At 38.8% G+C, this 258803-nt stretch overlaps 3 protein-coding genes across 5 annotated transcripts; 1 reads left to right on the top strand and 2 right to left on the bottom strand.

Annotated features, from left to right (window-relative positions):
• Window positions 1-35928: 35928 nt before the first annotated feature.
• On the bottom strand, window positions 35929-192635 carry TG (thyroglobulin). Its single transcript, XM_032181163.1, has 49 exons — window positions 192572-192635; window positions 190705-190813; window positions 189531-189628; window positions 188863-189066; window positions 188419-188578; window positions 183844-183950; window positions 182346-182489; window positions 180476-180661; window positions 176804-177868; window positions 171372-171959; window positions 169565-169807; window positions 169098-169235; window positions 168391-168468; window positions 167808-167920; window positions 167023-167134; window positions 164856-165056; window positions 160619-160828; window positions 158230-158384; window positions 157640-157796; window positions 153284-153508; window positions 147937-148086; window positions 146318-146488; window positions 142090-142212; window positions 140452-140567; window positions 139705-139813; window positions 138164-138361; window positions 136292-136453; window positions 135697-135762; window positions 134867-134947; window positions 132700-132837; window positions 131302-131478; window positions 130177-130288; window positions 129543-129622; window positions 127283-127426; window positions 124143-124208; window positions 114929-115063; window positions 113660-113824; window positions 111900-112122; window positions 108366-108459; window positions 102585-102744; window positions 97085-97284; window positions 63073-63237; window positions 62147-62314; window positions 54610-54791; window positions 50835-50926; window positions 45257-45271; window positions 42022-42157; window positions 41060-41250; window positions 35929-36044 (listed from the first exon to the last, which is right to left on the bottom strand). The coding sequence occupies exons 1-49, from the start codon at window positions 192633-192635 to the stop codon at window positions 35929-35931; spliced, it is 8292 nt and encodes a 2763-aa protein (XP_032037054.1).
• Window positions 71412-91562, top strand: SLA (Src like adaptor). Its single transcript, XM_032181923.1, has 8 exons — window positions 71412-71498; window positions 76769-76857; window positions 82432-82531; window positions 85559-85645; window positions 86962-87065; window positions 87754-87885; window positions 89249-89381; window positions 90328-91562. Exons 2-8 carry the CDS (start codon window positions 76797-76799, stop codon window positions 90545-90547), a joined length of 837 nt encoding a protein of 278 aa, XP_032037814.1. The 5' UTR covers window positions 71412-71498; window positions 76769-76796; the 3' UTR covers window positions 90548-91562.
• An 8110-nt stretch (window positions 192636-200745) lies between the features above and the next one.
• Window positions 200746-257387, bottom strand: PHF20L1 (PHD finger protein 20 like 1). 3 transcript variants are annotated; one of them, XM_032180801.1, is made up of 23 exons: window positions 257292-257387; window positions 256093-256198; window positions 247152-247323; window positions 246917-247001; window positions 246018-246106; window positions 243226-243288; window positions 239511-239718; window positions 238724-238849; window positions 233083-233165; window positions 229260-229512; window positions 227100-227285; window positions 226687-226893; window positions 219343-219561; window positions 219091-219147; window positions 217775-217879; window positions 213786-213950; window positions 213181-213362; window positions 211159-211258; window positions 209914-210000; window positions 208813-209008; window positions 208013-208382; window positions 204564-204729; window positions 200746-203414 (listed from the first exon to the last, which is right to left on the bottom strand). In XM_032180801.1, the coding sequence occupies exons 2-23, from the start codon at window positions 256173-256175 to the stop codon at window positions 203272-203274; spliced, it is 3345 nt and encodes a 1114-aa protein (XP_032036692.1). In that variant the 5' UTR covers window positions 256176-256198; window positions 257292-257387; the 3' UTR covers window positions 200746-203271. The 3 variants fall into 3 exon arrangements, with proteins under 3 accessions (XP_032036692.1, XP_032036693.1, XP_032036695.1); XM_032180802.1 differs by lacking the exon at window positions 243226-243288 and having other exon boundaries at window positions 238724-238852; XM_032180804.1 differs by lacking the exons at window positions 209914-210000; window positions 219343-219561; window positions 243226-243288.
• Window positions 257388-258803: the final 1416 nt, after the last annotated feature.

Below are 258803 nucleotides of genomic sequence, written 5' to 3'. Positions count from 1 at the left end.
TTATTCATGTTCTATTGGAAGTCAGAGAAGCCACACAGCTGAGACCTTTCAGACAACCAACAGCAGGAAAACAACTTCAGCTGGAGTTTGCAGTCAGCCACCAGACACAAATCTGCAGGGAAAGCGGCTTTATTGATGTAGTGCTCACAAAAATACTTTTACTTTAGGCACAGGCAGTCCACATTCTCTCAGGTTCTTGTGTTTTTATTTTTTATTTTTGCAAGCAGCAACTTTAAGCCTCCTCCCAGCACACATTAATATTTTTTTTCTGAATTTAGTCTTGGTTATAGAACCAAAACAGATGAAAACAACAGTATCAAATTTCACACTACCACCTTCGGAAGTAAAATATTATTTTTCTCACAAATTCTCACTAGGATTCTTTCAAAATGTCAAGACTGAGTAACTTACCAGTGTATATATAGAGGTTCTGCCTCAGGAAGGTGAATAAAAGTGAGGTTCTGATATGGACTGTTTTAGAGGAGACCTGAGAAGAGACCTATGGTGAACATTCAGGATATGTGTGTTTTTATTACCACTGATAATTGCATCTGAAGCGTTTTACTGAGATGGTAATGAAGACAATAAACTACATTTCATGTCCTGGAGAGTGTTGACCACAATTCCTGTTAGCATTAGTAATCAGTTTTACTAAATTGGGAGCATTATGGTTTTGTTTTCTGATTTCACTTGGATCATCATTGTTTGCCAACCCAAAAGACAGTCCTGAGGTAAAGAAAAGGAATGGGACATAAGAGATAATGTATCAGAGCAGGTCACTTCCCTCAGCTCTGTCCTTCGTGGTCAATGTCCACCTTGATCCATCCCTGCTTTGTGCGATAAAATTTCCACCCCCTTCTGAGGCAACCACAGAGAAGAATCACCATTTACTTCTGGCCTTATTCATCCAACATCTTCCTCCTGTCAACATTCGGAGCAGATGGAATGATACAGGCTTGCTTTCAACCTGAGGGAAAGGAGCAGAACTGGCTGCCCTGGAAGAAGGCCCTGAGCCCACGCACTCAGAAAAAGGGTTGGTCCAGGCCCAACAGTTGATGTCTACCTTGATCCAAGAACAGGAAGTGGGCAGTTCCCCTGTGGCTGAAAGTGGCTTTCTTGTGGGCCTGGGAACACTCAACTGAAGGAAACAGTAAATGTTTTTCTTCTTACATCAAGCAATAAAATGGTTCACAGGGTCTGGCAGTACTTCTTTCTCTTTAACATGGCTTTGGTCCATCTCCCTTTAATCGCGCCTGAAATTGTTGAGTCCACGAGCAACTTCTGGCCTGCATACATTCAGCCAGGGCAGGCTTCCTGAAAGGAATCTGGAGGAGGAGGACTTGTTTCAGGACACTGGGGGAGACAGACACAGCAAAGGAATGGGGAAGGAATGAGGAGAAGATCCACACATTGGATCCATAGCACTGTTCCTGAGGCTGCATCAGTTATTCCTGTTTTTAAGCAACAACAACAAAAAAATATAGAGTGTAAAATCTGTACACTCCACAACTGGAAAAAAAATGTAGCCAGTGTGTTTGTTTGTTTGTTTTAAAGGAAAGCTAAAAATGAAACCTGTACATCCATCTGCCTTGAAAAACATCCAGTTTTACTGAGATGGTTGCACGTATTATTCACAAGTTGGAATTCAATTAGATGTTAGTAACACTGTGAGATGCCAAAAATGAAAACTCTTCACCATGTTCCACAAAATCATTTTCTGCTTTAATACTGTCATGATACCCACTGCTTACTTGACAAGGGAGAAGTTTGCTGGCTCATAGTCCAAAGGGGTCCAACTTGACTTTGGATATCCCAGGCTGAGGACTTTGAGGACTGAATAGTGAATCAAAGGGCCTTTCTCACTCTGTTCCTGCTCCAGTCCTACTTGAGAAAGTTGTTCCTTTCTGCTGGGTCACCAGCTATAATCTATAAGTTTGCAGAGCTAAGGACTGTTGTTTAGAGCCTATCACAACCCAATTTCAATCCCTTCAGTCTACAATACAGTAGGAACTATTTTAGCTGCAGCGAAGCTGTCCTCCCTCTTCCCCCAGGGGCCTTCAGCTCCATGGGGGCTGCTTTCCATCACTCCCACTCTGACTCCCTGACCTCCATTCAGTCCATCACAGCATGGCTAACACATCTCATACTTATCCTTCAAGGCACCCCACAGGAGCACCTTCCAAAGCAAGCATAAGGGCTCAGTTTAAAAGGAGGAACCTGGAATTTCAAGCAACAGTGGTCATTTTTAACCACTAAATTCTAGCTTGACTTGCAAGCTTTTTTTCTGTTGCCTTTTTCAACCTGTTCTGTTTACCTTTTCAGACTCAAATGCCATGATGTCCTTATCTCCTAATGGCAGACCAAGAGTGACTGGCTGGCTGCACTCCCAGCACCTCACAGAGTGAGGATCTGCATGGAACCAGGAAAATGCACAGCTCACCCCCACACCTGAATACCCTTGGAGGTAGCTAGTTTTCATTATTTTCATTTATTTCAAGTTCTTGCTGGCCACAAAGGTGAGGGGTATTGCAGGAAAGCCACCTTTCCCTTTGCAGAGAGGGGAGTGTTGTCCCCATCATGCGTCACTTCCTAGAGGCACCACAAGAAAAAAAAAAATCTCTGATCTATTTCAGGCCTCAGGGTGGCTGCTGAGACCAGAAGTAATGTGGCCAGATTAGGAAAGCTTTAATGTGTTAAAAGCCTCTTAGCTTTATTCGTTCACCACAGGCTGGATCAGATGTGCCTGTGGGATGTGTCCAGCCAGGTTATAGAGAGGGCTTGCATCCCATAGGGATCAGTGCAGTGCTGGAGTGCAGCTTCTGTCAAAGGACCTGCTTGGGTGGGAGTCACTACAACCCCCACCTTCCTCAGGACCCCAGGCTTATTGGCTGTTGGAGCAGGGAAAGACCTGGGCTATTAGCAAGGCTAAGGCTTTGAGCCTCTAGTGAGCAGACTCAGAAGCTGCAGAAAGGTAATGTGACAGGGAAGGAGGCAAGGGAATACGTCTGAGGCACAGTCAGAGGGAAAGAAGGGCTGGAAGAGACACATGGGGACCTCTTATTCCTCCCCTGCTCCAAGGCACAAACCATATTAACTAAACTCTTCCTGACAGATGTTTGTCTAACCTTGTCTTAATAGCCTCCAGGGATCAAGGCTCTTCCCTCCAGCCACCCTCCAGCAAATTACTCCAGGCCTTTACCATCCTCAAAGTTAGAACATTAAGCCTAATGTCTGCCTTAAATGTCCCTTGCAGCAGCGTAAGTCCACTATTCCTTGGACACGTTGGAAGAATTATTTCTTTCCTTTTTATTGAAGCATTTAACCTATTTCAAGACAACAAGCATTTTCTCTGCTGCAGCCTTATCTCCTTCCCTGATTCTCCCACTCTTTGCTTAGGCATCACAGTTTGTAGCTCCCTTATCATTTCTACTACCCTGCTTTAATTTCTGAGGTGCCAAAAATCTGGACTATCACTGGGACTAGAAGGAGACCTCCTGTTTACACACATGCAAGACTTTATTTCTCTTCCCTGCTGTTATTTCCCCTATGTTAGTCTTCCCATGGAAAAGGCAGGTTCATCCTGTTCCATTATCCTTGCAGAATAAAAAATAAAAAATAAAAAATAAAAAATAAAAAATAAAAAATAAAAAATAAAAAATAAAAAATAAAAAATAAAAGGCAGTGTTGCCAATACAACTGAGGATCCTGAGCCAACCCCATGCCTACTATTGTCCTGAACTCCTCTGTGAAATGACTCTTTCACAGGCTATCGCCAGTTTCATTTTGTTTCTAAACTTGCATAATCAGCAGATGTAGCTCATCTGTGCTTTTGCCCAAGAAAGGAAGATTTTGAAAGATCCCAGAAGCCCCACTCCAGATATTTTTCTAGAGTAAGCGATCAGCATGGATAACACCTCCCCCCTCAAGGATAACTCTCCTACCAGATAACCACCACACTACAGTATTTAATCTGGCCTAAATTCCCAACTCATTTGAGCAAATTTCATGTAAGACAGGGCCAGAAGTTTTACCATGGTCAAATCACATCACAGCAGCTTCATCATCTTCTGTGGTACATACTCTGTCTCCCATATCCTCAAGTTCTGTCACAGATCTAGCATTCTTTGAACCATGTTTTGTTTCCAAACAACATATGCTTGGTGTTGCCAAGCTCCTTCTGATCTTAAAGTATTTGGAAATGGTCTGTTCTACTTTTTGTATCAACATGTTTTTAGGCATCAAAGGTAGACTGATATGTTAATAATTTCTTAGCACTTTTTTTTCTCTGCATCAACAGTCCCATGTCTACCTTTTTCTCTCTTAAGCTTCACATATTCAAGATGGTGGCTGGCTGGCTGTAGCCAGCTCTCTGATTTGAACAAAAATTCCATCTTTTCAAAGAACACCCTTAGTCTGCCTTTTGCTTACTGTAGGCTGAATTATTTCTTCCCACTCATGGGTGTTAGTGTATTAGTCATTGGCTCATAGAATGTTTTAGTGAAGGCTGAGATGTGAAAGGCATTAACCTCTTCAGCCCTCTAGGCATTATTAGCTCTCCCTTCTCACTAAGTGGAGGACCAGCTTCTTCCTTGGTGTTTCTTTCTGCTGAAATATTAATAGAACACTCTCTGTTACCTCTCATGTCCCTTGCCAGTTGCTCATTTTGTGCTTTAGGCTTTATGATTTTGTCCATACATGCTCCAACAATTCTTTTATCTGCATCCTTAGTAAAATGACCTAGTTTCTACCTCTTGCATGTCCTTGTGGACCATCTGTCTGATGTATGTAATTGCCAACCATTACCAGCACAGGCTGTGTTTCACCTCCAGTCTGGAAACTGGGGGAACTGGGATCATTTACGAACTCATTCTCACCAGGATGAAGTTACAAAGAAGAAAATGCTGTAAGATCACTGTTTCTGTGAGGAAACTGAAGAGTAAACTCAGTGTTGCACTTGTCTGGAGAACCAGATGCCTAAGAAAAGAGTTGTGACATCAAATGGCAACAGCTATCAATCTGCTGTGTTCAATTATCCATACCCCTTAATTACACGCTGTCCCTGAAAACAGAAAGAGGAGAAATTCTGAAAAGGAATTAAGATATTAAATAGCAAAATTGAAAAGTATTAAATTTACTCTATTAAAAAGCAAGATATTAAATATATTGATGTCCATGGATCCTCTCCTGGCTTTTCTATAAAGGTCTGCTTTAGGAAAAGTCAAAATGGCAGCACACGTACCAAAAAGCCCGAAGCCTGCATTTCTTTTGCCATCTCCTCTTTAAGCATTCCTGGGAGCTGCATGTGCTTACTGAGGGATAGCTGTTTCCACTGTACTTTCCTATGGAGAAGCATGGTGAAGGAAGTGCTGGAGCAAATTATCTGTCGTTTGAGTTATTGTCATGAATGATAAAACAGATGTTTCACATGTATGAACTTTTCGTGATCTTGGGCTGAAGGCTCAAGAAATGTGTAATCCTATTACAGCATGGAACAAGGAGTTGTAGTGGGCATTTAAGTCTCAGATCTAGCTCCTGATGACACAGTTTTTTCCACAGCTTATCCCTTAAACCACACACATGCTAGTCCTCACACATCAAGTAGCATTTCTGTACCTATTCTTACCTAAAGTGAGACATTTGGCAAATTATTTGGAAAACTGTATAAAATATATATTCCTGCTTCCACAGCTAATACGATGCCCAGTGCCCATCAGTGCAACAGAAGCTTTCTGGGCATGATTGTTTCTGTTGCCTACTCCCAGGAGAGAATATTTACTCTTACACGTACCATTAGTATGCCATAGACTTTGCAAGAGAAAATGCATCAAACAATTTACACTACCCCAGAGACACAAAGCAGCTACAAAGCAAGCTAAAGCAATTTATAATTGCTCCGCTTCCCCAGAGAAACGTTAAAGAATTGGAGTGGCCTGAAGAATCTGCCATTTACAGAGTAGTTTTGTTGCATAGAAGACATAATCCTTAAAGTCACAGACAGAATAGTAAAAGGGATTTTTGGACATCACTGAGGTGGGCTCAAGGTTAGAGGTAGATCACAACAGATGATGTCTGCTTATGTGTTTTTTAAGACTGAAGTTGATTACCTAACCTACCTCTGGAGACTGAACTGCACATGCAGGAAGGCTAAGGTCTCAGAAGAGACTTACACACCAAATCCTCAGTATATTCTTTATGTTTGCTCTATGATTTTCATAACTACTGTAGAGTAGCTGACAGGAAACAGCACTGGAGACAGCAGCAAAATACCCTTTTATCAGCAGTCCCTGGGACTTGAACCAGGACTCTCAAATTTTTAGTCTTGTCCTCCAATGTAGGATTGTGACCTCACACTTAGGAACCAGGCAAAGCCTTCCTCCAGCTGCACTGGTGGAAAAGAATGATGCCTGATTGACAGAGGCCTCTCAGGTGGGTCTGAGCACATGTAGCAGAGCTGAATATCTAAGATCAACCACAGATTATGTGTCTGCTGTATTCTCTTTGTAAACATGAACGAAATGTGATGGAGTTTTGCTATGACTGGCTCTGTCTGAGAGTAGTCCCTTGAAGCACTCACTCACATTCACCCTACTAATCATGAGGTTAGGGAAATACTGCTTGAAAGATGTGGTAATGACATAGAACCTGGCACAAGCAGAAAAATATTGCTTTATTTTAGGAAATATTGTCATTACCCCATAAAAACGGCTTATCTGCATAGTCTCTGCCTTAGCACATATGAGCCATGGAGAGGAAATTATATTACATCATCACATTGTCATGTGCATTTGGCAGGAATTCTGAGTGTAAATCCTTAACTTCATGATCAGACGAGTGGAGAAAGAACCAAGTGTCAGGTAGAGCTGTGTGAAGATAGAAAGTTTAATTTTTAAATAACTTCTTATCTGAGACAGATAGTGCAATGGTGTAAATATAAGCCCTTCTTCCCCCAGTGTGGCCAAAGTTTCTAATGTGATGAAGTCCTTTGCACGTGTTGAAATGTTTTTTTTGGTTGCATCAGAGAGAGAGAGAGAGGTTTAATTTTCTTTACTATATGAAGTAACAGACATAGCAATATATGCCATAGCACTACATTCGGTTTGGCTCTATATGCTATCTACAGCAAAGGCTTCAGCAATAGCATTAAGGGAAGATCTGTAAGACCATGAAAGGTAGAATTCATCACATATGCCATTGTAGGAGGTAGACCTGAGCTGGCTGCCTGGCTTTCCATGATAGGCAGTTGAGTCAGTGGAGCTTATGGTTCAGTTCCTCTGCCCACATATAGGTGTGCTTCAGGAGATGAAACAACTTCCTAAACTCCTACAGTACTGAATGGCTTTCCATTGACCATAAAGGTAGCCTGGGTTTGTTCAGTCATGGACTTCTTGCAGAGATGTACACTACATGATGACAAACCCAGTCACTGAATTCTACAAGAATCTGCAGTAGTCATTCTTCGATGGACGTGCATAGGGTTTTTCATTTGTTTGTTTTGTCTGTTTCTTTATATCATCTACTTATTTATTTATCTACCTATTTGTAGTAGGAAATTTGCTACATGGTTCAAGTGCAGCACTGATGGATATGCAATGTTAGATGCATACACTAAGGTCTGAGGGACCATCTTTGTTTGACATGTTAAATGTAAAACATGGGAGGGGGAGATTGAGAGAGTGGTGTGGTGGTTCTCAGCTGCCTAGCAGGGTAAAACCACCACAATGGTAACATAAATACCTTGTGTATTATCAGCAACAACAAAAAATGACTACTCTTACAGGATTTAAGATGGCCTTTCTTGTTTACTGTGAATTGCAAGTCACAAATATCACCCAGTTGTCTGCAATCAGTTCACGTTAAAGGGTAATCTTGAAAAATATCCAGCCATGGCTGGATAAATTACTAGTCTGCCAAACTTTGTGTGATTTGGAAACTTTAAATTCAACCCCATTTTACTGAGAAATAAATTGGAATTTTTTTTTTTTTGACAAATATCTGTGAAAGAAGACCTACATGTATTGCTTGACAAAGTCCACTTATGGGAAAAAAAAAAAAAAAAAAGTTCAATAGCTGTCAGGAAAATGGTTCTTTGATCCATTCAAAAATGTACTTTGATATTGTAGAAAGCACATTTTATTTTATGTAGAATATTATGTGCTACTAAAAGCCTTTGCAAACATATCTTAAGTATATTCGAACTATACAGTCTCTTTAATCAGTCAGTTTTCTGGCATATGCAAATGTCAATTTTGTTAGATAAGAGCTGTTTCCGATCAACATGTCATTAATTGTCATGAATTGTAGTCCTAGTGTTTAACCTCCATTAATATATGGAGATGTCTCTTTTTGATACAAATGGCTGGTTAGCTTTCAGCCTACCTTTGCATTGTCTTGTTTGTCCTCAGAAAATATTGGCATAGAATTAACATTTTCCCAGTCATCTGTAATTTCCCCAGTATTATAAGACTAAAAGGAAACACCAAGAAACCAGAGACTGCATCAGATTCACTTTAAGATGCCCTACTCAAAGTTATCCAGGCCTGTTGATTTCAAAAAGAGTTGTTTCATGTCCTCCTGAACCACAAAAGGCTCAGAAAGTAGACTATCAGCAACATGTGATCATGTATCATTCTGCTTGTTCCCAAACACAGATTAGAAGCACGCTACTACTATTGCTACTATCATTTAATTTGTTCCTGATATTGCAGAGAAATCACAAAGCAGATTTCCATCCCTCTCATTTGTTACTCTTATTTTTAAATTATTTCCACTTGTTGCCTTTAGTTGCCAAATGGACTTTTAACTAAAACTGTCTGATTGTTTTATTATTATTATTTTTCTTTTCTCCTTTTATTTTCCTTTTTCTTTTTCCTTTCCCTTTTTCCTGATGTTCTGACACAATTTTCATAAATAAGACCCACTGTTATTCCTGATAATACTTAATGTTCTTTCTTTTAACTCATTTTAATGCACTTATGGTTACAAGCTACACACTTATAGGCAAGCTTCACTGCTTCCATTTCTGGGTAATGCTGAACAAATGATTAAAAGAGTTTGAAACTTCAGCAGGAGAGTCCTGATGTACAGACAGACTTATCTGTGAAAATCAAATAAATAAGTAAATAGATAAATATAAAATAAAAACAAGTGCAGGTGATCAAGAGTAGTCAGCGTGGATTGAACAAGTGAATTTGTCAACACATCACATTTAACTAATTTGATAGCTTTCTATGATGAGATGAATAGCTGGGTAGATGAGGGGAGAGTGGTGGATGTGGTCTAATTTGACCATGTCTCCCATATCATCCTCATGTGTCTCCCATATCATCCTCATAAACAAGCTCAGGAAGTACGGCCTAGATGAGTGGACTATGAGGTGGATTAGCAATTGGCTGTATGGCAGATCTCAGAGAGTTGTGTTTAGTGGTGCAGAATCTAGTCAGAGGCCAGTAGCTATCGATATCCCCAGGGGTCAGTACTGGGTCCAGTGTTGTTCAACCTACTCATTGACAACCTAGACGATGAAACAGAGCACACCTTCAGCAAGTTTGCTGAAGACACAAAGCTCGGAGGAGTGGCTGATACCCCAGAGGGCTCAGCTGTCCCAAAAGGACCTGGACAGGCTGGAGGGTTGGGCTGAGAGGAACCTCATGAAGTTCAACAAGGGTAAGTGCAGGGTCCTGCACCTAGGAAGGAATAACCCCAAGAACCAGTACAGGCTGGGGGCTGAGCTGCTGGAGTGCAGCCCTGCAGAGAGAGACCTAGGAGTCCTGGTGGACAGCAGGCTGACCATGAGCCCCCAACGTGCCTTGTGGCCAAGAAGGCCAATGGTATCCTGCACTGCATTTGGAATAGTGTTGTCAGCAGATCAAGGGAGGTGATCCTGCCCCTCAGCCATGGTGAGGCCACATCTGGAGTACTGTGTCCAGTTCTGGGCTCCCCAGTACAAGAGGGAAATGGAACTACTGGAGTGAGTTCAGAGGAGGGCTATGAAGATGACGAGAGTACTGGAGCACCTGAGGACAGACTGAGAGAGCTGGGCCTGTTTAGACAAAAAGAGGTCTGGGGGGAGACCTCATCAATGTGTATAAATATCTGAGGGGAGCGTGTCAAGAGGATGAAGCCAGTCTCTTCTCAGTTTTGCCCAGCAACAGGATGAGAGGCAACAGGCACAAAATGAAGCACGGGAGGTTCCAGCTGAATATGAAGGGGCACTTTACTGTAAGGGTGACAGAGCACTGGGACATATTGCCCAGAGAGGTTGTGGAGTCTCCTTCTCTGGAGATATTCAAAACCCACCTGAATGCCATCCTGCGCAATGTTCTCTAGGTGATCCTGCTTGGCAGGGGGGTTGGACTAGATGATCTTCAGAGTTCCCTTCCAACCTTGGCCATTTGGTGACTCTTCAATTAATATACTGACAATTTTGCTAAAGCACCTCCCTGATGGCATCAGAGCAGCATACTATGCACCAGCTCTATTACTGGGAGAATTATGGCATAGGCTGACCTCTACCACTGCCTGGCTAAGTGGCCACTGTCAACATTTTTCCTCTCTATTTGTCCTTACAGGTAACAATAAGAAAAAATAGGTAAGAATAAGAAAAATATGTAGTAAGCCCAAGAACGTTTCAGTAGAGGTTGCAGATGCAGTCATAAATCTGTTATTACTAACTGTGTACAGACCTGATTTGCAACAAAATAATGTGCTTCTGAGTGTTGCCTCCTGTTTGTTTGTTGTTGTTTTTAATACGCTTTTTCCCATAGATTAGTGCTTTTTTACTGAGGGAAGAAAGTTGCTTTCTTTTCCTACATTTTTGTTTGCTCGGTTTTTTAATTTGCTGCTCCCATGGATTCCTCCTTTTTTGTGGGACGCCAAGAATCCCACAATGTATTGCATCAGACTCTGTACTATGTACCAGCACCACAGCTTCAACCACGTCTTCAGCGCCACAGCAGAGAGTGGAGCTAGAGCTAATATTAACCACTAGCAGGAAGTGTCTGTCGGCCACAGCCAGCCAGGTGTTGAGAAGCGCTCTGCTGCTGAGGCTGATGTGGTAGGCACAGGTGAGTTTACAGAGAGATCTTGTCTTTCCTCTTTTACCCACTCTTTTATGTCTCTGAACTACTGCCAGTGAGTTTTCACTGGCAGGGGCCCCACTCTGTAAAGCATGAATACATATATACACAAATTCATACTCCAGCACTATAGCAGGCTCACAGTTTTCTTGAGAATCAGCCATGAAGGAAAAATGCTGATTTTGTTATGAATAAATGCAGCTACAATATGGCTGGATTCCACACAACAAAGGAAAACAGGCAAATCTCTAGACACTAGGCTTTCTTGTGGTGAAATTTCAAAGGCTACCAGACAGCACGGCTTTTTTGCATTTCTCAGAAAGATGAGAATAATTCAGGACGTCTGCCATGTCTTTATATCTCTCTCTCCCTGTGTTTTGACAAGGTCAACATAAATATTTGTGTTGCTCAGTTCTTAAGCTGGTTCACAGTTATGGATATTTCTGAGCATGCTGTGAACTACCAGCTCTGAAGGCGATGCAGGAGACACAGGGACCAGAGGAGGAAAAATAATTTACCCCCTTGGAAGCTACTGAAATCTGTGGAGGATTCCTTTACGGATGATAGGATTGCTCCTGGCAGGTCATGTTCTCCTCTGTAGAGCAATCACTGGCTGATCTTTTGAGAGCTGAGTGACACCAGATGTGCTTTCCTACTCTGGAACACTTTTTAGGAAACTTAGAAATTGTGATCTCTGGAGTCATTCAAAGTAATTGAAGATTGAACATTTGTATAGGAAACATGAACTCATGGCTGTATTTCATTACTGTCCTCAACATTTTTATAAATAGTTCTTGCGCTGAAAATTCTGGAAAATAAGTTTTTATTGCAAAATCTATTGAAAAGTTGCAAACAACATCTAATCAACTCAAAAGTCCTGTTTCCAGGCCACTTATTAATTCCAGATTTATTATCTTGTGTTGATGATTTCACCCAGCAAGATGCAAAATATGAAAGGGCACCAGCACAGGTCAGCATGATCTACTGGTTGACCCTAATCTCTGAGTGATGTATTTGTCTATTTCTATACTTCTGTAGCAAATCTTCAGAGATACAGCAAAACAGAGAGGTACAATACTAGATAATATTCTCCAAAATTTACTTTCAAGTCTACTCCCTTATCATTAACATTGCCTAAATATTAATTCTCACTTGTGATTTCTTTTGGAGTGACTAGCTCTTCATCCAACACAAAACCTACATGTATCTTAATGGATAGTTCAGATCAAGAATCCTTCCCAAAAAGCAGGATGGGTAAGACTCCAGGGTATGTGGCTGTCCCTGTCCTCATCTTCTCCAGCAGAGGCAGTCCTCCAAGGCATGTCATGTACATCCCCAGATCCATGCCACCAGAACACCTCTGGGATTGTTATAGAGTGGTCCACAAATTGTTTTAGACAACTAAAACAAAAATAACACACATTTCTGGCTGCTCTTGGCTTGGACTGGCGCACGCTTCATTGGGTTAGAAACTGGCTGGATAGCCGGGCCCAAAGAGTCGTGGTGAATGGAGTCAAGTCCAGTTGGAGGCCAGTCACTAGTGGCGTCCCCCAGGGCTCGGTGCTGGGGCCGGTCCTCTTTAATATCTTCATCGATGATCTGGACGAGGGCATCGAGTGCACCCTCAGTAAGTTCGCAGATGACACCAAGTTAGGTGCGTGTGTCGATCTGCTTGAGGGTAGGAAAGCTCTGCAGGAGGATCTGGATAGGCTGCACCGATGGGCTGAGGTCAACTGCATGAAGTTCAACAAGGCCAAGTGCCGGGTCCTGCACCTGGGGCGCAATAACCCCAAGCAGAGCTACAGGCTGGGAGAGGAATGGTTGGAAAGCTGCCAGGCAGAGAAGGACCTGGGAGTGATGGTGGATAGTCGGCTGAATATGAGCCAGCAGTGTGCTCAGGTGGCCAAGAAGGCCAACGGCATCCTGGCTTGTATCAGGAACAGCGTGACCAGCAGGGCTAGGGAGGTGATCGTCCCCCTGTACTCAGCTCTGGTGAGGCCGCACCTCGAGTACTGTGTTCAGTTTTGGGCCCCTCGCTACAAGAAGGACATGGAGGTGCTTGAGCGGGTGCAGAGAAGGGCGACAAAGCTGGTGAGGGGCCTGGAGAACAAGTCCTACGAGGAGCGGCTGAGGGAGCTGGGCTTGTTCAGCCTGGAGAAGAGGAGGCTCAGGGGTGACCTTATCGCTCTTTTTAGGTACCTCAAGGGAGGCTGTAGCGAGGTGGGGGTTGGCCTGTTCTCCCACGTGCCTGGTGACAGGACGAGGGGGAATGGGCTTAAGTTGAGCCAGGGGAGTTTTAGGTTAGATGTTAGGAAGAACTTCTTCACTGAAAGGGTTGTGAGGCACTGGAACAGGCTGCCCAGGGAAGTGGTGGAGTCACCATCTCTGGAAGTCTTCAAAAGACGTTTAGATGTAGAGCTTAGGGATATGGTTTAGTGGAGGGCTGTTAGCGTTAGGTTGGAGGTTGGACTCGATGACCTTGAGGTCTCTTCCAACCTAGAAAATTCTGTGATTCTGTGAAATGGATAATGATACCTTTCAGGCAACAGGCACCCAATGCCTGTAAGAGACCAGTGCCAAGTGCTATGCAGTGTAACACCTAGAAAGCACCAGACTGAAAGATGTGGATACACAATCTCTGCACCATTTGGCTGTTGGCCCATGTTCACTCCCTGAATGGCTGTAATACATACATTTAACAATACAAATGTTGCCTGTAGTGTTTTTGCCTTAACTATGCAGCTTATAGTCTTTGTGCTTGACTGCTTTGTGTCCAGCTCTTTAGGCCTAAGAAAGATTTTACCCTTCTGCTCCTCTTAAAATATTCAGATTAAACAATTTTAAGTTGAAATATCTAAATATGCTTCTATCCATCTTTAACACACACAAATAACCCACTTCACTTTTCGCTAAGTAGTCTTCCAGTGCTGTTGAATATACCAGTATCCATAAATGGAAAAAGAACATTGGAATCCCCAGCAACTCTCCAAAAATAAAGAAATGATTGATACTATCACAATGTGTAATGGAAATGCTATTTGAGATACATCATACTCCTTACATACTGCAAGAAGCATTCTCTGGTGCTTAAATCCCATTACTTCCCTTGGAAAAAGGTCATGGAATCAAACCCACAAACCTTATATTTAAATAACATTACAGGCCTGGCTATGACCCATGACTAGTAATGAGAATACTCAATTAAGGTTTCCAGTTTAACCCTAATTCACTCCACATTGCTTAACTATTACAGCATATGTCTCATGTTGGGCTTACAGTGAGGTCTCTCAGGGATTGAAGAGCTTCTACACCCAAGCAGTTTGGATGAATTGAAAAGGTTTTACCTTAGTTCTTGAGCTTTATTACTTCTGTGGCTTTCTGAGTTAACATTATTTAAATACTGCAATTTGATAATATTACCTATTTTTGTTTTTATGGCATTCAAATATTTCAAGGGCAACCTAACTAAAGCAACCTCTTTAGCAAAATTATGTGTGCTTCTTTCTTTTTCCTTCTATTACTAATTTTATTTATTTATTTATTTATTTTCAGCAAGATGAATGTGTTTGAAGATCAGGCACTAAACAAAGGTTTTAGGAGGCAAAGCTTTCTCACAAGGTTACTAGGTGACTTTGGACATTCACTTCGGTCCAGATTTAGTCTATGCAGCTTTGATTCTAGGTTTCCTATATTATCAAAGGATAAGAAAGATAAACAGAAAATGAGGAAGTAGGTAAGTAGAGACTTTCTAAGAGAAGTTCATTCCATGTTAATGACTGACTTCCTTTTTTTTTTTTTTTTTTAAATTGAGGGAACTGTGTCCAGCTGTCATCCTGATTGAGGTGCTGCAGTCATCCTGATTGAAGTTAAAGAGGATACATACATATATTTGAACATATATACCCAGTCAGTAGATCATGAATTTGTAAATGGTTCACCAAATTCTGCATAGAAGTATGGCCTACCTTGAATTCCCATTGCAGGTTCTCTACTGCTTGTAACACTATTCTGCAGGGAGTCTTGGGACATCATACAGAAGCACAGCAGAGTTCTGCAGAGTGACTCCAAGGCTCACCTGCCTGACTTCAGGCATTTTTCGTGATAACTGCTATATCCCAGAGAAGCACAACAGATCAGCTGAAGACAAATTGAAGCTTCACTGTTGCAGTCCCTGTTAGTGCCTGGTTTACCTGGTCTACTCTAAGATTACAATTTATCTGCAAGAATCCCCCTGTTCATTGCAAATTACTATTTACCTCATGCATAGTTCTTTCATAATGAGACAAGTAAATTTAATACAGTCTAAATGTGAGATATCTTTGCCTTTGAAAAGCTGTTTCAGTGCAATGTTGACTTTTATTGACAACAGCATTTATTTTTATTGGGATATTGTTTATCCTGTTTTTCATATCTTGCAACCTGATTAGAAGAGAGGCAGAAGATTAACCTTTCAGGCAATTAACCCTTGTCAAGCAATTAACCTTATCAAGGCAATTAACCCTTATCCAGGCAATTAAAATGCAAAACATATGCAGCCAAGCTGCAGAGCCACACACTGACTCTACCAGCCTTTTGCTAGTAGAGTACCTGTTTGTCCCAGAACCCATCACCAACAGAACTAGAAACACAGAGGAATGAATTGCAGGCTAAATGCAAATCTAGATGATCATGTTTGAAAGACAGCAGGGTCTATTCAACCTGCTCCTTGGTAGAGGGCTGCCCAGTGACAGTGATGGACAAAATGGCTTGGATTCGTAAATTGTATCCTCTTTCACTGCTGTGCCAATATCCCTTTCCCATCCCAAACTGTGGTGAAGGAATTCAGGAACACAATTTCATTTTTTCCTCCACATGCACATAAACAGACACTAGGAAGAGAGGAATTCTGCAAGAAGTGAATTTAAAGATGTCAGATTGTACATAATTGCAGAAATGACAGTCTTTCTTTTCAAACTTCTCTCTCAGTCAATAAAAGCACTGCCCTTCTCCAGGAGAATAAATAAATAAATAAATAAATAAAAAGGACATTACTCTGCAGCACACTTCTTACAGAACTGCCACTATATCCTCCTAGGCATTTTCCATATCCAATTTTTGTTACTCTCTGAACATTTATTTGTTCTCTAGGCACTATAATCTTGTAGATTGTCTTTAGTAAAGGAAAAAATATCAAAATAATCCCCGAAAAAAAAAAAAAAAAAAAAAAAAAAAAAAAAAAAAAGAGGGGCTTCCCAAAAACAGGGGCATTTTTGCCTTTGCACATGGAGGACACACTTCAATAACAAAAGCTTGTTCCATTAGCAAGCAAAACCTAGTGGACTACTGTTACACCCAAGCTTATCATATTTTGGCTCTGGCAACTTCCATGTTGAGCTGCTTGACCTAACATAGTCCTTTCGAGCCAAGAAACTAATTTCAAGTCTGAAGAGGTCTGTAAACCATGTCCACAGCAAGCAACAGACACATAGCATATAGTTACCCACATATGTCTCAAACTGACTTGGATGTGTATCAAGAACTTTAATGCGGATTTGTTTTCCACAGATGAGCCCTTAGGCCATGGACAAGCTGATTCCAACATCTGAAGGGGAGTGCTGATTGGCATGGGCCAAAGCTCTACCACCATTTGTGCTAGCAATTAGACTGTATGCGTGTTGATAGCATGGTTAAGTCCATCCCCCTATTTTAACAGTACTCTTGTAGCTGTACAAACAAGTCTGAAATCTAGCTCGATGTTCCTAACGCTGATGAATGACTACAAGTTAGCACAGACACAAAGAAAGCCAGAGGGTCATACTTTATTGAGACCTCATATTTTTTGATGAGGCAGTGTAATTTCATGACAGTGGAAGTTTACATTTTTATAAGACATAAGACAAAAAGAAGCCATTTTGCCAAGACTGGATGTATTCATTACCACTCCATATATGTATCACAGATGTTTCACAAGATAAAATGCTATGAGTGCTGTGCAGAGGCACTGAGAATTTACATTCCTTTTTCACAGCTAACTGTCCTTCCATGATTACAATATATTTCCTTCCCTTCTTCTTCTTCTAAAAAAAAAAAAAGGGGGAAGGGGGGGGAAGGGGGGGGGGGAGCTCAGGGGCCTGGTAAGGATGCTTGGTGTAATGATGGAATGAATGTCTGTTATGTTGCAAAAGGGGACTGTGTTGCATAAATGTTGATGTATGGAGGTGGAGTGTAACTATTGCATAACTTGACATCTTTAAACATTTAACAGCTGTTACGCACACAGGATGCCCTCTTTCCTTGCAGAACAAGCACACAATGAAGACAATGGTGCTGAAACATCTCACATTCTGGGATGTGGTGGTTTTACCCTGCTGAGCAGCTGAGCAGCACCACAACAGCTCTCTCAGTCCCCCTCCTCAGAGAGAAAGGGGGAGAAAATATGATTGAAAGCGCTCAAGGGGTGAGGTAATGACAGAGATCACTCAACAATTATCGTCATAGGCAAAACAGACTCAGCACAGGGAGATTAATATAATTTATTTACTATTACTAGCAAGTTAGATTAGTAAGAAACCAACAGCAAACTAAAAATACATTCCCCATCCATCCTCTTCCACAGGGGACTGGAGAATAGGGGCTGCGGTCAGTCCCTGATGCTTCATCTCCGCTGCTCCCTCACGGTCCCTCCCCCTCCCACAGGCAGCAGCTCTTCAGGAACTGCTCCCACACGGCTCCATCCCACGGGGTCCATGCCCCAGGAGCAAACTGCTCCAGCACAGGTCCCCCACAGGCAGCAGTTCCCCCCAGACCCCCTGCTCCTGCGTGGCCTCCTCTCCATGGGCTGCAGCTCCAGCCCGGGACCTGCTCCTGCGGGGGCTCTCCATGGGCCGCAGCCTCCTCCAGGCCACATCCACCTGCTCCACCGGGGGCTACTCCACCCATGGGGGGGCTGCAGCATGGAGATCTGCTCCATGTGGGACCCATGGGCTGCAGGGGGACAGCCTGCTCCACCAGGGGCCTCTCCACAGGTCACAGGGGAACTGCTGCTGCATGTCTGGAGCACCTCCTGCCCTCCTGCTGCACTCACCTAAGGGGCTGCAGGGCTGGTTCTCTCCCATTTCTCACTCCTCTCTCCCAGCTGCTGTTGTGCAGCAGGCTTATTTTCTTCCCTTGCTTAAATCTGCTCTCACAGAGGCACAAACAAGGTCAGTCACTGGCTCAGCTCTGACCAGCAGTGGGTCCCTTTTGGAGCTGTCTGGAGCTGGCTCTGATTTGACATGGGGCAGCTGCTGGGCTATGCTCACAGACGCCACTCTTGCAATCCTGCCACAACCAAAACCTTGCCACATAAACCCAACACATGAGATCTCTTCTCTTAGGACAAGATACAATAAAAAATTAACTCACGGCTTATTAGGAAGTGTCCAGCAATGATGGGAAGACTGGAAGCATTTTTGTACTCAACTACACTCCTCTTACATGATGGCCAACATGCTTTTGGCCTGAGATGAAATGCAGTTTCAAGGTTCAAAACAGGAACACAGATTGCATTTCTGAGACAACGCATTAGGGATTTACTGGGACTAAAGCAGGTAATGTCTTCCAAAATAAAGGACACAGAAACAGAGCAAAAGTACAAGCCTAGTCATAACGTGGAAAGTCCAAGGTAGACTGAAACCTCAAAAAGATCTAATCAGCTTCATAGCATTTTTTTCTTCATGATAAGACCAGTTAAGGGCAAACCTTTTTATTATTATTATTATTATTATTTATTATTATTATTATTATTATTATTATTATTATTATTATTATTATTATTATTATTATTATTATTATTATTATTATTATTATCTATTATTATTATTATTATTATTTATTTTATTTTACTTTTATTTATTTTTATTTTTATTCTTGTTTCTGTGTCACTGTTTATGGGGAATGGGATGGAGAGGCTTTATTGTTCTTGGGTTTAAATTTATTTGGGCAAGTTATTCATCTGTAACTAATAATATTTGTTATGATGCCATGGACATACTGTACTTGAAGATCTTTTCTGTATTTTTTATTTCTTTCCTCTGTGCTGAATATGATTTTTCCCTATAAAATCCTGGCTGGAATCTCACTGCTCTTATTTCTGAGTATTTGTTAATCACAGTAATTTGCTCAGGAACCATGGATAGAATTACTGTCAGCTAAATATCATATATACCCTGACATGAAAAAGATATGACTCCAAGAGATTGTTGTCCATTTGCCAAGCGGTGCTCTTTAACAACACATTATCCTACGGAAAGCATGGAGGATAGGCATGCTATAATAAATAGGGTCTTTCTCTGATAGTTCTTCACCAGCAATCCCATTTCCACCAATGATGAAAAAAAACACAGGACAAGTCCTGTATTAAAACTGCTCAGCACTCAGGATTTGTGAATGTTTTCATTTGCCTTCCACATTTTTACACAAACAGATTTTGCCTTTGCAAACCTTTTCAACCCTTTTCATGAGGGTTAGAAATGTACTTCTATTTAAAAAGAACAGGCATACCTTTGCAAAAGGTTTGTTTTTTGAAGAAAAATAAAACTTGGTCTTTTCAACGAAACCATGCTCCTTCCTTTATTTATTCTTATCAGTTTCCAGGTATTCTAATCTTACGTCTCTTGCAAAACACTGACAGGAGAGAGAGTGAGAGAAACAGAGCTCATTGGTGTGACCACGAAAGTGTTAAGATATCCAGGCTAAATTAATGATAGGCACATTCCAGAGTCAGCGGGGAAAAAAAATAAATAAATAAAAATAAAGGTAGGGATAGGGGATTGAGCCAATTTATCTTAAACACCTATCTTAGTATGAGAAAAATTTCCCTCTGTGATTGACCAAGGAGGAAGCCTAGCTCACTATTTGGAATACATGCATAACAGATCCATTATCTAATTATTTTAGATGACCTTAATTCTACCCTAAATGCCTTCAACATAGCCCAAGAAGTCATGGATCACCTTGCAGTATAAACATCTTATGGGAAAATCCCAACCTTTACAAAAGGCCAGAGCAGCAAACGTACATGAAAGAGGGCCTTAAAATAGCTTTGAAGTAGCCATAGGCAATGCATGTCCTCTATGCAAGGTGAGTTCTGCTGTTGCGTTGCTGTTCTGCTGCCAAGCTTTGGATATTGCAGCCCACTGGAACCTGATAATGTGGCTCACATATTTCACTAATAATGTTAATTCCTTTAACACATCATCTTAAAAAAGCCCAAAGCCTATGGAATGGGAATGGTACTGGAGAGCCATTATACACAGGACAGAAATGTCTCTAAGATAGTGTATTGATTTTCTACCCTGTGCAAGTAATTCCCACTTGCAGTATACTGATATCTTTAGAAAACAGAAATACACCAGAACTCTGCAGAGGATCTTCAACTCCATCTTTACCACAAGTTTCTCCTGGTCTTGCTGAGGTATAATTAGAACATATGCTTTCTTTTGTCACAAAAAGCCAAACCTCAACAATGTGCAGTAATGGGTACTTCCGATGTTATTATTACTGTGGGGCCAACAGGGTCTAGCACAGAAGCACCATGGTGAAAGAGTGCAACCCTAATTACCTTGAAATTGGGTCTAAAGAGAGCAGTTTTCCTGTCTAAACCTGCAGTGCTAATTATAGTCCTATGAAAAGAACATGAACTTTGACCTACGTTTGCAGACATAGCTTGAAGACAGCCCTTGGCCCAAAGCCAGTCACAACCTCCAGACGGGCGGGTCTCAGCACTCATGAATCACCACAAAAGCAGATCTTCCATGTGTACATTGAAATAGATTAAAAAAAAAAAAAAAAAAAAAAAAAAAAAAGCCTGTTGAACAAAGAGATTATAAACATAATCTCTAATGCAAACAGGGTGGGTGGAAATGCATGAAGAATAAAGATGGCAGATGGGATTTGTGAAAATGTATTTGTCTAGTGCAGCCTGAAACATAAACATTTTTTTAGAATTAAGATATTAAATTGAAGGGAATCCAAGTTCAAACTGTGTCTCTTCTAGACACCTGTTTTATATTTTTCATCAAGTCACTGATAAGATCCTTCAGAGCTAATAAAGACCTGGGCCCCAGATCTCCTTCTCTCTGCACAATGGAGATCTTGTATTTCCTCTCACTATGTATTAATTTTTGCAGAGGCCCAGTCCCCCCCAGTTTTGTAATCCCTATGAAGAGTAGTTTAACTGCCCATAAGAGGGGTAGTTAAAATATGTAGATGTAGCAATACACTTTGCATTCATAATTTACAAATAAAGATCGTCTTAACAACTAAGACTCCAAAAAAAAAAAAAAAAAAAAAAGTGAATAATACTTTAGAGAAGCCATTTAAATGTGTAAAAATTTTAAAATTCTGGTGATGTTTCCCATTAATGAAATGACCTGAGCCTTCTTGAATCTTCAGTAATTATCAGGCATTCTGTAATGGTAGTTCAGCCAATGTTTTAGATTAATTGGCATTTGCTGAAATTCTATATTTGGAGGATAAATACGAATTACATACTAGAGAATGAATGAATGAATGAATGAATGAATGAACGAACGAATGAACAAATTATTGAATGAATGAATGAAGGAGTGAATGAATGAAGTGCACCTTTTTTCTCTGGCAATGCATAAGAAATGTGGTTGTCATTTATGTCAGCAGTGATGTATGAAGTCACTGTTTTTCATACATGAGTGAACAGATAGGCTAACATATGCATAAATAACGAGTGAGGGTTAAGTGATCTTCTGATTCTTCCTCTAATGTACTCATAGTTTACATTGCCTCTTGTCATGTCAGTCCCGTCTCTGCAATGAAATGCATTGATGTGATTTGTGATAACGGTGTATTGCCATTGTGTTAAAGGCAGCTACTCTGTATATATACTCCTACGATTAGCTAAACACTAAGGTAGGTTAGGAGACTAGGTAAACTAAAGACACTCAGAAGCTTTACTGGCCATATCGAAAATGGAGATTTTGATGAAACACATCTCCATTTTCATGGCCTAAAAGTCCAGGAGCTAAGGCCAACCTTTGTCAGATGTTGAACCATGACATTTGAATCTAGGAAGATAAGCTGGCATTGTCTCTCAGAGTGATTTCTCACTGTGCCTGAAACTCAGACAACCCTTTCAGAAATCAACAGTACCACTGTGAGGTGATAAAACATCTAAACAAAGAAAATGGGGAAAATAAGGTAAACTATCCTTGGCCATCTCCCCAGGGAAATAAATAAATAAACAAATAGTGCAACAGGGAAATCATCATTGGAATTGTTCAAGAGGATCTTAGGGAATGGAAAGATTTTTATAAAGGAGCATTTGTAAACAGGTCTATTCATGCTCTGTAATCAATCACAAATCCCATTTAGTCTTCCTTCTAAGCATGGCAGCTTTCAGGAAGTACTGAGACTTGCAACTGAGATTGCATGGTGAGCTCTTGAGTATTAAGGACACTAGGCTTTTCATTAAGTAAGGTTTTCAAAAGCATACAATTTCAAATGTGTTCTTGAGCCTCTCTGGTACATCTAAAATGCCTACAGCTTGCATAGGATCACATATTATTGATTATCTGATTCCAGCCAGAAGTAACAAATGGAATGTGCTAAGCTAAAATGAGGGACTGCCCTAAAGTTTTCAGCCTTCAGTAGTGTCTGATCATTTGTTAACAGCCTCAAAAGAGCAATTGGTATTCAGTTCCAAAATAGATAGCATCAGTAAAGTCTGAGTACTGAGTATTTATCAATGCACTGTATTAAACCAATCTGGCAGTGGCACAAGATTTTGCAAAATACAGCAACCAGGGCAGGATTATTATTGTGTTTTACTACAGATAATGGGGTAGAGTAATCAACACTAGCAATGTGATGACAAGGGGAAATGTCCAGAAGTGGATCTCTTTTAGAAAAAGGTTTCCTGAACCTGGCTGTGTGAAGACTGGAGTAGAGGGAACATTTGTTCAGCTTCCAGGATTCCAGGTTATGTTAGTCACACTGGAATGAATAACACTTAAAAACAAAATGCCTTCTTGCAGAAATACAAATTAGCTTAGTTAAAAATGATTATTATTTTTTTTTCATTGATGCAGGCATTAAACATAATCCAGAATAAATCTGTGTTTCCCAAATGAGAGGAACACAAAGCACAAGTAGTCTCCAGTACCTGCATTTTCTGGGTTAGGGAGCAAAAGGAACATATTGCTATAGGCATGGTGGAATTTCCATCACAGCAGACCAGAAACCCATGTTTTCTCATCTCAACGCAAAATAAAAAATAATCACATGCCTTGGAATTATGAAACTGTGGTTGAATTTCCAAGAAAGCTTAGCAGCTGCAACTGATCCAAGCGCCTTAAGCCAGGAATCTTGGTGTGTGCACATTATAGAAGAAGGCGAGAGTGTCTCAGAGGCTTATGGCAAGGAACATCTTCAGGCTCAGAGGTCAGAGGGGCTGCTCAGAGGGTGGGACAGGCTACTGTGCAATGCTGGTGCAAACTGTGGAACCGGGTCTCCTGCCAAAGGGACAACAGAGATGGATGTTTCACTAACCAAAACAAAGCCGCTGTGACATTTCACACATTCACATTCAGAACTGAGTGCTGATGAACTCTAGAGTAGTCAGACAAATCTTGAGAAAGAGAATTCTGAAGAAAAGGCCCCAGAATTGAAAGATGACTGTGAAATAAAGCCTGACCTTCAAGAGAAAGATCAGATTGGAAATAGGTCTTTCAACTGCCCTCTCTTTTATGCCTCTTTCCTTCTTTATCTACCACTCTGTCTCAGATGTAGACATAATGAGCATTGCTCAATGAGAAAACTAACATTCTTTCTATCAGTATTAAAAAAAAAAAAAAAAAAAAAAAAAAAAAGAGTAAAATCATGAGGTGGAAATAATCCCATCACTTCATTTTATAAAATTCAGAACTTATTGAAAACTGTGTTCAGGGTGGCTAAAGGCAGAGGTAAGTGGAAATAAGTAATGTAGCCTGACATGTAGATAGTCCTTGCATCAGATGGGACTGTCAGTATCTCCCTTTGATGGCTGAATTGGGAGGTCTCATGCTCACCCTGACATTTTAGGATCTCCGTTTTGTACTCATCAGGCTACATCAGGGTTCCCCATAGGCATCATTTAATAGATGTCTACCAGGCAATAGACTTGTAGGCCATGAAACCTGTCATCTGTGACATGCAGCAGGCCTAGGAGAAGCCCTTAAGCCATGCCCTAAGCTGTATTACCTCTACCACACAGTTTCTCTGTGCCTGCAGAGGATCCTGCCCAGATAGGGGCACATCTGCTGCAACACCTGCATGTGATCCTTCCTCTAAAAGGCTCCAGGAAAGGATACTCCCAAACTTTAGTCACTTACAGGGAAAACAAAGAGAGATATTATTAACAGGTCACAGAAAATTGAGCCATTTTCTGGAATTACTTAGTTCTTCCCATTATCTGTGCTGTCTATAGCTGTACTAGTGATATAAGTAGTTTTAACTGAATTTTGGTCCTGACTGTGTGCAATGGGTGCCCAGGCCTATATGCTGGCTGGGGGCTGCAGTGCTTCTGTGGTGGCTCCAACACCCCCATAGCAGGGCCCAGCTGAGCCCAGCACCAAGCTGGCGGCGCCTTGGGGAAAACAGATTTCCGAAAGGGCAGAGCAGGCACAGGCCAAGGAGGAGGCCCAGGGCAAGGGAGAAGCAGCAGAGGGCCCAGGCCCCAGGAGGAGGAGGGCAGGAGGGGCTCCAGGCCCACAGGCAGCAGGGATTCCCTGGCAGCCCTACCTGCAAACTACAGCTTATAGCCTAAGAGTAAAATTATTAATGTAGGGAACAACTCAGCGTGCTTAATCTTGACTCTATAATATTAAGTTATTAGTAAAGTCTTGGTCATGTCTGTCCCAAGATGACTAGAATTTTCCCAAACTATTCACAGCAATTAGCACAGGCCAAGAACCATTTTCAGCAGATTTATTATATGTAGTGCCCTTTTTTGGAAAGGAAACAGGTTTCTAACCATGGCCATGGGCCATTCTGTGAAAAATGGCCTCAGCAGTAGATCAATTTGTACTGACATAACCCCAGAAGAATGGGTCCAGACCATGTCTACAGCACCTGTCTCACAAATTTATACGCTTATTGCACACATTTATTTACTGTGCATCTGTGATGATACATTATAGTAGTGAACCAGTCATCAGTGATCTGTTTTGAGGATTTTAGGTAGCAAAACAGGCAATGTTTCCTATGTTTACAAGGCCTTGGGTTATCACCATCACTTCACATCATCCTCCCATTCATAATGATTAGTTTTGGGGGACTGTAAACAACATAAGGGAGCACAGGAAGAGGCAACAGAAATATTTTTGTGAGGAGAAAACATTTCAAAACACTCTGTAGATGAAGACTGTAACTGGTTGAAATCATCCAGACATTTGGAGTAATAATGTGGTGAAACACCTGGCCCCAGCTGGTCTCTGCTTTTTGGGGTGGTTGGTTTTTGCAGGAGAATTAAAAATTAAGACCACTGAGCAGCTTGCAAAAGCACTCACTTAAGGAAAAAATGAAACTTGCATTTTCTATTGTTTGCTGCTCTTCAGAAACGAATAAAGTATTCTTCTATTCAAACTAAAGGTTTGCAGATCAAAAACTTTTGCCTCAGCCCTAATGGTTAGAATGTGTCTGGAGCCTTCACAAGAAAATCTCCTCAAACAGCCAAGTGTTTATGCAAGAAGTTCATTGCCATATCCTCATATCCTTTCTTTCTTCTTCTTTTTTTTTTTTATTTTATTATTTTTTTTTTTAAATCAATGCTTTCTTTTTCTTCATGGAGAAATAACAATTAATCCCAAAGGACCCCTGAATGGTAGCACTTCTGACCTTTAAATGTTTGGATTCCTTAATCAGAGAAGAAAAGTGAAAGAAACCTTCATCTCTTCATCTGAAAGTAGTGTCTGACTCACCAGCTACTGGATGACAATCTGGAAAGTTTTAAACTCTTCTGACAGTTTTGACCATTAATAACTGAGGTGATATACACTTTTCTGGATCTATCAAGAACCTCATTTGTCACAAGCCATAATTCCAAGTCAGGACTCTGTAGATGATTTATATGTCATTTAATATTTTTTCTGCAGAGCATATTTTGCTTAATAAAGTTAGGAACCTGCAAAATGGTAGGGAAAAGTGGACAGGTGTTTGTGGAGAAATGCCTGGCTCCACAGGCCTTATCTGTGTTTTGTGATTTTAAATAAGAATTTCTGTTGCAGCTCTCAGTGTCTACAAGTTATTTCTATGCTCATCCTACCTGCCATCTGTCTGCAGGGATTTCCCCAAAGCTGTAATAAAAAATGACATCCCTAACATGCCACTAACTCCACAGGTTCAGATTACAGCTGAATAAATTGTACCTAGTGAAGACTGAGGCCACTGGGGCAAAACAAATATATGACTAAATCTGATGCCTTTGTGTTGTGAAAGATTCACTGATGATGATGCACGAGAAAGCCCACAGAGCATTAATGAGCTGTTAGCTGTGCATCCAAGAGTGGTGTGAACATTTCATCTGTCATGGGGACTGATTTACACCGCCTGTATCGTACTAGTGTGAGAAGATATTGTGTGTATGAGTTTATATATAAAATATACTTTCTTCTAAGAGAAACTAGCACACTGCTTCTGCCCAGGATTTGCTGAAAATGCTATCTTGGGCTTTTGTTTAAATGACAATAGCAAGAGGCAGGAAACATGCACTGCAGTCGAGCATCATACTTGCAGGGTGCCTTAGCAAATAGCTAATTATTTTTGTCCCCCACTGTGATTATAGCAATGAGATCATATTCATACCCTCAGTGGGAAGCTTGCACTGACAGAGGGAGTCTCCGTGCTGCTGTGCAAGGCTGCACTCAGCTGAGCACCCCATGTAGCCCCAGTCCTGCTCCTCCTCCCCAGCACAGATGTCTGGTGCTGTGAAGAGTCCCCCTGTCTCTGCCTGGGGCAGTCTGTCCCCCTGTCATTGCCTCTGAGGATCTGCAGTCTCTCCTCTTGCAAGAAGCCATCACCCAAATTAGTTAACGAATATCATGATCTGGTACTTGATGCTTTTACCTCTTGTCCTGGATCTGTCTGCAGTGCAGCCAGAAGGATTTGGGGGACTGTGGAGATGTACCCCAGAAATTTCTAAACCAGCCATGGGACATGCTTAGCCTGACATCATACCCTCTTTATAGCTGGGGCTCAGTGGGCTTGCAGTGCAGGTACATTTATTTTCTTCCCTGTCTACTCATCAGGGAAGACTTTGATTTGAAGTCAGAGAGCTTTGCTATTGATTTCAGTGGCTTCAGATATGTTAGACCCTCTACTTTCTTTCAAAGTACTCAGAACAGAAATTCAGGCTGCTTCCAGGGCCAGACACTTTTCTGGCCAATTGCAAGAAGACTTCCTGATCTGGCTGTGATACAAGTGGTGAGAATTTCACGTAGATAAATTGTTCTCAAACAATGTCTCCAATGTGTTAGACCAAAAAAACAAACAAACAAACAAACAAACAAAAAACAACAAAACTTTTCTTTTGATGTCAGCTGTGATGCAGGATTGTTTTGTTTTGTTGTTTTTGTTTGTTGTTGCTTGTTTTTTTAATCTCAGCATACTTTCTTCCACAGATTTATTCACTCTGGTGGATGGGTGAAAATGCTGAGTGGGAATTAACCATGTTTTGTCTCAGATGCCACTGCAATGCAGTTTTAATTTTTTTTTTTTTCACATACAATTACCACCAGATTTAATCTACTGACCTTAAATGTTGCTCCTTGGGGATGTGAATCAACCCATTTCTGCAGAGTGCCATTCTTTTAATTAGCACTAAACTGAATCCCCAAGTACCTTTTAACAATATAAGCACTATTTTTTTTTTTACTTCTTTCTATACTTTTATATTTAAAGTCATCAGAAACCACAAAGTAAATTTCATGAAAAATAGAAGTAGAATAGCTCCAAATTCCCCACTCTCCCAGCACAATGACAAGCAACTGTTCAATGATAAAGCATAGTGGGTAAAAAAATTTTTGTAATGGTTTGAAGTAGTTAAGGACAGCATCCCCACACGAGTAAAAATAACCAGGCAATGGATTCCTTGTTAAGTGCCAGCCATCTGGAGAGAAGAGGGATACCTTTCTGGGAGTTTGCAATTCTTCCTCACTGTTGTCTTTGCACCATGGACTTAGATTGCAGATAGGGCAACAGACTTGCATGAAGTGAATATGGACAGTGAGAAGAAACAGGAAAACAGGAGAGTGGACATAATAATTAGGGATTAAAAAAAAAAAAAAAAAAGAAAAAAAAAAAAAAGGAGAGAGAGAGAGAAAGAGAATAGGACAGGAGAAAGTGAGAGCAGGATAGAAACTGTTCTCAAAAGCTAAGCCCAAACAGGTCATGGAAAGGCTGTGGATATAGAGCAGGACTGCTCCAGGAGAGCATTTCCCATTGACTCAGGGGCTGTGACTAAAGCAGAATCAGCCGGGGAATTTGGTTTTCTTGAAACATTTAAATACTGGGAAAAGCACCACTGTTATAGATGAAAAGAGCCTTTTTTATAAAAAAAAAAATAAAAAAAATCTCATGAACAATAACAGTTCCTCTTCATTAGTGCAAGCTGGTTTGTGTAGAAGGGTCTACAAGGACCAACTGCCCATGTTCTAGAGACCTGGCAAACCTTTTCTAGTATAGACCTGACCTAAGGCAGCACCAAGAGCAGGGTGGGAGTGTGGCTTCCTCTAATTTAGCTTCATTTTTTGTTTGTTTGTTTGTTTCTTCATGAAAAGTAGAAAAATGTTCTTCAGTTACAGAAGTTCTGAAGACAGAGTGTTCACCTTGCCTCAAGGTCTGCTGTTGGGCAGTACCTGTTCTTGAGCATCGTTTGTCACAGCCTTTGGTGGGATGTGCCATGTAAGTCATTCTCACACACCATGGCACATGTAAGCACTGAGTTAACTGAATCATATTTCTAATACTCATGCTAAAATATGCTTTAAGGTGACAAAAGGGTGTAAATCTGGACCTCGATTCCAGGGTGGAGGGCTGTTTGTTTTTTGTTTGTGAAAAGGCTTTTTAAAGCAACTGCTGCTACAGGAGGAAGAGAGTTTATGGCAGCTTGGCAAAGTAATAACTTGGTCCCTCATAAACACAGACACTGCTCTGAGTGAACTGGTATAAATCAGTGTAGCTTACTGGCTATGCTGACATGTCTTATTTTGGCTGCAAGGTAGGCCCACGGCTTTTGATAGAAAGATCATTGCCAAATTTAAGACCTTCAGCCCTTGTTCAGTCATTTATCATTGGGTGTGAAAGGAGTGCAAAGCAACGTGCAAGTGATGTGAAGCAAATACATCTGTCAAAAGTTTAACCTCTCTCGATCTGCCTGTCAGCCGTCTGCTGCCTTTGAAAGCAGTCAGGCTCATGACTGTATGTTTGACTGTGATGGAAACAATTTGTCAGGCTGACCCTTTAAAAGGGCTCCACAAGACCCTGTCTCCTGAGAGCATTTGTCTTCCAGGACCCCCACACATCCAAGGGGCTTGGCTCACAGCACAAGACCTCACAGCCCACTGGTCTGTAACGAAAACTGAAATAACAGCATTAGAGTCAAAGAAACAGAGCAGTCATCTACCAGTCTGGATAACCTGGGAGGTCTCATTTGGTACCTCTATCTTAAGTGGACACTTAACAAAATATTCCTCCGTGAAATATTTCCCTATTAGTTATTTCAGAATTAAAGACTGGACAACAGGTGTAGAAATGTGCAGTTCCTATTTATTTCACTCACTTCATCAGCCAATTCCTTCAGGACCCAGGGATGTATGTCATAGACTTGTACCTGTTCAGTTTCATCAGGTGGTCTTGAACCTGCTCTTCATTTGCAGTGGGTAGGACTTTGCTCCCCTAGCAATAATATAAAGTAATGTAATATAATGTAATGTGATGTGATGTGATGTAATGTAATGTGATGTGATATGATGTAATGTACTGTAATGTAAGGGAGGCTGTAGCGAGGTGGGGGTTGGCCTGTTCTCCCACGTGCCTGGTGACAGGACGAGGGGGAATGGGCTTAAGTTGAGCCAGGGGAGTTTTAGGTTGGATATTAGGAAGAACTTCTTTACTGAAAGGGTTGTGAGGCATTGGAACAGGCTGCCCAGGGAAGTGGTGGAGTCACCATCCCTGGAAGTCTTCAAAAGACGTTTAGATGTAGAGCTTAGGGAAATGGTTTAGTGGGGACTGTTAGCGTTAGGTCAGAGGTTGGACTTGATGATCTTGAGGTCTCTTCCAACCTAGAAATTCTGTGATTCTGTGTGATTCTGTGATTCTGTAATAGAAACTGTTAATATAATTATATATTAATATTATAACACAATGATATTTCAAATCATTTTATCTGCGTTTTTTGACCATATTTGACTTTTAGCCTTTCAACCCAGTGGACTCCATTTGCTTTGGTGTGAAAAAGCAATACTAGTTTATGCACATGATGTGTTGATCTACAGGGGATAAACTGAGAAGCAACAGCAAGTCTCCTTGCTCTTCAGCTTAGGTTCTTGTTTCTGCCTGACACATGCAGACTAGGTCACTACCTTCAGTGACGGTGCTGTAAACTGATTGCAACCCCACTGACTCCTTTTATATTGTGGTTTCAAAAAAGGGTATGTAGGTTTGCATTACTCCTGTGCGCGAGAGAGTATATATGTGTTAATAACTCATGAAAAGAGCTAGCTACCCCTGAAAACTGGCCAACTACTCACATGAAACAAAAACAATAGGCAAACTTCTTTTGATCTCTCTTGCTAAACATCTCAGTCTTCATCAGGGAAGCCAAGCAAAAGGGTGAATTGTCCCTGTACAAGCCAGCAGGAATTCTAACAGCTGCCAGTTGCAATGGTGCTTTTCAACATGGACATCCGCTTATTACAAAAGGGCCAAGACTCCTGAATAAGCACTGACCATTGCACAGATGTAGGGTGGGGTTTCCAAAGCCATAATGGGAACTGGGCATTCAAATTCCCTACAGGTTAGTGGGATCTGACTTAGAAAATTCCTTAGGCAGCTTGAAAACCAGCTGTAATGTTGAAAAATATCCAGCTCAGTGGCCTACAAGATACTATCAGCTTCGCTGACTTTTCCTCACTGCCTTCTCTATAGAATGACTGTATGGGAAACAGCCAAGATAAGCTACTGAGATGTTGGCTTTGGTAGAATGATAGCATAATACATGAGGAATAACAACTGTAAGGAGAGAGAAATCTCCTTAAAACAGCATTTGTGATGACTTAGAGCCTGTGCTGTGAAACGTGGCATTTTCCACACCATCAGCACAGCCAGACTCCTAAAGTATGAGTAAATTGGGCAGGAATCCTGATACAAAACTGTCTTAATTCTCCTTGATGGCACAAAGTGTGCTAAGTTTTGGTCACCGCTGGAATCAAAACATCTTTCTTGGGCAGCTGGAAAACTGGGAGAGGGAGCTTACATCAGCGTGACCAAAGTCCACACTAGAGGATTCACATCTGCAGAGGCAGGAACTGGTGACCTCTCGTCTTTGGGCCAGACCAACATCATGGGAAGAGAAAAAGCTTAAAACACTGACTATCACACTTCCTATTAAACAAATTCTCTCACCACCTGAAACTTATATAAAATCCCTGCTAGGGGGTGTCTATGTTTCAAACACCAAATGAGAACCATGTGGAAGAGGATCTTTGGCTTTGTTATCATGTTTATTTTTTTAGCTTCATGTGAGGAGGAGCAATGGTCCATAAATCTATAATTATTACTATATAAGCCACTGCCATATATTGTAACTGGAGCAAGTTAGAGATAATATGAGCCTTTCATACAGTAAAGAGCATTGTCTGTGATGCTGCGGTGGTGAAAGACTTAATCATTAAGTTTAGCCCAGAGAATTATATGATGTGGGTGCCTGCAATAGCAGGAAAACACCGTGATGTTCCAGCTGTATGTGTCAAATACTTATGAAAACCATTAATGTTCCAGTGTTGACATTTAGTCGGTTTTCCTTCCAGCTCTGCATGGTAAAATATTTCTAATACAATACGTTTTTTCTCCCTGTTGCCTAATACTTTTTGTGCAAAAGAATCACATAAAATATTGTAGGTTAGATAGCCAAGCCTTAAAATGTAACATAGTTCTGTATACTGAAGGGTTCTGGTGGCTTGTCTTTGAATAAAGGTTTGAATTAAATGACTTAATTGGCATTAACTTACTTTATGTGTGTGTGTGCTCACAAGGAAGCTTCAAAGTATCCAAAGTGGCTCCAGTCAGCATGCTTCTATGCATTGTTTCAGTACCAGATCACTGAAGACTTTGGTATTTCAGCTTTAAGCACAATGACCTAAATAGTCTGAGAATGTATTTTTCTTACTAAGAATTATATGTGGGAGCAGACTTGGCCTCTCAGTATCATTAAGACTAAAGTTGCCTGACCTCTCTGTCAGCCAGCCCACCCTTATATTATGTCTCCCTATTGGATTTGACAGGGCTGTTTCCATTGGTGTGATTCGCCATGAGAAACCCTAATAAAAGCAGGAAGGTGACCAGATTTAAAACCAAGGACCGGATAACTTGTGCTGCCGCAAAAGTCACTTCAGATTTCAAAGAAGATTGAGCTTACGGACCAAGGACTAAAGAATGGTGAAGTGTGAGATTAGATGAATATACAGGGTCATGAGACTGCATTTCCCTGCATCAACGTTCACTGTGGCACAGGGGAGTTAAAAGCAATTTGGAGAATGTAGGACTATCATAGGGGAAGGAAAGGATGCAGACAACAAGGAAAACACGTTGCATTTTTAAAAGAGAAAACATATATTGCACTATAGAAAGGAGTGTGAGTGCATCTAGAAAACTGGGAGAGAGACAATGAACCAAAGAGCTGCTTTCAGTGCAACAGAGTGGATTTGGAGCAGTCAGCCACAAATAAAATGAAAAGGTTTTACAAAAAAATATGTACTTAAAAAGTTCTTTTACCAAACTGACAATCAAGCTGAATACCTCAGGAGGGGCGATCTAAAAGTCCGGTGATACATACCTACCAAGCCTACCAGATGGGTAAGACTGTAATTAGGAGGCTCTAAGGCCAAGCTGTTGAGCTGCTAGCTGAAAATTTTCTCAAATTCCAGAGGCATATCCATGCTCAGGCTGGAGTGAGGACGGAAAGATTATATGTTTGTTTTTCCCAAACATGAGTCAGTAATGAAGCATTTTAAATCTGTCCTCTGTTTACCAGCTCCAGGGCAGCAGATTAATACTGGGGTTGCCTAGTATAATAGTTTTCAATGGTATTCAATTTTGTATATATTATGCTTTAAGATATTGTGGTGCAGAAGACAGTGAGGTCACAGTATTATGAAAAGGACCCTAATGTTTAGTTGAGCATTTCCTGTTACAGTTATTAAATTTATTGGAGGTGGTTTATTCATTTATTTAGTTAGTTAGTTAGTTTTAGGATTTGATGGTTTAGAACTGAGATTAATTACTTTTTGCAAAACTGTCTTGTTTGGAATGATGCTACCAAAGTTGTTATACACAGAGTGGAAAACAAATAAATAACAAAAAAAACCTCACTTCTTCATTTACAATTATATTTATAAATATCCACCTACATTAAAAAAAGAAAAAAAAAAAAAAAAAAAAAAGCAAAAGCATATGCTTACTGTTTATGGGGATTAGAATTATTTAAGTACTATATTTAGTACCCCGGTGTCCATACAATAGCCTTTTAATGTTTCTTTAACAGTAACTGTGGGATTTTGGGTTGATTGATCAACACTGTTAGTGTGATGGTCCATTTTCCCCCAAAGTGCTTATTTGACTCAGTGTAACAAAACAGCCAATGCCAAGCCCATTCTCCACAAACAATACCCCATTTAATGTCACTAATTCACAGGGATTTGGCTGGTGTTCTGTAAAATTTGATTTTAGGGGACAGTACAGTGCAGGAACAAAGAACATTAGATGGGGAAGTTGCCTCAGCATCTGGAATGAAAGACGGGAGGGGCATTGTAGAAAGCAAACAGTGACCCAGAATACTTTTAGATGAGTTATAATGCATCTGTTTAATGGATGAAAAAGAAATTTTCATATTTGCTGAAGATTAAATATATATATATATCAATAAGCATGATATCAGTAAATATTCATAGAACTCTTAGGGTTAAGCTGAGGGATGCTGATGCTGTAAAAATTAGTTAAGAGTACTGGAGAGACCCACAGTTCTTTTACCCATGTTATCGTTAAATAAATATGAAAAACTTGAACTCGGCTCTGGGTCTTTCCAAGGCTGGAGATGTGTGCATGACTGCATATGTGAACGTATGCAAATTTATACCTGTTATTAATATAAGAGGTTTTGGCAGGGTACAGTAAGTTTTAAATAGAATCTGTCAGGCATCCATTTCCAGGAGCAGCCACAAAAGAGGAAAAAGTAAACCAGCCTTGGCCAAGGAATAAGAACTGCAGCATCTATAGTTACTGGAAAGAAAGTATACACTGTTGAGCTAGATGATTAAGATCTGGGCTTTTTTAAAAAGGCCTTAAATCTTTTCTTTTTTCCTTGCCTGTTAGCTATCATATAAAAAGATAACAATGGGCAACATCGTTTAATTGCCCCATCTTTACTTTTTTATACTGAACTAGTTAACAGGCTCCTTGATTCTTCTGTTCTTTTTAATTGTTTAATTGTTTATTGAACAGGGTGCAAGTATAAGAACTATGAGTGTTATACAGTTGTTTTTTTTCTAACTAGGTAAAATCCTTGGAAACCTGGATACATGGTAGGCAGCAGTAACTTTTCATGCACTGGCAAAGGTCCCAAGCAGCAAACAAAACCTTATGAGTTGTTTTATTAAATCCTTTCAACACTGCAAAAGAAATTTGTGTCCTGCTGAAATCAATGGGAATTTTGCTCTTAGACTGAGGGCAGATGTAACTTCATTTCTTCTCAAATATTATGAACGAGTGTGTGATATACTGCCAACTAAGGATTATCTATTGCCAAATGATCCTAGCAGTGGATTAACAACCTAACCCAAACTAACTTCAGAGCTTTTAGAGATACCTATCAATATGCTTTTCTTTTCCCTTCCAAAACTATTCTGTATCTCACATTCCCTTTACAAAAGATTATGTTCCAAGGACAGGATGTTCTAAGCTTTAGTCAAAGTTTTGCGTTATCTCTGTTGTGTGCTGTGCTTTACCCAAATGGTCTTATACATATTTCCACAAGTGTTCATGAGCTGAATATAGCATGTGCATGCATCTGACTTCATAAGGACATAGTCAATTCACTCTCTTGAGTCCCTCTTACATCCTTATTTCCTGGACCAACCCATCCCTATTCTGAAGCTTTTCAATTTTCTGCAGTGTCAAACCATGTTCCCACTCATATCCGCAGCTTGTGATAGATATGATGAAAAAAAGGAACATGTCAGATATGACACAGATATGAGCAAATTTAATCCTTATCAACGGAGGGAATTCTCAGAGTTTCAAAATTCATCCATTTCTGGCTGGTGGTACTACAAGGTATAGGCATTTGTGTGTGGGCAAGAAATAGAGTCCAAGAACTTTTGTTTAATTTTTGCAGCTTTTATTGATATACCGTTTTGCAAATTAGTTTCTTCTGAACTAAAATAATATCCGTTGGGCTTATTTTGTGCCATATTCAAAAGTTTTCTTGAAAGGCTACTTTCTTGAAAGGTCTACTTTATTTGTTCAGAGTGTTAATTAAAGAAGTTTGTTTTGACACAGTTGCATGGATGTACAATTACATGGCAAACCCATCCAATAGGACTGTGACCATCTATCTGCTGTAAGCCACCTTGTCTCCCACTGGCTGGCTCTCCTGGGGGGTAACTCCTTCACTAGGGGCTTCACTGGAGCTGTTTTCTGAAGAGTGTTCTCCATTACTTGCACTTCCTGCAAAGACAATATAATTAAGATTAAAATATATGTAGCATCTTTTATGCAGCAAGCTAGAAGGTATATGTGTTATTAATGACACTTTAATAAGAACCTTTTTATGCAGCTGTAAATGTTCAGGAACCTATATTTCTGAGTTCCAGTCCACTTGCAAAATGCTTTAGGGTAACAACAGATCACCTAATGGTAATTTGGTAATTAATTATCATGCTTCCAGCATGCTTTAAGTAACTGCCACTGAAAATAGTTTGCACTACACCTGTGCAAGTCTAGTTTTCTTTTATTATTATTGTTATTATTGTTATTATTATTATTATTATTATTATTATTATTATTATTATTATTATTATTATTATTATTATTATTATTATATTGTTTATCTCATACTTACCTACCAGGCAGGAATTGTGGGGAGCATAATTTTTTTTTTTTTTTTTGGCCATCTGGAATGCATAAAACCCCAAGGACTCATCTCTAATAGACCTCTTCTTCCTTATTCTTTACCTTCAGTGATTTCAGTCTTCCACCCTATTTCAGAAGTGTAGTTGCCTCTACAAGACCAAACTGTGCCAAGAAAGTGTACCGATGGTGTTTATTAAATGTAACCTAGTCAGAGTGCTCTCTGTGCTGCACAGATGTCCCTCAGACTAAAGGAATCTTTTTTCTAGAAGAGATTTCCAAAAAGAAGGTGTGAATAAAATGAGTAAAAGATGAATGCTAACCACAACATTCCTGATTCGGTCTTGACTGAAGTCTGAACTATGAATACTGTTGCTTTGTTTGGACTCTTGCATGGCTACACATAGTGTCAGAGCTAATGGAGAAGTCTTCGGTTTTGTTAACCTTTGAATTTTCTAAATGTACAGGTGTGGTCAAATCTGGCTAATTTATACACAGATGTCTACATTTAGGCACATGCATTAGGCAGACAAGATTTCACTTTGGAGGCATTAAAGGTATCTCCTTCTCCACGGTGACATCATTGCTTGCACAGGCACTTATTTTAGTAGGACTCGTTCTGCTTAGATACTATTTAGATGAGTAAGGGATATGGATTGGATCCCTGCTAACCTGCTTGGGATGCAGTGAAAGGTCCCTTGTAAAGTGACTCACTGTTATGCAGTGCAGTCCACCACGCTATGCAAAGGGAATTTTTGCATTCAGACATACTGTCTGAGTATCCATAAACACTCTAGAGTTCCTGTTTTTAACTGAATTTCAAGTTGTTAACACATTCCCTGGAAAAAGACATCCACAGCTTTTTTCCACAATGGCCACTCTTCTTGTTTCTGTTTTTGATCATCCCCATGGAAACCATCATGATTTAGAATATAAATCATGTCTTTGGATTCATGCTGAAATGCAACCATGGGAACTCCACTTACTAAATCCAAACCTTTTCAAGCACTATCACTTTCATAATTCTCCAGGTGAACTGCCCCCCAAATTGCCAAATTTGTAAACTGGCTTCAGACAAAATTTCAACAGATTTATAAAACATCTGCAATGAAACAGATTCAAACTTTTCCCCATAACTTGTTAAGTCACTGCCAGAAAATACAATGAAGAATCATTGCATTTTTGGAATTACTTTTGGTAAATTATCTTCAATTACAACAACATCCATTTCAATTATAACCAGGAATAAATGACACATTCCATCATTAAATATTACAGTCTGATTGCATACTGAAACACCTACTTAACCTTGAACAATATTTTTACATAATGGAAATAAAAGTACAGGTAACACTTTTGCTGGATATATATATATATATACAACAGAATCTAGATCTAGCAGTGAATAACCTAAAAACCATGTAACTTCATCTGTACAAGAGATTCTAAATAATAGAGGTTCTATTCCAGATACCTGAATTTAGGAGTTTGGGTGTAGCTCACTTTTCTATTGGACTGATGCCTAGGGACTAAGATATGGTGCTTTTAGCTTTAATCATCCCTTATTTGTCATTTTTAAGTCAAGGCATTTCACATGGTAGTAAATAAAGGATCAAGAAAAGTTTTTGAAACATCAATTGCAGTTATATTTTATGGCTACTGGCTCATCCAGTTAACCTCCATTTTACTGAAATATATATATATATAAATATATATTTTTCTTATAAATTACAGGAAATATATGAAGCTAGAAAGATGTTGATTTGAAGGAAGTGGTGAAATGGAAAAAACAGAAATCATCACAGTTGGTTGAGACTGCATCAGAACAGACTCTACAGCTTTGCACTTGGATGTGAAACCTGGATTGTTTTATTAGCAATGCCTCATCCTGCCATGCTTGTGAACTCCATCTATTTGGCATGAGACCACAAATTGCACTCTACAACAACTGGGTCTCAGTGGTCAGACTGGACAGTGTACCATGCAGCCCAAAACACCATCACAGAGATTTAGAAATATAGAAAGGCTCTTTTTTCCCCATATGTGCTAGGTTGGATCTCACAGTAGCTGACTGCTGAATAGTCCCCCCTCAGGACAGAGTGTCAAATGCATCAGACAGAAATGGTTTGCAGCATTGCTGTCTCTAATCTATCATCCAACATAAAGTAAGGATCCCATATGATGGCCTGGCAGCTCTCCAGGAACAGAAAGTCTGGAGCAGTCATGTAAAGACAGAATGCAGTTTGTCAGCTCTGAAGGGAGGTAGAGCAAGCTACCCCTTGTACAGGAAAATGATGCTTAGTGATTTAAAATAATTATAATAATAAAAATCTGAAGACCTTATTTCTCTTGACTGAACTGACCTGGACACATTTTACAGTCCTATTTGTCCATTCCTGCTGAGTGTGATTTATAGGATCAATGCAAGTGATCCCATATTTGCATACTGATAGGCTGACACAGCTTTGACATGCATTTCAGCACAACCTCCTCTCAAATGAAGTTGAGGGTGTTCAACAATCAGCATCATACAAAGTTCATACAATTCTGATAGCTAAACTGATGGACATTAGGAGTTGTTTTTTAATAGGGAATTGGGCTTGAAGTATTACCCAGATGCCCACATCAGGAGTTTCTTTAAGTCCCCATCTTGTACTGAGGTCTTGAGCTGAAACGTACTTGATGTTTAAATAGAACTCATAGGAGAAGTTTCAGTATTTCAGGGCAAGATAAGATTGAAGATGATTATAGAAGCAAGGTGACAAGCCAACATTACTATGAGATGGAATTTAATAGACGTGAACTGTGTAGCTGCATTACCATGGAGCTGAGGCCAAGGAAACACTGGCTTGAAGAGCAGGCAGGGCGTACTCACTTCCGCTTGCAGGATAACATGTTGACATGTACTTTCTAAACCTTCTCCTTGACAATATGTAGTCCATAAATCTCACTGTATGTGTTGTTTTCCAAAATTTGACTCATCTTTGCAAGATTTTTCAGTATTTTTGTTTTCTCTCCGTCTCTCAGTGTTTATGTTTAAGTATTTGGCTTTGGTCACTGACAAGGGCAGGATATTGAGCCAGACAGACCTTTGGACTGTCCCATATACAAATGTCGTTGTGTTCTCATGCCATTTTGGACAGTTTTAAACTTTCTAGTTCTCAACAACAATCTTCCCTGGTAGATATTTTCCCACCGTTGGTGGGATTTCCTGTAAAGGCTGAGAGTAGCCTCTGTCCGTGGTGCTCAGTGACTTCAACTTGAACTACCATTACACAAGCAGAATGCTAGAAAATTAAGTCCCAAAAGATATAGAAGCTCTACTCAGGGCATCAGAACAAAATTTCAACCTTGCTTAACGCTAATAATCAGAGTCAAGCTTTACAACCTAGGAATATCTTGACCAGCAGAAAGCTGTTGGAGAGATCAAAATGGCCCCTCTGAATTTGAAAGACACTGAAGGATACCAAGAAACTGATGAAGAGGCCTGCAGTAAAACGTTTAGTCCACTTTTGAAGAAAGACCAGAAGTGGTGATTTAGGCTGTCCCTTGAAAAATAACATTTATTCTTTATGTTTGTATAGGAAGCACTAATTTGATGGTTCTGAGATATTATAGTTTTATGTCACTTAAATATCATTCTCAGTCCATTTGAGATGATTCAGAGATAGCCTGGGAAGCTCAGTGTCTTGAACAGAACATTTTGTTCACCAAAATGCAACTGCCCTCCCAAATCAGAAAGGATCTGGACTGTGTTCACTGTAAAGATGAGTCCTTAGGACATAAAAAACACTTGTAAGCTTGCAGAACAGCTCAAAAAATCTGAGCCGGCCAAAAAGGGATAGTTTTGTTTGCTTTTCTTGAGGCTATCCAAATTTATTAACAACACACAAAGTCATGAAGAGAAGTTTAGTTACCAAAATAAATTGAGAGTTCAGTACAGGGCAGCAGACTGAAATCTCAACTGAGTGAGTCCTACTGTTCTGAGAAATAAGAAAAAAATGGAGGAAAAAATCTCACAGCTGCATGGGAATTTATGAATACAAAGAAGAACTACAAGGGGTGTAACCAGCACAACTATAAAAAAAAAAAAAATCCAAAGGAATTTATCTAGTGTGAAGTCAAGACATGCAGAATCCATATTTCCATATTAAGACATATCTAAAGCCTCAGTTACAACTTAGCAGTGTATAGAAGTTATTGTGCTCCTTCTCAGTTATCTAAATCTCACCACTCTTGTGTTACCTGCTTCCAGTAGACAAAAGAGGCCAGTCTTCTGGTTTAGGCAATGTCTATATTATGACTGCAAATAGGGAGCAAACTATAAGGTATGGCTTCATCATTATAATCACTGCAGGAAGACTTCTCTCATTCTACCACCAGGACAATGAAACTTTATTACAGACTAACTACTGTGAAAGAAATATGTTCAATATTGCATGCTTTCCATGTTAGTGTAGTCCCAAACATATACCCTGGACAGTGTAAGATGTTTCATCTCTGAAAAGTCTTTTTCATGCTGATGTAACTATAGTATTAATGGGGATCCAGACAAAAGAAAACACTAAACAAATAATTTATATTTATTTAATGATGGAAAACACTTTGCTCACCTGTGGATTCTTTCAGTCTTCTGATATAATCAGACCAAAAAGAACAGTCCTCTTTTTTTAATCCTTTAAGAGTTGGCAAGGAAGCGGTGAATTCTTTGTAGTTATCACCATCATCATTTGGCAGAAACATTGGCCAGAGTGGCATCAACCCTGACATTCTTCTCGAGAAACTGTGAGGGTAGTTTGGATTTCTAAGGGAAGGGGAGAAATGACTATTAGAAAACAATGATGTAAACAGTAGAAGGCAGAAAGAGATCAGTGGGGTCAAAGAAATGTGTATCCAGTCTCTCTGACCAACAGGCTTCAGATTCAGCCCTGACTGCTGAATTGTTCATAGTGTCTTCTTTGACAGCCTTTTGTTAGTTTGGTTCACTTCCTAAAGAACAGGTACGCAAAGCCTGTATAGACACAGGATCATCAGCACCCTCAACAGCCCTCAGTCACAGAGCATCCCAAGGTCGTCAAAAGAGCATGTAAAGTTGTAGTTCCCACCATAGCTTTTTAGAGATACTGCTTATTCACAAGTATGGCCATAACTCAATAAAGCTGAGGGTTACTCTCAGGGTAGTTGGCAAAGTGGTCACTGTGTCTTCATGTGCTTTCCTCCTTTTGGGAATAAGGGAACTCTCAGCCCAGATCCTTCAGAACTGTGGTCCCAAAAATAGGCTCTGAAAACAACATTGAAGCCTTTGTGGGCCCCATATATTTAAGTAGAATTTGCATGTGCTCCATGGAAATAAATTTCCTATTACTTCTAGCTACAAAACATACTACAAATCTTCAGTACCTGCTTGACATCTTGGCCATGACTTTCCAATACTGTTAACCAAAGATTCCTCAGTGGGGGTACAAATTGCTAGAGGAAATGGAGACTACCTGAATGAGGGCAGAAGATGACCTGTATTCTCTCTACTCCTTTCCCCCTCCCCAACCATAGCAACTCTTAAAAGTCATATACTTACCCAGAGTTTACAAAATTGGAGATGTACTGCATAATTTGCAAGGAAAGATGCTTTTCATCCAGAGTAAATCGTTCTTCATACTTTGGGTAGAAAGGCAGTCCAAATGCATACTGAACATCAAGCAAGAGCTCCAGACCTGAACTAAAGAAATATATATTTATATAAAGATAATTAAAACTATCACTTATGTATTTGGGGGAGAAACAGAGATAATTTAATTCAAAGAATAAAGCAGAGTTTAAATAATGAATAACCATTAATTACAATGTTCTGAACTGTGGGACTTCTTCAAACCAAAACATAAAAGAAGAACAATCAATAACATGGAGAATTTGCTGTAAAGGGTCTTTAACATATCCTATAAGTGGAAATTTTGGACAGCAGGGCACCTTTGATGAATTAACTAGGCATGTAACCAAGTGATAGAGCTAAAAAGTCACTTGGTATTCAGATTTTGGTTGTACTTGGTTATACAGATTTTCACTAAAATTAAATTCAAAAAGCAGAAGTAAATGGTGACATGGAATCTGGCAGCTATGATGGAAGGTTAATTATGGTTTATTTCACAAACTTGGAATTAAATCTTGGCCCTTCTTAATGGTAATTGGAGTTTTTCCATTGATTTCACTGGGGCCAGGATTCTGCCCCAAGTCTTTGGATAAGGAAAGATGTAATAGGAGATGTTTATGAAGATTTCTCTTAGAGGTACTTTTAATCTAATTTCTGTGGTGGCTGGGAGGGTGGTTTTAGTTCACGCAGTCTGTTCTCTCCAAGTTTTATATGGCAGTCAAGTCAAACCAGCTTGAAATAATTGCCTGGTTCAGATTTAAGAAAGAACCATTGTTGTTTACTTCCAGCTAATGATTAACACAAATAGTAAGTAATATTTTAACAATTCAAAGACAAGACTGGCCAAGCAAGACAACAACCTTTGCAGGACATAGTAGCAAAGGTTATAATAACACATGTCCTGCAGAAAACCAAGAGTCAACTTCTGATAATAAAATTAAAACTACAGTATGCTCAACATATAGCTTTTCACCACAACTCAGAGCAAGATATTTGTGGTCTGGAGTCCAATTGTGTTGTTGGTATCATGCAATTAAACAAAGGTCCAATTCACTTGGTTAAATGCTGCAGGAAGGCAGACAGGGCCAGGGGACCTGGGAGAAGGAACAGATGTCTGTAAGGCAGAGACAAACAAATCCCAGATCCACTCAAAAGGATTTCATCTGCAGTGGCTGCAAAGGTTGTTGTTGAAAGGTGGCACAACTGAAACTATTTTATCTTTGGACGTGAAATGCAACAGCATTGATATAATCCACATAGTGCTTCTCAGAGAACAAGGCTTGTATTTCAAGCCATCATGGTCAGGTGGACTGGAACCAAGATGACTCCTTCACATTATACGAGTGGTGGGACTACCCTATCCTCAAAGCCTCTATTTTGAAAAACAAACACACAACCCTCTAAATGAAATACATCTTTGGTAGTATTTTCCTTAGTCTTATCATAATACCTCAGTAATACTTAGCATCTGGAAAGTGAATTATTCACAGATTATTCACCAAAAAAATGCAGAACTGAAACAAGATTAAAGCATATTTTTCTTCCCCAAATGTTTATAGAAGGATTAAGCAAGATCATAGTTTAATAATTTTATTTTTTTTTTAAATAATTTGCTTGGCCCAATATATTACAGCAATATTTAACATCAGCATTGCAGCAAAGGTATTATGTACTTAAAGGAGCTATTATCTTTTCAATAAAAAGTCACTTTTGAATAGAAAGATGACATGAAATTAGTTAAGATGGATGGAATGAAGGGACAAACCTACCCATTTAAGGAAGTCATATGAAGGGTGACTTTATCTCTAAATCTAAACCAAGTAAGGGTGTTCACCCAAATGCAATTGTGTTTTCAGCCCTCGTGTTCCTAGAGGTAAAATCTTATAACGTTATGGCACAGATTAAAATTCTGTAAACTCTTGTACTGAGATCTTAATAGGAATAAAATTATTTGTACGACTATAGTGGATTTGATACAGAACACAAAGTGGTACAATTTGATGGGCTGCTTTCAATATACCTGGTTGGTGGTACCATATCCTGGCCAGTATCAGTAGTAAGAGAATGAGAAAGAAAACACAAGCCTAAGAGTGGAAAGAGGCACATATATGCATGCACAGATCAGCAACAAAGTTAAGACAGCATCTAAATGGCAGCTAGATGGAAAATATCAGGGGAACTTTTCTGATCATCATCTATTAGTACCAGAGCGGAGTGCAAAGTGGACCAAAACAAACATTTTTCCCTAAGCCCTAAACAAACACACAAAGTGGCCCAAACAAAGATTTTGAGTAGAATGTAGGATTTCTGAGCAGACAGAGAGATCTCGAGTTAGCATCAGGTACTGACAGTGTTTTCGCTGGAATAGGAGAAATAGAGAAGTGACAGATAAGCATATATAGCTTAGCTGTGGTACCCTGATAGCTCTGCATGGAGGCTGTTCTTTCCTAAGCTGCTCCAAACTGCACTCCCAATACTCCAGGGTGCCATGTAGTTGACTCATCGGTGTCAACTCTAAATGGGGAAATGCAGAGCCTAACGACTGATGGAGGACAGTTCGGTAAAGGGAAGGACTGCAGAGACAGTGGGAAAAGGGATTTTTTAAGTGTTTCTAAGTAATAAAAACTTATATCAACTAAAAAAGTCACTTTTCAAGCAACAGATCTCTTTAATAAGAACAATGAATGTAGTTACATGTAAGGATTTATTCTTGGTTTTGGTGACTTCATGGAGCTAGTACTTAATGCAAAAGATATTGCTTCAAATCTTCTGTGTATATATAAATATGTATATAAAAGGATGTCATAATTTTTAGAAACAGTTTGACAGTTCTGATGTGGCGCAATGACTGGTAATGTAAAGCATGGAGAAGCTGAGAGCCAGACCCTGCCATTTTGCTCACACTAAAGTGAGTTTCCTTTGAAGGAGAATTATTACTTCACTTCAGGAGTCACTACTGCAGGTCAGTTATCCAGTGTACAGCAAACAGGTGACAAAATCCCAAACTGTGAAATTCATAGACAACAATTTAACATCAGACCCTGCTGTTGTGCTCAGATAAATTCTTCTCCTATTAATACTAGCAGATTTGCAGATAGAGATAGAGTATCAAGAGCTTTTAACAGGTACCATCTCAGCAACGTCAGGAGGAGCAACCTGCCAACACTGCAGTGCCCTTTGCCTGGACTGAAATGTTCATTTTGAAGATAAGCAAAAATATTAAAGAATAAATTATATATAACCACCCATCTTAGAAAATGAAATGGTACATGATTGCACGGTGAAAAAATATATATCACGGGATAGCTGGATATTTATAGAAATCTAATGAGCCAGTGTAAGGCCTGGTGTGAACTTTGCAGTTCTGGGGATACATTCAGTTCATTGTGTCTCCTCACATTACAAAGTCCTGCCAGACAAATGGGGGAAAGCATGTGAAAAACAGATGAACACTTTTCTTTCTTTATTTCTTCTTTTCAGGAAAATCAGGGCATATGGAAAAAGCTTAACTCCTAGTGGTATTAAACTGCCAAGTTTATCCCATTTTGTACCAAAACCGTCCTATAGATACGTGTTACTTGCAAAAGTATCCTGGAGTTTGCTGTGTCTTTTCCACTTCTTTTATTCCCAATACACACAAAGTTCTACTTTGCGCTATGGCTGTGCCAATGGAAGAAAATAAAACTGAGGCAGCAGACAATAAATTCAAGATCCTGAAATCTCACGCTAAATGAAAAAAATACACATATATCATTGATCTTAATAAAGGAAGGAAGCATTGTAATCATCTCAGAACTCCTAAATAACACATTACAGAGTTTTGCTAGTGAATTACTGTATTAAAAAGCTAGCAATACGGATGTGTTGTTCTGAAGCCCTGGAGCAATACAGAAGGTCTCTCTATGTATACGGACTGTGGGCTTATCTGCTAGATTACATTTTCTGGAAACAGCCTATCCCATTGCTGCACGTGCAGTTCCAAAAAGAGCTTTGTACTTTTCTGAATTTTGATTAACATAAAGCTGATTTCTGATGCTTCTGAGTTTGGTGCTTTGTACATTTATGTCTAACTTCCAAGATCAGATCCAAGTACTAAAAAATCAGCTGAATGATAAAGGCCACTAAGCCACTCTGTGGGAGGAAAAAACCAGTTGTCTAGACTTCAAAACTTCAGCAACACAGATGCTGTCTACAGACATAAGAATGGTGTGATGTGGTTGATTTAGCGAGTGTTTTCATAGCTGCAGCAGGCATAATGCAACAGATAAAGCCAGAAGGATGACAGGCAATTCCACCAAGAACAGCAAAACAACTTTTTCAGGGATGAGAGGGAGGACAGCTTTATAAACAGTGACAAGCTGTTGTTGCAGCAAGTTTACTACCTAAGGACATTGTGTTGCCTGCCCACCCATGGAAGCAACAGGCATCATATCTATGCTTGTTACCACCTCTCTAGTGCCTCACCTGCCCTCTGTGGTTAGGTGAGTTCCTTTGAAGCCCAGAGACCTGATCTGTGCCTTTCTGTCTGCCTCCACAGCACCCTGTTCAACAGTGGTTCTCCATACTACAATGTGTTGGTACTCATGGACTAATAGCCACAGTCATGGGGAGAGTGTCGATTAAAGGACTGCAGAGTAATCTGCCAGGGTTATGTTCATTATGAAAGCAGAAGAGATCTCCTTTAATTAAAGTGATATTAAGAGCATCCAGAACTAGTTTAGCATAACAGCAAATTAAAAAAATGAAAATACTTCACATAGTTAATGGATTTAGACACATTTTTTTGTCAGTCAGGAGTTTTCATCTTCAGAATTACAGATTCATATAACGTGTGACCGCAGTCCAGCCAGTTATGTTCACCTTGGCATGGAGCAGTCTTTTAACAGCTCACAATAACACACATAAGAGTGCATAGTCAGGAGGTGAAGACAGCCCTAACCGAAATGACTCAAAATAGACAGCAGCTCATTAATATTAGAGGAATCTGTACAGTGCACAAGAGCTTAAGAGTTTTGTTAAAGCTTTTGTGACGATTATGATGGTAATATTAATAAGATAGAGCCTCTTTAACTCTCAGGTTAGACTTCTCCATTGATAATAATGATGTTTTGCTGTCCTATGCAGCTGATGATCTGGTCTCCTCAGTGAGCAGAGCACTGAATTTTATCCATCATCAAATTTAAGACAGCACATCTGGTGCCACAGTGTGACTAGGAAACTATGCTGGCCCAGAAAACAGTGCTACTTCATATATCAGTAGCATGCAAAAATCACCCAGAAACCTCTTCAAGGGTTAACAAGGCGAATCTTTGTATAGTTCATAATATTATCTCTCAAAACATACTTTCTTCTATCACATATTTCTTTACTGTAACTAAAACTGTACCCCAGCCCTTCCCACTAATCCTAGGCAATGCTGAGCACTCACATTCCTCCTGCATTGTTTACAGTAAGTGTTTACTCCAAGGCCTAAGTGTTCTCAGAAAGAGAGTGACAAAATGGCATCTGGACTACATATATTTTTGCCACAGATCATTAATGCAGGAGCTGGCGACGCATCTCACTTCATTCAAAGAGGAACTGAAGAGTAAAGCAGACACTGTGCCACGCCAGGCTTGGGAGAATGCTACCACGTGGACGAGGATAGCTTGCTCTCTGCAAGATCAATTTATCTATATGACAACTGTCCGTTTATGGTTTTATGTGATTTTCCACATATGCCATAGACTTCAGTCTAGAGTGGGATGTTTAGTCCTGTCCTTGCATCTGTTCATGTCTGAGTGTGTGTGTACATTTTAGAAACATCCAGTTGTCACACAGGCTTTTGCTAATTGATTTGTACTGCTAAAAGTTCCTCTCTGTTTAAGAAATTTTTGTCTACTTTGCATCACTGCAGTTGGGTCTGTCTTTACTGGCTGACTTCTCCCTCCCTTTTGTTTATCTTGCTGTGAATTATTAAGGGACTGCTCCATGTGAAAAAAGAGGAAATACCAGTACTTTTTCATCTCTGCATTTTAACCCTGTCTTCTGTTACACATCTGGGGGAGACACACATAAAGTAGGAGAGAGGTGACAGAGTAGAAATGTGTTGCTATACTGTGCAGTAGCCTAATTAGTGAATGGCCTTTTCCACACTCAGAATATTTTATGTTAGAGTAAATAGTTTTCCATTGTTATAATTATATTATTTTAATGTATCCATTCCAGAACCCCTGTGAGGTTGTTAGTAGTAGTCATTATAGATATTATAGGTATTACTATCATCTTAATGATATAGGCAAAAAACACAAAGAGCAAAAGGCTCATATCCTGTGTAAACCGAGGTTTCTTGCAAATTTTAGCCACTGTCCCAAGTGAAGCTCCTAGCCTCCACAGTGTTGCTGCTTTGGCTTGCAGGGAGGCTGCTGGGTAGCTTGCAATGCATGTATGCTGTATGGAGGGGGAATGCCATAGGGAGATTGAGGGAGGGAGGTCACATGGCAGAAATGGGATGGAGAATAAGAAAGGCTTCATTTAAGAATGAACAACAATAATGTTTAAACAAAAAAACTTGGAGTATATTCAGCAACAGACCTAGTGGGAGGTCTTCAGGAAAGTTGTGAAACAGAGGCCTTATGGAAAACAAGGGTATAATTTCATAAATAGTCCTGTGATACTGTGAAAAGATGTCTGTAGGTATATGCACAAGGTGAATTCTGCAGTTTTTTTTTTTTTTTTTTTAATGTTTGGATTTGCAACCTAAACAACATTATTTTAGCAATATTAAGCATAAACAAAGAGCAGCAAAAATGCCAATCCAAAATACCAATTTTGGTTCATTTCTTCTTGCAAGTGGCCTAGCCTACAGCATTAGAGCTTCTGCCTTATGTTCCCACAACACATTTCAGACAGTGTACTGGCTCTATTGTATGTTTGTTTGTTTTTAAAGAGGGTTATGTGAAAAGTAAACTAGCAAGTTCAGAACCAAAATTTAAATTACCTTGGAAGATCGCCGACAACATAAATTTTACTGAAATGTGTAGCTAAGTTCTATGCAAACTATTATTGTCCTGGAGAGTGTGAGGAGACGTAAATAACAGGAGCATGAGAAATATTTTTAATAGGATTAGATAAAAGAGGAAATTCACATTAATTTAAAATCACTGCCTCAAAACCAGTGACTCTAAATTGTAAAAGGACTATTTCATCTACATTCAAATAAGATGTTATCATAGATGACTGGGTTACAGTCATTCTCCAAAGCAAGAGAAAACTTGCTAGCTTTTTTTTGCGAATACTTCTTTCTGTGTGGTTAGATGTTTGGCATACCATGGCTCGGCTCTTTTTGGAACCTTGTAAAAGTCACTTATCTCAGCCTCTCGGTAGCCAAACAGAGCACTGTGAACATTCCCACTGGAGCTGCCAGCGAAATAATGGCTCCCGGAGGACTGAGTTCTCCACTAAAAAGAAAGCCAGCCTGTGTTACCACAGCATAATAGCCTTCATCTGTAACCTAGATCTTGGCTGGCTTCTTTCAAATGCTTTTTCACTATGCTATCAGGAAAGGAAAGAAATACACAGTATACAGACAACTTCTCAGTATCAAATGGTGCCAGTAGGAGCATGCTGACCCCCACCTTCTCAAGGTCTTCCAAACAATCTTGGCCCCTCATCTCTCCAGAGTATATCTCAGAAGGCAGAAAGGGTCTCAAAAATAATCTTGTTTGGACAAATAAATAGGGAAATACAGGGTGCAGGGGGCAAACACTGCTACTGTGTAAGGAAATGGCAGATCCCTCATGTCAAGCATCCCTGCGGGCTTTTTGCTGCCCTGATGTGTGGCTCTAGGGGACAGGAGAGGCTGCTTTCACTGCAGCTTCCGTGCACTCAGGCTGCAACAGGAAGGGACCAGGAGCTACTGTGCTATGTCAAATAGCAGTACAAAGTGCTAACCACTGCCCACAGACCTCGATGTCTCCTCCAGACTTCTAGGAGGAGCTGGGTTTAAATAAAGCAAAAAAAAAAAGACCACCTTAATAGTCTCTGCCTACCAGCTTGTTCTAAGCCCAACAGAACAACTCATTTACACCTCTCACTAGCATTTAAACCTTTCCGTCTATATGATGCAACTTCTGAAAATTTTCCAAGCAAGCTGCTTGAAATGTGAAGGATGACATAGATCATCAGTCTGCAAATGCTCGTGTTCAAAAATATTTTTCCTCCCACGAGACAGTCTGCCAGCTGATCAGCAGTCATGATGCTAGAGAGGGAAGGAATAAAACCCAGACCCTGACCACAATGAAGACCAGGCAGTGCAACTGTGATGCAACGGCAGTGACCTCAAAAGGGGGCAGCGTTAAATTAATGTTCAGTCCTTAGAAAATTTTACCCCACTTACCTTGAGAACTGTGAACTCCATGTGACTTAGACAACATTCTGGTTTGTTGTTAGGGATTTATCAGAAACAGAGATGAAATCTAAAATTCTAACTAAAACTGGCAAAGGTATGAAAGTTGGAAAAGTGAAACCCAACTTAGACATCTTACTTGAAGTGAATCAGTTGAGAAAAACTTTCCTATACAGTCAACAAAGAGGAATAATTTATCAGAGCCTGACACTTGCTTTGCAAATATAAATTGTTCATTTGAGGTATATGTATCTACCCATTTACTCCACAAGGTGCCGAAACAAGCAGCCATGTTTCTGCAAACTGTAAATCTGAGAAAAACAATGAAACGTATCTCCTTACCTGCTCTGTGAGGAGCTTTCAGGTACGTGGTACATGAAGACATTTCCTCTGGAGTTAGCAGCCCAGTGATTTGCCATGTTTATGATGGGACATGTGATAAACTGGTCACTGATAAAATAGGAGGAGTAGGGAACAGGCAGTCACATTAAAGAAAAAGAAGAAAACTCAAAGACTCAAAAACAAAAGCAAAAACACAACTATCAGGCATCTCTCTGTACTGGCAGCTTTCTTTAAGTCTTCCAGAACAGCTCATATCTCTGTCTTCAAGTGAACTGAAAGAAACCACATGCACTGTGTGAACCCTGTACATTTTAGAATTCAGTAGTTTATCCATGGTTACAGTTTTATGGAGTGTTGAACAACAGTAATACTAAATACATAGAATCTGTCATGAAAGGAGCATCCTGGACAAAAGCAGCCCCTTTTTAGTCTAGTTGATGGGGGCTCAGTCTTGTAATAGTAGAAAGTTCCTTCCTCTGGCACTGGTGGGTTGCAACCATATCCAGTAAAAAGATATTTCTGGGGTAAGGATCAATGCTATCACTTCAGCAATTAGATCTGTGTGATTTTTTGCAAAGTTTCCAGAGCTGGCAGAGGGAGGTAAGAGACCACTTTTTGAGATGTCCTGCAGGGCTTCTGGCAGGGCTCTGCAATATGGAACAGCTGCTGCAGCTGCATGTCTGGGAGAGAAAGGTTAAACAAGAGTGTAAGGAAATAGTTAAATGATCAGTTCATCATTATATGTTGCAATACAAAGGTATGAGCGAAGCAAATACATCCAAAACTTCCTAGCTGTCATTGCCTCAATAAGAGAGGCTGGAAGTCTGGAAAGTGGGATAAGTGGTAGCTGGAAAGAGCACAAGAAGTTCAAGAGGGGCAGGAAGACAGCAAGACACATTACTGCGTGATATCTCATCATGACTCCTCAGGGCAATATCTTACATACAAAAATGTATCACCACTTCTCATTTTAAATGCACATCAGGACCCTCTTTGGGTGTTTACATATCCATAACAACATGAGCACACAAATGTATCTGCTGCAGAAGTGGGAGGTTTCATTTCTCAGTCGAGTGACTCTGAAACACTAGCTGCTCCTTCAAACTTGGTGGATAAAAAAAGAATGACTGGTGGCAAGAAGTACCAAAGAAGCATAAAAACACGTTGCTATATTTAACTAATATGATTCTGAAAACCACTGTTTGGGTAGCTATCTTGGTTCAGCAGAGTTTATTTTAAGCCCATCTCTGAGACCACAAGCTATGGGCCGACTGACCACAATGTTCTTTGACGGTTATGGTTGACAACACCCATACGAAATGAAAATTACCATTCTTCGCATACCTAGCAGCATGAGGTTTTACAGGAGCAGATGGCCTTTGAATACTTGGGAATCTATGGAGAGCATTAGTTCTCAAGAAATATTTTGAGATACATTCACTATTTTAAACTGTTTCTCATTTGGTGTTATGAGGGGAAAAAAAAAAAAAAATAAGGTCAGCTATTCTGGGCAAATTTAAAAAAAAAAAGCACAAAAATGAAATGTCTGTTTCTTATAGGCATGGGGTACCAGAGTTTTTAAAAGAAAAAAGAAAGGAAAAAGAAAGTGAAACTAATTTTATACCTAGGAAAAATATCAGAGAATTGTGGCTAAAAGTGGAAATGTTTTTAAACCATAAAATATGCATAATATATGTAATTTATAAAAACTACTTATGTTGCTTTCCTCTTAAACTTCTTAAATTCGTTAAAACTTGAGCAACTAATAACTTCCCCACACAGAACTTTTCTGTGATTAAATATGTGTGCTAGTGGTAAGTTTTTTGTTAAAAACAGAAACAAAACTATTTTCTCTATTCTGTACATAATACTGATGTAGGTGACTGTAATTCTGTAACTGTTGTCTCCAATCATGCTATAGCTGAAGTTATTTCCAAATCGTTTACAGAAAAAAAGAAAAAAAAAAAAAAAAAAAAGTGTTATCTTCAGATGTCGTGGTTTCACTTCTGATCCTTCTGCTTGTTTGGAGTGACTCTTTAAGCCAATCACTTCTTTTCCTAGCAAAGTTATTTCCTTCATGCTGTAAATAAGCAGGTAATTAGGTAATTCCTACATCCATGAGGCTGCTGTGGGGCACTCAAAGAGCTCAGAGTCAGAAGAGCTCTTTGTATAGCACATCCTTGCTGCAAACAAGTGATGTGCTACCTGCTGTAGCTTTGCAAAGGTCATCACTTGCACCACACTGAGCCTTGGGATGAACGTGGATGACCAAATGTGGCAGCCCTGGCTTGTAACAGCTCCTTATAGAGGTAAGCTCTGGATGAGAAGATCACACTGCAGAGACTGGTGTCCTGTCCCTGGGCAAACGTGGCACAGTGCAGGACTTGAGAAATGGCACACAGCTCAACCCACAGCCTCCTGGGCTTGTTTACTCTCTGACCACAGTCCACCAGCACACCTGGACCACCCAGAAGACTTCCCAAACAGATTTAGTCACGGCTGTCTTAGATCAGATGTTTCCAAGTGACTCTTGGCTCCTATTCATCTTCCACTCCCTGAGGCTCCCCTGGAGCAACCACTTGCGATTCTCATGGAGGACAAAGGCCTACTGAAAGGAAAGCCTTGTCTCTGAAGTCCCGTGAAGAGGCCCATGGTGTGCCAGAAAGCTGTAATGCTGAGAGAACAGATACTGGGAGCTTGTAGATGTGGTGCCACACTTGAAAACAGAGGTGAAATGGATTGGGTTCAGATCACCAGATTATAAAACACACCACCTTAGAAATGGAAAGAGTTTTTGTAACTAATCTGCATGCGAAACAGAGAAAGGAATGAGGAAAGTGTTTTCTGATTATTTTTTTTTTTTTTCTGAAGATCTGTTCCAGTTAAACATTCAGCCCCAGAGTTTGCACAGAGGCTGGAAAAAGGAGGTAAGATTTCCTCTCAGTTTGCTTCCTTTCAGAGAAATGATCTGAGACTACTTGGTAGCTCTGCACCTGCTACTGGGTAAAACATATCAAAGCCACTATGTGACCCAATATATTCTTCTGCTATGGGTAAAACGGAGATTAGCAAGAGGCAGAATTGTGCTGAAAGCCTATTTTCTGCACATTCACAAAGTGCTTTATGTTGGAGACTCACCTGCAGAAAGCCTAACATTTTGAAGAAATGTATTTTCCAGGTTTCATAATATAAACCTTCACACAATTGTTGAAATCAAAATTTTCAAACTTGACTGCCGAAAAAACAAACAAACAAAAAACACTAGCACATACCTAAACAAGCACTTAAAATAATAATAAAAAATACTGTTTCTCAACTTTTTTTTTTTTTTTCTGCAGTCTGCAACAGCACGTGTCATGTCTCCAAATTTCAAAAAAGTAGGAAAAAGCAGCAAAATGTATAATTGGGTCATTGCTTTTGAACAAAAGCCAGTTTAAAGAAGGCTCAGGGAAAATTTGATGCAGAGTGTGCATACTACCAAGACATCTTTGATATGAAAGAGTGTAAAAAAGAAGCATTAGTAATTTGAATCCAACATATGTTTCAGGAAAACCGACTCAAACTTTTCACAAAGGATAAAAATTACTTCAGTTTCTGTTTAACCATGACTTTGGAAGACTTATAGAAAATGAAATCCTGTTCCCTATTTTCTGTGCATTTGCATAGGAATTTCTCAAATTATTCAGAATACTAATGCACATGGAAGATCAGCAAAACAAACCTTTCTTAACCCTAATCATACAATTGCATGACTGAATACCATACAGTCATACATAGGATGAGTTTCTTACCGGGTGGCATTTTCCAAAGCTCTGGAAAAAGAAGAATAATCATCGGTTGAGTGTTCAAGGGAGTAATACCATGTAGCTGCATCTTCAATGAACTTATTAGAGTCTTCGCCTCCAAGAGAATTTTGCAGAGCTTGATAAAAGGCTGTTTTGCTGTTGGCTCTTCCTTGACTTTCTTCAAATTTCTGATAACAAAACACATGGAATTTGCAAACAAAATAAACCCTTTTTTTATGGAAAAATGCAGGCTCAGATCTCCCTTTGCTGGAATGAGTCCTCTGTACCATGATCTCTTATTTAGGAGAGGAAATAGGTGACATTCCTACATTTGCTTTCCCAAGATTGTCATGAGACAGCAGGATTGGCTTCCTCAAAACATACTATGGGTAAAACCACCACACTGACTCCCTAAGCAGATAAACCCAAATTTTAGGTGCAGCGCTGTGATGATATAGCTCTAATACTACAGAAACTCAACTGACTCTCAAAGAAATAGTCCACAGAGATAGTTCCTTAGAGGAGATGTGCCCAATGTTGTTCTGAGGACTCATGCAGGAAACCTAAAGGGAAGACAGGGAGATATTGCTCCTTTCCTTTGGAAATTCTAGAGTGCTATCATATGGGGATATCACTCTTCAGTAAACACCTACAAAGAAATGTGTTTTGTTTATTGGGAACATTTTTTAGGTCTCTCCTGGAATACTATCTGCCTTAGCCTTGGAAGAGAAAACCCACTCCTATAAAACCCATTGCAAGTAGCAGACATGATCTTCAAAAATCATAACCCCCTACTGCTTTCAGTGAGTGAAATGCCCTATTCATTACTTTGAGAGACTGAAACTGTTCTTAACATAAAGGCATTTCCCACAGAGCAGGACACGTCACTGCAGAATTATTGATAGCAGGGGGACCATCTCCTATGCCAAACTGTTTATCTGACCCTGTTTTTACCAAAGTTAAAGGCTGTGGGAAGTTTTCAACACATCTTTCTCTAAGAAAGCTTTTTTTATTATTATTTTATCAATTCAGACTCTTAAATTTATTTATTTTTTTAAAGAGATTTTATTTCAAGTTCAGAAACAGAGCAACTTCCTCAGAAAGAAACAAAACTGTAGCCTGAATGTTCCTGTGGATCAAGTCCTTTCTAAAGAGAGCACCTTACAGGTGAACACTGGATGAAATTTGATATTAGAGCTCCAGAGAGAAAGATCTAATAAACCATTTATATTATTTTGGGCAGCCAGTCTGAAATAAAATAGACCAGTGTCTGCCCAGTCCGGTTAGCAGAGATGCTTTATTGAGTATATTATTTTGATGGTCCACAGCTGGTTTTCATCATGCAGCTAGAAGGTCTTTCCACAACCCTACACAGAAAGTACAGAGGGAATAATTACTTTTCAACAGATTCACAGAAATGAAAGGTGGAAAATAAGTCTCCCACTGCTGATGCCTAGGCCTGTCTTTACTGATGTGCTCTAATGTTTTGTGCAGTGTGATTAAATGACTTTACAAGGGATTTCAAAACACTACCAAATATCCCAATGCCCAAAAAGATCTTGGCAAGTTTATTTGTAATAAATAATTCTTTTGCTAGATTTTGGCCCATGCAAACTGAAGAGTCATGTAGTGCCAGTTTTAGTAGCATGGCTGTACTCTGAAAAAGATCTGCAACTCAGAGCTGATACGGTATTTCAAGCGCACAAAAGCCACATATGAAACTGCATAATACACTTGCCTGCAAAATCATTCAGTCTGCATGTGGCATGGACACATATATTTTTCTGCAAGAAATGGAAATTATCTCTGAAGACCTGACTGCAAATTCACTGATTTCAGAAGCAACTTTTTCATTGGCTTTGGTAGATTTTAAATCATGCTACTAACCACTGGAGCATTGCTGCTGTCTAATTTGGAATCTCTCATTTGTTGACTGGGGCTGGTGAATTTGACTAGCAACTATAGTCAACACATGCTTTTCTGTGTCAGTATAGAGACCAAGATTATAAATGTAAAGCATTTTTCATGAAATGTCATGTTTTAAAGCAATTTTCATGTTTCATTTTGTTTGTTGGTTTTTATTTTTGTTTGTTTTTAAAGGATTTGCTACCTTTTTTTCTACACCTGTAATGGATAATTAAAACAGAGAGAGAAAGAAAGAAGAAAATAATTGAGATTATTGATTATGTATCCTAGGAACTGATCATTCACTGCCTCATCAACTACTAAGCATCAAATAAACAATATGGTTGAAAAACAGAGAGAAAGGAGACAGATAGTCTGTCAGTGCATGGTTAAGCTGAGGAACTCTTTGCCACATGGTGTTGGGGATATCAAAACTGGTGAAGATGAAGTCTCATGAGGAAGTTTATGGGAAAAAAAAAAAAAAAAAGAATCAATTGATGGTTATTAAATATGGAGAGACCAATTCAGGTTAGGAAGTCACTAAGCTACAAAGATTACAGGTTCAGTGAGCATTTACCAAAAGTATCATATTTGCTTGCCCTATTCTTACAAGCATCCAAGTCTTAGCCACTGCTGAAAACAGTGTTCTGTGCTAAATGGGCCTTTGATCTGACTCAGTGCGGTCGCTTTTAGGTTTTTAGTGTGCCTATGTACTAGTTTCTGTGATCTTCAAAATGCCCCAAAAATTCTGGTGACCTTTCTCAGCAATCTTTAACTGAGTGGGGTCCATTCAATGTGATTAGTCAGCTGAAAAAGGACTCAACAGGCAGAGCTGGATGAAAAACAGAACTGGCATTTTTAAGACATTTTGAGATTTTCTTCCCAACCAGCACTAACACTGCACATTCTGAAATACAATGTTTCAATATGTGTTGCTTTGGATACTATACAATGTAATTTAAACATCTGAATTTAACATGATATCACCAATCAAAGCAATACAGTCAAAATAAAATCCATGAAACATTAAAAAGACAAACCATTTTAACTGTTCAGAAATTGTTTTGATTTGACCAATTTTCCATGTCCAACAAATGTTTCCCCTTTGAAACTATACAACCCAGGAACAGTTTTAAAGCAGATACAACGGCTACTACCAGATTAGTGGAAACAGCTGCACATTATGTAAAATAATTTACACTCCGCTAACATTTAAAGAGGTATGAACAACAGACCTCATAGTTATAATTGGGTTTTATATATTTTTTTAGAAAGTAGGTAAGAAAATAATTAAAGTCAGCAGGCACATTGCTTTTCACTGCTCTGGTTATGCAAAACAGTCATAAACACCCAAATAATGAGCTAAATAATGTTTACTGTTCTTGTGGCTGCAGGATGGCTTCTGGAGCATATGAGTGAATCTGGTACAGTGTTTTATTTTAAAAGAAAGTGTAGCAGTTTGGTAAACAGATGTTTACATTTTCCAAGGGGCATAACATACTTTTCTGAGAAACTGGAATAGTGATAACACTAACACAGTATGTAGAGGTGTTAGGTCTTAAGTGTTTTTTTCTAATGTCATCACAAAAGATGCTGAAAAACCCTGCTAGCCATTCAGCAAAGTGTTTCAGTTACTCCAGCTAGTTGCAATATGAAGAGCTGATATCAACCCATTCTCTTCACTGATGGAATTTATCAGAACACTGCTCCCCAGGTCATTATAGCTGATATATACACATCTGCCATCTGTTGAATACCTTTACCCATAAAGAAATTAACTGACAGTACTATAGTAGAGGATGGAAGATCTGGTCTGCATAGATCTATTTGCTTACATGGGGTAAACGAACTGTACATGTATTTCTGTCTATCCACTCCCATATATCCTGGTTCTGGGTCCTGCAGCCGACTAGATTTGTACTAGGGTAAGAAATAAAACACATACACTGCAAACTTAGTCTTCCAGCTAAAAAGTATGTCAACAATCTTTGCAATATGGAGATTATGTTGAAGGTACAGAACATATGGAGGACATAAACAGGGCCGTACTAACTTACATGCATATTCAGACAATCAGAGATATAGATCAACATGAGAGAATCTGTACATATAATGCCAGTGGGAACTATTATATTCTCTCACCTGAGCATCACATTTAGCACAGTGGCAAAATTTTGCCCAGATGGGAATTTAAATAAATATTTTTAGAGTTTTCTGCTCAGCTGTCCTAATCTATGACTGTACACCACTAATATCCCTGAAGGTCTGCCATGGGAGTTGTGATAACAAGTTAAGGCTTAACTGCTCCACATGCCACATAATAATGCATTATGGTACCACTTGCTGTTCCCTAAACAACCATTGTTTTGCTTCTCACTTAGTCTTAGCTATCAGATGGCTATACTGGGGATGAGTACAACATGCTCCAGGAAGTGGTAAATCTATCTCAGTTCACATGAAGAAGCATTTGAGTGAATGCCGTAAAACAGTCACTTCCATGGGCAAGATATTAGGCACGAATATTCAGCATACTCTCTGATACATGCACCATCAAGTGACCTCAGCTTTCAATTAATATATACATATATATATATATAGAGAGAGAAGGGCATTCTAGAAAACTTGAGTTTTGCTAGCACATAACTGGTTTCTCACATACCTTCTGTCATTCTTATTCATTTTTAATACTAGAGGTCTTACCAGTCATAAGTGTAGTCTTATAGCAGGAGTACAGATGCACACAACACAACCAAATGCCAATAAGACCCCACAGAACAACACGGTGCCAACTGTGTTTCTCATCTTCAGGTCTAGTTGCAGTCTAGAGGTTTAAGTCTCACTCCTAAGACTTGACTGCTAGCAGTTTCTAAAACTTGCGTGCAACTTAAATCTGAGGTGATAAGATTTGCATCTTGTCTCAAGCTTGTTTGCATCTAAATGGGTAAAAGCGTCTCTTTAAAGAAAGATGGTTAAAGAAATCATCCTAAAACAGATGGAAAAGAAGGACTTTGCCAATTCCATACACCTGCCACAGTACCCTTTATCTGTGATGTCTATCTGCCCAAATAAATTCACGGTTATTTTCACTATGTTATTGGAGCACATTCACAGTCATAGGTGGATTTTCTCCTTGTTGCAATATTGATTGATAAGAAGGGATGGCTTTAACCCAGGGACGTTTGAACCCCTCTTTATAGAATAGCTTGAATAACTTTGTTGTAGTCAGAGGTAAACTAGGATCAATGTCTTGGTTACCTGAGTTGAGCCTAATGGTTACCATTAGCCAAGCCATCCCACCTTCATTAGCATACCAGTGAAAACAGCTGTGGGTGTTCCCAGAGAGATGCAAGTCAGACTGACATCAAGGGAAGCCTTCAAATTTATAAAGTAGAAGAGTAGGACACAGTGTGGGTAGTCTTAAATCGTTCTTTTTGGTCTATTGTTGGAGGAGGAGAGTTAGCAAAGATGAAGGATCTCATATGACATTATGACAGAGGAAACAAAGCACAAACTTCTCAATAACGACCACCACCTGCACCAGTTTCTTTCACTGTAGCTAAATGTGTCTGTGGCCTACTCAGGATTTTGTCATCTGACTTTGGTTGCAACCATGCATGGTCATAGCTATGATGTAGCAATGCTCAAATAGCTCAGCAATGCAGGAAATTTAAAAATTTCCTAACAATTAATAAAGTGCATGCACTAGGGAAAAATCAGGAATCTTTAACCACACAGCATATCTTTAAGTAAAAATCTGAAGATAGAAAGACAGACCATTCAAAACAGTCATATTCCCTAAAGCCCTCAAAACATGAAGACACAAGAAGATAGAACTAGAGGAAAACGTGGCTTAAAAATTCAGCAATTTTCAGTAAGAACAAGAAAAGAGCTTAAGGAAGTCAAAATGGAGAAAACAGTATATAACGGCCTACCATGAATACTGTGGTTTTTTTTTGGAGCAGAGATGGAATCTGACTTACAGCAGTAAACCAAATGAGGCATGTAATATTGTAATAGCCAGTAAAGAAGCTAACTATCCTTCTAAGTAAAGATAGTTAAACACTTTCCAAGGGAGATCAGGGGATCTCCAACAGTAGGAGATTTTAAAACAGGTCTCTTGGGTTAAGGTAGTCAACCATTTCTTAGGGCTGAGTTCCACCAATTTTGAGTACCCTTTCAAAATTATTTTCTGCAAGCCTTTAAAATAAAAAGAAGATACTCTCGATTCTCTTTTTTGAAAGGCAACATTTTACTGTTGAGCTCTGATTAAAGTTGTTTTTTTCTGCTTTTAATTTCAATGTGACAGTGCTGGATGTTCGCAGTTGTGGGTTTCCTTAACGCCATGATTTGCTGCATGACTTCCAGTACACCAAGGAATTTCATTTCTGATTTACAAACAACTGTCACATGTGGAAGTAGGGGTAAAGGAAAGAATTTCACTTCCTAATCTTCTCACAGGACTTGTACTTGGCTTACTGAGGTTTATTGCTCTTTTACAGGGTCTAGATCAGTATCTGCAGCCTCAAGGATCACAGTCCATTTCCTTTGCCTGACTTCCACTTTTAATTAGTTTCAAGAGAGAATACATGAAATAACAGCAGAAAACTTCTGATGGAGACGAAACAATCAATATCAACTTTCTTCATATTGATTGAAAATGCTTTCTGTCAAAGGGGCAATTTTGTCATTAATCCTGAAGTAAATTGGTCTATGTGCTACTGATTACCAGAAAAGAGAAGCTAGGATTGACCTTTCATTGAGAGAGAGATTAAATCCCCAGAGTTATAGAAAGATAGCAACAGATTTGCAGTTCATTTAGATAACCTTTAAAATAATCCCAGCCATGTTACATTCTCCTATTGATTTCTTAACATATATCTGAGCATTTTTTGTCATTTAATTTAATTTAATAACATTAAATGGGAAATGCTACGGTTCCCATTGTAGAGATGTGCAAGTGAACTAGAAGAGGTTGATATGCTGTCTCAAGAACAGATAGTGACAAAGGGTTCACAATAAGTGCAATTCCTCCAGGAAGAACTTGAAGCTTTTGAGCACTTATGTCTAAAGTACAGCTTGGTAAGTAACAACTACTTTTTATTTCACCAGCTTATGGCCTGAAATCTCAGCTCCTATGTATCAGTCGAGTGCTTTTCTTAGCTATACCTAGTCCTTATTCAGAACCTTTACAAGAGAGCGTATATCTTATGGACAATGGAGAAAAAAGGTTATCACTGAAAAAGGTTGGCATGGAACAGATTGACTTAGCTGTGTTCCTTACTGAGGAACCTACAAAATAAGTTTAACATGAGCCTGCTTTCTTCTTAGTAAGGTACAACTGACATTGCAATACTAATAAGGTTTTAGAGACACTAAAACATACTGCTCCATATAAATACATGTTAAATCATTGCTGATTTCTCACATTTTCATATCTCCCCCAGAAGCATTTATCAACAAACATTATAATTCCTTTAATCCATCTAAAGACTGGCTGGAGATGGACAATACCTTCACATATTTCTATAGAGTATAACTCACAAACTGTAGAAGCCAAAAAGCAACAGTCCTGGCTGCATATGATTATTGTCATCACTAAAATAATAGCAATACCATTAGCTTCTTAGTCTCTTCCTACCTTAATTGCCTTAGCTCTGCTGATCAGCCCATCTTGCTGAGCACTTCCAATGAGAAGATCTACTTTCCGAAGTTGAGAGCGCTGCAGGGCTTTAGCTAAAGGTTCCCGGAGGTAAACTCCATCCATCACTGGACCCCAGTACTGGAATGGGCCGCTTATCGCTAAGAGCTAGGTTAGCAAAATAAAATAAATTAAAATAAAATAATACTGCAGTTAAATTAGCGTACCCTGGTCATTTCTGTTTTAATTATGTTTCAGAGAACTGAGCTGATAGCCTCAAAGTGAACATGCGATGTATTAATGTAAGCACAAACTCATCACTGCAAGAAGCAATACTTTTACTGACAGACTCAGTAGGTAAAATGAGCTGAAATAGGCCAAGAGAATTCATGGTCTTATAGTCATAGAAATAGTATTTTAAATTAGGGATTGGCTCTCTGCTGGTCCTGATTGAGTAATGTATTGTCAGTGGGTGTTTTAATCTGTGGGTAAAGGACCCATCTCTGGAATTGCTTGTACTGCAGCTTTCACAAGCCTCCCACTTAAGACACAGCACAGATATCCCTCCCCCCTTCCTTTTCTGCAAGAACTGAGCTGCAGAGACATGATTCTTCTCTAGAGTAACACCCATGGGAAGATTAGAGGAGACTGAAAGAAGGAAAAAACTATACTGGGATTAATTTTGGAAGACTTGTAGTCTTCCAAGTAGTGTAAAAGGATTTCAGTCTGAAGGAGAACCAAGCTGTGAGTATTCATAGGTCAGAGACAGATGTCATGGACATCACCACCACTCCACCAAAGCCAGTACGGTTCCTTTTTCACAAGGATTCAGCCCAATTTATATTTTTAGGTTCCTCAATGCTTTATGTCAGTGGAAACGTCTTGTTGGTTCCTTATATGATTGCATATGTATTGCTGTGGTGTACCTTAGTCTGTGCATCATTGAGGACACGAGCAGGCAACTGGCGAAGGCAGGCTACAATTTCCCCATTTGTGGATGAAGAGCATCCCACTTCCTCAGCCAGGACTGCTGCTTGGGTCTGGGCTCTTCTTTTAGTAATAATGGATGATGGAGAAAAAGCTGAACCTCCCTGGAAAAGAAAGACAGTATCAGTCAGTACATCCTGACAAAACACCTGGTCCCCTGGTAAGGGTAAGAAAGATGAGGAGTAAAATCTACTTAGTTGTAGAATGCAAAACACTGGTATTTGAAAAATAAGGAGCAAGTTCTAATGATGAATAGGAGAAAGGAGAAGTTTGGCTGTTTCTCAGCTCTGTCATGGTCATTTCAGAGGACCTTTGAAAAGGCTCTCTTATTATGGCTATAACCAAGTCACAGATCATCCGTGCAATAATTTTCTGAAAACTTTGCTGGAAGGAGACACATTCAGACAGGAACAGATAAAAAGGAGGTACTGTGAGGCACATCAGAGAATGGAGAGCCCATCTTACAAGAGGAGACTGAAGAATTTGGCTTGCTTAGCTTTTAAAAACAAGGACTGAGAGATATTGAGCATGATCTTTATAAGTGAACCAGTGAAGAAGAGTTACTTATACCTTAGGACAATGCAGGTAAAAGACCAAATGGTCACTGAGTTATTCGTATTGACTGTAAATAAATTTAGTCTAGGAACTCTAAGGTAGCTAATTCAAGGAGGAGTGAGGATCTAGAAGAGCTGTAAACAGAGGTAGCAGGATCAAAAGCCTAACTCATTTTACACTTGGACTTGAAGACATCAATAAAGTCAGTATTTGACATGGTATCAACATTACCCAGAAACTGGACCCAGCAACCGGAACCCATCTGGTTCCATGTTTCCATGAAATTATTATTTACTTATACTATGGCCAGAGCTTTCATTGACTATGAAATATGCTGATTATTGTGATGCGCCATGCAAACTTCATATGTGGCCACCAAATATCTTTCCAGACCTTACACTTAGTTTTTAATTCCACTGTTTTTTTTTTTTTTTTTTTTTTTTTTTTATATTGCTCAGCAACCCAGTTAGTTACATAAAAGGAAAGTGAACTTGTTTGCTTTAATTAAAATGCTTTTTTTTTTTTTTTTTTTTTTTTTTTTTTTTTTTAAATAGAGTTTGATCTTTACATCTTAGGCTGAGCTTCCAGGACTATTAACAGAAGGACACTTTTTGGTAATTTATAGCTAGATCTTGACTTCAAGCTGTGGAAAATCAATCAGAGCACATTGAAATCAGAGCATGTGGCTACAGTCCAATCTCCATCCCAGACTCTTCTCCTATCCTTCCTACAGCTGTGACAACGTGGGAAAGGAAATGATGGTCTAACATTGCTGAGTAACAAAAACTATTTATTAAAAATGCAAATTAATTAGCATAAATCTGATAAGATTTGACCTAGAACAGAAAGGCTGGAATAGTTCTGACATGGTTCAAATGACTAATTTCCAGACATTTACATCAGTTCACTATGCTAACTGCTAAGATGAGCTTCCGTCTTCTAAAAAAAACCTAGATTTATGATATGAAAGACACTGATCTATTCAACCGATTAACTTATTTTTTACTGAATCTGCTCAAACTGTAACTATAAGTCTGAAAAAGCATAAAAACAGAAGCAAGTAAAAAAGAAATAGAAAACAAGTGGTAAAGCCTCAGTTTGAAATAGTCTCAAATCTCCAAGCCAAGAGATCACTCAGGATGTTTTTTACACTTTGAACAAGCAGACCCATTGATACTAACAGGACACCATAGCTCACAAATGTAGAAATTGGTTTAAAAAATAATTAAATAAATAAAATAAATAAAAGAGGTTATTGTTTTGATGCAGAGACAGTGGTTTTAGTTCACTGTATGCAAGTGTTACTGCCTTCCTGAAAGGTTTCTCTTCCTTTTTAAGGGATCAGGGAAACAATCAGTTATTTATTAGCTTAATGACTGCGTTGCAGAAGGTTTCAGATGAGCAAAAGAAAAAGCTAAGACTGTCAGTCCTAGGGCACTAGAAGAGCCATCTCTGGTTTTAAGAGAACAGAAGGACTGAAAAAGAAGGAAAAAACAATACTTGGTCTTATTCTTCACTTATGTCCACAATTTAGATGAGAACTTGAGTGAGCAATGGGCTTTATTCTCACGTGGGACTTGTGGTGGCCTATTTTGTGTTTGTAAGGCATGATATTAGCCAGCTGCTGACTAGGTGCACTGACTCAGTTGATCATGAGAGAGAACAAAAAATATCCTTGATGAGAGCATCTGTGTGTGTGGGTGTGTCCCAAAGATGCAGAATGAGAATATTGTTTTTGTGCCTGGCCTTCGGAAGAGCATTTTCACCAGAACTGGGATGGGTGAAAGTAGAAAAGGGATAACACTCTCCCCACATTGGCAGAAAAAAAATTCCCCAAGAAAAGCAGCTTCCTTACTTTCTGTTTGGAACAAAGAATTGCATGCCTCCTTGGTAGAGCAGTGAAATCACATCTAGGATTACACAGAACTCATCCATGAACTTTGCAAATGTATTACTCAACACTGTATCTGAAAGTGCTCAGGTGGTTTTTATCAAGTACCCATTATCTCTAAGTAGCATTCAGGAAAAAAAAATAAAAAAATAGAGGGCTTTAGTTCCCAAATTCTGAAAATGGAAATAGTTGCTAAGTTAATAGATAAAGTGAGCGCTGAGAGCAGATGACACACAGAGTCCAAAAACTCATAAGGACTAAGTGAAGATTTCTAGTGAATGCTTAGTTCTGAACTTGTCAAGGACTTTATAAGCTATGCAGAACTCTCTTCCCCTCAGATCTCCACAAACCAAAAGACTGCCCTTGGGTCAAGTACTGAGTCAAACAGCGATTGATAGAAGCATCCCACAAGTCACAGAATTGCAGAATCACACAAAGGTTTGGGTTGGAAGGGACCTGAAAGATCACCTAGTTCCAGCCCCATGCCACGGGCAGGGAACCTTCCACTAGATCAAGTTGCTCAAAACCCCATCCAACCTGGCCTCTCTGTGGAGGGAGAACTAAAAGCCTGGGCAGGAAAATCTTTGACTGGACATCTATGGAGTTCCATTAGATATGTCCCAAGCTCTACAAGTAAAAGAAAAATGCAAAATGTCTGTGAATATGTTTGCAGGATGAGAGGAATTCAAGAGGAATAGGGCTTGTTTGGAACCTTATTCTAGCTGTGGATGTTTTCCCTTCTTTGTGTGAGTGGTTAGAACAAGCTTACAAGCTCTACTTATTTTTTTTTCATCTATTTTCCATGGTGATGGCCACTTCCTCAGTTTGCTTTTTTTGATAACATCCGCATTCAGGAAGAATGTCTTGCATTCAGGGTTTGAAAGAGATGTGGTTTCCAACTACTGTTATTCATATTTATTTTGTATTGTGACTGGACACAGGCAGTAGAGAAGCTTGGGGCATCACTCAAGCAGTACTTGGAAGCAATAGCATTATGTTCCCCCCACCCCAATGCATCTGAAATGCTTTTCATGCTTTGGAAACAAGGCTCCTAGTACCATGGAATTTAAGTAAGCAAAGCAGTACAAGTTGCCTGACTAACAAATTCATATCACAATTCAGGCTCGTTGTTTCCTGATCCTCATCAAAACTAAAAGTCAGCCAAACAAAAAAATGACTCAGGAACAAATAAGTGAGAGCAGAAGCTGGATACTGCCCAGAATTAAATGTTTTCCTTTTTGAGTCAACAGTTTTTACATTAAGCAGAAATCTTCCCTAAACATGGGAGCCACATTAGAGGCAGGATCGGACACAGAGGATAACACAGTTGCACTTATAATTTCTTTTGGTTTCTTTCTCTATAAAACTATTTTTTGTGTGTGTGAGATTAGTCCTAGTAACCAATAATAAAGGAGTTGTGTGCTTAAAAAAACAGCACTGTTTAGACAGAAGCAAAAAAAGTGGAGGGACTGTTCATTTCTATTACATGACACCCATATTACCACCAACATGACAGAATCATGAATCAGGAAACCAAAAATCATGAGATCAGCTCAAAAAAATAAATAAATAAATAAATAAGGAAAAAAAAAAACGACAAAAAAAAGAAACAACAACACTGTGTTCTTTTTGTTGGTTCTCTTCTTTTTAACTCTTGGGAATTCTCCTGTACCTATAAACACAAGAACTAAATTTTACATTTAAATTCAACGGCTGAGATCCTCACATAATACTGCAGAGCAGTTTTTATAAAGTAAACCTCTGAACAATAAAAAATATACAGTAAAATTGTGAAAAATAGCCATCATATCACCATCAGGTATTTCCTATCTCAGTACCCCTTGACCCTGTGGAGGGGGCTCCATGGAAGTTGACACATGCATAACTCTCGTTTCAGTTGTCGTTGCAGACTGACCCACTACCATCAGAGGAAATTCTGATGACATTTTTGACAGTGACCAGAGGAAAGCACTCAGTACTGAACTGCTGAAAATGTAGCTGCAGCTATCTTGTGCAATCCCAAACAGCAATATTACACTCTTCCTCTGAATTTATAGATTACTGGGAACATTGCAGAGAGTGTTGGGCAACAGCACATAATGTAGCAAGCGATGACATTGCAAAAGGAAGGCAAAGCTTTCAAGTACTGTTTAGTTCAGGGACCAGCAGCTTTGCAAGCATTCTCTTTCCATAATTAGAGGTTCAGCTGGACAGAAGAAATTGAGATGCAAAGAAACACTGCAGCTTACAGTGGTGAAAAGCTGATGAATCAAACCAGTATCACATGAAGACTAGTCCTTGCTTTGATGTTAGGCTGTGATCAGCTGAGCGGAGGCTGGTGTCTCTTGCAAACCGCTCTCTTGGGACATTGCAGCTCACAGATCTGCACAGATACTATCCCATCCTGCCATTTGTTGAGCAAATCTAACTACTCCTGTCTAGGCAAGCCAAGTTTTCTGCTTTGGTTTTCTGACAGTTCAGGGACTTTTAGTTAAATAGCACCCCTTGCTGCTATTCCGATGAGATTATAAATAAAAATAAATAGCCCACTACTATGAAGATGTACCTCTGTCTCCCAGCATACTGGGAAAAGAATATTCCCATACGTGCTGCAGAGCTGAACCTCTTTTAATTCCTCATTTACTCTGGAAACTCACTTCCGCAAAGTTTTTCAAAACTGATTCACAACAGATCTAATGATTAGAAACTTTACTGCAACTAGTTATCACCCACACTCTGTAAACCCCAAACCTTCTTCCTCTCCTCACATCACGATCTCTGCAAACCCTGCTTGAGCCAGGTTCATCTCTTTAATACGCCCTTCAAATTAACACAGTTCTGGTGCTTGTAACACTGTGGAGTCCTTTTGAAGCTCACTTCATTTTTGCCCAGAGGCATACTACAGACAATACAAATAGCAGTAACAGTTGCATTACCCTAAAAGTTAGATTTAAATATATCTAATGAAAATAGTCAAACCAATGAAATGTCCTGATGCTTCTTCTTTCCTAAAAGGGTAAGCTGTACAGCAATATTTTATTTGTTAGATTGTGTCCCCATACAGCTAGGCACTCTCCAGGCTCGGGTGCACGCAGTTCACAGCCAGAAGTATCTGTCAGACCATCTGCTTTGACCGCCGGGATGGCTGAAGCTCTTCCATTTCCTGGCTGCTGAGCTCAAGTGCTTCCTATCACTTAACACAAGGCTTACATTTGGCTAAAACCTGATCTTGCATAAGCTGGCTTCAGAGCCACCAAGAAATGGACACCACAATCTTCTCCTTTGCAGCTTGTGCCTGAAGATAATCACTCCATTGACAGAAAACGGCACCTTATTTATGTTTGAGGATGTCTTCAGTTTCAGTTAATAGCTTCTATTGCTTTCACTGACAGATTAAAGAGACTGTTTGTATCCTGGTTTTTGTTTGTTTCCTGTTTTTTTTTTGTTTGTTTGTTTGTTTTGTTTTGTTTTGTTTTCTCCTGCAGAAATGAACAAGTTGCAGCAAACTGACCACTAACTCCTTTTTCCATTTAGCTTAATAGATTGTTCTACAAAGACTAGATTTAAAGTATTTTCAGAAGTTTTCAACTTGAGGCTTTTTTTTTTTTTTTTTTTCTTGTAGGGTTGTATTTCAGTATCCTGAGTTTCTCTTTTTTACACATCTAATTCTGCATAATGGCAGGTGCTCCAGAGTCACACTTACAACACAGCCAGGTGGCAGGGCTGTATGTGAAGACATCAATGTCATTTTTTTCCAGGATATCACACAAAGTCTGTCTTCAAGAATCTGGAGGAGTAGAAAACTTTGGGACTGACTCTGAGATCCTCTATCACAGCTAATAAACTATCTGGGAAAAATAACTGGCAGATGTGTGGCAAACACTACTGCACAAAGTGCGATAGGACATCAGCAGGTCAGTACAGCAATGGAAAGAGGAAATAAATATTTTCTTCCTCTATAGCCATCTATTAGCACAGTGAAATCCAGACTAAAAAAGGGGAAGGAGAGCAGGGAGGGATTCTCTGTCTTTCATCAAAAATAACTTTTTGAAGATTTTCTTTTTTAGATATGATTCTTGCAAAATCCCTCTTTGCTGCAACAGGAGGGAGCCTTGCAAGCGCAATGCTCCCCTCTCTCAAGTGACTCACTGGGTGCCTGCCTAAGGTTAGTGACTTGAATAACAGGATATGAACACTTTTAAGATGATGCGTAAAGCCCCACTAAACTTACATCAAAACTTTCTTCCATTTAGATATAAACATTACCTTATCAATTATCTTATCATTTAAAATAAGGTAGCTGAATGCATCAAGAGTGTAAACTGGCTCCCATCACCCACAAAAGTAAATAGCTACCAGAAGCAGGCAGAAGTAACAAGGAAATGGATAAATTTATTTACCATCCTTCACTGAAAACTCATCTGTTCCTCTAAGAGTTGGAAACAAACCACAGAGGAGATTTATCACGTTTCTAATGGAGCACATTCTATTAAGCAAATCCAACTTCTTTAGTGTGAGTGTCTCTTCCTCTCTTTTCTGCTGAGTCCTGCCCCACTTGTCAATGGATGGTGGCACATAACCTCACCCCTTGTAAAGGCACAAAGACCACAGAGACCACAGATATAGGTCAAAAGGTTCAGGAAAAGGCAGAGTTCTGCCTCAGCCTATTCCCATGTCTGGCACAGACGTCCCCAACCCCTGCTCTTTTAGAAATTTCAGAGACATTAATATATCCACTCAGTGAACGCTGTTAGGGAAAGTGCATGCCATATCTCTGGGATTTGAAGAAAGCAATAGGGTCCTAAACAAAGTTTAACTGGCTGGGATAGTGATGTTACATTATGGTAAAGCCAACTCCCCAGAGCACTGGCTATCACTTTTAGTTGTCATCATCAAACAGATGGGCATTACAACGACCACTTGCTCAGAGCTGCTCCAGCATGAAGCAGGAACTCTACTTGTGTCTGTTGTTTTTGTTTGGTTGGTAGTTTATGCTTTTGTTAGTTTTTAATTTACTGTACAAAATAGCTTATATGAGTTTTTCAGAACATATCTAGATCATAACAGCAAAGGGCAAAACTCAATAAATCGCTCCGACTTTTTCATTCACGTCTGCAATACTATATTCCCAGAAGGCTTTAGACATATTCGTATCTTGGTTTCCCCACCTCAGACACTGAGATGAGAGAGGTCCTGGGGCTCCTGTTTCACTTTATACAACATTGATGTGAAAGTATGCTTCACAGACAGGCTTTTAATCCATGTTCTTCCACTGCTGATATTGAGCTTCAATTATGTGCAGACAAGAGGTGTTTCAGGGTGCAGTGTAAAGAATAAAGCAAACCTTGGGTTCCCATTCAGGCTCAGTAAGAGTGAGAGACAAACTTTTTTGCCTCTTCCTGTCTGTCTGGGAAAAAAATAGTAATAATTAAAAATAAAAATAAAAATAAAAATAGCAAAGCTACATAAAACAAAACCATTGGGGACTGAACGTGACTGGATAAATAAACTTTGGAAAAGAGAAAGAGGGAAATAAAAAATACCTTTCTGTGTAAGTAAGGTAAAGCAGGTTATTTTGCTCATATATGTGTATATTTATATCTGATTAAACCAGTCCTGATGCAATATGCTGAAAACCTCCCTGTTTTCCTCAGCCCATGGCGTCTCGAGTAGTGACTTGCAACAGGAACCTCATCTGTTGCAAACATTTTGAGCCTTCCTTATTTCTCAGAGAGGAAGTATGTGGCCTGTTTGGCAAATGCTGCTCTACATGACAGCGTGAACTTCACAACACACTCATTCGCCCGGCTGCTCCTCGCCTTGATCAGCTAAACCTTGCTGGCAGCGTGAGAGCAGTATTATGACTACGGCTTTTTTGAGAAATACTGCAACCTGGAATATCATGCCCAGCATTTAAAGGTAATCATTACTCTGATACATTTTAGATTATCTGTATATAGGACCAAATCTTCCAATGTTTATTTATGTAGAAGAGAGCTTTATTTCCTTAATAATGACAGCATTCAGACCATGGATTTCAAGTACCGTCTAAGGTAGAAATAGAAAAGCCTGCCTTGATCCTTTTCACAAGGACTAGCACTAAGCATAGAAGGCAAAAGAAGTATTTCTACTGAAAGCTGGTATTAAGAGACATGCATAGGACCTTCTGCTGAAGCAAACTGCAGCTCTCTGTAACACAAAACGTGAGAAACGTCTCAGACAGATTAATGGGCTTTTTATTCAAAGTGTTAAAAGTTTGCATAATGTGGCATTTGTGTTGTTTCACAGTACTCAGATTTTGCATGTGTCTGTGAATTACCTTGACTGCAACATTACCTTGCTCTTTCTAAGTGCAAAGATACAAGTGTCTCAAAGCTGAAAGGATGCTCATTTTGATTAATGACAAATTAAGGGAAATTCACAAAAAGATACAATTTAGTAAATCAAAACTGATTTTTTCTCCAAAATAAGAAATGACAGGCTGTTGGTGTTTACATTTTCAAGCTAAATGGGATTCAGATATTACCTGTGAACATTACTAAGAACTAAATTTTAAGACCTTGAAGGTATAGATGTCAATGTCAGGTAGCAAAAATAAAATCAGGTATAACATCTCAGGAATGATAAATTTCCTCATTTTACTGGTCTGCAGTATTCTTTGTAGAATGTCTTTACTTGAGTGCTTATTTTGTCTTTTTATTTCTCATTATTTATGTTTCTTCAATATTTACTAATTTTAAGTCATTTGAAATAAAACTTTGACAAAGTTCTTATAAAGCAATGGAATTTCCTCTATGCCATGATATGTAAGTACTCCAGAATGACATTTTCTCAGAGAACAGATTCTGTGAGAGGAAATTATTGTTAGTGTGCTGCTTGCAGGAACGGAAGGTGTAAATTGTACCACAGGTTTTGAGACACATGGTTTAGGTCAATGAGATTCCAGTCTTGAAAGGTGATGGGATCATATTTGCCGATAGCTCTGCCCCTGACAAATAGGACACAAAGCAGGATTGGGGCTGTAGATGTTTCCTCACCTTCCTTTTTTTTTTTTTGGTAGCTAAAATAAAGTAGTAAAGATGACTAAATCCCAGTAGTTGTGGGTTTGCAAACAGTTATGGCAGCAGCAACCTGATTCCCTTAAATGTCATATGTGCAAATGGAAAGGGCCAAAGCTGGGGAGATTGCAAATGTGGTCTTAATGGTTAAAATCAAGTTTCCACACAAGCCTGAGGAGGTGGCCTGTAAACGGGCAAAGCTACCCTTACACCTACAGGTAGAACTGGGCTTGGTGTGCAGCCCAGCTGCTGCACTCCTCTGTGCAACGCCTGGGGTTTCTAAGACAAGATATCTATCACTTCACCTTAGTTCTTCCCAAATAGCCATCAGTGGACAGTTTTCTTAGGGTCTGGTGTAATTATCTGCTTGTGCAACAGAGGATGCAACCTCTAATTGTATGCCAAACCCTGCGAACCCAGCAGATGTAAGTCAGATGCAGTCCCTGGAATAAACTCTCCATTTCAAAAGAATATCATCTATAAAACTGTAATTGTTCTTCTATTTACTGAAATGATTAAAAATGGGCTCAACCGCAAGATGCTTTACAGTTTCCTGTAAGTCTATTTTTGCAGAGTATCTCAAAATTTGAGAAAGCCACCATACAGTTTATCGTATAACGATATAATGAATTTGGATTGTGTTGTCAATACTCACCACAAGCACAAGATACTTAAATGATCAAGATCTATCATGTACTTAACAGTCATGTGCAGTGTTACTTTAGAAATACTTAGGACACTAATTCATACACTGTTACCCTAAAAACGGTGATATGAAATTGTCAGCGGGCAAGTACAACAACCTTCTCATCTGCCCCCCTTCAAACAAAACTTCACATTTCTTCCATTTCAATTCCACTTTCTAATATTTCAGAGTTAAGCCATACCTCAGGACATTCATTCCACCATCTTTGACTGGACTTTTATAAAAATTTAAAAATAAGCACTTTTACTCTGCCCGATGTGTAATGACAAGTGTCCTTGGTGGGAAAACCAAGTCGGACATGTCATTTTCCTTTTAATCACTTTGGATTAGCAAGTCAACAGCAGCAGTCACAGTTTTCTATTTGTCTTTCCTTTTTTCTTTTTCTTTCTTTCTTTCTTTTTTTTTTTTTTTTTTTTTTTTTAATTGAATACTTCTGCCTTGAGTCTAGAGAACATCTTAAAGCCTCTTCCACCTTCAAGATTTAATGCTGCCACCAATGGTAATTAGTGACAGTGAAACTTGGCATGGAAAATGTTGTGAGGCAGAGCAAACTGTCTGTCACGCTAGTGACATCACAGTCCAAAATGCCATTGCTCTTCACTATTACTGTAAGCACCTTATAACATTTTTGTTTTCCATAAGTCAGATTCTTCCATCTCTAACATAACAGCACTGAGCTGCATGCTCCTTCATCTTGTTGACTTCAGAGGTCCTTTGAGAGGAGCAAGGTCATATAAAGCAATGATTCGTACAACAGAAGTGAGCAGTTTAGTTTTGGATGCACTCTTCAAAAATACAAAGTAGGCACATGGTTTTGTCCTGGACTCCTAGTCCTTCTGGTCTAGACAGCAAGCAGTTTAATTCCCAGCAGCATAGCAGCAAACCTTCAAAAGCATATCAGGTATTTTTAAAGCAACATTTAGAGTTCAGACACCTAAATACCACCTAGGAAATGAAGGTGCCTTGCTCAAATGTGCCGTGCTTTTAGAAAGTTGGTAAGTACAAGGTAAAATTTTCAGAATTCTTTCCATCATGTACAAATGCTCCATCTCACTTTCCAACATGACTCAGGCACCCTTGAAAATGGTATCCACTGCATCTTAAGAGCATGAAAAAAGCTCTTAAAAGCAGTCTGTCACAAGCCTGATCACTAGTAGGATGCCTTGCTCTTCTGGCCCTCAAATACCAAGAAATCAGAACAAATGGGCACACAGAGGTAGGATTGCATTAATTTTATTTGTGTGTGGTTTTGTGACACAAAATTCAAGTGCTATTCTCATCTAGATAACAGTTGCATGTGTTAAAATTCTAATCAGGCGTAAGATATCCATGCTGCCATGCTTGGCACCTATCTGGAATTGCACAAGCCTTTAGTAACTGTGGCTTAACATCAGCTTAGCTAGAGCTGAACTGCCCTTTTAAGTACTGCAAAAATATGGTTACTACAGCACAGATCTCAGTGAAGGTTATCTGTCCAGGTATTTATCCCAGTTTTCTGGCTGAGCTTTTCACTCCTGCTGAGCTCTCTATTGTTGTGCCCAGGAAATTTTGCTGGCTAATTTGAAGATGCGTCACGAATGTCTATAAAACCATTCTATGATTATATCTGTAGCTACCGTATTGGCTACACTATTTCTGTCTGTTCTTGTTATTTTTAATGGTATATAACCGAGGAAAACATTGAAGAAATTAAAATTATTTCTTGTGGAAAAAATATTCAGAGTTAGTTTGGGAAATTATAAGCCTGCAGATAGACAGTGGCTACCAAAATGAATTCTCGAGTTAGTTTTCAAAACTCAGGTGCATTTAAACGGAGAATAATTTAGTGTTTTCTACCAAGGGAAGCCGTTTATTATTTATCCAAATAGTTTATTTAAGGTTACTCTTGTATTATTATTATTCTAGATTTCCTAGATAAAGCAATGGAAGAGGTTTTTATTCTTGTGAAAACAAATTTCATGCATTTTTCAGAAAGACATTTGTACAGCTTTATCCTACACGTGTTACAAACTACTATCTGAATGCATACAGTGAAAAGGAGAATGAGCCCTTTGGTCAGCGAAATAGAGACTTTTAGTAAAGAAACTTTGGGAACAGAACTAAAAAGCTTGAAAACTGTATGAGGCAGAGTCAAACTGTGCACTACCATCTGTTTTAGCACATATCTACTTGCATTTGATAAGAGGCAAATTATTTTTTCTTTAGAAGAGTATTTTATTCTGTAGGACATCTCCCTGAATTCTCACTAATATATGAAATATGTATTGTACTAAGCAATATACTCAGTTTTGCCAATCTTATTCCAAAAGACAATTAGTGATAAAGCATCACTGTTTTCAGCAGTACAGCTTCTCAAGCTAGACACCACTCTAACACCGCCAGGCTCTCACCTATCATAAGTAAAGAAGAACATCCCAAAGACAGCAATCATCTTTGAAACATCTATGCTTAAAGAGATAGAAAGATAGAGATTGCACCTGAGTTTAGTAGAAACACACAGGATGCTGCCAGATCTCCTGTTATCACTTTCATGGGGCAAATAAAATAATCTTTAAAAAATCATTAGTTATTAGCTAGTGGTGTTGACGTTTTTATTTTAAATTAAAAATTCAAATAGATACAGCTTATTTGCCTCTGCAAATATTCAATAGCATATGACAGCTTCCAATCCAAAGGCTACTTCTGCCAGTTCATGGACAATTAGGTTCATGGAGAATTAGGACAGGCAGAGGAGAATGACCTCTCCCTGGCAATATTTAATTTCATGACTGTCTGATGCCGTATTTCTTGTACATCCACCCAAACTTTGCAAGACACAATTCTGAAGAATTTGCACCACTCGCTTGATGCAGGAGTGTTTCGAGATCAAACACTTTGAGGCAATGTGTTACTTTTAAGAAGGAAAAAAAAAAAAAAAAAAGGAAAAAAAGAGGGTGGGGGGGAACATTGCCCACATTTGCTGAGATCACAACTGCATCAGAAGAAAACCACTGAGCAACATTCTTACTGCTCGGCAATAAGGCAACACAGTACCGAGGGCTGAAAAACAGATACGTCAATCTAATTAATTTCTTTGTACCTTAAGAGCTCCAAATGTTGTAAAGAACATTTTGTATCTAAAATGACTGTACAGGCATGGCTTTGCTGTGACTTCCTATTGTGCTGAGGTACTGGTAATGGAAACTTTTACTACGCTGCGTTCTTCTGAGCAACTTCCCTAGCTGTGGTTTTCTGCTATTCCCCTGATAAAAGCACCAAAGTGGTGAGAGTTTAGCAAATATGTAAAACTCTCGCAAGAACTTGACAAAAGAGTTCTCAAAAACAAAACCATATAACATCGGAGACACCAAAACTGGGTCATTTCTTATGTGTTGGCACAGCAGGTGTTATTCTGAAGTTTAATTTCAATGTCTCCTTTGATTTAGTTCTGAAGAGCTTTGACAGAAGTACACAATGGGAAATACTATGAAAATGACGAGAGCCTCTGCAGAAACAAATGTGGCGAGCCAAACAGGTAAGCACTCATTTAATTTCTTTCAAGAGAAAAAGATGTTCAAAATATATGGTACATTCATCTGTGTGTCTTCCTTCATCTGCCTGACATAGAAAAAAAACAAGGGCATGACTTTGCTGTGGGAGAAGGAGGGCATCCTGTAGACAGTGTTTGTTTTTACAAATATTCCAGTGTGTTTTCTAAACACTTTAAGTAAAAAAATAAAATACTTTAAAACTATTATTTGCTGGTGCACCTTGAAAGATGCTCCTTCTGATTCAGAAAAAAAATGACATGCTTTGGAAACAAGAAACACACTGTATTTTGACAAACTTCCGTGCGATATTTTATGCAGTTTTTCTTGAATTTGCTTTTTTTTTTTTTTTTTAGGTTAAAAGCCTTAATAATGTCATACTTGCACTGAACCTGAAATCCACTGTTAGACAGTTGTATTAAAATTAGCGTGCAACCAACTTTCCATGTCACTAGGTTTAAAAATAAAGGTTAAGGGAAATTATGCATTTTACAGGCCAAGCTTGCAAAGGGGCATTGAAAACAGTTGCCCCATGCATCCGCACATGAAAAATATCATGCTGTACTGAATCCTGTGGGCTGGCAGAGATCATGTGTTTGAGTAGGAAAGCAAGAGAGTTTCATTGATCTTTTACTCCCAAACAGCAAGTGAGTAGGTGGAGAGTAAGCACAGCCTAAGATATCATACCTCAATTTGCCAGAGAGGTGGTAAAAGAGCTGCAATAAATCATTCCCAAGAGGCGTGGAAGAGAACACAGTTTTGTCTGTTTTTTTTTTTTTTTTTTTTTAAGTGTCAGGAGGAAGGTGTTAATCAAAATCTGGGGGTTCTCCATTAGGATGCTCCAGTTGTGCTTCCTGGTTTTGTAAGGATAGAGAATCAGGCTGGTTTCATCCCTGCTTGAAGGAAATCCATCCCTGCTTCTAGCATGGCCAAGATCTAGCTGACACAGGCAGCTGTATAGCCCTGGGTGCTAATAAAGCATAGACCAAACACCGATAATGACATATAACATGAACTGCCCATTTACTATTTATATAGAGAACCTACGCTGATGTTCCTAACAACTGCCATCACAAATACCACAACCATTAAAACAGAGATATACATCCACTCAGAGCAGGACTTTGCAGGGGTATGAGGGCTTATTGCCATGGCCAAGATCTGAAGTTTGTGTTTTTTCCGTACCTGGTGCAAGTCATGATTTAGCAGGACTAAAGCCAACTGCTTCCCTTCCAATTAAATAAATAAAACCTGTCTCTAAAAGGTAACTCAGTAAATGTTGGTAGCACAGTGATCTCAATGGGAAATTACCCATACAGGAATTAAGAGCTCGACATGTCTAGCACTTGTAGAGAGTTGCTTTGTCAGATCGCACCCAACCTTCAGCTCTCCAGTATTAGTGACACCTGCTAAGGACACAGGGAGGTCTCAGACACTCTCACCCAGCTGAAATTGCACTGGATACTTATGTTTAATTAACCAAAGCCAGCTGTAGATGTCTGCAAAGGTCTTGTGATCTCTTAGTCTAGATCAGGCCAGTATCTTTCATAAGGGTTTAAATGTTGTAATTGAAGTCAGGCATAGAAGCATCAGTACTGTCATCCAAATCCAATGGAAACAGGTTTTTGAAACAGAACACAGTACTAAAAGCATCTATTGTGGTTAATCCAATGATTTTGTATTTATTTGTCTCCCTGGGAAGATCAAACTACAAAACATATTGCCAAACACTGAATGTTTCCCTTCAAAACCAGCCACCTTTTACTTTAAGAGAGGTGGAGGATGCAATCCACAGACTTACAACAGCAGCCCAAGCAGTTATTGGGAAAAGCAGGCTCGTTTCAATAGAATGGAGGGGAAATAAAATAGAGGGGAAAATAAAAGAAATAATACAACAGAAAGGAAGAGAATAGCAGATAATTGGAATTGATCCGCAGTGTTAATGTACTTGTCAGACCCCTGTAAGTCCCTTGTGTGGTCTGAGAGCTGCACTGAAGGCATAACCTTGTGCTTTTCTCACCTCCAACACATCATTCTTGGTCGTAGAAAAAAGGAAAAATGCATAGCATGCATTTCCCCAGGAGGTATCTGGACTCCAAATACGACTGCAATGCATCTGAAAGCACACTGTGTGGGCATCCCTGACATAACTGAGGTACAGACACCAGGGTAGTTGCAGCAGCAAGGCGTCATCAGGGGTTGTGAGCTCACCCCCTCATTTTTCCTCCCTTGGGACCCTGAATCAGGGGTCAATCCTTTTCTCAGCTGCATACGGCTGCACCTGCATAACTCTCAGTTCCTGAGCTGGCTGGTTTTGAACTAATTTTGGTACACGCCATTGCTACCCTGCAGCCACACCTTGTGGTTACTGCAGCACAGGCAACCACCCAGACACACATGAGTGCCCTCTTTTACCCTCTCTGGGATTCGCCATGCCATAAATCACAGCATTCACGCTGTGGGGCTACGCAGGGACCTGGGTTTGGATGCAATCCCTGTGCTCTCCCCTCCTCTCTAAAAGCGATTTGTAGCCCACTCACAGCTGGCCTCTGAATGAGTAATTTGGGGCATGCAGTATTCAGTCTCACACCTTTGCAAGACATCTAGTACTTGCAGGTATCTAAAACTACTGTGTATTTCATATTCATCTTTTACTGCTCAAAAAAGAAAGGAAAAAAAAAAGAAAAAGAAAAAGAAAACTGATTCAGTTGAAATGATGGTACTTCAATCTTTCCCTTCTAACTTTTATGTTGTTCCATTTTACCTGTAACATACACACTCAAAGTAGGGAGGAGAGGTTGTGTTAGAAATAAACTCGGTCAATTCTTTTTTCCTTTGCAAGTTGAAAGTGTGGGGAGCTCATCAGACCAAAACTATCAGAAATTTAGATGTGGAGAAAGAGGGTAATTTGTCTAGTCCCTGCTTCGAGGCTTTTGTCTTTGAAAGAAGCTCGTATGGGTTTTGTGAGTGCAGTGGGGTATTTCACATGACCAAAAAACCCAGTGAGGTTTGATTTAAATACCAATTAAAATGAGGGCTTGTTTGTTGATTGGAAGCCTTGAAAGGGTTTGGTTAGTACGTTTCCTCTAATATAAGTACACACATTTTAAGAGGCAAGGTTTGTATGGATGCTGCAGCAAAAACTATGATTAATTCCTTCCTTTTCAGAACTACAAATTAACATGCAAAATTGAAACAAAAACAGATATAAAGATGAAAGTGTAAGTAAAATTGTGCAGATCTTCCTAGGGTAGAGAAAAAGTCATGTACCCCCCAATGCATAATGAAATGCAAACCACCACATACACAAGGCAGAAAAAGTACTTGTTTTCCACACTTTCAGTATGGAAACAAAACATTTATAAATAAATAGCTTAAGTTTTGTTTCTTCGTTAAAAAAAATAATAATCTAAATGCATTTTCATTAAGCTAAAAAACTAACATTGAATTGTACTACTCTCTAACAAACTGCAATGATAAATTAGATGATGGCACTTTATCCTCACTCTGCAGGTCTTACAATGTACTTTCTGGCATTTATGTCTTGTAGTCCTGGGAAAACAGATCACTATCTTGAAAAACATTCAGCACTAATACTGAGGTACCATAAGCCTCAGGTATTACAGTGCAGTTTCATAGACAGAGATGTATAAGTGTTAGTGCATAACAGGAAAGCAATTAAAGACATATTTAGCAGAGGATTTCTTCAAGATAGATGAACTAATTACAAACTGAGTTACAGTAGACTAAGCACATCAGTTAGCTGATTAATGTAAAGGTACTGGACTAGTTCTCTTTAATTCAGTGATGCTAATCAACTAAGAAAAACATGGTAATACTAATACAAAATACACTGACAAACTAATCCATGTCTACTCTAGACTCTGTCTATACATAAGGATGCTTGCTAACTGTATCATGAGACTACTTCCATGGACAACAGCCATCAAGACTAAACATGCTTACAGTCATTTGGAATATGTGTTAAATCATCTACTACATTGTATAACACTGGTTCCTACTTCATAACAATGAAAAACTACTCAAAATTAACTGAGAATATATTACTTTTTACTAGTTTTAAACCACAGATGTAGAATATTTGCCTTATCACATATTCTCACTATCACTACTGTAAGGATAGCTGGAAGTGTTAAGATTCTCATTTTGAAAATGGTTGTTCTCTGAAGCCTTGACTGTTTCCCTCAGCCTTTCATTATTATCATTATGAGTTACTTGTAAGGTCCTAGATGCTGGAAACACAGAGCCAGTCTCAGACTTAGTTCTAGATGTTTTTCCTCGATTTCACTTAAAACAAACAAACAAAAAAAACCTGACTTCCTTAAAAAAGGCAAGTTAATGAAATAGCTATATTAAACGGGTAAATTAACAAGATATAAACACGTATCTGTATCCCTAAGAAATTTCTTTATCTGCTCCCTTTAATTCATTCCTATTTTTGCACATGTTGAACTGCTCAGAGTGGGCAAAGACAGAGAGCTGTCCACCTCTGCAAATATACCGTTAGATGGTATTACTAGGGCATGTGAAGCTGATCCTGCTTGTGGCAGAAGGAAAGTTTAGTCTCCCCACATGCTGGTAGAAGGATGTATTTATTGCTCACCTCCAGCAATAAAAGTAGGCAGTACATTACACGAACCCTCTTGCCAGGAGGTCCAAAAGCTCAAAACACACAGAATCATACATTTCTGAATCTCCCACCCATCAGCCTTTCCTGGGTACCACAGGCTCCTGCTGGATGAGGAGCTCTTAAACATTTGATAGTCCAAGCTGTGTCCATTGCCCGAAGTATAGTCCTCATCCCTTGGGATCCCAAGGGACTCGGTTCATGTCCTGTACAGTGTAGTGTAGCCCAGAGTCATCCCAAATGATGTAAAAGGCCTTCTTATCTCTTTAAAGACCTCAGTTCTGCAAATTGCAGTTATACAATGATTAATTATATATTTTGTCTCTCATTAGTGGAAATGAGCATCAAGTGCTACCTCTAGAACAGTTTCCATACAAGGGGGGAGAATAAAGATCTGTCTGTTCATTAAACTGATGGCAAATGGGCAATAATAGCCATGCTCTCATTGACCTTAATCTGAAATAATTTCATACCTTCCAAAACTACCAGCAATGAACTGAAAAATTCAACATACATCTTTTCCTTAAAGGAAAGCATGGTTCAAAATTGTAGCTGGAGGCGTTTAGAGACAGGGACATTAATCAAACTAGGTTTCTTCCTGATACTATAAATACTTCCTCATTTTGATAGTTTCAAACTAAATATGTCCTTTAAATATGGTAATTACTAGAAAAAGTGGTCTAAAATTATTTAGTTATAATTAGCCAAATGCCCTTTTTAAATTTCTAATATCTTCATATTCTTCTCCAAAGTTATAGGCTCATCTTTAGCTCTCTATGTTTACCAAGTGACATTTTAGTGAGATTTTTTCCCATATTACTTTCTATAAAATACAGCATAGACAATGAAAAATCTATTTCTGTTTCAGAACATTATCATCTTTGTAAGTGACATTTTCATCCTTCTTTAACAGCTCAGGAGAGTGATTTCCTTGCCGTCCTCTATGACTATCCCTCAGCAGACATAAGCCAACCTATATTTCATGTAGGAGAAAAACTGCGTGTGCTATCAGAGTAAGTTGATCCATTTTTTCAAATTAGGTTTTATTACAATTGATGCAAAGCTATGTTTTATGTAGCTTCTGGATACAGTTTAGCAAAACAGAGTTCAAACTCTGCAACAAAGGATGCTTAGCCATAGAGTAAATTTTCCTAGAGTCTAAAGATTTGGGATTTTAAATTTTTCTTAGATACTTGGATTCTTCTGAAATGTCTTCTCAAGCTGGATTCCTTAAAATAGGAATCAAAGCAGAATTCTGCTTTGAAAAATGATTTTGAGCAAATAACCTCACATTAGTGGGAAACAGATTAAGAAAAAATAATTTGAATCGGGTAGAAAAGGAAAATGGTTCTGAGTTTCTTCACTTCAGGCCTCTCTGTCTTACCCTTTTCAATCTAATAGTTTCTTCATGATTAGGACCTTGAATTTTGCTTTACATTTGAGACACCTTTAATAAAATAAAATAAAATATATATATTTAAATTCAATCTGCATTTTCTTAATGGAAATAAAAAAATAAATGTTTTCCCAGCTGGTTCTGCTAAAAAAAATAATAATCCCAAAAGGAAGTAGGCTTAAGAACACTAGCTTAGACTGACCTTATGTACAGTATAAATACTGCCACACACAAGAATAAGCACACCTTCTAAAACAGAAGACAGCGGCCTTGATATTCTTTTATGCATAACTTGTATAAGCATACAGTGACCTCCTAGGAGTCACTCAGCCCCATGGCCCCTGTTTTTACAGCTTAAAAAGAAATGAGAGATTTCAGTTTTGCAGCTGGCAAAGCAGATGGATTCAATGGGAGACCAAAGGCATTCATAGCAGAGATATCCTCTGAGGATTTCTAAATTAATGGCAAAAGTCTCTGGGGAAGTCAGAACATCAAAAGGCTGGAGGACAGAAGTACTTAAGAGAAATATCACAGATGCTTCATGAATTCTCAGTCTTCTCCAGACCACTGTGACCTCCTATGGCCTTTGTCAGCAACAAGACACAGAGCTATATGGACTCAGAGTGCCTGAAGTTATGTTCTGCTGACATGCTGCTTTTCCTAAACCTGGAGATCACAAGACTCACGCAATACCACCAGAAGAATTTATTTTGCTGATGAGAGCTTCCCTAAATCCAGGGTGTTCTGTTCTGGTAATTTCTAGCCAATTAAACCTTGCTTATGCTTGTGTAACATTTAAGACATGGTACAATTGCCTTACCTTGGAAATCCCAGCTTAAAGAATCAGTCCTAACTTTCATCAGCTGTGGCCCCTCATAACACCACAGAACTACATCTACCCATGTCGTTGTGAATGATACATGCTGCATATCATGCACACACATGTGGTGTATGGTATGACCTGCTGGACATACAGCTTCTAAAAGAACTAGGCTTTTGCAGCTGCAGTTTTTATCATGTTTGTCTGTGGTGCAGCTATCAAGAACTTCTGGTAGTGAACAAAGACCAAAGTAAGTCTGGATGGGAGTTTTCCTGATTTTGACCAGCTTGTGCACAGAAGAAAAGATGCTTCAATGCTCAATGCAAAGCACAGTATCCTATTCAAGGGCCTGTTCTGCCCAGCTGGTGTATGCACCAGTGTTAATGGGAACTATTTGCATACAGGCTCTTGCTGTACATAAGCTGTGGTGTAATTTTTCTCCCAAGTCATTCAAAGAAGCAAAATACAGTGGAAGAGAAGAGCACCATGTCACTACCAGATGTACAACTGGATTTAGCTTGCACTAGTTGGACCTGCTGTTTGATGGACCAGCTCCAGTGATGTGCCCCAATCTACATAATTTCTGTGGCTTCTGCCCCAGAAGCCACTCTGGGACTTTTAATAATCACAAGGATTTTATAGCATTAGCAGTATTAGAATTTGTAAGAAGGTAGATGCTGAGTATCTCAGATTTTTTGTTCTTCCAGTTCTTGGTTCTGGCTGGGAGAGTTGTGGGAAAAAAAAAAAAGGGGGGGGGGGGGGGGGGGGGGGAAGGGAGGGAGAGGGGAAGAAGGGGGCAAACAAAATGACATAAGCTTCTCATGGGTTATTTCAAGGCAGATAGACAGCTGCAAACAACACTTGCATGGCCTGAAATTTCCAGCTCAGTCTTCTCCTTTTTCCTCAGCACATACATTCTTGACCACAGAGCCAGCCACTATAAGCCAGAAAGTATAATTTAAGTGTTTCCAACTCAGCTGCCTTGACCTAATCTAACCAAGCATTGGGTCTGCTGTGTAGGAATTATTTGGGAGCATTGACTGCCACATTAACGGCCACAAAATGAGTATTTAAACACTACTATTTGAATTCAAACCCTTAAAGAAAAAGATGGAGAAAAAGCCACCAGTTATTGTAGTTGATCATTGCCATAAAACCCTTTCACTAGTCACTAGAGCGCTGCAACATCCCTGTGAAAATTCTTGTTACTCTGCCCTCCCAAGGGACTCAAAAGCGAAAGCCAGTACTCAATTCAGCAAGAGCCTAAGATAGATCAATGAAAAAAATATGCCTGGTCACCTACTTTCAGCTATGAGGTCTTTTTTATTGGAGCGTGGTCAGCAACTGAATTAAAAGGGAAAGAAACTCATGAAGTAGTTATATTAGATTAAAAACCTGTTTGCAGGCAGAGTTCATTTGCTGATATTACAGGAGGAATTACAGGGTTGCCTAGACACAGCATACTCAGCCATAATCTGAATGATTTGGATACCAAAGAAGTCCAGCTGTGGGAAGACAGAGCACAGCATGGCTTAACCACTGAGTATTTACCCTTCTTCTTTTAACTACAGAAAAAATATTTTATTACTTATGCAATTGAAATAGAACAAAAGCAGCTTATTTCTGTGTCCAAATTTAATCCTAATGTAGGATTAGAAGTGGAACTACTCTAAGTGAAAGAAACTCAGGTCCGTTTCTGAATATGCAGATTCAAAAACACAGACAAAAGTCTACAGCGTAGGCTGTAGGTCTTAACTCATTTCTAAAATGAGGACAAGCTCTGAAAGTACATCTGAAAATATCTATTCACTTGCTTTCACACAGTGAAGGAGGTTGGTGGAGAGTCCATTCCCTTACAACAGGTCGAGAAAACTATATTCCAGGAAAATATGTAGCAAAGGTTTATCACGGGTAAGTAAATGCATTTCCTTTAGCCTTCCAACACTACTTTTGTACATATACCACACTGATTAGTGCTATTTGGTGTCATAATAAAAACAACGCCAAGAATGAGTAGGCTGAAATTTTATTTGATAGCCTAATGTAATTACCCACATCTCACTTTCCTTGAAAACTGATATCAAATTAATATATAAGTTTAGAATATATGAAAATGAAAATCCTAGTTTTGAACAACTAGAAAGATCAAAAAGACCTCTGATGTCATACAAGATACTCAAAATACTTCTGCTGTGTGGACTGGTCTTTAATTTTAAGTCCATGGATAAAGAAATTCTGTTTACAAAGAACCTTTAATATTGACAAAAAGTGTATTTCTAGGCCACAGATGCTTTCAAGAACATAAACTCTCACACAGGAAGAGCTAGGACTCGTTCAAAGGTTTCATGTTGCCCTAGACACCAGTCCGGAAGAAAAACATTAAAGCATACACTTAAAGCTTTTCTGGAAAAGGGTTTTAATAGCTGTTTAATTTTAAGCATATGAACTGTGAACTTCACTGGAATTTATACATGTGTTTAATTTTTAATATATTCTATATCCTGTTGGAATAGAGATGCTTTCCAAATTTTGGGGCACAGATATGGTTGTGGAAAAATACTGTCTGTTGTTTTCCCAAGACCAGGTCAAACAAAACAGAAGAACTATTTTATTTTAAAGTAATAGTAACTCCTATACCAGCATGGCAAGCTCAGCTACATCATTACTCACTAGCTGTGGCAAAATACAGCGGTGCACCAAGTTATGAAGTAAAATTAGTAGGACTAATGCCACTTCCCTTTATCCAGAAATCCAATTAATTTAGAAGATTAGACTGTACTGTAAAATAATTTTATTTTATTTGCGGTATATAAATATATAAAATACAATTAAAACAATAAAATAGAAGTTGCCTAAATGAAAGAGGGGGATTGAACTCAAGTATCTGTAATGCCACAGATATGCCATCAACATACCACATGGATATGTCCCTACCAATCTAGATAAAGGCATCTTGAAAAGTTTCCTTTCCCCTAGTAAGTCTAAACCTTATTCGTTCTTGTCATAGTCTCACAAAAGTTATTCAAACTCAGTACATGAAAAAGGAGAGCAAGATTTTCTCCATAAACTGAGGAAATATGCCTGGACATAGTTGAGAGAAAACTACAGAAAGCACAGTGTTATTTTTGCAGTCACTTTCCTGGCTAATGCTGCACTTTCATGGCCACATGCTGCTCTCTTCTTCACTTGTGCCCAAATTTCAGAATTTGTGTTTTCCTGCTTCACAGCTGGTTATTTGAAGGGCTGGGAAGAGAAAAAGCAGAGGAACTTCTACAGCTTCCCAACACCAAGGTTGGCTCCTTCATGATCAGAGAGAGTGAAACTAGGAAAGGTGAGAAATATTTTTCCCCTTGATCTCAGGCATTAACAGTTTTATAACCTTTAATTCTCTCCCTATCCTGCTCCGCGTGGATCACCTCAGATCCTTAAAAATGTATGTAATGGGAAGGCAAAGGCACTCAGTGCAGCATGCCAATCTTTCACCAGTCACCTATGGCACAAACAGTGCCGTAAGCTGGGTTGATGGCCATGGAAAGTTCCACAGGCACCAGCACAAACAAGACACAGTTGTTTAAACATTGTTATTTACTTTGGTTGCATGCAAAGCTTATTAAGCAGTGGGACTTTTCAAATGGAGGAAAAGTCGTAGCTTTGCCTCGGTCTACAAAAAATTGTCTGAAGAAGCCATAAAATACACACAAAGCAGAGACTATGTAAACAGGTAGTTCTTTCACGCACATTTCAAAAATTATGTCTAATATTATCAGGGTTGCTTTCAATCCATTTTCCACCCAGCCTGTATTTGCTCTTATGATTGCCCCAGTCCAGGAGCAGGACCTTGCATTTGGCCTTGTTATATCTCACAACGTTCAACTAGGATGGCCTCTCTGTTTTGTCAGATCTTTCTAGGACCTTTTGGATCATTGTACCACATTTGAAAGATACATTGGTTATGGTCACCACTTGCCATGCAGAATTAGGACCCTACTTTGTTGTAATCAGTTCTCATGTTTTTCCAGGATTATATTCCCTGTCAGTGCGGCACAGGGAAGTGAAGCATTACAGGATCTTCCGCCTCCCAAACAACTGGTATTATATCTCTCCACGGCAAACGTTTCAGTGCCTTGAAGACCTCGTGAATCACTACTCAGGTAAAAACTACTGCAACTGCAGAACAAATATATTTTCCACTAGAAACTTGAAAACTATATATCAAAGGTCCAGAACATGAAGTTTTCTTTATGCCAAAGACTTGCAGCTACTACCATAGAAAAAGTTTAAATCTAGATCCGGCTGTCATTTATACCAATATCAGTCCAGTGGATGGCACCTGTTTTAATGACTGTTTTCTGGATTTATGGTAATCTAACCTGTGCCAGAGATATGTTGGCAAACAACACAATTAAGTGGCTGCAGTTGCCATACATTAAAATGAGAAAATTATAAGATGAAAGAGGAAGAACTGCAATAAATTAGTTGTATAAAAGTTACAAGAGAATAATAGGTTTTGTTTTAATTAGTAATTTAAAAAGTGTAAAGGCACAATGTTTGCATGTTTCAGGGGTAAATGAAAAAGCATGTTGGCCAAAGAGTATGCTTATAAACTGGAAAGAAAAAAAAAGAAGGGTTGCAACATACTCACTTACAAAACGCACAAAAGGAAATTTCAAGTCCAGTGATATAAAGTGAGAAGTAAGAATTGAAACAGGATAATATTTTTCTATACATTTCAGTTACCTGACACCTTTCTCCTAAATGGAAAGAAGCAAACAATCAAACCCTATGATTCTCAAAGAAAAACACTCAACAATTTACATTTTTACTTGAATTATATCTACAAGAGCTGACATAGCGAAATTTAGCTCTCCTCATTCCCTCACCATCAGCTGATGCAGCATCTCACCCTGAAATAAGGCTAAGAGGTCTAAAACATCAGCAATTGCCATAACATTCTCTACTTGGGCAGAAGAACATAATGTAATGTTCCTAGTGGGACAAGGAGGAGAGAATAGAGAGATGAAATACAGATGAATGCAATCTGAATTTAACATGAACACACAAACTCTGATTCATTTCATAGCCATGTTCCAAAGTAAAGTAGGTACACATACAATCCAATCTCAGTGGTTGCATCTTGCATCTATTTTGTACTCTGTTTGCATGACTATGATGATGGAAAGCAAAAGCAGAACTCACAAAGTACTCAAGAAACTTGGCTTTAAGTCCCTGCTCTGTCATAAACTTCCTTCTAGATTTTTGGCCAGTCACTTAATCTTTCTGTGTCTCAGTTCCTCAGTCATGTGGGAAACAGATTCCTTGTTAAATTAAAAGGCAAAGGTATGAGGAAGAGAAGTTAAGGCTGTGTTATAATGTCCTTCCTGAGAATACACATTTTATTGATTACTACTACTACTGTGTCCAGAGGTGTTTACTTGAGCACGCACCAGGGAAGCAAAACAACAAAGAGAACAATGAGCAAGGATTAACTTTATGTGTATTCATTTCCCCATTCAGAAGTTGCTGATGGCCTCTGCTGTGTCCTTACAACACCCTGTCTTACCCAGTGCACTAACAACAACAGCGTAATGAATCAAGTTCCTCCTGTGGTCATGCGGAATAAAAACTTCAACTGGAGAAGCATTCACAGGTACCACAACGAACACAGACTGCCATAAACAACAAATTCTTTTTCCAGCCTTGTACGTACTAGCACTTACAACACAGGAGAAACAGCTGTTTGCTTCTCCTAAAACCAGTTTCAAATATTCAAAGTTGCTAGTAGCATATGAACCCATGAGATTTGGATGTCCAACTCTCTGATAATCTTAGTTCTCTAACTTTTGGAAGTACAGTTAACATTAAATAATTTCTCCTATCTGGACATTAGTATGGCTGTACATGCAGTCTCACTGGGACTCTTGTGTACTCTCCACTACAGGGGCAGGAGTAAGAGGCAGGCCATAATCCATTGTCAGATCCATCACTAAAGGCATACAAGCCCCTGTAATCAGAAATTTTTCTGCCTTGTTCACCTAGTGGCCACACACAAAGCAACAGAATTGTAATGAACGCATTGTCACATCTTTCCTGTTGACTCCCATTTCACACACAGCCCAAATGAAGGTTCATGAGATTTTTTTTTTTATGTCTTGACTGCAACTAGAGAAAATAGGTCAGGTTTCAGAAGCTGGTGAAATAACCACTTTCAGAAACAAAAATACCTCTTCCTTCTGAAGTGTAAACTTCCATCCATTACCCTTAATTCACAAAGCATTTTCATTTGCATACAAATGCAAGAATTTTTTTTGCAGTATTGAGGCCTTTTTTTACCTACAAATTAAGAAACTATATACATGTTATTTTCCTTGCTGATGCTCAAAAACAGTCAGATGCTACTGTTGTACTGTTTCAGAAAATCACTGAGACAGAAATGTCAGGTGACTTATGAGCCGGGAAATTTCTTATACAAAATTAACACTGTTTGGTTTAAAAATTTTTAGTATTAGACTAGTTAGTTAGTATTAGACTAGAATAGTTAGTATTAGACTCTGTTTAAGTAGCTGAAACAGTAATTAAACTTTATTCTTTTAAAGGCTGGAGATGACTGAAGATACTGAAAACACACTGGCAGCAATAGATGATTCTTGTCTCAGCTATGGCCTGAGGGAAAGCATTGCTTCCTACCTCTCCTTGACAGGGGATGACAACTCTTCTTTTGTGAGTGCCAGAAAGAAGAAAGCCCAGTCTCTTATATACACAGGGAGCAAGCATAAGAGCGCCCTTCACTTGCCACCTACATACTACGAAGACTGAACCTAGAGGGGTAAATAAAAACTGAGGGATTAAAAACAAACAGCAACCAGAGCACCCTGTGGTCTTGCAGTCCTTCAACAGCTGAGAGATACAAGTGCACCAGCTGATGATCAAATGCTGATTATGCTTCTGCATTTCCTCTTCTGAACATTAACCAGAGACCTTCCTAAAGGCACCATCCTAGCCATGGCAAATGCTAGGAGTTTGCCCAGCGCACCTGAAATATGACCTTGTTCATAAGCAAGACAAACTGAGACAAACTCTAAGTCAGGAGTCAAGTGAGGCAGAGGACTCTTCAGTAACGGTGATGCCCACCACTGTACAATGATAGGAAAGGACTATCTACAGCTCAATACCTTAATTTAAGTCTTAGTCTGGTATTTTCCATGAGGCTAAACCATGTTTACAGAACCTACCTATACTGAGAGGAAGAACCTTTTTCTTCTTCACATGTAATTGTTCATTACTAGTGATGTTGGGTTGGAAAGTCTCCAAGAAAATATCAAATAATGGGCATCCAAGGGACACTTTACATTGACTCGATACATAATTTTTACATATATGTGTATACGTCTGTCATTTTTACCTTCTAGGAGAAAAATGAAAAGTTATTGAATCTCCAAGTGGCTTTTAATTCAACTGGTGGGAATGGTCTGCAGTGTCACCAAAAGGTCACAAAATGAAAAAAAGACTTAACTCACAGAGAAGAGCAGTTCCTGCTTAGCCCTGAGATGGCAGTACAGGCATATCCAAAAGCAGAATTTATCTGGTCATAGTCTAGCAGATATTCATCAAAGAATAAAGTGGTTTTTGTTTGTTTAAGTGAAAAGTAAAAGTTCTTAATATCATACCTACCTGCAAGGGTAGGCTTGCAAAAGTGTGACCTTTGAAAAAAGAACAAGACTTTAACCTGATCTCTGGAAGGCACCCCATATTTATGTATAATATTTATATTAATATCAGATTTTTAAATAATTAAACTAAGTGAGCAAATCAGAAATACTGGATATTAAAGAGTTTTCTGAATTTCTTGTTTGAAGAGAGTTATGTGAAATAGTAATGACATTTCATCAAATTGCTTAAAGACTTCTTTAGGCAACTGGGTCGATTAAAATCTTATAGATTATAACTTTTTTTTTTTTTTTTATATATATGTACCCTTTGTTAAGTTGAAAAGAAGAACAATGCATGGCCCTTTGAACTTCATTTGTGATTGCTTTCTAAATCAAGTAGTCACTCACACCTGGGGGTATAAGATGCTACAATTTATATACCTGAGTGGAGATCTTTTCAATCCATTGTTCTGCTATACCATTTTGCACAAATCTGAGTTTAGAGACATAGCCAATTGGGTATGTGTGTATATATTTATATATATATTTCTTCTGTAAATATATTTCATCGCAAATGTGTGCTATACAGATCTTATAATAGATCATTTGCACTAGCAAGAGAGCAAGAGAAGTTCAGAGATCAAAACAGTTCACAGCCTATTTAAACGTTTTTCAGTATTTAAAGGATGAATGTAATTTGGCTGATAAACCTTGAACAAAAGGTTTGAACACAAAGCAAAATGAACTCAGGAACTCTAGATGTTTGTATAATCTCTTTACTATTACTGATTATTAATCTGTTATTGTGGCAAGTGTATTTTAACCAGTGAAATGTATATGGGGAGCATTACAGATTTCCAAGTCACAATTTGTATTTATTCATTAAAATAATATCTAGTAGTTACTTTGTCTTGCTTTTAGAAAATCAGAAACCTGGCAGAAAACTATTACAAGCTCCCAGTCTTGCAATGATACACCAAGAAGGTATCTTTGATAGAACACAACAGAAGAATCCAAGAGTCCATGTAACCAGACAGCACTTCGAAAACACTTCAGTCTCTACTCTGTAGGAAGGGGATAAGACGTGTTCTGATGACAGGTACACAGACTCACAGAATGGTTAAGGTTGGAAAGGACATGAGGAGGTCATCTGGTCCAAGCCCCGGCTCAAACAGGGCCACCTGGTTGCCCAGAGCAGGTTGCCCAGCTCCACTTCCAGGTGGCTTCTGAATATCTCCAAGGAGAGAGACTCCACAACCTCTCTGGGCAACCTCTTCCAGTGCTCTGTCACCCTCACAGTAAAAAGAGTGCTTTCTGATGTTTAGACAGAACTTCTTGTGTTCTAGTCTGTGCCCGCTGCCTCTTGTCCTGTTACTGGACACCACTGAAAAGAATCACAGAATCACAGAATTGTCTAGGTTGGAAGAGACCTCAAGATCATTGAGTCCAACCTCTGACCTAACACTAATAAGTCCTCCACTAAACCATATCGCTAAGTTCAACATCTAAACGTCTTTTAAAGACCTCAAGGAATGGTGACTTCACCACTTCCCTGGGCAGCCCATTCCAATGCCTAAAAACCCTCTCAGTAAAGAAGTTCTTCCTAAGATCCAACCTAAAACTCCCCCGGCACAACTTTAGCCCATTCCCCATGTCACCAGGCACATGGGAGAATAGACCAACCCCCACCTCACTACAGCCTCCTTTAATGTACTTATAAAGAGCGATAAGGTTGCCCCTGAGCCTTCTTTTCTCCAGGCTGAACAAACCCAGCTCCCTCAGCCGCTCCTCGTAAGAGCCTGGCTCCATCTTCTTTGCACCACCCATTCAAGTGTTTGTAGACATTGACAATATCTCCCCTGAAGCTTCTCTTCTCTAAGCTGAACCGTCCCAACCTTTCTTCATAGCAGAAATGCTCTAGTCCCTTAATCATTTTTGTGGCCTTTCATTGAACTCTCTCCAGTAGACCATGTCCCTCTGGGACTGGGGAGCCCAGACAGCACACCAACTAGATTAACTAGACTTTTCTGGCTAGAGATAAAGTAGATTAATTCTGTAATCCTTGGTGTAATAGTGTCTACATACAGCCTATATATACATCTAGATACATGTCTAGCTGTATATTCACAATTTTTCCACATTTATGTGACATTGTACCAGTGTGACTTTTAGGATGAAATGCTTATTTTCTGATTATTTTACAGGTACCTGTCCAGCAATACAGGACAGCATACATGTTTGAGTTAATCACATGCTCTAGGGTACACATGTGCTCATGTAATAACTAAAACGGGATTTATGTGGTAGAGGGTACATGCACTTTGATTGCGTGATGACCATTTATACAATCACTTTATATAATATAAGTAACATATAACAAGATATTGGGGACCTTTCAGGAAGCACAATCTTGCAAGGCCAACAGCACCTAGATGATTCCATATGTGTCTGACATTTCCGTAAAAAAAAAAAAATCAGAAATACTGAACTTGGGTATGGATGTAGCACGGATGTAGCAAAACTGGGACTAATGGAGAAAAATTAATCAGAAGAGGTTGGTTTCTCTGGGAGGGAATGAGGCTGATAAAATAAAAGAAAGGAAATGGGAATATGAAGATGAATCATAGAATCATAAAATATCCTGAGCTGGAAAGGACCCAGAAGGATTATCAAGTCCAATTCCTGACTCTGCACAGGACCACCCAAAAATCAGACCAGATGTCTACAAGCACTGTCCAAATGCTTCGTGTATTCCTGCAGATTTGGTGCTGTGACCACTGCCCTGGGGAGTCTGTCCCAGTGCCCGACCACCCACTGGGTGCAGAAACTTTCCCTAACCCCCAGCCTGACACTCCCCTGTCCCAGCTCCATGCCGTTCCCTCGGGTCCTGTCACTGTCCCCAGAGAGCAGAGCTCAGCGCCTGCCCCTCCGCTCCCCTCGTGAGGGAGCTGCAGGCCGCCATGAGGCCTACACTTGGCCTGCTCTGCTCTGGGCTGAACAAACCAAAAGACTTCAGTCATTCATCGTGCCCTCCAGACCCTTCACCATCTTTGTAAACCTCCTTTGGAGGCTATCTAACAGTTTTATGTCCTTCTTGTACTGTGGTGTCCAGAACTGCACACAGTACTTAGGGTGAGGCTGCACCAACACAAAGGAGAGTGGAACAATCACTTCCCTCAACCAACTAGCAATGCAGTGCTTGATGCACCTCAGGATATGGTTGGACCTTCTGGCTGCCAGGGCACACTGTTGATTCATATTCAACTTGCCATCGACTAGATATTTAAAATATTTTTCAAGAGAAGAGAATGAACTGTTAATTGAAGCCTAGGACTAGGTAGAGCCGAGGAGAATCAGGCGATTTCATCCTATTTTCAGATATGACACATGCTTCCAAATACAAAAGTCCCATAGTAAGTCAACAGCCCACCCAACAGCTTTTTTTTAATATAAAAATTGTACTCGTATATAAATCAATTAATCAAAAGATAAAGTCAAAGCATGTTAATATTCTTATATTCTTAATTTGATTTAAATCAAGACCATAATCATTAAGACTACTTAAAAAAAAATCATACTAATGAAAGATGAAAAAATTTATTAAAGAAGCGTCTCCCAGACAGTTATGCATTGATTTTGTACCATCTATTTTCAGATGAGTTCAAAAACAAAAACCACTACAGGACAGGTATAGGAATCTCAAAGACCTTTTGCTATTTCAGGTGCATCTCTTCCTGTTGGCAAAGCTTCCTAAGTCACACCTCTCTGCATATTAAGATACAGTATCAGGGTTTTATTAGGCAAGACAAAGAACTGAAAAGGAGCACAAAATTACCTTCCACAGAAAAACTGTATTGATTCATGGGATTTTCCCTCAGGGAATCTATATCTGTTATATATTCTCAGTTTCATAATTTGTTGTCTGTGTGCATCTCCTTTTCTACAGTAAAATTAGAATTTTTTGTCATCTTGAAAAAAACAAATAAAACAAGACATCCATTTACAGGAGGTCTAGTTGAGAAATTTGAGTAAATCAAAAGTTGCTTTATGCATCATTACATTAAAAAAAGTACATAGCTGAGCTGCTGCTATCATTTTTACTTTTTATTTTATCAGTGTATTTCACAACTAAATCCATTGTGACACTGCGTGGATTAACTCTTAATAGTACCTTAAAATAAATGGGCAATCCTGCTTTTGCTGAGACAATGGTCTTCACAGTTTCAGAAAGAAAATTGCTTTTGCAGACACTTAATCTATGGAAAGGATTGATATATCTGCCTGCTTGCCACTGTTTTTTACCGTTTTCAATGTTCAATATCCTGCTGAACAGAAAGGAGTTCAAAACTTATTTTATAAAAAAAGAAAAGATGTAATGTGGAACTCCAGTGATAGCGTTAAGCAAAGAAGTACTTGCAGTTCCCTTTCATCAATTGCTCAACTTGTAAATTCCACTACATCCTGTTACAACCCTTACCAGGACCACATCACAGCCTGTTTTAAGTAAAGGGGTTTTGACTTCAGAGAAAGAGTAGGATGGAACTGTATCCTGAGAGAAAAGGACTCTACTAGCAAATTACCTGCTATGCTAAGAGACAAGTAAAAATCTATGAACTGTGTGAGGAGTTACCTGAGACTGACATTAAAAAAAATAATAATAAAATAAAACAAAATAAAATAAAATAAAATAAAATAAAATAAAATAAAATAAAATAAAATAAAATAAAATAAAATAAAATAAAATAAAATAAAAAACCCAGCTGCTACTGTACTGTAATTTTTAACAATTTCCCTTGTCTTCCCCACTAGTGATGTAATTAAAATGATCTTGTAGAGACATATAGATGAAAAAGGCAAGATATGCTTCCTGGAGCAAAGGCTCACTGACAAGAAATCAAGTAATAAATAGAGACATCATTATTTTCAAGGCAAGATTTTAATAAACTGGGCTATATGTTTCCTGGACTGAGAATTCTTTTCTTCTGCTCACATTTCCAAGTAAAGACTACAAGCAGATAGATCATTTTGTCCATGTACAGTTTCTGCTGAATATATAAAAATCTACTGAAGATTAACCTTCAGTTCACAGCACACTACTCTCATTTGAGGCTGTAAAGATCAATGGTAATATTGAAGCTGATTGAGCTGACCTATACTCCTGAAATTTAGCATGGGAAGTGCTGTAAAAGTAGAGAACACTTGGGGTAGCTGTGAAAAAGACCCGAGCTAGCAGCAAACCTGTGGGTGAACAGATTTTTGAGTCTCTGAAACTTGCATTTTCTTTTAAACGAGATTTAGCATGTGTCATGAGATCAGATAAAGACTGGATACTTTAAACATGCGGATGTTTGGCTCATCAGTTCTAGAGTCTAAAAACTGATGATAAACAACTGTATTTATGGAACAGAAACTACTGTTGTCCCTGTAAGTTATGAAACAAGACTATTTATATAACATAAAAAACCACAGTGACGAAAAAAAGATTCTTAATATGACTAAATCAATCATTGAGTTGCATCTCTTGTACATCCTTGTGAAACACATAGCTCCTGGAGACAGCAATCACAGGTGAGAGGAAAAATAACTACAGCAACAACAGTTATATTAGTGCTGCCAAGGTATGAATGAAATAAAAGCAGCATCCCCGTTCTACATCATCCTTACTTGTGTAACAACATGCTTTCAAAATGAATTTGAAGCTTACCATCAACAATGCCCTCATGAAGAGATCCATATCGGCTGTATCTGTGAGTAGGTGAATGCTGACAATGTCCGCCCCGCTGCGGTCAGCTCCTATAGACACACGACTTGCATCTCCTCCAAAGCTAGCAATGTTCTGCTGCACCCACTTCAGAGCTGCCAACTGATCCAAAAGGCCAGCATTTCCACTCACCTCAGAAGAGCCTGTTGTGGGAAATAAAGAAATATGAGAAGAAATTAACCTAAAAACATTTGATTTTTTCATTAATGTTACATTTTTAGCAGCTCTTGCAGCTGGACCTTGATACCAGAGCATAAGAGGATGGAGTAGTCTTTTCCATAGTTTAAAAGTCTATAGATATCTCTTCCAAGGTCACAGATTTATTTATTTATTTATTTATTTATTTTACAAACAAACAAAAAATCACAACAAAACAAAAAAAGCTCTCCATGCTAGCATACAATGCTCTGGGCCTTGTTCAGTTAAGATACACATCTGGTACAGATCTGGTGAAAGTGAGAGATGATAGATACCAGAACTGTAAACCTAAAATTTGAACTCATCTACCAAACCAAGGGTAGTTACCATGCTTCCTTATTTGTTAAACCCCTGAAATAATCATTGCTCCAGTTTTTAAGCTTCATTTAGATGCCTCATAGGAGGAGACATGAATCCAGGCTCGGGCTTAAAATGAATTAAAACCAAGCAAAAATCAGTGTTTGCTAAATTCATTTGACTATTTCTCTGGAGTACATCTTATTGCATCTTTCCTGTATCTCTTTTTCACCTAGCCTGTCTTTTATGTCATTTATGTCACAACATCTTTGATTTCTTTAACCATACTTACAAGTAATACCTCTAATTTATAATATCTCAGTATGTATACTTTCAGATTGACCTATGTCCAACTGATAGAGGTATGAAGTGTAAGTATTCATATTTTTGTTCCCATTAAAATGAAAAATAATTGTATATTTTTAATATTTAGCCATCACTACTGAAAAGACTACCTTATTTTCAACACCACCCAGTGGTAAACTGATATTTCAATTAATAGAAAACTAATGTTGAAAACATCTGGTCATGTAACCTCCCTAGTCCAGCTGAAGTTTATATCAATAAAAGCAGAAAAAAAATAATTCCTACACAGTCTCTAAGAAAGGAAGACAGAATGATTATTCATTCACTATCTACTTCTTTTTAATCCACAATGAACCATTCATTCTTAATGATTCAAAATTATCCACATCTAAAACTAGAAAAAAAGCCAAGAGAAAACAGAAAAGTCGGGAATAGAAGCCTAACTCAAACTATTTGTTTATTCCATTGCCAAGATCAAATAGCACACTTTTAAGGAGTAAACTCAAAGACGCAGTACACTAGGGAAGCGAAAGTACAGATAGTGGAATGAAAAGCTGAACCTTGGTGGACAGTTAACCCTTTCTTAGGTTAAGAATGATTGAAAGCATACATCCTGTAGAAGATATCCACACAACTACTGTAATGAATTACTGAGATATCACAGACTAATTTAGAATAGAATACAGAGGAGACCAGATGATTGATATCCTTGCAGTTCTTAAAGATACCCATATCACAATAGCTGTCGCTATAATTGTCCTTTCAGGAGGACAGACGAAGTGAATAAATGGGAACTACAACCTTCTGCCTATAGTCATAGTTTTAACTGATTAAGCCAAGCCACAGCAGTTAAACAATGGAGGAAATACTTTCCTTGCCTTAGTGCTTAGGGGTTTTTTTGAGTTTGTTCTGCCCACAGTGATCAGTTCCCACAGTTCTCAGTCCAGCAACGAAGCCACCCTGTGCTGTTAAAAAAAAACCAACTCATTTCAAGGGCTTGCTGCAGGCCTCACAAGAACTCCCCAGAGGAAGTGAAATCCATGTAAATGTTTTAGCCATATTTTGCCTCACTACCAGTAGGCTAAACAGCAAGACCAAGGAGGGAAATATAAATAGTTCCTTCTGGTTCTGGAGAAAAAAGCACAGGTTGTGATATGTACCATGCTGGGGAACTGATGCATGCACTGGCATTCACAGTAGTTAGAGCAAAAGAAATATATCTTTACATCTCAAGTGAATCTTTTTTGTTCCTAGAGAGATAGCCTTGGATATAAATCTCTTTTTGCAGGAAAATATCACATTCCTGGGACCACGGGAGAATGAAAAGAAACTGGTATTCAGAAGGAAGCAGACAATGTCAAACACATGCATTTCTGTTATTACCAAACTGGAGAAAAACAATAGTGCTAAATTGAAGCAAGAAGATCCTGTTTAATACGACATCATGGACTCTTTTACAAGAAGTAGGCCTAAAAATGTGACCACGTTCTCTATACCCTTGCCATCCAAATCACTGGCAACTCACCTTAGCTTTTCTGGAAGCAAAGTTATAGGTAAAAACACTAGTAAGAATGTGACTAGTAGAATAGTAGAACTATTTGCAGCTTTAATGGGTGACAGGAAATTAAATTAAACTCTCAGTATATTTAAAAGAATAAGTGAGTTTTAACTCCCTACAAAAAAACATGTCAATAGGAGGCCAAAACCACTGCAGACATAAAAAATCAAACAAGCAACAATGAAATCTGATGTGTTTTTTTTTTTTTTTTTTTTTTTTTTTTTTTCACTATCCTTTCTCCCCAAAAACCTCAATTTAAACCCTTCATTTCCAGTTTTGCAATTTATGGCAAGTCAAAAGGGAAGATTCAGAACTTTGTTTAGTTGGACAATGAAATCTATATCTCTTAGAGGACCATAACTTTTGCTTGTAGTTTCAGGACCTTCTAACAGCCCTGTTCCTAATGTCCCCACAATCTTAAGTGTGAACTCCTTCCCCTTTGAAAATTGTAGCAAAGGTCCAGGATTCACCCAAGATTTTAAGCAAAAATGAAAACATCCCTGAAATATCATTAAGGGTTTGGTTTCAATCTTGAGATTTGAGCCAGCTTGAAAAATTTAATTGAAAATCTCCAGTGGGTACTATTCATGTCCAGAGAAGAAGTTAGTGATACTCCATCAGCCTGCAGTGGAGCAAAGAATAAAAATTGCAGTGGGAGCACTGCTTGCTGGAATTGGTATGACTGAAAATCCACATTGACTATGAGCCTGGTACAGATATATCTAACCCTCATGGACTGAAGGAGACATGGGGAGGCTGGAGTGTGACACTGAAAGAATGTTTAGGGCTTCCCATGAATGTGGTGCTTAGCCTGTTCCTTGAAAACAGTCGCCTTGCTTGCTCCACTTCCCTCAGGACCAACAGGATTTTCCTAAATGCACACCAAGGATTTCCAGTGGGGGAAGAGGACAAAAGACTGCACTTGTTCCTGGCCCCACCTCAAGAGTTCAAAGGAGAATGTTCCTGAATACTCCTACCCAACACATGGTCCAAAGCTGCTGTAGCAAGCCACCTCTATCTGAAGGTTTGCAGCAATGTCAATTCAGTACAACAAATGCTCATGTACTGCTTTTGTGGGACATGAATGCAGATCCCTGTGAAACGGAGGTTGGAAAATTCCTCCTGCTCCCTATACTATGGACTTCAGTATAAATGCTGCTATGAAATATTCAGCCCAGCTAGCAGTTTCCACTTAGGAAGAAAGCTAGGTGAGATTCACAAGGTTGAAGGAGGGTAGTGAGTAACGCGTAGGCAGTGCTGCGTAATGGAAGCTTGCAAAACATATATCCACACTTCATTTGGCTCTAGCCAGAATGTAGCCACAGTATCACTTTCATAAGCATCCGCTTTGCAGTGATGAAAACTGTGATTCTTTCCCCAGATACACCTATTACCAGCTTCATATCTAAATGACTAAGGAGTTTGTAGTTCCAGGCCTCTAGATACTGAATGAAGAACAGGCTTTGCTGGGAGTGAGCTTTGAACAAAAAAGGACAACAGAAAAGGGAAACAATGTGAATAGCTGCATCAATAACCCCAAACAAGGCAAAATTCACCCAGTGTCACCAACAGTGGATATTCAAAAGAATTATGCTGCAAAGTATGCTGCATGTATGCAAAGTATGCATGATTTGCAAGCATGGAAAAAACTGCTAAAGGTTACAAAGCTACTGAAGTGTCTACTGGAGAGAAAAAGGATTGTCTGCCACACTGAGGAAGTCAAACTCCTCTTGCAACTGTTGCATTTTCCCACTATGGTTCTTTACCTTATATTCCCTTTCCCCAGCCAGAACTAAACAATGGTAGAAAGAAAAGCATTCCCTACTTGCTTAAACAAGCATATCTAATAAAAGAGACACACACACACACACACAAACCACACACACAAAGACCAGACATCACCACCAAAAGGTTTAGGGAAATGTGAATATGCATTTTCATGTGTACGTACCTCTTTGCACAACACAAAATCCTCTGTACAATGGGAATTTGTATATATATATATTTTAATAGCAATTGGTTTTAGCAGGTAATAGAACAGCAAAAGTGTCCTTTACACTGGATTATAGGAAAAGGGATGGAAAAATAGAAACTGTGGATTTGCAGTCACATCTGTGACAGTAAAAGGGGCTAACAGAATTCTTAAACAGCAAGTCCTTCAGAGGAAACATGAGGGTGCTAAATATGAGTACAATATACCTGAAGCACTGTGCTCAGCTCTGGGGCCCCAGCACAAGAAGGAAATGGATGTATTAGAATGAGTCCAGAGGAGGGGCCATGAAGCACCTCAGGGGGTTGGAGCACCTTTCCTTTGAAAACAGGCTGAGGGAGTTGGGGTTGTTCAGCCTGAAGAAGAGAAGGCTCCGGGAAGACCTTACAGTGCCCTGCCAGTGCCTAAAGGGGCCTACAGGAAAGCTGGGAAAGGTTCAGTGATAGGACAAGGAGTAATGGCTTTAATCTAAAAGAGGTAAAATATAGATTAGATATAAGGAAGAAATTATTTCCTCTGAGAGTAGTGAGGCATTGGCACAGGTTGCCCAGAGAAGCTGTGGATGCCCCATCCGTGGAGGTGTTCAAGGCCAGGCTGGATGGGGCTTTGTGCAACCTGGTCTGGTGGGAAGTGTCCCTACCCAGGGCAGAGGGGTTGGAAATGTATGGACTTTAAGGTCCCTTCCAGCCCAAACCATTCTGTGATTCTGTGATAAAGCATTAGCATAATGTTGTGGATGGAAAAGCTGAAAGTCAGAAACCTTGAAAACCACATCCACAGTAACACACCACTGAAATTATAAGTAAATGTAATACATAACCTATTTCAGTGTGTCTCCACAATACCTGGTATCCACAGTTTCATTTGCAAACAGAAGTCTAGCTCGATATAGATGTTTATTCTTGTCTCTTTGCCTCTTCGTCTCCATCCTCTCTTCTTTCCCTTCTGATCAAGTTCCCATAATTCCCCCCCCCCCCCCAGTAAAGCCAAAGCCAAAGACTTCTGAAAAGTCTTAACCTTTTTTTTTTTTTTTAACAGAGGCGTCTAAGAACGTAATTTAGCCCACAGTTGTGTTCTAGAAATCCATCACTTACCTGTACTGAGGAAGCCAAAAACCCCAACCCTGTAGCTTGCTGTTACAACAATGGTGTTACTGATTGCAGCGAGGTATGAGCCATCTATGGTTGTCTTTCCTGCTTCAGTGTTGCCACTCCCTCCGTTGTGGAAGAACAACAGCACCGACATGTTTTTGACCTGTAGTGATAAACAATCAGGTTGGTATCTCCTTTTGTAGGTCACTGATGAGAACACCATCTTCCCCTTAAAATTATCTTAGCCATTCGTAACTCTTTAACAGTGAGCGCAACGAGATGATATTTGGCCATCTATCTGTAACTCGAGGACATAACTGTCCACAATGAACTGCACACCATTTAAGAGCACCCTGAATCCTATGCCCAGTATAAAGAAGACCTAACGGCACAACTCTGTTGTTCCAATAAACTGCTCTACCAGGTTAGCTCAAGGCAAACCATCCCTTAATTGGCCACTGAACATTTGGTAGACTTGTCTTTGCTGTAACATTTCTTTATAGAAACACTCATGACAAGTTCAGACAACTGGGAAACCTGAGAAGGAACAGACCTGTTGGGTAGATCCTTTGTGTGCAGGACCAACTCAATACCTTTGCAGGGCTGATTTCTCCTCTCCAGTCTTCAGCACTCAAACATTCAGCCTAGTCTCACTTGACAAGACCCTAGCCTTGTCCCTTCATAATTCCCCATGTAGACTTTCCCTTCCTAGATATACAGATGGATCCTGCAGGGAGAACTCGTGCCTGCACTGGAGAGATTTGTGCCTGCACTGGAGGGTTTTCTGCACTGAGACAACCCAGCAGCACTACCAGCATGGGAAGGAGCTATAATTGGCTGCTGCTCCTTGCAGAGCTAACTGATTTCCCTCAGAAACAGGATTTTTCCCAAAGCAGGACCACATCAGTGTGCACCCTTCTGTCGTGGTTCCGCTCAAGTGGGCAGCCGAGCTCCACCACAGCCGCTCTCTCACTCCCCCTCCTCAAAGAGGAATGGGTAGAAAATATGTGAAAAGGGCTCAAAGGTTGAGATAAGGATGAGAAAAACATGCAGTAATTATTGTAATGGGCAAAACAGACTCGGCATAAGGAGATAGTAAGATTTATTGCTTATTACTAACAAGCTAGAGAAGTGAGAAACAAAGGAAAGAAACCAAAAGCACCTTCCCCCCCCATCCACCCTCTTCCAACTCCTCCCCCCGAGCGGCGCAAGGGAATGGGGGAATGGGGGTTATGGTCAGTCTACAGCACTTCTTCTCTGCCGCTCCTTCTCGGTCACTCTCGTCCCCTGTGCTGTGGGGTCCCACCCACGGGACACAGTCCTTGATGAACTGATCCAGCGTGGGCTTCCCACAGGCAGCAGCTCTTCCAGAACTGCTCCAGATATGGGTCCGTACCACGGGGTCCATCCCTCAGGAGAAAACTGCTCCAACCTGGCTCCCCCACTGGCAGCAGCTCCTGCCAGGTCACCTACTCCTGTGTGGTCTCCTCTCCATGGGCTACAGTTCCGGCCCAGAATCTGCTCCAGCAGGGGTCTTCCACAGGTGGCAGCCTCTGTCGGTGCAGGGCCACCTGCTCCACCGTGGTCTCCTCCACGGGCTGCAGCGTGGAACCCTGCTCCACCGTGGTACTCCATGGGCTGCAGGGGGACATCCTGCTTCACCATGATCCTCACCACAGGCCGCAGGGGACTTCTGCTCCGGCGCCTGGAGCACCTCTCCCCCTCCTTCTACACTGACCTTGGCACCTGCAAGGCTGTTCCTCACTCCTTTCACTCTCCCAGCCGCTGTGTGGCACAGCGTTTTTTTCCCTGTCTTAAATATGCTTTCACAGAGGCGCAAAACAACATCGCTTATTAGCTCAGCTCTGGAAAACAATGGGGCCCTTACCAAACATTGGGCAGCTTCTAGATCCTTCTCACAGAAACCACACCTATGGCCCCCTACTACCAAAACCTTGCCACGTAAACCCACTACACCTTCTCAACACATGCAGCTGGGCTGCTGCTGCATGACCAGCACAGCAGCAGAGCTGCCCAGAAGGCTCCACCAGATTACAGATCCACCAAGATGACACTCAGAAGAAATACCAGTGAAACATCCTAAATTTTACATCCAGCACTTTCAACCCCTATTGCCCTCTTTAGTACCATCCTGAAGGAGGCTCCTCTGCTCAGCAGCACCATCACACACATGTACACACATCCTGCTTCTTGCTTTGGCAGCTGGTGGTGTTTTTCAAAGAAGGGCTGGTGGCCCCTGCAGCAGCATCAAAGTACATCTGAGGTTTGTTTTTCCCTGAAGCTAGAAGGCACTGAGCTCTGCTGTCATTTTTTGGATGGAACTTAGCTAAATACAGCAATCCTGTCTGCTCTGGCAAAGGAGGTTTCCAGCAAAAATGCGACTGGCTGTACAGGAAGAGGAGCAGCAGAGAAGAGATGGTTGCAGCCTCCTGCAAAAGTACATGAGACAAGCTGTCCTCAGCTGCCCTTAATTTGTCACAATTCTGTGTGCTGAAATGGCATCCCTACCTCCCCTCACTCGTCTAGCTGGGTAATTATTTCAGAGGCATCTTATGAACACCATAATGTTATCAAGAAACACCCAAAAATTGCAAGCACTGAAATGTGCTGTTCTCAGGAACTTCTGATTCTGAAGAGAAGTTGCCTCATCCACTGCACCTTGCCACTGGTTCCCATTTCTGCACAGCACACAGCATGGACAGAAAGTAAAGATGAAGGAAATGGGGAAGCAAAGATGAAAGAACTTGTTTTCACATGGAAATTCATTCTAAAATGCAATCACATTGAGACACATCAGCAGAGTGGTCAAATGTGATGTCAAGCCTGCTCTGTCCCCTCAGCTCACCACTGTTAAGCCTGAGTTTGGAAATGGGCATTTCCTGTATGTCCTCATCCTGCATAACACCCTGACCTCCAGCTGCCTTGTAAGGCATATATTACAGTATGTCAGGCAACTTTACTCAACACTGTACTGAAGAAAAGATAAGAAAGCTGAAAACAAGAGAAAAAAGTTAGAGGGCAAAACAAAGCCTGCTGCAACATATATGGAGCAATTTAGGGGAAGATGCAGCACAAGGGCTGTGCGCTGTGTTTGGAAGTAGCATCCCCATTTTTAGTTTGCATGAAGCAATGACAGACCCCTCTCCTACATAAAGGTAAATTTTCATGAAAAATAATTTGAGCTTTAATCCCAAGGGACTGCAGTCTCAGATCTCATGAATTTAGGCATTTGTGATGAAGGCTTTTAAAAATGACTGCCTTCCCATTTCTTGTTAGGCTTTTTAACAGCATAGCACAAGTATTTTTATGCTGTAATTGAACTATGCTTCAGACAATGAAACAATTGATATCATCTCTCTGTATATATTTGGTAGCCTATATATATACATATTTACATATTTACTATACATTAGCTGCTGGATAATTTATTTTGAATGCAAGTAGATTTCCCCCAGGTTCTCAACCAAAATTCAAGCAAGCACTGCAGTTAAATCCATGAGGTGGATAAGCTATCAAGGCAGAAGAAACCCATGGCCTTAACTAAAGCCTACTGACTTCTGCTGCAGCTTCTTCACCCACCATCACTTGATTGCTAACTCAGATGGAGCACCACTAGTGACAGTGCAAGGCTCCAGCAAGGCCCACTGGCCTCTGGGATGAGCAGGGCCACCACATTCCTCACAGACAGGCCACAGTTGCCACATGGCTACTGCTCAGCACAGGTTTTTGCATGGTACTTAGCAATGAAATGCAGACGGACGCACTTTGAGACGTAAAATCTGTGCAAAGACTTCCAGCTGGGACACGGTCAGATGCCTCCTGCTTGCTTAGCTAGCAGGGGATTTCTTCTGGGGAAACCAGCAGCTCTGCTGTGGTCCCGTGCCTGCAAGGGCTTAGGCTACACGTGCTACCACTCAATGGGGAGAGAGGCTGCAAGTCAGCTCTAAATCTTTAGACTAAGGCTTTATGATATTCAGTACCATCTTCTCTGTGCTACTATAGAACACTTAATGAGTGATAATTAATGCAGGGATCGATATGAACCAGGCAACCTGCAGTGCTTTTAACAGCCTACAGTATTGCTCTGTAAGGAATTGAGTACACAAGAGATGCAATAAGGATGGGCATAACATATGAGGTGGACAAGATAAGGGGAGAGGTTATGGTTTCTCTTCTTATTTAGTGAAGAGTTTCAAGCTTTAATCTTGTATTTTAAGCCTTTGCACATCAAGCTGAAATGCAGCTTTGTTCTAATAGTGTGACAGGTGGTAATGGTTATAGGCGGAAAAAAGTACCTCAGGAGTGCCAGTTTTATTTGGAAGGTTGTGTGGTACACGTAGCTATGGAGGCAAAATGAGGTGATGTCATTTGTCTTCTCCAGGGCTTGACACTTAAAGAGTCCTTCGGTGGCAGGAACTAGTGCCCAGACTACGCTCTTGCTCAGGCTCAAAATGCTACTGAATGAACTCTGCGTTTGCTGCTCTCCAGGAGATTTTATATTTGATATTTACTAGCAATTTAACTTTCCATGGGCTGAAAATATAAAATTATAGCTCTCCATATGCGAGTTAAAAATGAAGCTCACCACAAAAAGAAACAGGAAAATGCCATGCCTTTTGCTCCCAGCTACTTCTGCAAAAACAGAGGTTTTGGTTCTCTCTTAGGCTAGACTTAGGCATGTGAAACAGTGACTTGACCAGACCTGCTTCTACCTCACAATAGTACAAAAGAGAGGAGGGATTAAGTCCACATCACTGCTAACGAGAACAGAAATGCCTATTTATTCTATCAGATGGTAGAAAATACAGTGCTTTTCAAATAAGGTAAATGGAGATGGCAAACTGCCTGAGACAGCAACCTGATGTTTTCAATAAGCAGTGACTGCACTCGACACAAAATGACAGTCTGGGACTGCAGGGAGAAAATACTTGGTCTTTCTATGATTAAATGGGTCTGCACAGGACTGTGCGCTCTGCTGTCAGCTCAGTAGCTAGACCAGCTCTTTCCAGACACATAGTATGACAGACACAAATTTCTGTCACCTTCCAAAAATGAATGCTACTGCAGAAATAAAAAACCCATTCCTGTACTCTGGGCCCGCTCTTCAATGGGATTCACATGTTACTCAGTGTCCTTCTTCCCAGCCCTCAGGGATTTGGCTGATCATCTAAGTCTGGCTCTAACTTGAAATTTTATTTTATATTTGTTTAGAATGAGAAATCCAAGAGTGACAATTTCTCAGATTGCATCATTAACCCAGTCGTCTTTTAAAGCTCTGTTTTTATTCTACTTGGACAGGACACAAATTAAGCATTGCTTGCTACCCTCATTCCTTACCATAGCCCCCATGGATGCAAACAGGGAATGGTAAAGAGGAGAAAAACCACCTTGTGCTGCTGCTCAACTGGTGGTAAGCGTTGGTGTGATGTGTTGTGTTATCGTTCACGGGACAAACTGCGTAATTTCAGGGACATTTCTGTCCCTTCTTTCTTCTCCTTTGCTGCCACTTTCCTCTTGTGTTTTGTTTCCCTTTTTGTCTCTCATTTCTAGCCTTTTAATTTTCTACCCTCCTCATTACCCAAGGCAGCTAAGTGAAAGCCCATAGGGAATAAGTTTACACCAGTAAAGACATCAGAGTGTTTAATTTAACTGTGCAGTGCTTTGTGAACATCCCATGAAAAACAATCATTCACGCAAATTAAAAGTGCTCTGAAAAGGGACAATGCTAAGCTACAAAAATAATTCAACTTGTCTCCTACTTACTGTGGTGACAGGAACAAAGACGTTAAGATATAAGCAGTCTTCACTGACAAAGTATGACGGTGCCTCTCCATCCCCTGGTTGCCAGCAAGTTGACCTACAGAAACAGATTGAGAAAATTTCAACAAAAAGTCTTGTACTATTTTTCCACTGCTGCTATTTCCTTATATTTTGATGGATTGTTTAAATTTACAAAAAATCTTTAACTCTGTAATTAACTTTAACTCAATCACATTTAAAATTATGCCCCCTACTTACACCTCAGTAAGAAATAGGCAGGTTTGCAAACATATGTACAAATGCAAATCAAACAACCAACATAAAAAAAGACATCGTATTTTTATGACCATAATCCTTCCCTAGGAAATCAGAACCATTTTTAAAAATTAGGACTAGAAAATTATCCCCAGAAAGAGAAGTTCTGCTGAGGTAGACTGCACACCTATGCAATCCAGTCTTTTGCTGAAATGCTTTTTTTTTTTTTTTCCCTAATGGTCTGTGGCGTACATATGTAAAAATATGGTAAGAATAAAATTTTAAATCATTTTAAAAAATCTGTTTGTCTAGCAATGTTAAAATAGCCTTTCAATAGGAATTCAGCCAGCTGGCCACATGCAGAAAATCATTTTCCAGCCACCATCCATATGATATTCATATGCTCAAGATTGCTCCACAGCACGAAGCAAGTGGATGACTTTTGCAGTTCAAATGCAAGCTATTTTGAAGCCAGTTCCATCTCATTCACAGACGTATTTATATCATATAATGAATCATGTAAAAGTGTCATAAATTATTAGGGAAGGAGCTAACAAAAGGCTATGGAAAAGACAGTACTATCTCGCAGAATTATTTCTAATCATTATTTTTGACTCCCTTGTAAAATGTCATACTGAAGGTGAAATTTAATTAAAAATTACAAGGAAAAGGACAAGCATTAGTTTAATTCTACAAAGTCGTCCATAAGGGAGATTCTCCATAAGGTGATGTTACTCAACATCTCTCATACTGCCATAGATAAGGACATATCTCCAACCAAAACTTCTCAAGTCATTTTAGGCAGAAAAAATACAAATCCCCAGGTAGAACCCCAGCTAGAATTACCAGCACAGTGTTCCACAGTACAGCAGAACTCGCTACCTGTGCTTACAGCTATTTCTTTAATTTTTGGCATCTGATCAGGAGTCCCAGCACCACCAGCTCCCAGGACCAACTCATGCCAAGACTGACTCCGAGGAAGGGCTGCTACCTGCTGAGGCAGGTCCACAGCAATTCCAGCAGCTGGACATTTTAATTTTTATTTTTTGGAAGTCTTTGATCAGGTTCAGGTTGATAAACAAATATTTCTCTTTGGCAATATTCTAATGTGAATTTATTGTATAAAAATATTGTGCAACACCAATATACTAAGAAATATATTTGTCAATGCTTTTTGTATACATGGAGGTTGAAGTGCCTGTAATTCTCCAAGCTAAGCTCAAATATATACATATATATTTAATCTTAAATAAATAATGCAAGGTAATGGTAAAGCATTCCACTGGCCTAAGGAAGCACTGAGAATTCAATGGATAGAAGCAGACTAACCAAGGTCCCTATACTGCTCCTCACTGCAACACCAGGCATTGTCTTCAAAGAGAGCCAATGTAGGCAGATGAGTCTTACCAAAATCCTGGCAGACACCATTGTATGTCTGCATGCACAAAGAGTGGAGGGTGCATGTGTTAACATCACCATGCAGCTGAAGAAACAAAAGGCCACGATCTCACCAGATCCCTCCAACGTACACAAGTCTGTGTGCCTACTGTGGTTATGCTGTTAACACCCCCACAGCTCAGGTGCAACCTGAAGGATGAGACCACCAAAGGGCAAATGCTCTTTCAGCTCCCCACGATAAGGCTGTAGGTCTTTTCACTTAGTTTCAGGATTTACTAGAAACTTCTGGTGACAAGTCCTGAGTAGTGGAGGGACCAAACAGCTTCCACGTCTCTTAAATTTGTAGTTTCCTCAGGATGTGTTTCTACCAAAGCAGCAGTGGGTGATTTATATCAGGTCTGCAGAGTGCCATCCTCCCTCCAAGCTCCCTTGCAAAATCTCTCTCTTCTTAAGCATGTAAGCTTTTGGCCAGATCTGCCAGCTCATGTAGCTTGTCACTGATTACGTACACATGCCTCTCGGTACAGGGATTTGAGCAGGACTGCATGGCCAGCTGTGGCCAGGAGGATAACACAGAATCTCAGTAGACCTCAGGTTAGTATTCACTGTCTTGGAAGCACTTTGGTCAACATAGCTCAGTTCTCAGCCCTAACTTCTGGAATCCCCTCTAAAAAATGTTCACCAAATCCATCTGCTTCTCTCCTTTTCACTGTTTTTCTCTTCTTTTCACTGTTCAGTCTGCTGTGTCTTGTTTTTTTGGTATTTTTTAATCATTTTTTTTCCCTAGCAGATCTTCAATCTTCCTGCCTGCTAGGGAACAGTCAGCTTTTTAACCGATAGGAATGTGATGAGCTATCAGCTCTCTTGTATCAACTTCCTGTGTACGTGTACAGCATAGCTTGCTCAGGAGTGTTTTGCATGCTCTGTATTTTGCTTTCTATGAGATGCACTATGAGAAAGACCCTTGTTCCTAGCTATTGCCACATTTCTATTTGCTGTTTTTTTTGTTTTGTTTTTTTTTGTTTGTTTGTTTGTTTGTTTGTTTAAATCCACAGTCCCGATACATTCCACAGTGGATATATTCTTAGTAGTGTCACTCAAACCCTGTTTTATTTCATCAAGGAATACACAGTCACAACTTGTTATTTCAGCTTACTAAAGCAGTGGCATTCAGACCCATATCATAAGACTAAATGAAACACAAACATGCACACAAATGCCATTTCCATAATATACCTTCAACATAAACTTCGTAAACCTACTGAGCAGTGGTGTCAGCCCTGAAAGGCAGAGCTAACCACCAGGAAACATTAGACATAGGGACTTCGGAGAAATTTAGCCCATGCTCTAATGTGGTTCCTATGTCTTGTTTCCCCTTAATGTTTCCCCTTGAACATAAAATGTTCAGAGCTTCGGTACTTCCAGCTGTTTTTGGACAGAAAAGCCTATTTGAGTCCTGACCTAGATAAAACAAGGCTGAGAATATCTTCATTAGACCACAGCTTCTGATTAAACCAGCATTAAAGTGCCCATTTGATCCAATGTTCTACAAATTTATAGCTTAGCAGGAACAAAATATTATTCTTTGAATATAATACGTACTCAGAATTAAATTAGATTGACAGTATACACTATGTATGGAGTTATTAATAGATTCAAGGGAATGTACTGAAAGTTGCCTTTTTTCTTCGGTTGCTTGCATGTGTTACCATATAGATAGAGAAATTATTCTTTTTGCTAAACGTAGTCCCAAAGTTCTATTTATCTGTATGCTACAGGTTCTTTTTGCAAGAAAGAACGTGAATAACTTGGTCATGACTCCAGCTACTTTCCTACACCTGGGTGAAACAATTGGTTCTGCAGATGCTCACAGGACTTCCTTACCGAGCCACAGTAGCATTCCAGGTTTCCACCCAAGCAAATGGCTCTGGAGGATTGAAGCGCCTCTCTGCAAGGGGAGGTGCAGCGTAGGGAATCCCAAGGAACTGGCTGATATTTCTCCACTCTGAGCCGATGCGCACCACCTGGGATTTGCCGATCAAGTCTCCATGGGATGGAATGTACACAGATGGGGTTAAATCTGATTCAGAGATAGGCAGGAATAAATCTGTTGGATAGTGGGGAGGAACAAAGGAAAAATCATTTTCTTATTTAAGTTAACATCATTTTATAAATGAAAATAAACAGTTTTAAATTCAGGCAAATGGAATTAGGTGTCTAATTCATTTCTGTAAATGGAACACAGATAAATTTATGTTGTTCTCTCCCTGTAAAATACTTCATACTGTGCTACATGCTAGCTACTGGATACAAACATGTAACTAATGTGCTTTCCAAACACTTTCGCAAACATTTATTTCATATTAGATATCACATTAGAATATATACATAAGAATTTTTACCAAAAGAAAAAAAAAAAAAAAAAAAGATTTTCAGATTCTTCCCCATTCCCAACTCTAAAAAGCAAGACACTAAACCTCTAAATATTTATTTCAGGTCAGAGAGAAGAAAGGTTATTATTCATTTGGGCTGTCACCAGGACAGATTTGCATTCCAGTCTCCTTAATTTTAATTGCAGAAAATTAAGAAATATTCCTCAGTTTCATCTCTTTTGTTTTGTTTTTAATATGTGGATATCAACCATTGTCCATATATACAAAAAATAAAAAGAAACTTTTCAATAATGCCTTTTCTTAAAACAAAGCTAAGTGATACCTGGTATTAATCCACTTTCAAATCAATTATTTGGAACCAAATTTTAAAGCACATGACTAAAGACAAAGCTGTTCATAAATACACCCAAGCTAGCTTTTGCAACTCAGTCTGTGATTTTGTTTCATTTGATAATGATAAATCCCTTTTTCTCTCATTGAGTTTGAACCTAGAAGCTTCTCATCAATTGGCAATTCTTCACAGAAACCTTGGTGAGCTGAAAGAAAATATTTCTCCTGTTTCCCCATATTGTTACTTGGTTTCTCATAAAAGAAATAATCAGTGCTATAGCAGAACAAAGTGTTTAAAAACAAACAAAAAAACAAAACTAAACTAAAAAAAAAAAAAAAAGAACGAACTTCGAGCTCCAAATACGTACATTGCTAAACAACAAAACATTTAGCATTCCACACAACTTCTATTTTTCTCTGAAACTATTTTCAGTTATGTAAAAATGTTAGATGAACTTGATTTTTTGGGGGGTGTTGTTGTTTTTTGTTTTCCTCTAGAAATGGTCTTTAAGACTTTCAATTAACAGTGGGTTTTCAACATTATTTGTGTTATTCACAGCTTTTTTAAAGGAAGAACATAAAGAAACAGCTACTGCAGATGACAAGGGAGGAGCTTGACTTTCATTAATTTTTTTTTTTTTGGTTGGATGGCTGGTTTTACCATTCTCCACTTTCCAAAACCTCTTGTATAGACTAAACTATTTTATGCTTCAGTGAGTAACATTTTTTTAAATAAAATCTATCCGGGGACATTTTTCCAACCTGTTTGGCTATAATTCCACTAAAACAGCAATGGACACCTGTCCAGGAGACTTCCATAATTCTTTATGTTTACTGAGTATTTCCTTACACTCTCATTCACAAGAGTTGTGCTTGGGCCACCACCATTGAGTTCCTTCCATAACCTTAACCTGCTCTTACCTTGTCTCCTGTAGATGTATGTAGCTGGCTCTTTGAGTAAAACCTGACAGTTGTGCCCTTGCAGGCCATGTAAACATATCTGTGTGTCAGGGTAAAAAAGGCATCTTATTGCTGAAGGCTTGATTTCCAGTGTAACAACTGTACACGTCTGGTTCTTTGAACATGCTGTGAGGTGAAACATGAAGAGACAGAGCAAATAAAATGTGTTCTCAAAGTGTTTTGTATGACATTTATGAGATGCTTAAAAGAAAGGTTTCACAACAGGTCATGCAACAAGGATATGACTAAATTCTAAAGTATAGTAATGGGAGATAAAATGTCCCCATAATTCCCAAATGTTTTCCAAAATAGCCAGAGGTTATATTGGCTTTAAAAATGAGCATTACTGCAAGAGAACTGCTTTCATGTGTTTTAAGAGAAGAAAAAAATCTTCTAATAAAGTACTGAGAATCTCAACTGAATTCTTACTGTCTCCAGAGAGCCCCCAGTGAAGGTTCAGAATCATAAAAGTGACCCTCTTGCTCAACCTACCTTGTACTTTGTTACTGGAAAAGAAAAAAAAAAAGTCACACTGCTCACCCTCATAAGATGAGGACCATTTACTGCAGAATGTGATATTACGAGGATGATCTTCACAGAACTCTCTTCTGTACTACATGGGAACAATAACTTGACTTTTTCTTGTTTCTATCCTTCTGCAGCATTTGAGGATTTGCCATTTATAAACAGCTAAAGCACTCTGCTCTTTAGCCAAACTCCTGATTAAAGAAACTCCCTTTGCTGTTACTGCAGTCCAACTCCTGCTTCATCCCAGCTCTCAGTTAACATGCCCTCACACACTATAGCTACAAGTATTATATATACATTAAATAATGGTAGATGGTTCCACCATCTGCCTCACTCGTGTCCAGTTACACAACAGTACCCCTTAACTATTCTTTAAAAAAATAATGGCATCATCCCTTAATTTGCTATTGTATTCTCCCAATTGCCCAATGACTGAAAGAGAGGTCTCTGCGCCCAAGAGGTTTTAAAAATTATCCAACCACTGTATGGCATTTTATGTTTATTGTAACTTTCATTAGATAAACTGTTTAAGTTCCTATCCTAAAATTCAAAACCACTTTGACAGTCTTTAAAATAAATAAAATGAATATACCTATGTTGGTACAGGGTTGAGGGAAAAGAGGAGTAAGGAAGGAAACATTCTTAGTGTTCCATTCTCATGAACCAACATGCCCTGTAAAGTTATGGTGATTCATATCTTACCAGATAGACAAAAGTCTTTGGCAGTGGTGAAGTCATTAGATATATCCCTGCTTACTTGCACAACTTCAAAGTTGGAGATAGATGAATCCATGAGAACAGAGGATGCATTTAAGGGTTGCCATATATCCAAATAGTCTGTAAAATTAATTGTAAAAAAATAACTAGAAAATTAGTAAAAAAAAAAAAAAAAAAAAAAAAAAAAGAGGAAAATAATATAGAAGTAAAAGCACTGGGATGTTCTCTAATGAGAGATTTTCACCTTCAATTGCACCAACTGGGAATAAAATAAATATAAAATTAAATGGCTTCTGATTGACTAGATGATCCAGTCACATTTGCAGAAGTCATCTACAGTTAGGTACAAAGATATTCAGTTACTAAGGAGGTAAACTGGGAGCAGTTCTGTCCAGGTCTTAGGCATGCAGTTCCCGGTGATTTAAATAAAAGGTATCTGATCAAAACTTACAGGTATAATTACATTAAAGGGCAAAGGTCCTAATGCTGCCACACAAGTGCCTGAACAGGCATAGTACCTAATTCCTTTGAAAGCAAGTAGACATCCAGCATGTGACAGGACACTACCAGAACCTCAAGCAGACATCCAAGTCTACATCTAAAACAGGAGATTTTGTCCTAAGGTAGTCTCAGTCTTAATCACCTACAATTTAAGTGTCTACATCTTAGTTAATTACACAAGACTCCTTTTATTGTGAGGTGGAACAGCTAGTTTTAGGACACAATATCTCCACCCTGTTTTAGATGTCCATGATGTCTGTAGAGGGAACCTCACTTTAATAGCTGAACAGAGACGTCTGCATTGCCTGTATAAATCTACATTCAAACAGCAAGTCCTGACCTTACAGACTAAGTGAAAATAAGACAAGAGTTTTTGCAAATGTTATAGTTCATATTTTCTTCCTTTACAAACGATCAGCAAAACTCCCAGAGAAGGACATGCAATTTTCACAGATTTACAGGTGTTTCTTTTTAAAGCCACGAGGATTGGTTTGATCATTTTAGTTGGATTTCCTAGACAGTTAAATTAAATTTTATTAACTGTTCTAATGTCATATAACAGCTACATAATTAAAATTTCATTCCATTTTACGCAGATATGTTTATACACATATGTATTTATATACACAGGCATGCATATTCACATATACATATGTACATAGGAATATATATGAACATACAGATTGACACTAGTATTCTTCAAATTCATCATATTCTGACTCACAATGAAGTTCAAAAAAAAACACATTTTCTCATACACAAACAGATGAAAATATCTACAAGCTGTCAATTTTGCACACACAAGTTTAAAAAAAAAAAAAAAAAAAAGCTCAGAAAAGAATGTCTTTAATTATTTTAGTTCCTCTCATTTCAATGCATTTTAAAAGCCAAAGGGCCCTCTGCTGAGTCCTAAACAGGAGGCTGGCATTACCCTCTGTGTAATTGTAGGATGAGGACAGAGCTTAGTCAGCTACCACCTTGCTATTCTTGGTAAGCAGACCTTGTCCTGTTGCTTCAGTTCATTTACCACACAGATGCAAAAGTTACGATGGTTCATTTCATTAAAGATTTCTTTTAGTCCTGTGAGAAACGGGTAACTTGCAAAGTTTCCTTCCTCTCCTCGCAGAGACAGCTGCTACCATGCCACTCAACATCAAATCTGAAGCTGGAGTCTCACAGAAGCAACCCTTGCAACCTCCTGCTATCCATGTGATCTTTCTATTCATTTGCACTCTCGCTCCTGGAGGGAGCACTCAATCTCAGACCAGATTCATACCGATGACTTCTAGTATTGCCCCTTTCCAATCCTCTGCCCCACTGAGCCCAGATGCAGATAAATGCAGAAAGACTAATGCTTGCTTTGATATAGAGCAGGGCTCTGATGCAGAGCCATCCATGGCTCCACCGGGGGCAGATATTTGTTGCAAGAAGACATTTTACCCATCGGTTGTTTCCTTCCTCCCTTTCCCCCATCTAGCAGCAGATACAGCAATGCCCACAGGCCATGCACACCCACTTCATTATGTGGACAAAACAGAGCTTTCTACATAGCTGACCTAAACTTGCCTCATCTAGAATTTGCTTTCACAAGGTATACAGCTTCAGCCTGGCACTGCCATACTGAAAATACATAATGCACCTGATGGGCTGGAACACATTTCTGGTTTATATATAGGTTCAGCTCTGCCTTTCCAAACCACATTTTGGCAATTGCTTTGATTGGATAATTGCAGTACTCTGAATCCAGCCAGCCCTGTAACTTTTATTGCAAAATTATAAATGTCCCATAAAGAGAACTTCTCTCTTCCAGATGTTCTTGTTTGGATAGGCAAGGTTTAAGACTGGATTTGCAAAAGGTCTCACACTGGTCTTACTCTCTTCCCACTCAAGTCAGAGGATCACAAGACTGAAATAGATTTCCTGGGGGTACAGAGTCCAGCCTCCCACTGTCACAAGCAATTATATTGTAAAATCCCCTTCATAAAGTCAGCAAAACTTCCATCACTGACTGAAGTGAAGGCAAAGAGGGGTCAGTTCTCAGTTTGCTGGAAAATCTGACATTTCATACAAGGAAACAGAGATACAGAAGTGCAATAACGTAAGTTAAATTTAGAAGAAAATTCATAAATGTGAGGAGATACGTAAGTCAGACTAGGTTAACATGAAATTAAGGAGGTACATAAATCAGATTTTTTGGTTCACTATGTAACTTTTATGTACCTATGTAACAAAAATGCGTGATTTATTTTTGAAGATAAATTCTGATTTTAATTCTGAAGTTCATGAGCCATATTTAATAGCCCAGACTCAAGTAAAAAACACGCTCACAGACTGAAATCAGTGCTTCATATCCTTAGAAATCAGAATGTTTTGGTTTTTTTTTGCCTTTTTTTTTTTTTTTTTCCTTTCCAATGAAGGCTGTGACCCTGCCTGTTTACCTGTTTAGCAACTATCTCTGGAAAACATGCATTGCCAACTCAGAGTGGACCTGCAGACAATGTAATTTTAACATATAGTCACTTCCCATTTTTGTCAGTCCACTGAGATTTGAATAATTCAAAAGGAACTATTTTCTTAAAACTACCGCATAATAACTATAATCACACTTCGGACAAGCATGTTCGGAACTAACAAACGAGTTATTTATGGCCTTTAGCAGTGAACAATTGTGCTATGCTGAAGTGAAATGCAAACTTTCTGCCTCCTTTGGTACTGCCAATTATAGCAAATGGTATAGAACAGTAATATAATAATATAACTGTACCATATACTTATCTAGGTTTAAAATAAACTTTAAAAAAAAAGGTTAAAATCCTCTTGGTTACAAACAATTAAAACAAATTTAAGACCAAAGATAATAATTCTACACCAGAGTTCCAATACTTTGTACATAGGCACAGCACACCAGTTTCTAGGAATGGATGAAAAAAGCTGTCTGTGTTTCAACACCAAAGATCCCTCTGATACATTCTCAATATTGTAGGGAAAACAGAAAAACAAATAATGCTATTAATCATCATCCATATCCATACTTGTTAGAAAAAAAAAAAAAAAAAAAGAGAGAGAGAGAGAGAGATTTCTTAGTCTCACAGGCAAGACACAAGTTTCTGGGAAAGGTAGTCCAAGTACAGGGATCTCCACCTTAACTGCAAGCAGCTTTCAGATGTTAACCCAAAGAATAATATTCATCTTCAAAGCTTTCAGACTGCTCCAGAGTTCTGCTTCTCTAGGCAGCAGTTGGTCACAAATGTACTTATGGTCTCAAGAAAACCACAGGGAAAAAAATGAATGGAAATCTGTTGTCCTAACCCCCTCCAAGCTTTCCATTGTCCTCCATCACCTCACTGAGACTGGTATGGATCTTCAGGGAGAGTTCAGTTCAGCTGACTGCATACTACAGCACCTATACTACTGTGAGCATCCCTGTTGAGACTGGAAATACCTTATGTGCTGAAATATCCTGATGGGAAATTTATTGCCATGTGGGAAAATTCTGTAGCCGCTGCTCAGTCCTGCATTGAGGGAATTATGATGATCATTGAGGGATCACAGAAGGAAGAAACAGGAAAGATCTAACAGATCATGACATCCATATATCTTGGTGGTTTCTCAATAAATTACTTAATTTGGGTGGAGTGGAAACTGAGCTGATATGATCCCTCCACGTGTTTCGGTGTACATTCTCTGGTCATGTGCAGAGACCAATGGTCATAATCTACTAGCAGTTGCCAGATCAAAGAAAAGTAGCTCTATCCTATTTAAAACTGAAGAATCTGAAGATGCAAAGAGTCATTAAAGTTTAGATAAAATCTGATAATAAAATAAAAAAGCAGAAATTATACAACAGTCCCATTTCTCCCTTCTTCATACTCATGAATATTTGCAGGCTCTTCATTTTAAGTACAAGTAATTTTCTAAAAATCTAGGTAAGAAAGTTCATAGACCCTTTACTTCTTTCAGTCTTAGTTATAAAGAAAAAAATTTTCTTCAGCTCAAACACCTCTGCTGAAATTGTTTGAATAATAGTACCATACAACTGTAGGATACCAAGTAATATAGGATTTATCTAGAAAAAAAAAATAATTCTTATCTTTCTGTATCTTCAAGTGACTGCAGAAAGTTCCATCTCACATCTAATTATGAGACCTGGCTATTTTCTCAATTACTAGAACATTTATCCATATTCACAGGACTTAGCAGAGTTCTTAAATACTAGCACCAGTAAACCAAGACCGCAACATGACTATCTTAGCATTTTCAGCATGGGCAATCTTAAAATAATAGCTGTCCTCCCATCTTTAAAGGTCACAGATCATACCTGAAACTAGCCACAGATGGTTCCATACTCACTGTCATCACAGCACATTAGCTTCTTCAGGGGAAAAAATGTTCCAAATGTAACAAGTAGGACTTTCCCAGTTTGTTCAATATATGTATTTTTCAAGCATTATTTCTCAGCCAACAGAAAATGCACAGTAATCATAACACAAGAGCCAGAGCATGCTGGCTCCATGTGATACAGAAATCAAAGTATACAGAACTAATATTTATTATTTAGTTAAATATAACACATTCTGTTAGATATACTACAGATTAATGACGAAGGTGACTTGGAGAATTAATCCTGATGTCAAAAAGAGTATTGAAAGAAGATAAATAGACAAAGAATAAGGAAGCAATAGCAAAAAAAATCAGGCAAAAGGCACAAACCAAACCTCAGTGTACACCTTGTCTGCCTCCTGACAGATAACACTGACTTTTGGGCCATAAACATTTCTTTTAAGGAGTGTGCTCTAGCCTGGCTATTCAAGGGAAAAGATGAACAATTTTGACAGTTTTTTGTTTGTTTGTTTGTTTTAATCTAAGAATGACACTTCAACATCTCCAGGGAAAGGAGATTCCACAAGCTTTCCAGTGATGCTCAAATTTGAAGTGACATCCTTCCATAAGGGTAGAAATGGAGAAACTGATATTCAACAATGTTGCCTCTGGTGGGATATCCAGAATTCCTCAAAATACCTTACAGATACATAAGCCAGCAAACCACCAAAGTAAAGACAGCAAAGGAGCAAATAGTCCTATTAATTTGAGCTAGAAAAGCTGAGGCATGTGTGAATGTGAGAGACCTTTTTTTTTTCCAGGATGAGTGTTAAAACAGCTTTTTTGTACAATTGCTAAGTGAAGGTCCTAGCCAGTTTTCAGATAGATCTAAAAGACAACTTGATAAAAAAAAGACAGTTTGATCCAAGATGAAAGTCTGCCCTTTTCTCCAGGCTGTTGAGGTCCCTCTGAATGCTAGCACACCCACCTGGTCTGTAATCCATGTTTCCAAGCTTTTTATTACCTAAAAACTCACTGCAAAACTCAAAAAAAAAACACCCTCATTCACTCTGACCAAATGTCCAGGTCATTACTGAAGACGTTAAACAACATTAGCCGTAACTTCAACTCCAGGGGTATAAAAGTGAGTGGCCTTCAGCTGAATTGTGTGTCAATGGTCACAACTTTGTAACCAGCAGTTCAGCCAGTATTTAGACCACCTCTTTTAATCCACATATCTAGTTGCTGTTTCACCCATTTGTCCAAGAGAATGTTATGTGAGATTGCATTGACAGCCTTGCTGAAGTCAAGATCAAGAGTGTCCACTGCTCTCCCTTCATCCACTTAGACACTACTTGATCATAGAAGACCATCTGGTTGGTCAGGCATGATCTACCTCTCATACAACCACACTGACTACTCCTAAGCACTTTCCTATTTTTCACTTATCTGGAAATAATTTCCAGGATCTGTTGCTCTATCATCTTTCCAGGGACTGGGGTGAGGCTAACTGGCCTATAGTTCACTGGGTACTCCTTGCCCTTCTTGAAGACAGGAGTTTGCTTATCTCCTGGCCTCAGAAACCTCTCCCCATCACCAGGATTTTTCAAAGAGAATGGCCTCCCAATGACATCAACTAGCTCCATCAGCACACTTGGATTCATCCCATCAGGCCCCATGGGCTTGTATGTCCAGCTTGTTCCCTAACCAGACCTTACTGTATTAAGGGTAACTCTTCCTTGCTTCAGTCTTTCCCCCTGGTCTCAGCTTGGGATTGATGAAGCTTTGACTTACCAGGAAAGATTGATGTTAAGAAAAAACAAAGTACTTCACCCTTTTCTGTATTCCTTGCCTTCAGATCCCATTCAACATCAGACCTTAATTTTTCCTACTCTTTACACTGCCCATAATACTTGTAGAAGCCCTTCTACAAGGCTATTTCCATTGTTCTATGTTCCTTCATGCCATTAACCCTCTATCAAGAAGAAAGATGAATAAAACAAGCGAAGCATGTACTTCCTGTGAGACTGAAAATAAGCCTGCTAATTTGGGTTTCTTCATATGTCAGATGCTGAAAACATGACAGATTTGGAATGGAGTAATGCTCTGTACCCTGACTACAAATGTGAGGAAGCAAAGTGCTGGAAACTCTGTCCTGAGCACTGCAAGTTGGGTAGCAAGAAAGGGAGGTAGCCAAATGCATTAACTGTCCTTTAAAATATAGGCTTTACCTGTGTTTCAGTAAACTTGGACTCTACATCAGATATAACATTAATTTAGGTATTTCACAGAACCTTCTGGAAAAGTATTCAAGTTTAAATATCTTTTTGATCTTTTGATGGAAAGTTCTCTCTCTCTACATATATGTGCTTTAATGCACATGCAAAACATGCACACAAGAATGTCATTGGACAACGATATTTTCTCACGCTCATCATCTGGCTACCACACTCACAGGGACAGTAACAGGGACAACCACCTGCCTCTTCAAGAAAAAACTCTGTTCACTTGGTTGGTTACACAGACTTCTGCAAACCACAGACTTCACAAGTTGCTTTGTATTTGGAAATATGACCTGGAAATGGGTGTGAGAGAAAGAAGGTTTTCACTAAAGGTAAGATGAATACCTAACTTGCTGTGGTTAAGTTCTGGACAGCCTGGAGTGAAAATCAGATAACTGATAAAGGTTAATTTCCTTCAGTGTTGCTTAGTTCATTATTTTCCTACTTAAACACACACACACACACCAATATAAATAAATAAATAAATCACAAAAAGGTGTACTAACCAGAGAGGGAAGAACAAAGCTTTAGTAAAATAGGTTTCTGTTTTTCCCCGAATTTGCAAAGGAATAGAATTGTCCTACCTACGTGCTACCCCACTAGCTTTTCCCAGCACTTCTCACACACAAAAAGCTTTCTGCCTACTTATAAGAATAGGGGTTTTCCTTTTGCTACATTAAAGAGATCATTAAAAAAGTATAAATTCTAATAACAAATACAAATTTTCTGAACACAAGTGTAACTGGTAATCATAGATAAGATGATAAAATAGTTAATAATAAATTCTGAACTTGATGTTGAAAATGTTTTGCAAATATTAACCACCTCTTGCAAGGCCTGTTGCAGCTGGTTTAAGGAAAAGTAGAAAAACAAGAAAATCAGTAAATTAAAAGATTTGTTCATGATAAACAGGTAATCAAGGGCAGAGAGATGGATGAGACTGCAATTTCAGTCTAACCCAAAGATTAAATCAAGTTGTATAATGACTAGTCAACCTACTTCCTTTCTGTTAAACATAGCATTTAGTAGATATGCTGTGTATTTATGGAAAGGATGCATCAGGGAAGCATGTAGCTCTTGACAATTTGCATATGTTTTTAGGGTGCAATAAACACACAGCCCTGAAACACAGTGGTTAAGTTTCATTTATTAAGAGGATCCGCCCACTTTTAAAATAACACATGCAAGTATCATAAGATTTACTGCAAGACTGAAATAACTTTTCTTCCTCATAAAAAAAGACAGTACCATAGCACTTTACAGCATCTCTTCAAAAGTGGGACCCAACACATATCTGAAATACGACATTTCTTGATATCCAGTTCTGAATAAACTTTGAGATAATATTCTCACCCTTGTGGAAAACTGTAAACAAGGGCTGGAATTTATCATTCTTCTACATAAATTCTAAAGTGGTGCAAACCTGCCTTAATTTCTGGATGAATTTCTTCTGTCATTCTCTTGTTTTTTAAACAAAAAGCTTTAAAGGGGAAAATTAGATTTAGATTTTCTTTGCATCCCTATTGCAATTGTTTGCATTCCTCTGAAAACTCATTGTCACTCCTCACATTCAGGAAAATCTTCAGCACATATTTACAGCAACTTATGACAATTTGTCTAATCTGGCATTCTGCCCTTGCCATCCTGGTAAGCACCAGATGCTTCAGGGAAAGTGCTAGAAACCCCACAGCAGTCAACAATAACGCAATAACCAGTTTTTTAGGAGGTTTCCCTTGACAGAGCGTTTCTGCATTGGCCACTGAGCTACAATGTGAACACTCACATCCATGAAAGTCACTTGACAACTGCATATATAAATGACAAATTTCTTTGTCAATCCTGCCAAATATTTTGGCTTAGTGACCTTGTGGCAGTAACCTTGAGATATATTAAACCAGCAGTCAGGCTGGAAAAAATTCTTCCCTATAAATGATACATGACTAATAAAAAGAATACATACAGCACCTGAATGAATAAACTCATGGGAAAAACAACCACCACTTCATTATAGTGTGATTTTTTTTTAGGAAAACATACAAAACAGATAATGTTTCTTTGTTTGTTTATTTTCTGACTTAATACAGGAATACACTTACCAGTTTCTGGCCTGAAAGGTAAGCTAACAGATGGGCACAGGTTAGGGATGGCATTCGTCAAATCAACTAAAAGTAAAAAAATAAATAAACACGTATATATATATGAACAAAATTACACTTGAAGGTTTAAAATGTAATCAATATCTCAGTATTTCCCATATCATTTCTGAGATCTGAATGTTGCATCTTCTCACTATAAGCACCAAGAATAAGAATCTGAGCCTTTTCTGCTATCTAACCCTTTTTGGTTTGTACATGAAATCAGACATCCCCCAATTTATGTATTTATAAACATTACTACAAACACTTTGCAAAATGTAGTTATTTATGAATAACTCATTTCAGTAGTTTTGCTTTTTTTTCCATGCCCCACTCTGTATTCGGTTTCTTGAATCGGAAGAGACATGATATTTTCTGTTTCCTGATTAGCAAACTGGAATTTCTCAAAAGGAGAATTAGGAACAAGACAGTTTCCAGCAGGCAACTTTTCAAATTAAAATTCAAATAATCATTCATATTTTCCACATATGAAGCTTCTCAGTTGCTAACATTTCCCTTAAACGTTTTGCAATCTTAAATAACAAATAATATCTTGCCCTCATGCAATCATGTTATGCAAAACACTTTAACTAATCAAATGAGTTATAAATCCTCTACTATTACCATGCAACAGAAGCTGAAGATGAATCTGATTTTTCGCTTCTTCCACTTTGTATTGTCCATGCATGCAACCAATACAAATGTCACGATTTTTACCACTCTCATTGACATTAGGATCCTACATATAGCCCTAATTCTTCACTATCTCTTTAAAATGCTACTGTGCATACATCATTTACTGAACTGCAACCATGACTGTACATAGCTAGATAAATTGCTCATGAGCAGAGCTGTCACATGTAAACATATTATGAAATGCAGAGACACGAGCACTTTCCTACAAGCAGAAGATGGGGAATAAAACTAAAGATCCCACCTCGTAATAAGTTCACATTACATACTGTAAATTCCTCCTTCAGATTTCACTCATTTTCCCTTCCAGCCTGAGTCTACTTGTTCCTCTTCCTGGTTCCCAGACCCCCAACACACCAGCACAACTGATACAAATTTTTGTCTGCAAATATCTTTATTTGCATACACATCTGTGCCTTGGTGTGTGTTATGGTGGAAAAACATCTGAAGCTTCCTCACTACATAAGGAAACATCGCCGTTTCTCCTAACGCTCTCCCTTTTGCATACGCCATGGCCTTCTCTTCATCATTCCTCTGTCTGTGAACCAAGAAGCATCCTTTATTTTTAGATGTTTCTTTATCAATGAGAGAAAAAAGTATTCCAAGAAGCGCAAGTGTATCTACGTGTCTGCCGACTCATCCTCTTCTCTTTGCCTTTCTACTGCTCTTCACTCTTCTCTCCTAGTCGCGTCTCAGCTCTTCCTGCCCACAGGCTCCTGACACTGTCTTCCTAATCTGGGTTATTGTTTCCCTCCTATCATGCTAAACCCTCAGACTGCCCTCCGCAAGCCCACACATTGAAAATTTAACAAATCCTGTAAGCTTTCATGACAGTTCCTCAACTCTGTGCTGCATCTTCTCTTTAGCAAGGGTTGCACCACTAGAGGAAGAAACTGATGTTCTAGTGGGCAGAGTGCCACCGTGGGGCTTGAAATGTTCCAGAGCAAGTTCATATTTCAGTCTTCCAGTGAGAATTAGGGTTTTATTTAAGTTACCAACACTGAAAAAATGCAGTGTATTGCAAGGACATCTGATTTAGCTCTACAGGAGATGTACTGGGTGTTATATACCCACACTGTATGCCTTCCCTTTCTACTCAGATATCAAAATCCTTCTCAACTCTACAAGAAATCAGGGAATTTAAAAGCAGTAAAAAAAATGCTCCTAATTACTGTCATTTGGCTCAAATTGTTTCCCTGATTCTGCCAATGTCACAAGACCTGACCTCATGGGGCCTATAAGAGGTAGGAAGTCCAGTGTCATTCAGTGGACTGTCCAGCCAACCAAAGCTTTCCATGCATTTCTTCTCTGATCTCTACAGAACTCATTCCTCTCAGTGTTTTAGACCAGAGACATTTCAGAATTTATGAAATTTTTCCTCTAAATCATCATATCGATGTTCCAAAATGTCTCCCACAAAAACTAAGTAATATTCTCTTATGCTAGATTAGGCCAAATATAGATTCTGAAGCGAAAAAAAAAAAAAAAAAAAAAAAAAAAGGATCTGATGTGATACAGACCTGCACTAACTTTTGCAGCCCTCTTCAGAATACCAATTATCTTAATGAATAGTTAAATAGCTGCTCTGAAATGCACATTGCCTCCACCCTATGCTGTGCAAAATGCTACAATGTTTGTTATGAAGTATTCTTTCACATCAGAGAAACAATAAGATATTTCGCTTTGTAAACATCTTTCCTTTTCTTCACCCAATTCACAAAGGATGTTAATCATTAGAATAGTAACTCTAAAAATGGTAAGTGAAAGCCATTTAGACTTTTGCTGTCCATGGAGGTGTTAGCTAGAGAGGACAGGAAAATAAAATTTGCACTTCATCCAAAAATGACCATTCTACAGTGGCATGGTTACTACTATGGGCAGTCTTCAGTTTGTGCTCAGTTCCAACATGGAATGTGATGAATTTTATATAGGTGTGTATATATATTGTTCTACTAGCACAGATGAAATAATGTCTTTCCTATATTGAGATATGATAAAAGATATTTTCATGATAGTTGTTAGCTTAAAATTTTGTAACAAAACCAAACCTTTGAAGCAACCCATCCACACACATTGTTAAACCATAAGCCAAGCAGAGAGAAACAAAGAATGATTTCTTGACCAGGACTGTGAAACAGAACAGAATATGTTTGGAATTGGAAGAACTGGCCACAATTCTCCCATTCAACCTGAGAAATTCTATAAAGGTATTCCTATTCCTTATATTTAATATTTGAGATTAAAATATACTTTTCTTTCCCTCATACATACTTGTCTGCCTCGTCTGTTTTCTGTGTTTGCAAATGGGTCTGTCACCTGAAAGCTGAAGCTTCTGTGCATTGAAGCTAATTAAGAGGATCCGACATGCAGATACCAGCTGGCAGGGCCACATGCTCTGCAATACTTACCAGGCTTTTGATACCAGCCAAATGGATGTATTCTGACTTCAGCATCTGGCAAACTACAACCTGAAATTTGCCAAGCACTTCTTGATTCCTCGGCACATGTCTGAATTCCTAGGCTGTTCAGAGTCAGGCACACAATCTTTCCTCCTGCCAAGGAAATAAATAGTTATAGAAATGAGGAGGAAAAATTCCCATGTTAACAATTTGCATGTTAAAAGAAATTCCACTGACTTGGAAATTAAATGGAAATACCTAAATTAGGCAACGTTTTACCATTAGTGAAAATCCTGTCCCAAAGTCATAGTCTTTTCTTTTGAGCCAGCAGTCCATCCTGATTAATTCAATCTTGAAAATTAAAAATGTGTATGTATATTGAAACATAGCTCCTACTTAAATCAAAGATCAAAATTATGCCTTTAAAAGAGCTAATACAAATATTTTTCTACATAAGAATTGTCGGCTTTGAAACACAAAGTTTCATTTAAGATTTATTCTAATTCATGTGAAAATTGCAACCGAAATTCATCTTGACTACAGCACTAGATGTCTGAAATGCTATAGATAATAAATATTAATCATATTAACAAAAAGGTGTCAATTTCCTATGTTTAATGCTTTAGAATCCTTAATTTATTTTTAGAACTATTTAAAGAAACTTAAAGTTGTACTCGCTTAAGACTTCAAATTTCACATAGTCATATGGAGGTATGACATTTGTCAACTATTTTTTATTTGCACAGTAATTCCAATGTGAAATACATTGGATTAATTTTTCAACCTACTTGAAAAATTTGCCTGTTTGCAAAAAAAAAAAAAAATAAATATATATATATATTTGAAGTGTTCCAAATTCTCAAGTGAATCATAAAAACAGTACTTTCTAATAACCTCAGAGAGAGTTGGTTAAAACTGAAAGGCTTGGGTTGGAAGGGACCTTAAAGATCACCCAGTTCCAACTCCCTGCCATAGGCAGGAATGCCACCCTCTAGACCAGGTTGCCCAGGGCCTCATCCAGCCTGGCCTTGAAAACCTCCAGGGATGGTGCATCCACAGCTTCTCTGGGCAACCTGTTGCAGTACCTCACCACTCTCTGAGTGATGAATTTCCTCCTAACATCTGATCTAGATTTCCTTTCTTTTAGTTTTAAACCATTCCCCCTTGTCCTATTATTATCTGACTGAGCAAAACGTTGCTCTCCATCCTTCATATAAGCCCCCTTTAGGTACTGAAAGGACACAATGAAGTCTCCCAGAAGCCTTCTTTTCTGCAGGCTGAAACATGAAATAGTTCTGAAAACAAAGTTGACCATTTTAGATGCCTGAATCTGAATTTGGAATAAAACTTTAAAATTATTTCATTGACTTTGACCTGGAAGGCATCCAATTTTAAACACCTAATGAAGTCTTTCTTTTAAATAGAGTAATTCCTTTACAGTCAGTGGAGAGAAAGAACAGTGTCTCCAGAATAGATCTTAGACAACCAAAGCCTTTAATGATCCTATAAGTTGTGTTTATGCATGCCTCTGCTGATTATAGAGAGAGCATAGGTCAACAGTACCCATAACTTAGCCATCTCAGGTAAACAAAATATGCTTGTTTGAGTTTTCAGAGACTCTCAGGTCACACACACTATTAAAAATCTGATTTCTTCCCTCTAATAGAAATGCTAATTTATGTTACTTAGATGTCTTAAGACTTAAAATAGCTTAAATATTAAGGGGTAGAGTACAAGCAAATTGCAACCCTCCCCAACCACTCTTCCTCATGTAGAGAAACAAAATTTGGAAGCAGAAAAGCTCAGAAATACAAGAAAATGAAAAGTCTAAGCTCCCCAAAGTGCCCATGGACACTGTGTGTTTAACCTGCATTTAAACTCAGGGATATTTAGGTTTCTAATTGAGCTGTCTTAGGCCTTAAAAAAAAATGAAACAACAGAAAATTTCACAAAAAGAAGTCGACCAGTATATTGGGAGAGGTGCTGATAAATAAGAAATAACAGTTTCCTACAGTTTTATCAATTTGAGCATCGTGCTTTTGGAACTGCCTCCTCTTAAGGACTCATTTTCCTAGTAATTTCTGCTATGGTGAACGTGTCATTGGGCTGAACTTCTAAGGAACAGTTGAGATCACTCAAAAAGATGTTAGAAAGGGTTGGGTAAGATCTGCAAGGGTTTTTAAAGTTGCAGCTCATAGGAAAAGGATGGTAAAGTTTGTAATACTGAAGATTTAAAATATGTATTACAGTAATAATAGTGAATAAATACCTGACAACTGGGAGTCATTAAAAAAGCCAAATCCTGTGCAACAGGGGTCAGCATCACACCAACGCTCACACTCAAAAAAACTGGGAATAGAAAAACATTATTACTTTTTGTGTCATTAATAATTTTTCTCTGTCCCAGAGAAGGGGAGATAGGATATTGCACAGGGGAGAAACACCAAGAACCTGTAGAGATGCTCTGCATAAGACTGCCTCATGTTTCTTCATACTGCATAGACACTTCCACGTATTTCCATTTTTTAGATGAAATTACATTCAATTAGTATACATCTACCAGACTACATCTAATAATTTACATTAATATTTTGATAACTGTCCTAAAAGAATCAGCATAAATTTCTTTTCTGCTAAGAGATCTAACTGGCCAAGCAGCAATTTACGAGAAGTATACGAGAAGTATAAGTACTAAATCACACAAATATAATTCATAATTACACACCGTATTATTTATACCTCAATTATAAATTTCCGTTAAATCATATGCCACTTTTTTTTGTTAATTATTCTCACATAATGCTGTTTTTGGAACATCTGATCCTGTTCATCTGCATACCATTGCCTTGGTATTTCAGGCATGCTTAAAATGCAGTAAAAGAAAATAAATAGCCGTGTCGTACCCATCTGAAACTGCTTTTCTGCTCATGTCAGTCTTATTCCTCACTGAGATCCCCATTACTTTCTGGAATGGTACACGTGTGTAGAAGCTCTTCACAGAACTTTTCAAAGTGACTGGACAAGAAAAGAAAACCAAAATCAGGAAAAAATCACCTTTTCTTTCTAATTTACGTATACTGATCAAGTAATGACATGGTAAGCATAAACAGTAAACATTGGATAGTTAATCCTAAAGATGAACAAAATTCGAAGTGAAGTCTCTAAAACTTGAGCAAAGTACTCTGCCAAGGAAAGATTTCTAACTAAGGACTTCAGTTATGGATCTGTATTGGCATTAATACATCGTTTTGGTACAAAAACTGGATTACAGCTCCAGATGGGAAGAATCCAAGGTGTATGCTCATGTGTTATTTAACCTGTGCTGCAGTTTAACTCCCCCAAAAGTCACTGTTTAATCACTGAATTCAGTGAATCTACTTTTTCTTTTTTTAATTTTCCCAGCAAACGTATAGCTTCCTGAACAGTAATAACAGGCTTATTTGTCTCAGTTTCCTCATGTGAGCCATATAAGAAAACCGCTGAAGTTCCCACACATTCTAGGAATGGAGGTTAGAATCCTTGTCTATAACACTGGATTTCTTTCTTTTTTTTTTTTAATAAAAAATAAAAATATACACTCAACAAGAATGCATTTAGATAAATACACTTGTTGTATTACTTAACTACCATGGAAATTTTGATGGTAGAAAATGGATTTTTTGTCATCCCTATGACTGTCTGGTTTTACCCACATTATAAAAACACCTAATACCTGAGACACTGATTATTTGAGCTACACTTGTCTTCTCTGAACTGGGAATAACCAAGGCAGAGAATTAAACTTGTAGTTAATATCACTGAAGTGTAATCACCAGCACTTTGAAGAAGACACCACTCAAAGAATTGCTAACTGCAGAAATGAAAAGTCACACCAGAACACCCTGGCCTTCACTTGCAACATCACATCCCAGCACTAATTTATACATTCAGACTTTTTTTTTTTTAATTTCTCCTCAGAGTCAAGAGCCAAAATACCAGCTTGCATTGCCAAGGTTACAGCACACATACATACAAATCCCATAACCTACCTATTTTTTGATACAATGCCTGTGGTTGCCAGGGTAGGACAGTACGACAGTTTTCCGATATTTGATCAGTGCTGCCATCACAAATTTGTGCTGCTGGATACAAGGTACACACAAAGTATGTGTCTGCGGCATTCTGAAGATCTGCCATTTGACAAAATTCATCTTCTTGTGCACAACCTAGGAGGCAAAGTCACTAAACTTTAGACACACTATGGTTTCCTTCCTCTCTCTTCAGTGTACTTAATGCTATCAATCAGCAAACAACTAAAAGTGAAAATTTCAATATTATTCTATTAAAGTGCAAGAGAAATGGGAACAGATTCTGTTTCTAGTTACAATGAAGAGCAAATTTACTTGGAGAGCACAGAAAAGGAGCTATACCACAGTTGATTGGAAAGATATGTTCTTCGGCTGTGACAAGCATTAGTTCAGTCTGTTGGTGTCACTGACACTGTGACTTGAAGATCCGTATTTTTTTTCTTTTTAGTAAATTTGACATACAAATTGTATAATCAAGAAAATCTCTGTATCACTTGTTGATACTTTAAGGAATAAAAAGGACAATAAAGTTATTTATTTTCTAAAATGTTTTATGAGTTGTTTGCAAACAATTCCTGAAATGTTCGTACATAACAAAAATAAATATAACTTTTCCAGAATTGACTATTCAATGCATTTGTTTGCAAAAATTTGCATTGAAATTTGCTCCAAGGTAATAAGGTGCTTTCAGAAAACAGAGCAGTCAAACCCATTTCTTAATTGCTGTGGCAATGACTTCTGTAAGCATGTGTGTCAATGATTAATTTTAGACAGGCATATCTCTACTGACTTCTTACAGTGATCTTTGTTCACTGTATAGTGCTCTCATTTCTGCCTTCCTGGTAATCAGAGCTAGAAATTCTTCTCCATTTATCATGGCAAAATATATATAATTAACCCCAAAATATCTGTATTTTTCCACTAGTTGGAAAATTATATTTCAAGAATACAAAAATATTGCCTATGCTGCCTCATCTTCTACTACTCTTTCCCATAAAATATTTATAGAATATTAATAATTATTATAGAATCTATTATAGATTCATAGAACCATAAAGGTTGGAAAAAGACCTTCAAGATCACCTAGTCCAACCATGAATGATGGGTACCCTTTCTGCTACAGTGGATGATAATCATGAGGTGGTCCCAATAGCAAATTCAACAAAGCTGACTTCCACGAACATTTTGTGGTTTTCCCCTGAAAAATATGTAAGTCTAGAGTTTAATATTATAATTATTATATTAGAATTATTATAATTACTATTATTAGAATTATTATAATACCAGTAAGGAGATAATTAGCTGAAATCTTTCTATAGAATACTATCCTACAGAATAACTATCTGCAAGATATCTTACGTGTGAGACACCAAAGCACCGCTTCCTCCGCTGAGTACTTCTGCCTGAAAACCCAGTACTGCTGGTAAGGAATGGAATAGTTTGGGTTGCTTTGTATCTGGCTGTTGTCCATTAGGTAGAAAAGATCCTTTGTAGAATCTGAGATTCAAACAAACAAACAGCTCAAGCCCACAAAAATAAACTGAGTTATGGTCTGGACTAAATTACATTTATTTACATATAAAATTTTGTCTTTCTTTCAAGTAAAGCAGCTGCAACCATTTTGTAATGACAACATCACCAAAGGTTCCAACCTTTGGTGGAATAGTCCAACCACAATTACTGATGTCTGTGTAGGCAATGCTTCCTTGTCAAATTGCACTGAACAACACAACGTTGCCAGAATGGTTCCACCACCAAAAATAAATAAATAAATAAATAAATAAAAATCACAGCTCCTAGAAATAAGGCGGCTCTACTCTGTCATGCAACACATCCGTCTAACAATGAAGTATGGTTCCTCAGAAGACGTTTATAATATCTTGATCAATCTAGTTTTATTTATCCAAAATGCAGCAGTTTTCTTAGTTTCCTTATATTTCCTTGGGAAGCTATTACACCTCTCAGTTACAAGTTTTCTTAACAAGCTTAATATCTATTTTAGGTATTTAATTGCATTTCTCCTCATTTATGTTCCTACTGACCATATTAAATAATTCCTTTGTCTTCTGCCTGTGATCTTTAAACATGTATACACTGCTCTGCATCTCTTCAGCTCTCTCTGAAACAATCACAGGTAGTTCAGGCTGTTGTAAAATTACTCCTTTTAAATAAAGGTCCTACAACAATATTCCGAGAAATGGACACTTCACTGATCTCTTGCAAATTTCTTCACAAACATCTTTCTATTTATGAAATGTCATCAGCAGGTCTCATCACCAGGTATTTTCTGGTACTTCAGCATTGTGAGAGTTTCTTGCTGTTTAACCATAGGTGAAATTGAAACAGCCAGACAAAAATGAATATAGAAAATCAAAGACACATAACTGCAGCTGAAATACTGAAGAATGTACTGACATGCTGTAAGTGCACAATCATTTTGCATTTCTATCAGAAAACAGAAAAGAGACATTACCATTTGCTTTAAGCACAATCACCAAGTAATTAAACACTCTGTAGACATTTTCCTAAATGTATCCATAACTTTTCTGAGAAGGTGATTTATAAGTCTCGTTACCCTTCAAAGTTCAACTTCAACCTTCAGTTTCCCTTAAAACTATTTTTGTCATGACTAAGCTTAAAGCATGGAGAAAGAAGATGCATACCTTGCATAACTTCAAGTTTTAATGATATCATCAGCCACAGCAAGGAAAAGGAGAGCCCTGAGGGCTCCGCTCATGCCTTGGCAGGTAAATGCAAAAGAATTTCACCCACTGTATTAAGTGTAGTTATTTCTCATGTTGAAGTCTAGACTTTAAAAATACCGCTGATTGTATAGGAATGCCACTAGATAAACAGACATTTTTGTTTACCTTCCGTTCAAATTACAGGTTTATTTTCCATTCAAATTTACCTTCAATTCAAATTACAAAATAATCAATTCAATTTGTGCTATGATTTTATGTGTAATAAGCCATATGCTCAGGCATCCGTCAAGGCTGAAGGCCCAAAGGAATGCTATTAAAGTAATACAAATTATTTTGTACATACAAATCACTTAGTATAACCATGAGCAGACCCTGGAATAACAGAGTCTCTAGCTTTGAAGAAAGACTTGTGATTGTAATTTTGTCCTTACTTCCTCTAAGTGTCACATTTACAGTCATATCACCAGTAGCAGTAGATATCCCCATGTACCCAGGCTAAGGATTTGATCCCTGGATTTATGCCTTTTTTTCCTTGTCCAAATAGTATTTCCCATGTCTTTACAGTTTAATGAACCTAAGAAGATTTTAACTCTTTCTCATTTCTAGCCTGTGAAAGTAGAAAACCAGAAAGACAGGAGGTCCTTGCAGGAGGCACACTTTTCAAACATCATTCCCCAAAAATGTATCAGATTTTCTACCTAAAAGTACTTTGTACTTAAATACCTACATCATTACAGTACATATATGACAATAAATTATATTCTCTGGTTAAATTCTGCACCTCCATCTGCTATCTTCTCTATCTGTCCTTACTATAATACCTGATAATGTTAGATCATTCTCTGTCTTCAAAGCAGTAGCATCACACACAGAGGTTTTAGGCCGAGTGACCATATCGGAGCCTGAAATGCAACAGGAATTAAAGAACACAATAATTCAGTTCACCTTTCTTCCACAAGACAAGCTCATCCTTGGTTCCCTAACTTTATCAAACATTTTAGAGTAAAAAGTTCCACTTAGGTAAACTCCTTACATAGTTTCTCCAACCAAGGAATCGTAAATGAATAACAGCATCTGCTTGTAACTGTATAGGCAGAACTTAACCTAAAATACCCTGTTTGGAGGATAAAAGCAAATGCCATACCCACAATCACTATGCATCAGCATTCAGATGCTGTGTGTGTTTCTAGAGCATTAGCCCAAATAATTTGTGCAGGTCCTGCTATGTATGCTGTGACATTCATAGAGTAAATTTACCAAAAAAACAAAAACAAAAACAAAAACACATACATAGTAATCATGTTAACAAAGGTAATCTGTACAGTTACTTGTAAAGTTCCAAATTATTGTGGTACCTTGGACACTTGGAGGTCAAAGGCGAGTGTTTCCACAATGTCATTTTTCACAGGCATTAAAAGCAATAAAACATATCCTCAGACAGAGGAATTTACCTAAATTTCTTGGAAGCTACAGTAGTAGAATTACTCTAGATTACACCCACTCCTACTGGAAAAGATTTCCAAGTAGTGTTTCATTTTGGACAGTACAAAATAAAGCAAAACACTTCCAGTTTAAACAAGTGGTATTCATAGAACAGACAGTTACTACTGCCATTATAAGCTTTTGTAACAAGCCCTGTGAGATAACTCACCTCTCCACAGATAAACTTGTTGAAAAGTGGTAAAATTTCTCTCTTCCTCTTCTGCCAGTTTAGAAGCTAATAAAGAAAAAAAATGTGTCTTAGAACAGTTGTTAAATAGGTAGCACTGAATTGCTCAGAAATTACATTAAAAACATACCACTAGACTACATTTCACCTTATTTACAGTGCAAGACCCTAAGAAAGATGCAGTTGTCTGCATGCTAATCTGAGTCATGGGAACCAAGGCTTTATCTTGTTTTCTATCATTGCTTTTTGTGTGCAACGTTGGGCATATTTCTTTCCATCTTTGCTCCATGGTTTATGTTTCTCTAAGATAATGTACATGAATCTGCCTAAGTTAAATACTGGAAGTGTTACAGGGTGGAAGCAACACGTTCTTCACTTTCCTTAGTATTGCCACAGAGAAGTGTAAGAGGTCCTTCTAACAATGCACCTTATTAGGGAAGTCTTATACTCTTATGGTTGTACAGGCATGGATTTACTTGAGAAAAAAAGCACTGAAGTACAAGAGCAGGCTGGTGGAACAGGAAGACTCAGTAAAACAATTAAATGAAATGTAAATTGAGTAAATTCATTGACATACTTCCACTAAACACTTGCCCTCCCAGGATGAAGGAAAACATCGTCTCTTTTTTGTCATAGCTCATGCCTTTGCACATCCCTTCTCCAACAGGTGTTGGATTCCAGCTATTTTCATTGCAGATCAGCACATCTGGGGAGCTCATCAAACTACACAAAATGGTACCTAGGTTCAGAGGAAGAGAGAATTGTGTCACTGTCTTAACGCTGTGCATCTACACAGAAATTTTCATCCAAGCATCCCGCTACTTTCTCTAAATGCCAGTTGAACCTTCATCACTGAGAGAGCTACTCATTAATATTGACAACTAAAAACTGAAAATCAAAACCATACTTTCAATTTGGAGTTCAAAGTTTAGATATTCATACCTAAAACTAACATTTATAACCTGTGTTCCATATAGTTTAAGCACGTACTTCTATTATCATATTATAAAATATTACTGTTATCTGATAATACCCAACAGGGTTGTCAGCACTCTGAGACACCACAGAGACATGTTCAATCCTTTGGCAGTCTTACAATCTTGGGCTCTGAACCAAGAAAGTTCTTCATTAGTATCTTTTTACTGGGATGTTTTCCTGGTTTGGCGCCTGAATTCAATCAGTACAGCCTGAGTATCCCCCAGCATTGCAGCACAAATCAGGAGGACCAACACATTCAGAGATGAGGTTTTCTGGTTATGATCTGTCTGTCACCATAACATCTAGACAATACTCAACCCTTGCTTTGTTCTTCCTGACACAGCTTATAATGCAGTGTTGTCGGGTTTTATTTTTTATCAGCAGGGTGCTTGAGATATGGAATTTTTGTGCTTTTTGTTGTTGCTGTTCGTTGTTTATGGAATGCTACTTCAACTAATGCATTCACCTGTATTATTGATCCAACTCTATAACATTTACCTTTCCACATCTCATTCTATGCTCACAAGAAGGGAGACTACAAGCATTTGATGGTAACTGTATAGAAGAACATAACATTACAAGATCAGATAGAATATTTTGACATAAACAAATATGAGAAGTCAAAATGGAAAACATTTTCCTGGAAATAAATCCATGATTAGCTGCCACACAGAACTAAAAAAGTACTTGCCACATAGCAGCCAGTAGCAGATGTTTGGGTTTGTAAGAACCCATCTAAAAACTTGAGAAAATTAGAATGTCACCTTGAGACAATTAGAACTTCACCTTTTCTACAACAAATGCCCCTCTAGTAGGAAAGCTGTATGACCTAGAAAAGAAGCTACAAAAAGTAGGCACTGAAATTAAGTGCTTAAATCTGCTGGCAGAAATCTGGGCTCTGCCTAGGTCCCATCTCTGCCAGACTCTGTCTATCCAATCCCCCCCCTTGCTCTGTATCTTGACTAGACACATGGACTTAGGAGATTTTAGCTTTTCTGCATACAATAACTTGACATAATGCTCTGTTTAGCATCCTATTTTCCTGCTGTAAAAGGGAAGCTGATTTACATTTACACTAGAAGCACCTTGTAGGCACCATATTAATTCTCCCACTAGCTGAAAGGCACTAACTCTCAGCAACAAAGCTGTATGAAGTAAGGAGAGAGGCATTTTCAAAATGATTTATCTCATCTGAATACAGATGCCTAAAGCAGGTCAAAAGAATTATCCTTTCAAAATGTCCATTTCTCTCCAAGAGCAGCTTGCTACTTCAGGACTTTATCTGTACTGCTCCAGGCCAAGTCCCGAGCATTACTCAAATCTGCCAACAACAACAAAAACGTGATGCACAGGCATGTGTAGAGCATCCAAAAATGAGCTCTACCCAGTGTTGGTTGATTGTTTTTTAACCTACTTGTTTGTGTTGGTTTTCTATTGCAGAATTTTTAATTTTGCAGTGTTTAGACAATACCTCCTTCAAGTGTAATCTGACTCAAGATGAAGCCGTCACAGCAAGAGTCCCTGCTGCAAGTCTGCCGGCAGAAGAGCTGAGCGTCCGTCAGAGATGTGCTGGCTGCTGAGAGCACCATGGACTGATACACACCAGAAAGCACATTCTGAAAACTAGTTCTTTCGAAGGTTTTGAGTCCCGATGAGTTAAATTCTTGTGCTGGATAGACAGAAGAGGAAAGAAATGTTCAAAAGAGCTCAGGAAGAGCTGATGGTTTCAGATTGCCTGCTGATTTGGTTGAAAGTTTTATAATAAAAGCTCTGCCTTAAAAATCCTGTTCTGTACTTTCAGTTTCAAATGCAAGATAACATTACCAAACAGTTTGGTGCAATTGCAGTTGTGAAGCTAGACAGAATATATTGCCATTGAAGAATTGTACCGGAAAAGGTCTTCTAAATCAATGTATCAAAGAATGTTGGTAATACTCCAATTTCAAGAATTATATTAATAACTCCCAGGTATAAATGATACAGACTTATCTGGATAAAAATGTAGACTGGTGTTTCACCAGTAGACCTAAATCTGCAATTAAGGCTTCTGCTGAAAAGTCACATATATAAGAGGACAACTCATTTTATCCTGAACTTAACTAGCAATATCAACAGAAACATAAAGACCTAGTATCAATATATTATGTTGATTATAACAGGCTCAGAGGACTTGTCTTGTTTCAGGTGACACTTAGCTCTCTACTCATATTAATAAATGACAACTCAGAGATCTGGATAGCAGTAAGAAGAAACCAGTGACAGCAGAGAGTTCTGACTCTACCCCTACCATATCCTGCATTCAGTTGTTTTGTTTCAAATTTGGCATGAAGCTCAAAGCTGGACAAAGATGAGATTGGATATACAAAGATATCGATCACACATATATGAAAAAAACATACATTGTCACTTTCATTATTTCAGATGAATCACTGAGATTTTACTGGAAAGCAGGGTGTATTAGGCTGGTGTATTAGTAAGAAAATCTATAATAAAAATGAATGTAAATTGTTATTGATATACAAGCTGGTCAGTAATAATGCCTTAGATAGTTAAGAAAGAAAATGTTCAGTAAATAATACATATATAATTAGTGCAGATGATTTATACAATACAAATAATTAGTACAATGATTTATAATAGAATAACATATTGGATAGAATCATAGAATCATAGAATATCCTGAGTTGGAAGGGACCCTTAAGGATCATCAAGTCCAACTCTTGACACCGCACAGGTCTACCCAAGAGTTCAGACCATGATATTCAGCTTTTTGTGGGACTCTCTGCTGAAAAGCCATCAAAGCAACTTTCAAAAACTACATGCCTTATTTCTAGGGACCAAGCCATGAAGGAAAGATTTACTGGGTTTTTCTGGCTACCATTTAATGTTAAGCTTTGAACAGAATGATGTCATCTTGAACAAAGATGTTCCTCTATTCCATCATGATTCTACACGGAACTACAAGCCTTGGCACAGCAGTCTAACATCAGATCACCGATTTGCATCTGGTACCTTTCTTCAAATAGACTGTCACTGCATCTCCTTCTGGATTTCTGATATAAAGCATGCAGCTGAGACGACCAACGCGAGTGGCAGCAGGGTTCCCCAAAACACCTTGCACCTGGGACAAAACAGACATGCACAATAAATGCAACAGGACCCATTTCCTCTGCCAAAACACATTTTTCTTAGTTGTAAACAGAAGGAGGAATTAGCACACAGAGTTTATAACCACCACAGCTTGCTGTGGCCCAGTGTGGATGCTTTTCAGTCTGTTAAACTAAAACCTCAGCTCATCTTCAGTACCACTTCCCTGTGTTTAGATAGCAGTGAGTATGAAGCTGTTAAAGTGATGAAGAGCATATGACTTAAACCCTTGACAAGTGGAAAGGACTGAGAAATGATGACTGCCTCAGGTGACCTGGATTACTGACCTGGATATTACTGACCTGGATACTTCTAGTTTTGACTATTCAGATAAAACCCATTTTAAGTTACCCTGACTTCCAGACTGTGGGTGCTCAGCAGGTTTTAAGAATTGTTTGGTGTTTCATGCAAACACTGAGGCATTCAGATGCCACTTTAAGGAACGTATAGGTGTAGCTTATTTATAAACTTTCAGAAATCTATTACTGCTACAATGAATAACAATGTACTAGTAGTCAGGTAATGCTCTGCCTTTCTTCTATGATGTCTTCCAATTATATTGAACCTATGGTACTGTGACAAACACAGATATTTAAATATCATCATTTTTACCAATCCAGAGGTGGTACAATTGAAGTTGACTTCAGAGGCACTGTATAATTCACACACAGCTTCAGAACCAGCAGGGGTTACAGTGATGAAACTGCATGCTTCTTCCTTCTCACAGTCTGAAAAGCAAGAAATAAACCTTAAGTTTCCTGGCATTTCATGTGTATAATTTCTGTGCCGAATTCCTCTGTTTAGTGCATTTTACCCAATTTTTCATACCTCTACCAGATGGCAAGTACGTGAATATCATTAGCCAGATGAACCTTAGCTTTTAATTATTTTAGTATAGATTAGATTTTTAAGTTATATGCTGCAAAAACTTGTTTGGGCATTCTTCACCTGCTGATACAAACAGCTGAGTCAGGTCTAACCACCTATCCAAACACTTAATGTCTGCTGGATAACTTTGCCTGAGGGGGGCAGGGGAGACTCATACAAAACACTTAACATATATGCTCAAGACAGTAACCGCATGGCAAAGAGGTTGTGATCAATATTGGCGTGATAGGAAGGAGGGAAACACTGAATTCTGAAATCATGCTGACAAGTGTAAGGGACCAAGCTGCCATCCCTTTCTATGGTTAGGAATGGTTGAAGATCCTTCTTCTGCCCATACACCTATCACCCCAACACCACTAATGCACTCCCAAAGCTCTGCTCCTAAAACAGGAGGCAAAACTGTTTCCTTTATTTAGGAAATAAAGATGTTACCTTTAGTATAAACTCCCTAAGTTCGTGCCTGGAGTACCTTGTTCACTGGCTTGCTTTTAAGGGTGTCCAGTTTCAAAGGAAGATGCAAAAAAGCTTACACTAACTAGCTAGGAGATGATCTGGTGGATGAAAATCATTCTAGTAACACACACAAGGCTTTACAAATTCACCTCTTGGTGTGAAAGATGACTGCTGGAAATAGACCAAAGCATGTTATACAAAGCCAGTGACTATCAGATATCTGTGGTATTTGCCCAGGCCACCTGTAGTATTACAGCCAGGGTGTTTTTATTTCGAATGCAACACCTCTGCCTCTCTCGACAGGTCTGAAGCACTAGGAGACACAAGGCAAGGCACCCTGACAGCAGTGCACTGATTCCCTGTAGTTTTAGATGAGAGTTTGAAAGACTAAATTTTGAATTAATATAAACCAATAATATGATGTGTCCAAAGGCAATACAGTACGTACACTGTAAGAATTGACAGAGGAATACTTTTGCACTGCTTACTATATCCTTCTGATGAAAGCAAGGATGATTATTCCTCTTTTATATGCCAACCAGTTAATTTGGAAAGAAGCAAAGATCTTGGTTTTCACATGTGCTGAACACCTAATCCTTTTTTGTCTGCACATCTGGAAAATCTGATCAATGTTTCCTGGTCTGAATCTTGGCTCTCATCCATATCGTAAACTGGATTTAAACTCAGATGACTTGCCTAAAGTGGTACATAAAGTCAGAAGACTTCTTTTAGAAGAAAGAGCAACCTCTTCACTGAACCAAGGTTAGCAAAAGTTGTAAATACTCTGCAGTGAATTTGCACTGAACTGCAAGAGACACAGTTCATCTAGGAACATAATTATAAGTTCATCATACAAAAGGATTATAATTTTCTATGGGGGTTTCTGTTTTTTGTACCGATTTTCCTCACCTGAAATGCATCGAAAAGCTGGACCTGGCAGGTCTCTCCTGAGTGACTGAGGCTGAAGAATTTGAACATCTTCTGACCCATAAAGAAGTTTGGAGGCAGGAACTCTCTCAAATTTTCTGAGCACTAGAAGAAAAAAAAAAATCCACCATGCAGAGATATAAAGAGAATTTACCTAGAAATGAAAATTCAAGTGTTTTATACGGAAAGGTGTTTGCTCATAAAATGATGTACCCAAACTCCAAAGATAACACAGGAAGCAGTAGGACTGAGGATATAATTTCTATTCCGCAAAAACAATATCACAAGATCTTTCAAAACCTGTTAGCCAGAAGTGGCCTGGGAGTTTATATTCAAGTGAGACTTCTCTGCCAACAGCAGACTGGTTATCTCCCATCTCCTATTACTTGTTCATGGCACAGAACCAACTACTGAGTCAACAGGGGAACCAATTTTCTGCAAATCAGTCACTGAAATAAGAGCCAGATCTGACAGAACTTGCCTATAAAGGAAATCAAGGAGCTTATTATTCATGTAGAGGAGCACAACATCAGTGTTCTCCCCTAACTTTAAGCTCAGGGATGTGTCCCAGGTAATATAGCCAGCATGCTCCTTTTTGACTCCCTCACTGAACATTTAACTCTGGACTGTCGCTTGGCTTTACTCTCTCTGACTTGGATCCACTGCACATGAGTGTAAAGAAGTCCAACAAGAAACACTGTTCACAAACTGGGAAAAGCTCATGAGGTCTAGTGATGCGAAATCCAAAGGTCACCAAATGGGGCAAGGTATCTAATTTAAGCTCCAGAAGGGCTTTGTCTGTGCCCTCGAGAAGATTACAGCTTAGTGAAGGGACACGGAGTAGCATCACCACCATCCTGCTCAGATTTATATTACCTGTATTAGCAATGTTTTTTGGTACAGTATGTCCTCCAGCTGAAAAATTAATACCTTTCCAATGTGCACAATATACGAAGGAGAAGGGAACAATGTGGTGACTTAGCTTCAACCCTGTATTGTCCAGGCTTCTGTTCAAAATGTCCCAAAATCATGAAGTCATAGAATCATCTAAGTCAGAACAGATCTTCAAGATCATCAACTCCAACCATCAACCCTACCTACCAAGTCCTACCACGAAACCATTTCCCTAAGTGCCACGTCCTCATGTCTCTTAAATACCTTCAGGGGGTGGGGACACCACCACTTCCCTGGGCAGCCCAACCTAAACGTCCCCTGGTGCAACTTGAGACATTTTGCTCACATCCCACCACTCGTCACTTCAGAAAAGGGACCAACATCCTCCTTACTGAAAACTCCTTTCAGGTAATTGTAGAAAAGGATGGTGTCTTCCCTTCAGTCTCCTTTTCTCCAGACTAATCAAATCAATGCAGACCTCTGGCACATTGCAATTAACACCTGGGCTAGACCTTAAAGAGATAAGAAACAGGAGTTTCTGATCTCAGCCTACTGGAGATGTCTGCAGCTAGAAGAGGTGGAGGCTCAGACCTTCACTTTCCTGAACACACGGGTGCAGAGACTCAGCCATAGGATCCCAGGCCTTGAAGTGTCCAGATAAACCACAAAATAAAAGTCAGGGATAAGTTCTTAGAACAATCATTTGTACTCCTACAGCTAAACAGTCAGACTAAATCAGAAGCCATTGTCTACGGTTGTCAGGGCTGAGTCAGCAGGTGCTTTTGATAAAACCATCATTTCTGCTCAGAAAGAACATGAGGGCAAGCCAAACACAAAAAGTTCTTGCACTCCAGCTTAGCTGGGGAGAAGGGTGAATGATTGTGTAAACAGACATGGAAGTTTTTTTCTTCCTACGAATACAAAAGACCAAAATATAAGTAAAAGTATTCTTTTGCATTAAACTGAGTTCCTTCTACCTCTGCAACCTTCAGTGATGTCCAGTTGAGAACAGAGTTCACATATTTTCATAAAACTGAAAAGCCATATTTTTGTGCTTTTCACTGCCCTCATTTCTAATGAAAAATTGCAAACATTTTAAATGCTTTTCTTTTCTTCTGCTTTTTGTTTTGTTTTTTAAATCCCAATACTCCATCATCCCATCCCTCCATTTTCCCTCTTTCAATAATATGGGAGAAAAGTACAAAAGAGATAGAATGTGTAAGTAAACATTAAGCTGAAAACACTGCTAAACTGAACGGTTTCCTTTTTTTTTTTTTTTAATTCTTGAATTTTTTGTCTTAACAGGAAGTAAGAGGAAACAAGAAATGTGCTCATAAAACTATTTTATCAAAAAGTACATAGCTGTTTGATGAAAAATATTCTACCAGCTTGCATTTTCACAAACTTGTTACTTGATATTGCCCTCTTCCCAACAGGCATATAAGTACTCATTTCACAAGCTCAGTGTGTGGCAGAAATTCTCCTTCATCTCACACATCACTAGAGAGTAAAGCTCTAGATCCCATCCCTGCTATTGCAACAAAGGTTAAGTATGGCTTAAAATATAACAAGAACGAGAACAAGAATGAACACGTGCTGTTAAGGCTTATTACTGTGCATTGATAAAAGGAAATTCTTTCTCCCACTACAGCCTTGAAAAAACAAAGAATAGTCAGATTATTTACTGACCCATCCCAATTGCCAACCTCCTGTCAAAGCAAGATCAGCCTTCAGACCCTTCTGTCTTGCAGCATCCTGAATTCATTTAAGGGAAATAGAAGAGACAGGGGAAAGTAAACTTAGAAATAATTGGTTTCAATTTAAATAGTGCTTTCTGGGAATGCAGAAGGAAAAAAATGAAATTAAATCAGCCTTTCGATTACCATAAAACAGGATTTCTTCGGAGTTTGTTGTCTTTTTATATATTTTTTTTAACTCTAAAATTGTCAAGACTTACAACATTATCTATCTATTTTTAATGATCTCTTCTATTATGATCCATCAAAATAAGCACAGAAATCTGCAACCACTCCTTCCTGAACCAAGTCAGAAATGCTCATGCAGAATTGCTCAAGGTAAGTAACAGCAGCTTAATTCTTCTGTTGGTGAGCCCTCTGCCCAGAGAAACATCCCAATTACCCAGTGACAAAGCACTACAGGCTAACACTTCATGTTCATATCTACAATCAGTTTCCAAGTATACTTGGAGAAAAAATAGCTAGTTTTACTGAAAATAGTTTTTCAACCTCTTTACAAACAAGGGCTTTCATTTCACACTCCTTCCATTGATCACACTTGTCTGATTCAGAGCACACCATGACATCAGTTTCTAAAATGAATATTTCATAAAATTTGATACCAATTGTATAATGAGTAATAAAACCTTCTGGAAGGGTAATTTTTGGGCAAGGCAAAAGCTTTGGGGCTGAGAAGCATAATTAGACCTTACTGCAGGCAGTCTGGGGATTATTTGATAGATGACTTCTGTGATAGATCGCTAATGTATGCTTACATGTACTATACCCAGCTTGCTGAAGCACTTACTTTGTATCACTCTTTCTTTGGACTTTCAACAAATTGTTCTCTACCTTGACTTTGTGCCAACTGTTTTATTTCATTTTGTCTGAAGCCCAGTTCCACTGTTCCAAAGGCTCCCCCAGAAATACTGAAGTAGTAAGGAAATGCTTTTAAGAAATTTCTAAGAATATTGTGGTTGGTTGTGTTTGTTTTGTTGTCATTGTTTTTGTTTACATATATATATATTTACTTTGAGGGATTTTTTGCTGTTGTTGTTCTGCTTTCTACATTATTTATCTTTGGGAACTAGCACTTCACAATTGTCTTCAAGCAGAAGTAAGTTTTCTCAGTTTACAAGGATATGTTCACCAAATCAGATACCATACAGTAGGAGCCCAGACGGTGACATTATTCCACAGCTATGAGGTCATTGTAAAACAGTCTGTTTCACAGGAACACACTGACGAGTGATAATTTTACAAGGAAATTCATCATTCTGCTTCTTTCCCATTAGCCCACTCATTATTCTTGTTGGGTTTCCAAGCAGAGAGCAGGAGAGCAGCAAATGCTAAAAGCTGCCAGCCATCTGAGAGCACAAGAAAACTGTCTCTCTTCCCTTACAGGAAACAACTTCCATAGTGCAGTCAAGAAAAACAAAAGTAAGGAGGAATGTGGCTTAAGGCAGAGGCCACAATTGTGGGAAAGTAAGCTGGCAAGCCAGCTGTGGAGCATTGAGTCTTTTCATAAGCAGATTTCGCTTATGATGGATGACAACATATCCAAGTATTCTGGCACTTACATAGGCATTGGTAGTCTGTAAGGAGATCATCTGTTTCAGTCCATTCCAGTGCTGTTCCAAGGTCATCGACACAGAAGGATTTCTTACTGTCAGGGTCTTGCTGGGAAGGTTTGTACTGGCCTTCTTCATCACACTGCAAACCCTGCTTGTTGCCTTGACAGTAAGTGATACCTGTTATGAGTAAACAGGGAAAAAGAAGGAAGCCTGATGATGCTGTCACTGGATTTCAGTGTACCAATAGGACAAAAAGCTCTAAGTACAGCAGAGACTTTACTGAAAATTAATTTTCATAGTATTTCATGCTTTGAAACATGCTAATTTCACTTCCTTGTTGTTACTGTAATTTGCATTCCAAACATTTTTATGATTTTCTGCCATGGAACCAATCTGCCTTGTTCTAAGAACAGAAAAAAAAAAAAGAAAAAAGAAAAAAGAAAAAAAAATAAAACAAAGTAATGGACAGAAGAAACTATATTTTCATATCGGTTTGTTTAGTGCCTGTTGTAAAGGATTCCTGAAATGTAATGAAGAACAGCACAAGAGCCATCACATCCATTTATCTGCTAATAAAAATAAAAATAAAAAAATCTCTCTTTCAGTGGAAAGTATAGTCCTCATTCTCTATTCTTAGAAAAAGAAAGAATTAAGCACTTTGATTTTAATTAGCAGCATCTTTCCAACCACTTTTCAACATAGTTTATGATTTAGAAACTTTTAGTTACCAGGTATCTGGTCTTTGTAGGTAAAGAAACCTGTAAATTTGAGCAACATCAAAGGCAGCAGCAGAAAATCCCAGGTGGACTAAACCTGGCAGGCTTAGTTTACCAGTTTCATGCCCAGCATGTTATTTGGAGATGCTACTGGAGCAAGGGTGGATTATCTGTGTACAAAGCAACCACCAGAGACTAAACTATAAAACACCTGAGACCAATACCTACACTAGGAACACAGATATGCAAGTGAAAACTGACTACACAGCCCGATGTCTTCTTTAGGCAAAAACTAATTCATGTCAGGGTGCATTAACATAAATCTGTATTTTTATGTCACCCAAGAGAATGCATGGATTGAAATAAAACAAAGCAGTTCCGGTAGTCACCCATATAACCATGAAACTCATTCTTACTACTTACTTTTTATTTTTATCCATGGGCTTAACAAGTAATATTCTTTATGGAACTGCATCCAAAAATAAGTAATTTAAAATAAATACACCAACTTTAGTGAACATATCAATAGTTGCTCCGAGAAGTATTTATACTAAAACAGGGTCTTGAAAAAGCTGGACAGAACTTCTTTAGTCTTCATGAAAATGCCAATAAATGAACTATACGAGATGTTTCTCACTGACTGAATACTCAGATATCATTCTTCAGGACAATGAACACATTTTAAGGAACCACAACATCCTGGATGAGATTGACCACTCATTTCTCATGCATTTTGGGTCAAAACACCAGACAGTTTGTTCTGTCCTTGAAAAATGTCTTCAAATGTATGCAGAAGGGATCATATTCATATATTTTTATTATTTATTTTTTTTTAATTTACAGATGAAAAATCCATTATTTGTTTGAAGGCAGAATACAAAGAACAAGGACAAAATTAGCTCAACTTACAGTGATCAATGCTGAATGCCCCATAAGAGCTGGTAGTTTTACCCATTGGACACTTGATACAAGAGGAACGTCCTGTCTGGTACTGGTAGTAACCAAGAGGGCAGGGAATGCATTCACCATTCTGGAAATGACTGCCTGAAGGACAAACAACTGCAAAGAGAAGAACATCATTATTCTTTTGGAATTCAATCACTTCAGGCTTTTGCACACCCCTGTGTGCAAACACCATGTGTATATCAGGCTGCTGGTCTTGCCAAAACTTCAAGCTTTCAATATCTGTATTTCTAAGTGGTACAGGTAAACACTCCTTAAACATTTATTAAACTCACTGATGACTGGAATATGGCTGAATACTGTCAAATCCATTTGTAATAAGATAATACGCTTTGTGGATGGGTTGTGAAAGAAAACAAAAGAGCCCAAGCTACAAATAGAGTAACTTCTACAAACACTACAGACAGAAACAAAAAGACTCCAATGAGCATAAATTCCCAGAACATCATACAGAAACTCACCGCATGGTAACGCTTTCATTCAGAATGCCTGGAAATGAAATTTTTTGTAAGTGCTTCCAAGCTAAATAATAATGGCTGGATTAAAAGCCACTAGTTGTGCACATGACAACTCAAATACAAAACAAAAAGATATTCTTAGACTGAAAATACAATTATTCTGAAAATATAATTTTCAGAACAAATCAGAAATAATATTTCCAGATGACCTGTTACATATTGCAGAAAAAACCTCTTCGTCTTCTGGAAGGTCATGCAATACTGTCTTTCTATCCAGATCATTCAGATGATCATTAAAGCAGAAGACACAGACACAGTTGCAGGACAATACCTTTAGTTGTTATTTCACAGCTGCTTTCCAGACACAGATTTCCTTCAAAACACTATCAAATGTATATTTTGGAACTTTGACAATGTACAAAACTTCATGTTTGTTCTTGCCCTACGTCTTGACAGCAGTTTAAGCTTGTCTTAGAGAGAAACCATAATGGAAAATTGGCCATCTCCACTACAACCCATATGATGAATTGCTGCTCTGGCCAGCACACTGGAATGTAAATTAATATAACTTAGTGGAGCACCTAATTTTAATGGACTAAAAATAGATCTAGTATATAAATGATCATATCTTCTTTCACCTGCTCTAAATGATCCAATGGGAAAGTCTAGGATGAGGCTACAGAGAGACTGAAATTTTCCTCCCAGATAGATATCAAGGCAATTGCTCTAGGTATAAAACATCTAAAATCCATTACAAAACCAAAAACAAACAAACAAAAAAAAAAACAACACAGAGACAGCAGAGACAGGATTCCCATGCATATTACCTAATACCCAAGCGTGTCTGATACATTTTAAAGACATTTTCCAACCCATGGAAGAAAGATCATAAGCATTGCAAATGAACAGCAGTACAAGAAATTAAAATGAAATGAGTAATACATGCCTAAATTGAAGGCAAACTACAGAGGATGAGAGAGACTAATTAAGCAATTGAAGTTTTAAAAGGAGGAAATCAAGTGTTTCAAAGCACCTTCCTCTTTTTGTAGTTACAATCATGATGCAAATATAATAGCTGTATCTCCTATCCTCTGTCCTTTTCCTTAAGGAAGTAAAATTGCCTTTTGTCTCACACATTAAGTTAACAAAAGGACACAAAGAATAGCAAAAAATATGGTGCAGGGAACCATGTTTTCTAGAATCTGTAACTCTTGAAGGAATGTGTCACATCAGCTATACATTACACTCAGCACAAGTATGGGTAGATTAAGTTTGGCTCTGGAAGTCAGACAAGCCATCAAGCTCAACTCTTTCAGGCTTTCATTTGCTTTAACTAGGTAAGAAACTGGAGGATAGCCCCTAGGCAAAATCTCAGAGCTAACAACCAGATCCATACTTTATTTTTCTAAAATAACAGGGGAATAAAGGGATAAAATTAGAATAATACAATAAAATTAATAACATTTTAATTATATATATATATATATATATATATATATATATATATATATATAAAAATCTCCAAAAATAAATCCCTGGATGCTGCACGTGAGCATCACACTAAGCATGCTTAGAAAGTGTTGCAACTGGTCATTACCTAATGCTTGCACTACTCTCCTCCCATCAGATACTGTAAACTTTTGGAATATCACATTATTGATTCAAATAATTACTAATGAAGTCTTGAGCTACCAGCATGGCTATAACTCTAGCATTGTATTTCATTTGGGTTATGCTCTGTTCAAAGCACTCCTGATAGAATTTACCCAGACTTCCAAATAATAAAAGAAACAAACATAAAAAATATAGTAAAACAAAGGTAACTCACAAGCAGACTTCAGGTTTTCCTCGTGAACTAAACAGAGGGAGAGGGGAGGAAAAGAAGAGAAACAGACCAAGACAGGATAGAAGACCAGATTATGTACACGTTTACACATACAGAATGCATACAATAAAACTAAACCAAACAAAAAACCTGCATCACAGAGGAACCAGAAACAGAATTCTTAAATGCCATGTTTAGATTAAAAACCACGGTCCTACAACATAAAACAGCATTCAGCAGTATGTCCATCATGGCATCTTTGAATAGGAAATCTCTGCCAAAACGTGAAGCAGGAACATCCTCTTTTCCACTTTCCTATGTCTGTTTTACTGAGTGCCTTCCTCTAAAGCTAGCTGATGCAAATGTCTATGAACTAACAAACAAGGCAAATTAATGCACTGCTTCCTAGAGGCCTCTATCCCTGGCAGGAAATATTTGGCACAAAGATCCAGCTCACTGCAAGTTCTTTTGCCCTGAGTGATGGATTATGCTTACTAAATAATGATGCCTTAAATTAGTACAAAAGTACATCTTGGTAAGTAACTAAAAGTTGTTACATGTTCTCAGTAGGAGTTAATCTTTTTCTGCTTGGTGTGTATAAATAACCAAAATCTGAAGTGTTTCAGACCATGGAGATGAGCTGAAACTGCAGACAACTTACACTTAAAGGTCTGACTTGAAAAGAGCAGCAGTTCAGAACTGATTCATGGGCAAGGACTTTGAAGCCCTTGCCTTAAAAGCATACATTCAAAGCTGAAGGAAAGAAAAAAAGATATACCAACAAAATCTCCTGTCCAGTTTTCAATCTTTGCCTGTCCAGAAAGACACACCTGGTCAAAGCAGCTCATCATTTAACCTGGTTAGACTCCTGCCTCTAAATTCAGGTGTTACCACAGCACACACCAACCTTCATATCTGCTACTGTTTTTCTCTTCTAGCAAATTCACATTAGTTAGAAATTACATCATTACATCATTTAATGCAAATCCACAAAATTCAGACATCTGGATGTATGGGAAGATGATTTAACCACTCCACAGCATTACTCATTCTCCTATCAATGGACCTAGAAGGCACCTCAGAAATCGTACAGCTAAACCCACAACAGGTATCATATTCATTCTCCTGAGGGAAAGAGAAAAAGCAGAGAGGCTGAGCACAGACATGTTCTTAGACTAGGGGGCTTCCATCTCAGCATCTTTTATCAGGATTCAAGTCACATAATATTTCAAAAAGCAAAGAAGCAAGTTTGCCAATATCCCTGCTGTTAGCAAGGTAAGATCTTCAATGCTTCGCTGCACTATTACTTTTTGTGTTTCTTTTCTTCTCCTTTTTAACATATAAGGATCAAGAGTGATGACTTGTTTGGGAATTAAAAAAAAATAAAAAATAAAAAACTTGTTCTTATTCCAGCTACCAAATTAGAGTCATAAGGTACTATTATTTCATTTTTAATAATGTTAAACAGAACAATATGATGGTAAAACCAAGGGAAGGTATTCTCAGTGGTATTTTCTTTAGGAAAAAATAACACTGTCACTTTTTTTTATGCTGTTCTCTCTGAGATCATTCCTACGAGGTAATAATAAAAATGACAGCTGAAGAAAGGTGCCACTGAGCTTTGAAAATAAGATCTCCTTCATGATGGTTCTCTTCTGTAACCCTTTTCCTCCAACACAGGAGCCTTCAAACAGTTTTTGGTGGAAACCAGACAGCATGCAATGGCTTATGCACAAAGTGGTAATTTCACTTTGGGTACATCAGCATTGCAGCCACAATAATTGCACTGGAGTTTGAAAATATATGAGTTGTTTTTATGCTCGCTTTCTGTTAACTGCATTGATATGTACATGAATGTAGTTGCAAGATCCACAAACATATATAAGTTCAAGCTGAGTTTCCCTAAATTGCTGCTAGCACTTAACCCAGTTGGTTTTAAGTTTACAGAAATACTTTTAAGCCAAAGAATAGGTCTTTCCTCTTTTCATTGTTATTCAGATCCTTTGATGGAAGCAGTTGAAAATCATCTATTTTTTCTCTTGTAATCAGCTGAGCATCAGAATGCTCTCCTAACTTGAAGAGAACCACTGTACCAAGCAAAGAGCTAAATTCTTTTTGGGTGCTTTGAGTTTTCCTTAGGATCTCTCTAACCGATTAGTGTTGAAGGTTTACCTATCTGAAAATATTCCTTTTTGGGGAAAACTTACTCCATACTTGTTGCTCTGATACGTAGAACTGGCTCTTCTATTCCCCAGAATCTCAAAATGACATCAGAAAGGCACAGAATCACTCATTGGCTCATTGGGCCAACAAGGACAACCAGGGTTGCACTATCAGGGGGTTGATGTAGATAGAAGTAAGAGTGGGGAGGTCAAAGCAAAGGCTTTTTTGCAGCATGACCTGTACACAGCAGTGCCAGGCACAGCCTCAGGGATCCTGTGAAGAGGCAGGCTTGGCAGCCCCGAGCAGGATGTTGACAGAAAGACAGCCCATTCCAGGGAAGCAGACTAAACAGAAGGAAAGATTATGAAAAGAGGGCAGAATTTCAATCAGGTCTGGGTGTTGGCCAGCAAGGAGAAAGCTTCCGCATGAGCTGGATCAGACTTGGCCCAAGACTTGACAATCTCAGGTCTTTTGACATTTTTGTAGCTAGGTTTCTATCCCGGGTGATGTAACATCATACAAAGTACTGGCTACATTATCTTTGCAGAATCTTCTTATCAAGTATCATGTATAATATTGAAAGACCGTCTAATACCAGACAGATCTAAAAAATCACAAGAAATGTTTACGAAACCTTCCATTTAATGTCAGTGTCATGATGCCTACTCTATCTGCAATGCAAGGACTGAACAGAAAGCAAAGCAGTAATTTCCATCTCTCTCAGATTTTTCCACTCACATCAATGCTTTATGCCTTTCACCTATTAAACATAAGTTCACTAATGATTTTCTAACTTTATATTAATTCCTAACATCATCAAAGAAGGGAAAGATAAAGTGGGGCATACCACATCCTTGTGCATTTGGGATGGTTTTCCCAGGAGATGAAGTTCTTCGAAAACCACTTCTACATCCTAGCTGCACGCTCGGAGACAGGTCAAATTCTTCATCCCGAGGAAAATCAATGAGCAAATCTGCTATGAACTGCTTGGAGTCCAAATACATAAGAAATCCACCATCCTCAATCTCTTTAATAAATGCTCCAATGAGATTTTCTCCAACAATTGCTTTTTCTAAAGGGAGAAATAATACAGCAAAATAATATGAGATTTCTAATAGGGAAATGGACAACAACATAAAGACTGGTGAAGTTTAAATTAAAAACATGGGTGGATACAAATACAAAATACAAGGAAGTCAACAAACAATGGATGAGAATGAATCTGTACAGTGTCTATGAGATTAAAGTACTAATCTTAGCATATGTGGAGGGTGCTAAAGAAACAATCATAAAAACACAGAGTATCCCAAGTTCATGGTTTCATGGGACCCCTGAGGATCATCAAGTCCAACTCCTAGCTCCACACAGCATGACCCAAAAATCAAGCCATATGTCTGAGAGCATTGTCCAAATGCTTCTTGAACTTCGACAGGCTTATAGAATCATGGAATGGTTTGGGTTGGAAGGGACCTTTAACATCTCCCTGCTCCCCAGCGATGTGTGCAAACAAAAAATAGTAAATTCAAAAATTAAGGCCTTGAAGAATAAAATATGATATCTGTGTTAGAAACATTTAGCAGATTGATTGTCTGACATTCAGTTTTGCTCCTGTTGTTTCAGTGGGTATCACTGAGTTCTTGTTTAGCATTTTATATATTTGGTTTTGAAGGCATCTGTAACAACATAATAACCAGCTTCTGTCACACTAATGATATTGAACACACCCACCTACCCAACAGACACTCTCTCCACAGTTGCTGAAGCTGGTGTTTAAAGCTGGAAAATAATTGAGGACCTTTGCTACTTTCTATACCCTTAGTTGCCCAAACAGCTTCTCCTTCTGATGACTTGCTCCAGAACAGTTTTCAGCATTAGAGAAAGAACAAATTCCTCAGTTTGGCTGCACCAGAAATGCTACAAGAAACAGTATTCCCAGAGGATTTTTTTGTTATCATGTTCTGTTTATCCCTGCAGGCTTTATGGCACAGAACTGCTGGTATGGTTTATGAGGACCTCTGGCAGCTACAGATGACGTACAGCCCAGCAAATGGGAAGCCCTGCATGCTATGTACTTCAGGTTTTGCAAGCACACCGATGACCTTGGATGTTGAATTTTCACAGGGAGGATGTTAAATACGTAAAGAGAATGCGAGGAATGTTACACCTCACACACTGCACAAAGCTTATTTATGCTGTGACTGATGTGTCCAAGGCAAATAGATGAGCATACTGCTGCACTGTCACGTGGCAAGTTTCCCAACTTTGCTCTGAAGCCCATGGGCAGTTTCTCACTTCTCAGAGCAAGGACAGAATTTCACAGCTAGGTACCAGGCTCTGACTACGCAGTGCTGCCCACCAGCCTGGGCTGAACAGACCACAGCCCTACCGTGCTTTTTCTGAAAGATTATTCCAAACTTTTAGCACAGACAATGCAGGTGCCCTCTCTGTCTGTTGGTCTGTAGCTGCTTGCTGTCATGCAGATGTTGTTTCCCTCTTGGCAAAGGAGGAACTTGAGGCTTTTACACTTACGGGCTAAAGAAGTGAACAGACCTTGTGTATAAGCAGACATCTGTGTCCTCGTGTTCTCAGTTCTCTGTTTCCTTCAGCTTTAAGCAATTTACCCTTCTGCTGCACTGGCACATAATACAATCAACAAAATAGCATTCCATTTTGTTCAAACCCAGGCCAAAATGATACTTAGCTCCTGAGGAAGTAATTGGAGATTACCACATAACCCATAACTATTTGCAAAGGTTTTACCAGAAATTGTCTTGTAACTGGAAGCAGGAATAAGTAGATTAGCCTTTTATTCAAGCAAATACCCTTCTGAATTTTCTAGCTGTAAAAGCAAAAATAACTTAGAAATGGCAGCTGGAGGGAATTCACGTGTAGAAAACAAGCAAAGAGTCAAGCCAGCAAGAACCCACTGAAGGAACTGAAGTTCTTTTAGTTAAGGATATTTCCCTGTGTTAAAATGTTCTTAACGCTGTCACTAAATATGACTCTCCTGTGAGGGTTGTGTTATGTGTCTATGTCTATACGGTGCCCATTGCAGGCAGCATATAATAACAAGTGTTTAGTTACAGTAAACATGTTCATATACAGCAAGCAGACAGGTAAATCTTGGAATTGTTCTCAAGAGAGAGCAATCCAGCACTGTGGCAGACATCCCAGCCACAGACTAGCTGGTAATGTCATACACATATCAACCAGAGCCAGGAAAGAAGTCCTGAGCTGGGTCCCAGGTGCAGCACAGCTGCCTTGGTTCAACCCTTCCAGCAAGGCTGGCCAGCTTGGGGCCATGCTTACTGGCTGACGTGGGACCTGGCAGTAAATGAAAAGCTTCCTGGGACACAGCATACTGTAAAGCATGGCAGTGCTTCCCTGGTTTTGTTCCTTTGTTCCTTCTTTGCTGCACCATTTTGGCAATTTAAACTACTAAGTGTCTCATACTTCATTGCAAGAATATATAGGAAAAAAAAAAAAAAAAAAAAAAAGCTTAAGGTTTTGGCTGTATAAGGGACAGGGATTCATCTAATCTCACTGATAGGAACTGTTTACTATATGTTCATCCAGCAAAAGTTCACTTTTATAATCATTAGTATTTTTGTTTGTTGAACAGAAAAGAGAGAAATTGCTGTAAGTGCTCCTCAAATTTTTTAGAACTGAGGTCTAAGCTATCAAGCCAAACAGCATAAGATCCCTCAGGAAGGGATTTCCATAACCTCAGAATTTAATACATGAAAATATCTGTGAGAAAAAAAAATGTAACAAAGAAGTCATTAATTATTTAGATTTAAGGTTCTTCATTGCAAACGTATGCATGCTGTGCTTCTGTTTAGCAAATAGCAATTTTTTTTTTCTCAGCTTCTTCACTGGGGAAAACACACACACACACACGAGACCTATTGACCTATCCCTTACCCATAGAGAAGCTAGGAAAAGATCTAAGCAATTTTAATAATGCAGATTTTCAATTGAGAGAGCAAATTTACTCACTCATTGTGTACATACAAGTGATGATGCAGACAATAACTCAAACAGAAAGACCCAAAGCTGTTTTAAAAGTAATGGAAGTTAATGGTGCCAAGAGTATACAGACAGAGTGTTTACAGTTGTCTGATCTCCCCAGACTAGACTTATACTACCTCTTCTGAAACCACACAGTCATTCCCTGAAAAGCAATTTTAAATACTGTGGGAAAATTATAGTGTGGAGAGGGTCAAAAATGCAGCGTCCTCAATGCAGAATGGTTTCAGAAGTAAACTGCTATATAAACCCAGAAAAACTTGCACTTTGATCCACCTTCTACAAACCACTTAATATCCATGTTTTCTTTATGATCTGGTACAACTGAATGGAAGTAAACACAAACAGACACTATAGCCAGGAACCACATGACCACTGCACACTCTGTTCAGGTCCTGAAGACTTTTGAACTTGGTTCTGATCAGGCTGTAGGGCACAAATCTCCATGCCTCAAAATCAGAGGGAAGAACCATGTGCAGGCAGAGTTATTTATATTTAGCGCTGGGAACATCATTGCAAAGCTTTGTAACTAGAGAAAAGCTGGCATAAAGGATGTTTCAACTTGGGATATGTCTTTTACTTCTTTTATTTTAACGGGAAGTTCCAAGTGTTTTGAAAGTTATTTACACTGTCTCTAACTCATTTTAAACCACAGTGAAGATCTACCAGTCAATGGACTCTGCATCTTTGCTCTAGGACTTACAAGGTAAAGGTAATTCTTTAGTGTCAAAGGTAGTGTAATAAAAAGAAAAAGAAAAGGAACAAAACCAAGAAAACCACATTTTGAAGAAATTACTTATCTTTTTGGCAATATGTGAATTGTGTTTCTCTGAGTACAACGCAATAACGAAAACAATCTGCCCACTGGAAATTAACCTCCAGGACAGTTCAGCTCCTGGCAGATAAAGTAATTTTCAGTGACAGTTAAAGAAGCTGGGAGAGCCAGTGCTATCTGAAAGCAATACTCAATTTTATCTGCTTTTCACACTGCAGTCACAGCCTGAAAAATATAACACCAAAGGTTCAGAAACACACCTCCAGTGTTATAAAGAAAGACCCTGTCAGTGAGCATTTGCGCTGCCTTTTTAGTGCCTCTCAAGAGCAGACAGGGGGAAACCAAACTGTTAGGAAGCAAAGCAGGCTTGTTTCACAGAAACATCGGAGATAAACTTACCAATATAATGTAAGTCAGGGAGAGAACTTGCTGGGATGTTTTCCAGCTGAGTCCTCCACGTGACATTCACTCCCAGGCGGTCCACACTCAGACATTCAACATAGACAGAGGAATTGTCACAGACAGGAACTGAGATGGTATTTCCAAATGCATCTACCTTTAATTCAATATTAAATGAAATTAAGGTTAGTCAAACTTAAAGTCTTCTAGTTCTTGTCTTTCCATATTCATTTGCACTGTGCTATGCTCAAGGCAACATTTTCAAAAGGTCCAGTAAGAACAGAAATAGAATTAGGAGAATATAACTTTAGCAGGTTATTTACTCACTATAAGAAGATTCAAAATGTTCACTTCGATCAAAACATATTTTAATAAATATTGGACTGATGTGATATGACTTCTATGGCTACAATTAAACTGATCCACCAATGTGGGGCAGTGAGTCTGAACATTGTATTTTCCTAGTCATCCATATAAGAGATTTCATAGTATTTTCTGCTCTTCTTTCTCTTTTGAAGATGCAAAGTTCTATTCTATGTCTCAACATTTATTTATTTATTGAATAACAAATAATAAAGAACTGAAATTACCTGGAGGTGACAGAAACCACGAGCCTTCAACTCATCTAAAATAAGTATCTGGAATGCCTCGAGTAATCCAGAATAGTCAGAACTACAAGTCTTCTGAGGAGGTAGCAGTAATTGAAAGTGTGTTTGAGCTTGGACTGTCTGAAATAATTGCAGCTCTAAAAAATAAATAGAAGAGCATTTATTAGCCTCACTATTTAACATAAAAACTAACTTCTGAAGTTATTTTGAGGAAAAGATGACATTGATTTGCATTTTTATCTTTCATCAATAACATCTCCCCATTACTAGGTGAAAACAGTGGAGTTGTCCACAGTGAATAATAAGCAGAAAGAGTGCTTGATAAATATATATTTTGTGCACTACAGAAAAAAAAAAAAAAAGACAATATATATAATACAGATACATTTTACACTGGAGCACTCACTCACAGAAGGATACGGAAAGATTTGGACCACTAATGATGATTTTTTACAAGCCTTGGCAGATACGAACATACAGAGAACTAGATGAAAGCTGGCATTACGTCAATAATCAGAAATGAAACAGAAAAACAGGAATTATTGGTCTGTCAACCTTCATTTCTCTCAGCTAAAATCAGGAAAGAGCTGATACAGGACTTCTATTTAAAAAGAAAATGAATGGTTACAGCAATTAATACTAATTCAAACGGGCTTTCAGAAACCTAGCCTGTTAAATTAACTTGGAATCAAGCTTTGGGAGAGAATAAATTTAACTGCAGAATAACAGCTTTGACATGGATATCTGAGAAGGGCCTTCTGATTTTTTGAGAGCAAACCAGAGCGACTCAAATCACACAAACCACTGAGAGACCTGTGAAGTCAATCTCAAAATGAAAACCTATTAAAACAGTAGTTAGACAGGAGGGGAAAACAAAAACAAACAAAGTGAAAATTCTTGTCTGAGTTATACTGATCACAGGCTTCTCAAAGAGTTTGTTCTCTCAGATTCAGCACAGCTTATCCACCAGCCTGGAGAAGTGGCAGAGCTCTCCCCTGCTCCCTAGTTCTACAGACCCTCACTGCAGCACACACAAGCATCATTGCTGGAGCACAATTCCCAGTCCCTTGCTCCCAAAATGACTGTGGAAAAATCTGAAGAGAGTCCAAGGAGAGTGGTTGTAAGGACCAAAAGACATAAAAGCCTGCTTCTTCCTGAAAGGCACAAAACCCTTTATCTGTTTAGTTTATCGCAGAGTAATTAAGAGCTGACTTAACCACAATCTCTAAGTGTACACATAAGGCACAGGAAATAAGGTTTTTAAGAGTTAGGGTAATTATCCTTTGGAACAAATTGTTAAGTGGTGTGGTGAATTCTCTATTATTGTGACATTCATTGAATGACCATCAGATGTATGTTTTTTCCCCCTTTTCTATTTCAAAAACAAATTGCTGAGGGAAGTCTCTTAGCTTGTGTTAAACAGAAGCTTGTATTAGGTTGCCACACAGTCCCCTCTGGCCTTATAAACAGTTAATCGAGCATAACAGGCAAGCATGAAAATTACCTCATAGTATGGTATAAATATGTACCAAACGTGTTTAAGGGCAAACAAAAGCCTCAATCTGAAATTCAAGTTTCAAATTGTTTACACTGAGAATAGAAAGCTTTGGGTATGAGTAGAGATGTGTTAATACAGGAGTTTCTAGAAAATACGTGTAGCCCATTCTGGAGATGAAGATCTGTTGCAGACAGACAATGAATTGACAGACTTTACATCAAGATCTGCATTTCTCTGAGTTAGGCAGTGCTATGAAGTTGCTGTATTGATTGGAACTTACCTCTGTTTGAAATAATTGAAAAGACTGACATTAAATCTCAATTACACGCATTCTGAATAGACAACTGATTCTTCCAAGATTTAAAGGGTGTGTTTGTTTGTTTGTTTTCTTGAAAGAAAAATGGTTTGAAAAACACTACAAGCCATCTAACTGAGAGAATAATCCTAAAGAACAGATTGCTACAGAAAGATGCAGAAGTAACAGTGACTTGATTATGCAAATAAACATACAGGTTCTGCCAAATTCAAACATCTGGTGCTCATCTGTTCCTCTAGGGCTAAGTGTTTCCATCAGAATCGCTTCATGGTGCCAACATCTTTTAACTTGCAAAGGAAAATCTGCATATAGATTGAATAACTATTTATAACTATGCTGTTACAGAAAAATGGGACTGTTTCTGGCATAACCAGTCAAAAGACAGCGATGAAGATGGCAGAAGACAGGACTAATCTACTGCACCTTAATTTAGGAACTCCCATATAACTCTGTCCTATCATTGTAACTCATAATATAGCTTCATGATGAAGGAGGATTTTTGAACACCCATTTACATTGCTCTGTGCCCTTCTCAACCCATGGCAGTTCAGACGTACTTTGGCAGGCCTGGTAGAGAGGGGCAGCTGAGACCCATCGGCGCTGCAGCAAATCACACTGAAACGATGTGCTGGAGTAAGCGCTGCGGAAGCCTTGGCGACATACCAGACGGCACTGCTGAATGCCTGACACTTGCTCAGACACCTTTTCGCAAATCACAGCTCCGTTGAGAATAGATGAGGCACCAAATGGTAGAGCACACTGGGGATCTTTAGGTAGGGGAGGAGAGAGATATATTAGGAGCATACTGCAAAACGGTTCTAGTGAAATGTCCTCATAACCCCCATATAAACATAGATAACCTAGAGAGCACCCTGTGCATTTTCCATGCATATCAACTTAGATCTGGTTTGACATCACCGTGGTCCAGTTTACTAATGCTGATGAAAAGACTTGTACTCATTTTGATGGGTAATACACTGGGTACAGAAAGCTACGTGCATGGTTTTTAATAACAAATAAATTTTAAACAGTCATGAATAGATTTAAGCAGAAAATGAGAAGAAGGGTTCTTACCATCAACCTTCACAAAAGATATCCAGTGGAAACAGGCAGGGCCAAAAAAAAATCTGAGTTTTCTTTAGAGTGGAATTTCAAGATCAAGAACTCATTATTATGGTGCCTTCAATAGCACCAGGATGTTTCTGGTGACCCAGCAGATCCCTAGCTGTGATTCCTAGCTTTGGAATTAGAGTGCAAAATCTACCCTGTCAACTCACTCTGTATCAACATAGTCATTTCAAACCTGCTAGCCCACTATAACAAACTATAGGCTAACTAACATAATTGTTAACTTCTACTAACCAGTACAAACCAACTGCTTTGTTCAACATTAGCCAGATCCCAACCTACTTCCTGAATATATCTAGTAATACTTAAGCACACTTCTCAGTTCCAGAAGTACAAAACATAAAGAAAAAAAATAAAAAAAAAAAGACTACCTCAATTCAAAATAAAGAAATAAAGTTCTCATATCCTACAATTCATTGGTTTGGTGTACATATGGACTATTTTCCAAACAACAATGCCCAGAGCTGTCCCAACCTCCCTAGTTGCTGGAGGGCTAATATTTCTGTAATAACTCTGTAAGTGGGGACTCTATGCTCTTCCTCTTCACTCCTTGACTCTCGATCCAATCTTTTTTTTTTTCTTAGTAAAGATGGAAACCTGTCATCCTTCCTTTATGAATATGAAGTTTTAATAACTCTCCATAGATTTTAGGACTAAAAGATATCACTGTAAGAAATAGGGATACTTATCCTGACCAATGCAAACTACATCCACTACCTGTAAATTACATTATCTTTTTATTCAAAATTAATAATAAATAAGTATTAAAAATCATTCTGTGATCTCCTTGTTATTCTAACACCTTTTCTTTTCTTTTCTTTTCTTTTCTTTTCTTTTCTTTTCTTTTCTTTTCTTTTCTTTTCTTTTCTTTTCTTTTCTTTTCTTTTCTTTTCTTTTCTTTTCTTTTCTTTTCTTTTCTTTTCTTTTCCTTTCTTTTCTTTTCCTTTCTTTTCTTTTCCTTTCTTTTCTTTTCCTTTCTTTTCTTTTCCTTTCTTTTCCTTTCTTTTCCTTTCTTTTCTTTTCTTTTCTTTTCTTTTCTTTTCTTTTCTTTTCTTTTCTTTTCTTTTCTTTTCTTTTCTTTTCTTTTCTTTTCTTTTCTTTTCTTTTCTTTTCTTTTCTTTTCTTTTCTTTTCTTTTCTTAACCCAGAAAATCAGATCCAGTCTCAGACATAAGCTGCTACTGTCTTGTACTGTCTGTCTTAGTAAGAGCTGGTCTGTAAACCAAAGAAAAAGAGAGCCCACCAAACACGTAAAGGGGATAGATTATTTCCTGGTTTAGTTCACGGGTTTCAGTTCAAATCCCTCATCAACCAGTCAAGACAATTGGTAGTTTGTTCATTTATCCCTCTACAGTTATCACCTCCCTTATTATCATTATCAAGCCATTTTGTCATTCTTCTATTTCTGCTTCAATTTCTTGGTCCTGTGGGAATGAACCAGAGTCAGGTTGAATATTGGCACTTCATTCACAGGTGTTTCTAAAGATTTCCAGAAGGAAAGTACTTTCTCTAGATGCTCTCCCCTCCTCTATCTCCACTCAGAGCAGTGGAAAGTGGGCCTGAGGATGGGAGGTGCATGTGGGAACTGCTAGGATACTTGGCATCAGCTCTGGTGTCTGTCAACTAGAAGAGCTTGGATTCTATCTCTGATGGAAATGATTAATCTAATGAAAAACTCATTGCAAGCTCTGGGCACTCTGTTTACGGCTGTCTCTTCAGATGTTGCAGGAGAAGTTTATTGTACTCTCCCACCACAACAGCTTCTTTTGTTGACAGACAAGATATCCAAGATAGTGAAATAATACTCCCTTTTCTTTTTCCTGAACAATTATTAGTAGTTTCCAGGATGAGGCTGGACAGACTGAGGGGAAAAATAACTTTTTCTTCTTTATTCTTATCCTGTAAGTAAATTGTTTAGCATGAAAAAGTTCCACTGCTTTTTCAAAATCCAGAAAAATCATTAAAGATTATTTCAGTGGTATATCTATGTGCAAAATAACAAATGGTAAAGCCAAGTTTCCACTAAATTTTTGAAGCAGGTATCTCTCTCTCTCAGTTCAATCTTTTAAACATTCAAGGTAGTTAATCATTCAGTCACTACTTCCTCTAGGAAAATTACAGCATTACAGGGTCTCAAGAAACAGCAAATGTCCAAGCAGAATGCGAAATCGTCTGAGGGCCCTATCTCATTGTATGCCTACACCTTCCTTAAATCATATTTCATAAGAATCTCTTGGAATTTAGGAGGAAATCCAGAAAATGAGCTTTTGTGAAAATGAGAAGATATGAAAGACTCACATTTAAAATTAATTCTGACTTTTCTCTGGCATACTACAATCTCTTCCACTTTTCTCTGTTCATTTTCAGAGTTTGTCAGAAAGTCAGTCTGCTCTATAGAGTGTCATGCATCAAAGTGATTTCCTCCACCTGGTCCAAACAAATTGGTAAATAGCTATTACACAGTCCAGTGTGCCACAGAAGTCCTAGCCCTTAATCTGAAGGCAGGACAGCTGCAGCACTACATTTGTTAGACTAGTAAACTCTGCTTCTCTGAAAAGCTAGAAAGCTGCACGTGACTGCACTGCCCTAGCTCTGGAGTTCATTTCTTCACAGCTTTGTTGGGCAACTCCATATAATACCACACTGTATGGGGCAGATATAACCCTGTGATCTCCCTGTGTCTTCTCAAATAATCATGTCCTCAAAATTGTCTATTGGTACAAGAGGGTTCAAAGAAAATGATGTTGTAGGCTGTTTCCAAATTGGCTGAGGAGTTATCTAATTGATTAAAATGCTTTACAGAGAGTTAGGCTGACACCATCAGCTTGAGAAGCACATTTTGCTCATTATATAGCATAATCACAGAAGGAAACCTAAGCAATTTCTTATTATGTAGCCTCATTTTCTAAAATCTACCAACAGCTCTCATTTAAAAAAATGTAAGAACTATGGAAACAGTGGTGTCCTGCAGGCACTGGCTCTTGAAGGTTTTCTTTTTACATCTTTAGTTTCAATTAATCATTGCACTTTGGAGCATGGCCTTGTAGAAAATTTCATTTGTTCTGCTTCACTTCAGTGATGGGGAGATATATAAAGACCATTGGAAATAAACGTTATCCAAATATCTGCCATTTGGACATCTCACTGGAAACCATGAGTGAAATCCAGTACTCTGCAGCTCTCATAACACAGGAAATACTCTGTGAATATGTAGTGTTTTGGCACATCATTTTCACAATTCTGACCACTAGCCAAGAGTAGGAATGGCAGAAGCATACATTTTTAAAATTTTATTTTAGTCAGTTGAATGGCTTTTAATCCTAGAGCCAGCTCACACTGGAACAGGTTCAAGTTTGCATCAAACTGTTCAGGTGGACTTTTAACAAAGTTTAACAGCCCTTTGATTTACCCAATTTTATGAACAAGGAAATGTCAAAGATCTAGACCCTCCTCCTTCTCCATGACAAAGTACTTGAATAAAATGGGATATCATGCCCAGATAAGTCTGAAATCTGCTATAATACAAAAATAATCATACTAACAGCAAAAATATTATGGTCCGATCAAAGAAGCTTAAATACAACTAAATACCAGAAAAAGTTAGGATCTGAGTCTAGTTCCAGACCTGAACTTGCACGGAAGCAAAATGCCTCAAGCATCAACTCACTTTCACATGCAGGTCTTCCTCCTCTTACTCGTGTCCCAGGCACCTCTTCTCCATTGTCAAACACACACCAGCAGCTTTCTCCATCCCGGCTGCACTGCACGGGTGAGAACATCCCCTTGTCTCCTTCACACTGTGGGATGTAGCCTTTACCAGCTTCTCGTAAACTAGTTTTGGACTTCAACATATTACAGTAACTAGGACCTTTAAAGAGAGGAAAATCATTGCAAGATGCAGAACAGAAGACAGCAAACTGATAAACTGAAGTACAGAATTGCCCTAGACACTTCAACAATAGTGCTTTTAGTACTACTAAAAATAAAAATATAAGGGAACACAAAATCACAATTAATGTGTATCATTACAGAAATGTGTGAAATTTTAGTTCCACTAGGAAACATTTTGTTTGTTTGTTTTGTTTTGTAAAGACTAAAGTGCATGATATATGAGTTTGCACCAAGAAAACGGTGGAAAAACTACAAAATACGATATTGATTTATTTTGTGTTAACATCCTTTCTTGCCATAAACTTGACAGTGCATCACTTATAGGCTCACATTTTAAATTTAAACAAAACAAAACAAAATAAAATAAAATAAACATTCTGTTTAGTAAGAATTTTTGAGCAAGGTCATTTGAAATATAGTAATACTATGATTATTTAACATTTTAAAATAGTCCAAATGTCCCAGTTTAGTACCTTTGGAACACAACTCTATACATATGCAAAATCACACAAACCAGAAGTATTTATGGTTTAAAAAAAAAAAGAAAAGAAAAAAAAAGACAAGGACATCTGCTTGAGGAACTATTCACACACAAGAAGATCTGAAAAAGTTCAACCCCAGCTTGCACTGAAGTTAGTATTTACTAATTTTGTTCATTCACAAGTGCTGGAGTAAACTTTTAAACCTGCATGGTGATTCAGGGAACCAATGTACAATCGTCAATTCCTCACTGAGCATGCAGTTACTTATCCCCAGTCAGGTCTGCTGCTCGTCTTTGCCATACTTGTGTCATTAGACCATCAGCAAGAAGAGAAGAGCAGACTTGCTGGGTCAGACCAAGGCACCAAGCTTGTTATCCTATCTGAAGAAGTGAAGAAATGAGCACTGCAGGCTCTTGAGCTGCCTGTATTACTCAATAAAGCAGAGCCAGGGCCTTAGCTCCAACTTGGCACCTCATTTTCTATAAGCAGGAATTCTTCAACCTTTGGGAGGAACCATCTCTGATGAGACCTCAACAGTACCCTGTCTTTATTTGAAGGCAATATAAAGATAATATAGATTTAATCACACTCCATAGAACAGTTGTGGACTGAGTAAAATGTCCACATTCTGTTTCACTCTTCACATAGTTCTACCCAGCTTCCTGTAACAGTTACCTGTCTCACTCAGTAGCTCCTCAAAGTCTAGCTTTAGGCATGAGAGCTTGTTTTCCTAAATGCTTTCTTTAGCTATGTCTGTCCCTGTCAGTTGAAGGGAGACATGTTCTTAAAAAATAATTAATTTAGGTCCCAAAACTTAATTCATACCACTGCTTGTCAGTGCTAGGTTAGAGGTTGGACTAGATGATATCAGAAGTGTTTTCCAACCTGGATGATACTGTGCTTCTCTGACTCCCTTATTGCAAGTGGCTCAGTTGCTACAGCTCAGAAATCACCCTGAAAACTCATCCATGAGCCCAAAGCTATCACTTTGTGTAGACTTTGTTTCTGGTGTTGTGAAAGTAAAGGGTAATTATTTTCAGCTAGCCTTGTAAAGGTATGTGCTTGCACTTGTCACTGGAAAGTTAAACCCATGTTTCCATGTTCATTATTCCTTTTTTTTTTTTTTTTTTCACTCAGGTAGATAATGATAGGACAAGGCGAGGTGGTATTAAACTAGAAGAGAGAAGATTTAGATCTGATGTTAGGAGGAAACTCTCCACTCAGAGGGTGGTGAGGCACTGGCACAGGTTGCCCACAGAAGCTGTGGATGCCCCATCCCTGGAGGTGTTCAAGGCCAGGCTGGATGGGGCCTTGAGCAACCTGATCTACGGGGAGATGTCCCTGCCTATGGCAGGGGGTTGGAGTTAGATGATCTTTAAGGTCCCTTCCAACCCAAGCCATTCTATTATTCCATTAGATGGTACAACTGCCACAACAGGCTGCAGGTAAAGCATTACTCACATTCAGGATTGCCATCTGAATCTATGCTGCCACGCTGAAATACTTCTCCTGACACAGGATCTACACACCAAATGTCCGTGTAGGATCTCTGTAGCACAGCATATTCTCCTGTCTAAGAAAAATCAATTACACATCACTGCATAGCAATTGATATTAACAGAGACACTCAGAAATCCATATCCCAAAAGTGTGGTTAAAATATTTATTATATATACATTTGTCCATTATAATACATGTTAATGAGAAAAATGAAATATTAAAATATAGGTTACCTAGTATAAGACTGAAACCACACCCTGAGAGAGAGTATGTAGACTGAAAGATGGGTATAACCTTGATTTGAAGTGTCTTTTTCTTGCCCATGTCAGGGCTCTACCCTGCTCAATGCCATGTTTCAAACATCATGAACCCCATTTTGGGATACCCATATCCATCTCCCTCTCATCCTCACATTATTTCATAGCTCAGAAAGCAAAAGTCTCCCAAAAGTCAGTTAATTAAGTTGTGCCTTTTAAACTCAGCCCTGTGTAAGGCCTAAGCAGTTCCACCCTGCAGGAGGGAAGTGCAGGCAGGAACAGAGCTTCCTGTTCCTCGTCTTCATCTCAGAACTGTTTAAACTCTGCTTTATGGAGGGCATATCCCCCTTTATGTTTTGTCTAACACCTTTCTTTCAGGTTAATAGGAATGCACAGGGGATATTTAGTGAGCACAGACTGAAATACTATTGTCCTTTTAGCAAAACCAGGAAGGTTTTGTTTCTTCTTCCCTCATCCATGCTAAGTTACCTCAAGGCAGTAGGGGACAAACAGATATGCTGCAGAAGCATCCACCTTTGAGCCACTCTGTCTCCAGCTGGAAATTAAGGCATTGGCTCGAGATTTCTGACATGATGTCTGGCCTGTAACAGAAAATAAAACAAACAAACAAACAAAAAAACATACATGTATATTAAAATAAAATTGAGTTCTCAAAGCTAACCTAGAGAAAGATGGGTCTTTCTATCTCCTTCACACATCTACATGCTAGAGCATCAGGCAGGGAACACCTAATTGGTGTTTGATAACAACAGTAGAGAGTTTGTTCCCAAATCATGTAAATTGAATTCATAAGAACTGAAATGAAACACACGAGCAAAACAAGCATAAAAGGCTCCTTTCTATTTTCTTGCAATGGTTCAAAACAAGACATTATTGAAAATTCTAGTAAGATACGCAAGAAACATAGAATCATAGAATCATAGAATATCCTGAGTTGGATATTCTATGATTCTATGATTCTATGTTTCTTGCGTATCTTACTAGAATTTTCAATAATTAATTTTTTTAAGAACAAGTAAATACAGACATTTAAGAAGAAAAAATAACTGACATTTAGGAAGTTCTGCTGAACGCGAGACCAAGGAATCCATAACATAATGTCCTCTTTCATCCACACACCAGCAATGACCTGGCCAGGGAAGAAAAGCAGACTTATTTTAGATGTTATATTGCAGTATTCCTAGTTAACTTTGTTGCATTCTTGGAGGATTTTGATCCCCTACATCACTATAGAAAGTGGTCAGTAAGTCTAAGACACAGTTAACTCTGGTTTCCAGAGATAAGTAGACCATACTTTGGAACTGGGTTGCAAATGGAAATGTAGCAGCTCTGGTGAGAGTCCTCCGTTGCAAGCTCTGTTATGTGGTGTATCACCTATTCCCATTAATTTGGTATAATCCACAAAGTTGCTGAGAGTGTGCTCTGGTCTCATTCCCCTGGTCATTAACAGAAGCATGAAATAATTTCCAGCCCCCCAAAATGACCTTTTAGGACCACTACTAGCAGCAAGCAACTCATCATCGACCAATTTTTGAGCCCTTATCACTTGATAACCTTGTCACTTGAAACCTTGTCACTTGAGTCCCTCACTCCAGTCAATAAATATTTCACCCATCATGGAAGCCCACCTATCTATCTCTCTCCAGTTTGACTACAAGAATATAGGTTTTCTTTTTTTAAAATAAATAAATAAATAATAATAACTATTAGATTTTCTGTGTTCAGACAACATGGAGTATTTTTCTGGTGACTGCTCACCTGTGCTCTCATAGCACTGAGTTGGCTCCCAGTTTCCCAGGCCATCACACTGTGGGATGTAGGGATGAAATCCCAGCTGTGTTGCTTCTCCAGCAGAACCCTTCACAGCAAAGTGACTCCGCCAGTAGAAATGCAAGACTGTAAAAAAAAAAAGTAAAAGAAGATATTGGTGGCCAATACCAGAAGAGATATTTTAAAAGTACATGTTTACAAACATCTGATTTTTCCTTGTACTTTAGAAAGGAAAATAAACACTGCAGATGTATATCTGACCTATGCAGGGATCCATACAGATAAGAAAATCTGAAATGAACTGAAATCAGATCTTGGCTTAGGTTAATTACACTAATAAATAACACGTACTGAGTTGCACCTATCTTTCAGGAAAGCTGAGTTCCTTGTAAAGTACCCTTGCACAAATCCTGTGCATTAATCTCTTTAATTAAAATCATCTCCCCTTCACTTACCTGATCGTGCAGCCAGTTGGAGGGAATAGTCACTGCTTGATAACAACTTTTCGGAGACCATCACCTCTGGCTCATAAAGCTGAGCAGAACGTAGGAGGTCGCTGTCTGTGAGCTGTATTCCCTTTGCCATCAAGAAGCTCTCTCCAAAAGGGAAATGGGAAGTGTTTGATGCTCGGATGAGTTGCTCTGCTTCCTCCATAAATTTCATGGCTTCTTGCTTAACACCTTCACATACACCAGGACCTAGAGAAGGCAGAGGAAAGCTGACACTTGGCCAGTCCTTACATACATCTGCAGGATTGGACATGGAAGTTCAACACACAGAACCAACCCAGCTAAAACTTTTCTGCTAGAATAACTGTTAATCTGCTTTATCCTCTCTATTTCCCATTTGCTCACAGAACAGGCTTCTCCAGTTCTCCTTACCTATTTGGGAGTTTGCAATTAATTGTTCTGCCTTTTCCTTCCAGCTAGAAAATTATGATGTGACAAGAATGGTTTTAGAGACTACATTTATAATATTTAATCTGCTGAAATAACCCAAAGAAGACCCAATAGCTTTAGTGGAGATGCTCTAGACAGAGAGCTTACCACCAAACTCCTGTGCTGGCCTCACTCTTGTCCTAGTGACCTGTTAGGGATATCTGTTACTCTTGACTGAATAATAAGAAACAGTAAAGCAAATTCCTCCTGCATCATTTTAAGGTGTTCTTGAAAGTCATTTACATCAGTTACTGTAACTGAATTTTTCACAAAAATCTTTACAAGACTGCTTCTAGCTTTAAAGTGTCCTTTGGTGTCTGGCTAAGTACCTTCTGAAAAAACATTATATGTCCATGGTCCAAATCATAAAGTCTACACAACCTTGTCATAGAATTTTATTCTTCCATACTTCCAAAGCTGAAACACTACTTGTTTTCCAAAAATGAGTTTCCCTGCCTGTGGTGGCTGGTGACAATGGCAGTATGGAATAATTGGTGGAGGTGACATGTTGAGATGAAAGGTATGCCCAAATCTTAAGAGAAGGAAAACTGAGGAAAATTCCAGGGTGAAATGCAGTAGATGTGCAAGGAATCTGTTCCATGATAGTCCCCTTGGTAACATAACCTACAGCCTTAGATATTGGCAATACCAGGGGAGCTTGGTGTGCTGACTCCAAGCGAAATAGCACAGAGGGTGGAGCAGGGTGGAAACACCACGGCCAGGCTCTGTGATATCTCTGCAGGGATGGGAACTTGATGGTACTATGGAACCGATAGACTGCATCGCCGTTACCCTAAGCAAGCCCTGAGCTGAACTTATAAACTGCATAGCCAGCCCTGAGCTGGCAGTTTTCCATTGTCTGCTGAAATCATGTCCTCTGGGTGAACTTTGCCCATTATAACCTCATAATATTGCCAAAATACTCCTCCATCCCGAAGGCTGTCTGTCTTCAAGGTATGATCATTCCTCACTGAGTACACGCTCTGAATTTCCCTCAGCCTATAAAGCCTCTCACACCAGTCTTTAATCTACTAGACTGAAGGTGTATCATGCTATTTGTGCATCCATGATTGTAGTAGTTCAATGTATTGAATGTGGTTGGACTTGTAGTACAAATTAGGCATCACTCTGAATCTAAGACCAGATGCTCCAGCCCCTCTGCTATCTGAGGACAAGCTGAAACATGATGGGGTTTACTTCCTGCCAAACTTCTTTACCCTTTAACACAACAGGCATTGTCAATGATCTTTCCCCAAGCCATTATCTGCTATCTCATTGCACTTAAAAGTACTTTTTTTCCTGTGCCAGCAATTCTGCTACTTACATTTTGGAACCTGGTTCACTTCTGCCCTTGTTCCTTGCAGCTCTTCTCCTTTGCTATCAACACACCAACAATCACGAAGTTCAAAGTTGCTTAATGGAGTGCTGAAATCAGTGTAGGGTCCTGGGTAATAGGTCAGCTGCTCATTCAAAAGCTGCCAGAATATATACGGATCCAATAAAATGTTCCCAGATGCATAGGTCACATTTCCTTCCAGCACCTCAGGTGGAAGATCAGCGAAGGAGGAATAGGTGGTGAAAGCTGGGAACACATTCTGGTGCCCAGCCTCATACAAAGCTTTAATAAAACCTGAAAAGCCTTTGGAAGAGGCATTTTTATAAACAGTTATGATGTTCAATAGATCAGAAACAGGCAGAGGTTTGCCTTCATTGTTCTCTGTCAGCCACCTTTCATACCACTCAAAGGCTTGCTCAGGAGGACCACTGCACTGCACCTGCCTCCAGGCACCGTCATCATTGCACTGGGGCACGTAAATGCTGGAGGGCTGAGACAGGACACTTGGATCTGACAACAGGACTTTCACACTCTTTAGAAACTCCTGACCGGCTGTTGCTTGGCAAGCACTGGGGCCTGGGGAAAAGAAAAACATGCATAGCACATTTTATGAAGGCACTGAAGACATACAACACCCCTAACCTAAACATTCTTGCTATTATACTATCAACACCGTTTTTATTTCCCATTGGACTTCACCAGAATTTTCAGTTTATGTTGTCCTCTCTTCCTACCCTGTAATGAATATTGCAGCTGGATATAAAAATACCATCCTACAAGATGTAGGAGTGAGTTTTCTTTTGGAAGTTTTTTCTGACACCTTCACAGCCAAATCTCATTTTGCCACCAAGCAGTTCTACAAACATAACAAAACATAGGAGCTCACCTCCTTCTGCACACCACAGCATTATGAACATGTTTGTTTTTGACTGCACTCCTTATGGGTTGGTAGGAATAAATCCCTTAAGTATCCCCAGCCTGCGTGGTAGGAATAAATCCCCAAAGTATCCCCAGCCTGCGTGCTTCCTTCTTCATTTGTATAACATTAATAGAAGAGCAGAAGAGGCATTCCATAGAACCATTGAATTACTTAGGTTGGAAAAGACCTCTAAGGTCATCAAGTCCAACCTATAACCTAGCGCTACCAAGTCTACCACTGCACCATGTCTCTAAGTACCACATCCACAAGTCTTTTGAATACCTCTGGGGATGGTGACTCAACTAATTCCACTGGGCAGCCTGTCCCAATACTCCATAACCCTTTCAGTGAATAAATTTTTCTCTAATATCCAACCTAAACCTCCCCTGGTGCAACTTGAGGCCATTTGCTCTTGCCCTATCACTTGTTGCTTGGGAGAAGAGACCGACCCCTACCCTGCTACAACCTCCTTTGAGGTGGTTGTAGAGAGTGATAAGGCTCCCCTGAGCCTCCTTTTCTCTAGGCTAAATAATCCCAGTTCCTGCAAAATGCAATGCCAAATTGCATCTGACAAGTCATTTGTGACTCACAAGACCTTTATGAGAAACCCATCAGTCTTTGAATCCATCTTCTATGTTCAGTCTCCTGTGATGGCCTACCAAGTTGAGGATATATTCTTGAGCTAAAAGACTAAAAGTCCATGGTGTAAGACACTGAAGCTCTTCAGTTCTCAGAACAAGAATGACCCAGGGACTGCCCTGGTTACTTGGTTCTGGAAGCAAAAGAGCTTTTTCAATTGGCAAGGGCACACAGATGCTCCAGGCCTCATGGGCACCAGGGATGTTATATATCCTTTACTACACATTTAAGTAAGACAGATGTCAATGACATAGTCATTAACAAGGCAGGACCTCAGGGTCCTCTGTTGTGAGTGTACCTACCCCACATACTGAAAGAAAAGACTTAGGATACCAAGGTTTACGTACACTGTATTTCCCACTATTCCCCTGCACCTGTAGGGCTGACATTCTTATCTGTTAGGGGATAATATTGTTTGTATACATCATCCACACATTTCCAGAAATAACCAGATATGAAGAATTAAATCATGAAATTCCAACAAAATAAGGAATCATAGAATCATAGAACCATAGAATATCCTGAGTTGGAAGGGACCCTTAAGGATCATCAAGTCCAACTCTTGACACCGCACAGGTCTACCCAAAAGTTCAGACCATGTGCCTAAGTTCACAGTCCAATCTTTTCTTAAATTCAGACAGGCTCGGTGCAGTGACCACTTCCCTGGGGAGCCTGTTCCAGTGTGCAACCACCCTCTCTGTGAAGAACCCCCTCCTGACGTCCAGCCTAAATTTCCCCTGCCTCAGCTTAACCCCGTTCCCGCGGGTCCTGTCACTGGTGTTAATGGAGAAAAGGTCTCCTGCCTCTTGACAACCCCTTGCGAGGAAGTTGTAGACTGTGATGAGGTCCCCGCTCAGCCTCCTCTTCTCCAGGCTGAACAGGCCCAGTGACCTCAGCCGTTCCTCGTACGTCTTCCCCTCAAGGCCTTTCACCATCTTCGTAGCCCTCCTCTGGACACTCTCCAACAGTTTCATGTCCTTTTTATACTGTGGTGCCCAGAACTGCACACAGTACTCGAGGTGAGGCCGTACCAGCGCAGAGTAGAGCGGGACAATCACCTCCCTTGACCTACTAGCGATGCTGTGCTTGATGCACCCCAGGATACGATTGGCCCTCCTGGCTGCCAGGGCACACTGCTGGCTCATATTCAACTTGCTGTCTATCACGACTCCCAGATCCCTCTCTTCTAGGCTGCTCTCCAGCGTCTCATCGCCCAGTCTGTACATGCAGCCAGGGTTTCCCCGTCCCAGGTGCAGGACCCGGCACTTGCTCTTATTGAACTTCATGCGGTTGGTGATCGCCCAGCTCTCCAACCTGTCCAGATCCCTCTGCAAGGCCTTTACACCCTCATTCGAGTCCACAACTCCTCCAAGTTTGGTGTCATCAGCAAACTTGCTCAAAATACCCTCTATTCCTACATCCAGATCGTTTATAAAAATATTGAAAAGTACCGGCCCTAAAATGGAGCCTTGAGGGACCCCACTGGTGACCGCCCGCCAGCCTGACACAGCCCCATTTACCATAACCCTTTGGGCCCTGCCCGTTAGCCAATTGCTCACCCATCGTATGATGTTTTTATTTAGCTGTATGGTGGACATTTTGTCCAGTAGGATCCTATGGGAAACCGTGTCAAAAGCCTTGCTGAAGTCCAAAAAAATCACATCAGCTGGTTTCCCTTGGTCCACCATACGGGTGATCTTATCATAAAAGGAAATCAGGTTAGTTAGGCAGGACCTACCCTTCACAAACCCATGCTGGCTGGGACCAATGACTGCTTTGTCCCCCAGGTGCGCCTCAATAAGTCCGAGAACCAACTTCTCCATGATTTTACCAGGCACTGACGTGAGACTGACAGGCCTGTAATTGCTAGGGTCTTCTTTCTGACCCTTCTTGAAAATCGGCACAACATTTGCCAGCTTCCAGTCTACCGGGACCTCTCCCAATTCCCAGGATCGTTGAAAAATAATTGATAGAGGTTCCGCGATGACATCCGCCAGCTCTTTCAGCACCCGGGGATGAATCCCATCCGGACCCATGGACTTGTAGGGATCCAGGTGGAGTAGCAAATCCCGCACACGTTCAGGGTCAGTTGGGAGTTTGTCATCCCCACCGTCCCGGTCCTCCAGCTCAGGGCACCCTGGGTCCCGAAGCCCATCATCGGCATTGAAGACAGAGGCAAAGAAGGCGTTAAGCGTCTCTGCTTTGCCTACGTCATCGTCTGTGAGGAGACCTTCCCTATCAAGGAGCGGCCCTATGTATTCTTTAGTTCTCCTTTTTCCATTTACATATCTAAAAAAAACCTTTTTATTTTCTCTCACAGACACAGCTAGCTTCAACTCTAGCTGTGCTTTGGCCACTCGAACTTTCTCCCTACAAACACGAACAGCATCCCTGTATTCTTTCCATGACGCCTGGCCCTCCTTCCAGTAGCGGAACACTCTCTGTTTCCGCCTAATCTCCATTAGAACATTCCTGGTTAGCCACGCCGGCCTCCTGCCCCGCCTGCCTGACTTGCGATATTTTGGAATTGCCTTATCTTGTGCTTCTAGGAGGCATCGCTTAAAGAGTGACCAGCACTGGTGGACATCGAGGCCTTCAAGAGCAGTTTCCCAGGGGACCTTACTGACTAGTTCCCTGAGCAGCCTGAAGTCCGCTTTCCCCATATCTAGGGATGAGGTTTTGGTGGCACTTTTCCTTCTGTCACCATAAATTTTGAACTCAACCACTTCATGGTCGCTCTGACTGAGGCGGCCACCAATCACCACATCTCCCACCAGACCCTCTCTGTTTTCTAGCAACAGGTCTAGGAGGGTACCTTTCCTAGTTGGCTCCGTTAGCACCTGCACCAAGAAGTTATCATCTAGGTGCTTCATGAACCTCCTGGACTTGCTCGTGTCAGCCATGTGGCACTCCCAGTTAACGTCCGGCAAGTTGAAGTCCCCCATAAGGACAAGGGGAGTTAATCTCGAGGCCTCTTAGTTCTGTAAAGAATAATTTATCGGTGCTATCATCCTGGCCAGGGGGTCTGTAATAGACTCCCACAACGACATCCCCTTTATTCGTTCGTCCCTTGATCCTTACCCAGAGGCTCTCAACTTTGCCATCGCCGACCTGAAGTTCCACACAGTCCAGCCCCTGCTTCACATACATCGCCACCCCACCACCTCGCCTACCCTGCCTGTCCCTCCTGAAGAGCCTGTAACCATCTATCGCAACACCCCAGTCACAGGACTCATCCCACCAGGTTTCGCTTATGCCGATGATGTCGTAGTTGCGGGACTGGGCCAGGACTTCTAGCTCATCTATTTTATTCCTCATACTGCGTGCGTTTGTGTAAAAGCACTTCAGGTGCGTCTCCTTACACTCAGCACCTTGTGGATCTGACCAAAGGACCCCACTGGCACACAGCCCCTCTGATTCTAGCGTACCATCCCTTAGGTCTTCACCGGCGCGCCTGGTTTTAGCCCCTTCCCCCTTTGACTCTAGTTTAAAGCCCTATCTATCAGCCCTGCCAACTCCTGACCTAAGATCCTTACCCCTCTCCGAGAGAGGCGCATCCCATCCGGTGCCATCAGGCCCGGTGTAGCGTAGACCTTCCCATGATCAAAGAAACCGAAATTCTGCCGGTCACACCAGTCTCGAAGCCACGAGTTTATGCGAACAGTACGTCTTTCAGCTTCGATCCCCCCTATCGGAAGGACAGAGGCAAACACTACCTGCGCCCCTGATCCTCTAAGTAGTTGCCCCAAATCCCTAAAGTCTCTTTTGATCGCCTTCGGACTTCTCGTTGCTACTTCATCGCTACCAGCCTGAAAGACCAGTAGCGGGAAGCATCTCTATATTCCCAGTTTCTGGAACTTACATTGCATGGGTTTTCCAGTATTTCCTCTTATTCCTGGAATAGTCTTGCCATTCAAGTCAACACAGAAGCAATTTGTCCCATAACACTGGAGTGGCAGGAAGTCTCCATCCTTGGTACAAGAGGGAATAAAAAGATCTGATCCTGCAGGCAGGCTTTGTTTCAAGTTCTGCAGGTTTCTCCTTTGCTTCTCACACTCAGTGGGACACCTTGGACGTTCACCTCGAACTCTTGAGCCTGGAACTTCCTTACCTGAAGTGTCCAAACACCAGCACTCTCCTGCATAGCACTGAACTTCCTCATACCTCCCCTCCATGGTGCATGTTGGAACAAACAGGTCCTTTGCCTCCTCACCACAGACTTTGGATCCCAGTGCTATTTTCACCACTTCACCTAAATCTTCAGCAATGCTTCTGGGGACAGAAATCACTTGTTGAAGAAAGGTAAAGAATGCTGGTAGTTCCAGGACAGAGGAAAGGAATTTCATCATATTCTGATTGTCCTGAAGAGTTACTATGCGGCCAAAGCTGCCTACAAGAGGTTGGATCAAAATGGAGCTCCGCCTTGATACTTCCAATGCAAATGCTTCAGCTGATTCCAGAAGGCCTTGGCCATTATCCCTCCCTGTCACATCTTCCTCTTGGAAAAACTGACCAATGCTGTATTTGCCACTAGTGCCAAGTGCCCCTGTGAAGTTGAACTGGATCATATTCTTCAAGAACTTTCCTCCAAAGAGATTTTCTTGGAAGCGCTTTGGATTGGCAGTAAATTGCAATGCCACTTGAGCCAGTTCCCTTGATGGGAATATTCCTCTGATGGCTTCACTAAGGATGGATTCTAGCCCAGGAATCTGGCTGGCGTATGGGCTTTGCATGACTGGGGATGACAGTCCAGAGACCTGAAACAACTCCTTGATGAAGGGAGGGCAGGGTCTTGAGTAGCCAGCTATTTTCTCTGACTGCACATCTGGTGTGGAAAATAAATCAGGCTGACTGAAGTACCCGGCAGGGCCATAAAAGATCCTTGACAATGCCTGTCGTCTCTCAGAGATGCATATTTGTTCTTCACCTAAACAAAAAGTAAAAAGTACAAACTTCAGAACCTCCAAAACCTGCTATTTTAAGGATACCTTTCAATCAGTCTCAGCAGAAACCACTGAGTGTATTTTAATTTGTCTCTAGTTCCCTAACTAAGCATCAGGCACACTGATAAGGAAACTTAAACCGTTGCTGAGTGTAACCTATAAACTTCTTGTTGCTGAGTGTAAGAGTAAACTTCTCTATTCAAGACACAAACTGAATGGATACTTCCTCCAGTATGTCTGAATTTACTGCTCTGTGACCTTTTTCTAAATCTATTGTTTTCTAGTGCAAATCCCCATTCCTCTTCCTATGGTTGAAAGTATGAACAAAGTCTTTTTCAAACACATTCTCTGGTATGATGCCTGCTTCTAATAAAAAGCCCAGATGATCCAGGCGCAATATGTGAACACAAGAAAGGGAAACAGATTACAGAAAAAAAGAAATAGTCATTTTCACCAGTGCTCTCTAATGGAAAATTTATGGAGGCGTCCTACGCAGGCCACCCACATCCTGGGGCAAGCTATGCCATAGGTGTGCCTGTTTCCAGTCCAGTCTCTGTACATTCATACAAAGACATCAGAAAATGAAAGACTTCATAGATATAAAGATTTAGATATAAAGACATAGATATAAATGACTTCCTTAAGAAATGCTGAACACAATGACCTGGGTTCAACCTCCAGTTTGGGGATTGCATAGCCCGCAGGCAACAGGAGGACATATGAAAGAATCACTCTGCATTTCCCATGTTTTTCACACTTTCTCCTCAAGCACCACTGTCATCCCTCATGGGGACAGGATGGTGGATGACTAGCTTTGATCTGTTTCATCATAGCATCCAGTGGTCTGACCCCCATCTCCATCCATTCTACTTCCAGGCAATATAATAAAATAGTCCTGAACCCTGCTAACAGTGAGGATAAAAGCTGGAAATCCTAAAAGCTTCTCAAATAGGGTAACAAGTAATCTGAGGCTCTGTGCTCAGCATCTTGCTCACTCCTCCTTTAGAACCCTTTCCCGCTCCACATTTCCTGGCATGCACTCAGGTCCCTCACAGTGGTTCCTTCATGAAGGCATTTTCTGTAGGATGGGCCCCTTCTGTGTTTAGTGTTGGCTCTTGGTAACAGAGATGAAGAACATCGGTTTACACTAACTTATTGGTCCCTAGAGCACAATCCACAAGTATACAAATCCAAAACAAATGTAGGATCACAGACGTTGAATGCTCTCCCCTCCTACTCATTGTTGAATCAAATCAAAGTAGAGTGAGAAGGAAAAAAATAAATTAATCAAAAACCAGAAAAGCACTGCTGGGGTGAATTTACTCTGGTATTTGTAAAGGAGCACATCCCCATCTGAACTGCCTGGTGCTCCAAGTCACATGAAAACCCAAGATACCCCTCACACCTACGCCTCTGCCTCCTCCAGCATGAACATTGGTGGGGGTAAGAGCTGAAGAAATCAAACAGAAATAAAACAGAGCAGCAGAGCAGGAGACGCACATGGCACGTATCTGGCTGGCCACAGGCTCCAGCTATATCCTCATGGAATACCTTTTTGGGAGTTAGTCTGCAAAACCCCCACAGAAATTTTCCCTGCTTAAATTTCCTGAGTCTGCCAATAAAAGCTGCAAGCAGCCTCATGTCACACCTCCCAAAAAATTATCAGGAAGGCTCCGAAAAGCACACGCAAGAAAACAACCAGTCCCAACACAGGGTGATCAGCCTTGGACTCATGCAAACTTTTTCATTCAGTAAGCTTGTCTGTGCCTGGGGCACACTGAGTGACTTGGGACCATGACACCCGGGGTAGATTCCTCCCTTCTTTATCTGCATGGTACAACTGTGTCTTGTAGACAGAAAAATGAACTCCCCTGAAGGCATCTTTCCTTAAGACCTCATTCCCCAGCCCTCCAGCACAATCCTGAATATTTAGGTAGTGCACTTTGGAGTCAAAGTTTTTAAACTTTCCTCCTCCCCTCTGGCCCTTTGACATTTCTGCTGTCATTTCCATTTGGGGCACAGATCTGATGGTGTATACTTAATGAAATCTCTCTCAAAGTGCAAACCCAGACACCTTCTCTGAATTGTTTTCTACCAAGTATGCACTGAAAGAAATGCAGGGGAAAAAAACATTCAGGATGAGAGAGAGGACATCTTTGAAGCTTGGCTTCTTCTGCATTTCAGCAGAAGAAGGTGGTAAAAACCCCAAAACTCCATCACCAGCTTTCTTACATTATCCCAGGTATTGTGAATTGATGCCCAGCTCCTGGAATCAAGACATAAATATCATAGCTGCAAAGGAAAGCCTCACCACATGAAAAACTGAAAGGCTAAAGGCAGATTATAAAGGAAATTAATATAATTTATTTTTTTTTAATATTTAATATTTTATTCAAATGTGGTTTTTAACGCCACAGAGGCTTTTGGATCCTGGTCCTTTAGGACTTGTTTGTTTACTAAAGACAAAATTCCCACAGCAGATGAAGGGTTTGGAGAGGGAAGGTGAAAGGACCTGGCTTGAACTGGAAGTGTACATGAATGTACAAGGCAGTGGTATTTGCTAGCATTTTTCCCTTTTACTTAACACATACCACAGGCTGGAGGCTGTCCTCGTCTCTTGGTGCCCTGGACCTCTCTCCCTTTGGTGTCCACACACCAGCACTGCCCTCCCTGCTGACACTGCACCGGTGTGTAGCCCCCATCAGGGTCACAGGATGGCACATAGGCATGCTGGTAGCGCACGGCTGCATATCGCTCAACCTCACATTTTGAGGGGCCTGGAAAAAAAAAACAGGAGGGAAAACAAAGTTTCAGAGCCATCTCCACTTGATCCCATCATTTGCCTATTTTTGAGAAGTCTGGAAGAAAAAAAAAAAAAAAAAAAAAAAAAAAAAAATGGTTTAATTTCCTGAAACTTCAAGCACCAGCCCAAGGTTAAAATTGTCCATCCTCTTTCATCTAAGGGAAGTGGTCCCATGGTTTTCTTCTGTAGGTACTTGATTCTGAAAACTGAAGAGAAAAAAAAAATAAACTCATTTTTCAGCTGTAGCCATGGGTAGCAATAAACAGAGTTTCTGACTCAGTGAGCTGTTCCAGCGGCTAGGTGAGCTCTTGTCCTTAATGGAAATGCAAAAGTGACCAACAGAGAAATGTGATACAGTGTTTCTGGTGAGAAGAGGTGTTGCTCCTGCAAAAGGCTCCACATCTGGCTGCAGAGATTTGGTCTGGGACCACAAATTTCTTTGGCATCCTTCAACGAGGAACGTAAGACCCCATTCCTGTCAAACTGGCCAGAACTGATGAAGAATCTAAAACTCCACAATGCAAATTTTCTGAGCTATGACTTCTCCCATATTAGACTCAATCCTTGTGACAGAAGCTTTCCCTGTTTATATAAACTACAGTCCCACAGCCTAAATTTTTCTCACCTTCCACAGCATTCCAGCTTCATTCAGCCAAGAGACGGGGGCAGCAAGAGCATTGCATCAGAAACCCTTCATCCAGCACCTAGCGTGCATGGCTTCAGGTGATGGGCAACTCACCCAAGTCACTGCCAGTGGCTAAGGAGCGTGATCATGTCTCCATCTTGTGGCTGTTACAGCTTCATCCCTGCTGACAGCCACCGCCTCAATCTGCAGTCAGAGCCTGTTTCACAGCACTGTGCAGTGGGAGGAGAAAGATGCTTTCCAGACCCCCCAAAACGATCAGCTCTTCCCAGAAACAGAGAAACTGTGTGACCTGTGTGACTGGAAGACTTGCATTGGTATCTGCTTAATATCTCTGGTGACGTAGCTCCTCAGCAAGGGTCAGATACCAATGTCAGAGTTTGGATAGGAGAATGAAGAATCACAGCAGGGGATACAAACTTCCCTAGGCAATTCTCCTAGGCTCTGGTGTAGGAGAAGGAAACACCTTACCTACTGTCCTGCAGAGTTCATTGCCCATAGGCTGAGAAACACATCCTATTTTCCTGCCCTCATCAGGGAGGGAACAGACCCAAGGGCAGATCCACAAGTTCAGCCTTGCTGGCTCAGGCACTACAACCTCTTGTATAGTCTCCTGGGGATGGAATGGGTTGTGGCCAATGTAAGATCCTTCTTATTTCTGACTACTGTCGGAAATTAGGGAGCATTTTCTCAGGCTTTTAATACAATAAATCATCAGATCCATCTCCAGAATCTCAAAGCAAAAGATAGGGAGAATTCACAGGCTTTCAACTAACACAAACCTCAAGTGCATGGGAAGTTTTCATCAGAGGATAGGTACACTCTGCTGCTAAGAGTCTACAGCCCAAAGACTAAAAGTCAGCTGCAATGGAGGGACCTTGATTCTTGCACCAAAACTGTGATATTATAAGCTTTTAGTACAGGAGACTATTAAAACAACTCTCCAAAATAGCAGCTGTCATAAAGATCTGAAATTATCATTCCATTTGCAGGGAATCACCTGGGTGCTACTTACATCTGAACCGGCCGGAGGTAGCCAGCTGCACACCCAGAAACCTCCTCTGCAGGATCCGATAAATGCTGGTCTCTGTGAACGTGCGGGCAGGCTCCAGTGCTGAGAAAATTGTGTCATAAACTTCATCAAGCAGCAGCTCCAAGCCTGAGAAAGAGAGACTTTTAGCACAGAGTCTGATTTTAAGACAGAAGTCATCTTCTTTGCACCAGAGGAGTAGAATTGGAAACCTACCTTGAAAAAGAAAACCCAGTCCTCTAAAGTGGCCCAAGTGTGAACTTATACCACATAACCCAAATGCCCTGTACCATAAACCCTGCTGCTGAGTGCCCCCTGTCATTGGCTTTGCACTTTGACATGCACCAAAATGAGAAGAAGGAGCATCCAGTAACCCAGCACTGGGCTGTGGTTGCGTTAGGTTCAGTTTGCAGTAGTGCCATTGATACTGTGTAATTATATCACTGCCTAGTGTTTCCAAAAAACAATTCCTAAACATTTTGTTTGTACAACAAGTAAATGAAAAGAAGTGCAGTCGTTCCTCTGAGCACACAGATTTTTGGAGAATTTCTCTTAGGAACTAAATACGAAAGTTCTCATCTACCATGTAAATTTTAAGCCATCATGCTCTGCATTTTTCCCATGCTTTTTGTTTGTTTGTTTGTTTGTTTTGTTTTGTTTATTTTTGGCTTTATTTTTTAAGCAGCAATATCTAAGGAAGAGGATCTGGAAGTGTTCTACCTCCTCTTTTTTTGGGAGCAACAACAAAAAAGAACCCAAAACCAGTCCTTTCCTTTCCTTTCCTTTCCTTTCCTTTCCTTTCCTTTCCTTTCCTTTCCTTTCCTTTCCTTTCCTTTCCTTTCCTTTCCCTTCCTTTCCTTTCCTTTCCTTTCCCTTTCCCTTTCCCTTTCCCTTTCCCTTTCCCTTTCCCTTTCCCTTTCCCTTTCCCTTTCCCTTTCCCTTTCCCTTTCCCTTTCCCTTTCCCTTTCCCTTTCCCTTTCCCTTTCCTTTCCTTTCCCCCAAAAATGTCCCATCAACCATTAACATGCTTGAAAGGTAACCTTAGGCTACGACAGAATAGGATGACCACCAGAATAGGATGACCACCTAAGCAAGAAGAAACTAGCTCAGCCTCCAGGTCCTTTATATTCCCCTGCATTTGCTGACTGGACATTGAATAGGATTCAGCTTTCAAAGGTGGACAGAAGGTGGACATTCCAAAATCTTATTGACCATTCCAAAAAGGACAGGGTTAGTTCCTAGGCAGCGGCTCCTGCTGGAGCACTGCTCCCAAGGGTGGGGTTCACATTGTGTGAGCAAGTGTCATGAGAGCGCACCAACCTTTCCCATACACTGGTCAGATCAGCTGCTCTGTGCCCTTACATCTTGCAGAAATAAACCTGGAGTCCCAAAGGAAGCTTAACACTGACACTTTTTACCTGTCCTTCTCCTTGGGAGTTCAAAGCTGCTGAAGTTGACATGTGAGGTGCAGGCAGGTACTCACCAGTGTCTGCTAGCTCTCTCCCCAGGCTGTCCGAGCAGTAGCAGTACCCAGAGACCTCCGGGAACATCTCCCGCAAGGAGCTGAAGGTTTGGAAAGCTGCCGGGAGCCTGGAAGAAAAACAACCTCCTGTGAAAGGCTCTGGAAGGCCTATTGACAACAACAACAAAGCATTTGAGCTTCTCTCCCAGATTTGTATGGCAAGGATGTCTGTCCAGCACAAAGCCATTGTGCAATCCTTCAGTCTGCTAGAGTCAGCCAGACTCTGACATGACCCAAATCAGCTATTCCATAGGATAACAGGTCTCATGAGTTCCTTTTAACTATACAGGGCAATATCTCCCTTCAGACAGATTTTGGATCCTTTCTATGCACATACCCCGTCTCTAACATTCATTTTCAGTTCTGTTCCTACCCTTGAAAGCCTGCCAAAGAGTGTAAAATAGAGGCACGTTGGCCTAATGTTATTACAATAGCAGTTCATTAACTCCTTCCACAAGTCTGCACAGGATGGCAGAGTGCCTAAACAAACAGGTTGCTTCCTCTCCCTGCCATGCTATGTATACTTTTTGCACTGAATTAAGCACAAAAGCTGATAGAAACCTCACTAATCTTTTTCGTTCAGAGAGCACGGCTCAACGGATTAAAGAGAAAAGGTTTTTAAACACATTACAACCAAGACTAACTTCCTACTTCTGGAGATCAAAGAGTTGCTAGTTCCCAGTGTAATGTTCTAGGGAGCGACAACAGCCAGATTCTAGCAAAGCTATCATTTAGGAAGGAAATTTATTAATGTCAGAGTTGAAAAGAAAAAAAAAAAATCGTAGTAAATGTGATCTTAACTGACAGACATTCCAGGGCTTCTGCAAACAAATACATTTTGTTTTCTGGATTGAGGCAATATGGCCAGTGGGACACACTCATTCACCATGTTGCAAAATCATGTATTATTTTACAAATACATACCCTTAACCCTGAATTACGATAAAGGCCTGATGTCCCAGCTGCATGCGGCTTATTTGGAAATATCTAGTAAAAGGGAAGTGCCATCCCCTGCCAGGAGAGCTGGAGTGGTTGCTGCTACCTCAGTACTTGGAAGTACACCCTAAGGTAGCTCAGGGACACGCAGCAAGCCCTGGCAAAGGAAAGGACTGGCAACCTCTGGGGTCTCAGCAGCACTCCTGTCCCACAGCCTGCACATCACTGCATACTGCTGCTCCTCTCTGGTACTTTCCCACATCAGCAAACTAAACACCTACTGACTCCCTCCGCTTTGGATGGTCAAATCCAAATCCTGCTCTGCTGTTTTCATTGGTGTGCTAAAAGCAATCAAAAGGTCATACTTCAGAACACAAAGAGACTCATGTCAGCATTAAAACAATGCAATTTTAGCTATAAACAACTAAATAACATCTTCCTATGGTCCTCTGTGGATATAAATGGCTTAGTGGATTTCAAGAGCTTTCTGATACCCCTGAATTATGCACTGGTCATTGCTCAATCAGGGATACGATCTTGTCTCTTAGCAGAGCAGTGCCCCTACAGACTCAAAGGTAGCATCTTACACCACCCATGTCCTTGAAGCTCATCCCCTCAGCATCTTGACATCCAGCTTAGTGACACAGGCTGCTATGCAAAATAAATAAATAAACAACATAAAATGACAAAATAAAATAAAAATCTGCATGCTTCCTTCTTTTACCCTCAATGTTAAGATGCCATATGCATAATTATACCACTTTTGTATGAGACAGATGTGCAGTCATACCCTGCCGTCCTGGTTACTTTTGTTCTAAGTAGGGAGTATAGCTAAATAAAGTGCAAAAGGATATAAATTAGGCCCACACAAACAAGAGGATAGAACTTCATCCATCATGCTTGGAAAACTCACACCCCACTGCTCCTTTTCTTTTTCTCAGACTCCTTATAATCACAGCCCTAGAGGTGAGAAGTCATAACTCAGAAGTCCTCGTCTATCAGGCCCCGTCCAAAAAGAAGTGGCTGAAGCAGGGATGACTGTTTAAGTTGTGGATAAATTTATTGTGGATCCAGGTGTTTCAAGAAGAGTGCTTGCACTTAAAAAAAGAAGTAGATACATGCATGGTTGCTGACCTTTTCCTCCAGCTGTGTCCCTGCTCTTGGCATCCAGCAAAAGTAACTCATTACCGATCTTCAACAGCAGGTTTGCAAATAACCCTTCTGTGCTCTGTCTGTGCAGCTGAACTCACAGCTGCCTTTCTCACTGACTACTCAGAAGTGGAGGGAGAATATCAAAACATGTTTTTTACACTACCAAAAAAAACAACACATGGGACATAAAACTGTTAGAGAGCGTCCAAAGGAGGGCTACAAAGATGGTGAAGGGTCTGGAAGGGAAGACATACAAGAAGCATCTGAGGTCCTTTGGTTTGTTCAGCCCAGAGCAGAGCAGGCTCATGGTGGCCTGCAGCTCCCTCACGAGGGGAGCGGAGGGGCAGGCGCTGAGCTCTGCTCTCTGGGGACAGCGACAGGACCTGAGGGAACAGCATGGAGCTGGGACAGGGGAGGGTCAGGCTGGGGGTTAGGGAAAGGGTCTGCACCCAGAGGCGGTCCGGCACTGGGACAGGCTCCCCAGGGAAGTGGTCATGGCACTGAGCCTGCAGAAGTTAAGAAGCGTTTGGACAATGCTCCCAGACACGTGGTCTGGTTTTTGGGTGGTCCTGTGTGGAGCCAGGGGTTGGACTGGATGATCCTTATGGGTCCCTTCCAACTCAGGATATATTTTGGTTCTAATCTAACACATAATAGGGCAAAACCTCCAGTGAGCTGACCAAGGTCTTTAGTCTGATGAATATTATAGCAAGAGAGTTAAAAAATCTCCTTGATTTTTGAGTTCTAGATCTCTCCTCCACTATCTTATATAGGGCTTTCTATATGGCTGCCTATCCAAGCAGGACCTGGGCACAGTCTATATAAAAGAACAAACAGTAGTCTGGTCAAGTATTAGGGTAAGGCAGGAAATTTGGGCTTGCTTTCTTTCCAAAAGTCTTCCCCTTGGTAAAGTCTTAGGCTTTATTAATTTTTAATAAATAAATAAATAAGTAAATAAATTTTATTTATTATTATTATTTTCTCCATTATTTTTTAACATATTTATTTTGGAATCATTGTAAAGGTGTGGGGAAATGATATGGGAAGGGAGTTAAGTGACACATTTAGATTTCAAAAAACAGTCCACAGAGCCAAGAAATGTTTTCCCAATGGTAAGAACATGGACCCAAACCTTTAAAAAAGGGGGTTTAATCCCTATTTTGCCACAGTTCTTCACTGTGGAACTCATCACTTCGGCTCTGCATTCTGGCCTCATGTTTATAGGAAAGGATAATGATAAACCAGGCAGTAATACTGTAAAAAATAAATACATTAATGATCTAAGATACTCAAATCATATGGATATGGATTAAGTCTATGCAATAATTAGAAAGGTAGACAGCTGGGAGTGAAATGGTCCTGCTGTGATTAATTACATGACATAGACACAAGAAAAGGCCAATCTTGTAGACCTTTTCCAGACAAACCTCTCAGTGGGAGGGGGAAAATGGTAATTTAAAGCATTGCTTTCTTCTCTGTAATTTTTCTTTTAGAATTTCCACACTCCACAGGCAAACAAACAAAATAGCCAGACTATTTTGCTCTTGCCAAAATAACCTCTCCCAAAGCTCTGACAAATCTGTACTGAGCATCTGGGCCTGCCTTTCAGTTTTGCTTAAATTAAAGAAGAAAACCCTCAAAATAGCAAAATTGACACTTACAATAAAATGCCTTTGCTGCTATAGAGCCAAGTCAGAACAAGACATTACATTTACTCCACTGCCCTCCTCTGGAGAAATGTGCTGATTGAGATGCCAAAACAAATGCACTTCTCAAGACACGAACCCTTTCTTCTGCAGTTCTCCTTTTCCAGCCCTTATTTCTCCATGTGAGCATTAATTCCTGATTCCTCCAAAGGACAATGGCTTTCTGATCCCACTGACAAGCATTTGATCCAGCATTTTGAAATCTTCCCCAGCCTACTCCAACCCATCAGAAGCTGGCCTGTACATCCCACATCACTTGCTGGCTCCCTTGTGTGAGCAACTCTGACACTGTGTAGACGAAAAAAAGTTTTCCTACTGTCACACAGAACTTGCTCTTCCTGTTGCCACTTGTCTCTCTGTCCTTCTGTTCTCATATTCCAAATGGAATCATCTTTCCTACCGTATATATGCATCTGTATTTCTCTTCCTTTTGCACTGATCTGCTGTTTGGTGTCCGAAAGGTTTCCCTTGCTACTTTTCCAAATACAGATTCCAATTTGGTAACCACTACTGAGCAAAGGCACACTGATTAGAGTGCAGGGATTTTCTAGAAGAGTAAATTTAATTTAGGAAAAAAAAAAAGTTTTGGGGGGGGTTTATTTGTTTGTTTGTTTTTTACTTGGTCCATAGCAAGAAATAATATCAGACAGGGTCACAGAAAATGTGGAAAAAAATGCATTAAGATCCTGACTTGAAGCAGTGTCCAGCACTATCTCCCAGTTTCAGAAGCCTACACTCTTACCTGTTGTAATTATGAACGAGATCAAAAAACATCATGTCTGTAGTGTTGACAAACTTGCACTGGACAGGCAGAAACTCTCCATCTGCTGAGCACTGAGGTGGGCTCTTCTCCCCAACCCCATGCAGAATGCGACGGTCTCGGATCTCACAGGTCCCCGGACCTGACAAAAAAAGAAGTAGTATTTATTAGTGCTTAACTTCCCACAAACCAGGGCATGGCTATGAAGAGGCTTAGACTCATTATGTTGAACATGCAAATCTAGGTGCCTCATATTGTCTTTATAACCAAATGAAATAGCCACTTAATTTAAATTTCTCAGTTAAGCACTTATACTTCCATAGCATAAGTGTAGGCTGCAGTGTCCAAGCTCCTGATCTACCACCTTTCATTCATACCAAACCTTCTGTCCCCACAAAACTTACCATTTTCTTGAATCTTACTTACACTGTGTTGGCTTTCCTCTCTGCCTGGTGCCATAAATCTCCATTCCTTCTGAATCTACACACCAGCACTGACCCAGCTCCATGTCGCACTGCACCACATCAAATGCCCCTGAATCTGTGCACTGAGGGATGTAGGAGATGCTACTGCTGTTGATGTAGCGACTCACCAAGATCCTCTGCTTTTGCAGCTGGCAGAAGGATAAGCCTGTAGTACCAGAGCAGGCAGTGTTAGAGGAAAGTACTTTTTGGACACTAAATCGTTTATTTTTTTAAGACATCAGCTGAGTTTTCTCAGATGGGGGAGTTCTGATTCTGCCACCCAGGTGGCATCATAACTTTGATCGTTTTGAGGTCAGTAAAACTGGTATATAGAAACCCTCCAGAGCTGGGGTTGAGGATCTCCAACTTAAAGGTGAATACAATCGGTTTAGTTTACATTCATGATTTACATTATTGTGACCTTCATGAATACAGAGCATTCAAGTGTATCATGTTTCCATGATCAGCTTCAAAGAAACTCCAGAAATTCAGCTAGAAAGACACAGTAAATTACAACAAAATAGAGTACACCTAATCCTGGGATAAACACATTCATGATTTCAACAGTTCAACTGAAGATTTAAATGGCTTTTTGTCCACTCTGAACAACAGTGGAAACATTTAACTTACAAGATATGGGATATCCATCCTGTTTGCTGCCAGGTACCTCGATGCCATTCTCATCCACACACCAACATGAGAGACCATTTCTACTGCACTGAACTGTCCTGAAGCAGAACACGAGTAAGACATTTTATTGTTAGCTCCAGAATCCTCAGTCAGCATGGGACATAAACTATAGCAAGCAGGTTCAAGTATTTTATTACTGCAAATAATGGAACCATAGAGGGCTTTGTTTTGGGTGGCTCTAAATCATTTGGGTCTACCCAATGAGAAATCTAAATTCTAGTAATTCTCTGGAGTCTTCAGAAGTTGCCAATAACTGACTTGAAATCATTCAAGAGGCAAGTAATTTGCACAGAATACTGATACTTGGTATCTGAGATTTACCTTACGTTTTGAGATCTTTTCTAACTCAAATCTAGCATGATCTAGGTCCCCCATCCAAGGCAACAACAGCAAGATATTAGTGAACATTACAATTTGTGCTTCCTCTCAGCTTTAACTTATTATCTTCTTGCCTCTTCAAGCAATGTGCTGTTTTCTAAACCACTGTTGTCCATGTGTTTTTTATTTCCTTTACTGCATTTAGGAGAAAACTCAACTGTGCTACTTAAAGCAGTGTGAATAACTCCTCCAAGTCAGCTTGGATGAACTATGTCAGCTGGCGTGCTGATCAAAGGTCTCATGCCTATGGGTGTGCATAGGAAGACAGCATTTGCATTATACAACATTACACAATCTCTATCAAGTATTCAATATGCAAATGATGCCACCACAATTATCCTATTAGTCTTAAATTAAATTGTAAACACAGAAATTAATTCCAGTAACAGGGAAGTAACCCAGAGAAGCTGTGGATGCCCCATCCCTGGAGGTGTTCAAGGCCAGACTGGATGGGGCTTTCAGCAGCCCGGTCTGGTGAGAGGTATCCTGCCCATGGCAGGGGGTTGGAGTTAGATGGTCTTTAAGGTCCCTTCCAACTCAAAAGGAAATTCTATGAATTCACTCAGGAGAGGCTGAATCTGAAACATAGCTCAATGAAGTCCATTCAGTCCAGTCCCCTGTGCCACTCATCCTCCAGTCTACTGATAGGAAGGCTCTTCAAAGCTGAAGCTAAACATTTAAATAGTAGGGAAAAGTCACGGAGTAAACCAGCAGAATCAGAGCAGGGATGATTTACCTGAACTGGCCGTCTTCTGAGCACTGAGGAACATAGGTGTCTCCTCCTGCAAAAGCCTTTTCCCTCTGAAGCTCACATGGACGCAGTGGCTGGGAATCTGTCTGGTATTCTGAAAGCATCAAGAAGGTAAATGCTAAATGCGGTTTCACTGTGAGCCTGCTTGTATCAAAACCCTGTTAAATGCCAGTGCTGTACAGTGAAAGTCCCAGGTTCGTGAGCCCTCCATGCATTTCTACACAGGACAGTGCTGAACAGACAAGCTGGGCTGCCAGATGTGGGATAAGCATGTGACGGAGGTCTTTCCCAGGCCTGTATTTAATTAATATCAGCTCTGTTCTGTACTAATACAGCATAATTTTCTGGTATCTGAGTAGTTTTCTTAGAGTTAGCTGTGTTTACCTCCACAAAACAGTGTTTTACCATAACCACAACTATTTCTCACAGGGAGGGACATCACTGATATTGTTTCTGTGAAAAAATAAAGCTAAATAATTACTATTCTATAAAAAGGAAAGGTATTTCCTCTTAATCTCATGAAAGAATTCTTCTTAAAATACCTTCTTAATCTCATGAATTCTTTAAAGGAATCAATGCCTAGCAGGTAGTGTCAGACTTGGAGTCTTAATTTACTACTTCTTAATTTTTTTACCAGTACAAGTAGTTAGGTATCGAAGCCACCAAACAAGAGAACAGTTTGCTCTTCAGTTCTTAATGCATTCAAAACCAAATTTTTAAGGAGTTTTAGAAGAACAATGAAATTCAGTAGTGACTTTTTAAAATTAATTTATTATTATTATTATTATTATTATTATTATTATTATTATTATTATTATTATTATTATTTTACAGAACAGATTAGTTGATCTGACAGTTTCCCTGTCCTCAAAATCTGAGGAGTATCATACTTTTAATTCTGTTGAACAGTTCTAAAATAAATAAATGAATAAATAAGTAAATGCAGTAAACAAAGCCATAAATGCAGATTTAGACCATGGATTCACTAAGTGCAATATTTGATTTAAGTGCAACCATATGTATAGCAGTGTAAATACTTCATAAGTTTTCTGAATACTTTCAGCCTCTGATTTGCAGCTCAGGGACTTGAGCCAGAGGTGTTTTCTGTGCACTTCAGAACTCTCAATCACTTTTATCTGTGATTTTTTTTTCTGTGTCCCCTTAAGCCCATGTAAAAATTGCCATGAGACTCTAAAGGTTTTTTAGGTTAGATCACCTATAGATATCTGTATGCCAACAAACCTCACACCATTCTCAAACGCGACTCACGCAGTTTCCGTAGGGTGTGTGGAGATCCCTTTGTACAGTGCCAGAGGCAGCCGACTGAGGCACCTGAGTTAAAACGTTAATGGGTTGCTCAAACTGCTTATCATGCAGGACTAGCAAACTTGTTTTTTTTTTAAGCAGAACGAAGAGAGTTGGTGACAGCATTCAGACTATTCAATATCTTAAATTGGTGATACAGCCTAAATTAGATGATGGGACACATGAGCAGAAGATATAACCTGATGAACCTTAGCTTTGCTGCAGCAGCACCCTTTCCTGTCCAAGCTTCTCTACTCCAGCCTGTTCTTCCAGAAAACTTTGTTTTTCCACCCAAAGTCCAGGTGGACTTGAACTCTGACTACTCTAATCACAGTTAAATCCTCACAGCTCAGGATTTAACCTGGAGCTCAAACTCAGTCTGCACAGCACACAATAATCACATGCCAACAACTCAAGATTATTATCTATATCTACCAATGATTCAAGATCATTACCTACTTAGTTGGATTAACACAAAGAGCATCACAAAGATCACAGGGGCTGTCACTACTGGACATGAGCAAAGGAAAAGGACAAGCATACTTACCAAATATATTGGCTGCTGCTATGTTAATAAAGCAAAGAAGGGCGCAAACTGGGATGGAGCCCATCTTGCGATGGGAGGGCTCCATTCCCTGGTGTCTCTGCGACAGCCCTGCACACCACACGTAGCCCTTGCCTGCCTTTTTATAGCAACCACTGTTCCAATAAGTTCACTTATGTGCTGGTAGACTGGCCATGGAGTTGAGCGAGTGACGCATGTGATACTTCTGAGAAAACCACAAGGGGCCCCTTCACCTGGAGCTGCCCTTGTGGTTTCCATCAGCAAGCCCTCACCCCTCTGTAGGGAGCACTCCTGAGCCCAGTCACTGGAAAGGAGAACGAGCAGCAGCAGGCAAAGGGGGTGCCTGGGGGGACTTTGTTAAACTGCCATGCACATTGAGCAGATTGACATTGCCCTGGCCAAAGATCCTCTTGTCACCTGTGTAACCATTTGCACTGAGTTAGAGATCCAGCCACTTGCCCAAGAACCTAATGTCCCACTGAAGTCAATGGCAAGTTAGAGACCTGAAATATATTAGGCAGCCTTAGCATGGGGCAGGTTTGTGAAGAATGCTGCCAACACTGAAGAAACATCACATATCATAAGGTGTGTTTAAATATAAGCTTTAAGTATGATATTTTGACTTTGTTAAGACTTTGTGCCCCTTATTAGAAGCACATTTTTGGGGGGATTTCTAGAAAGCCTAGCCCAGTATGGGGACAGGCAAGATGGAGGCTTCCAAACAGGGCAACGCTATGAGCAAATACACCTTGTGGTTCAATTGTTAAGTGAGAAATGGGATAGATGAAGCTCCACTGACTATGAAGGGAATTGAGGGTCAGAGTCAAATGCATTCAACCTTCAGCTTCCACTTGCACCAAGCGCTTTATGCTGCCAAATATTTGGCTGGAAGTAGCTTAGCTTCTGAGGCTTCATCTTCTAGGTGTTATACATGTATGACAATTAAGCATGTTAACACAAATCAGTTCTTCTGGGAACTTATTACATGCAAGATCCTCAACCTAAAACAATTCAGAACTATTATTTCCTTGGTTCCAGAGTATCATTTCTTACTTGTCCACCTCTTATGACTCTTAGTAGCATCTACCTGCAAGAGAAATTATAAGAACTCACATTCACCTAAAGCTAGCTGGACAACCAGGCCCAGAAGAATTAGCTAAATAACAGGAGCACACGTTTGAGGTTGGAATTAGGCTGATTTCATGAAAAAAAGTGACAGCAGCACTCTTATTAGTGACCCATGGGTACTGGAGAGACTAGAAAGAATTCCATCGATGCCTTCTTACAGACCATGACTGTGCCTGCGCTAACAGTGATTCAAGCATCTTTCTGTCTGGGCTGTAGACCTCTTAAGTGCTACAGCATTTGATATATATGGTAAATGTGACCTCAAACAGCTGTACAAGCTTGCTTTACCAGGATTAGTCTTTTTAAAATGAGTGAGGCTATATTTGGACTTCATTTTCAAGCAGTCTATTCTGGTTTTAAGTCAGTAGTCAGCGGAAAGATCAAGCTGGGAAACAACGAAGAACATGACCAGTGTAGAGGGCAGGCTGAAAAAGGCACCTTCAAAGGCATAAAGAAAATTTCTGTAACAGCCTGGATTAAGCAGACACAAAAAGAAAATGAATTTCTGGATTAGTGCAGCATATGTAGGGAAATACACATGCAGATCAAAGCCCTCAGACCAAACAAAGAACAGAATTAGTACTAGGGTGGTTGAATTGTAAAAGATTTTAAGTCTGACCATGAAATATATTCCACATTTTTCTGGATATTTGCTTCAAGAGTCTCAGGTTTGTGTCTGACCCCCATTCCAGTGGGGCAGTTACAGAGGAGCAACAAGAGCCAGCACAGCCCCGTGCCATGGGCTCTCCAGGGGCAGCAGGTTCTGTGCTTACATGTAAAACAATGGGGCAAAGGAGGAGCAATACATTTATTTAATCCATTTTCTAAAGTTAGTCCAAAACTGTTATTCAGGCAATTGCTTTCAGGCAATCCTTGCACAGCAAATGGGGAGAGAGAGGCTTTTTATGGTAAACATTCACTTTCCTCCTCCTCCTTTGCTGACTACCAAAGGTCATTAGTAGTTATAATGGAATAATGCAGACAGGAAACCAAGGAGGTCTCAAAGGGCTGTTATTAACAGAAAGGAGCACAAATCTACAATATCTGCATACTGTTGATTCCCAAGACTGCTTTTTATTTCCTTCAAAAACACTCAGAAAACAACTTCTGAACTATGCAAGTGGGAAGAGCAGCCAAGTCTTAAAAGTCTCTTCAAAAGCCAAGTGTGAGAGAGTGCTGGCAATCTGTATCACTTAAACCACTTCTAGATGTGCATCACACCACGATGGGCATTTTGGTACATGCAAGTTCAGTGGGATGCAATAGCCCATGGATCCAAAAAAAAAAAAAAAAAAAAAAAAAAAGTTTACAGACAAATAGTTTAGAGGAAAAAGACATTCTTTAGAGGAAAAAGAAAAGACACATGATCTGTGGCTGGCGAGACAAATTAAGAAAAAGCTCAGTGCATAACATTCCCTTCAGTAAAGGGACAACGGCATTGAACTCTATTTTTAGCACTTGGGAAAAGATGGAAAAATATCTCAAATTAGCTCATCACTGGTGGTAAGCAAAGAAGCAAGTGGAAAAGGTCCCTGCAGCTAATATGGCCTTAAAAGTAGTTTGTCTTCAAAATCATTGTTTTAGTGCTGTAAATGAAGGTTTTATTTGTTGTATGCAGTATCAAAAATCAACTCAATCTAGATTATAGTTGATTGGGAAAAAGAAAAAATGTCAGCGTGATGATACCTGCTGTTGAAATCCCAGACCTTAAGGGAGAAGCAGTGATTTATCCAGTGTTCCAGTTTTGCATTTACTTCTTTTAGCAGAAAAATTGCACAGATTTGTGTAAGTGTCATGATTACATAGCAGAAAGGCTAAGTGCGACCTGTATAGGTATACATAAACATCTATATCCATAGAAAAGTTGCTTTCACACAAATAAAGCTTGAGCCTGAGAAACCTCATATTAATGAAAGATCTTAAAGAAATCTCCTGAACATGGCAGCAAATTAGAAGTAAAAATTTTAAGAATGGCAATCTTTGTCACCCTATGCCCATACCATGTATTTAATTTACTTTTTAAATTACTGTTTTTCTGTTTTAAATAGGAAACAAATACCGGCCCATCCTCTCCCACATTTTAAGAAAACCATGCAGAATCATAGACTTGTGCTATTTCTTAGTGGCTTAGCTTTCCTTTGTGAGCACAAAATATTTCATGTTTGGGACATTTCTTCTCAAGCATGAGACTCTTTCCCAGCTTCTTCACATGATCTTGGTGTAGACAACAATGACTGGATCTTGTGAAGCACTTGTTAGCTATAATTTAATCCTCAGAAAAGGACAAAAATGTCAAAGTGTGACAAAATTAAAAGAAGAAAAGCATAGCCCCACCAGATAATAGAAGTTTCAGTCACTTCACACTTTGTGTTCTTCAGATTGAAAGAATGATGGGGAAGTAGCAGAACACTAAAGTTAGCTGAGTCAGAAAAGCAGGCAGAGGACTTCTCAAATTATTATTATTATTATTATTATTATTATTATTTGTACTATCATTCACTAGTTGGCAAAGTGGCTTTGGTGACAGAAGAACCTAAAGAAGCCCACTTAACAAAACTTGAATTTATTTTTACCTCTCCAGAAACAAACCATTCCTAGGATAGATGAAATGGCTTTTTTTTTTTTTTTTTTCTTACATATTCTTATGTAAGAAACAAATCTTATATATTTTCTTACATAGCTAACAGGAGATAGCACAATTTTCCTCTAAGGATGTCTAACCTTGTCAATAGAAGGTACAAAAACATTTATTTTAATCTTATAGCATCCGGAACACAGACAGTTTTGAACCCCCAAGCAGAATTCTGCTCTGCAGTCAGCAGTGGAGTGATGGATGTATCTGCATGCTTCGTAGATTCAGTATCTGGCAACTGCAAACTAATGCACGTGAGAAGAGACATCCCTAGTCACACAAGGACATCAAAAAAGTGCTGAATGTCTGGTGTTTGTAGGACAAAATTATCTGTGGTCTGTTTGACAATGCAATACGTAGCCTTCTTTGAAATGAATGCAACAGTGTATATATAGTTCATGAAGTCAGATTTCTCCTTGAACTTGCTTTTTAAGTCCTCCTGCCACACAAGAAAGCTGTGGAATTCATTATGCCACCTGAGGGTGGTGGAGGTATAAAAGACAGAAATAAATGAAAAAATGATGGATTAAACAAACTCATGGAGAAGAAATCTATCAGCAACCGATAAAACTGATAAATCTTCATAAAGATTTTGTTTGAAGTAACATTTGTTTTCCAGAACTGAAAGCTACATTAAAGGAAAGACCAACTTGCACAGAGCCTTTATAGTTAATAGATTTCTGTGGATGCTCAACATTATGCTTCTGCCTAACATAAGGTACTGGATGGCTAGATCTTTGGTCTGATTCAGGGCTAGAAAAAAGTGTTTTAGATATTGCTCCAAGATCTGAATTTGGTCATCTCTCTTCAATTTCAGACAGCATTTTGAGATGGTGTCTTCAATAATGAAGAAAAGATTTATATCAGAGTAATTTTTTTTTTTTTTTTTTTTTTTTTTAGTATGTTCAAGATCATAGCAATTTTTGCTATGTGAACAACTAAACTATTTCTGCGTATTAGTGACTTGTTTAAACACTGCCTGATTTCATTTTTGCCCCAGTCCAGAAGAGGGCTAGGACAGGAATATTCTCAGCATTGTTTGCTCATTTCCTACTACAGCACAATCCTGAACAACCATTTATAGGCAATATTAAAATACAAGAAATCATTAAAATAACCTTAAGTTGTTTTGTAATGACACCACACACGGACACAAAACTAGATAAATGCTCTTAGAAGGCAGACATCAGCCCACAAAGAGATACCACTGCAACTAAGTTGTCAAAAGACCCTTTCAAGAACCAAGTGCATTGCAAAACTCAACACTTGAAACTGTTAAAACACCAAAGCAGCTCAGGAACAGAAAGTCTTCTGATTACTTCATTGCGCAGTAAGAGAGCATTTGTTACTGCAAATAATTTATTGATTATATAATTCAGCTACAGGGTAAAATACAACTGAAGATCCCCTAAGGTTTTGAGATGTACACAGATAAAGATTATCCATCACTGTATGTAGTTTATTGACCACAGGCTAAACACGAGTGAAGATTCCCTACTGCTTTAAAACAAAATAAAAAATATAAAAGCAAATGCTCACCAACTCACTAAAACTAAAGTCCACTGAATGGAAGCCCAGGCACATCATCTCAACAGACCTTTATTGTATTAGAATGCAGTCAACATTATTGCTATTATAAAAAAAAAAAAAAAATCACAAAAGAAAGTACTTTGCGTCTCTCGTAGATGTCATCCTAGTGCACTGCTGCCTCTCTCGGCGTGGTTAGTGACAATACACTGACGCACAGGGCTACAGCTGAACACGGTGGCTCTCACCAGTCTTACAGAAGAGGAAGCTGCTGTTTGAGCAATCAGCAATTGAACTGGCTTCAGGTATTCACGGCTGGCTCGTCTACAGCTTACACAGCCTAGTGTGCGCATAAAGGGAAATCCACTCCCATATAATTTTTCATGCTAGTTCGTTTTCTCCACACGCTCTCCAATTTTTCATTTGGGTTGTTCAGGCTGGTGCAGAGTGGCCGTCGAGTGCTCACTCTGCTCTTTGCGCAGTGTATTTTCATAGTCGTTACATGCTCCATATTTATTTTCCATATATAAACAGACATACACATAGTGTATAATAGTTATTGCTAAAGACAGATCCCTATAACTGACACCAAGGATGTAACAGTATAATAAAAATCATTACTGAAGTATTTCAAAAACTTTGTAAAGTGATCACCTATAGCCACATAGTCTCAGTATAATGGAAAATTAGCAGCAACTAATCAAATGCAAAGAGAGCAATGGATTAGAGCCTCTGGTTTTAATAAGCACTGTGAAATTAAGGCTGACAGACTGCAACATTTGTAAGCAGTAGAGAGAACACACAAGGTTCCAGTCTTTTAAACTGACATGGCAAAGGTGATTCCCATTCACAATGAGTGGCATAATTGCAAGACCCCCTTCACACATCAGCACCTCCAGAGAGCTGGTAATAAGGCGAGGATCTCAAGATGGATGAGCTGCCCACTTCTTGCTACAAAGCTCCTGCTTGCAGTGCTTCTCGCCTCTGATTTTGTGGCTGATTTTAACATCACACTCTGGTTATCTCAGCGCAGGATCTGTTTTCTGTCTTTTAAAGTCTCAGTGAAAAATATTTGCAGTTTTCCTTCAAATACAGAGGAAAAACATTCTGTTTTGCAAGCATTAAAATACCTCTATAAATTCACAGCAAAGCCTAAGTGACTCCTGTACATGAAAACCTCCTTCTTGGTAAATAGCTGGAGCCCAACAGAGCTAATGTGTAGGTTTTTTGTTTGGCTGTTTTGTTTTTGCAGAATTATTTCGAGCTAAGCTAGAAGCCAGATGGGAGCAGGAGGAGATCAACATTTGCACATGATATCAGAAGATGCGTACTAGAGGAAGGCAGCAAAACCATCTAAAGATTTTGTTGTGGTACACAAAATCTGACCGTACACGGCTTGTAGGACACTTAAGACATAAGAGAAGAGCAGAGGAGCCCTTTCCCTAGAATCCCTTCCACCAGCAACCAAAAAAAAAAAAAAAAGGGCAAGATTGAAACCCTCCTGGCATCATGAAACAAGACGGAGTGCAGAAAACTGAAGAACAAAATGAGAAACAGATGCAAGGTGGAAAACAGACAAGGAGCACATGTAGAAACTTAGGTATCACATGAAGAGACAGGAGGATGTCAGCTCTACAAGAGGACTGCACCCCTGGAAGAACAGCTCCAATTCTCTGCAAGCCAGCAAAGAAAACCCATCAGAAAACTGAAACTCATCTTCTAAATAGGGTTATGGACTTCTGTGGCTGCAAATTACTCTATACTTGAACAAAGGTCTATGCATCTAAGGCCAGAATATCCAAAATATGGGCATTACCTCCCTACAGCCACCCAAGAACAGTATTAGGAAGTATCTGCCAACCCATTCCCTGCCGTACAATTTCATGCAACTCTCATTTTAGAACTGAAACATAGGTGGCCCCTCACACATGTTATCTGATAACACCACCGTTTTCCTTATGACTGTAATAAGGATGTCCTGCTGCCACCACTGCAACTGAAAACACAGTTTCTGATGTGGATGGCTATATTATGGGCACTGGAAGAAAGGTTTGAAGCAACTCATTCCTGATACTCTCCATAAGAAAAAACAGTGTGGATGAAATCCAGACAAAAAGCTAGGCATTTAAAGGCTCCACAAGTTTGTCATTTAGCCTTTTGGAATCACAAAAAGTGTAACGTCATTTCCCTTTTGTTTATTACTTAAAAGTTAAAAGGCGGCTGCAAACTTAAAAAAAAAAAAAAAAAAAAAATTTACCTCCCTGAGCACAAGCATCAAAAACAGTCATTACAGCACCACATACTATTATTCCCTCCTCGAAGACAGCCTCCTTTGTCATACAGCACAAGAAAGTGCAATTCATATCCAGGTAAGTGATGTTGCTAATAGACTGTGTATAGGTCCCTGGATTATTTATTGAGGAAGCAGGAAGACAGATGGAAAACGATGCCTACAGAATAACAAAAAAAGATTCCCTTGATGTCAACTAGACTTAATAGTATGAACCAGAACACATCAGGTTTGACTGGCACATGAGCAAAGCATTCAACTGTAGGTTACACTCTGTGCAAAACACTTGGCCTTTTATGGCACTTGACTTGTAAGTGTTCAAAAAAACCTTCTCAAGTACTCAGATGTATGGGATGCTTTTGAAACTGGGGCCAAAACTAACATACATGTGTCACAGACTAACGTCACAATTTGAGAAAGTAAACCAAGACAAGTTTGTGAAGCATTCGGGCAACGCACAATGAATGTATCATAACACTCTCCTTAAGAAAACTAAGATTATATTTTTTACAAGATATGATTGCTTGCAAGATTTTTTTCCTCTATTTATAACGATTGACTACACAAGAAATGAAGATAAAAAATAAATATTAAACAGATTTGTTTTTGTTAGTACAGTCCATGCTGAATAAGGTAAGATCCTGAGGGATAAGGTTATGTACTCATGTAAATTTAGAGACTGCTGCAAAGAGCTGCAAGGACAACTCCAAGTCTGACCTCATGACGGCCTTTTCAGGAAATTCCTCCATCCCTGCATTTCCCTTTCTTCCACCTGGAATCTCTCCGCACACCTCCACCTTCAGTAACATTTACAGTTATATTACATCACACACATGCACACACATTGCATAATATCGCTACAGTGTATGCTGTATAAATTAGGTAAATACACTCCACTTTGTTTCAAAGTAATTCACCAGGATTTACACTTCTGTTATACAGTACACACAGTACCACATTCAGGGATATGCAGCAATTGAATAATAAGAGTCTCGCGTATCAAAAAGCAAGTAGGTCACTCAGCTGTTCATATTGGTTTAAGCGGTAATTTAAGCATCCAACTATATAACACAGAGTACTTTATTTATTAACAGTTGCTATAAAAATGTCAACAACCCCTCAGCTGCTGTATTCTTCCTGTATTAGGAAGTTGCCGATCACGGTGCTGTAATTGACTTCCATGTTATCATACAGCTCTGTAATATCTCCTATAAGCTTGACATGGCAAGACTTCTTAAATAGCAACCACTCTGTAACACAGGCTTACATTTTGTTTTTGACATCAAGAGTGATAACTTACTTCAGACATGACAGACAGACAGGAGATGTCAGGGTAGGTATGTTTTAGCAATGAACCAGCCATGCTACCTTCTCAGTTATGGTTTTATCATGAAAGTTCAATGCACAGGTTGCAACGTCTTTCCCAGATAATCCATCTTTGGCACATTTTTTCAATTTAAAGAATCAAAAGGCAGTCCAGGAATTTTTGATTTTTGATGGTCTGTACATTATTGTAATCACATTTTACACTTATATGTAGATCAGGAAGAAAAATGGAAAATGTAGAGTATGCAGAATAGTTTTAATAAACAGTTTTACATACAGTACCTTACATATAGAACAGTGTGTTTGCAAATTTAAATAATTTTTGAATGTACAGTGGCTTGTACTCTTATCAAAAGGTAAATTCAAGTTTACTGTCTATCGGTTCTAAAATGCATTTATACAGATAACTAGAACTGATAAACAGATGCGAGGCATAAAATGTTCAAGTATCTTAATGTCATCAGTTAAATAGCCTCCTTTTAACAGTCATATTTTACAAATTTCAAAACCTGTACATACATTATTTTCAATTTTAGAAACTGCTTGTTAAAAGGTAACATTTCATGTTAACCACCAGTTCTTATAGTCTATTGTAATAAAACTAGACATGTAGATATAAATGTATATAGTATGTATATATGTACATGTGTATCTATACACATATACATACACATACAAGTATGTATGTAGCACTGGGTACAGCGGCAACTTAACAGCACAGGGAAAGTCCTGGGCTCAAAAACCAGCAAGAGCTAACAGAGCAACTAGGTTGCCTTTGGTTTCATGATGTTTCATTCACTGAAGCTGGAAATTTTTACAAAAAAATGTGTAATGTATCTTGCAATATTTATCCTAGTGGTTTAGTATATTCACAGCCACAGACAGTTTTGCTTCTCTTGTCATTCCTCATCCCAGCTGAGGATGGTAAAGTTTTAGAGGGCACAAACCAGAATAGAGCTATCCAGGACCAAAAGGGTACTTTGAACTCTGAATACTGCCATATAACATTAAAAAAAAATAAAATAAAATAAAAACAAAAACCCACCTACATACAATTTGGGGTGGATTGCTGGCACCAAGTAGGACTTTGGAAAAAAAACCTTCATGTAAGCCATAATAAAAATCTCATCCCAGTGGTTGTAAATATTATTTGGCACATCTGACCACTATTTGCCACTTATGTTTTAAAGGAGCCTAAGGGTGCTGTAATAAGGATTTCTATTTAAAAAAATACTTTAAAAAGGAGACCATGACAAGTAGTTTCTTTCAAAATCAAAGCTAGTATGCTCATTTTCCTGAACATTCACGAGAGAAGGAAATAATCTATAAATTTTCTTGTAGAGAGGATACAGATCTCTCTGTGTCTATCTTTCACTAGCAAGATAAGAGGAATTAATTGAAAATACAGTTCTCAATAACTTTTAGTCAGTGGAATACTGAATTTAGAATTTTCTGCCAAAGGTTTCAAAATAGTAGCATTGTTCTTCGCAGAGTGTTTGTTCAGCTTTCTTGTACACAGAAGTTTCCTTGTTTATCATGTTAAGATCAAATCAAATTTTTCAGTATGTAATATATTACATTTTGAGGTTTGGACATTGAATATTCAGATTTTCAGTACAACAGATTTCTTACTCTAGATTTCCTCTCCTTTCTCTAAAGCTTCAGGCTATTAATGTAATCAGCAAAGAACTATATAAATGCTGTCTTCCTGTCAGTCTTGTGGCTAGTAAGAAAATTCACCGTAGAGAACCTATTTTCATTCCTTTATTCTTCCTTTTGTCATACAGAGCAAAGCGTTGCTATTTGCTGTACTTTCCCCATGTCAATTAAGAGCTGTTTGATACGCCTCTTGAGCTGAGGCAATCTTGCCAGAGGATCTGGTGGCTCCAGTTCTCCAGTGAAATCCAGCCAGCTTTCTAAAACTACAGAAGTAAAATAGAGAAGAAATTGGTTAGAATGAGTCTCTGATAAATAATTCTCATAAAAGTTAAATTTTTCTTTCTATCTTATCTTTAATAAGAAGGGAAAAATATACTGAGGCTGTGATTTCTATTTAACAGAAGAAAACAGGGAAACGACCACTAATTCAGTGTTTCACTCAAACAATCCAAACATATCTTCTAATCTGATTATTATAAAAAATGTGACTAGGAGCAAATGATACCCTTAGCTGACAACTTACTGTCTACACACACACACACAAAAGAAACATCAAATTCAAAGCCTTCTTGCTATGACAGATCTGCAACAGTAAATGCAATCCTTGACACAAGGATCAGAGAAATTCTAGGCTCACTTCTGTCACTTTTACAGGTTCCTAGTTGCAAGGTTCAGACTACAGAACAGCTTTCCAGTCTTCAAAAAAATGTTTTTGAAATAATTTCTATGCTTCTAGAGAAAGACAAGGGAAAAGATGAACTCTCTAATTCTAGAAATACTGCCTGGTATGAGCAGAAATACTGAAGGTAAAACTGCAGATAGGAGTAAGATGACTATTTGTCAGAAGATAGTTATGGACTCCTGTGGCTACACTCAAACTCCTCTCATTTGTAAGTTTCTACAACTGGTGAGTAAACTCTTGTGTTGTAATATTTACACCCATACTACAATCTCATGCATGTTTTCCCATGAAACCAATTTATCTTCCTGAAACAAATTACGTGCTAATACAGCAAACCAAAGATGAAAGCAAAACGAACACACTTTTCCTTAATACTGTCAAGTACTAGAACAATCAGGCCAAAAGCCTTCCAGCTGCAGAAAAATCCATCAAATTTATGATCCATATCTGGACAAAGACTAGGCAAATTATCAAAGCTTTCTAAAGTCTAATATCACAGACTTGAGCTAAATTGTCAGGGGTCCTGAGCACTTAAGCTACTTTGATGGACAGTAAGAACCTGTGGAAGAGACCTGAAAAACCATGGGTGCAAGCTCTCGTTATAATTTTAGGTGCCAAAATTTGAATACAATACTCAAAAGTGTCAATCCTCAGCCTCTCATATCACCATCAACACATATTATGAAAGAAGCTGCTACTAGTATTAACAAGTATCTGTAAATACAGTTACCATCAACTTCCTTTTCAATCAGGTCCATTCTGCTGGTGACTTCGTTCTGTACATTCTCTATATGGGTAAGGAGATTTAGCTGCCATTGAAGATGTGTGTCCACTTGTTCCTCTGAGCCTTTTCTTTCATTACAAAGAAACACAGTGTTTCCTTCAGCAGAATTCTTCTTCATAGGTGCAACAGAAAGAAAAAAATTGCCATTTAAGAGTGTCTATTTAATTTCTGGTGTTGATTTTGACACTTGAATCACGATACACTACGCTGTCTCAGAACTGTACTTCTGTCTACTTGACAAAAAGCATATTCAAAAGCCATGTACCATGACACATCAATAGACTAAACCAAACAAAATGCAAATTCCATACAAATGAGCACATATAGCACTGGGGGAGTGAGAGGAGGTAAAGTTTACCAGCTCGAGCACTTTGTTTAATGCAGTAAGATAGACTGCATTTCTGCACCCTCTTAATACAAATCATGAGTCAATTCATGAAGTGCTGAAATGCGTCAGTGTACCATCACCAAAAATATGAAAAACCCTAAGATTTGTTTCAAATTTAGCCAGAGAATGAAGGAATACTGCCTAAAACACACTAATACCCAAGATGTCAAAAGTAATTTTTGCATTAGTCACCTGGTCATTCAACTGCAGATTAAAACAGAAGACTGCTTCCTACCACTGCTGTGATTCCCTGTAACTTACCACCACGGGTTCTGGCCAGAATTAAGTGTGTTCGGGATGGTTACAGGGGGTAACATCCAGAGTTGTGCAAACATGTTATGCAACATACTCTCTGAAGAAGATAATCTTTGAAATAATGAGTATTTTCATTGCAAGTCAGAGATGGCACACAGGTACCTCATCTTCCTGTATCTCATGTTTCAGCTAATGGAAATGACCAAAGTAAGCACATCAGATTGAACACGTTAACTGAAGTGTTCAGTATCTTATTAACAAACAGGATTTGCAGTTTCAATTTTATACCCATTATGAATTCATATCTGATGAAGTTATTTCACTACTGATAATTCTATTTTAGGGATTTAATTTAAGAAAAATTCTGGATACACGTGCTCATAAATGTCACATGTCACAAATGTCACTCATGGCAAATGTCAGATCAAGGAGTGAATTTTATCATTTTAATACACTGGCTTGATGAAATGTTCAGTTGAAGTTCTTTCCTTGTCACTGACAGATCTTTAAGTCACTTCTTCAGCAAAAAATTAACTGTTTCTTTTTGAAGACTTAACCAAAAAAAAAAAAATCAAATCAAACTTAGACCATCCTTCTGGTAGCTTTGTGCGCAAGTCCTGGTGGACAAGTATTGTTAATATTCACAATATTCATTAGAGAAGTTATTTACCAACGATAAGTTTTTGAAAGTCATAAAAGCCTCTTAGCTCTAACACTTTACAGATATAATTTTTCACCTTGTCAGACATCAGGTTTCCCTCTTTAGTGCTTTCACTACTCAAGTTACATCACTAATCTTTATATAGGACATTTCCAATGTAAATGCTCCCTTTCTGACAACTTTCAGACTCTTGTACACCTACAAGAATGTTGCTTTTCCCTTGCTGTATGAGGACCTAAGTGCACAATTCTGAAGTCAAAATTATCTGTTACATGAACTCTTCACACCCCTATGACAGTGAGAGAAAACTAAGGGAAAATTATAGATGCTCTAAGAATTTTTTTTCCCCTAAATATATTATAAAATATATTCTTCTTTTGTTTTTTTTTATGACCTCTGTATTTATTCAAATAGTCTATCCTCTTTCAAAAATAAGTTAAAAACATGATCAAACAGGTTCTCCTCTGAGCTGAGACCAAGAAGACAGATCAACACAGACTGTATCAAGGAGTGCTGGAAGAGGTGGTGAGAGAAGCACAGTACAGGACAGAGCTTCTGAAGAGGAAATAAACAGGACACTCAGGCAGGGCAGGCTCATGCTTTCAGAAGCAGGAACAAGGAAACTGAAAAATGTTAATGTACAGTCCAAAAAGGAACCTGATAATAGTCAATCTGGACATTGGTTATAAGAGTAAAGAAAATCTGCAATGGAATTGTAGATTAGGAAAAGGCAAATCAATATGGAGGACCAAAATATTCAAGTCTCTGTGGGAAGATAGAAGGGAAAATATAAAGTCCTAACCAGGAGTTTGACAAGAAGCAGCAAAGAAGGCACCTTACAGAGAAACCAGTTCATGCAAGAACACTGCTGCTGTCTTAAGATAAGTACAAACTAGTTCATGGAGAAACCAAAGAACACTTTTTAATACATGCTAAGCCTTAATATTACTCTGAAACCACAGGTAACTACTGACAATGACAAACTAAGGTGTCCCAAAGCAAAGAGGACCCTGACACTGTCTCAACAGACTTCTTCCTGGTTTAGAGAGAGCACCTATTTTTTTTCCTTCAGAGACTACATCATATATCTAAACATTGATTTCGTTTCACTGCTCACATATTTTCTTCTTAATTCTAAGTATATTTATTATATTTAAAGTGACAATTTCAGGTTTGGTTGGAAGGAAAGTGTCTTTCACTGTTGCATGTCTCCTTACTATACAAGCTGAGCAGAATAATGTGATTTAGCACAGTTATTTCTAAATAGAATGAGCCAAAATTTTCCATTCAGAATATATAGTTTACATGAAATATTTAGAACTAGACTTAGAAGAAAAAGACATCTTACTTCTTCCACACCACAAACTGTACCTCAAAAGGGGGATGAGTTGGGTGATTTATTCTCATGTTTGATATTGTAGAGAACTAACTAATACAAAGCTAAAAAGTTTCAGCCCTTTTCCACAATGTAATAGGTTCAAACACTTAATGCAAAATTAAGAAAGAGATGTTTACATTGCTGAATATAATCCTGACTAGAAGTCGGGGAATAAAATAATTAGAAGAAATGTGAAATATAAGACTGAAAAGAAGTTGCACACAACTTTTAGCTTAGTTAATCTGTAAACCATTACTTGTGGAATTCTAGTTAGTATTGATATTAAAAGAAGAGTAGAGTAAAATAAAAAACACTATTACAAATCTCAGTTTAACAACAATTAAAAAACACAAATAGGAAACAGAATTGAGAGAAAAAAGGAAATTCGTCCTGTTTTCCTCACATCTCAAAAAACACTGAAGTTCTGTTTCAAGACACCACATTTTAAGCATAGGACTTTTTTTTTTTTCCCTTTGAAACATTGGAAAGGAACAAATACAAACAGTTTTAGCATAGGCAGTACTTTAACCATATTTTTCATTTCCTTCACCAATCCAAATACATACTGTTTACCTGAAACTATTTCAGCGATCCAACTTTGCTCTTAGTGATTTCTACTGACGTATTTGAAAAATACTTTTATGTACTTGAACTTTATAAGATTGAACATACTCTTCTAATTTAGAAACTTCCCAGATGAAGAATCTACTTACCTGCTCATTCATGCCATCATCTTTAAAAGAATACTGTAAACAGTTTTTATTCTCTGAACAAAATTCCTGGTCTTCATCAAAACTACTCGTATCTTCATCATCCGAGCTCATAGGGTCAGTGACTGCTTTGCAGTCTTGACCAAAACTCTGTGGTTTTTGGTAACTGTGCTCACTTGTGATGTATGTTTCCTCCATCTTCTGGGGTAAACTAGGTGTCTCTTTATGGTTTTGACTGTGACACGTCCTTTCAGTCAGATTAACAGCATCTGGCAAAGTCACTATCTTTTTCTCTACCCCAAGAGTTATTTGTTCCTGTTCTTTCCGCATCCCTGAATAAGCCCAGAGATGAAGGTCTGGGTGATGTTTATTTCTACAATAAAGGGGAGAAAAAAAACACATGTTATACAGAACTACCTCTTACAGCACTGTACTGTCAAGCATCCACTTCAGCTAGACTGTAACTTTTGAGAAGAACCATTATCCAACATGTAAGTGAATATTCCTAGGTTACTTATCAATTCAGGATAAATCTAGAATGCCCATTTAACACAAAGTCAGCTATTAAAAAACAAACAAACAAACAAACAACAAAACCCACCAATAATAAATAGCAGATCTGCTGAGCACCTAACGCTACTGCAGCTGAGGGTAATCTACATGTTGCAATGGAACTATGTGAAATATTTGATACGATTATTATTATTATTACTTTTAATATGATAGCATAATTCATACGGGAATGGCAGTTTCTATTTCCTGAATATACAAAGGGTGAGAACAGACCCTGGACCGATACTTACTTCAATATCCCAATCTTCAGCTGTAGTCCATGCAGTATTTCTGTTACACCATATACATCAGCCAGTAGGTGATGCGTTGACACAATCTTTTTGGCATTAAGATGAGAGTAGTTTTCTTTCAAAAATGATAATCCACACATATGTCCGTTGTTTAGCCAGTCTTTATCATAAAGATATTTGGCACTCCACCTCTGACCTGGGTGTAAGCAATAAACAAATTGAGGACCATATGAAGCCATAGTGCAATTGTATTTTTAAAACTAGAGTGCTATAATTATAAGCTCTACTCTCCCCTAAACACCTAATATCTATGAGAGAATGATTCAATACCTTGTTATTTTATTGAGATTTTAAAACTTAGTTTTCATGGATTTAAAAGGGAACACATCATTTGAAAACAAAAGTAAAGCTGAAATCTCATAACCTATGTAGATAGCATTTGAAATGAAATATTACCTTTGCAATTAGAGCATGGGATATAAAAAAGTTTAGTGTTGTCAATCTAACTGAAGAAAAATCAGTTTAAATTGACATTTTAGTTTTCCAGTTTAAGTAAGCTCTGAGAGTTAAAAAGTAACTACAATACTGATAGAAATCTTATAGAGTGGATTTTATATGGCTATATCCAAAAGGCCTACTTTGTTTTTGAAAAGCCAACAAATATTTTGTTTTAACAATGAATTCAGTATCTATTTATTGGAAGCCAGGAGAAGGCTTCTTGATAAGCAAATATCTCAAAGCCTTCATGAAAAGTAAACATCTCAAAGCTATCTGACAGCAGAGTTCTTACCCTCTCCTTTGAGGGGTCTTTCACCAGACACTACTAGACAGGATATCAGAGTAAGCGGGCCTTAGGTCTCCCACACTATGGTAACGGCTACAGTTTTAACCCAAGAGGTGTTAATAACTACTTAGCTAATGCTTCTACAGTAACTTAATTATGGAAAAAAAGAGACATTTACTACTTATTCCAATATTACTGTTTACAATGAGGTACCCAGACAAACAAACTGACTAAGATCGCAATATCTTACACTCAATTTCATATCAGACTATCATCATATACAGAACAAAGAACGGGTTGATGGAAGCCCTTCATACCTTTCAGGAGAATACCCTGTCTATCTCCTTTCTGCCCATTATCCCAATACACTTTAAAATACTGACATTGTGAATGACCTTTTTCTCCTGACATAGAAAGAAAAGAAGTAATGGTTAGGAAGGGAGAGAAGATAAAAATTAGGGACACAGTCTCCGTATAGCAGGGGATAACGAAGTACCTAGTACAGTGCAGGGAAAGAACACAAGACAAATTAGTTGTTTTTAATAAGAAAAGGCTTGACTACTTAAAGAGTACACCACACAAGGAATTATCAGACATGACTTTCTACCATCATTTAGGTTCAGATTGGGGCAAATGGAAAAAGTCACATCTGTCCAGCTCTAATTTCTCAATTGGCTTCTCAAAATAATTAAAGAAAACTTATTTTATAACTCTACATACAGGCTTTAGATTTAACTTCCTAAATTCAGAATGAAAGCAAATTTGGGGTTGTGGTCTCATGGCTCTCTTGAAACAGCTAACCGTTAGATAAATAATCAGAAGACATATACATGAATTTGTATCAATTGTTGACAAATATTAAAAGCTTTCCAAACCACATGGTTTTCCTTCAAATAACCAGTAGGAAAAAGGGGCTTATGGAAAAAAACATTTAAAATCAACAGCTTTCTAATCAAATATATTCAGTTCATAAGTAAATAAAGTTCTCTTATTTATTTTCTGTTTCAAAATTATCCTAACAATCTTAAGTTCAAAATGTGCTGTTTGTACACTATTGTTTAACATAAGTGCTAGGTTTTGGCAAAGATTTTACATATTCAATCCACCTTTATTTATGCTATTCTTAGCAAAGACAAAGACTATGAAATCACAATTAATGTGAAATGACACCACATTACACTGGAATATACTATGGATAAGTCCTTTTTCTCTAAAAGAATATTTAAATGAACAGATGTGATTCCAAGTATATGGAAAACAGATCACTGAACAAGAATGTTTAGTTTACAAAGACTTTTTAGAGTATAACGACATTAAAGGTTTGAGGGCATTAAGTTTCATCAACTAAAGTTATGGTAATTTAAATAATGTAGAAGATTTAGCATAGCTGAACAAGACATTACTGACAGGAAAGTAAGTCTCTGCTCAAGGCAAGTCTTTCCCCAAAGAACTGTAACATATAAACACAAAACAGACAGAACTTTAACAGTTTAAGCAACGTATAACATCTCTGCTTAAAAATCCCAAGCAGACAGACACAGATAAAGGAGGTTTACTCATACCTGGTGGGTCTCTGCAGATATAACAGATGTACTGCTCTGGAATGCTGTCCTCTAACAATCCCATGCATACACTGTGCTGCCAACACAAGCACTCTTCACACTGACATCAGAAAAACAAAAGCGAAAACTAAAACTAAGATAATCATATTCAAAAACCACAAGCTCTCTCTTGTATCATCAAAACTCAAAGGGCAGTTCAACTTAAGTAACTGGCAAGAGTAAAACAATTTTATTTGGGTGATTTATGTTTGGGTAGGCAAAGACCTCAAGCTAATAAGCAGCTTTAGTTCTGAAAGTTACCTCAACCACAAATTCCAGACTGGAGAAAAAAATGAAGACGCAATATTTAACAGTATTTTATTACAACATTATAACAATTTAGCACCTAAATATTTAGTAGTGTAACATAAGACAGGAGTATAATATTACAGTAAAGTAGAAAGATAATGTAATACATTACAGCATAACAGTGAAAAGTAGAAAACTCTTCAGTTTAATTATTTATATTTACAAAGCATCTCTCCAGTGCGCTAGAAAGATGTGTTTTTAATATCGCACCAATGGCAAATCTAAAAGAAAAAGAAAATGAAGAGTAAATGAAAGGAGAAATAAGAGAACAGGAGAGCAAAATAGAAGTGGTAAGACATGAAGGCCTAGAAACAGTAAACTGGTTGCTCTCAATGAGACGATGCACGAAGAGTAGATAAGTGATCAACTTTACCTGTCATTGGACTTTAGAAATGGGCAGGAAACTACCACTTCTAAGTACATTTTCCTCCTTTCCCAGCTCAGTGTTTGCCTATTTTCTAAATATCTGCTGTCTTCCTATTGAAAATCTTTCCTCTGTTTTGACATGCATTTTGAACATCAACATATTCAGAACACTGAAGCTGCCTTTCCTCTTGTCATACCACTATAGCCACAGTTTCCTCTCCTCTCTCCAAAAATTTCTACACCAGTCCATTTTTTCCATGTTATTATCGTTGCTGAATTCTTCCAACACACCACTGCATTTCAGTAATGCATTCCCAGGGACAGTTTGTGTACTTGTTTTTCAGATCTTTCTTTCGTTTCCAAAAGACTACAAGTCCATTAACAAGGCAGATGACCCTTGCTTCCTTCAAATCTCAATTAAAATGGCTCCGTATTTTCAACAGAAACTGTACCACATTGATAGCTGAATACAAACCTGTCCTTTGAGTCCAAAAACCACAGGAAGTTCATCATCTGTTTTAAGTTATTGACAACTGACTTCCTCACTTGTGCTTGCATCTTATCTAATCGCACAAATTCCTTGAGACAATGACTTTAAATTATTCATTACTAGATGAAAGATGCTTCTTTCACTGCAGTACAAATACATAAGCAGCAGCAGCTGTAGTCTGTCAGCAGCTGACACCAAGTATTCTTCAAATGGCAAGTTTTCTCCTTTTTTTCCCCTATTCCAAATAATATTTAAACTCTAAGCAGCTTCTAAAATGAGCTAATCATTTCTTGTTTGAGAACTGCTCTTCTAAAGATGAAGCACGCGCATCACAACACAAAGATACTGACAATATTAACATCTGTATGGCAGAGAACTACATCAAGATGCACCATCCTTGGATAGAGTTGAGGTAAATTTACAGCAAGTAGAGTGGTGTCTACAAATAATATACTGTGAAGCACAAGGACCATACCAGAAGTGCTTGTATAATTGGAATGGTCTGTAGACAGAAAACAATGATTTGTGTGTGGAAAAGCATACATCTTCCCAATTTTATCAACTGTCTATAACGAAAAAGGTTACTTTTCCTTACAAACCTGTTCTACATAGCAAATTGTTAGCGGAAACCCATCCCAGAGAAAAAGTTCTGCATACGCTGGAGAGAATCACATGAAGTGCAGAACATAAAAATATTTTGTTATTATTAGTCATGTCTATTTACAACTCTCTACTTAACTTCAGTCTCCAACACCTTAGAAGAATATCTTCCCACGCACAAAATTCACATGGAAAATATACCCCCTCAATTTCTTTACCTGAATCATAAAGCCATTTTCTTCATCCAGTTCACAAATGCATCTAACAATTTCATTGAGAGCATCATCTTCATCTTGAGACTCTTCAAAGTTAGTTGAATCAAAATCCTGATTGTATTCATCACCACTAAGTAACAAACTCTCTGTAGAGGAATCATCCAGGAACTCAACATCTGAAAGATCTAGTAAAAAAAAAAAAAAAAAAAAAGTGAAATTGTGAATGCAAAACATACAATTTTTTTTTAAAAAACTATTCTATCAATTAAAATTCTTAACCTGTATATACCAAAAAAATCACCCTCAAATGTACTACTGGTATTTTATGATTTCTTTATGACCTCTGCAAAATGCCTTTAAATGCAATGCGATTGCATCAGAAGCAGAGTAGCAATCTTTAACCAAAGCAAGCACAATGCAGAACAGCTTGAGGAGTGCAAACATTTTGATTTAAACAGATGAAGCATAAATTAGCCACCATATTTATAGCTACAATCAAAAACTTAAGATGCTTTAAAACAATCAAAGATTTTATAGCTAAAATCAATTTATTATCTTTCCTAAGAAACGAAACCTACAAACTGAAAGTTCTCACTCAGTCAACCTACTTTCTCCACTAAGGTCAACAGACAAGATAGCTCTTGGATACTGGTACGATGTATTCTTCTCTGAGAACATGCTGCGCAAAGTCAGAGAGCTTCCTGAGGACCGCGTTAATGGAGAAGAGCACCTGTCCAAGAACTCAACAGAACTATCTTCATAATCTGAATAATCTGAAAAGTTAACAACAGGATTAGCTGATGTTACAAAAATTTGTGACAAATGCAACAAAACTTAAGAAAACAATATTACATTCAGACGTAAAGAACACTAAGGTATTACGTAACACTGAGGTATTAGGATGATAAAACTGAACATGAAATAGCAAATGCTCTTCAAGACAGTTTTTCCAGAAATTTCCAGTAAGAACCATAATGAACCACAATGTGTATTTATATATTCCCATTTGCAGACCTCCATCCTGGCTCAACCAGAGAGGGGAGCTGGATGAGGCTGTTGGTTGTGTGTGTTCATGTGAGCACTCCGTGTGCTTATACCCAGTGGTAATGCATTTTCAGCCTTGCTACTGATTGAATTTTGGGACAGGGAGCTGCAGCAATCTTGCCTCTCACCGGTGGCCAGAAGCAGCATGATCTATTTTTCTCTAACATGTAGCCTATTTGCAACAGTCTCAAGGAATGTTTCTTATGTTCTTAATCACAGTGACTGAAGAAAGCACCCAGGTAAGCCCAATGGTAAGAGTAGCTATCCATTTCCTCCTCTTAAAACTTTGAATATAAATGGTCATATTTCTGCATATTCATCGTTTTGTAGAAGCACTACTACTACCACCTGTGTTCTAGCAATGAGTTCCACAATATACTGCTCTCCTAAATACTTTCCATTAAGCCACTGTTAATATTTTTCTCTGTCAAAACCACACTACCATATCTGTTCCTGACTTCGCAATGCTTAAGGAAATGTGAAAGTATGCAGTATTCTAGCCCACTCGTTGAGTTGATTATGTTGTACTTCAACTTCACTGACAAAAAGCAGAAATTACCTACTTTCGACAGGCTTTATGTGAATGAGTGTGACTGAAAAGGCATATAAGTATTTGCAAAAAGACAATAGGAAATGCTAAGTACACAAAAGAAAATAAAAAATAAGCAGTCCTGGCTACTTCAGCTATAGCTAGTTATTAAAACATGACAGATTTAATATGCAGTTTTCAATGCGCCATCACTTTCTGTACAGCAATGTAAGTCATGTGTATACTAGGTGAAAAAAAATGGGTTTGTTCTTTTTTTTTTTTTTTTTTTTTTTTTATGCCTTAGTTTGACTTGAAAGGCACAGAACGTGCCTCACACACTTTCATTTCTGCCCATACCATGCAAGCAGGGTAAGCTAGTCCTGGAGAAAGAGAGTATTGCTTCTTGTGATGGATCATTTTTCAGTGAGCTTTTTCAGGGTGAGACACTAGAGTCAGAACCTGCCAAAGCATTTTTCTTTCCTCTCAGTGAAAAAATCCAGACAGAATGCCTCTGGATTGCTTGCAACATTTTTTCATGACATAAATTTGCATGGAAGAAAATGCTCAAGTTCTATTCACACTGCCTTTTGCAACTGGTTTTAAGATCTGTTTGTTGGGACACTGGGAGGTACATAGTTTCCTTTTAATATTTACAAGCATTGGATATGGCCCCTAAAAGCTGAAACCTAATCGTGCTATCTTTGTTAAGCTTATCTTTGTTAAGAATCATGACAAATTAGCAAAAAAAAAAAACAAAAAAAAACAAACCACCAAACAGACAAAGCAATAAAAAGAGAGAAACAAAGGAACAAAAACCTTACAACCTCCAGATGGGAAAACAAAAGAAGAATACTGGGGACAAGAACATGGCTCTGATTTAAATTTGCAAGAGGCACTATATCTCAATCAGTTTGAATCAATAAGGTTTTCAGAAACCACTACACGTTGGAACTGTATGTAACCAAAGAAACACGCATACCCCCAAACAGTGAGAAGCTGAGGAATATCTCGAGCACAGCCCTTTGCAAAGCTGCAAAGTATCACATGCTCACAGGAGCAAAATCAGTCTGACCAACTCCTCAAACATTTTATATTGTACACCACATCAGCTTTTCTGTTGATTCACCTTAATTCTAGTATTCAACATCAAAAATGTCAGAACTTCTCTGCTTAACTTTCTTTGGAAATATCTGAAACAGAAGGTTCAGGGAAATACTATGTGGAAGTTCTTCAGCTACAGAAAATATATTTATAGTTTTAAACGCAGTTCAAATCTGTAGCTTAACTTGGTAGCTGACTATTAAATTAGTTCTGTTCCAAACACCTGTCAAATGCTGCAAGCATTATTTTGTTTACTTTCCAAAGACTTTTATACCAACACACAGTCTGCCATACACTCAGAGAACAGGAGAGCATATAAAAACATTTTCCTTACTCTTAAACTTTATTAGGAGTGCTCCTAAGGATATTGACCTACACAAGGTACTGACACATTTCTTTTAAGTATCTTCTAGAAGATGGAACCTGTGGAAAGCATCGACTTAATTTGCCATGTTGTAATAACCACAGATGAAACAGACAGAACTGATAATGTGTTGGATTTCAACCCCCCTTTGGCTTTTGCATACCTAGATTTTCCTAGAGTCTTTTTGAAAATACTTAGGTACTTCTCCAGCATAGGTAAAGGAACTACCAATAGTATTCAGGTAAAATAAGCAACCAAAGTTTATCGTTGAAAATTATGTTACTCCAATACCAAGATGGTAAAGTATTTGAAGCTTAGATTACTCAGTTCAAGTACTGCATTACAGTACAGGTTTTAGATAAACAAAACTTTTAATCACTCTAGAGATAGGTAAAGCATCTTATAGTCTGAAGTCAGAAGCTTCTGTTAACACCTAAGATTCTTCTACAGGCTTTCGAGGAATAGTTTATAGAAAAATCCATTTAATAGGTTTTCAATTTTCACCTTCTCATATTTTAAGAAGTTTAAATTAAAGTTTCAACTGATACCTAGTAAAACCCTCTCAAGGTACGCAAAAGTAGAGCCAATTGGATAAGCACAGTAAGTGTAAATTTTTGAATAAAGATGTTAAAAAAAAGGAAAAAAAAAAAAAAAACAACAACAAAAGAGAGAACATCACAGAGAAAAACAAGTAGTTTAAGACCTGAAACACTTTTTGAGGCAAACAGGTATAGAACACAAAAAATAAAGTTTAGTCTTCAGCTAGAAGACAGAATGAGCCTGTATTTGCCCATGCAGTTATTCACATTGTCATAATTCTGCAGCCAAGGCTGCGCTGAAATGCAAAAGATTTTATGGGAGATGAAAAGAACCAAAGGAGGGAAAGAAAACAGGAATAAAATACAAGAAGGAAAAGAAATGTGATAAAAGAGCCAATACTCAACACTTTTTTTTTTTTTTAAATAAGATAAACTGTCCAGTTTTTCCACAAGAATCACACCAAGGACAGTTACAGAAAGGATCGTGTCAAAACTTTTAACCTCATTCTTATGGGTGTTTCAAGGAAAGCACCCATAGAGGTGTTTTCCTCTCACCCATGAGAGGTTTTCCCTCTCAACCAACAAGAAAAAAATGTCTAAAAGATTTGTTTTTTACCACAAAGAAATTGTACTTTACAAATGTACAAACTGTTATGGATTCATTATTAAGAAGAGACTGTAACAGGCTGAATACTAGAATAACTGTAATGTCCAAACAAGATAAGGATTTTACAGAGCTTCAAATGAAGAGTCTAAAGAGACTAAAAGCAAAAGCATTATTATCTGCATATCCTTTCAAGAATAAAGGTCTATGAAATGTCCATCATATGGACCATATATATATGGCCATAAATACAGAAATGAAGTCAGACTCTTGTCCTTTCAACATTAAGGACAAAATCTATTAATTTAAATTTATAAATTTTGTATTCATATTGTTGAGAAACAAATTTTAATATCTTATCCCTAAAATATGTCAAGTGGTTTGGCTCACTTTCAAAAAATGCAGATTGAACTCACCGTGCTGTTTAGATTTCTTCTTTTTTTTCTTCTTCTTTTTCTGTTTTGATTTATGATCTTTCTCCTTTTTCTCTTTTTTCTCCTTTTCCTTTTCTTTCTTTTTACCTAAAGTACAAATTGAACATCTCAAAACAACAGTGCCACTCCAAAATATTTGCTTCATTTGGCTTACCGTAGAACATGACATTTAAATCCAAGCTATTCCTGTGGCCTAGCAAGATTCACAATTCAATTAATTTCTTGATATGTTGGGTGTGTCTCTTATTAGCTGATGGTAGAACAGTTCAAATAACTGGGTCTCTCTCTACAGTTTTAAGTATTTTCACATAAGATATCATAGCAGAAGAAGGTACAACAAAGCACATGAAATAGGTGATGTCATTCCAACAATTTATAACAGCTATTTAACTTAGTTTATGACAAAAAGATAAGGGCATGAGAGAAAGATTTCAGGAGCGCAAGACATTATCTTTCTGTTTGGAATCATCTTAAATCACTTTCTATAGGGGTGAAACATGTTTAAAGTAAATTTCAGTGTCACAAAACTCAAAACTGCTGATGCTGTCAGCACTTTCTACTGCAGAGGCACCCTCACAGAAAACTGTTTCTGACTGAAGCTTATGGTATGTTTTTTATGCTGCAGTTCACTTACAAGCACTGTTGACATATGCATGAGTATAAGTATTTTGTTTTAGAAAAATTCTATTTATCCTATTAATTGTCCCCAGAGAAAATGTATCCCACAGCACTGTCATGCCGTAATTATTTTATAAGCAACCAACAGCAAGGTAAGTAATGAGGAAGTTGACTTGTTATGGAAAACTTACGATTTAAATCAGTGTTTAAGGATTATTTCCTAAACATATATTGAATCTTATCTTCTTGTGGAGTACAAAAGCACAGTTTTTCCCCTCATGGAAAACACAAGGCAAATTCACATGTGAATTCTTGTCTGTCTATAATCATAATTTTTAAACCAGGAAAAATGAAAGTCCCCTTCCTTCTGATTTTTTTTCAAGAATTAACAAATGTTTTGTTAGTAACACTTATGTTTTTTTTCCCCCACTTTCTCAGCAGTCAATGCAAGGAAATAAATGCAGGATCGCTAATTCAACTGAAATAAAAGTTTTGGCTTGGGCTTCTCACAGGTAGTATCCAAATCCTTGTTACAGGAACTTTAATTTTATTCTCTTTTAGTTATATCTTTACTATAAACTGGGCCCTAGAAATGCTTTACACTGCTATATTTGTACTTCAGAGACATCAAGCAAAGACTTTTCCTTTTTTTCATAAAAATATTACTGCTCTGTACATACCATATGTTGTGGAACTCTTCTCTTCCAGTTTTCCTTTTCTTTCTATTCTCATCGCACCTGTAAGTTTAAGAAGAACATGAGACATTAGCGCAGTGTTTGGCTGATGACCCACTACCTTGTAAAAGTCATTAGACTGTAAACAGTTCTACAAGTATAAAATAAGAAACATACAAGCAATACAATGATTTTAATGTCACTTTACGGTTACTTTTATTCTCTAATGCACTGGAAACAAAAAGCATTGTAGTTTACCAACTTCTGAATGCTTGTCCTTCTCAATCACGTTCTTTAATATTTTCTCCTTCAGACTCTCAAAACATTTCTCCTTTATGGGCACAGAGTACTGTATCTCTGTCCCTTCAGAGCTCACTGATGTGGAAGACCTCTTTTTTTTACTACTCCCTTTGGGTAACTTTAGACTATTGGTTAAAGGCATTTCCAGATGTAAGGCATGTACATGGGACGAGGGTGCTGAAAACAAGAAGACAGATTTACTAGGCATTCGGTAAGGATTGCAGCCAGATCACTGGCTGGGTCAGATCACTGAAACATCAAGTATTGGTAATAATATCATCACACTTAACACGGAATTACTGCATATGAATGCCTAGACCATAGTCTTACATACAAGATGATACATGCCACAGCTTTGTCTATTTTGAAACTTGCGTTCACTTTTCAACTATTTTTATTGCTTAAAACATAGTTTTGCTGCTATTTTTAAGCCTTTTTGTTTCCTTTCATTCCACTGTAATAGAAAACCATGTCAACACTAATGGTAAAAGTGCTGATACCATCAACATTATTTAAGTTACTGGTCTATTATGTGAACAGAGAATCTATGTTCTCAAACATTTTTAGCACTATGTATTTACGCTTTATTACATTTTTCATTGATTCTAGCAATATTTAAATTATTTAGTCTTTCATGCTTTTGATACATGTTTGAATTACATGCAAGTTACTACACTGGAAATCAGAATTATATACTGACAATTCTTACTGTAAGCTTATTGTAAAGTTTACTGATTAGTGGCAGATATTTAGGTGGCAGTTTCTTTACCTCTGTAGATTCAAATGAGGAAATAAATAACAAAACTCTATAATTATAATTTCATTGCTGATATTTATAATCCAATAGGATAATGTAATTTTCAGATAAGTCGAAAACAAATGTTAGTTGTAAAGAACATTACTGGTATTGCAAAAACCTCTGTATTACTGCAAAGTAACTCATCAACATTGTGAGAGTGTTAAGTTTCATCTAACCATAATTAGGAAAGCCTAATCTTCATCAGGACACTGAGAATATTTGAGGACAATGCTGTACAAAAACACAGCTCTTCAAAATCTTAAGGGGCTTAATCTCCCTCCTCCTCCTCCAAAAAAAGTCCTGCAGGAGACATGCTAGTAGTCAGGATGTTAAGCCAGGTAAAGTACAAAGCTGATCTGATAGGTTCTCTGAGTTTTCTGCACTGCCTTTTTTTTCAGAAAAAAATATTCAGTTAAAAAAAAAAAAAAAAAGGCATTTAAACAAACATTTTTTTTAAAACAGCTTAGTAAATTTCATCAGTTATAATTCTGTGGGTAGTTAACAGCTTGGTGGTGGCTCCAAAAAGCTGCTTTCTAGGTTTGGACAAACCAACCCAATTGGTCTTACACTTTACATGAAACTTTCTCCAGCTCCTACACAGCCTCCCCAGGAAAACAGCCAAAATGCCACGGAGTGGGAAACTTGCAGGAGGAGCAAAAGCAATAGCAAGCAAAATCAGACCACACAGCATTTTTAAATGCCAGATGTTGCCAGCTGTAAGAGGTAAGACTTCACTATGCTATGTATTCTAGCAAGCAGCCAAAAGCAGCTGCTCAATTGCTTGCTGTTTTTGAACACAAGACACGAGCTGCACGACTACTACCTGAGCCTTTCCAGTAGCTTCCATCAACCATCTCACATGAGACCATAATCCTTTTTAGCCTGGTCTACCAGCTAAGCTTTGTCCTTCTCTATTTCCAAGGCACTTAGCTCAGTGGCACATGCAAAACACTGTACCAAGTATTCCTTCCTTTGGTTTCCTAGTAAGCATTTCTCTCTGTTGCAGGACTGAACTGGTTTGCCACCTGTCACCAGTGAATATATTTTAGCACCTCAGTAAAGGACAGAAGTGGCACTTCCCCACATCATGATGCTATCACCGTCTGGTCTCCTTTCTAAATGGAACACAAAAGGATCGCCCAAATGCACATAATTTGATTAGGTCACTGTTATTTTGATGAAAAGTTCAGCTCAGCTCCCTCTGAACAATTTCAAGGGAAAATTTAGTGCCAGATTGTACGCTTTGAATAATTTAGTATTTAATTTTCATTATTGAAAAAGAAACCCTGATTTCAGAAAATCAAACGTGCTCTGATATTCCTAGCCACAAATTTTAGTATCTCGACTTTCAGCTCAGACATGTCTGAGAAAGTAGTCAGCTAGTAATTAAATAACAGTTTGAGGGAACATTCACAATGGGCAGAAATCTGCTAGTCACACAAATATCCACCTCGATGACACAGCTCTCTAAACTGCCTTTCTATAGTTGTCTGAAAAGAGAAATTATTATTATGCCTGCATACATATACTATATGTATATTATTCTGGTCTTTTGCTTATACTAATATTACAGAAATCATGAATTGAGAATTCCTAATTTCCAAATCCTAACAAAATGTTAAGGGTTTTGCAAACTCATTTGTAACCATGTCATTATTATGCCTTACAAATAACTACAAAATTAGACAAAGGCAATCATAGTCTGAAGGGCAAGTAACAAACACAACATGGCAAATACGTGTTTATAAAAAAAAAATGTCCCTTCAGTAGATGTTATGGTATATTTTTTAACTGTTATTTTTAATTGCCATTTTATCCCTGTTCAGGAGTCTAGTCAGGCACCTCCCACACAAGTGAAGCGTGGGAGGCCTGCAATTAACAGCAGAGAGAAAGATACTTCGAGATGAGACTCGCCAAACTAATGATTATGTCGTTGCTCTAAGATTGCAAAAAGACTGATTTCAGATGAAGAAGAAATGCAAACCACAGCTATTTCCAGATTGCTTTTCAACACGCCTCCGATGCTACTTCTCCTAGGCTAGCATGGTAAAAGCAGCACAAGCCTCGCTAGTGAGCGCAGGCAGAGAACAGAATGCAGTGGTACAAACGCAGCAGCACACAAGTGCTAAGCGGTGCTGCTTTTGTCTGTCCAGCAAATTAAAATAAATTAGACCTACGTGAAGCAACTTATTTTGTTGCGTGATATTCCAATGTGTGGCTTCTGATGTTTCATCTTTCCTAGCAACAAAAATACCAACATCTGCATTGATATGCAACTGAAACCATATCATGGCCAACATAATTCATGGTTCTATTGCAGGTAGTTTCATGTTTTGAACTTCCAGTGCATAGGATGCTGAAGCTGATATCATACTACACTTTACAATACAATAGATAATATAAAACCCTGCAGAAAACAATCCCTCTGGGAAGGATGAGAATGCAAGTGTTCTTGCCTTCACACAGCTACCCCACAGAACCAGCTGGGAGCTCCAGGGCAGCGAGAATGGCACAAGTCCACACTAAGGAGCAAAACTGACTGACAGTGGATATTTGGAATAAAACAAACACTAGGTACTTCTTAAAAGCAGCATAACCAAGAACTCTGGCAAGAGTTTTAATTAAAAAGTGACATCTTTTTCTGAGAATTATACATATTTGTACCTTCTTGTTCCTACTGCAGTGAACATATTAATAAAAATATACAGAAGTATAGTGATTTCTTTTTGGGGTGGGGTGGTGGATTTTTCCAATACAGTGGACCTAATGCTACCCTGAGAGCAAAGTCACCTAGCCTTAGCTACAACAAGGAGTAACAGACAACAACATTGTTATATTAAAACTGTTGCATTGATGTGTGTAACAATTTTTCTTCAGTGTAAGAACTGAAATCCAGATTGCTTTTTTAAAATATGTTTGCTCAGTATGTAACAGGTGAACTAATACGAAAAGGCACAGAGCTACAAAAGATACCACAATGAATTTAAAGAAAACTGGCAACTGTAAAATGATCTGAACTTCATGTAGTCAGAACTGGAATACCACAGTATTTTGCTTCTATACAGACTTACTGTGAATATAAAGTCTTTTATAGACTAAGACAAAAAGTGAGTTAGCTACAGTTAACTAGCAGACTGACAAATGAAAGAAAAGATTCTTAATTTTGTGTGCACACTCGTAGGCAATCACAACTGGATCCATATACTATTTTAGCCAGTGCAGTACCTCAGTTCAAAAATTAAATAGCGGATCAGCTACTAAAGAACACAGCACTTTCGCGTAACCTAAAGACTGCAGGAATTGATCAGTGTTTTTGTGTTGCCTTTGTGAAATGGCAAGCTCTTCATTTTGAGCAATGACTTTGTGAAGGAATTTACATGTTAATACTATGAGTTTCCACTTCTGTTTCTGTATTTCACCATATCTCATCTCATCCCTCCCTATTATTTTGGTAATTTTTATTTTTTTTTTCCTGTTTGTTTGTTTTGTTTTTCTCTCTCTCTCTTCAGTTTGCTCAACTGATAGCCCTCATCAGATTTCTGAAATTCCGAAGTCACATCTCTGGGTCTAAACAGTACCTCCTTACGACTATACTCAGAAGGGTCAGTTACCATAACAGGCTATTTCAGGCTAAAAACTTACCTCCATAATTTCTGAAACTATTGTTATTTACCTCAGTTATTACAAAGAACAGTAGATCCCACTTAAGCACAGTTTGCAAATTCCACACTACTGTCAAAATCTAGAAAACCAAATCTGTCCAGATTGCTTCAATATAATATAAACAGTAGAAACATCATAAAAGGACAGATTTAAAATAGTTCTTTCATATTAAAAACCCCAAAAAATAGATAATTGCAGAGTAAAATGGATTTTACACCAGAGTTCTCAAACTGTATAGTCACAATATATATGGCTAAACAGTGCGATACATTAAATTACACTTATGCAGGCAGATGTTCTTGCATTATTCAAATGAACTTTGCTCAATACTTTAAAGCATCGCCTGGAATGATAAATGAAAGCTTTGGGAAAATTCTCCTTTATATATCAGATTGCTTAAAGGCTACAGGTGCTATAGCTTAAAGAGGTTCGTTAGAAATGGAAAGGAAGCAGTAAGCAGGATAGACTCTATCCATTCTCTTGGAGCAGGAAAGAAATTAGTGTAATTGTGTGCTTAAGTAACATGAATTGAGAACCATTTAACAGTGCAAAGTTTAATTTCACAGGTTTCAAACCTGAACATAAGAACTACATTTGTTTTTATCTTCCTCTGAAAAGAGAAGGATATTAGAGAAGTGAGTTTCACTGAGGCTAGAAGCCCAAGATGAGCTCTAAATAAATATGAACTGCTTCTGTCAGTAGTAGCTCTAGAATTACCTTTTGTAACTGATCTCCAAAACTTCCTGTAAAAACTCTGAATTCAAGATACTAATTGCTTATGTAAACCTTTCAGCCCACAAAGATTATACTGCTCAAGTGGCTGTCAGTTGTATACTTTTCAAAGCTTTTAAACATTTGGACAGAATAAGAAGTCCATGTGAAAGCTCAAGACAAAGTACTACTGCATGGAGAAAAACTACCAAAAATTTAAAAACATGTAGCTCTGTCTAGAAGACAGACAGGTAGCTGGGAAATCAGTTCCTTGAGAGCTTATAATTTTCAAAATTATGTAGAAATAGGACAAACTGTATCCCTCCAGCACATGTTGTAAGCGCTTCCATTTTCCCACTCTAGACTCAACTAGTACTACCAGAAGGTTGTGTCAGGCATGATTTTCCCTGACACAACATGCCAAAAAATATATGGACATGCCAAAAAGTTTTGAGCCATAAATGAAGGTGGCAACAAAATAAATGCCAATCAGTATTACTAACTATGCATTAAATGATCCAAGAAACATGTCAGGCAAAAAAAAAAAAAAATGCCCAGAAGTTAAATTCCTAGTAACTGAAGCAAGTTCTTATGAATAACAAAGATAGTAGTTGGAAGTGGTTGGTTTCTTTTATGATCTTGTATGAGTGGTCATCCACCAAAAGCATTTCTCCTACTAGCCAAAGGCATGAGATTAAAAAGACTTTTGCAGAAGTAATTTTCACAGGAACTCATGATTCTACCACTATACAATACGTCAAAGGCACACCAAGATTGTCAGAGGGTTTAATTTGAGAAATTTAGTATTTTTTTTTAAAGCTTAAAAGATTTAAAAAGTTTTTAAAGCAGTTCATTAGAAATTCCCATAGCACTCATTTTGACAAATTAGTTTAAAAGATTAATAGATTTTGTTGTTTGAAAGAGAGCGAGAGAGAGAGAGAGAAGGGATATTTATAACCACCTAATTTAATCTACCCAATATTGATCCAAGAATCCTACTCAGCCTTTTCTGCATCGGGTTAAGGAATTATGCTGGAACTCAGGAAAGCAATCATCTTACACAGAGTCAATGGGCAGACACCCAAGAAGAGGCGTACATTAAACAAGATGTTTCACTGACCTAGAGTACCGCAGCTACACTGGTAGCTTAACACAAAGTTGTTACGATTTATTTCTTCCCCTTAAACGAAGACAGTTATATTTTCAGAATGGCTTAATTATATACTTTATGGTCACAATGCCCCTCCTTTATTGATCACATTTACTAAGGAAGTTCCCCAAAAAGTGCATAATTATTACTTTTTATTTAATTTCCCTCCTCTTACTTTATTGATTAGTTTTCGCAGTAAAGTCGTTTAGAACATGGTATCATACTCACCCATGTAAGAGGCTTGTTTATGAAAAAAACATATGGATACCTAACACACTGGATGAAAGGACTCATTTTTAGGGTCTGCAACTCACAATGCAATCCCTTCTCAAATCTCTTAATCTAAGTGATTTGAATAAACCACAGTGCCCACTAAATTGCTAAAGAGAGATGTAGCCCTTTGTTACAGCATTGGACTCTACAAAGGTGTGCCAAATTTATATAAACTTTAGAGGATTTTCCAGACATATTTTCAATTAATATCTCCTAGCAGGAAAATGACAAAATTTCTACTACAAAGAGAAGCAAAAGTAGAAAATAAAGACTACCTCTGAAAACTCTACTGTATTTAAAGCTGAAGCCACAACATAAATGAGTATGTATATATTTAGTATATATTAGTATGTTAGTAAACAACTGTATTACATATAATTATTAATATTTTATTTTTATATATATATTTTTTACAAGTTTTAACAATAGAAAATATTTTAGAAAGAAATACTACATCTTATATTCTATACTTCCTCTGTAGAGTTAAATCAGATCTACTTTAAGGCATGTTAGGAAAAAGTGCTAAAGCAGCTCAAAGATAGTGGAAGACAAAGAATATCCAGATGGATGGACCCCAGGAAGAGCTTGCAAGAGGTTTGCAAGCTTGCAGAAAGAAAGTTTATCCCCTCTTTTTGTGTGACTGAACACATGCATGTTTTAACCCTGCAACTGTAAGCCTAACTGGTTGTACACTGGATCTTTTTACCTGACGCTGTTGTAGCTACTCTTCCATCAGTTACTGCTTTGGAAGAAAGATATGTAATCATCTGAATATCTTCCTTGTCTTTACTGGGGTATTCATTACGGAAAGTGGATTCTGTGGATAATGGTGCTGAAACTTCCGAACTACGGCTTAAATCAAGAGGGAGACAGGGTCCACGCTTCTCAAGTGACATATGAGCAACATCGGGTACTACACAAAAGAAAGAATGTAATATTAAAAAAGGTACAAAGGCCCAACAAAAAACAGTTTGGGTTGCAGTGTAACATAACATACGAACAGCATTCAGCTTTAGCGACAATAAGTCAAAACGTCCCATTAGATGAAAACCATGAAAGGTCTAATTTTCATGATTCAATTTCTCTTGGGCAGTTCTTTATTAGATTAAGATACATTACCCTCCAATTTTGATGACTGTTGGTTTTGAGCACTGATGGAGAACACTTTTCCATCAGTAACTGAAGAGGGAGAAGAAACTTTTTCTACAGAATCATCAGGCAACGAGCAAGTGGCTAAACGTTGTGATCTTCTTCTCCGTTGACTATGTTTGTAGGATCTAGGGGAATTCAGTGGTTGTGATGGACCTAAAAAGAGATCTTTCAATGTTCATGAAGCATAGAGAGATACGATCATCTTACCGCAGTATTTTAGAGTTCTAAAGATGGGAAGTGCTTTAAATAGCTCTTATCTGCAGAACTGGTAATCACAGCAGGACTGTTAAAAGTAATTAAAAACTGTGACTACCAGAAAAAGGTTATGCTTGAGACATGATTCTGCTTTTTGCTTATTCATCATTAATAGGGCGTCTACTTCCCCACTAATAAAGACTATTGTTTTAGGCAAACGGTGTATTTACCATAAGCAACTCCCCCATAGAAACCATGAGAGTAGGCTTATAAAGGAACTGAGCAACAGGATTTTACAGTAAACAGAACAAACGACCACAATTAAAAGATCTAAAAGTCACGGATACTAGTAACATAAAGCTTAAATAAAAAAGCAAAAGCAGTGGTTCATTTTATAACCCCTCTCCTGACCTGATATCAATACCCCAACTATCTTTAAAATGTTCATTGCCAATGCATGGCATAGTAAGAAGGCTCAAAAATCTCACACAAACAAAAACAAACAAAAAAGAATGGGGGGATTGATATAGGATAATATGGGCCTGATTCATTAAAAACAAAAAAAACACACTCCCCTAAACTTCTTCACTTTAGTAAAGCTTTACAGACATTTGCCTTGGAAAAGACACATTCAAGTCATTACACCGTAAATCACTATTCTCTCTTTTTCTTTAACCATTTTTTCAAGTAAAAGGTTCACAACTTTAAAAATAAAGACACAAAAGACAAGACTTAAATTTCTCTCAGAGGTAGTAAAGACTTGGAAGCCAAAGATTGAAAGACAACACTAACAAGATCTAAACTTAAGTAACCAAATTTTAAATTGGTTCTTTATCCAAATATAATGCTAAGAACATCCTCAAAGAAAACTACTTACCATCTTGAGGGAAAGAGGGGAAGGAGAAGGGGAAAGACATGTCACAGTAATGTGTGGGGCAACTAGAGATACAATTTAAACAAATGTTCCCTGAATAAATAGATGGCTGAACTCGTACACCTTTCTCTCCCATTCACTTAAAGCTATCTGTGAGAAAAGATTAGGAGAAACTATTCTCATAAGGGAAAACATCAAATGAATGTTAAGGAAAACATATGATGCAGGTATAGTCTTCCATTCTTAAATCACTGTCCTAAAGCAAAAGAGGTACGAAGATTTTGACTTCCTATAGCCCGTACTTATTTTAACTCTTGACTCATCATTTAGTGTAAAATAGGCTGTTTGTTGCCTGAAGAACAAGGTCTGACCCTAAGCAGTAAAACCGTCTCTAAGAAATTAGAGAAATATTTCAACATCCACAAAAATTAGCATATTGAAGGAGGCATCGTAAATCTTTCCCTGTTCTGATGAACAGTATTCTAGTACTTTGCAAATCAATGCAACTGATGCATACGTATTTCTGAGGCAATGAAAACTGAGTTATGTACTTTCCCACCCCAGATATTGAGCACATCATTGCTTTCATATTATATTTTCTGGGAAATAACACAAAAGGTGAAGAATGTCACCACCAACAGGTATAGCACATCAGTCTGCCGAGGCAACATTTCTCAGAGAAGGAAAGATCCACAACCCAAGTGTATGTCTTTTCTTTTTAATGAATCAGGCCCTTCAGAAGAGAGGTTCGACTTTTCCCTGTATCGCTCCTAACACTAATGTGGAGATTTATGCTAGAGGGGAAGTCAGTCAACCATTAAAAGCTGTAACTCATACATAAATGTATTATTTCTTTTAGAGAAATTCATATGCCTTATTATCTAACTTGACTTTTTAAAAATAGTGAGCTACCCCTAATTCTCCCATTTTGACTTTTTTTTTTCCTATTTTAAAAGCAGATTCATTTTTAAATGCAATATCCATTTACAACCAAAAGTTATTTTATGTATATCTCTTAAAAGTAATTACGGTATGTTTTTTAAAATGTCTGTGCTCACTAGTTTTATTTATCACAGAAGAAGGAAGCTGAGAGACCAGCGTCAAATCCTCGACTTGTATTAATTCTGGGGAAAGTGGTGATTTAGGGGGCTTTATACACCCAGAAGAATCTCCAGATTCTTGTTTGCATTTCTTGCTGCGAGCCTTTCCTGAAGACAAAGTTGAGGATAACAGTGCAGGTTTCTGAATGTTGGCAGAACTGCTAATATCAGCTTCATTTTTTTTCTGACTTTGTGGTTTAGGTGAAATCTCCTGAATAAATAATAAAAAATTGATACTTTTATTTCAGTTTCTTCACTGTAGTTCTTGTATTCTATTTTGATCGTTTTAAAGCAACTTTAGTATTCAAAATACATTTTAAAGAAATGTTATTTTCAGTACAAATAAAAAATATTTAAAATGCATCACATTAAACTTTTGTTTTTAAAGGAGCATTATCAATTCTTTTCAGTATTCAGAACACCCTCATTCCTTACTATTTGAAATACCTGCAGAAAGACTGAATATAAAACTATTTCTGTGAATTCTCATTTTAAAATTCAAAGTCATTTTAGCTTGTCCCTTTTATCTTCAGCATACTGGGACCATGAAATGCGTTATCACAGTGTAATTTGGAGAATACCTATAATAAACTGGAATAAATGCACCAATCTATGATTGTAACAGCAAATAATTTAACAGTTCCTTGGGATAACTTTCAAAATGAAAACTATTTTAAACAAAGAAGAATCTGAAAAAAGTTGACAATGCTCCCTTAAGGAAATGTCTGAAAACAAGAAAAAGTTTCCAAATACTGAACACACTCTCACACAACCCCTTTCAGTGCTGGGAGTCTGGATTTCACCACATTATATGCTTGTGCAAACACATGAAGAAATCACAACTTCTAGCACCACAGGGTTAAATAGATTGCTAACTGTAGGAGGAAAAAAAAAAAAACGAGCAGATAGAGTTAAAACAGTTTTGAAGAAAAATCAATATATGATGCAGCTTTCCAAAATTATTAATTTTCACCCTTAGCATACGTATTTAAGTATTATTTTTAGGCAATTCACATGCATTGACAGACATTAGCATTGTAGATTTTTAGTAGGAAGTACTTTCTGCATTACTGAATAAACTGTGCATGTGTTACACAACTTGCCCAATAAAGGCAAGTATCTGTACATTAACTTCTTAAACCTGTCCCCTCTCTCACCCCAGTTACAACACTCAGCACATTATCATCTAATAAAGCCATAATTATCAAAGTAGAAAGGTATTTCTAGAATGTGCACACCAGTTTATCCAAGCTAAAAAGAAATGTCACATCTCTGATTATTTGAGGCCTTTTGGTCTGGTTTTGTTTTTCTAAATAAAAAATCACTTTCCACTGGAACATGGAGAGTTCTAGCGGAAACAAACATAAGTGCACATTTGATGCATGTAAAAGGGCAACCCTGAATGCTGTATCAATAGCTGGCTGCAAGTACCATGTAAAGATCCAGTGCAAAATGTCCCATTCAGCAGAAATCAGTTCTACCTTGAATAACTCCATAATACACATGTATTAAGTGCAGTTTTATTCATTTAAATAAAAAACTCCATGAACTGAAGAGTATACCTATGCTGGTTATGAGAGGTATTACCAGAAATTAATTAGAGTCGTAACTTGTAAATAAACAATTTTATTGTTCATCTTCACAGATGTGAAAGACATTAATTACTACAGCATCCATTACTTTCAAATTACAAAGTTATTTAAACAAGATTAAAAAAATTAATATTTTGATAAGGTGCTTAACCTCTTAACAGGACAAATTAACATTAAAAACCTTAATGAATTAATGTTATTCATCTAAGCAGATCTTGGTCAAAAGAAAATATAACATGACATACCCTAATACAGTTAAATAAACTATTGTATCTGCAACTAATTGTTTGAGGTTTTGGGTTTAAGACAATTGTAAACTAAAAATATATATATAAATATAAATAAAATATACTTCCATCAACAAAGTAAGTTTTCGGCTATTGGCCTGAATATTTCTACCATGTTCCGTATTACATTATTAAAAAACCCTAAAAGACATTTTACCCATTCAATTTTATAGCAGTAGCAGACAAAACCTCTCATTAAGGGGTGCCAGCTTTGCTATTGGAAAATCTTTTGGGGAGGTTTATAACTCGGCCATTTTAATTTGGATTTGGGCAGGAACGTAGTAAAAAATAGCTTTATGCTCAAATTTTCCTCCCCTCAATCGTTTGAAAGCTTATGAGGTTTCTCTTTTTAGTTAGAAGTGAAGGCATATGACATTTTGGATTTTGATGCCTCTTTAAAAGAGCTTAACCAGTATTTCAAAAAATTATTATTTTTCAGACCATTAGCATGTAAACAATGACAGAGACATCCTTTTTTTTAATATCTAATCAACAAAACAGAAACAGCCGAGTTACTATGTCTAAGAAGTAACAATTTTTTTTCTTTTTTTTCTTTTTTTTTTCTTTTTTTTTTTTTTTAGTAAATATGCACTGTAGTTTATACTGTTGCATACACAGTCTATGTAAACCACAAAGTCCCATTCATCTTAATGGGATTCTGCATGTTAAGATTTACATTGTAATGATTCTTCCAAAAAACAACATGCTGTAAGCCATTTCACAGTTTTTTGCACATTGAAGATATCACACACAGTAGCAGTAAAACCATAGCATATTTAATATGCAAAAATTTGAGAAATGGAATGTCATGTCAATACACTGTAAACCTTTCTGCAAAGTATCAGTCAATGCATTGGCACCGTAGTGGCTCGTACAGCCGTTACGGTGACAGCATTAAAAACAGAAAATCATGTTCCATTGACAAAACTCGCATCCAATGCAGCATCAATGGAAAAACCACAGCAATGCAATTATGTTATCAGCTCTAAAGAACCAGTACAACCAAAATATCAAATAAATTTTGGGGTAGGGACTATTCAGAGTGTGCCGGGGCTTAAGAAAAGAAGTGCTCTTTTAAGAAGTGCGGGCAGCAAGGCTATTTTATTCAAATACTACTTCTAAAGAAAAATGAAAATGAATACAAAAAAGCTGTATTAAAACTACATTAAGGCTCTGATTTAAAACCATTGGAAAGCAAAGATGTCCTGAATCAATACTACCGTTCATCCTTAGCTTGTTTTACCATGCTTAGGCATTCAGCCCTTTTAATGTGCAAGATAATGCACAACTCAGAGTCAAGCAATGCCTGAACAAAATGGAATAAGCCAAAGATAAAATGGCAGCTTTCAGGTCCTGCAAATATGCAGGTTTAAAAATCAGACCCTTAACATTATTTAAAATGTTTCTTTTTTGTATTTATTAAAATACACACCCTTGCAAAATGTATGGCTCATTGAGCAGTTCATAAAACACATACAAGCCTACAACACCAAATTCTTACAATATAAAATAAGCTTCTTATAAAAGAAGTTCTACTTGATGTCAAAAACCCTGTTTCAAACACAAATTGAATTTGTGTAAGGGCCTTCTCCTAAGCTAGTCACGGTTCCAGCTACAAATCTGGACCTCGGGATGCTGGCCTCCTAGCATTTGCTGCATGGAGGCCCCACTTATTTTTGTTGCAGAAAACTAACAGAACCTCATTGCTAAAATTAAGATTAACACCGCATTTTGAGACAATTAACTTCCATACTTCTGGCTCTGCCAGAATTGTAAACATAAGGTCAATTTTCAGTTCCCTATTGTATCTGAAGGGGAAAATTTCAATGTTGTAAGTACTATATCTCCATGGCACACTCCAGTGGGAACCTTGCAAAAGAATCAAACTCTACCATTTCATACCTGCTCCAGGACTGGAGCTGTTTCTTTGTTGCCTTCCTTTTTTTCAGCACCATCTGCAACAACGGCTTTGGATGCCAATAAACCTTCGAAGAAAAATTGCAGAAATGTTTAGTTAGAAACTTGCAATAAGGATTTGTGGAAAACAGAGAAATTATGAGACAAGAAATATGGTCTGCTTGTATCTACAACATAATTCTCCCCGAAACAGCTCAACACAAGGCTAAACGCTTTAATTAGAAGAAAACAGGTTGCTAACATGATGAAGTATTTCTCTGGCACTTCCATGAGCAAGATGAAAAGCAATCAATTGTAAAAATAACATCTCACCATCCACTTAAAGCCCAAGCGCTCGAGTTTTAAAACCAAGGCTATGTTACTTAAACTTTGAAAGACCAAAATAATTTATAATCCTCTTCTACCACTCTCTTTTCCAGTCTTTAAGAAATTCCCATCAGAATTTGTACTACGTCTACTTAACTCTATTAAATGCATGCAAACCTTGCTTAGAACAGAACAAGAGATTCAGTTTCCAAATTAATATTCTTGGCAGTGGAGCTCTGAAGTTACCTCAGTAGCAAAAACCATATTGGGAACAAATATATCAGCATACGATTATTTCCTTAACGAATTCCTATTCAGTATCACTACTACTGATAAAAGGGAAGTTAACATCAATATGAGAATAATTGTTAGAAATAAAACTGGTTAAAAATAAAATTGGCTACATTGGCTAGAATCATAGAATATCCCAAGCTGGAAGGGACCCAGAAGGATCATTGAGTCCAACTCCTGACACCACACAGGTCTACCCAAAAAATCAGACCATATGTCTGAGAGCAGTGTCCAAAAGCTTCTTAAACTCCGACAGGCTTGGTGCCGTGACTATGTCCCTGGGGAGCCTGTCCCAGTGCACAAGAACCCTCTCAGTGAAGTACCTCTTCCTGAGACCCAGCCCAAACCTCCCCTGCCTCAGCTTGACACCATTCCCATGGTTCCTATCACTGGTGACTAAAGAGAATGGATCGGCACCTGCCACTCCACTCCCCCTTGTGAGGAAACTGTAGGCCATGATGAGGCCTCCCCTCAGCCTCCTCTTTTCCAGGCTCAACAGGCCCAGTGACCTCAGCCACTCCTCACGTCTTCCTCTCTAAGCCCGTCACCATCTTTGTAGCCCTACACGCATAGGGGTAGCTAATTCTACTTCACACACTAACTTCAATTATTTGACTATAAGTGGAAAATTCTATGTCATAAGACAAAGCAGAACTGCTAAACATCTGAAAAATAAGAATATAAATTGAAGTTGCCATTATAATCCTGGGAATATCAGTATTGGGGGGTGGAGGATTTAAGTCCTCAAACTTGAGCTGAAAGACTAAGGGAGATAAGGAAGAAATTCTGTTGCATTCCGTGAAAAATTGGATATGCTCAAAATTAATTTACAAAATACAATGGCCGAGAAATTACACACTAGTGAAGCCAGGGTTCTCAGGAAATGTGCGTGACACTGAAATGTGTTAGCTCTCTGCTGAAATACCACGTTGTTTTCTATGGACTTTTTTTCCCTAGTGTTCCACAAGAATAAAAGGCACTTTTTTTTCCTTCACTTTTTACATTCCATGAAGTCATGCTGAAAAGCAGTTATGTTTTAAGTAAACTTTTCAGAACACCGTGTGTATAATAAGAGATGCAAACCAATTGACTTTACCACTAAGTAAGTTAACTGCAAAGTAGAAACTTTTTAGCTCCATTATATTAATGCAAACATTATCAGTTAAGATTTAACATTGGGCCTCACAAAAATTTCATAACCTTTCCAGAAAAAAAGAAAGAGATAATTACCCTTCATGATGTACTACACACATCCTAAACCATTTGTAACTAGCTCCCTTTCATGCAGTCTTTTTTTGATTTCTATGCCTGCCTTAACAGAAACACCCAAAGTATAAAAAATGTGTTTTTAAGAAAACTACTATTGCTTAATTCTTTTAAAAGCTTTCTTAGATGAATCAAAATACTGTCCATATCAATGTATCTGAAGACGGTTTCCTGTCTGACAGTGCTTAAACGTGTCAAAAGCAAGAATGACTCACATACATTACACGATCATTTTTATTTCTAGCTAGATGCTTGGTGCCCAGCAAGTAAACCCATGAAACCAACCTAAATTGTCAGACTTGTTAATGTATTTCCCTTATTTCCTTCTTCTCTATCCTATCAGGCATCTCTCTAACCAGTCAGCAAGCCTGTGCAATGACAAAACAATTAACTCCAAAGCTTCTGGAGCAGCAGAACTAACTGCAAGTTCACCATCTCTGGTCAGTAACAACATGTACAAAAAAAAAGTACAAGGTGGTAGAAGTGTTTTGTTCTCACTGCAGATGTTCTTCTAGGTATCAGTACAGTAGCAGGAGAGGTGGAAGCAAGCACTCCAGAGGCAAAAACTAATTAGAGAAGACATTAATACATGCTTAGCAGAAGATTTTCTTCGCCTTAGGGAAATGTGATTTCCCTCAGTAGTGAAAGAAAAAGAAGCATAGGGAACGATTTTATTTTATTAAACAGTGAACAGAGAACACCAGGAACTGATGCAGCTCTTGGGGCAGACAGAGAGAACCTCCTGCAACAAATACTAACTGCTGAATTTAAATTTAAATCCAGAAAAAGAGTTCCTTTCAAGCAGCTGCTTACAGCCACCTCATTTGCTCTATGTTCCCAGTGCAGTCACATAATCACAGAATCACAGAATTTCTAGGTTGGAAGAGACCTCAAGATCATCGAGTCCAACCTCTGACCTAACGCTAACAGTCCCCACTAAACCATATCCCTAAGCTCTACATCTAAACGTCTTTTGAAGACTTCCAGGGATGGTGACTCCACCACTTCCCTGGGCAGCCTGTTCCAATGCCTCACAACCCTTTCGGTAAAGAAGTTCTTCCTAACATCTAACCTAAAACTCCCCTGGCTCAACTTAAGCCCATTCCCCCTCGTCCTGTCACCAGGCACGTGGGAGAACAGACCAACCTCCACCTCGCTACAACCTCGTTTGAGGTACCTATAGAGAGCGATAAGGTCGCCCCTGAGCCTTCTCTTCTCCAGGCTGAACAAGCCCAGCTCCCTCAGCCGCTCCTCGTAGGACTTGTTCTCCAGGCCCCTCACCAGCTTCGTCGCCCTTCTCTGCACCCGCTCAAGCACCTCCATGTCCTTCTTGTAGCGAGGGGCCCAAAACTGAACACAGTACTCGAGGTGCGGCCTCACCAGAGCTGAGTACAGGGGGACGATCACCTCCCTAGCCCTGCTGGTCACACTGTTCCTGATACAAGCCAGGATGCCGTTGGCCTTCTTGGCCACCTGAGCACACTGCTGGCTCATATTCAGCCGACTATCCACCATCACTCCCAGGTCCTTCTCTGCCTGGCTGCTCTCCAACCATTCCTCTCCCAGCCTATAGCTATGCTTGGGGTTATTGCCACTGCGTAAGGAATGTTTTCCTTTCAGCTACTGTTTTATGATTCTTTTGTAGCCACTTTGATAGGTAGGCCAGCATAACCCAGAACCTTCCTTCAAATCATACACTAAAGCTCATCCTAGAGATCAATGACAACGTACAGATATTCAAGCACAGGAAATAAGCATGTAGGCAAGAGAAAATTTAGTCACCAATAGTCACATCTTCAATATGCTTCATTATAAGCAACAGTAAAAAAAAAAAAAAAAAAAAAAAAACACAAACACCACTATTACTGCAGAAGTGTGGTAACTAGAGAACAGTTACACAGAGTAACTACCAAGCATGACAAATTTGATCTTGTAATTAAAGAATTAGTTCATTTTCATACAACAATAATATTATCAACTAGAAGAGTACACTTTCATGGCAACAAACAGGAAGTGCTTTGGAACTAATAAAGTCCACGGCAGTAAGGTGTATTCTGATTATTAATTTCAGTCTGTATGAGTCCATTAAACTTCAATTTTTCCTCACAATGTTCCTTAGGAAAGGAAAACCTTTCCACTGGCACAGAAAAATATCATTTCTAGAGCTACAGAAGTTTCAGCTAGTTTTGGTATCTTCTGCTACTAATGTTCCAAAGGCTATGGAAAGGAAATTTATCAGGGCTGTGTAATTCCGTATATCCCTCTCTCTCTAGAGATAAAAAAGAGAGAGAGATAAAATGTAATATACCATTAGCACATAACATAGCCTTCTACTGCTCAGGGCAGCAATTAAATTGGGACTTGATTCAGTATTTACACCATATGGGCAAAGGAGCACAGAAATGTGGCTGATCAATCAAGCATCCATTAACTAAACTCAGTACTAAATAAGAAGCCTTCCAGAAAAGGGAGTTCTGGAGGCTGAATATGAGTTTTTTTGAAGACCACTTCCTTTACACATTCCATATCGGGCCATTTAATTTATTTACTCCTTCAGCTTAAAATATTGATTGAAAGACACTAAAATGGAACCATACTCATAAGGAAACTGACTAAATATCCTCAGCAGCTGACCTGTGAAAGGTTGCATCAACCAAAACAAGTTGAGAAAAACAAAAACAAAACACCCTCATCTTAGTTTAGTAAACCAGGTTAATTTTGCCTTATTTCTTTAAATACAACTTTTTACATAAATGAGCTTGCCATAACTAACAAAAAAATTAAATCTCACCTGAAGCGTAGAACAGTTTGTCAGACTTCACACAAAACACTGTTTACTCAAAAAAACTGGAATGCATTTCTTGCCATCTGTCCAAGAGGCACTCTTAAGACAGGCTTCACAATTTTTTCACCTAGTTTTTGAATGTATTATGATACTTTCCCAGCCCAGGCACAAAGATATTACCTCACTCTAAGTACTGACATAATCAATACTGGAAACACACTTTGCGTACGAAGAGGCCTAGGGAATGAGGCACACAAATTGATATAATTTTTCTGTATTTAAGTTGATTTCCATTGAACTTTGGAAAAAAGATCATTTTTCAAATTTTAAAGATTACCTAGTATTTGATTTCCTGTTGTATAAAATATTTTTATAACTATATGTTTTCCTTTAATTCCTTTCAGTAATAAAGTGCTTGCCTTAGACATTGAAGAAAACCACAAAACCAAAACTTTTTAGCTCTTCATTGCTTCAGTTAGAAGGTTAGCATTGCATACTTTTACAGAACATACCGTAAACTTATCAGCAATAGTTTTACTTTATGGCAAAATGGATTATTCCACCCACTCCCCCCACCCCCCCAAAAAATTAATTTACAGTGGAGCTATGTTAACTCAAGAAAACATTAAGAACTTGTACAAACACCAAATTCACCCGATAGTACAGAAAATTGTGTGGCTGGAATCAAAACAAATACACATACTCAAGAAATTCAGAAGTTCAAAATGGTTACCTTTTCATAAAGCTAAAATCACACACACCAGCTCAAGTCAGAGACCATACTCTCAATTTATGAACAAGGTAGATTTTTATTACTTTATGTAATTACTTTAAAATTCTAAACAAGTAAAAAGACCGATGAATACCTGCCAGGTGGATATGCTTTTGTGGATCTACTTTAATACCTTATATGGAAGCATTTGTATTTAACTACATTAAAACACACAAAAAAAATATCAACAACAAAAAATATTTTACCAGTGATCTTGTTAAGACGAGCTCTCTTTGCCTGAAACGAGTTTCCTAGATTACTTTTCCTCTTGTGTGATAACGTGCTCTCTGCCTGTACAAAGGCCATCTTTGGAACATCCACTACAGGAAATCCTACTTTTAAACATAAAGAGAAATCTAAAACACACATTTCATTAACATGCAACCAAACACAAAATGTTTAATATTTCAGAACTGGTATTAGAATTAGAATATTGGAATTAAGAACCCTTACAGCTATTAGAAAATTGAAACTGGCATATTCTAAAGATTTAGTATTATACACTGATTCATTAGAGGTGGATTTGTCATTTTTACTCATTTTTGTAAGAAACGTAGTAATTAAAGACTTAAAATAAACAGATTCTTATCAAACCAGAAATCATTTCAGCCTTTCCTGAATATGGATAAATGATCAACACTGGATTTTTATTTATTTATTTATTTTTAACAGTGTTGAGGGTTCTCTCACAAGTAACAGAAGATCCAGGTATGTGAACCAGAGCACACAAAGCCATTCAAAAGATTGTGTTGTCCTCATTAGAGGTAGTCAGAATTTGTGCGCAAGGGATAAGTGCTGACCTAACTTGAGTTAACTGATAAAAATTATTTCTTAACTGATTAACACTGGGTATCATACCTAGCATCCTACTAATAAATGATACATACTCCTCTAGAAATACTAGTTATTACTTTATTGCAAAGTTAAAAACGTGAACTCTAACTCAATGGTACCAAAAAAATCAACCTTATCTTTTAAAGAATCTCTTTTTACCAAATGTGTCACTAGATGTAGGCTCCTCTTCCTTTTTTTGGACTTCCTGCATGATTGTAGAGGTTGAGGTTTCTTCCTTTTTTGAAGGAACTTTTAGCCATTTTCGATCCTCTTTATCCTTATTGCTGTTTGCGCTGGTTCTAGGTTTACTTCCTGCTTTGTTCTTGGCTGCTGCTGCAGCAGCAGCTTTGACCAAAGCTATCCAATCCTCCAAAAAGGAAAAAATAGTTTAATAAGTATTAAAAAGTGTCTTAGACTTCAATAGAAAATACTTATAAACCCCATGGAACTTCATTTAGAAGTGTTCATGAACAGTTGAATTTATTATTGCTACTACTCAAGGAGTGGTAAAAATTAGCTTCCCAAATTGCCTAAATAAACCTGAAGTTTTATCAGTATATCAATATGCCACATAGATAAAAAAGCAAAAAGAAAAATACCTTCAAAAGAACATTGCATAGGAATACTGGCTGCCGGCATTCTCTGCTACCTATTTTGTGTATCATAGCTTTAGAAACCCAGGAGCTCCCACACCCTAAACACTGCCCTTTTTCTGATACCTCCTGGTATGAAATACACCGTTGCTATTGTTGCTCTAATTTATGTTATTCAAAACTGAACTTGACTCAAAGCATAGTCCAGCCAGTTCCAGAACTGGACAGAGCTCTTCCTGAATTACACAGATAAAGCAAGGACAAGTCTTTACTAACTGTATCTGCATTTGCAGAGTAGCTGTGGACAGCGCTCTTTTTGTATTACAAGTTTCATTCAGTAATTTCAATGCGCTATAATACAACTGAATTTTAGAATCCATTTCTAAAGGTAATAAAGTATGATTTTGGATGATGTCTTATCTGACCATACACAAACATCTAACGAATGAACAGCAGAAGTTGCAGTCCAAATTCATCTACCTTCCAGCATGTATATGAAGTCGTTACCCTATAGTCAATGGAGAGAACCCCCAAGGCCCAGGCAGCTCTTTCCATGAGTCTGAAGTGATCAGACTTCTGTCCTGTGTCTCCTGAGTGTCAGGGATCAATCTGATTGCAAAAATTGTGTGTTTATCTTCATTACGAAAGTACTCGTAGAAATATTTTAACATCAAGGTATAGAGTTTTTCCATGGAGAAATGACGTGAAATGAAAATCAATAGCAATGTTCATCCTCTACCAGTAAGTATTATGCATATGAATGCAGCTTGAACATTGATGATTTACTACATTGCTACAAGAGCATTTTCAGATTTGCACTGACAAATATAAAAAAATGATAAGGATTTTTTGTCTTTTTCCCCATGAGTTTTACAAATAGTAGAACTTTTCTTCCAACTTTAAATTAACCGCATTTTACTCTGGAATGTTTCCTTGTTATGTTAACGTATGAGGCACCCAAAGCATCTTGACTTTTGCAAATCAATCTCGTTTCAACGTAACTTTTCTGTTCTACTGAGGTCTCTTTGTCTTCTTTGATGTACGAGAGCACAACACAAATTACTAAAAGCATTAATTTTGCTTGTGTTACGTTCTTCCTTTGCCATAACTTCATATGTACGTCATTGCATGTTATGCATTGTGTCAAGCTTAAACACCAGGAGGTTCGATGCCTCCAAAAATAAAGTCTTCCACAACTGAACTGCCAATGCAAGATGCATACACTCAATCTAGATAGTAGCAGAATAGTTTGGAAGCACTTTAGCAATGCTTGCAAAAAACAGGCAGCTACCAAAGCCATTTGGTGACATGCCAGCCACAAAGAGCGTCTCGTAACTGCCAGCTGCGTACTCAAAGACACACATACCTCTTTTTTGGCCAGGCAAAAAGAGCACACACATTAGCTCCAGTCCATCCAGAGCCTTGCCCATCCAGCAGGACAAAAAAACGATTGAGCTATTTGTGCTGGTGAGGAGTTAGGAGACCTGAGAGTGGAAGTCTTACACTGTACTCTGGCCAAGGGATGAAGAGGATCAGTAAAATGGTTGGAGCTTGGATCTTACGATGAAAGTGCATGAAAATAGCTTCTAAAGAGTCCTTTCATTTCCAGTCAAGCTAACGTACACTGAAATCAGAAACTTTCCAAAGAAGATTTCAAGCTTCGAGGACCACACTGGCTAAGTAACCTGCTTTTGTTCTAGTGCAACACGAAGGGCTTTAGTTTTTTTATTTCATTGTTCAGGTACTTTCCATAAGACACAGAGCTTACAAAGGATGGCAGAACACAACTATGAAACAAACAAAGCTTAAACATTCAGAAGCCACAGCAGACATTAGTTGTGGTGATACGTATTTTTACAGGTTAGTATTTAAAGATTAAACTCAGTGGAGAGAACCTTGAAAGGGGGAGTGGAAAAGGTGATCGCAAAAGGTCCCCTCCAACCTCAATTTTGTGATTCAGAGCTGGCTGAAGCTCAGTGGGTTCATTTTTTATTTTGGCTCTGCAGTACACATAAGCACTGAAGTGACACAGGTAATTCCTGTTTTTTTTTTTTGTTTGTTTGTTTTTTTAAACCTTGAACTCCATCTGAGCTGCACCTGTTAGGACTACCTAAACATCTGAGATGCTAAGGTGACCATTTCTTTCGAATAGCACAGTAATTACAAACATCTTCTTGAAGCAGTATCTTTTTCAGACTTTTTAAGAGAAAACAAACAGCGAGAGCCTAAAGCAGAGTGCATTCTGAAATCTATCTCAAGGCTGTCATAAAGCAACTACTGTCAATCACAAGAGCAGAACATGACGTACAATAGATATCACACGCTAGTCACCAAATTTTAATAGCAGGACTTGCTCCTGGAGCCTTCAGTTATACACGAAGCCAAAGATCCAAACAAGAATATATATTATAAATGAATAAATAAGCTCCTCCCAAAAAAAGTTTTTTCTATTTGTCCCTGGTGTCCTGATTTTGTCATTTTACTGGCTATGGTTTTGGAACTGCACCATCCAGCCTGATTTCCCATTTCCCATGGTATCTCACTCAAGTAAATGTTTTTCACTTACATATATTTTTGAAAAACTTATATTTTCTTTTTTTTTATTCTAAGATTCATCTTTCAAGCAAGCTGAGACAACTGCAGGAGAGAAGTAATGGGACACTGTAGTTAGAAGAAAAATCAGTACTTTATCACTAATGAGAAAAACTGTCATTATACTAATTAGATTCACTGAATCAAAGCACAAGAAATTGCACAATCAAGAAATACGTTAGTAGAAGTTTCCCAACAGCCTTGCACATTAATTAGCTAGGACACTTGCATTTTAAAGTATTCCCTTGCATAATCTTAAACCTGCAAAAGCGGGAATTCAAAAACAGAATCACTTCTAAAATCCAACCTTTGTGCCAGTAACAACTCACATACATCACTCTCTCTTCGCCTACCTACAGCCTAGGTGTAGCCTTCTCTGTAGTCCCACAAATTCAGCTGTTTTCCCTCTCCTGACACGCCACAATTTCCAGCTGCCACACATTCATACATACACATACATAAAACACCATCAACCTATTGACTGGCTGATTCCAAAGCAAGACTGGATTCCTTACCCTCACCTTTCAGATTCTAAAGGGTCTGCCCCACCTAGATCTTGGCTCACATTGTCTCCTGTCATATCTTCTTTTTTCCTCTGTCCCAATTGCAAATCCATGCTTTTTCCTCAGCTTCCTCTTCCTGTGTGCCAAGTCCCCTCCCTCTCCTTCAAACCCCTCCTCAAAACTCACTTCTTTTGGTTCGATTTCCGTCACTAATCTCAGCTCCGGCGCTATCTGCTCCCTCTCGCGCGCCTAATTACATCAAAGATAAAACAAAAAACATGAAACAGAAAAAGTAAGTTATCTGAATACTTTATATGTGCTCTAACAAGGGCAGTCTTAATATTCCCATCTTTTTTTTTTTTTTTTTTTTTTTTATTTTCCTCCCTATGCTTCTTTATCCACAATTCTGTGATTTCAATAGATTTGAGCTTCTCTGCAGAAGAAACCAACCTACAGTCTCATTGCATGGAACTACACAAATACTTCCCACTCTTCTTTGAAAACACTGTCTTTCCAGCCTCACAGCTAAGTCTTATGAAACACAAACATGTACTATAGCTTAAAAATGGCGTATGAGCATTAGTGTTTACAGACTCTTACTTTAAGACATGCTAAGCTCAAATAAAACTAGGTTTCTTGCTTTTGAAAATAGTATACCACTACTGGCACCAACACACTTAAAATTACTGACAGAATAAGTGTGCTGGCTTAGGCATTTGCTTCTGAAGAGGATAACCACTGTTCCTGTTCTGGTTCTGTTCAGTCACACACTTTTGGTTAGACAAAGAACTAAAATATTTAAGAGTAATATTCACATAAAAATGGATCTTTAATATCTTCTTATAAGTACGTTCTACCACGAATATTTACTTGCAAAGAATTTGATAGTCCTTATCTCTTTTCCTCCATCTAATCCAAATTCTGCGTGCTTAGCATACACATTCCAAATGGATCTTATATTTGTTAGACTTGTTAATGTTCTACATCTTAAAGTAGTATCTTAAGCATCTGCTTGCCTCCTGAAACGAAACTTCTCTTTGGAAAAAGACAAAAAAACATAGGTTTACATTAAGCATGAAGTGTTGAGTCTGCCAACTCCACTATGTTCCAAATCAAAATCTATTCCTGATTTTTTTCTTTTAAACCTAAATAATTTCCAGTAAATGTCATCTAAAAAATATGTAATGCATAAAATCAAAAACATTCATTAAAGTTCTAAGCCTAGGCAAAACTTGGTTTCAGATTATTAAATTTAAAGAACTTAGATCACATTTATCTTCTTATATACCACAAAAATATCGCAGAAGAAACATTTTTGTCATAGCACAATGATTAAATAGACGTTGTGGAAAGTTACTTTTGCCTTCAAAAGCTACAGCTTCATGCCTACCTTGAATTTTGGAGAATAAAATACTAGAACTACAATCAACTAGCAGTACAGAAAGCTTCCTTGTGTTGTTCTTACTTCAAGGTAGCTTTTAAAATTCTTAATCCTTCTTAAGAAGCATGAGTTTAGCTCATTTATTCTGTCTGAAGTCTTCACTGAAGCCATCTACTACTGAGATGCATGAGACTGACACCGTAAGTTTCAACCATTATGCAAAATTAGAGATAATAGATGAGCTGGACTAACACTAAGCATGTCTGGACACCAAAGCGGTTGCTAATCAACATCTGTAAGAAACTGATTTTAAGTTTTTTTAAACTGAAAACGCCTAGTGGTAGTAACCTGGGACTACACATGGCTCCTAGGACAAAGTGCAGGATCGAGTAAAAGACTTGATCACTGTCAAAGGACTGTTTTAGTTCAGTCAAAACCACACTATCCATGTTTGCCTTTTTATAAAGGAAAATGAAATACTCTAGCTTCCTAACTTAGTATCATATTGATTATTATTATTATTTTTAATATTTACATAGAGCTGCAGTAGTTATTGCAACACTACAGCAAGAAACCAGTGGCAGCGTGCCCATGGATTTCAGTTTAATCTCTTTAAGGAAAAGTACTTTATATGGTACAAGTGTTGCCATCACAATGTTACAATATTCTGTGTAGAGATGATCAACTCAAGTATACATCCACCTGCAACAGGTAGGCCAGAAATACAGAAACATTTTCAGGCCAATTATATTATCTATCTGCTTTTATCACGTAAGCAAAACACAGATAGTTACAAGAGTAATTATGAAATATTGAATTGTATTCCTCAAGTTAAAAGTTATAGTCTGAAGAAAATTGGGAGCAAATAAGAACAATCTTTCTATATATATATATTTTTTTTTATCTCAAATCGTTTCAGTGGACTAATTTCTCATTAAAGATGAGAACACAAGATAAACCCAACATCATTTCCACTGAAAGCATGCATCTGTTTTTGATGCTGTTTTTTGAGTAAAGATATGCCTAGTTACTCAATCATATCCTCTGCTTCACAGCCTTCTTCTGCTTCTGCTCAGCATTTCTCCTTCAACAGTGACAGGGCACTGTTCAGAGATAAAGAAATATTTATGTTAGAACCCCTAAACGTTTTGATACGGGGGAAAAAAATTACTGAACAGCCACGTTAATAAGAACACGTGGGCAAAAGTCTACCACTGTAGCAAACAAGAGGGTAAAAAATAATTAAAAAATAAATCACCAGCACAAACCACTGACAAGTAAAAGCTTTTTTTTCCTGAAAGGCCACAAGACAAAGGAGAATGTCTCTGGATGTCCCTGCTTTTGTGAACCATGCAAGACAAAACTCTGGGAACAGATTAGTCAGCAACAGAGTGTACAGCAGCTAGACGTATCAGATAAAGGCATGACTATGTGAGCAGCACACTCTGATATATCATCCATAAAATGGTGAAGCAAGACAGTACAGGCCCTACAATAAATATTAATCTAAAACTTGTTGTGCTAGACAACGTTCTTACGATCTCAAGATGTAAAAAATCACTATGAAACCTAACAAAAAGACGCCTAATATTCTTACCTGCCCTTTTGCATCCTCTGGCATAGATTTGATATGCATCCTCTTAAGACACCGAATAACACCATCATAGAACTGTACTGTGAACGTTCCTAGAAGAGGATTGATGGAATCACTATGAGTAGTTGAGAAACAGACAACTCATTACTATAAAAGCTTTATCAAAATACTTTGCAGACTATATGAAAAAGGTAACTAAATGTTATCTACAGGCTTAATCAAGAATTTTAAGAAAAATAAGACCCAAGCCCAATGAAACCCTGCTTTTACATTGCCACTCTTTGTCCACTTAGACACTTTCAACCACGTTTATGCTAACACAACACTTCTGCTCATAATTCATTGAAAGAATCAGGTAATATTTAAGCTGCCACACTAAGGTAAAAAAAATCAATTCACAATCAAATCCTCATCTGACTTTTACTTATGTTCACTAGAGATATTACCCTATTAAGAAGTACTGCATATAAATTAATTTGTTCTACTTCCCAATTCTCATTATTTTTACCTCATCAATTGAACTTTAAAAAGACCATTTCCTGAAACAATTAAGAAAATTTAAATCTGTCGAGAGTAGCCCAAATCAGCACCAAGTACACTATAACTATAGCACTATGCAAAAGATGTTTTGCCCAGCACTGAACAAGCATTGAGCATTTTAATCTTCCAGGATAAATTTCGATATTCTAACCTCAGATGGATAAAAGATGAACATATTACCTTTGACAGAATAGAAACATTTTCACCAGAATATTGAGGCAGTGAGGAAAACTTTACATGCATACCTTTTTATTGTTGATTTTGTGTTTGGCTTTTTTGTTTGTTTTGTTTTTAAGTTGACCACAGCAATGGTATAGCACATGCAAACAGTCCTTACCAGTGGACCAGAAATGAATACATACCCTCTTTATTAATTGCTTCTATCTTTGCTGGGTAATATCGACAGTCTGTCCAACGAGCTAGGACTTCTTCTCCAGGTTTAAAATCCTATTTTAAACAAACGGTATTAATACTTTGAACCTTTAGATTTTTTTCCAAAGACGACTTAAACATTTCATGCTAGACAGATTTAACGCAGGAAATCAAGTAGGACAGCTTACCAAAATGAGTCAAAAACAAAATACATGTGCCACTTACAACAAATTCTTCATCATCTTTCAGCCCTTCTTTCCTTAATGCTGGTCGCTCCAAGGGTCGCAACCTGTTGCTGTCCCAGTAAATCCACTCATCGTAGCGATGACTCCAACGTTCAAAATGGACTAACATCTTCCCCTCCTCATAATCTATCTTCTCTATACGAGATGGATACCTTGAACAACAAACGCACAATGGTAAATTCAGAATTTTTTTCTTTTTTTTTTTTCTTTTTTTTTTTTTCCCCTGTTTATTTTTCTTTATGCATACATCAGTACTTACATGACCATTCAAGAATTTATATTAACACCTTGCACTGGGAAATCCCCAAGCCTGAAAAAGGTCACGATACTAAGCTACATGCCATCCTACTATGAGTTTAAGAGCAATCTATACACATTAGTGATATTATCAGCTTCATCGCAGATGTAAACCTGAAACACCCACACTGACTGAAGCAGGCATTAGCAGTTTGTGTTTTAACAATTCTAAAACCTTTGTTTATTTGAAGCGAATGCCTGTAGCAGTTTTTGTTAACTTGGGGATAGGTAGAACATAAAATTGTTTGAAGAGTACGTCCTTTGCTTTTAACATATGAAGTGTTTCATTAAACTATCTGATTGATTTCAGACAAATCTGAGCAACTGATCAAACCCAGAGGTCAACAGAATACTTCTACCTAATGTAAGCTACTTATTAATTTGTAGATCAGCTTCAGTGAATGCTGCCATTAAATTTGATTCATATCAACTATGTTTTAGTAGTCATCTCTCTGCAACTGTGCATGCATTAAAATAAGTATGTCAGTTGAGGTATGGATCTTACTCTCAGCAAAGATGGTATGTGCTCCGCAGAACTTACCAGGGCTGAGCTGCAAGTCTGAGGCATCTAATTTGGGGCATGGCAAAGATGCAACCTGGATTCTAATTTGGGAACCATAAAATTTGAGATTACATTTTAAGGAAAAAATGGTGAATTTCTCTAACTTCATCAACTACTATTCTGTCCGTTTCTGTTTCACCGAAGTGATTTATTTAATAAAGCTGTAGTAGGGCAGCAAGTCACAAACTTACTACATTTTCCCCACCAAAAATCATTAGATTCCCTTACTTCCACTGTGAAATGCAGAGAAAACTGGAATGAGGCAGAATTCAGATCCTCCTACCCTTAACAAGAATATTGAAAGAGATTCAAAAGTGCAAAGAATCTGATGAAAAAAATGAATTTGTTTATCAAATTTTCTCCAGAGTTTATATTCTGGGTACCACAACAAAACAAGAAACAATTTCTTGTGTTCAAACAGCAAATATAATAGTAAAATAGAGGAAGTTACGGATGGCATAAAGGTAATAAAAAATGAATTGAAAAGAAAGGCCATAGCAAAAGGACAGCTGCCTTCCACTGTCATTAAGATGCAACCTGTTTTTCCAAACAAAATGCTGCTGTTGAGCAATAATAAAAGGGCAGAGCTTGAGCAACCAATTTCCAGTGCTACTGCACATTCCATTAGCCAGAAACGCATCTGACAGATACAGGAACCCTGACAACATTTTCCATTTCAAATATTTCTCTCCTAAATACTAAGGATGCTGATAAAGGAATGTTTAACACTATGTTCCAATTAAATATGGACATTTTCACAAAGTCCAGACTTTCCTTCTTTCCTGGTAACTACAAGGGAAAGGGCAGTTAAAGGGTGTCAAACTCAATTTGCTCCTTCAGCTTACTCATTTCTCCAGCCCTAGTTTTTCAGCTGCACTGATACATACAGCTTCCCAACATCTAAACTTCTCAAAAGTGCAGAAAGAAGAAAACTTTGATTTTCTAGGTTATCACTGCAACTACTTCAGCTACATCTTACTCTCAGATCAGAATGCATGGACTGTCAAACATCTTGTTGCATCTGTCTCATCCACACATTTCAGAAATGCAAAATATTTTCAGAGCCATCTCTCCAAGCTCCTAACATAGTTTTGCTAAAAAAACAACACCAAGATCTTAGCTTTAAACTTCAGACTCATTTCCCACCCCACTAACAAAAATCTTTTCACTGATAAGAAAAGAACTCCATTGGATATCTTTCAGAGGAGCAACGTGATCAGCCTCCTTTCAACCTGCATAAAGCAGGTTGACAACAGTCAAAAAAGAGCAGTGAAACTGGAAACATATTTTATCAAAGCAGAAAGCAAAACCCATAGGTCAAAATAGGATGCCATTAGGGTTTAAGGAACTTCATTATGGTAAACTAGCATTCTGGTTTAACTTTTCTCTTCTTGAAGCCATGTTCAAAGCCAGCCACAAGACAGTTTCTCTGAGCCCTGACTGATGACACTTCCATCTCCCAAAGATCTCCAAGGAAGAGACCCCACAACCTCTCTGGGCAGCTTGTGCCAGTGCTCTGTCACCTGCAGAGCACAGAAGTACTCCCTGAGGTTCATGTGGAAGCTGCTGTGTCTCACTTCGTGCCCACTGCCTCCTGTCCTGGCACTGGGCACCACTGGAAAGAGCCTGGCTCTGTAATTTCTAAGGCAATTTATAGTTAACACAAGAAATGCATGAGTGACAACGTTACCTGAAACATTTCAGCGTAGAAGTAAAAGATGATATAGGAAGTATTTAATAGACTGAAGGAAAAACCCTTGAAAAGAGGACAGGGAGATCCCTTTGTAGGGATAAGAGCTGAAGCACACAAGCCCTGAAGCTGCAGCAGTGACACAGCAGACACAACACTGGCACTCTCACTCCACAGTCCGAAATCTCATGTTTACCAAATGCCAGCAAGAAGGGGATGCAGAACTATGGTTATGAAATTCAGCAACCATCAGCCGAAAGTCAGAATTCTCCTTTTTCTAAGCATGTGCACAGTAATAATTCCATTATGCCACTGTGCTACAGCAGTTCTATTGCTGTATTTTTTGTATGGCCACTAAGTTTAAATGGTCATCAGCAGTAAAACTGTCACTCCAAGCACTGTGAGCAGACAAAAACTGAGAGGATAAACCAGCGTAATATTGTATACTGTCCTGGAAAGAGAAAACTGATTATGAGGGAGGAAGCAAAACCCAGAATATAGTTTAGAGACAAAAATATAAGACTGAAGATAGCTTTAAGGAAAAATTAGCAAGCCAAGCATCAAAAGACTAATATATTGGAGAGACAGGGAGGTAAAATAAAAATAAAGGACAGCAAAGCTAACATCATTTAATAAACAAAAGAATGCAAAATATAAAGTCTCATTAGAGATGACTCAACAGAGAAAATCCAGGACCAGGTCTGTTCATCTTTAAGAAATATAGTTTTTCCTAACAAAGACTTCTAAAAAACAACCTTGCACTTAAGTCCACAATATTGGTTTTACATACCTAAAACTTCTAATAATCATACTACCATATGGTGACTTTATTCCAATAATTTATGCTTCTTCAATGTATGCTAGGATCATAGGATCATAGAATGGCTTGGGTTGGTAGGAACCTTAAAGATCATTCTGTTCCAACCCCCTGCCATGGGCAGGGACACCTCCCACCAGCCCAGGTTGCCCAAAGCCCCATCCAGCCCAGCCCTGAACACCTCCAGGGGTGGGGCATCCACAGCTTCTCTGGGCAGCCTCTTCCAATGCCTCACCACCCTCACAGTGAAGAATTTCCTCCTCATATCTAATCTAAATCTCCACTCTTTTTAGTTTAAAGCCATTCCCCCTTGTCACTACACCCCCTGACAACGAGTCCCTCTCCAGCTTTCCTGTAGGCCCCCTTTAGGCACTGGAAGGTTTTTATAAGGTCTCCCCGGAGCCTTCTTCAGGCTGAAGAACCCCAACTCCCTCAGCCTGTCTTCGCAGGCGAGGTGCTCCAGCCCTCTGAGCATCCTTATGCTCTGGACTCATTCTAGTATGTCCGTGTCCTTCTGGTGCTGGGAACTCCACAGCTGAATGCAGGGCTCCAGGTGGGGTCTCACGAGAGCAGAGTACAGGAGGAGAATCCCCCTCCTCACCCTGCTGGCCACAATTAGTGGTTTCAAGCTGAATAAATCCAAAACCTGCATTCAACTCCAGCCCTCAGAGATGGAAGATTTAGCAAATCTCTGAACTACTCAAGCTATGTATGATTGGTCATTAGGCAAACCAAAAATAACTTCGTATGGATTTAGCAACAAGACACTATCCTTGATATTCACTAAATTTAGCCACACAATGTGCCACACGTGTAGAAACAGGAATATTTCACAATGCTGATCCCATAGTGGAAAAAAAAAACAAAGAGCATACAAATTACAGAATTTACTATTGCACGTTTTTTGTTGCACAGGAAGAGTCTTCTGGCATTACAGTTTTTCTACTTTTACTGAAAAAATAAACCCCCAAATACGAGTGTTTCAGAGGCAAGTATGTGTTTCCTGCCCATAAGAGACAAAATGGCAGCAACATTTTCAATACCAGGTTTTTAAAGCACATACTCCACACCGAGGAATCAGAATGAATTTGATATACAGGGCAGATTTGCCAAATTTCATCCAGAACAAACTGTAAGAGTACAACTGACCTGCATAATACACTCTAAAATATTGAGAAAGTGGTCTTTATTTTTACGGAAAAACCACTACCACACTCCAGCTCATTAATGAAAGTGTTGTTCCTGTGGTAAGGAATAACCTGCAAGGCTTGTTGGTTGATTGTTTTTTTTTAAAATAGCGTGCAGGCATGCTGGAAGTAGCATTTCATAATCCCGAATAAAGTTTCATCCAAATATTTTTGTTCTCATTTTTTAAAGACAGAGCAGGAAAACCATTACCAGCTAACAACCTCTGCACAGTTTATATATTGCATGTTCTCCAGGCTCAGGTTCCAGAGATTCCACCTTGTAGGAATTCCCTAACATTTCTGTAAAGCTGTTAAACTTAGAAAATTTACAGTACGAAGCACAGGAGTGAAAACAATAATGCTCCAACATCCAAACATGAATAAGTAATGGGAAAACTCCCAGTTTTCATTTCCTGACGGTATAAAAATTCCCATTTTTTCCAATCCACACAACACATCAGTGGCCACAAGGGCAGTGTTTTTCATTTTTCTATCATCTTCCTTTTGACTCTTCAGAAGCGACCAACAAGCAGCAAATTACCCTGAGAAGCAACAAAACTGTTATTCCATACCATAAATATGGATGTAAAAATACTGTGTAATTTGCCTAAGTTAAATTACTTAAAGTAAGTCTAGAAACAGACACATACTTCCTGCCTTCACAATAATGGTATAAAAAGTGTTTCCTTCTGCCTCATCGAGGATAAAATAGCAAATGTGCTCCATTCTGACCTCTCCACAAATAGTCTTCCTGCATCTGAAAAGTCTGCAAAGCCTATTTCTACCTCCCCAGCTTCTAGCCTACATTATGGCAATACAAAGAAGAGCCTTCAGTCCTTTCAAATACCCCAAATACCCCAGTCAACTGAAATCCAAAGCAAGGACTGAAAAATAGGCAAAGACCTTCGTACTGGGGGAAGTAAATGAAGGAAAGTAAAAATAAAAGAAATAATGAAACATACCAAGTCAGATTGCTGTTATTCTGATAGCTAACCTATCTTGGTGAGCTGTTTCCATTCCAGATCTGCTGTAAGGGCCTATCCCACCTTCTTCACCTAGCTTACAACTTAGATTTTTACACAAAATTAATGGAAATTACTGTCTCAGAAAAATAACTTTTTCAAAGCAATACCTGGCACTTACAGGACAACCAGTAAAGAGCTGGAGGAACAGAATTCACAAGAATACAAAGATAGATCTATCTTTAAATACATCAACTTTACACATACCGTGTCCTACTCACGGGAAGTGACAGCTTTAGAACCATTCTCACAGGTGGGAACATACAGAGCAGCAGCTTTACTGCTGTTCCTTTTGTCTTGGCTGTGAGAGGTGGAGAGCACTTGTCCACGTCACTATTTATATAGGTTTGTAGGATAATTCAAGATGTAAGCAACCTCATAATTCTCCAGTCCAACCACCCACTCGAGGCAGGGTGAGATATGGGATCCCAAAGGTTGCCCAGAGCTTTATCCAGCCTTGAAAACCTCCAACCCTAAAGACTACACAGGCGCTTTGGGCAACCTGCTCCACTGCCTGAATGCCCTAATGGGGGAAAAATATTCTCCTTGTACCTAGGCTGAAACTTGAAGTGAGAGTTGTCTCTTGCTTTCTCACCACCCCCTACTGTGGAGAGCTTGGCTAAGTCTTCTTGATGATGTGTGTATGTCCACAAAGTCTGGTGGTGGGTCTCCTGAAGCATTCTGTTCTCCAACCTGAACATGACCACGTTCTTCACCTTATCCTCACAGGTCTTATCCTCCAGGTCCCTGATTACTTTTCATCTATCTAATAATTTTCTATTGACAGCCAATTCCATCTCACTACTTGCTGACAGATGCTCACATGGATTTTGTTTAGAGCTGCATTTCAGAGCTTGCTTTGCCAAATCCAAATTTAACAAGTGGTACAAACTCATTATCTCAGGTGACCTCCCCTGAAACAGCATACCGTGTTTTTTGGTTTCTAAGGAAGTAACTGCAGTTACCTCCAAAATGAAGCAAAACACCACCAAAAACACGCTCACTGACAGGCTGCCTTTGTTGATTTTTTTCCCCATGCTTTCTCCTGCTTGGTACTTGCACATGCCAAATGACATCAGTGACCCAAACACTTCTTCATGTAAACGTGCCTTTTTTTTTTTTTAAGCAATAAATAGTCCAGGTACACAAGATCATCTCCAAAATTTAAGAAATTCAAGCAGAACACTAGATTTCATGAGGTGAATTTAAGCAACTGCTGAAAATTTACCACCTGCAAAAATGTCTCAAAAAGCAAAACTCATATAGCAAAACTTTACTAATTCTGTTTCTCTACAAGCATTTCTTGATTAACGTTTAAAATTTATTATTATGGACATCAGGTCTTTACACGACAGAAGGCTTTACGAAAAATGAAAAGAATGAAACCCCTTTTATATGCTATTTTTGAGCAAGTGTTTATCTCACTTTGCTGCTTGTACAAAGAAGAAGGAGCTAAGCTATATTATTGCTCTTCATTTTCTGCTTTGTTAAAAAAAAAAACACAATGATTTCATATAAGCCAAGCAACTTTGTTTTCTTTGGAGTATGTTCTATTTCTGCATGCAGATGAGGGGACCGCATACAGCTTATATATAGAAAGGATTTAAAAAACATCCACCACCCCCTTATGCAACAGTTAAACAGCTAAGAGTGTGTCACCCTAATAACAACGCGACAGTAAGCCTTCTCTAGCAAGCTCTTTGGTTATGTGCATGAATGTTATTTCAGTTGACAAAGAGCCCTGTTTTAATTGCTACTGTAACTGCAAAAAATTAATATTAACTTCCTGCTCCCATGGCATCACAGATGTTTACACACACGTAAAACTTGGCCTGCCTACCTGCTGGTCCAGATGGCAAATCGGTTCCTAGAAAGTTCAGAATAAATCCTACTCTGCCTGAAAATAGCAAGCACTCAGCTGTTTGCCACAGGTCTGCCACATGGTCATACAAACCACGCACAAAAGTACTCCAGAACTGACTTGGGACCCTTCCTTGTGGAAGAGCTGGACAGATCTAATACAAACTATATGCTGGGGATATTCTGCATCTACCTTTGATACAATTAAGCTGAAGCTATTTCTACATACTAACATTTGTTACCTTGTTATATTAGCCAGTTACTTTTGTCACAGGAGGTTTTAAAAAAGGATCTAATAAAGTTATATTGTTTTTATACCACTATTCAGTTTCCTGATCTTGGCATTCAGTTAAAGAATCAGTCATTGAGCCCCCCCCGCACCCCCCCAGCAACAAATAAGAACAAGAACTGTTCTTTAAATCATATTTTCCTTTAGAAACTGCTTAGTAAAACAAATGCTTCTGCTGTAAAAACAAATGCTTTTCTGCTGTTTATTTGTAAGCCTACAAATAAATGTTTACTCCAGTAGTTACATGCTCTGTATAAAAAAGTTGGGTTAAATGTGTAAATAATACACATTTCTGTCACATACTTTGGAGTTAGCAGGATCAGATATTTACATGAACATGAGAATTCTCCAAAATCTTTTCATCAGAGAAGTGGGGCCAAGCTCTCACATCTCCTAGCACTAATCAGTCATTGACAGCAGCTAACAAAAAACTTCTGTATCAACTCCCAGTGTCATTAACTTTAACCAAGCCAGAGTTTTTTTCAGACTGAAATAGAATGGCCAGCACATCATGAAACTTGCATTAAGTAAAGTTTGGCTAAGAATTTGTCTTTCAAAACAATGACTCCTTTGACAATACATGTGCCATGTAGTGGGGTCCTCGTGCCCCACTATTGTGTGTCCTACATTTCCATTTTATACTCTTGGCTTTTACAAAATGCTTGGATGCTGCAGAGGCTCAGTTCTAAGCACGTTATTCCTCCGGCTGACTAATACAAATACAATCATACTTTACCTGTTCCATTAACTCTGTTTAAGGATTTTTTCTTTTTTTTTTTTTTTTTAGGCTATGTGAAGTACAATAACTGAACATGAAAATTCACTTGTATGCCTTCAAACTTAAAACAAAGCAAGCCTTTAGTGACAGAAGTTTGCCACATTAACACACAGAATCACGTTGTACACAACCCTGGCATTCCATGCTATGCTGGAAATGCTCTATGATTACTACAGCCACATAAGCAACTAAAAACAAACAAACTGAAAAAAAAAAACAACAAACAAAACAATGATGTTTTGTTTGATTTCTGAAGAGAGGATATTTTCCTAAAGCCTAGTAGTTCTAAACAAAATACTCAGACAGTCATAAAGTTCATATGTGAAACAGGCAATTATTAGGTGCATCATTTAGTTAGGCATTACAGTGTAAACAAAATAATTTTCCTCTTAACAAATACTGTGCAAGGTCTTCCATACCATTTTTGTAAATAATCCAGTGCCTCCAAACGAGCACCAATCTCAAATGTGATTCCAGGACGATTTGGAGGCTTTTTACTCATCTTGATACTTTCTTTTTCACTACCTTCAGAGGGAAAAAAAATATATATTAAAGTACGTACTGTTGTTTAAAATATGTCACTGACAACAAACACATGGCAGAAGTTGGAAACAGATGTGAAATTTGCATCCTGAGTTTCCATTAACTCACTTGGTTTTCAGAAGTGCAATCAAGTATGACAGAAAGCATTTAAAAAATTCACTTTTATTCAGATTTCTCCCCTCCCCTAAAAATAATCATCAACTTTAAGTCTACCTTAAAAATAATAATAATAATATTATTATTATTAATAATAATTTTGTCCATCTCTGAAGTGGTACTGCACATTTGTTGCTGTTTTTTGGAGCTTATCAATTACATAGAGTCTGCAGGGAAAATGACAAAGTTTACGGGGAATGCATATGGAAAGATAAACACGACCTAACAGATGAGTTAAGTCGCAAAAAAAAAAAAAAAAAAAAAAAAAACACCAAAAATAATTAAAAAAGGGAGGGGGGAGAGAAGCTATCTTCAACCTTTTTATGCAATCTTGAGTGTTGTCCTTACCGCTACGTAAGTTTCCCTCACAACTGCCTTTTAGTATTTCTGACAGCTCTGTCACTACTAGGAAATGTTTTTCTGCCCCACTGCTGTCGTTGTTATTGCGACTCCCCGAGCTCACTGCTTTCAAGACCAGGCTGGACAGGGCCTTGGCCAACCTGCTCTGGCGTGTGGCATCCCTTCCTACGACAGGGGGCTGGGGTTAGAAGACCTTTAAGGCCCCTTCCACCCCACACTACCCCATTACTTATTACCACGGAGCAGCCGGCGGGTGGGCAGCCTCCTGAGGGCTGCCAGCCTGCAGGGCCAGATCCCCCTGCAGAGGAACAGCCCCGGGCCCGCAGCCCTGAGCTCCCCCCTCAGCAAGGGGACCCGGGGCATGGTGGGGGGAGATCTCTGGCGCTGCAAGCACAAAGGGGGCTCGGCAGGGCGGGCCGGGGATGGAGAGAGCTGAGGGAAGGGAAGGGAAGGGAAGGGAAGGGAAGGGAAGGGAAGGGAAGGGAAGGGAAGGGAAGGGAAGGGAAGGGCCGCCGTGAGGGGCCCGCAGGAGCCCTGCGCCCCCCCCCTCCCTCCTTACCGCCTCCTCCGAGCCCCGAGGCAGCCGGCGGGGCTCCGGCGCCGTCCCCCTCAGGCCTCGCCCCCCGCCGAGGTGTCCGGAGCAGCGGCGGCAGCCGCCCTCACCCTCGCCCTCCCGCCCTCCTCTGCCTCCCTCACGGCCCCAGCCCCATCCTCCCCGCGCCCCGCCGCCGCGTCACCGCTCCGCGACGGCACCGCGAAGCTCGCCTGGGCGCCGCCATCTGCACCCCCCGCCCCTACCCCCGGCACGTGATCAAGGAGCAGCCACCGCCGCCTGACGAGGGAGGGGAGACAAAGGGAAGGAGCCGCGCGCATGCGCGGAGGTGGTGGTGGGGTGATTGACAGCTCGCTGCTGCCCCCCCCCCCCGAAGGGAGGCAGCGGGGGGAGGCTGGGGGTTGAGGCTGGGGGTGTGCTCTCCTAATTCACCTTTTTTTTTTTCCCCATTTTTTTTCCCTTTTTTCATTCGACTTTTTAACTTTTTTATTCTCTCCCCGTCCCACTGAGGTGGGTGCTTGGCTGCTGATGGCACCGACCCACCGCAACGCCCGCCATGAGGCCGGGGAGGCTCGAGGCAATGGTACACGGGAGCCTGCCCGGCTGGATTTGTACCCAATAAAGCTGGATTTGTATCCAGTAAAGCTGGATTTGTACCCAATAAAGCTGTTTCTTGCCAGTGCTGGTCGCAGCACTGACTTAGTCTCTTGCTTTCATGGTGTGTGTTAAACTACAGGGCTGCTGCTCAGAGCCTCTTGTCAGCCAGTGCTGTGCTGCTTATCAATTTGTTTCACTTTGCCTGGGAGGCCACTGATAAAAGCCCTGGCCTTGGGGCATGCCTGGCATTAGGGTCCTGTGTTGGTGCTGCCCCAGTGCTCCTGGAACCATCCTGGGGAGACAAATCAGCAGTTCCACCTTCCTCCTCTGCTCTGGGCTCACAGAATGACAATGGCTGAGGCTGGCAGGGCCCCCCGGGGTCCATCTGGTCCAATCTCCTACACAACCAGGGCTACCTACAGCAGGTCACTTAGGCCCACATCCAGGATGGTTTTTAAAATCTCCAAGGATGCAGACTCTACAACCTCTCTGGGCAGCCTATGCCAGAGCTCTGTCACCCACACAGCTCAGAAGTGCTGCCTGGTGTTTGAAGGGAGCCTCCTGTGTGCCAGTTTGTGCCCATTGCCTCCTGTCCTGGCACTGGGCACCACTGGAAAGAGCCTGGTTCCATCTACTTCGCACCTTCCCTTTGGTATTTGTACACATTGATAAGTTCCCCTCTGAGCCTTCTCTTCTCGTGGCTGAGCAGTCCCTGCTCTCACAGCCTCTCCCTGTAGGAGATGTGCTCAAGTCTCTTCATCCTTCTGGTGGCCCTCTCTTGGACTCCTTCTGATACATCCATGTTTGTCTTGTACTGGGAGGCCCAGAACTGGACACAGCACTCCACCTGCAACTTCTTCAGTGCTGAGCAGAGAAGAAGGATCGCCTTTCCTGACCTGCTGGCGATACTTAATGCAGTCA

This window comes from Aythya fuligula, chromosome 2 (assembly GCF_009819795.1).
Source record: "Aythya fuligula isolate bAytFul2 chromosome 2, bAytFul2.pri, whole genome shotgun sequence".
In the NCBI taxonomy this organism is placed as follows: Eukaryota; Metazoa; Chordata; class Aves; order Anseriformes; family Anatidae; genus Aythya; species Aythya fuligula.
This window is presented reverse-complemented; position numbering and strand designations above follow the sequence as displayed.

Bases quoted from the DNA above. Each gene is read 5' to 3' on its own strand.
- PHF20L1 (XM_032180801.1), bottom strand. From the start codon at position 256,175: ATGAGTAAAAAGCCTCCAAATCGTCCTGGAATCACATTTGAGATTGGT. The intron at 217,880-219,090 runs GTATGTACAGAG...TTTGTACTTTAG, and splicing joins GAAGAGTTCCACAACATATG to GTAAAAAGAAAGAAAAGGAA. The intron at 208,383-208,812 runs GTAAGTATCGGT...CCTTTATTGTAG, and splicing joins CTGAAGATTGGGATATTGAA to AAATAAACATCACCCAGACC.
- TG (XM_032181163.1), bottom strand. From the start codon at position 192,635: ATGGGCTCCATCCCAGTTTGCGCCCTTCTTTGCTTTATTAACATAGCA. The intron at 182,490-183,843 runs GTGAGTACCTGC...TCTCTTTCTCAG, and splicing joins GAGAGAGCTAGCAGACACTG to GCTTGGAGCTGCTGCTTGAT. The intron at 171,960-176,803 runs GTAAGTTCCAGA...TCTTTTCCCCAG, and splicing joins TACTGGAAAACCCATGCAAT to GCCCCAGTGCTTGCCAAGCA.
- SLA (XM_032181923.1), top strand. From the start codon at position 76,797: ATGGGAAATACTATGAAAATGACGAGAGCCTCTGCAGAAACAAATGTG. The intron at 76,858-82,431 runs GTAAGCACTCAT...CTTCTTTAACAG, and splicing joins AAATGTGGCGAGCCAAACAG to CTCAGGAGAGTGATTTCCTT. The intron at 82,532-85,558 runs GTAAGTTGATCC...GCTTTCACACAG, and splicing joins AAACTGCGTGTGCTATCAGA to TGAAGGAGGTTGGTGGAGAG.